Raw genomic sequence first — 288,358 nt, 5'->3', positions numbered from 1 at the left:
AGCAGAGATGAGGGTTTACATTGTGACTTTGCCTGATGTTCAAACATCTGCTACACAAACCACTGGAGCAGAGAATAAAAGAAGTAATTATCAGTGCTGTCAGGCTAAGACAGGAGTTCCTCATGGAGGCCTTTCCTGTGAAGTGAATTGGGATGAACTGCAATTTGATGAAGCAATACATTGAATTTGTGGCAGACAGGCTTATGCTGGAGCTGGGCTTTAGCAAGGTTTTCAGAGGAGAAAAGACATTTGACTTTATAGAGAATATTTCACTGAAAGGGACGACTAACTTCTTTGAGAAAAAAGTATGTGAGTATCAGAGGATGGGAGAGATAGCAAATCCAACAAGGAATTCTTTTTACCTTCGATGCTGACTTCTAAATGAACAGAAAATGTGCTCTTATTTTGCTGAAATTTTTTCTCCCTTATCATCCCCCACCAAAAGAAATCAGCTAAAATGAATCAACCAGCTAAAGCATAGTCCATAACATTGATTAATTATATCTAAAAAACTGTGTAGCTTCACTGTTTTAGTCAGCTATTTTACTGTTGTAACTAAATGCTCTGACCAGAACAATTTTAAAGGAGGAAAGGTTTATTTAGGGCTCACTGTTTCAGAGATCTTAGCCCATAGAAGGCAGACTCCATTCCATGGGGATCGAGGTGAGGCTGAACATCAAGACAGAAGAGTGTGTCAGAGGGAAGCAGAGAGATAGCAAGAGACTCCACTCTCTAGGTATAAAATATATACTCCAAAGTCATGCCCTGGGGGTTTTCAAGATGGCGGCCTAGAGGGTGGCTGCATTTCATGTTGCTCCAGGACTCAGGATTCAAAAGAGGAGATATTGAGACGCCTGGGACCAACTCAAAGCAGCCGGGTGACTCTCACCCCCTGGGGGGGCATCCCGGATGGGACGGGGGTCCCGGAACGCAGGAAATTTTGTGAAGTAGAACTGCCGGCGAGACGCCCCTCCCCCCGCTGGAGCAGTGAACTCGGACAGCTGGGAGCGCCGTAAAGGAGGCCGCTCGGCACAGCGCTGGGACTCGGAGCAGCCACTGGGGCTCCGGCGGCTGCCCAGAGGAAGAGTGGCGAGGAGAACTGGGTGGACTCAGGACACCAGGGCCTGCCCTGAGGAGGAAGAGAGGAGCGTGGCCACTTGGATTCGGAGAGACTGCACCAGAGCTACAGGCGGTTGCCAGAGGAGAAGCTGCGCGGCGAGCTGTTTGGAATCAGAACGACGCTTCTGAACACCGGGGCCTGCCCTGAGGACGAAGAGGAAGAGGAGCGGCCGCTTGGATTCGGGTGACTACACCAGAGCTACAGGCGGTTGCCAGAGAAGGGGCTGCGTGGCGAGCTGTTTGGACTCTGACCACTTCTGAACCCCGGGGTCTGCCCGGAGGAGTAGGAGAAGGAGGAGGAGGAGCGCGGCGGGTCCTTTGGACTCGCAGTGACTGCATTAGCGCTCCAGGCGGCTGCTCAGAGGAGAAGGCGAGTGGTGAGTTGTTTGGTCTTAAAGTGACAGCTCCTGAACACAGGGGGGCTGCCTGGAGGAGAAGCGTGGTGGGACGCTTGGTCTTGAGTGGCCGCACTTGAGCTCCGGGCGGTGCCCAGAGGACCCGTGCAGCGGGTCACGTGGATTCAGAGCCACTCAGAGGGACTGCTCCTGAACACCCGGGGGGTTATCTGGAGAAGGAGGAGGAACGGGGAGGGTCACTTCGACTCCGAGTGATTGATTGCCCCGGGCTACGGGTGGTTGGTGGGAGGAGGAGGCACGAAGTGAGTTTCTTGGACTCCTAGTGACCGCACCAGAATACTGGGCGGCTGTCTGGAGGAAGAGGCCTGTGGCGGGTCTCTGGGACTCAGAGCGATTGTTCAGGGCCACAGGTGGCTGCTCAGAGGAGGGGCCACGCAGCCAGGCGATTAGGTGCAGAACAGGGTCCCAGGATCTAGGAGGCTTCTGGGTGGAAGAGCCGCACAGAGACAGGCTTAGGGCGGAGCGAAGGTTCCAGGCCTATGGGCAAATTCTCTGAGGAGGGGCAGCCTAAGGAGATTCATCTGCGAAGGGTGAGGCTCCCAGGCCCAGGAGGTAGGGCCGGGCCCCTGGAAACTTTGCAGAGGAAGGCAGCCCAGCCCAGGGAGTAGCTGTAAATTGAGGGGAACCTCTAGGAGGAAACTGACCAGCGAGACCTCCCCACTGGGTGAGTCTTCCCTGCTGGGTGAGGTTTCCCCACAAGGACGGTAAAACCAGAGACACAGGCCCAAACAGGCCTTGCCTCAGCCCACAGCCTAGGTCCGCTTTGGATGACCATTGGTCAACAAGTGGAGGCACCTCTGCCCACTAGCAGGGAATATACCCCACCTGAAGGCCACCACTCCTAGAGAGGCAGCTTCCTTGTGGAGCACCGCATTATCAACTTCCTCCAAGACTTCAGCCTACTGAAGGCTAAGAGGGGATATATATAGAAATCTTCAGGGACATTGTAAATCAACAGAGGAAATCTGCAATATCTCAGCGGTCCACTGATACCTGAACCATATGAGAAAACAAGGAAAGAAAATGCTGCAAACAAATCTAGATATTACATCAATAAAACCCAATGACAGCATGGCAGAAGAAATGACAGAAAAGGAGTTCAGAATGTACATAATTAAAATGATCAGAGAAGCAAACGATGAGATGAAAGAGCAAATGCAAGCATTGAATGATCGCACCAATCGACAGTTAAAAGAGCAAATACAGGAAGCAAAAGATCATTTCAATAAAGAGTTAGAGATATTGAAAAAAAACCAAACAGAAATCCTTGACATGAAGGAAACAATAAACCAAATTAAGAACTCCATAGAAAGCATATCCAATAGGATAGAACACCTGGAAGACAGAACCTCAGACATTGAAGACAAAATATTTAACCTTGAAAACAAAGTTGAACAAACAGAGAAGATGGTAAGAAATCATGAACAGAATCTACAAGAACTATGGGATATCATGAAAAGGCCAAATTTAAGAATTATTGGGATTGAGGAAGGTCTAGAGAAACAAGCCAAAGGAATGAACAACCTATTCAGTGAAATAATATCACAAAATTTCCCAAATCTGAAGAATGAAATGGAAAATCAAGTTCAAGAGGCTTACAGGACTCCAAATACACAAAATTACAACAGACCCACACCAAGGCACATTATAATGAAAATACCGAACATACAAAATAAAGACAGAATTTTAAAGGCTGTGAGAGAAAAGAACCAAATTACATTCAGGGGGAAACCAATACGCATATCAGCAGATTTTTCAATCCAGACCCTAAAAGCAAGAAGGGCCTGGAACAACATTTTTCAAGCCCTGAAAGAAAATGGATGCCAACCAAGAATCTTATACCCAGCAAAACTTACCTTCAAATTTGACGATGAAATAAAATCCTTCCATGATAAACAAAAGCTAAAAGAATTTACAAAAAGAAAGCCAGCATTACAGATCATTCTCAACAAAATATTCCATGAGGAAGAGATGAAAAACAAAGAAGCAAATCAGCAAAGGGAGGAATTATCCTAAAGGAATTGTCAAATAAAGGAGGAAACAAGTTGTGTCGAACAAATAAATAAACAAAATTTTAAAAATGAACCAAATGACCGGGAAACCAAATCATTTCTCTATAATAACCCTGAATGTTAATGGCCTGAATTCATCAATCAAAAGACATAGACTGGCAGACTGGATTAAAAAGAAAGATCCAACAATATGTTGCCTGCAAGAGACTCACCTCATACAAAAAGATACCCATAGATTAAAGGTGAAAGGATGGGGAAAAACATACCATGCACATGGACTCAGCAAAAAAGCTGGAGTATCCATCCTCATTTCCGATAATGTGGACCTCAAGCCAAAGTTAGTCAGAAGGGATAAAGAAGGTCATTTCATACTGCTTAAGGGAAGCATAAATCAGCAAGATATAACAATCATAAACATCTATGCCCCAAACAGTGGCTCATCTATGTATGTCAAACAAATCCTTCTCAATTTCAGAAACCAAATAGACCACAACACAATAATACTAGGTGATTTTAACATGCCGCTCTCACCACTGGACAGATCTTCCAGACAAAAATTGAACAAAGAAACCATAGATCTCAACAACACAATCAATAATTTAGACTTAACGGACATTTATAGAATATACCATCCAACCAAGAGTGAATACACTTTCTTCTCAGCAGCACATGGATCCTTCTCTAAAATAGACCATATATTATGCCACAAAGCTAATGTTAGCAAATACAAGAAGATAGAGACACTACCATGTATTCTATCAGATCATAATGGATTGAAGTTAGAAATAAATGAAAGAGTAAAACACAGAAACTATTCCAACATCTGGAGATTAAACAATATGCTATTATATGATGAATGGATAACAGAAGATATTAGGAAGGAAATTAAAAAATTCTTAGAGGTAAATGAGGACAAAGAAACATCATATCAAAATCTCTGGGACACTATGAAAGCAGTACTTAGAGGGAAATTTATTTCATGGAGCGCATTTAATAAAAGAAGTAAAACTCAACAAATAAACAACCTAACACTACAGCTCAAAGCCCTAGAAAAAGAAGAACAGAACAGCACCAAAAGTAGTAGAAGACAGGAAATAGTTAAACTCAGAGCTGAAATCAATGAAATTGAAACAAAAGAAACAATACAAAAAATTGACAAAATAAATAGTTGGTTCTTCGAAAAAATAAACAAAATTGATAAACCTTTAGCCACACTAACAGAGAAGACGAGAGAAAACCCAAATCACTAAAATTCGGAATGAACAAGGAAATATCACAACAGACAGGATGGAAATACAAAATATAATTAGAAGCTATTTTGAAAATCTATACTCCAACAAAATAGAAAATTTCGAAGACATCAACAGGTTTCTAGAGACATATGAATTGCCTAAACTGAATGAGGAGGACATAAACAATTTAAATAGACCAATTTCAAGTACTGAAATAGAAGAAGTCATCAAAAGCCTACCAACAAAGAAAAGTCCGGGACCAGATGGGTTCTCAGCCGAGTTCTACAAAAGGAAGAGCTCATTCCAATACTTCTCAAAGTATTCCATAAAATAGAAGAGGAGGGAACCCTCCCAAACTCATTCTATGAAGCCAATATCACACTGATACCTAAACCAGACAGAGACTCATCAAGGAAAGAAAATTTCAGACCAATATCCTTAATGAACATCGACGCAAAAATTCTCAACAAAATTTTAGCAAATCGCATACAAAAACATATTAAAAAGATAGTGCACCATGATCAAGTGGGTTTCATCCCAGGGATGCAAGGTTGGTTCAACATCAGGAAATCAATAAACGTAATTCACCATATTAATAGACTTAAAGTCAAGAATCACATGATTATTTCAATAGATGCAGAAAAAGCATTTGATAAAATACAGCACCCCTTCATGCTCAAAACACTAGAAAAAATAGGGATAGTGGGAACATTCCTTAACATTGTAAAGGCCATTTATGCTAAGCCCATGGCTAATATCATTCTGAATGGTGAAAAACTGAAAGCATTCCCCCTAAAAACTGGAACAAGGCAGGGATGCCCTCTTTCACCACTTCTATTCAACATCGTTCTTGAGACTCTGGCCAGAGCAATTAGACAAACCAAAGAAATTAAAGGGATACGAATTGGAAAAGAAGAACTCAAACTATCCCTGTTCGCTGATGACATGATTATATATTTAGAGGAACCAGGAAATTCCACCAGAAAACTCTTAGAACTCATAAGTGATTTCAGTAAAGTAGCAGGTTACAAGATCAATGCCCATAAATCCAACGCATTTTTATACATAAGTGATGAATCTTCAGAAAGAGAAATTAGGAAAACTACCCCATTCACAATAGCATCGAAAAAAATAAAATACTTGGGAATCAATCTCACAAAAGAGGTGAAAGACCTCTACAATGAGAACTATACAACACTAAAGAAAGAAATTAAAGAACACCTTAGAAGATGGAAAGATCTTCCATGTTCTTGGATAGGAAGAATTAATATTGTCAAAATGGCCATACTACCTAAAGTGCTATACAAATTCAATGCAATTCCAATTAAAATCCCAATTGTGTACCTTACAGAAATAGAGCAAGCAATTATGAAATTCATCTGGAAGAATAAGAAACCCAGAATAGCTAAAGCAATCCTTAGCAGGAAGAGTGAAACAGGGGGTATTGCAATACCAGATCTTCAACTCTACTACAAAGCAATAGTAACAAAAACGGCATGGTATTGGTACCAAAATAGAAAGGTAGATCAATGGTACAGAATAGAGGACACGGACACAAACCCAAATAAATACAATTTTCTCATACTAGACAAAGGTGCCAAAAATATGCAATGGAGAAAAGATAGCCTCTTCAACAAATGGTGCTGGGAGAATTGGAAATCCATATGCAACAGAATGAAACTAAACCCATATCTCTCACCATGCACGAAACTAAACTCAAAATGGATTAAGGACCTCGGAATCAGACCAGAGACCCTGCAGATTATAGAAGAAAAAGTAGGTCCAAATCTTCACCTTGTTGGTCTAGGACCAGACTTCCTTAACAGGACTCCCATAGCACAAGAAATAAAAGCTAGAATCAACCACTGGGATAGATTCAAACTAAAAAGTTTTCTCTCAGCAAAGGAAACTATCAGCAATGCGAAGAAAGAGCCTACAGAGTGGGAGAATATCTTTGCCAATCATACTTCAGATAGAGCACTAATCTCCAGAATCTATAAAGAACTCAAAAAACTCTACTGCAAGAATTCAAATAGTCCAGTCAACAAATGGGCTAAGGAAATGAATAGATACTTCACAGAAGAAGATCTACAAGCAATCAACAAACATATGGAAAAATGTTCAACATCTCTAGTAATAAGAGAAATGCAAATCAAAACCACCCTAAGATTCCATCTCACCCCAATTAGAATGGCGATTATCAAGAATACGAGCAACAACAGGTGTTGGCGTGGATGTGGGGAGAAAGGTACACTCATACACTGCTGGTGGGGCTGCAAATTAGTGCAGCCACTATGGAAAGCAGTGTGGAGATTCCTTAGAAAACTTGGAATGGAACCACCATTTGACCCAGCTATCCCACTCCTTGGCCTATACCCAAAGGACTTAAAATCTGCATACTACAGAGATACAGCCACATCAATGTTCATAGCTGCTCAATTCACAATAGCCAGACTGTGGAACCAACCTAGATGCCCTTCAATTGATGAGTGGATAAAGAAACTGTGGTATATATATACAATGGAATATTACTCAGCCATAAAGAATGATAAAATTATGACATTTGCAGCCAGTGGATGAAATTGGAGAATATCATGCTAAGTGAGATAGGCCGATCTCAAAAAGCCAAAGGACGAATGATATCGCTGATAAGTGGAGGATGACACATAATGGGGGGGAGGGAAGGGTTAGAGTTAGGGTTAGGGAGGGGGGCAAGTATGGAGGAAGGAACTACTGTATAGAGTGTAAAGAGGGGTGGGAGGGGTGGGGGGAAGGGAACAAATAACAGAATGAATCAAACAACATTGCTCTATGTAAATTTATGATTACACAAATGGTATGCCTTTACGCCATGTACAGAGAAACAACATGTATCCCATTTGTTTACAATAAAAAATAAATAAATAAAAAAAAAAAAAAAAAAAAAGTCATGCCCTGAATTCCTTACCTCCTCCAGCCACAACCTACACACTTCAGTTACCACTCAGTTAATCCCCAGTAGGGGATTAACTCACTGATGGGGTTAAGACTCTCACAACCCAATGTTTCTCCTTCAAATCTTCTTGCATTGTCTCTCACATGTGAGCTTTTGGGGGTATACCACATCTAAATCATAACATTCACCATAGCACTACTTATGGCAATACTGGCTTCAAAATGAGGGGACCCTCAAGCAAGTGTGACCCAATAGGATTAAAGATCAGTTACAATCACAAGGCAGTTAAAAGATGTCAGTCCTCACTGCTAGAAAGCAAACTTTAATGTTTACTTAACTAGTTTGTAAATAAAACTGGCACTTTACACACAAATGAACATTGTACTGTCAAGGGAAAAGTCTGTTTGTTTGGTTTCTACACCAAATACAAAGTGTTATATTTACCACTAATAGGAGCTAATTCAAAATTCACTAAGCAAACTAAGTTTAAACATGTTGACTAAGCATGTAATTTCTGGTTTCTTTCCTTTAATGAATTGAAATACTATTTCAAGTGCATACCTAGACATTTATCTGCTGGTGCCAGTATAAAACAGTTTGTGTATTTTATTCTATACCCCAGGTAGGGTGTCATGGCCTCTCCTCCTCAACTGAGGTATAGTGTCTTTTAGGGCAAGGAGCTTTTAACTTAAGTCATTGGGAATTAAGGCATGATTTGGGTGACTGCTAGTGACCCTGTGACATGTGAGGAGCAGTATCATTGTTTCTCAAATTGTGCTTTCCTCAATTTCTAGTTGGTTTGAAAAGACTTAAAAGGTCTTTGTAGGTGGAATTTAAGACAGTATTATAATTTCTAAATTGTCCTTGGCAAAATGACCTACCTTAGTTCACCTATTAAGTGGTGAAACTAGAACTAAAATTGGTTCTCCTAAAAGTTGTGTTTATTCTAACTTTGAAAGTAGGTACTGTTGAGACTTGATCATTTTTAAACATCTCTTAAATTAGAAAATATTTTGTACTCTGTTTAGCTTTTACCAATTTGTATTTTGGAGGAAAAAATCACTATTTACTATCTTGAATTTAGACATTGCTCACTAATTCTAACATTTTCCAAATATGACCATGACCTGGTGAATTCCTTAACCAATAGAAAACTAGTGTTAGTTTGAGATATTAATAGGTATTCCACTCAAATGCTTATTTCAGGTATAACTAATAATTAATTGAGCCAGTTTAGATCAATCAGCCTTTGGGGGGAAAAACGTCAAGATATTATACAGAAGATGGTGAAGGTGTTGATCCTTTGGCCCTGACTGTTAAGTGACTGCATTGTATATTAGCTGTTTCACCATTCATCAGTTTCCTTTATTGTATAGTCTTCTTTTTCAATTCCTATAATATGGGACTCTTGTATCTTTTAAATTATAGTTGCCTAAAGTTAATAAGTCCTTAAAAAAAGATTGTAGATATAACAGCAAGAACTATTAGGTTTAATGCTTTATAATGTTTGCAATGGTAGTTGTTATTATCTGTCTCTCCATAAATGGTGGAGTATTGTAAATTTTCAGGGACAATGAAGTCCACAGGGTAGAAATTCTATTGACTGAAGATCCATAGTGTTAGATGGGTAGACGCACAAACAACATGAAAAAGCAATGGAACAAACTGCATCCCAACACCAAAATACTTCAATAGCAGAATTCATCAAACCACAGTGAAAGAATTGACAGAGAAGGAGTTTAGAATGTATGTAGTAAATCTGATCTCTGTGGTAAAGGACAATGAAAAGGGTGAAATCAGAGAGAAAATACAGAAAGTGAAACTTGACTTCAAGTCAAACTTCTGTTTGAAATAAATCAACAGAAATTCTCAAACTAATCAATAAACCAAATTAAAAATTCATTGGAAATCATCACCAGCAAACTAGACCATTTGGAAGAATTTCACAAAATGAAGACAAAATATACAATCTTGAAAATGAAGTTGACTGTAGAAAAAAGATGTTAAGAGATCATGACGAGAATATCCAAGAAATATGGGATAACATGAAAATGTAAGATTTAGTAGGATGGATGAAGGCTCAGAGATACAAACCAAAGGAATTTATAATCTATTCAATGAATTGATACCAGAAAATTTCCCAAACTTTAAGAGTGAGGCTTATGGAACACCAAATATACAAAACTACAACAGACCCACACCAAGGCACATAATTACAAAAATGACTACCATACAGAATAAGGATATTAAAGACTGCCAGAGAAAAACAACAGGTTGCATTTGGAGGGAAACAAATCTGGATCTCAGTTGATTTCTCAACCCAGATACTCAAGTTAGGTCTTGAAATAGTGTATACCAAAATGTATGCCAGCCAAAATTACTATATTCAGCAAAATTAAGCTTTGGAATTGATGATAAAATAAAAATCTTCCATGATAAACAGATCTTAAAAGAATTCACAAATAGAAGGCCTGCACTACGAAACATCCTCAATAAAATATTTTATGAACAAGAGATGAAAAATAAAATAAGCAGAAAAAAGAGGAACTACACTAAAAGAATAGTCATTCAAAGGAGAAACTAAATTAAAAACCAGAAAAAATTCAAAATGACAGGGAATAAAAATCATTTTCAATAATAACATTGACTATAAATGGTCTAACTAAACTCATCAAACGAAAGACACGAACTAGCAGATTGGATTAAAAAACAAGAACCAACAATGTGCTGTCTCCAGGAGACTCACCTCATAGTCAAAAACATACAAAGACTGAGGGTAAGTGAATGGGAAACCATATCATTCACATGAATCATGTAAACAGCAGGGGTTTCCATCCTCCTATCAGATAAAGGGGACTTCAAGACAAAGTTAATCAGAAGGGACAAAGAAGGGCATTTCATACTGCTACAGGGAATTAAACATCAACGAGACATAACAATCATAAAATATTTATGCCCCAAACAATGGAACATCTATGTACATCAAACAAACCCTTTTAATTTCAAGAATCAAATAAACCACAACACAATTATACTGGGTGACTTTAACACACCTCTTTCATCACTGGATAGATTCTCCAAACAAAAACTAAATACAGAAGCTGCAGAACTAAAAATGCAATTAATAATCTATACTTAATAGACATATATAGAATACTTCATCCATCAATGACTGAATACACTTTCTTCTCAGCAGCATATGGATCCTTCTCTAAAACAGACTCTATATTATGCCACAAAGCAAGTCTTAGCAAATACAGAAAAAGAGAGATAATATCCCACATTCTACCTGATCATAATGAAATGAAATTAGAAATCAATGATAAAGTAAAAAATAGAAGTTACTCTAATACCCTGAGCTAAATAATATGCTATTGAATGACCAGGAGAGAGTTGAAGAAATCAGGGGTGAAATTTTAAAAATACTTAGAAGTAAATGAGAAAGACACACAACATATCAAAATCTCTGTGACACTCTGAAGGCAGTTCTAACAGGAAAGTTAATTGCACTCAGCTCGTTCATTAAAAGAATAGGAAGTTACCAAATGAATAACTAACATTGCATCTTAAAGCCCTAGAAAAGGAAGAACAAAAAATACCAAAGCAGAAAACAGGAAATAATTAAAATCAGTGCTGAAATCAATGATATTGAGACCAAAAGCATTCAAAAAATCAAAGAAACTAAAAGTTGGTTCTTTGAAAAAAATTGATAAATCCTTAGCTAAGCTAAACAAGAGGGAAAAAACTCAAATTATTAAAATTCATGATGAAAAAGTAAATTATCACCACAGACACTACTAAAATAGACATTAATCAAATTATTTTGCAAATTTATACTCCAATAAAACAGAAAATCTTGAAGACATCAACAAATTTCTACAGACATACAACCTACCCATAATGAATCAGGAGGACACAGAAAATGTATCCAGATCAATTTCAAACAATGAAACTGAAGATGACATTGAAAGCCCATCAAAAGAGAAAAGCCCAGGACCAGACAGATTCTCAGTCAAGTTCTACCAGATGTTCAAAGAATTAATACCAATCCTTCTCAAAGTATTCCACAAAACAGAAAAGGAGAAAACCCTTCCAAACTCATTCTATGAAGAATGAGATGGGAAACTCCAGAATACTAAAGAAAAAAAATTGAAGAAGACCTTAGAAGATGGAAGTATCTCCCATGTTCTTGGATAGCAGAATTAGTATTGTCAAAGTGATCATACTACCAAAAGCACTATACAAATTTAATGCAATTGCTATTAAAATTCCAATGATATTCTTCACAGAAATATAAAAAGGGGTCATTAAATTCATTTGAAAAAATAAGTGACCCAGAATAGCCAAAGCAATCCTTAGCAAGAAAAGTAAAGCAAGAGGCATCACAATACCACACCTTAAATTATACTACAGAGCTATAGTAACAAAAACACCTTAGTACTGGCACCAAAACAGACAAAATAACCAATGGAACAGAAGACACAGAAACGAACCCACAAAAATACAGTTATCTAATACTAGACAAAGGCATCACAAGCATACATTGGAGAAAAACAGCCTATTCAGCAAATGGTACTGGACTGGAAATCCATATTAGAAGAATAAAATTTAACTCCTGTCTCTCATCCTGCCCAAAACCCAACTTAAAGTGGATCAAGGGCCTAGGGCATTAGAACAGAAACCCTGAGCCTACCAGAAGAAAATTTAGGCCCAACTCTCCATCATGTTAGCTTAGGAACTAATACCCTCAACAAGATTTCTAAAGTGTAGGAAGTAAAATCAAGAACCAATAATGAGATAGTATCAAACTAAAAAGCATCTTCACAACAAAGGAAATAAGAATATGAAGAGAAAGCCTACAGAATGGGAGAAAATCTTTGCAACCTGCATCTCAGATAGACAGCATTAATCTCCAGAATATATAAAGAACTCAACACCAAAAAAAAAAAAAAAACCTAATCAATAAATGGCTAAGGAACTGAACAGACAAACTCACAGAAGAAGAAATACATGAAAATACATGAAAAATATATGAAATGAATATATAAAAAAGGTTCACATCTCCAGAAATTAGAGAAATGCAAATCAAAACTACACTGAGATTCCATCTCACTCCAGTCAGAATAGCAATTATCAAGAATGCAAGTAACAATAAATGTTGGTGCAGATGTACGGGAAAAGGTACATTCTTACATTGCTGGTGGAACTGCAAATTGGTGCAACCACTCTGGAAACCAGGATGGAGACTCCTCAGAAAACTTGGATTATAACCACTATTTAACCCAATTATCTCAGTCCTCATTATATACCCAAAAGATTTAAAATCAGTTTACTATACTAAACCAGTCACATCAATGTTTAAAGCTTAATTCCCAATAGCTAACCTATGGAACCAACCTAGGTGCCCTCAACAGATAAATGGACAAAGGAAATGTGGTACATATACACAATGGAATATTACTCAGTCATAATGAAGAATGAAATTATGAAATTGTGGCATTTGCCAGTAAATGGATGGATCTAGATTCTATCATGCTAAGTGAAGTAAACCAATCCAGAAAAACAAAGGCCAATGTTCTCTCTGAAACACAGAGGCTAACATACAACAAAGTGGGGAGGGACAGAAATCAAGTGTGGATTAAACAAAGAGGAATGAAGGGAAGGGAGTGGGAATGGGAATAAGAAAGACAATAGAATGATTTGGACATAACTTTCTATGTTCATGTATGAATACACCACCAGTGAAACTCTACATCATGTACCATCCCAAGAATGAAATCTGAATTAGAATAAGTTATAATCCATGGATGTATAACATGTCAAAATATACTCTATTGTCATATATATCAAAAAAAATTTTTTAAATTAAAAAAAAAAAAAACTTTCCAAAAAAGGCAACAGCTCAGATATGCCTGCAGGTCATAGTGTGCTGACTACACTTGGAGTGACATAGATGTACATCAAAATTAATTTTAAATAGTTATCATGTATCCTGACTTCATTTTCTAATTTTTTCAGAAGTCTATTATTATTATTATGGGGGCAAATAAGCAAAAGACCATTTGGGTCTATTTTTCAATATTTACCCCAATCATTCCTCTTTTGTAGCATTATTGCATTGGTGAAATAACTCTGGAGCAATCCTCACTGATAGTGCTAAAAGGAAGTATTATTTTGTTAAATGAAAGGCTATATTTTTCTACCTCAAATCTGATGTTGCTGGTTTCTAAAACGTGTTCTTCATCACGTTTAAGGTTCAGATATGAAGGCTGTATGAGATATCATTTTTTTGCTTTTTTTTTGGTATAGGGGCATTGATTCATATCAAATCTCCAGCTGTTTTTTCATGTTTTATTTTGAGATAGGGTCTTACTAAGTTGCTTAGGTCCCAGTTAAATTGCTGAGGCTAGCCTCAAGTTTGCATTCCTCCTACCCCAGCCTTCGGAGTTACTGGGATTATAGGCAGGCGCCACCGCACCTCACTTCTATTAGATATCTCTTAACATAATTTCTACTTCAAACTGTTTCATGATGAGGTAATTACTACTAGCTTTTTAAATGCTTTTATTAGCCCATTATAATTATATGATACATGTATTTCAGAGTTTATAGCAGCATCATTTACTAGTACTTTTGAATTAGAGCTATAAACCAATGAGGGTTACATTAAGCAATCCATCACCTCCATTGAATTTCACTGACCTATTTTTTCTTAATGGAATTTTCCAAATCTGGTTCAATTACTCAAACCTTGAGACAACTTAAAATAAAATTAACTCTTACTAGGGATAAGAAAAAAATAAGTAAGAAATGAAACTTTTTGTTTCAGAGTTTTTCAAGGTGTTTTCCTTTGAGATTTTTCAATAAAAATAAATTACTGAAATGACTTTTGAGTAATAAATGTAAACTTCACTGAAAATTCAATAATATTCTGGGAAGATCTGGAAGTGAAAAGTCCAAAGAAAATAAATGATTTAAACTAATATGAAAGTAAATTCTATAATGTTTATTTCTGAAAAGCTTTGACTGAACACCTAAGCATCATTAAAAATATGTATTTGAAGTTGAAAGTTAATAAATGTATAATATGCTTATACTTAAATATTTTAAAACCTCCTTTAAATTAGCTTTCATATACTCACAGAGGTGTCAATGAAACTTTCATATTCATCTCCTAGGCAGAAAATGATTCATTATTAGCATAAAAGTTAGTATTTCAATTCATCAAAAGTTTTTAATTTGAAATTCACCTTCCAAGAAGGAAATGAAAACAAATGCAATTTAGTATTTCCATATTTAATTATTAAATTTCCCTAAAAATAGTACAGCTGTAAAAATATGAGGCACATATTAAAGAATTGACATGTTTAAAATCAAGACATGAGGATTTTTCATTACAAGAACATTTCAAGTCTAAGATAAATAAAATAAAAATATTTCAGGCAATATATAGTAAACATTTTCATTTAAGTAACAGCATAGGATCCTTCTCAGAAACACTGCTATACATTATATCTATTATTTTACAGTAAAAATGAAAAAAATTATAGATACAAATATTACAGATTCAAATATTTTTTAAATGAAATTAATGATAGACATATAATATTATATAAATAGTATAGATGGCTAGAATCATCTATTTAATATCAAATACATTTCTATATAATTATTTTTAAAATTAGAATTATAAATTTTAATTCAGTCCATTCAAGTATTCATTCAGCCAAAACAATAAATCTCCTAGAAATTTAGGACTTAAAGATTAATATTAGAAATTTTCTCAATATAATAAATGGATTACTCTGATTTCAACTGGAATTATACTGTACAAAGACAATTATCAGTTTTTCTGTGGTTTATAATGTGATCAACAAACTCCTTGACCAAAATATCACTATAATTGTATGAAGCAAAGTACTATAATAAAAAGAATACAATACTGGTCAGAATCTTTTCAAAACCAGAGTGTGGACATTTTGTGTTCATTTTCACAGGTATAAATTTGGTTTTCCAAAATTAATCCCCAGATTCAACATCTAAATGTTTTAGCAGAGGTAGGGCAACAATGGAAAGGAATGACTTAAGGAATAACTTTCCTCTGGGAGGGAAAAAAAAAAAAAACTATTGTAGATCTTAGTTTGAAAAACAGATATGATATAAAGGATATCATTAATAACTCAGGATTACATAATAATGCTTTTATCAAAGTTTGTTGGTCAGGTAAATGGCGAGAATCATGTAAAATGTAATATTTGCTTTAACAAAGCAGCCTGAGTAATATGTTAAGTTTTAGGGTGGGATAGGAAAGAAATTGGGCTGGGCAAACATTTCCTTTTGGACTTTCTATATAAACATCTATTTCAGTTTGGGACTCTTCATCAGGGTATCCATGTAATGGAGAGGAGGGACTCTGACCACCTACAAGGCACTTCCCAGAGCAACAAGGCCTTGTTTTGCTGCTCTAGGAAAATAGTGCCTTCTCAAAGCCTAGGGCCTGACCGAAGTATAGGAAATGGAAGTAATTTATGTCAAAAGTTAATCCATCCTCATTGGATTCCTTTTAAATTGAGTCATTCAAAGACCAACCAGAAGTACAGACTCTAGCTAAAGAACATATCTGTCTTGAAATTTGGGAGTGAAATTAATCAAATCATATGTTTACATATGTTTGAATAGTCTACAATGAAACTCACCAATCCATAATTAATATGGGCTAATTGTCCTTGGGCATTTTAATCCTTTCAACCAAACAGCCACGCTACAGTTGTTTTATGTAACTTTGGTTTCACTGAAAAACATGGGAGAATGTCCTGATCACATCCAGTAAAGTCAAATGAGTAAACACTGTTTATCCCACACCAAATGATGCTGCTTTCAGGGAGATTTTGGAAATAAAAAAAAAATCAGCTGATATATCAAAAAGGCATATTGTATGCTTAATAAATCTCTTCACTGCAGCTGGAACTCCAAGCCACTTGGTAATTTCAAGTGAGAGGTTAACAGAAGTCTTTCTTAATTCAAACTCAGAAGTTTCTGAAGAACTTCAAGCACAATTACATGGCAAAATTGATACTGTTCCTATATATGTACATATATAAGAAAAACAATACAATGATAAGTAATTAATACTAATATCTACTTTTGGAGAACATGTTTTTGTAATTTTTTCAACCACGTAGGATAATTCCGCAAAAAAGCAAACAGTTAACTATAAATAAGTAACTTTAGAATGTCTTTATTCAAGTATATTTTTAAACTATGAGGAAGATAGTTTTTCATATTGGCGGTGTCATAACCAATGAGGCTGATCTAAGATGTAATTATTGCTAATTTTAAAAAATTAATAAAATAAGAGAAAGATAGTTAAATGATCAAAATACAGTTCTCAAACTAGAACTAGTTTATTGAAGGCTTAACTAAACTGAGGGGAAACTGTCTATCTCAATTTCCTTATACCTTAAGTCCTTATAAACTGAACTCTGATGCCTAAAAACATGCCTTTTCCATAATGCCATGCTGTTTACATGACATATCTAAAGTTATCTGTTAATAAATTTATGGACAGCAATTTGAGATATCTATCAGCACCCACAGAAACTTTCTGCAAAGGGAGAGGTATCAGAAGAAGTATTGAAAAAAATTGAAGGTAGGTAATCTTTATTTTAAAATTTGTCATTTTGAATCTTTACAAGAAAAATTTTGTCTTTTTAAAAACTTTTATTTTGTAACATGGGAAGTTGTACAGAAAGGTCCTTGAATATCCTTCTCCCAACTTCCCCCACTGATAACATCCTGCATAATTAGTGTAATATCAAAATAAGAAAATTGCTACTGGGATAATCCACAGAGCTGATCCTAAATAAAATTCCAAATAATCTCTTATATTAATCTTTATATACATAAAAATCTAAATTTTATAACTATTTTTATTTTAAAATACTCTCTTAATCTCCTCTCCTAGTGACTAATAACTAATCTATGACATAAAATTATCTTTTTATGATAAGCCAATAACAATATTTTATTGCTAAGTAGTTATCTTAAATTGCTATCCAGAAATTAACAAACAACTTTAAATATGTCACTTAAATAGCATGGCATTATGGAAAAAGCATGTGTTTATGCATCACACTTTAGTTACAATGTTGGCAGTTCCTTCCCTTGCTATCTGAGTGGCCTAATGGGGAAGACTTCATTGCTGTGAACCTTAAGTTCTTCATCAGGAATATCATAGCAAAATGGTATATACTAATGTCTACCTCAAACAGTAAAGATTCAGTGGTACCAGGTAGGTAAAAGATCTTTATAAATTACAAAGTGCTATACAATGCTAAACTTTGTATTCATCACTATTCTTATTAGAATTTACATGGTGAAAAGCTTACCTTCGTTTGAATCATGCCATGACGTTGTTCTCTCATTTGGGTCACTATATTTTCAAAGCTGAACTGTAACAAGATGACAGTCATTTTGTATTATCCGTGTAGGGGGAAAAGCACAAACACATGGATTGTCAATTGAGTATTCCATACCTCTTTTTAGAAAAAGAGATGTCAACATGTAACCAGAAATGTCTCATTTCCAGTCACAAGAAAATGTGCCTTTTTAAATAAGACTTATTATAACAGGTTTTTTGGAAAATGCAGGAAGCAATCATTTACAATAAAAAATGTTCTCCAATAAACAAACAAAAATGATCTTCAAAAGAAATAACAAATTTGCCCTTACATATACCTTTACATTATCCAAAGGGAGACCTAAAAGCAGCAATGTAATTCTGGGAGATCAGAAGATTTTCTCTGGCTTCAACAGTAGCATAGCTGTTTCTCCTAAGGAGCCCTGTCAACTCAAATGGAGGCCCTGAACAAAAGTTGGTTCACCACCAGATTCTACACCTGTATGTGGAGACTGGCACAACTTGGGATGTTTGCTGAGTGGTTCAGGTTGTAAAGATCAGTTGCTAGTCCACAGTAGAGCAGAAATGAAGATATTTAGAAACCTAACAGCAATCTGACACTGGAGCAGCATTAAGAGTGTGAGCAGCTGAACAGAATACAGACCACCTTAGGAGTTACTGAACTTGCCTAAAGAGTCCTATGTGGTGCAAGCTCATGTCAACATGTGATATTTTAACCCAAAAGAATGTTTTTTTAGGCAGGGGATGTGGCTCAGTGGTAGAACAGAGGACCTGCCAAGCATGAACAAGGTTCTGGTTCAATCCCCAGCACTGAAAAAAAAATATTAAAAGTAGGCATTCCTTTATATTTATAATGTCATTCTTATCATCTTCATAATAAAAATGTTAAAATACTTGTTATTTTGTAACATAGGTAAACAGGAAGTTGTATATGAAGGTTCTTGTATATCCTTCTCCCAACTTCCCCCAAAGATACTATCCTACAAAATTACAGTGCAATATTAAACCAAGGAAGTTGTCACTAGGACAATTCACAGAGCTTATTCAGATTTCACTAGTTTTATAGTCATCTGTATGTATATGTGTGGGTTTCTATGCAATCTTATTACACATGAAGATTCATGTAACTGCAATCACTGTCAAAATACAAAGCTGATTCTTTCTACCACGAGATTTCCCTGTGCTATCCCTTCACAGTCATCCATCTAATCCCAAATCCTTGACAACCAGTGATCTGTTCTTCATCTCTATAGTAGTGTTATTTCAAGAAAGTAACTGAATTGAATGACAATATCTAACCTTTTGAGACTGATTTTTTTTTTCACTCAGGGTAACTGCCTTGAGATCATCCAAGTTACTCCGTTTATTAGTGGTCCCATTCCTTTTTTTTATTGCTAAACAGTAGCCCACAGTATGGATGTATACTGGTTTCCAGTTTGGAGTTATTATGAATGAATGTACATGAATGTACTAGAAACATCTTTGTACAGATTCTTGTATGAACATAAATTTTCATTTATGGGATAAATACCTAAGAAAAGAGTTATGTGGTAAGTTTAGTTTATTGTTTCTTTAAGAAACTACAAAACTGTTTTCCACAGTGGCTGTACCATTGTAAATTCCCAGTGCATGAGAATGGGTAATTTAAGGGTAATCCAGTTTCTCTTAATCTTTGCCAGCATTTCTCCAAATCTTCACCAGTATTTTATGGTGTCACTATTTTTATATTAGCTACTCTGACAGAAGGATAGTAAACATCAAGGTTTAATTTGCATTCTCCCAAAGGATAATGAAAATAACCATCTTTTCATGTACTTGTCATCTGTATATTCTGGTAAAAACTCTGGTCATGTCTTTTATCCATCTCTAACTAGTTGGTTGTTGTTTCACTACTGATTTCTGAGGATCCTTTATATATTTTAAATGCAAGACTTTTCTTGGCTTGCAAATAGTTTCTTCCAATTTTTAGCCTGTCTTTTCATCTCTTCTTTGGGTATATCACAAAACAAATTAGGTAAGGAAAAGGGAAACCTATCTGCAGATAGCACAAATTATATATATAGAAAATATGTAAATGTATGATTACACAAATGGTATGCCTTTACTTCATGTACAAACAGAGAAACAACATGTATCCCATTTGTTTACAATAAAAATAAATTTTAAAAAAAGACTACATATTTTGTACTAACTAGCGTGGGATCAAAGTGAAGAAGTACATCTCAGACCCTTAACCTTTCTGTTAAATCGAAAGTATTATTGCTATAATTTACATGTAACATAATTTAATGTTAAAAATATTATTGAAAAATTTTATTTACTCTTCTTTACCATACTATTCTAAAATCCAGATCTAATGTTCTTGAAATTTAGGTTTCTATCAAGTATTCTAATAAAAAAATTATATCTAAAAAAAAAGAAAATATGCAAAGAATCAAAAAACAAAATCAGAATTAATAAGTGAGTTCAAACTTCAAAAAGAAAGGTCACAGGATATGAGATCAACATACAAAACCAACTATTTCTACATTTCACGTTCATTACAGTAGGAATGTGGAAACTCAAAAGGAAAGATATACTACCATGCTCATGGATTAGAAGATTTATCATAGCAAAAATGTCAATTCTTCCAAATTAATCTATAAACTTAAGGCAATTTCTAATAAAATCCCAGCAAGTTATTTTTGTAGACATATCCAGCTAATTCTAAAATTTATATCAGAAGACATAGCCTATAATGCTAAAACAACTTTGAGAACAAATAATAAAAGCAGAAGGAATCACTCTATCTGGTGTTAAAGCTTAGTACATAACTATAGTAATTCAAAGGGTAGTATTGGCAGGACATATACACAGATCAAAGGAACATAATAAAAAACCAGAAATAGACCCATATAAATATGCCCAGTGATTTTTGACAAATGTATAACAGCAATCATTAAAGGGAGAGAAGCCTTTTCAGCAAATAGTGCTAGAAAAACAGTATCATTTTTGAGCCAAAAATATGTTGCTGGTTTGTTTGGTTTTTGTCTTTGTCTTTGTTTTTGTTTTTGTTTTTGTTTTGTTTTGTTTTTGGCACTGGGGATTGAACCCAGAGGTGCTTTACCACTGAGTTATATTCCCAGCGCTTTTTATGTTTTATTTTGAGATACAGTCTCACTAAACTGCTAAGGCCCTCCCTAACTTGCTGAGGCTGGTCTGGAACTTGTGATCCTCCTTCCACAGTCTCCCAAATCTCTGAGATAGGTGGTGCGTGCATCATCACACCCAGAGAAAAATAGAATACTTTTCAAAATTTAAAAAAACTGAAACTCGACCTAAATCTCACACTCTACACAAATAACTCAAATGGAGTTAATTCATCTAAAACATAAAACAACAGGACTTTTCAAAAACAATAGGAAAAATACTTCAGGATACAGGCTAGATAATGACTTTTGACTAAACATCAAAAGCATGACACACAAAAAGAAAAATTGATAAAATGAAGACTGTTTAACATGAAAATTTGTTTCTTTGAAAGCTTTAAATTGTGACTTAATATTATGTTTATAAATATAAATTATGGAAATAAATCTGTATTGTCAGTCTTTAATCTTAATTTACTGATGACGAAATAAACCACGGATTTTTGGCCAAGAAAAGACACAACTTTCTCAATGGAGGTAACTAAAAAGAAATTAAGACCAAAAGAGTTCATACTAAATTTAATCTGAAATTATGATTCCTCATAGATTGAATTTTGTGAAATGCTAAAACCATACTTGGATTGTTTGCAAAGATATACTGACTATAACTATACTGACTAGGAAAAGGATCATTAATGTCTCCTTTTTCAAATTTTATTTTTATTATTTGTTTACTTATTTATTTTGATACTGGCTATTGAGTGGACCAGAGTGCTTTATCACTGAGTGGTATCCCCAGCCCGCGCCCCCCTTTTTTTTTACTGAGATAGGGTCACACTAAGTTACTAACAGTCTCAATAAGTTGCTGAGGCTGGCCTTGAATATGCAATCCTCTTGCCTCAGCCTCCTGAGTAGCTGAGATAATAGGTATGTGCCACCACACCCAGCCTTACTTGTCTTTATAATAATAAAAAAATACAAAGACAAAAATAAAGAATTATTTTATAGAATATTTGATAAAAAGCTAATAGAAGCTGATGGTCAATGTTTCATACATAACATTAATGCTCTGGAGATTTTTTATAAAATAGTACTTTGAATTGCTAAGATTAAAAAAAAAATCAATATGTTGCTTCAAAAATAATCTTGCTACCAAAAATAAACAAAAGCAAAAACCTACACTTGCCAGATGAACTATAGTGTACTTAGTGCCATAGTATAAATTTTTAATTATATATAGGGCAATGTATTAAATTTGAGATTGGTCTCCTTATTACATTATCATTCTCTATGTTAGCTGAAAATTAATAATTGTTATTGCATACTGAAGATGGTTAAAGAAGGGAAAAGTTCTGCTGAGAATATTTGTGCTGGGTGCAATGGTATACACCTATAATCCCAGCAGCCCAGGAGGCTGAGGCAAAGGATTGCAAGTTCAAAGCCAGCCTTATCAATTTAGTAAGGCCCTAAGCAATTTAGTGAGACCTGTCTCAAAAAATAAAACAATGGGCTGGGGATATTTCTCAGTGGGTAAGCACCCCTGGGTTCAATCTCTGGTACAAAAAAAAAAAAAAAAAAAAAAAAAGAATGAATTAATACCTTTCTTGATTTAAATTCATGCTCTCATGGAACTGGACTGGATTAGCTACTACTGGACTCAGTGTTATAAAGCAGGCCACCCCTCATGTTTACTCTCTTCTGTACACAATTGCTTCTCTTACTATTTCCACCATGAGTTAAAGCAATACAAGACCCTCACGGGATGCACTGCCTGATCTGGAATTTTCCAGTCTCCAGAACTATGATACAAAATGAACCTTTATAGAATAAACCTTTATTTTACAAAATACCCAGTGTTTCAGATATTCTATTATGCCAACAGAAAATTAGACTAATGCAAACCTAACATACTCATCACAACCCTGGATGCCACATCAATATCTTAAATTGCTTTGAAAGTTTCTAAATGCTCACTCCCAATTTTTACATACTAAACTTGCTGCACATAACAAATACGCTCTGGTGAATAAAATTTCTAAGGAGAGTAGAGAAGGGCATCAGTAAGAACATTTACATTAGTGACAGTCTGTGTTCTATGGAAAGTCAATAAAGAAACAATGAGTGCATTTCCTATTTTTGAACCATTATATATTCCATCAGATAAAATTATCTTTAATTGTAAGATGCACCATTATTTTATATACCACTAAGAAAGAAAAACACTGTGAAATAAATGATATAAGATTGATTATAAGATACATTTCAAGTTTTAAAGTTTAAAGAAGCTATAATGGGGGTGCAATGATCCTTAGTTAGACTTGATGAAAGATAGTATTTGTAGCTTTTTCAGTTGCCATAAGGCATACAAACTAAAGGTAAATACAAAATTAAGAAATTACAATGAATAATATATAAATAAGAAATATTTAATGCATTTTCTGCTAAAAGGATAAAACATTAGTTATGGAAATAAAGATAACATCAGACTCTACTAATATTAGCATTTTTAGGACATTTTTCTTTCTTTTTTTTTATACCACCTAATTTATAGTCTTTTCTTTTTAGTACTAGGGATTGAACTCAAAGGCACTTTACATTGAGGCCTTTTTTATTTTGAAACAGGGTCATGATAAATTGCCCAGGCTGGCCTTGAACTTGTGATCCTCCTAAGTAGCTGGAATTACAGGCATGCACCACCATGCCTGAGTCTACTTTTTATAATGAGTTTGCTTTGAAAAACTATATTTCTTTCATTCTCAACCATATGCAGTAAATGGACCAGTACATCCCTCTGTTCATCTCTGGTTCAGAGGAGCTAATTTTCAGTCAAAAAAGTGAAATACTAGGAGATTTTGGCCTAAGCTTCTGAAAAACAGATGTGCCTCTATCCTCCAAGGAATAATTGGATATTATCTGAGAATGAGTGCTGGAACCACAACAGCCATTTTTCTGCTACCAAGGAGACCTATCACTGTTGGAGTATGACTTCGCAAAGTCTGAGAGGGCAGAGATTTGACACTGGTTCTGACAAAAACATAACTCTATAGAATATGCTTGCCAGGGCAAATGTCTAAAACCCTCTGTTTCCTCATAACCGAGGTATGGATTTTCACATTCCTTCTGATCATTCTATGGGCCACTTTTCCCCTAGTGTTTGCTCAGTAAACAGTTGATGAGAAACAGATGTCTTCCTCTCCTCACTTGTGCAGCACAGGAATGTAGTTCAGTAAGAAAGCCTGTTTAGCCACAGATCTGAAGTCACATTCCCAATCAGTTTAATCAATAATAAAACATTTTAATCAGCATATATTGGATCCCTGAATCTATTTCTTAGCTATTCCAAATTTAGGAGAAAAGTAAAGGGTTGTTAATGCTTGACTAAAACCCAACAATATTATTGTCCTTATTTTACATTAAGAGAACTGGGTTTGAGAGGGAATGAGCAATTTACACAAAGTCACCAAAATCTGAAGTATGTGGTAAAACTGACAGTCAAACCCAGGGACCTCTCAAGTCTACATTTTTTTCAGTGTGCTCACATGTGCTAAAAACAGGCATAGTTCACTTACAAGATACTAAAATCCATAATGGGGGACAGAGGGAAAGAAAAGGAAAATTAACTCATATTTACTGTGTATCTACTATATTTAGACACGTCCTGAGTGATTGATTTATACTATTTCTTTAATCCTTACAATTACCCCTAGGAACCTGCAGTAAGTGAGAAGCAGGTATCCAAATCTGATGTGCTTTCAGTTTATAAGTTGCTCCTGAAGACCAAATTTAGTTTTCCAATATTATCAGGCTGTTGTGGTGTTTATGAACAGTATTGGTATATCTGTTTGATTCACATACTTACTGAAAAGTTCTTTTCGATGGCACAGAATACAACATCCACACATATGAATACCCCTGTTCGGCCTACACCAGCACTACAGTGAACCACTATGGGTCCTGTACGGTGGCTCTTCCTCACATAGCGAACAAATTTTATGAAATAATCTGCTGAAGCAGGAGTGCCATGGTCTGGCCACTTGGTGAACTGCAAGTGTTTTACAGAGTGACTAGTTCCTGTCTATCAGAGAGAGAAAGAGAGATTTATTGATTTCTTATACTTGGATATTTCAATTTCTAATTTACCAATAATAATACAATAATTATAATAGTGGACATAAAATATTATACTGATATTATATAAAACTTTCAAAGAGAACTCAAACCTAATTTTGATTTAAAAGAATTCTGGAAATTGCCAGGTTTAGAATTTTCTCCATTTTACAAAGGGGAACATAATAATAACAATGACAATAAGAATGCTAACAGTCAACGAAAATTGAGCACTTACCATGTCAGGTGCTACTCTAAGGGCTTCACAATAAATAATCCATTTAATCATCATAACAATCTTGTGAGTTAGGCCCTATTTTATCCTTTGCTTTCACAGATTAGGATTACGGGGATTGAGAGGTATATGCTAGGCCACAAGACCCACATGTTTAAAGTTGGGATTTTTTTTTTTTAAAAAGGCCTCCTGAATCCTAATTCACTTTTTTTTTTTCTGCACAAGGCTGCAGAAAAATCAGGATTTCAAATTATTTAGGGTAGATGGGCTGGGGTCGTGGCTCAGTGGTAGAGCACTTGCCTAGCATGTGAGGCACTGGGTTTGATTCTCAGCACCACATATAAATAAATGAATAAAATAAAGGTCTCTCAACATCTAATAAATATTTTTAAAAATATTTAGGGTAAAAGATATGCCAACACATTAGGAATATGACCAAAAAAGGCAATCTAGTTTAGCTTATATATTACTAAGCTTAATAAAAACTGACAGGGGTCCAGCCAAACATTACTAGAGAGTGATGTTTTTAGGGTGTTTATGACCACAAGAGTGGACTGTAGTCCCTGCTATTGTGCTTAGCACCCTTAAAGTAGACTTAAGAAATTCTCCTCAAGATTGACATATGTAGCACTTGGAGTTTACCTATATTCCTTCCAAAGGAATCATCACTCTTTCCCCAGTGTGGGATTTCCCTCTAACCTCATCAAGATCCCTCATAGGAAAACTCAGAATGGGTTTCTCTCTTCTCTTCTGCTTTTCCCTAATGCTTCTCTTTTCCTAAGTTCCCTTAATAAAGATGTCCAGAGGTGTCTTCTAATTTGTGATGGTTAATTTTCAGGTCTACTTGGCTGGGTCACAGTACCCAGATACTTGGTCAAATATTATTCTATATATTTCTTTGAAGTTATTTTTGTATTATGTTATATTAAAATTTAAGTCAGTGGACTTTGAGTAAAGCAGATTACTCTCCAGAATATGCACAGGCTTCATCTAGTCAGCTGAAGACATTAAGAGAACCTGAGATCTGTAAATAACTGTGAGGAAGGGGTGATATTTAAACAAGTTTTAACTTAATACTGAATAGAAAACTCATTTGAATCACTGATATATGAAACTGAATGATGTAAACCATACTTCAAAATCTTGTGAAGGCACTAAATTGAGAGTTACTGTTACCATATCGTATATTTCAGGGATTAAATATTTCCTTCAGCCCTGACTATTGAGAATTTGCACAAAGGTGTACCTCACCAATTTCCTGATCCAGTGTCATGTAGATGGAACTCCTGATGAACGTGAGTCTCATCCCAAAGGCTACCACCATCAACCCTCCTTGCCAAGGTTCCATAGGACATCCTCACCATTTGAATCTTTGCAGATGGACCATTACTCTATACCTCCTACTTGATCTATATTCTCTGAGTACATACACCATCCAGAACTGATTTGAGGAAGTCTAATGTCTTCCTCACTAGACTATGAGAGTTCCAAGAATAAAGATTGCATCTGTCTTCAATACACAGGAAAGTAGAAGAAGTGTCTACAACAATTCTTGCTGTCCACTTCTTTTTTCAATTCCTTATTCTTTCTTGTATAAAAACCCTTTTCCTTTTGAGTTTCACACTTCTTGGTCTTATCTCCTCATTGCTATCACCCAGTGAGTTAACCTCCTGGTTAATCTTCCACATTCACTGAAAATCCTAGTCTTATCCCTTCTATAAATTCTATCATCATTCAGAGTAAATTCATTTCTCAACTTCACAACAAATACAATAGCCTCAAAACATTTTCACTTCTGTCTTTCAGGGGAAACTGCTTCCTTTCTTCTAATCCCAATGACGACCACTACTTAGACTTAAAACATCATCTATAATGTCTAGTATTAAAATATTTACAGTTCTACAATTCCAACATCAATTTTTGACCAGAAGCTCCTACACAACTATCTCATTGTGCTCCACTTCAACTCCAATGTGACCAAATGGAGGTCTCTAGTCCTTTGTGTCCTCCATTTACTCCTTGTTGACTAACCCTTATAGCCCTAAGCAACTTAGACTTCATGGTGGATGATCTGAATTATCTCTTACCAAACTGTCAATTCTTTTATTCTTTGAATCTTGCCACATGTACTAGATAGCATTCCACCCTGAGTTAGTTCTATAGTCTGTGTTCAGGGATCCCAAAATTATGCTGCTGAAAAGAAAATAATCACACAGTTGCATGTTTTGTTGCTTTTGCAAATTTATGGGTCCTTCTGCATCACTCACTATCAACCTTTTCTTGGCCATTGTCTCTGTTTCAATCAACTTATTTAGTGATGACTCCAAACCTCACCAGTTCTTTTAAAGATTCCTGTTCAACTCCAATTCCTTTCACTGCTGACGAACACATCTATCACTAACCTGGTAATCCAATCCACTTGAGTAATGTAACTTACCACTTTCTCCTCTAAACCATTCCATTTCTATTTTCCAAATCTATTAAAGCATGAATTACTCTACATCAGTGTTTCCTAATATAATGTTCTATAACAATGGAAATATTCTATTTCTATGCTGCTAGGTATGGTAGCCACTAGTAACATGTGATTAACAGGCACTAGAAATGTGGCACTGAATTTGTCATTTTATATAAATTTAAACGTAAACAGTCACTTGTCTACAGTGTTGAATAGCCTAATTTTTAATCCTTCCTTTTATCATTTATAAGCCACAAGTCATAAATCACATAGTCTGCCAATTCAATATCAACTTCCTAGTTGATAATGCTACTCACTAAAATTCTTCAATGTCTCCCAACTACTTTTTATTACAAAGTCCATACTCCTTTGGTGGAAACAGACAGTTCATGTTTTAGATGGTCCCTGCTTACTTTCTGTGTCCTCATTTTATCTCTTATTATTTTCTAACACTGAACATTACAGAAACATTTAACTATTTAGATTTATATATACCCATCTCATACAGTTTTGTATGTGGGTCATCTATTTTCTCTATCTTTATCATGTGTAATTCTCCATCCAGATGAGACCTCCTCAAGTAAACCTTCCCCTACACTTCAAGAAAGTCTAAGCACTTTCCTTCAAAGCCTCCATACAGATCTCAATATTACCACTGAAGATAATAATTCAAGGATAGGTGCGTGTACCAGTCTTTTGCTATTTACTAAGAATCAGTAGTGACTGGCATGGTGATTATCACAATTCAAGGACTGAAAACTTATCTCCCACACTCAGCAGAAGCAGCCAAAGCATATCCCAGGATCAGACAACTTCTAATACTCACTCTCTCTATCCCACCTCTCCAATTTTCTTTTCTTTCCAAAGTTTGGTTAATATAGAAGTAAAAGTAGTGGTAGCTAGTTTCTGCTACCAGTGCGATATAAAAAGTTGCAGATCAAAGTGTTTACTCAGTCTATATTCCATCTTAATCCTAACTTCTAGTCCTAACATATCTGCTTGTGTAGTACAACATATACCTCATACTTATTTTTTAAAACTTACAGACTTCTTCACAATTTGAAATACTCGAATGATGAAATATTTAAATATCTGGTACTTCTCCAGGAAGATACGAAGGTGTTTCAATTCCAAAGGCTTCTTCAGAGAAATGGGCCAATAATTGCAGCATTTAATAACTCCATCCTCCATCTCTCTGGTTATCATGGCAATAACATCAGAATTATTTTCCAAAACCATTTGCCAGAAGTCATCTGTGGTGTTTGGCAGTGGTCCTTGGGTAGCAATATAAAAATACTCTTCTCCATGATTGACTATTCTAATATAACTAGCATTGATGTAGTCCATGCTTTCTCCAAGAGGAACACGTGTTGAATCATCTATTACAGAAAGAGAAACATCTGGTAGATAAAGGAAAAGTGGGAGATGCAATACACCCAGACTTCACTAAAGCATTTCACACATGTATCTCTTTAACCAATAGAGAAGATGGCCTAGAAGATTCATCTCAAAAGGGTTGAGTTCATGCGTTTTCTTTCCCCCACATGACCTAAGAAACATACAATTAGTGGAGTTTTATTTTTTAAGTTTTTAATATATAAAAAAGAATGTCCACAGCATCCAGACACTTTGAGAAATTCCTCTTAGATATGGTAAAGGTAAGATTAGACAAAGGAAAATATCTACTAGTTTGCAAATGAACATAGCAAAGGAAGAGCCCTCTGAGGCAGTAAATGAATGACATTCTCCTACAAATCTGGAAAGCCTGAAAACCTACAGCAGCTGGAGCCAGAAAACATGATAGATGAGTGAAGACAAAGCACAGGGTTAAAGGAACAAAAAACAACCAGATTTTACATCCATCCTCAGCCTTCATCTGGTCAAGTAACATGCTAATCAAAGCAAAGGTATTATGGCAAAAGGATGTTACAGGACTTGTTCCAAGTAACATGATACTTGTCTAATGTGTCCTGTTACAGCAAATATGAAAGGAAAAACCTAGCTGCTTGGCCAATTAATAAAACTTCACTGCCCAAGAAGCTATTTCTTCACTTGACATAGATACTTGGAGTTCTGGTTCCACCACCGCTCCAGCACAGAGAGTAGAAGTGTACACAGAACCAAAGACCCTTCCTTACATGCAGTGCTCTCGCCAATCACCTCAGAACCATGTGGACTATTTATCTACCAAATATTGCAATGACAATGACAATGAACAGGGACTTAACATGTTTTCTGACAGAACTATTCTCAAGATGCAACACAGCATACAAAATCCTTCTCTTATAAATATATATATATATAGGAAAAACAATTGCTAGATAGACAGTATTAAAAAAAGAGAGATCATTCTAAGAAATTACTACAAATAATCTCTAAAACAGGAGAGAACTTTCTACCTTAAAAGCTACCATTTATATTTTAAATGAACCACAGAAATGAAACGATGTACCCCATTTATGTACAATGAATCAAATGCAGTCTGTAAAAAAAAAAAAAAAAACAATTTTGAAAAAGGGAGATTAAACATATAAAAATTTAACAATCTAGAATATTAACACCTTGATTTCAGATAAAAACCATGATAACTCAAGCTTATAAAGTAGGTTTGAACAGCAAACAAATTAAGAAATTCAGAAAATTTGCTTGAAGAATGTTCTTAGAACTTGGGAAAAAGTGATAAAGATGACAATAATGACTAATATGCTAAAAGGACATCAAGCACCTAAAGGGAACATGTAAAAGAAATTTCAAAAATAAAATTTTACAAGACACAATGGGAAATAACCCAACTGATCATAGGAAAGCCCCCAAAACAGAATATTGTACAAATATACTCAGCAGGTCTGAGTAGGAAGCTATGCTATATATACTATGTTACAAATTTCAAACCTTTGAGAAGGAGCTATTATCATTCTTGATTTTCAGATAAGGAACCTACACTAAGTAGTTTGTTCCATATTATGCAGCAATTTTTTTAGAGTTCACAGTCTCAAAATAAGTTCACTCTTTTCTGACTCTCAAGGAAGACTCAAGTATGCTGAAAGAAAGGCCTCACTGAGTGTCAGGTAACATTAATGAAGAGAGTTTCTAAGATTCTAGGTCAGCAGAGTATAATATAATAGGAATAGGAAACAAAATTTGTGCTAGTGGATGGAGATCACTAGGGATAATGGTGAGTGGTGCCACTCCTGTATCCACTCCTTGATTCCTGAATACTAGTTATGACAGAAACAGCATTGTATACTGGGTACTGATCTGGGCATATTCAGCTTCCTGGGGAATACAGCCCCATTCCAGCAAGGAACTGCCATAAATCTGGCACTGTGATTGAGTCTTCAAAAGGCCAACAGTTTATTAAGCCAGCTACTTCAGGATGGTGGAGGATATAACACTAGTGAATTTCATGAGCATGAGCCCACTCCTACAAACCACTTGCCACAAAGAGTTTCCCTAACCAGAAACAACCTGTGTGGAATACCACGTAAAGCATTCTGTAGGTCCATGGATGGTAAATTTGCCAGAAGCAGGCAAGACAAATACATATCCAGAGTAATTTTCTATTTTAATAAGAAAAAGTACTGTTTCTTCCATGATAGAAGCAGCCCATTGTAATCAATCTGCCACCAGGTAGATGGTTGATCACCCCAGTGAATGGTGCCATATTAGAGACTCAGTGTTGGTCTCTGCTGCTGGTAGACTGGGCACTCAGAAGTGTCTATAGCCAGGTTGGTCTTGGTGAATGAAACTACACACTGCTGAGCACTTAAATAACCTCCATCCCTGTTGACAAGGCTGCTTTGTTAATGTGTTCATTGGTCAATGATAGGGTGGCTGGGGAAATAGTCTGACTATTGATACCCACAGAACAGTTCATTTTATCCACTTGATTATTAAAGTTTTCCTCAGCTGAGATCACTTTTGCATTCACAGAAGACACAAATATTTTTGTGTTTTTTTGCCCAGAGAGGTCTTTCTTATCACTAATTTTCTAATCATGTTCCTTCAAATTCCCTGTTCATCTAGGTAGATATTGGCCATACCCCTGTGAATAGTCATAGACTTATACTTCTGGCCTTTTCTCTGAAATAAATAACAAATTACACTGCTCAAAGTTCTGCCCACTGGGAGTATTTCCCTTCACCATTATCCTTAAGAGATTTTACAAAACAGGAGCTGTGGTGCTATAGTTTTTCACTTCTGGTGGTGCCTGTATATCATACAGAACCAACAGAAAATCAGTGTATGTCTTCATTTCCTCTGTCAACGTGATCATAAGGAACTCTCCATGAGGCCATAGGTGTACCCTGGCAGAGAGAAAATGTTGTACCAGGAATGGGTCAATAGGTTTTTGGGTAGTTTCTTCACAAAACTTACTTGGGCCTTTCATAGCCTGTGTAAACCAAATTTCATATTTACCAATTTAATTTAATGGTTAAGTGCTGTTGTGTGTGTGACCAACTTTATAGCTTGGTAACTCATGGTTAAGGAATTCCCACTTAGTAGGGAACTTAGTTCTCTATCAAACAGTCTCTACAAAGGCCCAATAGCAGGCTAAAAGCTGTTTTTAAAAGAAGAGTAGTTACCCATAAAGGATGGCAGGACTTTTCTCCAAATTCTAAGGACCTGTGCTATGACTTAACTACAGAGGTCTGTTAAAGAATCTGGATACTGTTACTACCTGCCACTGACACTTCAGGCATGATTGGATCTGCTGGGTCGTATGTACAGCAGCTTACACAGCATCCTAGACCTATTCAGCAGAGCCTTCTCTTGTTCTGGGACCTTCTCAAAACTAGCTATTTTCTATTCACTTAGAAAATGGGTCATAGAAAAATATCCAAATGAGGCATATGTTGCCTCTAAAAGTCAGAGGCCCACTAGGAATTGTGCCTCCCATTTCGTTGTAGAAGCCAGATACGGCAATTCACCAATAAAATCATTCACTTAAGAAGGGATTATCTTAACATGTACTACACACCTGGACCCCTAGAAACTTAACTAAGGTAAAGATCCTTGAATTTTAGTTGGATTTACTTCCCACCCTCTGACATACAAATGTGTTTTGAATAAGTCTAGAGTATTTGCTACTTTGTGCTCAGCATGTCATCAATGTAATGGACTACTATATCTAGTCCATTCTATCTAATATAGGAGTAAAGAAATTGAGATCCCTGTGAACTGAATTATGACACAGGAATAAAGAACTGATATACCACTGAGGTAAGATGGTAAATGTGAATTGCTGACTTTTCTAGCTGAAAGCAAACTGTTTCTGATGATCTTTACTAACAGGTATGGAGCTTGTAAGGGCCCTTCCCAGATTAAGAACTACATACCAAATATGAGAGAAGATGCCAATTTCCTAAAGCAATGAGACTATATCTTGTGTGGCAGCTGCAAATAGAGTCACCACCTGAGTAGTCTTATAATAACCCATTGTCATTCTCCAAAATTCATCTGTTTTCAGTATAGGCCTAATGGGTGGGTTAAATTGGGAAGTGGTAGAAATCACCACTTTATCCTTCAGGTCCTAATGGTGGCACTAATATCTACAATCTTTCTAGGAACGCACTATTATTTTGATTTACTCTTTCCCTAGACAAGTCTTTCCCAACACAATAGCCCTCATTCCACAGGTCAGAGAACAAACACTTGGAATAAAGCAATTGCTGAGTACATATTATATATTCCAGAAATCACAAAATATCCAGAAGATAAATTCAATGACCTACTGGATCCACTGTGAAATGAACCTGAACTAAAACATCATCAAACACGGATCTTAATAACACCCTATTGTGATTGACAGATATCAGTTCAGTAGTTTCCAAAAAGTCTAACCATTTCCTTTTTCCCAATACACAATCACCTTGGTAAAAGGTGTCCCTTTGGGAGGTAGGAAGAAAGCTTAATGGTATAAATTTTTGGCAGCATACTGGCATCTTTCCTTACAGGCCTATGCTGCCTCCCATTCATTAAAAGATCCTGGCTCAAAAGTGATTAAAGGTCTGTAATTCTGTCTCTAAAAGATGAGACTTTTGTTCCACTTAACCTAGAGTTGTCCTGAATGTAGTAGACAAAAATGTTCTAAGGTATCAAACAGTCACTCAGAATCTTGATTCTTACAAATAAATATTTGAATAGGAGTAACCAATGGTGATATTTTATGTAATTGCTATTTCATACCATGGATTATTAGAATTCTATTTACTACTATGGAAGTCAATAATGCCTTTAAATATTATCAGATTAGAGAACCAATTCATATGGAACCAATGCTTAAGATTCTTTCTTCTAGAACCATTGTCAGTATGAAACTCTATATTCTAAATGGTTCTCCAGAGACAGAATCAATAAGCTGTGTATATATACAGCAAGAGAGATTTGTTTCGAGGAACTGGATCATGTGATTGACGGGGCTGGCAAGTCCAACATCTGGAGACCAGGACAAAGTTGATGATGCAACTTGATGATGCAAAGTTGATGATGCAGTCTTGCATCCAAAGGCCACCTGGAGGCAGAATTACTTCTTGCTCAATGGACTTCAGTCCTGCTTTTCCCCCTTCCCAATGCCTTCAACTAATTGGATGAGGATCACATAATGGAGAATAATCACTTTGCTCAAAGTCTACTGATCTAAAATTAATCGTACCTTTAAAAAATACCTTCATAGCTATATCCAGGTTAGTATTTGACCAGATTATTTGAGCACCATGACTAGCCAATTTGACACATAAAATTAACCATTGGACAAGCTAAAATTCTAGTAGACAAGATGAAAGAGGAAAGTCTTTATTGAAACTAAATTCCCTATAATACAAGTGAAAGAAAGAAAACAAGAATAAAAACAAAAAGAAAAAAAGCACATAGTACTGGTCACAATGCACATGTGTTATTTAAATAGTGATTTGTGGACTAAGAAGTCAGCAAAGATGTTTGTTACTTTATGCAACTAGTCAGTTAATATATCATGATAACTAAAGCAGGATGATTATTCTTTAAACACAGTAACCAATATATTTGTGCCACAAAAGTGAAGACTCTGTGTTGAGGTCAAATAAATTATTTCTCTGGCTCTCTTTCTTTTCTTTCCTTTTTGTATTTTTATTTGTGGTACTACAAATTGAACCCAAGACACTTTACTACTGAGCTATATTCGCAGCTCCTTTTTATTTTTTTTTTATTTTGAGATGGGGTCTTGCTAACCTGCTGAGAGTCTCACTAAGTGGCTCAGGTTGGCCTTGAACTTGCAATCCTCCTGCCTGAGCCTCCCAAGTTGCTTACAGGCATGTGTCACCACACCCGATTCTCTGGCTTTCTTGATGGAATATTCAGGAACCTCTATATATTCAAAAAATGTGTGAAGAAATCAAAAATATTTCTATGATTTCAGTTAAGTAGGCAGATTTTCAGAATAGATTATATTATATTATAAAGTAGATAAATTAGTGACCCTTAAAACAGAACTTGGTTGGAAAGTTTTACTTGATTTCCCTTAGTTTTAATAAATCAACTTCACTTTTTGAATCTTTGCATCTCTTTCTTTACTTTTCATTCTTTATACCCAGAATATAGTTCAAGCCAGATTAAATGTTAAATTTATCTAATGTCCTAAAATGAACTTACAATTATGAGAGGAACACTTTAAAGGCCTTTTCACTTTCAATTTTCTGGAAAGCTAAGTGCACATGTAGGAATAGAAATTACATAATTTTAAAAAGACCTTTTGCTTCTCAGAAGAGCACCAAATTGTTGGCAAGGTATTAAAATGTTTCATAATGGTTCATTATTCTGATTTTAGAAATATTCATCAATGCACTTTTTCACATTATCCCATGGAACATAGTAGAAATTATTTTAACTATCTTGGGAAGGAAAGCTTGGGATTTTTAATCATAAATCTATTTTAATCTGAATGAACCAACTAAATATGAAGTTATCAAATGATGGTTGTCACTGTGTTCCACTCTAATTTTTTATGACAACTACCTCAAATCTAGTGAGCAAAACACAAATAAAAATAATTAAAATCTAGTTTGGTAAGGAGAGGAGAATGGTCACAAAATACTGAGAAATTTGGAAAAACACAAAACAGCTTTGAGGAAAACAAAAAATGGCAAGATGAAGAGGCTAGGAAAGATAGAAGGGAAAGAAGCAAAGAAGGGTGGATAGATGGTTCTTACATGAACCACTGGTTCAAAGGCAAGAAAAAGAGAAGGATAAATTCCAGAAACCAAAAGTTCTGCAGAACTGCTGAGGCTAGAGTGGCAAAGAGAGGTAAAATTATTGTGCCATGCAAAAGAACATCACCATGACAATAACAAAGAGCCAAGAAAAAGCTTTAAGAAGAGAGCAGCATGCTCTGATTTTCATTGTAGGAAAATCTTTAGTAGCTGCTGTTAATGGATGGGAAAGTGAGGCAGCAAAACAGACAGCTGAGAGATAAAATGGGCTTTATCTAAATTGTCAGCAATGAGAATCAAGAAATTAAGGCAGATTATAGGGGTCTTAAGGAAGTAAAATCAAAGAAATTTGCAACAACTTTTTGGATATTACAGGTGACTCAAGTTTTCTGGTTTGAACAAATAGATGTTTTAGTCAGATTTTTCACTGCTGTGATCAAAAGATCCGACAAGAACAATTTTAGAGGAAAAATTTATTTTGGAGCACACGGTTTCAGAGGTCTTAGTTCATAGATGGCCAATTCCATTCTTTGAGGCCTCAGATGAGGCAGAACATCACGGCCAAAGAGTGTGGTAGAAGGAAGTGGCTCAGGATATGGCACCAGGAAGCAGAGAGAGGGAGTGCTCCTCACCAGGACAAAATATAAACCCAAAGGCACACCCACAAGGACACACCTCCTCCAGCCACATCCTACCTGCCTATACTTATCACCAAGTTAATCCCTATCAGAGGATTAATGCACTAATTAGATGAAGGTTCTCATAGCCCTATCATTTCACCTCTAAACTTTCTTGAATTGTCTCATACATGAGTTACTGGGGGACACCTTATATCTAAATCATAAAACTCTACACTTGGCCCCCAAAAGCTCAGGTTTATCTCCACAATGCAAAATATATTTAATTCATTTCCAAGAGTCCCCATAGTCAACAGTTCAAGAACTGCCCCAAAGTCCACGTACAAAGTCTCCTCTGAGACTCAAGGCAAACTCTCAGTTGTGAGCCCCTTTAAAACCAAAAGCAAGTTACATATACCCAAAATATAAAGCACAAAGTAAACACTTCCATTCCAAAATGAAGAAATAGGAACATAGAAAAAAGGAACTAGACCAAAGCAAGACTGAAATCCAGCTGGATAAACAAGTCCTGTACTTCCATGTCTAGTATCTGGAGCATATGGCATCATGATGTTTTCTCCAAGGGCTAGTATAGCTCCACCCCTGTGGTCTTGCTGGTTGCAGCCCACATGGCCCTTCAGTTGGCTTGTCTATGCTCAATTATTGCAGCTTTCCTTGGCAAAAGATCCACAGGACTGGCATTGTTGAGAACAGGGTGATATCTGTGCAGCTAGCTGTCTTAATTACCAGGATGCAGGCAGTTGCGACTGCACCCTCAAAAGCCAATACAGCGCAAACAGGACTGCTGGGCCCCCATGCTTATCGAGGTTGTTAAGAAATATTTGCCTGAGAAATGTGCAGCTGCCTAGAAACCTTATCTATCAAGGACAGGGGGGCCTAACTGCAACTCATCTCCTGCACAGTTCACCCCTTCCCTCCTCCCTTCTTCCTCTAGGACCGTTCAGTTCTGGTGGGACCCAATGAGAATCAAATAGATTGGCAGGACCCAACCAGAGGAGGACTAATGTTTAGCTGTTCAAATGTTAACCAATTAAAAAGAACACTGTAAAACTGTTTGCCTTTCATTATAAAAGCCTGCTGAACAAAGGCTCAGGGCCTCTTAGCGACACTGGTTACCGAGTGCGTGGAGGACCAGGCTCGAGCTTCCTAATAAATGACTCTTTGTTGCTTGCATTGATCGTGGTCTCTGGTGGTCTTTGTGGGGTCTCGAGCCGCTGGGCACAATAGCATTTATTAATTTCAGGGGTCTCCAACGCAGCTTTGGCTTCCTTCTCACATCATCACACATCACATTCTCAGGGGCTGCCCATAGGGACTACAACCCTGCTGCGTTTTGCTGAGCCTCCCAGGCCTTCCTTCAAAATCTCAGTGGAAGCCTCCATGACCCCCTAACTCAACATCCTGCATTCCTGCAGAACCAGCACCTGGTGGTCTGTCCCCATCTCAAGAAGCAGTTAAGCCTCCTGAGTCCATGGATGTAGCAGCCTTTAAGTGCCTGGGTCGCTGAGCATGGTAAAACAACTTCCTACACACCCTGTGCAAGCAGAGTGCTCCACTGGACTCTTCTCAAGAAAATTTTTACTTTTATATTCTTGAGCCTAAGATGGGTGCGGTCTTGCCAATTTCTAGATGCCCTCAAGCTATCTTTCCTATTGTCTCTGCCTAAAGTATTTAGCATTTCTTTCATGGCGGTATTGTTTTTAACAACCACACCTTCCTAAGCCCCAACTGTAGTGTTTTCTAGCCAAGCTGTTAGTTTCCCAAAACTTTCTGCTTTGTTTTTGTTCCCAATTATCACCATAAACTTGGTTAAACTGAAGCAATACCCATGCCACTGCCTGAATGCTATGCTGCCTAGAAATTTCTTCTAGATTAAGAAGTCTGTCACCTTTAAATTCAACTTCACAGAAAGTCTCAAAACATGGGCAAAATGTAGACCACTTCTTAACCAGAACATAACACAAATGGCCTCTAGTCCAATTTCCAATAGAGTCCTCCTCTTCTTGTTAGAAATACCCAGGTGCCACATAGAATCAAACATGTGCTCAGAAGTAGCGCAGCAAGGAAAACTTCATTTCTGCAGACAGGTGTCCTACTGCACAAAGTCTGGTAAGCAAGTACACTTGGATGGACAGACCACTTGTTTTTATCCCTAACTCAGCACTACCCCTTGCTCTGAAAGAAAGAGCTAAGGGTCATAATCTATGAAACTGGCTAATTTAAAACTGGGGAGAGCAAGGGGAAGGCTATAGTTAAAATGGCTATGACTGGATCTTACATCTCAATTAAGGCTAAATACTATATTCCAAAAATGGACCTTCAGACTTTCTATTTCTCACAAGCTCCCTCCTTTATTTCTTTTTATACACTTTGATGTCATTTTTCATTTTTGTCTTTGTACTCTTTGGAATTGCCATCCATCCTAGATACATTAACTTTTTGAGATGGAAATCACCCATGGTAATGAGTTCTCCCCTTTTAGCAGTCAGATTGCCATTCCTGTGATTAGGAGCACTTGGTAAGGTCCTTTCAGCTCAGTTGAAGCTTGCCTTCTTTCCAGGTCTTGATTAAAATCAAATATCCAGGCTGCAAGTGATAAATTACAAACTCCAAAATAGGAGTCTGAGCAGCAGCTCATAATAATCATGCCAGAAGAAAACAAAAAGAAAGAAAGAAACACAGGTCTCAAATTGACTCAGGACAAACCTGTGACTCTGCCAGAGATTCTGTGATATTTATCAGGCAATCCTGTATAAAAACCCTTCCTTTATAATCTCCCAGCTTTACTTACTTTCAGGAGAACTGACACGAATATACATCTCAAGTAAAAGAACCATTGTATTATATGTTAAATGTCCATAGATGGCAGCATTTTGGTTATACTCTTCTGCCAGGTGTTCAAGACAAATTTAGTCAAAATTGACCTTTTCTATCTACTGTTAGAGAAAGCTGAGAGTGGTGAGATTTGTCAAGGATCGCTCTTGGGAACTTATGAAAGCCTCTTGGCTCCTTTAGCTTTTCCTTTAGCAATTATGCTATCTGTCAGGATGGGTCATGGATTTGCTGACTGCATGTGGCTTCCCTTGGAAGTATCAGAGGCATTTCCCTCTCTATTGACCCTCCCTCTTTGCAAAATGTGCACTGGTTGGCTTCCTATCCTCTAGGGTCCTCTTGATAACTGACTAGGAGGTGTGGTGACTCTCCAGAGTTGCAGGGCCCATAGAGGCATCCTGTTGTTCCCTGGATCCTAGCTGACCTTAGAGGCAAGAGTCAAAATGTTGGCTGCTTTTTCCTTGGTCCTTTAAAATTCCTTAACTTTTTTTTTAACTGATGATGGATTTATTGGGATATTAAACTCATATTGAGGAGCATATATACACAGATATATATATATATAAATCTGCATATGTACATCTGTGTACAGATGTACACATATCTATGTACATATACATGCATAGATATATCTGTGTACACTTATTTATACATATACATGTATACCCAGGTGATCCTTCAGATGAATGGATTAAAAAATGTGATACACACACACACACACACCACATATATATGTATGTGTGTATATATATATATATATAGCTAGATAGATAGATGATGGAATATTACTCAGCCTTAAAGAAGAATGAAATTATGGCATTTGCCAGTAAATGGATGGAGCTGGAGTAATAACCCAATACCCAAAAACTCAAAAGTCAAATGTTTTCTCTGATAAGCAGATATTAATTTCTTAACTTTTGTCTCCACGTTTTGGTTTTAAACATTCAGTAAGTCAGTTTCACCAGTCTTGAAATAGAAGTACTGGGTTTTAAATTTCAACATCTATAATGTTATAGTTAACTGTTCCATTTAGTTGGGGTCAATATTAGTACCTGTTCTATAGGTGATAGCTTATTGTCTCAAATTAAATCAGGTTATTGTATTAGAAGAAGTGTTTCTGTCAAACACTAACTGGCAATAATTATGTTTTACAAGGAATATACAAAATGAAATTAACAAGAGCAAAAACATTATGCAAATTGGCATGATAGCTATAAACAAAGAAACATAATTTTTATAATTGCAAATCTTTACCTAGTTATGTATTATATCCCATGTTTATTTTGAGATCACAGTAATCTTTACAACAAAAATAATCTGTTTTGAACGTAACTTTAAATGTGCTTAATTCTGGCCTTCTTGGAGTCATCCTAACGTGGAACAAGGTGGCAAGCTATTCTTATCTCAGGTGAGACAAATCTGAGGTAAAGTGCTTTGTTTCTAAAGTTTATCTGTGCTTCTTAAATACCATTTTACAAAATTCTCATGTATTATTTCCTTAATCTATCTGAATATCAGTTAACATAATACAACATTACATTTGAAACATGAATCAAACAGAAAGGCTAGGAGAGCTCTTAAACAAATTAGACTCTCATTATTACCTTCAAAAAATATATTTAAATTCTCATTCTAGTGTAAAGATAACACAAAATTCTATGTAGATCTTATTGATAAAAGGTTACCTTTATCCAATTACAGAACATAATAACATACATAAATCCCCAATTAATTAAATTTGCCATTTGTATATGTCTAAAAGAGATTACCACTAAAGACAACTTTAGTTTGAAGAACTGAAGTGCTCTCCTAAGCTTTCAGATGTATTCATATCTCTAGTCACATATATTTAGGGTGTCTAGCAAAGCTGACTCAATTCATGTTTTAAAATTTTGACCAGAAAAGGGCTGGGGATATAGCTCAGTTGGTAGAGTGCTTGCCTTGTCTGCACAAGGTCCTGGGTTCAATCCCTACCACCACACACACACACACATACACAAACAAAAACAAAACATCACTGTCCAGAAGAGAACGAATCCCCATTAATGCCTCTCTTTTAAGGTGGGTATTTTATTTATTTTCCCCCCCTGGGGCAAGTTATTTCTTCCTTGAACAAAATCTTGGTTAAGATAACATTAACTACCTTTCTCAAGGTCCCTTTGACCCAAAGGCCTTGCTCATTTTTAGCAGAACTCCAGCAGAGCAGGCTTTGTTTCCTTTTCCTAGGAGGAACTTCCAAATGAAGTTGTTGCTTTGGGGTGGGAAGGTTATCTGTACATTTAATTCACACAACAAATTTTATCTCACGAAAGGGATCAAACAATCTGACATATACAAAAAAGATACTGTTCCTTAATCTCCCCAAACCCCGCCCAGGGCTGCATTCAAGGGGTTGGAGCACAGAATATTACTAAGCCTGACCTGCACCCCTTATCATTATCATAATGCCATAAACTTTAAGTGAGTTCCCCACTGTCAATTGTACCCAGGGGCTCTTTTTGAGTCTTTTTCTTACAGTAAGCATATTGATACCCAATGGAGGAGGCCCTTTCCATTCCTTTCCTTTAGGTATCCTTAAAAATCCCTTTGCATAGGCTGTCAACAAAACATAGCTTGGCTTTTGTTTCTGTTCCTCACAGGCATTGTATACCATAAATGCACTATCAACTAGTTATGAGGGTTTATGTCAGTTTCCCTCTCTGTCCATTGAAGGTCACATTGACCATAGAGACTGTTAGGGACCTCTATTCAGAAATTGGCATGGCCAAGACACAGATGCTTGCATACATAAGGACTCTAGGAGGATCCTGCATTTTAGCTCTGTAGGCAACATGCAGAACTCCCCTGGACAAATGGAGTACCCTAACAGGTGTTAAAAGGGCAGACCATTTTTGTCCCCAGGTTATAATCTAATAGCACTGGAACCCACTGTACATACTTTATGACTGACAGTTTTCACCCCCTGAATAAGATAGGATAGCTAATCATTAGGACCTCAGGGTAATGGTCCCCTATTAAGACTTTTTTCAAATATAAAGACCACCCCTTGAGGTTAAACATTCTAGTCAACTCCTTTGTCCCAGAGCAGCAGGGGAAAATGGAAGTGGGGATGGACCCAAATGGAGGTTACAGAAAAATTTAGACTCAAAGACCAAAAGCACATAGTCAACTAGAAATTAATGGCCCAAGCCAATAGCCTTGATACTTCCCAATACCTGAACAACCATTAGCCCCAGTACATTTTTTTTTTAATATCTGTTCAGCATTATTCAGAAGCCATAAGTTCCCAGACTAGTACACCAAATAGAAACCCTCTGTAGGTTCCCCCTCACATCACAGGAGCTCCATATTCTCTCATTCTAACAAATCTTACTCCTTTCATTTTTGTCCTCTGCTACCATCTGTGGATTTCATTCTTTGAACCCACGAGACAGGGATCCAGAAAGAAATCGATGAGGCCTACAACTTGTATGGACCCAACCCACCAGAAGAAGTGGTGAATTGAGCCCCATTCTCAAACACCAGTCTTATTCCCATGGGCAAAAAGGGGCTGGAAGACAGGGCAGAGGCTGGGTCTTCTTTGCCCATTTCGCTATAGCCCAAGAAGCTTTCCTGGGATTTTTTAACCCAGCCCAAGGCTGGTGTCCCTGACTCATAGCAAGATGATTTGCAACTGCATGGGGCCAAGCTGAGAAATAGTGCTGGGATTGCCAGTACTAACTTTAAGGAATTTAAATATTTTCTTTTTTTATTTACTAATTTATAAAGACATATTAAATAGACCCAAATATATGTTACCTCATGGAATTCAAGAAGTCAAGAGTATTTGAACTTACCCTAGATTTTTTCTAGTATTTTAACTTTGCAATTAAATCAGATGTCTCTTCTAACAAGCACATTTATGGAGATGTTAAAACCAATTTACCTATTTCTAACTTAGGTTCATGAAAACAAATGTATCAAATAAGACTACGACTTTAAGTCAGTTATCAGTTATTCATGGCAAAGAAAAATCTTCAGAAGCAGTGGATATTACACTTTAAACATTTTATAGAAACCAACAGTCCGATCAGAAGGCCACCTAGAAAATCATTAACTTTGCTTTGACAGTGATAAATGTTTTTTTAAAATTCTTTTCTTACATGTATGTAGGGTAATAATGTTTGTCTCACAATCTACCGTACTTCCCTTCCCCACACACCCCACTCCTACCCTCACTCCCCTCTGTACAATCCAAAGTTCCTTCATTCTTCCCTACTCATCCCCACTATAGATCAGCATCCACTTACCAGAGAAAACATTTGGTCTTTGGTTTTTTGGGATGGGCTTATTTCACAGAGCATGATATTCTCCAGTTCCATCCATTTACCTGCAAATGCCATAATTTCATTCTTCTTTACAGTTGAGTAATATTCCATTGTATATTATATGTATATGTACCACATTTTCTTTATCTATTCATCTGTTGAGGGCATCTAGGTTGGTTCCATAGTTTGCTATTGTGAACTGAGCTGCTTTAAACATTGATGTGGTTGTGTCACTGTAGTATGCTGACTTTAAGTCCTTTGGGTATAGGCCAAGGAGTGGGATAGCTGGGTCAAATGGTGGTTTAATTCCAAATTTTCTGAGTAATCTCCATATTGCTTTCCAATGTGGTTTCACTAATCTGCAGTCCCACCAGCAACATATGAGTGTACCTTTTCCCACACATCCTTGCCAACACTTATTATTGCTTATATCCTTGATAATTGCCATTTTGACTGGAGTGAGATGAAATATTAGAGCAGTTTTGACTTGCATTTCTCTAATTGCAAGAGATGACAGCCATTTTTTTCATATGTTTGTTGATCAATTGCATTTCTTTTTCTGAGAAGTGTCTGTTCAGTTCCTTGTCCCATGTATTGATTGGGTTATTTGTTTTTTTGGTGTTAAGATTTTTGAGTTCTTTATATATCTTGGAGATTAGTGCTGACTTGCATGTGGTGAAGATACTTTCCCATTCTGTAGGCTCTCTCTTCAAATTATTATTATTATTTTTTTGTGTGTGTGTGTGTGGTGCTGGGGATTGAACCCAGGGCCTTGTGCATGCAAGGCAAGCACTCTACCAACTGAGCTATCTCCCCAGCCCTCTTCAAATTATTGTTTCATTTGCTGAGAAAAAGCTTTTTAGCTTGAATTCATCCCATTTATTGGTTATTAATTTTACTTCTTGCACTTCGGGAGTCTTGTTAAGGAAGTCAGATCCTAAGCCTACATGATGAAGATTTGGGCCTGCTCTTTCTTCTATTAGGCACAGGGTCTCTGTTTTACTGCCTAAGTCTTTGATCCACTTTGAGCTGATTTTTGTGCAGGGTGAGAGATAGAAGTTTAATTTCATTTTCTTACATATGGATTTCCAGTTTTCCCAGCACCATTTGTTAAATAGCCTATCTTTTCTCCAATGTATATTTCTGGCACATTTGTCTAGTATGACATAGTATATTTATGTTGGTTTGAGATTGACTCGTTTTGTTGAAATTTTATTTAAAAGCCAGGTCCAATCCAGCACCACCAGTGAGACTTACACACCAGGGTTGCAGGCCTAGAGACTCAGGCCTAGACCAGTTGGGCACCAGGCCTCATTCTAGTGCTGGTGTTGTGACTGACCATCTGTCAACATGGAGGCGCCACTGCCCACTAGCAGGGATTATACCCCACCAGGAGGTCACCACCCCTAGAAGGGCAGCATCCTTTTTGGGTGACTGCATTATCAAGTTCCTCCAAGATATCAGACTACTGAAGACTAGGAGGTGAGCTATTGGAAACCTGCAGGACACTATAAGTCTATAGGGGGGAAACTGCAATACCTCAGATTTGCACTCCTAGAGGGGAAGATACATGAGCAATATGAGAAAACAAGGGAAGAAAGTGTCCCAAACAAACCTAGATGCTATATCAATAAAATACAATGACAACATGGCAGAAGAAATGTCTGCAAGGGAGTTCAGAATGTACATAATTAAAATGATCACAGAAGCAAACAATAAGAAAAGAGAGCAAATGCAGGCATCGAATGATTACACCAATCAACAGTTAAAAGAGCAAATGCAGGAAGCAAAGGAGCATTTCAATAAAAACATAGAGATTCTGAAAATAAAATTCTTGAAATGAAGGAAATAATAAACCAAGTTAAAAACTCCATAGAAAGCATAATCAATAGAATAGAACACCTGGAAGACAGAACCTCAGACACTGAACACAAAATATTTAATCTGGAAAACAAAGTTGACCAAACAGAGAAGATGGTAAAAAATCATGAACAGAAACTCCAAGAATTATGGGATATCATGAAAAGGCCAAATTTAAGAATTATTGGGACTGAAGAAGGCACAGAGAAACGAATAAAGGAATGAACAATCTATTCAATGAAATAATATCAGAAAATTTCCCAAATCTGAAGAATGAAATGGAAAGCCAAATACAAGAGGCTTAGAGGACACCAGATGTACAAAATTACAATAGACCCACACCAAAGCACATTATAATGAAAATACCTAATATACAAAATAAAGAGAATTTTAAAGGCTGCAAGAGAAAAAAATCAAATTACATTCAGAGGGAAGACAATACGGATATCAGCAGATTTCTCAACCCACACCCTAAAAGCTAGAAGAGCCTGGAACAACATTTTTCAAGCTCTGAAAAAAATGGATGCCAACCAAGAATCATATACCCAGCAAAACTTACCTTCAGATTTGATGACAAAATAAAATCCTTCCACGATAAACAAAAGCTAAGAGAAATTACAAAGAGAAGGCTGGCACTATAGAACATTCTCAGCAAGATATTCCATGAGGAAGAGATGAAAAACAATGATATAAATCAGCAAAGGGAGAAACTACCCTAAAGGAATAGCCAAATAAAGGAGAAACCATGTCAAGTTGAAAACCAAAAATAAACCAAAATGACTGGGAATACAAATCATATCTCAATAATAACCCTGAATGTTAATGGCCTGAACTCATCAATCAAAAGACACAGACTGGAAGATTGGATTAAGAAGAAAGATCCAACAATATGCTGCATTCAAGAGACTCACCTCATAGAAAAAGATACCCACAGACTAAAGGTGAAAGGATGGGAAAAACACCATGCACATGGACTCAGTAAAAAAGCAGGGGTATCCATCCTCATATCAGATAAAGTGGACTTCAAGCCAAAGTTAGAAGAGATAAAGAAGGACATTTCATACTTCTTAAGGGAAGCATAAATCAGCAAGACATAACAATCATAAATATTTATGCCCCGAACAATGGCTCATCCATGCACGTCAAACAAATCCTTCTCAATTCGAGGAATCAAATAGACCACAACACAATAATACTAGGTGACTTTAACACACCTCTCTCACCACTGGACAGATCTTCCAAACAAAAATTGAACAAAGAAACCATAGATCTCAACAACATAATCGATAATTTAGACTTAACAGACATATATAGAATATTCCATCCATCAATGAGCATATACACTTTCTTCTCAGCAGCACATGGATCCTTCTCTAATATAGACCATATGTTATGCCAGAAAGCTACTGTTAGCAAATACAAAAAGATAGAGATACTACCTTGTATTCTATCAGATGACAATGGAATGGAATTAGAAAAAAATGACAGAATAAAAAACAAAAACTACTCCAATACCTGGAGATTAAATAATACACTACTGAATGATGCATGGATAAGAGAAGATATCAGGTGGGAAATAAAAAAATTCTTAGAGATAAATGAGAACAAAGATACATCCTATCAAAATATCTGGGGCACTATGAAAGCAGTACTTAGAAAAAAATTTATTCCAGGGAGCGCATTCAATAAAAGAAGAAAGAGTCAACAAATAAACTACCTAACACTACAGCTCAAAGTCCTAGAAAAAGAAGAGCAGATTAACACCAGAAGTAATAGAATACAGGAAATAGTTAAAATCAGAGCTGAAAATAATGAAATTGAAACAAAAGGAACAATCAAAAAACTTGACAAAGTAAAAAGTTGGTTCTTTGAAAAAATAAAATCGATAAACCCTTAGCCACACCAACGAAGAAGGAGAGAGAAAACTCAAATTACTAAAATTCGGAATGAACAATGAAATATCACGACAGACACAATTGAAAATACAAACATAATTAGAAGCTGTTTTGAAAATCTATACTCCAACAAAGTAGAAAATCTCAAAGACATAAACAGGTTTCTAGAGACATATGATCAACCCAAACTGAACGAGGAGGACATACACAATTTAAATAGATCAATTTCAAGCAATGAAATAGAAGAAGTCATCAAAAGCCTACCAACAAAGAAAAGCCTGAGACCAGATGGATTCTCAGTCGAGTTCTACAAGACCTTGAAAGAAGAGCTCATTCCAATACTCCTCAAAGTATTCCATGAAATGGAAGAGGAGGGAACACTTCCAAACTCATTCTATGAAGCCAATATCACCCTGATACCAAAACCAGAGACACATGAAGGAAAGAAAATTTCAGATCAATATCCTTAATGAACACAGATGCAAAAATTCTTAATACAATTTTAGCAAATTGCATACAAAAACATATTAAAAAGATAGTGCACCATGATCAAGTGGGTTTTGTCCCAGGGATGCAAGGTTGGTTCAACATCCAGAAATCAATAAATGTAATTCACCATATCAACAGACTTAAAGTCAAGAATCACATGATTATGTCAATAGATGCAGAAAAAGCATTTGATATAATATAGCACCCCTTCATGCTCAAAACACTAGAAAAAATAGGGATAGTAGGAACATTCCTCAACATTGTAAAGGCTATCTATACTAAGCCCATGCCCAACATCAGTCTAAATGGAGAAAAACTGAAAGCATTCCCCCTAGAAACTACAACAAGGCAGGGATGCCCTCTTTTACCACTGCTATTCAACATCATCCTTGAAACTCTAGCCAGAGCAATTAGGCAGACCAAGAAAATTAAAGGGATACAAATAGGAAAAGAAGAACTCAAACTATCACTATTTGCCAATGACACGATTCTATATTTAGAGGAGCTGAAAAATTCCACCAGAAAACTTCTAGAACTCATAAATGAATTCAGAAATGTAGCAGGATATAAAATCAATGCTCATAAGTCTAATGCATTTTTATTCATAAGTGATGAATATTTGGAAAGAGAAGTTAGGAAAACTACCCCATTCACAATATCCTCAAAAAAAATATATTTGGGAATCAAACTAACAAAAGAGATGAAAATCCTCTACAATGAAAACTAAAGAACAATAAAGAAGGAAATTAAAGAAAATCTTAGAAGATGGAAAGATCTCCCATATTCTTGGATAGGCAGAATTAATATTGTCAAAATGGCCATACTACCAAAAGTGCTATACAAATTCAATGCAATTTCAAGTAAAATCCCAATGATGTACCTAATAGAAACACAGCAAGAAATCATGAAATTCATTTGGAAGAATAAGAGACCCAGAAATTCTTAGCAGGAAGAGTGAAGCAGGGGGTATCACAATACCAGAACTCAACTATAGAGCAATAGTAACAAAAACAGCATGGTACTGGCACCAATATAGACAGGTAAATCAATAGTACAGAATAGAGGACACAGAGACAAACCCACATAAATACAATTTTCTTATGCTAGACAAAGGTGCCAAAAACATACAATGGAGAAAAGACAGGCTCTTCAACAAATGGTGCTGGCAAAACTAGAAATCCATATGCAGCAGAATAAAACTAAACCCCTATCTCTCACCCTGCACAAAACTCAACTCAAAATAGATCAAGGACCTTGGAATCAGACCAGAGACCCTGCACCTAACAGAAGAAAAAGTAGGTCCAAATCTTCATGTCAGATTAGGACCAGACTTCCTTAACATGACTCCCAAAGCACAAGAAATAAAAGCAGGAATCAATAATTGGGAAAGATTCAAACTAAAAAGCTTTTTCTCAGCAAAGGAAACTATCAGCATATGAAGAGAGAGCCTACAGAGTGGGAGAAAATCTTTGCCACACATACTTCAGATAGAGCACTAATCTCCAGAATCTATAAAGAACTCAAAAAACTTTACACCAAGAATACAAATAACACAGTCAACAAATGGGCTAAGGAAATGAACAGATACTTCACAGAAGAAGATGTACAAGCAATCAACAGATATATGAAAAAAATGTTCAACATCTCTAGTAATAAGAGAAATGCAAATCAAAACTACCCTAAGATTCCATCTCACCCCAATTAGAATGGTGATTATCAAGAATACAAGCAACAATAGGTGTTGGTGAGGGTGTGGGGGAAAAGGAACACTCATGCAATGCTGGTGTGGTTGCAAATTAGTGCAGCCACTCTGGAACATTTCCTTAGAAAACTTGGAATGAAACCACTACTTGGCCCAGTTATCTCACTCCTTGGTCTATAACCAAAGGACTTAAAATCAGCATACTACAGTGATGCAGCCATGTCAATGTTCATAGTTGCTCAATTCACAATAGCTAGATTGTGGAACCAACCTAGATGCCCTTCAATTGATGAATGGATAAAGAAACTGTGGTATATATACACAATGGAATATTACTCAGACATAAAGAAGAATAAAATTATGGCACTTGCAGGCAAATGGATGAAATTGGACACTATCATGCTAAGTGAGATAAACCCATCCCAAAAAAACCAAAGGCTGAATGATCTCTCTGATACAAAACAGTGGGTGGGAGGAAGGCAAGAATGATGAACGGATGGATTGTGTAGAGGAAAAAGAGGATGGGGGAGGTGGGGGAAGAAATATAACAATGAGTACATGTATGATTACACAAAGGGCACAACTCTACTCATGTACAACCAGAGAAACAAGTTGCACCCCATTTGTTTACAATGAATCAAAATAAATAAATTTTTAAATAAATAAAATTAAAATTAGAAAAGAGAAATTTACATGTAGAAAAAAAAAGGTTTTTTTTTTTTATGCCACAAGAAATGAAAGGCATTTGGACCCATTCATTAAATTTATAACTACTCATTTATCTACAAGTCAATTTTGATACCATGCACATGATATAGTCACAAGAACATATATAGACATCACATACAATATTCACATGTATACAGACAGGAAACAAACCTTTGGTAGCTCTTCACCAGGTATTAAATTAAGAATAATTAAATTATTCTAATTAATCTAATAATTTAAGAATTATTAGATTTAACCCTTTGGAAATGAAAATAGAGCCCATATCACAGATTTTTACAGTATGACCCAGGCATGAAAAGGGCCTGTGCAGTTGGGATCATCAGGAATAGTCTGAGAGCCATGGCAGATGCTAAAATCAAAGGTTCAGGTGGCCACTCATCGTCTATAGAGGCAGATTTACTCCGTCCATAACCACTGCTTATTTTATCTGCTTAGGACTCTTCAAAGGAAAACAAGACTTGTTTGTATGGAATCTTTCCATTATCATTCCCTGTCCCGAGGCCTAGAATTTTTATTCCCCATTTTCTGTAGGTTCCCTTATACAAGTTTTCCCCATGCTGCAAATCAACTTTTGATTTTGAATCTGTTGTTGGCCTTAGGGATAGCAGGTTTCCTCCCCAAGTCTGAGGCCACCACAAGGCAGTGGGACGCATCTCCTCTGAGGAGGGAGTCCCCACAACCCCTTGAGTGACATATACAGACCTCACATTAAGTGCCGAAATTGTTAGAAATATCAGAGTGCCATAGGAATCACACGTGCTCAGAAGTAGCTCAGCAAGGTAAACTATTTCGGCAGAATGGTTTGTTACTGAACAAATTCTGGCAAGCAAGCACACAGTCTTGGGCAGGCAGTCTGCTGATTTTAGGCCTACACAAAACTGCCCCTTGTTCTGATGGGAGGAACTCAAGGTCACAATCTATGCAACTGGATAATTTTAAAACTAGGGAAGGCAAAGGGAAGGACTATAGTTAAAATGGCCTCAATTGGATCTATATCCCAATTAAAGCTAAATACTATATTCTGAAAATGGGCCATCAGACTTTCTATTTCTCACACTCTAAACCTCACGAGTCCACTCTTTACTCTCCATAGTCAGATAAGCATTCTGGTCTTCTGAGCTCCTACCTGAATATGCCCAGGTAAAATACTGGAGCTGCTAGAGCTGTTTGTCATGGTTACAGATCAAAATCACTCATAGAAAGTCATCCAACCCTCTTTTTACCTTTTCCAAAATATAAACAGGAAAGTAATCAAAACCATTTTTAGCTTACATGGAAGAATATCTCTGTATCTGTTTTTTTCTCTGTTCAATGGTTCATTCCCAGAGTTGAACTCACCAGGAAGATTCTTAAGTTCCAAGTCCTTTAAAAGTGAAAAAAAAAAAGGAAGTGTTGATTTACTCTAATCCAAAATAGGAAAAATACCGTACTTGTTTAGTGTTTGTGATCCTTTAACCCTTTCATGATATGACCTGCTATTTAATGTATTATTTAATAAAGCAGATAAATTAGAACCTCATTTGAAAAGTACACTATACAATATCTTAAACTGGAGATGCCAATCAGTGAGCTGCTTGATAAGAAAATGTTAAATTCTTTGAATATACTTTCTCCCTGAACTTCACAGTTTTCCTTTTTAATAAACAAAGGAAACATTGAATACTCATTTCTTAGGTTCTAACCATAAGTCTATTATTTCATAAACAAAAAAAACATATCTTCTATAAAAACATATAAAAATATAAAGTCTTAAAATTTATTTCTTGAAGAAATTATAGCTTGGACAACAATTAAAGTAGTCTTCTTTTTGAAAAATTTCTTCACCAAGTGTGAATTCCACAAACATTTATCAAGTATTTAGTATGCATCTGGCACTAATTTAGATATTGGAATACAATAATGAAACAGAAAATAGCCTCAAACTTAAGGAATGAATACAGTAAGAAGAGAACATGTAAATCAAATACCACAGGACCAGTATAAGAAACACTAGTACTAATGACAGCACCAGATTTATGCCTGAACTTCTTCATATAACTGTATGAAGAAAAGCACCTAAAAAGGAAGTAGTGTATGAATTGGTCCTGAGTAAGTCATCAAAAGTCAGTCATATTAAAGTCAGTGAGTGTGCGGAAGAAAAGGACAGTGAAGACAGTGAAGGGGTATCATTTCAGGCAGAAGTCATGAAGGCATACATGATCTCCTGGGGAAAGAATAAACACCATGGTAACAAGAGCACAGAGCATGGTCTATTACAAAGATAGACTAAAACTAGGAAACACCATACAAAGTCATTCCTCAATATCTACTGGAAACTGGTTCCAAAAACCCCCATGAATGTACATGGATACCAAAATTTGTGTATTCTCAAGTTCCTTACATAAAATGGTGTAGTATTTATATATAATCTATGTATATCCTCTCATGTACTTTAAAGCATCTGTACATTACTTATGCCTTATATAATGTAAATGCTATATAGTTGTTATACTGTATTGCTTAGGGAATAATGACAGGAAAAAAGTCTGTACATGTTTAGTATATATGTATATTTTCTAATAATTTTGATCTGTAGTTGGTTCAATACATGAATGAGGAACCCACAGATAACCAAGTATACAAAAGAAATTAGGATTATGTTTTTATTTTTTATGTCCATGTAAATATGCTCCAATGAAATTCACCATATTCTCTGTAAATAATATACACCAATAAAAATTTAATGAAAGAGAAAAAATATGAAATCTGCCTTATACATACTAAGAATATATTCTGTATCTGTGAGCAGCTATATCCTGGTTTGTGAAACAAATGATGGATGGCTGTCCAAAACCCTTAAAGAAACAAAAGAAGTTGGGAGGTATCAAGTCTGACACTATTAGAATATTGGTGGACAAAGTCTGAGACTGTACTTTTTAAAAGGTTCTTCAGTAATTCTTGGGCACCACTTGTCATCAACTAAGTGCTAGTAACTACTGCCATGGGAAAATAGAAGCTTGTGAAGGTTTAAAGCAGTAGAATAATATGATCAGACATACAGTATTTTTACTCTTTTTGAAAAACAATTCTAAAATTAACTCAGAAAACACTTTTAGGAAGAAATAGAAATTTTCATAAAGAGTAATGAGGAAAGATTAGTCTTAAAATAAGAAAATCAGCATAAAAAATAGTCCAAAAAGAAATTAAAATATATGATGGGGGAGCAGCAGGCTTCAGTACATGATAACAGTAGCACTTTAGATAACAGATCAAAGGTAAATGCTTTTAATCCCAGCAACTGAGGAGGCTGAGGCAGAAGGATTGCAAGTTCAAGGTAAACCTCAGCAACCTAGCAAGACCCTGTCTCAAAATAAAATATAAAAAGGGCTGGAGATGCAACTTCATAGTGAAGTACCTCTGGGTTCAATTCCCAATACCTCCCCCAAAAAAAAGAAAAAGAAAAAAGAAAGCACAGTCTTATATAATTGAGGAGAAGTCTCTTGAGAGCCTTTAGAGAACTCAATTATACAATGGTAGTCACTATCAAATAACTTTATCAAGGTAAATTCTAGCTTGATCAAAGATTCAAATGCTCAAAAAATCATAAAAGTACTAGAAAAAAAGGCATGAAGTAATTGCTATGATATGAGATTAAAAGCAGTAGTGTTAAAGAACATTAAAATCCAGAAGCCCTAAGATTGACATATTTGAGTATTTATTAAAAATTAGCTATTTCTTCGTGGTAAATAGGTGTTTGTGTACACAAGTGTATACACAAACATCAGAAAATTTTAGTATATGTAACACAGAGAGAGATAATTTCTTCATTATATAAAGAACTGTCAAAAAATAAATAGGCAGGACACAGTGACACATGCTTGTAATCCCAGTGGCTCAAGAGGCTGAGGCAGGAGATCACAAGTTCAGAGCCAGCCTCAGCAATTTAGCAAGACTGTCTGAAAATAAAAAATAAAAAGGACACTTAGAGGTTAAGCACTCCTGGGTTCAATTCCTGGTATTAAAAAAAAAAAAAAATACCGAAAAATAAATGGAAAATTTGGCAAATAACTGGAGCCAGCAGTTTGCTGAAAATAAACATAAAATGTTCAAAACCATATGGAAAGATAGATACTCCTTTGTTCTTAAATTAACAAAAGATATATCATCAACAGGAAATAATTTATAATTTATGAGATGGGCAAAGAATCAACCCTTTAATAACACAAAATATGGATTGTCTTTCTAGAAATTTGTTCTAAAAATGACACATATACACAGGTATATGAAGAAGAATTACTGCTATGAATAATAGCAAAGACCAGAACAATCTAAATGTCCAACATATGGAACTTTTTAAAGAAAATAAGATATTTATCCATATCATTAACTGCCATGCAATACTTAAAGATAAGCTATATATGCTGACAATATGTTTGGAAATTATATGGTGGAATCATGAGTAAAGTACATGACAAAAAATTTTCTGGAAATTTATATGACAATCTTAAGAGCAGAAAAGGACCCTAGGTAATTGACAGAGAGACAGAGGCAGCAAAACTTTCTATATATTTTGTACCCTTTTATGCTATTTGACATTTTTACCATGTACATCTATTACTTTAAAAATATAGTATTTAAAAATGAAAACAATGTACTCAATCAAAACAAAAGGAAGAAGAAAAGTGGAGAAAATCTCTGGTTATGATACAAAAACACATTATACAAAGACTTTTTGTTAAGACCCAAATATTTACCATAAACTCCTGAGTGGTACCATTTTCTGCTACTTTTTTTTCAAGCACTTTCAAACAAGTCTCGATGGCTGATCGCTCATTAAAGTTGAATATTAATGGTCGAATCTGAGCCAACTCAGTTAGCTCCCCTTCAGAAACAATGTCTTGTGTATCTAAGAGAAAAATTCACATTTATAAGTTTCTTATATGTATGTGAAGGGAGATTTTTATGTTTGCTGAGTTAAATGTTCAGCCATTTAAGAGTCAGTGGAAATTAATTTTTCTTAAAGGCCTTTGAGAGTCTATTACTTTGAAATAGACTGCCTTTGTTATGAAAAAGTCATGCTACATATCTTGTAATTATACAAAATTCACTTTTCTTGTAAAAAAATTCAGTTATAAATATAATAGATGCAATAGATTTGAAAGTGTTCTGTTTTGAAATGTATGAATAGGGTACAGGATTGACAATTATGCCATGCAAGAATGTATAAGACTTTGAATTAATAAAAAGAGAATGTTTTGCCTTCCTGGAACTAAGTGTTTGGAAGTTCCTGGAGCCTGAGATGAGAGGATATAGAGAGTTCAACACATGTTGTATCTACTAAAATAGATCTAACATTCACACCCACACACACACATACACACACACACAGACACTCAAGGATAGGATCTATACTGTGCAATTAACAAGACTGAATAATAGATATATATTAACACTCTTAACTAATAATAAGTGAATACATTTTATTAAATAGCACATGTGGAATTTTTCTTTTTATGATGATTTTTTAGGTCACATTGGTAGTCGAGGCTCCCAATATCTGAAATCTTACACAGCATATCCCCAAGTCAAAATGCAGTTAAGTCTAGAAACCAATAATAAAATAACGTCTTAAAAGTTTCAGAATTTTGAGATATTCACATTCAGTTCTCAAAAATTTCTTTCCAAAGACAAATAATATGAACCAAAAATATCATGTTATTTTTATAATACCACCAAAAATAGACAAAAAAATTAAATAAAAGGGTATCAATTTCTATAAGAATCTGCACAGCACCAGGGATCTCATCCTGTCTAAGGATAGGAATAAGAACTATTGGTTGGGACCAATAGTCACAAAACTCCCAACTCCTCACAAATATTTCTAACCTTAGCATGAGAGGAATTCTAAGCAGTCCAGAAGGGAAGATTAAATTGATAAAATTCCCACAGAAGTAGAAGTTATTTTGATCATCTTTGAGCCCCCAAAACAAAAACAAAACAAAACCCCTAAAGCTTTCCAAAAGGGTTCCAGTTTTACTGAAAAAAAAAAAAAAAGAGAAAAATACACAAAGAAAGGAGGAGATAGGATCACTGGAGTATACACTGCTGTCAACTCCCCAACACTGATTCTATCCTGACATTTAGTTAAAGCCACTCATGATTATTCCATACTAACATGCCTGTCAGTGGCATGTAATGATTCCAACAAGGGCAAGCAAGGAGAATTTTATTCAGGTCTTACAGATAAGAAAAGTAAGACTATCCCCCACCCCATTCTTCTGTCCAGAAAGAAAGAAGAATAAGGCCCTAATTGTCACAGGTAATCCTCCTAAAACCATTAAAAATAATGAGTTGCATAAAGCAAAAATGAAAAACATAAAAAAACTATGTTTTGAATGACATCACTATGCAGCTAATCATATCAAACCTGTAATCCTTTCAACTTTTGGACTTGAAATATATTTCATCATTAAATATAAATAAATATAGATAAATATATTTCATCACTTGAAATTTGATTTCTTTTTTTTTGAGCCTGGGACCAGAATTCCGATCAAAATGTATAGGTCATGCTTCAGCTATATATGTCAATCATCCCAGTCAGTTTACAGAAAGGGACTTGACCTAGGTATTTGATGCTGGCATCATGGTTGGGTGGACTTGAAGATCAGGTGCTTTCCACAGTATGATTCAAGAAAACCATAGAGTGGCCTGCTAATAAGAGTGCTAACTTTCTGAGAATATAACTCAGTGGTAGAGTACTGGCCTAGCATGTACAAAACCCTGGGCTCAATCCCTTGTACTGCAAAATAAAATGAAATAAAGAATTTGGCTTGAGAAAAAAAATAAATAAATAAAAAAAAAAGAGTGCTAACTTTGCCACAATGAGGAAACTGAGAAAGATGGAGACCAGTGTTCTAACCACTAGCTCCCAGATAACACCACCTAAGCAATAGTGAAGGAATTATAAAGTCACCACTAAAACTGGTGGCTCTAGTAATATAGCACCTTAGCTATAATGAGGACCAGAAGTGCCAGCTGCTACCAGGAAAATGAATGCCTCACTAAACATTTATGTCTTGGTTGAGTAAATATAATAAATTAAGTCAATCACAATGAATACCAAGAAGTCTTGGAAATGTAATTTTTAGTTCTCCTCCCTAGGTCATATAGGAAGGTATACTAGGAGAAGAATATGATCAATGCTGACAAGGGCATCTTTATATCAGCCATAAAATATTTTATCCATACTTTTCAGCTTTCTGTTCATTCTCCATACCCCATCAGAATACTTGGCATTATTCTCAAGCAAAATGCAGAGTTTAAAATAAAATGTAGTTTTCAGTGAATAAGATTCAAATAAAATATAGTGAGAATCAAGAAGAATTCAGTCACACTTAAATAAACAAGAGACATCTAGAGCTATATATGTATATGGACAAGGTAGAAATTAAAAATTCAGAAGAAAATTAGTAATGCAATATAGCATGCAAAATTTTTTAAATCTACTATGAAATGGAAAATAACCAAATAAATAAAATGTATCATGTATGTATCATCTGTAGAAAGAATAAAAAAACAAATTACTTTAAAAAAGAATTTAAAATGAGATGATAAAAAAATATAATGAGGTGAGCAATAGTCTGCACACCTGAGAAAAATTGTTGCTGAATTAACTTATAATTAAACACTTCAAGAAACAAAGCAGATGGTTGAAAATGAAATTATTGACAGGACACATGCATGTGTACATAAATTAATACAAAGGAAAAAAACAGAAAAATACTATCTATGAGGACCTCATGAGAGGCTCAGAAGAACAACTAGAGACAGGATTAGAAACTACAAATATTCTCCCTCATAATGTATTAGGGCTGTAGCAGCTTCTGCAGGAAAGGTACAAAGCCCTACCCAGGATCAAATTCCCCTGTCTCTCATAGATCAAGGCAAGTAGAGTGTGCCCTCCACCTCCGCTTCTTAATCATGATGTGAACTGCTTCTCTCCACCACACTGTCCCACCGTGATGTTCTGTCTCACCTTGAGTCCCTGAGCCGGCCTTCTATGGACTAAGACCTCTGAAACTAAACTTGTCCTCCTCTACAGTGGTTCAAATAAACTTGTCCTCAAATAAACTTATCCTCCTCTACAGTTGTTCTGGATGGGTCTTCTAGTCACAGCAGTTAAACAGCTAACTAAAACAGTGATCAATTAATATAGTATACATATTAAAAAAATAATATGATAATATTATGAACAACTCTATTACCATAAATTATGTAATTTACATGGATGGAACAAATTCATTGAACATGCAACAAATTCAAACTATAAAGGTTCATTAAAATAACAAAGAGATAACCTGAAACTATATAGTACTATAGCAAAGAAACAGAATATTGTTATGGAATGAATTATGTGCCCCCTCATTCATGTTGAAGTCCTAACACCAATAATTCAAAATGTTACTATATTTGGAGATAGGATCTCTGAAGAGGTAATTAAGTTAAAATAAGATCATTAAGGTAGTCCCTAATCCCTATGACTGCTGTCCTTAAAGGAAGAGATGAGGATACAGATATACATAAGGGAAAGACCATGTGAAGTCACAGAGGAAAGACACCTCTACAAGCCACAGACAGTGGCTTCAGGAGAAACCAATTCTTCGGACAACTTGATCTTGCACTTCCAGCCCCCAGAACTGTCAGAAAATAAATTTCTGTTGTTCAAGCCACCCAGTCTGGGATATTTTTCTATGGAAACCCCGGAAAACTAATGCAAATATGTATTTTAAAACATCACAAGCAAACAAATTTCAGCCCCAGATGGCTGAAATCAATTCCACAAAACACATGAGGAAACCGTAATATCAATTTTATGTAAACTCTTTCAGAACATAGGAGAGAATACTTCCCAATTGACTGTGTAGGGGCAGCATTACCCTGACATTAAAAGCAAAAACAAACAAACAAAAAAACACACATAAAAAAAGAAGAAAACAACAAATAAATATCCTCAGGAAAATACTAGCAAATCAAGTAGCATAAAAAAAAATACACATGACCTACTTGTGCCTATCCAGGAATGCAAAACAGACTCAACATTTTAAAAAACGAGTAGGTATCTCACTCTACCAACAGACAAAAGAAAAAATTACATAATCATATCAGTAGATGCCTAAAAATCATTTAATAAAATTCAAAACCCATTCATGATTAACTCTTCAGCAAACTTGAATTAGAAAGCACTTCTTCAACCTGATAAATGGCTTTAACATCATAACGAAGGTCAAGAAAAAGACATGAAAGGTAAACACACAGGGTAAGATAGAAAAATAAAACTAGGTCTGGCAACATGAACATTTACATTGAAAAGAAATTCTCAAATTAATAAGTTCAGGAAGGCTGTTGAAAGATACAAGGAATATATACAAAAATCAATTATATTTTTATATATCATCAAAAAACAATGGAAATTAAAATATTTTATAAGTTCCATTTATATAAAATATCATCAAAACATACTTAGATACAAATCTAACAAAATATGTATACAATCTGTATGTTAAGACCACAAAACAAAGCAGACCTAAGCAGAGTAAGTAATACTTTTATCAGGGAAAACAATGACCACTGAACTGGAAGTTGACAATGTCAACAGACTATTTTAGGCTCCTCATATGCTATTGACAGTCAAAGGAAAATAACTACAGTGCTGGGAATTCTAAATTCTAATTAACAAGGGAAAACTGAGCTGCTACTATACAATGGGAATAGGAGCAGTATGTCTTCAATGAAGTTATCCTCTAGGATGCTTCTAATGTGAATTTAAGTCAATAGAAAACCATAACCACCCAATTTAGGCAGGACTTCTAATGGCTCAGCTCTTGAAGAATGAATGTTGGGATTAACTTACCAGACAAGGAACTATAATCAAATGAGGTGCTTGCTGAAAGAAACTATGGGATGAGTAAAAGAAGGCAGTTACAGATAGTAGGAACAACCAAGTGAACAATTACAAAAATGGGTTATGGATTCTTCTTTTTTGATATTAACATTTGATATAAATAAATTAACTAAATATTTGCTTTCTTTTGTAAGAAATTAAAGGGAATGTCTGTAAATTGGAGAAGCCAGAAAAAAATAAAAAGATGTTATGTCCTCTTTTAGGGAAGGAATAGAACTATCCTGTGTATAACTGAAAATGATTTCCGCTATGCTACAAACTCACCAATATTGACTATATTAATTTTTAAACAATATAGTCAGTGTAAACTGTTATCTCACTGTGATTTGATTTTTCATTCTCTTATTCAAAATTAGGTTTAAACACTTTTTTATACTACTTCTGTGAAGTACCTGTTAATGGCTTTTGATCATTTTTCTATTTGGTTGTTTTTACTTGTTAAAATGCAGTTATTTATATTTTCTGGATATTAATACTTTTAAATATAGACTTAAATAATAGATCCCAGGAGGAGCCTTTAGTCCTAAACTGAAACTGAAAAGGAGGGTACTGAGAAAGAATTGTCTTTCCCTGAGAACTGCCTTACTCTAAGAGTTAGGCCATGGTATTATTCCCTGTTGAAAATAAACAAATTCCATACAGTAGCAATATTATTTGTCACTCAGAGACCATAGTAAAGTGAAACAAAAACAAACCATCTAGTCATCATGTCTGAACATTGACAGAACTAAAAAGAACAACTCCAGAAATACTGTGAGTTACTAGTTCTTCTATGGCTTAGAGCATAACCCCTTTACATGTATGATCTATCAAAATGTATAAATGCATTCTGTCATGTACAACTAATTGGAACAAATAAAATTTTTAAAATTTTTAAAAAAGACATAAGCCTTTTCCTTTAAAACCCATCTTCTTGGCTAGGCATTTATCTGAGATGTCAGGGTTTCCTGCTGTTGTTGCAGTGGTAGCAATATGAATAAAGCTTCCTTCTTTTTTTCAACTCAAGCTAAGAATACTCCCAAACACACTACTCCATGGATGTTTTATCATAACACCTATGTGTCCAACAAGATCAAATAACACACATAATGGTACAGTCATACAATGGAGCATTACATTTAGCTTTTAAAAGTTATAGAGTAAATGTACATTTGTTAAGAAGACATATTTACAAAGGAATGTTTTCTTATTTTCAAAATACATCTAGATTCTAAAATGCCATTTCTGCCTAACATGTACAGAACTAGAATGAGCATCACTAATACTCTACCTATATACAAGTTGAAAAAAAACACTAAACTACAATTTTGTTGAACCCATTAGAGAGCTGGGATTAGAAGGTAATCAAATAGTCTGACATCGAAGGTAAGACAGACCATTTAAGGAGTGACAGAACATAACACTGGCTCACTTGTAGTCAATGGGAGAAATAAATTCCAGGCACAGTACAAGAGGAAAAGAAGTATTTAAACATAATCAACACATAGCTAAAGGAAAATGTAGGTCAGCATGACAGTACAGAACTCCAAGACACAAAGAGACACAAAGAGAGTTGATACATACTCACAGACACAATCTCACAGACTTCCAATTGGTCTGAAGTACAGACTCTTCCAGAGTTTACTACTACAAACAGTATTACGTCATACCAGGAGGTTCAGGAGAGTCAGTCTTTGATGTCCCTGCAGACTCTTCATCATCACTGTTCCAACTGTCTCTTTTCAAGGCAGCACTGGCATTCCACACATTGTGATCACTCTCACTGGAAAAGAAATGTATATGTGGTTTCAAAGAATATATACATATTAAATGTCTAATATGTTTCTCTAATATCTGTATTAATTATTCAATAAAGGGTCACCTATTTCAGTTCAGCCACCAACTCCATTGTCATTACCTGGACTGATGCCTTCTGAGATAATTTCCAAATTCTAATGTGATTACAAACTTCATCTCCTTTCACTTTTACCTGGCTTGCAAACAAATCATCTTGTCTCAATCCATCTACTCACCTTCTCTCCTCCCTTACCTTCACAGTGAAAGAGAAATACTGGAGTCAATGGGATTTCTGACACTTACTAAGGTAAGACAGACCCATTTAAGGAGTGACAGAACATGACACTGGCTCACTTGTAGTCAGTGGGAGAAATACAAATGACAGAGAATCATTTGGAAAACACTGGTATGTCTCTGGTAAATTTCCCCTACTATTTGCGCATGGCAGGTAACTCCAAGCCACTACCCTCATCTCCTTATCTTAATCCTCTGCCTTAGTAAAACAGTAGTCCCTCCTAGAAAATGCATGACAAAATTTACTCTCTTAAAACATACACTCAGATGCACCAACATTCTTCATTACTCTTTATTTTTTTCCTGTTTGGAAATAATCCTTCCACATTCTACTTTCAGGCTCCTCTGGAAGTTTTTTCTTACGACTCATCTTTTCTCATTATCTATAGATTATTTCACATAAAAACATTCAACTTTTTCTCATCTTAAAAACAGGAAAGTATCAGGGAATGAAATCTACCAAATTATGCTACGTCTGTGAACAAATGTACCACAACGAATCCCATGTGTATATGTGTGTACAAAATTATAATGAAATAATGACAACAATAAGGAGGAGGATCATTAGAGTAAGCAGATCAGGGGAGGAAAAAGAGGAGGAATACGAAGGCCCTGGGGAATAAGACTGATCAAATTATATACATGTATGAATATAATATACTGAATCCCACTATTATGTGTAATTATAATATACCAATAAAAATAGGAAGCCCTCTAAACTACCACTGTCTTGCTAATAATTGCTAAGAATTTTTAAACACTAGCCCATATTCAAATTGTTTCTTTTCCAACCTCTCACTGTACAATTTACTTACCTCTTCTATCTGCTTGGCTCTCATACTTGTATTTCAACTTCACTTAGCAAAAGTCTCCTAATTTGACTTCTGGGTCTAATATTAAATATCTAGATAAAATTATTCCTAAAATACAAATTTAATTATAACTGCAAGTCAACTTCAGGATAAATCAAGGCTCCTCAGGACTCCAAGGATGCTGGCAATCAGTTCCCTACCTACTTTTTCATCTCATCTCTACTAATTTCCTACATGCACTTTACATGCTTTATCATTAGCAAAATACTTGCCTTTTTCTTTTTATTCTGTGAGTAATCTTATATTTCTTTCTCTTTTCTCACTATTTTTAACTACCATAATCATCTCCTTAATGTTAATTTCCTACTACTCTTCTCCTGACTTTGTTACCAGAAATCCTTTATAGAAATATAGACAGACAGACATATGAATAAAACAAAGACCCTACCCTATGCTTCATTTTCATCAATAAACTGAATAATGTATACTTGACTTTACATAGAGTTCCTTCATACAACAGGCCCAAATGATATTTTTAGCTCTACCCCATCTTCTCCAATTCCTGTAACCCTTGACACTTATTTCTTACCACCGTTATGATATTTCCACAAGTCCTTACCTTTGCTCAAACTTCTTCCCTCAGTCTTAAATTTTCTTCCCTCCCTTTTTACCTGCTAGGTTTCTATTTATTTAAGTTCTAAACTCAACCAAAATATCTTTACTTTAAAAAAAGCCTGTGAGAAACTTCCCTGGTATACAGTTCTCTGTCTTCTATACTCAACATCTTTGGATTTTAATTCGATAACAATGCTTATACCATTGTACTTAAATTTGTCTTTTATATATCTGTTTCCTAATGAAATTGTGATTTAAAGAGCAAAAACTCTGTGATATTTTGTATTTGTATACAGTACTTAATATATAATCGAATCTCAAAATGCCTTGGAATTACTGTTGTTTGTTCATTTAATGAACTTCTGGAAGTACAACCTATGAGTTTTATATACATATATATATATATGTATGTATATAAACATACATACGCACAATATAAACAATATGCCCATTATTATACAGAACTATTCCAGTAACTACAGCTAATATTACTAGTAAATTTCTAAGGAAACTAATAAAATGTTTCCTTATTTAATATGTTTTTTACATATAATGCCTAAATTTGAACACTTTGTAAACATAGTAACTGCTGTTTTTCAGTTTTCCTAATAGAAATTTGCTTTCTTGTTGTTTCTTTAAATTTTTATTTCATATATAGACCACAGAATTTGCCACACTAATATTTCTATTGTTTCTTTCTGGAAAGTCTGTATTTCTAGTAAAACTTAAAGTTATACTGATCTTTATGCTACCTTAAGCACACTATTCCCTCTAAGAGCTCCAAGCACATTTACAAAGGCTTTGAGTCTGTTTAACTACTGATAAGAAATTGAATAAGAAATTGAATCTTTGATAGTGTCTTTTTCTTATGTTAATATTGTATTTATTAAATCTTAAATACAACAGGTTTCCAAGAAAACTAAATTAGATTTACAAAGAAACACATCTTGAAAAATTAATCCAACATTTGAGGATCATTATTCACTGTTTCCATTCAGAAGAAAGGGATATGAATAAAGTATGAATATGAACAGAATAAACAAAATTCACTAAGTACATTAGTTATACCTTTCTGAAGGCTTTTGAAAAAGATACTCATTAGCACTATGTAGGAACTTCTGAGAAGAGAGTTTGACCTTCTCCAGGTTAACTTTATTTTGCAAAACCTATAGGCAGGAGAAAGGAAACAAATTTTATTCATGATTTTAAGAAATATAGTTAAATAAAATATGATTTCTTTAGCTTCTTAATATAAGGATTTCAGTAATGGAATTAAAACATAATAAAAATGATATTTATTCTCCTAGAAAATCTCTTGAAATGTGTATCTACCTAGTTAATAATTTCCAATCTGTCAAAACTGAATATAGAGTACGTTATGTAAATACAAATGATTCACATTGAATCACCCATTAATAAAAAAAAGACTTCATCTGAAAACAATAGATTGCTATAGCCCAGAACAGATTCTTATAAGTGCTTATGACATTTAATTTACTGTAAAGATAAAATCCTTAACACTCAATTTATCTTTACTTCAGTATTTGCAACATCTAATCCAGTAATTCTACATATGTCCCTATCATGAGATTTTGTACTATCCAACTGAAAGATTTTGGTCCCCTTTGACTAAACATTCTACATAGTACCTGGATCTATGGTGGACAACATCAAATCTAATTAGAGGGAGAAAATCATAATAAAAAACTGATTCAGAGGACTGGGGTTGTGACAGTGGTTTGTGCTTGCCTAGCACTTCTTTTTTTTTTTCTTTTTTCTTTTTTTTTTGTGGTACTGGGGATTGAACTCAGGGCCTTGTGCTTGTGAGGCAAGCACTCTACCAGCTGAGCTATCTCCCCAGCCCTTGCCTAGCACTTTTGAAGCACTGGGTTCAATCCTCAGTACCACATAAAAATAAGTAAATAGAAAAAAGGTATTGTGTCCATGTACACCTAAAAAATATTTTTAAAAATTCAAATAAAGATTCAGAGGCTGGGCAACTTGGGAGGCTGAGGCAGGATAATCACAAGTTCAAGGCTGGCCTCAGCAATTTAGTGAGACCCTGTCTCAAAAAAAAAAAAGGGCTATGGCTCAGTGGTAAAGCACCCAAGGATTAAATTAAAACAAAAACAATTATTGAAAAACATAGAGATTCAGTAATTAGCATTTTAGTCTTTGACTTTGCTTCATTTGTTTTTTTTTTATTTTTTGTAATTATATATGGATAGAATGCCTTTATTTTATTTGTTTATTTTTATATGGTTCTAAGGATCGAATCTAAGGATTGAACCCAGTGTTTCAAGCATGCTAAACAAATGTTATGCCACTGAGCTATAGCCCCAGCCCTTATTTCATTTCTTAATTTGACAATTCTTTTCTGGGGACCCAGTAATTACAGATACTGTTATAAGTGCTGGGACAAACACTGAGCAAGAAAAGTATATGTCCTGACACTGTGGAGGGTATATTCTCATGGGATATAAAACAAGTAAGCATGAAAATAATTATAGCTAATGTTGTGTTAATACAGTAACAAATAGAGCATGATGATGGATAACTGTTGTATACCTAAATGATGAAAAAGAATAAAGGAACAGGAAAGCACTCTGAAGAAGAACATAAACACACACACACACACACACACACACACACACACACAAATACCTTCTGGCTTCTGCCTAATTGTCTACCCTTAATTCATGCCTATTTCTCATACAGGATCTCCAGTTACAATCTAAGTTTTCTTTTCATCTTTTTATAAGTGTCTTTCATAATTTTTATTTTGTAAACTTTATTAATTTTTTCCTCTCCTGCTAGTATGTGTGTTGTATGTATGTGTCCTAATCCTGGAAAACATTAATAGAGTCATCACCTTCAGAACACTGACTCAAAAACAATTATTTTTAAAAATAAGTACATTAATACATGTAAACAACCACCTGGAACTTCCATCAAATGTATTCATTTTGCTGAACCAGTTAAAATACATAACTTGAGTTTTTATCTTAACATGAAGAAATATTTCCTAAAAGTTAAATATTATATTTTAGCAATAACATGACCATTATAGATTAATTAAATTCTAATAGACTAATTTCTACTTTGAATAATATATAAAATATACATTTTTTAAAATGCTTTCCTTTGCTAATTAAGAAAAATATTATTCTACCATATATTTTTCTAAGTTTTGCTTTTCACAATTGGGGATTTAATCCACCTTGAACAAATTTCAGGGCACAGTATAATTTCCCCACCCTGATGAATCACCAACAGTTATCTTCCATTCACCAGGACATTCACAAGATCCAAAACTCCACACATAGCACCAGGGGAACTTTACAGGACACAGGAAAGAAACTATAGTATACCAGCAGGACAGTCTTAGGCATAAGCATCAGATGTCCTAAGAGTAATCTAGTTTCACTTAGGTGTCAGACAGTAAGACCACATGGGTGAATATAAGTCACCCTGGCTTACTTAGAAGCCTCATGGTACAAAGAAACCAGTATCTTTCATCAAAGCCCTTAAACTTAACTCAGGATTTCTGGAAGGGACTTGCCACTCACATTCAGGCATATGTACTTTTGAGAAGATATTTATCATCCCTTGTCATAGTCCAAGAGTCATTTTACATAACTAATGCTGCCAGGCAACACAGTTGATATTCCACTTTCATCTGGTTCTAAGAAAATGGAGGGCTATAAAACTAGCACAAAATTATTTTCTCAAAAAGGCAAAAAAAAAAAAAAAAATGTTTTATTAACTTTTACTTTCAGACAGCAATGTTTTATTTTTCCTACTGAAATAATAAATTATACCCAGTACCATTAATTTAGCAAACCATCCTATCAAGTTTACTTCAAAAAAAGAAGAAAAGAGAGTCAGACTGAGTTAAGCTGGGACAGAAGGTGCAAAACCACCTGGTCAATGATAAAGGCTCCACTTTTTTCAATCTACTGGCAGAGAATTGGGGTAGGCAGTCATTTTGCAGAGTTCATGTCTAAGGTAACAGCTTAAGAAATTATTGAGTCTCTACATCTGCATTTTATCTAGAGATACCAGTTCACAGTATCATAGGGAATGGCTTTGAAAGGGGCCAGCAGAGGAAACTATATAGTGGGATTGCTGTGAGCTTCAGCTGATAAATGCCCTGCTTCCCACCCAAGATGGGAGTAGGGTGGAATGGAACAGAGTGCACAACACTTTCACAGAGCAGAATTAAAAGGAGTTTTCTTTAGAGTTGCAAAAAGCCTCACTCTTTCAAATTCCTACTTTGGTAATCTTCAACATCAGAGTGACAAAAAATTAAGAAATCATTGTGGGGCCAGGTGCAGTGGCACATGCCTGAAATTCCAGCAGCTCAGGAGGATGAAGCAGGAGGATAGGAAGTTCAAAGCCAGCCTCAACAACTTATCAAGGCCCTAAGCAACTCAGCAAGACCCTGTCTCTAAATATAATACAAAAAAGGGCTGGGGATGTGGCCCAGTGATTTAGTGCCCTAGGTTCAATCCCCAGTACCAAAAGAAAAAGAAAGAAAAGGAATCATTGTGGAGAGAACAATAAAGTAGATATCAATTCCCCAGAAAGCTAAGTCAATGATCTCACTATAAGCCACCATAAATTAGCTGAAAGTTCTCTCCTTTTAGATTTTACCTTTGATATAGTTGTCTTTTTTTTACTTGATGAAGGCAAACTCTTACGGAAATTCAGGTGTTCTGAATCAGACTCCTTTCCTTCATTATCTTTTCCTGAACAAAGAAAAGGATAGAATCAATCAAAAGGAAACCACTACACAGAAGTTGAAGTCTTAATGAGAAAAGTCTAGTTATATGACAAGAAATGTTTTCACCTATTTTTTTCTTTTCAAATCATCTCATCTTTATCTCCTTTCCTTCTGCTCTGAAATCTCTTTTCCTTCTGCTTTGAAAACACAACAGCAAAGAAGAACCTACATCTTAGGTTCATCCTCAGGAAGTTGATTTTTACCAGTTACTTTGTTCCTAATTACCATAATATCCAAGCACTCTTCTGGTAAATTATAAATTAAGCAACCCTCAGAACTTATGCATTGGGAACACAATTCTCACTTTAACTTCTTGTAGTATTTATAATTCAAAAATCAGTTATTTGCTCATCTATCTAAAAGTTGTTTCAGTCTTTACTGAAGAACAAAATAAGAATCATCTTAAGAAAACTCACAGCTGAATTTATTCTGTAATTATTGCTAATTACTTTGTTAATTTCACTGCACAGAGCCTTTCAGATAAGAAGCCAAAGTAGAAATTTTTCTCTGACCTCAGAATTGAGCACTTAAGGTACTGTTTCCCATATCATGGTAGCCTTCATTATGATTTAGAAATTTTGTGATATAGCATATTAAAAACCAAGTAAAAATATAGTGAGAAAGTATTTTGGAAACTAAAAAGTACATCACCGAATGTGTTAACAAGAAAATAAAAAAGAAATTAAGAACTACTATAACATGAGTTAATTTCATAATAAATATAGAATATTAAATATTAAAAAAGAACAGATCAAAACTTATGTGAAATAGCTAAAGCAGTGTTTAGGTTTTAAATACATTTACAAAAAAAAAAAAAAAAGACAGAAAATACTGACAAAATTAGTTTTATATTCAATCAAAAAGCCACACAGGAAATTTCAGGAAACTCAAAGCAGGTAGAAAAGAACAAATCATAAAGAAAAATAATAAATAGGGCTGGGGATACAGCTCAGTTGGTAGAGTGCTTGCCTAGCATGGACAAGGCCCTGGGTTCAATCCCCAGCACCACCAAAAAAAAAAAAAAAAAAATAGTAATAATAATAATAATAATAATAATAAATTAAAAATAAGGTAAAAAAAGAATAATTAGCTAAATAAAATTATTTCTTTGAAAAGGATTTAAAAATATACAAACCTCTTTACTAATCCATGGATAGAAAATGAACATTACATTACAAATAACAAATATAAAGCAACATTACAAAGCAAAAGAAGCACAGCTAAAAATGCAACTACCATTTTTAAAAGTAATCATCAAATACTGAGTACCTTTAAACAAATTTGATGAAATGGAAACCTTTATAAAAGAATTATAAAAATTTACTCAAGAAGATACAGAAAGGTTACCTAGTATAATAACCATTTAAAAAGTTAAAACAATAATCAAAAATCTCAACCCAAGGGGAAGAAGGCATCTGGGCCCAAACTGGTTTCCATATAAACTTTTACCACACTTTTAATGAACAAAATCCTTCTCTTATGTGAATTGTCTTAGATAATTTTTCTTAAAAAGTTTATCAACTTATATTAAAAGATTAATAAAATTCTGACATGAAAATGAAACATAAAACGTGTAAGAAAAATGATAAGCTAAACTCAATAACAAGCATAGATGCAAAATACCTAAATAAAATAATACTAAGTGTTACAGTGGGGAAAAATGCATCCAGACTTAGTGGATCTATCCCAAGAATTCAAAGTATGCTCAATGTCAGAAAAAAAATCTCTCTATGAATTAGCATATTAACAAACATTAACAAAATAAGGGACAGATCATATTATCATCTAAACATAAAAATTATTTTAAAACTTCAATAGTCAAACTGGAAATAGGAGGGAACTGCTTTAATTTATAGTAAAGTTTATCTAAAACATCAAGCTAACATTAATTATACTTAATAGTAAGACTTTAAAAATTGTCCATCATCTTAAGAAAAATACAAAAATGCCTGTTATCTCTATTCTTATCTAATATATAAGATATAGCATCCAGGTAATAGAGAAGAAAGGAGAAAAAAAAATAGGAATAGTAACAAAGCAAGTAAATTGTTATTTGCAAATATTGTAATTGTATAGAAAATCAAACTACAGTCAAACTATTAGAAATAAGAGTGTAACAGGATAGCTTATATAGGCACCAATAAATTTCATATATCAACAATAACCAACTAGACATTGCAAATGGAGGAAAAATGTCATTCATAATAGCAATAGAAAGGGAAACTTGAAATAAATAGAAACAAAAATAAAATTTTACATATTTCACTATACAGTGAAGGATATAAAACATTGAATAAAGAACCCATATTCATATAGGAGAAAGCTCAATGTCATAATAATGGCAACCATTTCCAAAATCAGTCCACAAATTTAACACAAATCCAATAAAATTTAATAAGGATGTATATATGTGTATGTTGGGTATACACATGTGTATGTAGAAAATCTAGAGATACAGATCTGAGAACAATAAAAATAATTTTGGAAAAGAAAAATAGTCTGAGGGCATTTTCCCTACCAAGCAGCAATATTTATTGTGTGTTAATCAACTGTGTGAATTTGTGTAGGATAGACAAATAAATACATAGATAGAGAAATAGAGAAAATAGACAAATAGAGAAAAGCGATATAAAAACAGACTCAAGCACATGGGGCATCTGCCATATAACAGAGGTGGTACTGCACATCAGTAGGGAAAATATTAAAATAAGTGGGAGTAGGATGACTGGCTTTCCTACCCTCCAAATTTATCCCTAAATCATTTATAACAAGACTAAAGACAAAATATTAAAAATAAAAGAAACCATTTTATTATCTCAATGTGGGAATGAATTCAGAATTACAAAAGCACTATTTACACAAGAAAATACTGGGGGTGGCTAGTGCTAGGGATTGAACCCACGGTTTTACATTTGCTGAGCTAGCACTCCACCACTGAGATACATTCCCAGCCTTTCTTACTTTTTTACTAAATTGTCCAGGCTGGCCTTAAACTTGTAACCCTTTTGCCTTGGCAGTAGAGTTGGGATTACAGAATAACTGGGATTGCAGAAGTGCACCACTGCATCCAAACCAATATTTTTTTTTAAATCACCATGGAAAAGTAATAGAATATAACTTAAAAATCCTAAAATTCAAACAAGCCAATACAAAAAAAAAAAAGATCAGTGGATATAAAATTGGAAAATTGGTTGATCATCTTAGTTGCAAGTAATGACAAACAACTCTCTCTGATTTGAGAATAAATACAATTTACCACATGTCCCCTAGGAAGCTCCCTTAACCACAAAAAGGCTGAGGAATAAAATATGGATCTTCTGAATGCTTCAGGGTGCAGAGCTAACATCTCTAATGCTGGACACTAAAATTGCAACTTATCCTCCATAGCTCTTGCCATTGAAGGTCACTACCACTATTGCTTCATGCCAAAATTAAGAGAATGGGGAATTCTGCAACCCTATAAAGAAGCTAGAAATGCTAAAGGAGACAAATTAAAAGTAAAAAAAAAAAGAAAGAAAGAAAGAGAAACTATAAGCATTATGAACAAGTAAACAAGTATACAAATGTTATGGTTGAGATATGATGTGTCCCCCAAAAGCACATGAATGAGACAATGCAAGTTCAGAGGTGAAATTATTGGGTTATGAGAGTCTTAACCTAATCATATTAATTCATTGGAATGGTTTAACTGGGTGGTAACTAGGTAGGTATGATGTGACGGAAGGAAGTAGGTTATTAGGGGGTATGCCTTTGGGGTTTACATTTTGTCCCCAGTCTGCAGAGTTTCTCTCTGTACCTGGTACCAAGTCTCTCTCTCTCTCCTTCCTAGTATCCTAGTCTGCAGAGGCTCTCTGCACCCTTCCACCTTGATGTTCTGCCTTGCCTCAGGCCCAGAGAAAGGGAATTGGCCATTTATGGACTGAGACCTCTGAAACCATGAGCACCAAATAAACTTTTCTTCTGAAATTTCTGTTAAATTGTATTTTGGTCACAGAGGCAAAACAGCTGATTAAAACAAGAAAGTGGAAAGATAGACACAGCCTGGATCCCTAACGCTTCTTGGAGCAGAATCAGCATTCTAGGCTTGTTCTACCTTCCTGAGGCTTCTATGTGGGAAATAAATACTTAACATTTTGTAAAGTCACTAATATTTTAGTTCTGCTATTCACAACTGTACTTAATCCCAACACACACACACACACACACACACACACACACTTCTAAATGGGCTCCAAAGATTTCAGGAATGAACTTATTCTTCTACTTCTGAAAATCATTTCAACCCTTTCCTACTCACCTAAGACTTTAACAACTCTAAATCTCCTCCTCACTGTCAGAAGATGACTGGCCTGCACTTAAAAATTAAATACAGCTATCATGTGAAATTCCCTTGTTTCTTGCTACACAACAGGTTAATCCACCATCTCTGCATGCACCTTATCTTCTTTTTCTAGTAAGATAACACAAGAACCACTTCTCCAATCTGGGATTCAGATCCCTCTCCCTATTCTGTCTTTTTTCTTTCTTCCTGCATAACCTCTCCTTCTCATAGATCTCACTCAAGTTTCAGAGAATGTTCCTTCAACCCCACAACATCCACTAGATATCAACCCATTTCTCTCTCTCTCCTCTCTCTCTCTCTCCATTTCCCAAGCGTTGTCTCAACTATATACTGTATTTTATCAACTCCCACTTACTTCTTATCACACTGTAATCAACATTCAGTCTAAACACACTACTTAAATAGTTCTCTGTTAAATTACCAATAATCTCAGTTACCTGAGGTTACTGTCTGGCTTTAAAATTTTCTGAACAAATGTTTTTTTTTAAGTATTCTTATTTTGCTTTAACTCTCAGCAGTATATCAAATTGTTGAACATTATCTCTCTATTAAAATATATCTTACCTTGACTTTTGTGGGACTCCGCTTCTGATTTTCCTATCATCCCACCATAGTTTATTCTCTATCACCTTTGCAATATTTTCCTCTATGTAGACATTAAATGATGTAATTCTAAGAAATTTTGTCATCTTAAGTTGTTCAACATATCCCTGGGTGGTCTGTCTTATCTATACCCATCTTTCATTATACTGACATTGATTTATGTAATTAATAAATCACAAATTCTATCTCTGACATAGACATATTAACTATCTCCTACATAGAAAACTCCTTACTACATAGGTCCACTGGGATATCTCATGAACATCAAATTTATATGTCCAAATCTGAACTCATGCTTTCCCTGATGTCCCCTACACAAAAACCATCACCACCAACAACCAACCTTTCCACTGTTTTTCCTCAATGAAAGATATGCCAGTATCCAGTTATACAACTGAAATCATTCTTAACACACATAATTTATTTCCAAAGTGAAATCTACCACCAATCTTGGTTTTTTATTTAAATTTTTATTTTTACATAATGCATTTAGATTCATTGTACACAAATGGGGTACAACTTTTCATTTCTATGATTGTACACAATGTAAATTCACACCATTCATGTAATCATACATATACATAGGGTAATACTGTCTTATTATACTATCTTTCCTTCCCCCACTCCCTCCTGCCCCATTTTCCTCTACGCCATCCAAAGTTCCTTCTTCTTTTCTTCCCCCTGCCACCAACCCCCTTTGTTATGTATCGTCATCCACTTATCAGAGAAAACATTTGGCCTTTGGTTTTTTTGGGCTTGGCCTATTTTACTCAGCATGATATTCTCCAACTCCATCTATTTACCAGCAAATGCCATAATTTTATTCTTCTTTATGGCTGAGTAATATCCATTGTGTATATATACCACAGTTTCTTTATCCATTCATCAACTGAAAGGTATCTAGGTTGGTTGCACAATATAGCTATTGTGAATTGAGCAGCTATGAACATTGATGTGGCTGCGTCACTGTAGTATGCTGATTTTAAGTCCTTTGGGTATAAACTGAGGAGTGGAATAGCTGGGTCAAATGGTGGTTCCATTCCAAGTTTTCTGAGGAATCTCCATACTGCTTTACAGAGTGGGTGCACCAATTTACAACTCCACCAGCAATGTATATAAGTGCCTTTTTCCCCACATCCACACCAACACTTATTATTGCTTGTGTTCTTGAAGATAGCCATTCTAATTGGAGTTAGATGAAATCTTAGGGTGGTTTTAATTTGCATTTCTTTAATTACTAGAGATGATGAGCACTTTTTCATAAATTTGTTGATCACCTGTATATCTTCTTCTGTTAAGTGTCTGCCCAGCTCCTTAGCCCATTTATTGATTGGGTTCTTTGTATTTTTGCTGTGAAGTTTTCTAAGTTCTTTATAAATTTTAGATATTAGTGCTCTGTCAGAAGTGTATGTGGAAAAGATTTTCTCTCACTCTGTAGGCTCTCTTTTCACATTATTGACTGTTTCCTTTGCTGAGAAAAAGCTTTTTAGTTTGAATCTATCCCATTTATTGATTCTCGGTTTTATTTCTTGTGCTATGGGGGTCTTGTTAAGGAAGTCTGGTCCTAAGTCAACATGATAGAGATTTGAGCCTATTTTTTGTTCTATTTGGTGAAGAGTCTCAGGTCTAATTCCTAGATCCTTGATCCACTTTGAGTTGATTTGTACAGGGTGAGTGATAGGGGTTTAATTTCATCTTACTGCATATGAATTTCTAGTTTTGCCAGCACCATTTGTTGAAGAGGCTATCTTTTCTCCATTGTATGTTTTTGGCACCGTTGTCTAGTAATGAGAAACTGTACTTACATGGGTTTGTTTCTGTGTCTTCTATTCTGTATGACTGGTCTACCTTTATATTTTGGTGCCAATACCATGCCGCTTTTGTTACTATTGCTCTATAGTAGAGTTTAAGGTCTGGTATTGTGATACCTCCTGCATCACTCTTCCTGTCCAGGATTGCTTTGGCTATTCTAGGTCTTTTGTTCTTCCAGATGAATTTCATGATTGCTTTCTCTATTTCTATGAGAAATGTCATTGGGATTTTAATTGGAATCATGATAAATCTATGTAGCACCTTTGGAAGTATGACCATTTTGATAATATTAATTCTGCCTATCCAAGAACACAGGAGATCTTTCCATTTTCTAAGGTCTTCTTCAATTTCTTTCTTTAATGTTCTGTAGTTTTCATTGTAGAGATCTTTCACCTCTTTGGTTAGATTGATTTCAAGCATTTGATTTTTTTGAGGCTATTGTGAACGGAGTTGTTTTCCTCATTTCCCTTTCAGATGATTCATCACTTATGAATAAAAATGCTTTAGATTTATGTGTGCCAATCTTGTTTTGACCTCCTAAATATCACTTTTCCTCTTAATGTCACTATTGTCCAACATTTTTCCTTTGATTAATCCCACAGTTTCCTAACAAGCCTCCCTATTTCTGTTCTTGCTATCCACTCAATATATTCTCAATACTATAGTAAAGAAAGAAGAAATAAGAAAGAATTCCAAATATTAAACAAAGATTTTTGTTTAAATTCTACTTAAGACATAAAAGACAAAATGAAAATTTTATAAACGAAATGAATGAAAGATTTCAGTCGTTGAAAGGAACCCAATAGAAAGACTAATACTAAGCAATGTAACAAATGAAACTAAGATATAAATTGTGGGCTTAAAAACAGAATAGATACAGTTAAGGACAAAATTAATGACTAGAAAAAGTCAGACGAAACATGAAGTGATAGAAATGGAAACAGAACAGAGGGGAAGAAGCAGAGGAAAGATGGTTTAACTAGGTAGAACTGGAACATTAGAAGGAGAGAGGAGAAACAATAAGGAAACAAATAATGGGATTTTAATAAGACAAATTATCTTTTAAGAAGCAACAACCAGGCTAAAGCTAACTTCTCAACAGCAAGAATCAAAACCTAAAGACACTGTTGAAATAAAGTAACTGTCAAATTAGAATACTATGCCAGGGAAAATGTCCTACGAGGACAAAGGTTAAAACATATGTATATATTTGAAGATCTATCAAAACTGAGAGAACCCATTTGTAGCAGACGTGCTCTAATATAAATACTAAAGGGTATTTTCAAATGAAAGGAAAAAAAACTCACATGAACAATTCAAGATTTCAAAAGGCATGTATAAACAAATAGTAAAGATGTAGGTAGAACTAATTAATTACTATCTAAAATAATGATGACAATATTGACAATAAGAAGAATATGGAATTAAAATAGGATATATACATGGCATGTAAGTTGGAAGAATGCACAAAGCAAATAAAGTAAAAGGTACTGAGGCCTGCATTACCTTATGGTTGGTAAAAGAAAGTATATCACTACATATCCCAAAGACATTAAGCAGATAATAAGAAAATATTACTAAAACTTCATATTAATAAAATTAATCATTTAAGAAAATATATTTCTTTTAAAATAAAATATAAATGCAGACACAATAAAAATAGAGAATCTGAATAACAAATTGAATTTGCATTTAAAAAACCTTGTAAAAGATGAGCACCACCTGTACCACAGCACCACACAGGGTCCGCTGCACTCCTGAAGGACCCACTGCACCTGACTCCCCATCTAACAACACAGGATTCCCCCGGTTGCCTCCATCTTGGGACACTGCAACCACTACCATAGCTCCTTCCATATGGTAACCTCCCACTAGACAGGATCTGGAGACAGCCGCCTACTACAGCGCCAGAGGCCACAGTGCTGCATCTCTAAATAGGCTGCCCAACACCACCATATGGCCCACCGTCACTCCCCCATCTCTGAAAGTGGTAGCCTCCTTCTTGGGACACTTCTGCTACCATCTTGGGTTACCTCACTAGTGCCATCACCATCTTTAGTTGGGGTAAATACCATCTTGGGACATGGACTGGAGCCTAGAAGCCCATTATCAAAGTACCTACTGTCTCCCAACCCACACCCCAGCCACCAACCCAGTCCAGCACTTGCAGCTATGGCAGCCTACAGCTCTCAACACCTGGTCATGATCTGCCTGATACAAAAGAGCTCTCCACAACAGGTACACAGGTCCTGGTGCTCAGCCCTCAGGACTGCTGCAGAGAGAAGTTCCAGATTGGGAAGTCGAAAGGGCAGGAGTTGGAGAGATACAGTTTAAAGACTAAACTAGAGACAAAGAATAGTGGGGTCCACAGGCAATGTAAGGGACTAAGACCAGGCTCCTACAACACACAAGTGGACCCCAAAAGAGATTCCTGAGGTGCAGTCTTCCAACTGGGAACAGCAATTGCTATATCCTACCTCCAGGAGTTCTGCCTCCAAGACTAACCCACCCACCCTAGTAGCCTTCACTATCCTGAGGGTGGAGATACCAGCAAATTCCAGACAACCACATCTATAGGATGAGAAGGAAAGCAGAGAAGAACAGAAACAATTGTACAATACACCTTTGAGATTATTTTTCCTGCTCTGTCATCCTCAACATAATTGAAACCAAGGACATTTTGTGCAGCAGGCCACTGAGGACTGCAATGTCAGATTAGCATACTGCAGTTTTGTTGTATATGCCTTCATTTTTACTCTTCTTTTTTTTTATTTTGTTTTCTTTTTCTCTTTTTATTCTATTATTTACTCTCACTTATCTGTTTCCCTGGAGCCTCTCTTTTCTCCTAGTAACAGCCAACTTCTTTAGGTTTCTCTTCCACGATTCCTATGATCTAATACCTCTATATTCTCACCTCCAACTTCATTAACATTTCATCCTACACCCCCCATCCCAGTTCTTACTTTGTCCACCATTAGAACCTGTAGACCTGTTTCTAAACCTACTGTTTATATTGCAGATAATAATCAAACACACCATTTCCATTTATTGCAACAAAACTGTAAATTTCTTAAGACAAGTTATTTGGTTTAAGATTGCATATTGTTTGTATTGGGTGCTGTTAATATTGATCTTCCCCTTAAAGGCAAGATATTGGAAACTTGCAGGGACACTATAAGTCTAAAGGGTAGAAAATGTAATAACCTCAGATCAGCACTGCTAGAGGGGAAGATACAGGAACAACATGAATAAACAAGGGAAGAAAGTGCCCCAAACAAACCAAGATGCTATAATAATAGAATCCACTGCCAGCACAGTAGAAGAAATGTCAGAGGAGCTCAGAATATACATAATAAAAATGATATGCAAAGTAAAGGATGATAAAAGAGAGCAAATTCAGGCAACAAAAGAGTATTTCAATAAAGAATTAGGAAAGCAAATGCAGGAAGCAAAAGATTATTTCAATAAAGAGAGATTCTGAAAAAAAGCAGAAATCCTTGAACTAAAGGAAACAATAAAACAAATTAAAACTCAATAGAAAGCATCACCAACAGACTAGATCACTTAGAAGACAGATGCTCAGGCAATGAAAACAAAATACATAATCTTGAAAATAAAGTTGAACACACAGTGAAGATAGTAAGAAACCACGAATAGAACTTCCAAGAATTATGGGATAACATGAAAAGACCAAATTTTTAAGAATTATCAGGATAGAGTAAGGCACAGAGATACAAACCAAAGGAATGAACAATCTATTCAACAAAATAATATCAGAAAATTTCCCAAACCTGAAGAATGAAATGGAAATCAAATACAAGAGGCTTCCAGGACCCAAAATGTACAAAAGTACAACAGATCCACAACAAGGTGCATTATGATGAAAATGCCTAGCATAACGAATAAGGATAGAATTTTAAAGTTTACAAGAGAAAAGTATCAGTGTTACATATAGGGGGAAAACAATTTGGATCTCAGTAGATTTTTCAACCCAGATCATCAAAGCAAGGAGGTCCTGGAACAACATATATCAAGCTCTGAAAGAAAACAGATGCCAACCAATAATTTTATATCCAGCAAAATTAAGCTTCAGATTTTATTACAAAATAAAAATCTTCCATGAAAAACAAAAGTTAAAAAGAATTCACAACTAGAAATCCTGCACTACAGAACATTCTCAGCAAAATAGTCCATGAAAAGGAAATGAAAAACAACAATCAAAACCAGCAAAGGGAGGAATTACACTAAAGGAAAAGCCAATGAAAGAAGAAACCAAGTCAAGTTAAAAACCAAAAATAAACCAAAATGATCAGAAATAAAAATTGTGTCTCAATAATAACCCTGAATGTTATTGGCATAAACTCATCAATCAAAAGACATAGATTGGCAGGCTGGAGTTAAAAAAAAAAAAAAAAAAGACCCAACAATATGCTGCCTTCAAGAGACTCACCTCCTAGGAAAAGACATCCACAGACTGAAGGTGAAAGGTTGTGGAAAAACATACCACTCCTGTGGACTGTGTAAACAAGCAGGGATTCCATCCTCATATCACATAAAGTGGGCTTCAAACCAAAGTTAGTCATAAGGGATAAAGAAGGACATTACACACTGCTTAAGGGAATCATACACCAAAAAGACATAACAACTGTAAACATTAATGCCCCAAACAACAGAGCATCTACATACATAAAACTCTTCTCAATTTCAAGAATTAAAAAGACTATAACACAATAATACTGGGTGAATTTAACCTCTCTCATCACTGGATAGATCTTCCAAACAAAAACTAAAAAAAGAAACTACAGAACTCAATAATACAATGAATAATTTAGACTTAACAGACATATAGAATGTTTTATGCATCTATGAGCGAATACACTTTCCTCTCAGCAGCACATGGATCCTTCTCTAAAATAGACCATATATTATGCTACAAAGCAACTCTTAGTAAATACAAAAAAAAAATGAAGATAATACCCTGCATTCTATCTGATCATAATGAAATGAAATTAGAAATCAATGATAAAGTAAAAAAAATAGAAGCTACTCCAACACCTGGAGACTAAATAATACACTGTTGAATGGACAATGGATAACAGAAGACAACAGGGAGATGTTTTAAAAATTCTTAGAGGTAAATGAGGACACTGATACAACATATCAAAATCTCAGGGACATAATGAAGGCACTGCTAAGGGGAAAGTTCATTGCTTTGAGCTCATTCATTAAAAGAATAAAATGTCAGTAAATAAATGACCTAACATTACATCTCAAAGTCCAAGAAAAAGAAGAACAAATCAACACCAAAAGTACTAGAAGACAGGAAATAGTTCAAATCAGAGCTGAAATCAATGAAATTGAAACAAAAGAAACAATTGAGAAAGATGACAAAACAAAAAGGTGGTTCTTTGAAAAAAATAAATAAAATTGATAAACCCTTAGCCATGCTAAAGAAGAAAAGAAGAGAGGAAACTCAAACTACCAAAATTCATGATGAAAAAAGAAATATAATGATGGACATTATCAAAATACAGAAGATAATTAGAAACTATTTTGAAAATTATTCACCAATAAAATAGAAAAACCAGACATCGACAAATTTCTAGAGAAATATGATCTACCCAAACTGAATCAGGAGGACATACACAATTGAAGCAGACCAATTTCAAGCAATGAAACAGAAGATGCCATCAAAATCCTACCAACTAAGAATAGCCCAGGACAAGACAGATTCTCAGCCCAGTTCTACAAGACCTTCAAAGAAGAACTAATACCAATCCTCCTCAAATTATTCCATGAAATAGAAAAGAAGGGAACCCTTACCAAACTCATTCTATGAAGCTAGTATCACCCTGATATTAAAACCAAAGACACATCAAGGAAAGAAAACTTCAGACCAATAACCCTCAGGAACATAGATACAAAAATTCTCAATAAAATTCTGGCAACTCACATACAAAAACATTTAAAAGATAGTGCACCATGAACAAATGGGATTCATCCCAGGGACACAAGGTTGGTTCAACATACTGAAATCAAAAAACATAATTCATCACATCAATAGACTTAAAAATAAGAACCATATGATCACCTCAATAGACGTGGAAAAAGCATTTGACAAAATACAGCACCACTTCATATTCAAAACACTGAAAAAGTAGGCATAGTATGAATATATCTCAACATTGTAAAAGCTAACTACACTAAGCCCATGGCCAACATCATTCTAAATGGAGAAAAACTGAAAGCATTCCCCCTAAAAACTGGAACAAAACGGGGATGCCCTCTTTTACCACTTCTATTCAACATAGTCCTTGAAACTGAAGCCAGAGCAATTAGACAAAAGAAATTAAAGGGATCTGAGTAGAAAAAGGAGAACTCAAACTATCACTATTTGCTGACGTGATTCTATACTTACAGGATCCAAAAAATATCTACCAGAAAACTTTTAGAACTAATAAATGATTTCAGCAAAGAAGCAGTATATAAAATCAATACCCACAAATCAAATGCATTTCTGTATATCAGTTATGAATCCTCTGTAAGAGAAATTAAGAAAAATATCCCATTCACAATAACCTCAAAAAAATTAATATACGTGGGAATCAACCTAACAAAAGAGGTGAAGGACCTCTATAATGAAAACTACAGAACACTAAAGACAGAAATTAAAGAAGACCTTAGAAGATGGAAAGATCTCCCTTGTTCTTGGATAGGCAGAATTAATATTGTCAAAATGTCCATACTACCAAAACTGTTATACAGATTTAATGCAATTCCAATTAAAATCCCAATGACATTCCTCATAGAAATAGAAAAAGCAATCATGAAATTCATTTGGAAAGATAAGAGACCCAGAATAGGCAAAGCAATCCTTAGCAAGAAAAGTGAAATAGGAGGCATCACAATACCAGACCTTAAACTATACTAAAGAGCTATAGTAACCAAAACAGCATGATATTGGCACCAAGTTAGACATATAGACCAATAATACAGAATAGAGGACACAGAGACAAACCCACATCAATACAGTTATCTCATGTTAGACAAAGTCACCATAAACATCCATTGGAGAAAAGGTAGCCTCTTCAACAAATGGTGCTGGGAAACTGAAAATCCATATGCAGCAAAATGAAATTAAATCTCTTTCTCTCACCCTGCACAAAATTCAGCTCAAAGTGCATCAAGGATTTAGACACTAGAACCGAGACCCTGTGCCTAATAGAAAAAAAAGCAAGCCCAAATCTTCATCATACCAGCTTTAGGACCTGACTTCCTTAACAAGATTCCTAAAGTTCAAGAAATAAAATCAAGAATCAATAAATAAGAAGGATTTAAACTAAAAAATTTCTTCTCAACACAGGAAACAATAATGTGAAGAGAGATCCTACAGAATGGGAAAGAATCTTTACCACATGCACTTCAGATAGAGCACTAATCACCAGGATACATAAAGAACTCAAAAAACTTTATACCAAAAAAAAAATAATAACCCAATCAATAAATGGGCTAAGTAACTGAGAAGACACTTCACAGAAGATATACATTCAATCAACAAATACATGAAAAAATGTTCAACATCTCTAGCAATTAGAGAAATGCAAATCAAAACTACTCTAAGATTTCATCTCACCCCAATTAGAATGTAATCAAGAATATAAGCAACAATAAGTGTTGGCGAAGATGTGGGGAAAAGGTACACTCATTCACTACTGGTGGGACTTCAAATTGGTGCAATTACTCTGAAAAGCAGTATGGAGATTCCTTAGAAAACTTGGAGTGGAACCACCATTTGACCCAGCTATTCCACTCCTCAGTTTATACCCAAAGGACTTAAAATCAGCATACTACAGTGATGCAGCCACATCAATGTTCATAGTTGCTCAATTTACAATAGCTAAACTGTGGAACCAACCTAGATGTCCTTCAGTAGATGAATGGATAAAGAAATTGTGGCATATATATACAAAATAGAATATTACTCAACCTTATAGAAGAATAAAATTATGTCATTTGCAGGTAAATGGATGGAGTTGGAGAATATCATGCTAAGTGAAGTAAGCCAATCCCAAAAAACCACAGGCCAAATGTTTTCTCTGATAAGTGGATGCTGATCTATAATGGTACAGTGGTGTGACAAGGGAAGAATGGAGAAACTCTGGATAGGGCAGAGGGGAGGGAGGGATGGGGAAGAGGTAAGGGGTGGAAAAGATGGTAAATAAGATGGATGTTATTCCATATGTACATGTATGACTGCACGAATGGTGTGACTGCATTGTGTACAACCAGAGAAATGAAAAGTTGTGCTCCATTTGTGTACAATGAGTCAAAATGCTTTCTGCTATCATATATAACTAATTAGAATAAATTTTAAAAATCAAGCCACCTCAGGCCTATATGACTTCACTTCTACCAAGTATTTTATAAATAAATAATACCAATGGTACACAAACTGCTTTAGAAAATAAAGAAACATGGACTACTTCTCAAAACATTTTATGACATTGAAATTACCCTGCTATCAAAAGAGATAAAAATAACACTAGAAAAGCATATCAATATGCCTCATAAACACAACTGAAAAAGTGGTTTTTTAATTCTTAATGCTAATTCAATTGGATATCCATATTAAAAATTCAACTCTCGAAGGATCATAAATCTAAAATTGAAAAATTAGATAATAAAGTCGTTAAAATAAAATACAAAAGAATATCTTCATGAGTAATGCTGTATCATTTGAAGCCTCATAGTACTCCTTGGTGTGGTATTGTATAAATCCCTCTTGTGGACTAAGATGACTTGAGCAATGACCACCGTCAGGAAGACTCTGCCTCTTTGACCAAAAGTAAGAAGTCAGAATGGCTCCAGACAGACTATATAGCATTAGGAGTGAGAGATATAAATAATATGAAAGACGTATGCAATGATGTAACTACTTGTTGGATAGGAATACAGCATTTGGGACCTATATAGCTTTTCATTTATTCAAAGAAGACATAGTACCAAATACACTTCCCAAAGACTCCTTCATGTATCTCCTAGTGACTACATTGAGTTTATTAACAGGTGGACATGAATTTGGAGGGTTTCATGAAGTACAAGATACAAACGTGGCCCCCTCTCAAATACACAGGAGGGAAGATCAAAAAGAATTACCTCTTAAGAAAGTATAAGGCACCAAAGATGAACCAGCACAAAGAAAGAAGTGGTTAGTTTTGGCGAAGATATTTATTACAAGGACAATTACATTCTGGTTCCAGGAATACTCTTCCAGGACAGTCAGGAATGGAAACTGAGTAACATAAACCCTGGGCCAGTTGACTTGGGCCCTACATGGTTCTGTATAATTTAGAATATTGACCTGATGCAACAAAATCACCAGGAATTTTAGGTCATCATAGTTGGGCTATAAAGGATTATAAAACATGGAGAAGGCTGAGGATCCTTGCATAAATTTTGCCAATGGATCATCAAAGCAAATAAATACTAAATAAGTCTGTGTATTCTACCATTTTTCCATATCGTAAAGGGATGACTTTTTATTTTAGCAAGTACTGGTAGGCTCAAGCACTTATTTATCTAGCCTTATAATGGAAAGCCATGATTTGGGTTAATAAGTACTCCAAGCAAATTTTCTGGGGTTTCGCAGTTTGGGTCATCTAATCTTAGAACTGACAGGGGTGACAAGGGGTGGGGTGGAGTGGAGTGGGGAAAAAGATCCATCAGCATCAGGAAAACTTCCTCTTGATTCGAGGATGCCCTACACTACTCTGGTTAAAATCTTATTTAACCTGCCTCATTCTTAATGAAAGTCAGTTCTTAAAGATCATACCCTTCTTTCTTAAGGGTTCACAAACCACCAATTTGTTAACAGAAACATATGAAAAATCAAGATGGCCAAACTGTCATTTTTTAAAGGGCACCATATTATAGAATTATAAATTAGTAGCACCTCAATCATTCTCTGCTTTCTTCTACATCTAAGAACAGCTCTAACGTAATGTTCAATTCAACAAACATTTATTAAATACCTACAATATATGAAGTACTGAGTTTGCTTAAGCAAAGAGGAAAAAGACTCAAACTTTGTCCACAGGGAACCTACACTTCAGTATGTAAACAGGAAAATATTTATAATATTTGACAATAAAACAATATATCCCTTAATAGGGATATAAATAAAATCTATGAGAACACAGAAAGAAAGAATACAAATGCTATACCATCAATTCTTTTAATAGTAATTTTGGAACTTGTGTCAGGCTAGGAATTATAAATAATTTAAAGAAACTAGTAGATCACTGGTGGAATATTTGCCCAGCATGTTCAAGGGATCAATCTCAAGCACTGCAAAAACAATTCTTTTAGCTAGGTGTTGTGTTACACACCTACAATCCCAGCTATTCAAAAGGCTGAGGCAGAACGATCCAAGATGGCAGACAAGAGGGTGACTGCATCTCCAGTCACTCCAGAACCCAGTATTCAAGAAGGGGAGGCACTGAGAGACTCAGAATAAAATAGAGCCTTGGGGTGAGTCTCTTCCACCCAGTGAAGTGCTGCCCAGGCGGCAGGCCTGGATTCGGGTGGCTTATTAGAGTAGAGTAGGCAGCTAGATTCTTCCCCACGCAGCTCTGCACACTCCGGCGGTGGGCTCCTCCCACAGGGCCAGATTCTCCAGCATCTCAGAGCAGGCCCCCCAGTAAGAGCCTTTCTGCACAGAACCAAGCTTCAATCCCTGAACCAGGGCGGCGAGTTCCTGCCCGCAGGTTGCTTCAGGGACCAGGACAGGGCAGCCAGGGACTTCCCCAAGCAGCCCACAGACCGGTCCCCTCCAACAGGAAGCGCCTATCCATGCTAGCTTCTCGGAACAGACCCCTCAGTGAGAGCCTTTCCACACAGAGCCAGCTCCAAGTCCTGGAACCAGTAGCAGGCTACGGGCAGCTTTCCTTGGAAGCAATGCATTATCAAGTTACTCCAAGACTTCAGGCTACTGAAGGCTGGGAGGTGATACACTGGAAATCTACAGGAACACTATAAGCCAATAGAAGAATTCCGCAATGTCACAAAGTCTCACTGACATCGGACCAATATGAGAAAACAAGGGAAGAAAATGTCCCAAACAAACCTAGATACTATATCAATAAAACCCAATGACAGCACAGCAGAAGAAATGTCAGAAAGGGAGTGCAGAATGTACATAATTAAAACAATCAGGGAAGCAAACGAGGAGATGAAAGAGCAAATGCAGGCATTGAAGGAGGAGATGAAAGAGCAAATGCAGGCATTAAATGATCACATCATTCAACAGTTAAAGGAGCAAATATGGGAAGCAAGAGATCATTTCAATAAAGAGTTAGAGATATTGAAAAAAAACCAAACAGAAATCCTTCAAATGAAGGAAACAATAAACCAAGTTAAAAACTCCATAGAAAGCATAACCAATAGGATAGAACACCTATCTGTCAATATCTGAGACAGAACCTCAGATATTGAAGACAAAATATTTAATCTTGAAACAAAAGTTGACCAAACAGAAAAGATGGTAAGAAATCATGAATATCAGAAAATTTCCCAAATCTGAAGAATGAAATGGAAAACCAAGTACAAGAGGCTTATAGGACTCCAATATACAAAATTACAACAGACCCACACCAAGGCACATTATTATGAAAATACCTACCATACAAAATAAAGACAGAATTTTAAAGGCCGCGAGAGAAAAGAATCAAACTACATTAAGGGGAAAACCAATAAGAATATCAGCAGATTTTTCAGTCCAGACCCTAAAAGCTAGAAGGGCCTGGAACAACATTTACCAAGCCCTGAAAGAAAATGGATGCCAACCAAGAATCTTATACCCAGCAAAACTTACTTTCAGATTTGACAATGAAATAAGATCCTTCCATGACAAACAAAAGCTAAAGGAATTTACAAACAGAAAGCCGGCATTGCAGAACATTCTCAGCAAAATATTCCATGAGGAAGAGATGAAAAACAATGATGTAAATCAGCAACGGGAGGAACTAGACTAAAGGAATAGCCAAATAAAGGGGAAACCAAATCATGTCAAAAAACAAAAATGAGTCAAATGACTGGGAATACAAATCATATCACAATAATAACCCTGAATGTTAATGGCCTGAACTCATCAATCAAAAGACATAGACTGGCAGAATGGATTAAAAAGAAAAATCCAACAATTTGCTGCCTGCAAGAGACTCATCTCATAGAAAGAGATACCCATAGACTAAAGGTGAAAAGATGGGAAAAAACATATCATGCACACGGACACAGCAAAAAAGCTGGAGTATCCATCCTCATTTCAGATAATGTGGACTTCAAGCCAAAACTAGTCAGAAGGGATAAAGAAGGACATTACATACTGCTTAAGGGAAGCATCAATCAGCAAGACATAACAATCATAAATATCTATGCCCCGAACATCGGCTCATCCATGTATGTCAAACAAATCCTTCTCAATTCCAGAAATCAAATAGACCACAACACAATAATACTAGGCGATTTTAATACACCTCTCTCACCACTGGATAGATCGTCCAAACAAAAATTGAATAAAGAAACCATAGATCTCAATAACACAATCAACAATTTAGACTTAACCAACTTATATAGAATATACCATCCAACAAAGAACGAATACACTTTCTTCTCAGCAGCACATGGATCCTTCTCTAAAATAGACCATGTTTTATGCCACAAAGCTACTGTTAGCAAATACAAGAAGATAGAGATACTACTTTGTACTCTATCAGATCATAATGGATTAGAAATAAATGACAGAATAAAAAACAGAAACTTCTCCAATACCTGGAGATTAAAAAATACACTATTATATGATGAATGGATAAGCGAAGACATCAGGAGGGAAATAAAAAAATTTTTAGAAGTAAACGAGAACAAAGACACATCATATCAAAATCTCTGGGACACTATGAAAGCAGTACATAGAGGAAGATTTATTTCATGGGGTGCATTCAACAAAAGAAGTAGAAATCAACAAATAAACGACTTAACACTACAGCTCAAAGTCCTAGAAAAAGAAGAGCAGACCAACACCAAAAGTAGTAGAAGACAGGAAATAGTTAAAATCAGAGTCGAAATCAACGAAATTGAAACAAAAGAAACAATCGGAAAAATTAACAAAATAAATAGTTGGATCTTTGAGAAAAAATAAACAAAATTGATAAACCCTTAGCCACACTAACAAAGAGAAAGAGGGAGAAAATTCAAATTACTAACATTCGGAATGAACAAGGAAATATCACAACAGACATGAGTGAAATACAAAACATAATTAGAAGCTATTTTGAAAATCTATACTCCAACAAAACAGAAAACCTTGAAGACATCAACAAGTTTCTAGAGACATATGAATTACCTAAACTGAACGAGGAGGGCATACACAACTTAATTAAATCAATTTCAAGCAATGAAATAGAAGAAGTCATCAAAAGCCTACCAACAAAGAAAAGTCCAGGAACAGATGGGTTCTCAGCCAATTTCTACAACACCTTTAAAGAAGAACTCATTCCAATACTTCTCAAAGTATTCCATAAAATAGAAGAGGAGGGAACCCTCCCAAACTCATTCTATGAAGCCAATATCACCCTGATACCTAAACCCAGACAGAGACACATCAAGGAAAGAAAATTTCAGACCAATATCCTTAATGAACATTGATGCAAAAATTCTCAACAAAATTTTAGCAAATCACATACAAAAATATATTAAAAAGATAGTGCACCACGATCAAGTGGGTTTTATCCCAGGGATGCAAGCTTGGTTCAACATCCGGAAATCAATAAATGTCATTCACCATATCAATAGACTAAAAGTTAGGAATCACATGATTATTTCAATAGATGCAGAAAAAGCATTCAATAAAATACAGCATCCCTTCATGCTCAAAACACTAGAGAAAATTGGGATAGTGGGAACATTCCTTAACATTGTAAAGGCCATCTACGCTAAGCCCATGGCCAATATCATTCTTAATGGTGAAAAACTGAAAGCATTCCCCCTAAAAACTGGAACAAGGCAGGGATGCCCTCTTTCACCACTTCTATTCAATATCGTTCTTGAGACTCTAGCCAGAGCAATTAGACAAACCAAAGAAAGTAAAGGGATACGAATTGGAAAAGAGGAACTCAAACTATCCCTGTTCACTGATGACGTGATTATATATTTAGAGGAACCTGGAAATTCCACCAGAAAACTCTTAGAACTCATAAGTGAATTCAGTAAAGTAGCAGGTTACAAGATCAATGTTCATAAATCCAATGCATTTCTATACGTAAGTGATGAATCTTCAGAAAGAGAAATTAGGAAAACTACCCCATTCACAATAGCATCGAAAAAATAAAATACTTGGGAATCAATCTCACAAAAGAGGTGAAAGACCTCTACAATGAGAACTACAGAACACTAAAGAAAGAAATTAAAGAAAACCTTAGAAGATGGAAAGATCTCCCATGTTCTTGGATAGGCAGAATTAATATTGTCAAAATGGCCATACTACCAAAAGTGCTATACAGATTCAATGCAATTCCAATTAAAATCCCAATGATGTACCTTATAGAAATAGAGCAAGCAATTATGAAATTCATCTGGAAGAATAAGAAACCCAGAATAGCTAAAGCAATCCTCAGTAGAAAGAGCAAAGCAGGGGGTATCGCAATACCAGATCTTCAACTCTATTACAAAGCAATAGTAACAAAAACGGCATGGTGTTGGTACCAAAATAGACAGGTAGATCAATGGTACAGAATAGAGGACATGGACACAAACCCAAATAAATACAATTTTCTCATACTAGACAAAGGTCCAAAAATAGGCAATGGAGAAAAGATAGCCTCTTCAACAAATGGTGCTGGAAAAACTGGAAATCCATATGCAACAGAATGAAACTAAATCCCTATCTCTCACCCTGCCCAAAACTCAACTCAAAATGGATCAAGGACCTCGGAATCAGACCAGAGACCCTGCATCTTATAGAAGAAAAAGTAGGTCCAAACCTTCAACTTGTTGGCTTAGGATCAGACTTCCTTAACAGGACTCCCATAGCACAAGAAATAAAAGCTAGAATCAACCACTGGGATAGATTCAAACTAAAAAGCTTTCTCTCAGCAAAGGAAACTTTCAGTAATGTGAAGGGAGAGCCTACAGAGTGGGAGAATATCTTTGCCACTCATACTTCAGATAGAGTGCTAATTTCCAGAATCTATAAAGAACTCAAAAAACTACACCAAGAATACAAATAATCCAATCAACAAATGGGCTAAGGAAATGAATAGACACTTCACAGAAGAAGATGTACAAGCAATCAACAGATATATGAAAAAATGTTCAACATCTCTAGTAATAAGAGAAATGCAAATCAAAACTACCCTAAGATTTCATCTCACCCCAATTAGAATGGCGATTATCAAAAACACAAGCAACAATAGGTGTTGGCGAGGATGTGGGGGAAAAGGTACACTCATACATTGCTCGTGGGGTTGCAAATTAGTGCAGCCACTCTGGAAAGCAGTATGAGATTCCTCAGAAAGCTTGGAATGGAACCACCATTTGACCCAGCTATCCCACTCCTTGGCCTATACCCAAAGGACTTAAAATCAGCATACTACAGAGATACAGCCACATCAATGTTCATAGCTGCTCAATTCACTATAGCCAGATTGTGGAACCAACCTAGATGCCCTTCAGTCGATGAATAGATAAAGAAACTGTGCCATATATATACAATGGAATATTACTCTGCCATGAAGAATGATAAAATTATGGCATTTGCAGGCAAATGGATGAAATTGGAGGATATCATGCTAAGTAAGATAAGCCACTCTCAAAAAACTAAAGGACGAATGTCTCGCTGATAAGTGGATGAGGACATATAAGGGGGTGTAGGAGGGGTTAGCATTACGGTTAGGGTTAGGTTTAGGGTTAGGGATGAGGAGGGTGGTAAGAATGGAGGAAGGAAGGACTGTATAGAGGGAAAAGAGGGGTGGGAGGGGTGGGGGAAGGGAAAAAATAACAATGAATCAAACAATATTGCCCTATGTAAATTTATGATTTTTAATTATAATAAATTAAAAACATAAAATATCAAATGAAAAAAACAAAAAATAAAAGTCTGAGGCAGCAGTATCATGGCCCAGGTTGGTGCTGAAATTTAAGACTCCATCTGAAAAAAAATAATAATAAAAACAAAGTAACTTGATACTCTCTTATTTTGGACTTCAAATTCATCAATATGGTCAACTTTTCAATTTTCCAAGTCATTCCTTTCCTTGAGAATAAAGACCATTATCAGGTAGTAAAAAAGAATTTAAAAAATCACCATTACATAATACAGTAACTTTTAATGTGAAAATACAATTCCAATCTTAAAATTTCTTCCAATAGAATATTACCACAATTGCTACTATCAAGAAATCCAGATCGCAAGGCCCGCCTGACCCCACAACGAGGTCGGTCACCATTGCTGTGCCTGCCTGCCTGTCTGCCTCCCTACTGCTGAGGGACACTGCATTTGCCTTTGGGCTGACTCAGTGCACCCTTGCTGGGGCTCCCCAGCTTCTTTGGAGGCTGGTGCAGGCATTGTGAATTATTCCTGAGGGCGTGACCATCATCATTTGAAGGGCAGCTCCCTGAGACACCTACAGGAGACTGGAGGTCCTTTAACAGGACTCAGGATTCAAGAAGAGGAGGTATTGAGAGACTCGGGACCAACTCAGAGCCGCCTGGTGAGTCTCTGGGCAAGTTCCAATGGGCAAGTTCCACAGATGAGGCAGTAGTCCTGGAACACAGGAAACATCAAGAAATAGAGTTGCCCAATGAGACTCCCCCACTGGAGCCATGAACCCGGACAACTGGCAGCATTGTAGAGGAGGGCCGCCCAGTGAGAGACTCACTTGCAGGGCAAGGCTCCCTGGCTCAGGAGGTAGATCCAAACCCCTGCAAATATCGCAGAAGAGGACTGCCCAGGCCAGGCAGTAGTTCTGGACCAAAGGGAACTTCCAGGAGGAGAGCTGCCCAGTGAGACTTCCCCACTGGGTGAATATTCCCCTCTGTTTGAAGTTTCCCCACCAGGGCAGTAGAATCAGAGACACAGGCCCAGACTAGCCATGCCCCAACCCCCAATCTAGTCTCCTTTGGCTAACCATCAGTCAAAAAGTGGAGGCGCCTCTGCCCACTAGCAGGGAATATATCCTACCTAAAGGCCACCACCCTAGAGGGGCAGCTTCCTTGTGGAGCACTGCATTATTGACTTCCTCTAAGACTTCAGGCTACTGAAGGCTAAGAGGTGAGTTATTAGAAGTCTACAGGGACACTATAATTCAATAGAGGAAATATAAAATACCTCACAGTTTCACTACTAGAGGGATAGATACCTGAGCAATATAAGAAAACAAGGGAAGAAAATGTCCCACACAAAACTAGATGCTACATCAATAAAATCCAATGACAGCATGGCAGAAGAAATGTCAGAAAGGGAGTTCAGAATATACATAATTAAAATGATCAGAGAAGCAAATGATGAGATGAAAGAACAAATGCAGGCTTCGAATGATTGCACCAATCAACAGTTAAAAGAACAAATGCAGGAAGCAAAAGATCATTTCAGTAGAGTTAGAGATACGGAAAAAAAAAACAGAAATCCTTGAAATGAAGGAAACAATAAACCAAATTAAAAACTCTATAGAAAGCATAACCAATAGGATAGAACACCTGGAAAAAACGAACCTCAGACACTGAACACAAAATATTTGATCCTAAAAACAAAGCTGACCAAACAGAGAAGATGGTAAGAAATCATGAACAGAATCTACAAGAATTATGGGATATTGTGAAAAGGCCAAATATAAGAATTATTGGAATTGAAGAAGGCACAGAGAAACAAATCAAAGGAATGAACAATCTATTAATGAAATAATATCAGAAAATTTCCCAAATCTAAAGAATGAAATGGAAAATCAAGTACAAGAGGCTTATAGGACTCCAAATATACAAAATTAAAACAGACCCACACGAAAATACATTATTATGAAAATACCTAACATACAAAATAAAGACAGAATTTTAAAGGCCACAAGAGAAAAGAATCAAATTACATTCAGGGGGAAACCAATACAGATATCAGCAGATTTTTCAATCCAGACCCTAAAAGCTAGAAGGGCCTGGAACAACATTTTTCAAGCTCTGAAAGAAAACGGATGCCAACCAAGAATCTTATACCCAGCAAAACTTACCTTCAGATTTGTCAGTGAAATAAAATCCTTCCATGATAAACAAGAGCTAAAAGAATTTACAAAAAGAAAGTTGGCACTACAAAACATTCTCAGCAAAATGTTCCATGAGGAAGAAATGAAAAACAACGATGTAAATCAGCAAAGGGAGGAACTACCCTAAAGGAATAGCCAAATAAAGGAGAAACCAAGTTGTTTCCAAAAACAAAAATGAGCCAAATGACCAGGAATACAAATCATATCTCAATAATAACCCTGAATGTTAATGGCATGAACTCATCAATCAAAAAAAAAAAAAAAAAAGACATAGACTGGCAGACTGAATTAAAAAGAAAGATCCAACAATATGTGGCCTGCAAGACACTCATCTCATAGAAAGAGATACCCAAAGACTAAAGGTGAAAGGATGGGAAAAAATATAACATGCACATGGACTCAGTAAAAAAGCCAGAGTATCCATCCTCATATCAGATAAAGTGGACTTCAAGCCAAAGGTAAGTCAGAAGGGATAAAGAAGAACATCTCATACTGCTTAAGGGAAGCATAAATCGAGCAAGACATAACAATCATAAATATCTATGCCCCAAACAGTGACTCATCCATGTACGTCAAACAAATCCTTCTCAATTCCAGGAATCAAATAGATCACAACACAATACTAGGTGACTTTAACACACCTCTCTCACCGCTGGACAGATCTTCCAAACAAAAATTGAAACCATAGAACTCAACCACACAATCAATAATTTAGACTTAATGGACATATATAGAATATACCATCCAACAAAGAGTGAATACACTTTCTTCTTAGCAGCACATACCTCCTTCTCTAAAATAGACCATATATTATGCCACAAAGCCACTGTGAGAAAATATAAGAAGAGATACTACCTTGTATTCTATCAGATCATAATGGATTGAAATTAGAAATGACAGGAAAAAAACAGAAACTACTCTGACACCTGAAGATTAAATAATACGCTATTGAATGATGCATGGATAACAGAAGACATCAGGGGGGAAATAAAAAATTCTTAGAGGTAAATGAGAACAAAGACACATCATATCAAAATCTCTTGGACACTATGAAAGCAGTACTTGGAGGAAAATTTATTTCAGGGAGCGCATTCAATAAAAGAAGAAAAAAATCAACAAATAAACGACCTAACACTACAGCTCAAAGCCCTAGGAAAAGAAGAACAGAGCAACACCAAAAGCAGTAGAAGAAAGGAAATAGTTAAAATCAGAGCTGAAATCAACGAAATTGAAACAAAAGAAACAATTGAAAAAATTAACAAAGTTGGTTCCTTAAAAAAAGAAACAAAATCGATAAACCCTTAGCCACGCTAACAAAGAGAAGGAGAGAGAAAACTCAAATTACTAAAATTTGGAATGACAGACACAATTAAAATACAAAACATAATTAGAAGCTATTTTGAAAATCTATACTCCAACAAAATAGAAAATCTCAAAGACATCAACAGGTTTCTATAGACATATGAATTACCTAAACTGAACCAGGAGGACATACACAATTTAAATAGATCAATTTCAAGTAATGAAATAGAAGAAGTCATCAAAAGCTTACCAACAAAGAAAAGTCCAGGACCCGATGGGCTCTCAGCCGAGTTCTACAAAACCTTTAAAGAAGAGCTCATTCCAATATTCCTCAAAGTATTCCATGAAATAGAAGAGGTGGGAACCCTTCCAAACTCATTCTATGAAGCCAATATCACCCTGATACCTAAACCAGACAGAGACACATCAAGGAAAGAAAATTTCAGACCAATATCCTTAATGAATATTGATGCAAAAATTCTCAACAAAATTTTAGCAAATCACATACAAAAATATATTAAAAAGATAGTGCACCACGATCAAGTGGGTTTTATCCCAGGGATGCAAGGTTGGTTCAACATCCAGAAATCAATAAATGTAATTCACCATATCAACAGACTTAAAGTCAAGAATCACATGATTATTCCGATAGATGTAGAAAAAGCATGATAAAATACAGCATCCCTTCATGCTCAAAACACTAGAAAAAATAGGGATAGTGGGAACATTCCTTAACATTATAAAGGCTATCTATGCTAAGCCCATGGATAATATAATTCTCAATGGTAAAAAATTGAAAGCATCCCTCCTAAAAACTGCAACAAGGCAGGGATGCCCTCTTTCACCACTTCTTTTCAACATTGTCCTTGAAACTCTAGCCAGAGCAATTAGACAGACCAAAGAAATTAAAGATATGAATAGGAAAAGAAGAGCTCAAACTATCCCTATTTGCTGATGACATGATTCTATATTTAGAGGAGATGAAAAATTCCACCAGAAAACTTCTAGAAATCTTAAGTGAATTCAGTAAAGTAGCAGGTTACAAGATCAATGCTCATAAATCTAATGCATTTTTATACATAAGTGATTAATCCTCATAAACAGAAATTAGGAAACTACCCCATTCACAATAGCATCGAAAAAAAAATACTTGGGAATCAATCTCACAAAAGAGGTGAAAGACCTCTACAATGAGAACTACAGAACACTAAAGAAAGGAATTAAAGAAAACCTTAGAAGATGGAAAGATCTCCCATGTTCTTGGATAGGCAGAATTAATATTGTCAAAATGGCCATACTACCAAAAGTGCTATACGGATTCAATGTAATTCCAATTAAAATCCCAATCATGTACTGGGCTGGAGATATAGCTCAGTTGGTAGAGTGCTTGCCTTGTAAGCACAAGACCCTGGGTTCAATCCCCTGCACTGCAAAAAAAAAAAAAAAATCCCAATGATGTACCTCACAGAAATAGAGCAAGCAATCATGCAATTCCTCTGGAAGAATAAGAAACTCAGAATAGCTAATGTAATCCTTAGCAGAAAGAGTGAAGCAGGAGGTATCACAATACCAGAACTTCAACTATACTACAGAGCAATAATAACAAAAACGGCATGGTGTTGGTACCAAAATAGACAGGTAGATCAATGGTACAGAATAGAGGACATGGACACAAATCCAAATAAATATAGTTTTCTCATACTAGACAATGGTGCCAAAAACATAAAATAGAGAAAAGATAGCCTCTTCAACAAATGGTGATGGGAAAACTGGAAATCCATATGCAGCAGAATGAAACTAAACCCCTATCTCTCACCCTGCACAAAACACAACTCAAAATGGATCAAGGACCTTGGAATCAGACCAGAGACCCTGCATCTTATAGAAGAAAAAGTAGGTCCAAATCTTCAACATGTCAGATTAGGATCAGACTTCCTTAACAGGACTCCCATAGCACAAGAAATAAAAACAAGAATCAATAAGTGGGATAGATTCAAACTAAAAAGCTTTCTCTCAGCAAAGGAAACCATCAGCGATGTAAAGAGACAGCCTACAGAGTGGGAGAAAATTTTTGCCACTCATACTTCAGATAGAGCACTCATTTCCAAAATATATAAAAAACTCTACACCAAGAATACAAATAACCCAATCAACAAATGGGCTAAGGAAATGAACAGACACTTCACAGAAGAAGATCCACCAGCGATCAACAGATATATGAAAAAATGTTCAACTTCTCTAGTAATAAGAGAAACGTAAATCAAAACTACCCTAAGATTCCATCTCACCCCAATTAGAATGGTGATTATCAAGAATACAAGCAACAATTGGTGTTGGTGAGGGTGTGGGGGAAAAGGTACACTCATACAATGCTGGTGGGGTTGCGAATTAGTGCAGCCACTCTGGAAAGCAGTATGGAGATTCCTTAGAAAACTTGGAGTGGAATCACCATTTGACCCAGCTATCCCTCTCCTTGGCCTATACCCAAAGGACTTAAAATCAGCATACTACAGTGATGCAGCCACATCAATGTTAATAGCTGCTCAATTCAGTACAGCCAGATTGTGCAACCAACCTAGATGCCCCTCAATTGATGAATGGATAAAGAAACTGTGGTATATATATATATACACACACACACACACACACACACACACACACACACACACACACAATGGAATATTACTCAGTCATAAAGAATAATAAAATTATGGCATTTGCAGGCAAATGGATGAAATTGGAGAATATCATGCTAAGTGAGATAAGCCAACCTCAAAAACCCAAAGGACAAATGATCTAGCTGATAAGTGGATGAAGATACATAATGGGGCGTGGGAGAGAGGCAAGAGTGGAGGAGGGAGGCAAGGGTGGAGGAAGGAGGGACTGTACAGAGGGAAAAAAGGGGTGGGAAGGGAGGAGGAAAAAATAACAGAATGACTCAAACACCATTACCCTATGTAAATGTATGATTACACAAATGGCATGCGTCTACTTCATGTACCAACAGAGAAACAAGTTGTACCCCATTTGTTTACAGTAAAAACAAAAAGAATGATGAAATGTTACTGCACATAGTCACAGTTCCCACCTCTTTCCTGGAATCTGCTCTGTAATGGCGAAGGATGTGAAACAACTAACTACAAGTAGGAAGTATTAGCTCACCTGTTCTCTGTTCTTGCCAGATGCAATGAAATTTAGTATCTAAAGTAAGGGGTTTAAGGGTCCTCTGATCCTGCTTTTCAATGGACAAAGAATTTTGAAATAGTGTTATGTTTAAGAAATTATGAGTATTCACTTTCACGCTGTGCTTTGAAGCATTTTGAAATATTAGAAATATTTCAAAAATATATGATTTCATATTTGTCCCATGACAGCTTAAACTATAGAAAAAAATCTAGTTAATTCATTCAAGCCAACATAATTTATTAAGTGCCTTTGAACTCTGCTGGATACTATGTACAAAGAGAGCATGGTGTACTCAAACTAGTCCATAGTCTTTAGAAATCCTTGAGGGACCCCTCCTCTTTTGTGAGCTCCCAGGCAATGCAAAAGCTATTTGGGATGAGCTATATTCTGGGCACAAAGAAGTCATTTAAGTTGACGAGCCCGACTCCTTCATTGAGCAAGGAAAACTGAAATAAGGGCACCTTATTCTTTCTCAATTCTATGCACAACCAACCTACATTTAATCCTTTAAGTATCTTTCAAATTATCTTGCATATTATTTTCCAATCGATGCCAAAATACTTTACATATTCCAAGTAATTTAAAGATACTTAAAAATGGATATAAATTTTTCTAATAATTCTTCTATATACATGTGTTTTTAAAAAATCAACATTCTGGCATTTTGTTGGGACAGCTGTGCTACAAGATTTATTGTTATTCTTGCTCCTTCACTTTGATATCTCCCATTTTGCTTTTAGATTCAATGTTGACTTCATTTGTTGCTGAAAATGTCCTCAGTCTCATTCAGCATTTTGTGATATGCCAAGAACATGTTTTAGTCTATATGTATCTTTTTGTTTGTTTTTGTTTCTGCTTTCTTAAGAATGTGCAATAGTAGTCACTCTCCATTTGGGGAAAAAAAAAAAAGAAATCCATCCAGTTTGGCTACTGACATTAATTTGCAATTATTTTAAATAAGCAGATACCTCAACTATTCTTCATGTGCTTCTTTTGTCCCTTTTAAGGAAGCTAAAACATAGTCAAGAAGTATTAACATGTGAAATCATAAAGAAAATGACTCAAAATTACATTCGGAAATATTCTAGTAAAACTGATCATTTCATCAGAGTTCTAAGCAAAACAGAAAAGATCAACCATTAACTGATGAAACTTAGCTCAAGAAGAAAAATATGAAGTGGGTATAAAACAAACTATAACAAAAGAAGAAAAATAATCTGGGATAGTAATCTGAGAAATGAAAATCAAAGAAAGCTCAGAGCATCATTTCATGACAATTAGATTAGTAACATTTCTTTTTGGTATAACACAAATGCTGGTAGGTTACACTATAAGTGGTATACTTCTGGTAAAGTGCTTAACCTCTTCTGGAAAATGATAAGACAATAGAAAGAAAAATGCAAATTTCAGACCCATTGCTCCAACTATCTCAATCCAGAGAATTTATTCATCTAAAGAATAAAATAATTCAGAAAAAAAATAAAGGCTATAATTATTAATTTGTGGTCAATATTCAAATTAATTTGTGTGTCAACAACAAAAAGAAAAAACTGGTAACAATGTATGTGCCATGGACAAGTAATACCACAATGAGAAAGAAAGCTGCCTACTAATCCTAAAAAGTTTTAAAGTTTAAAAGGAGTTTTAAAAGACGATGAGGACTTCTGTAGTCAGAGCTCAAGGTCAGGAAATGCCTACTCTACATAAAGCCTAGCTTACACCTCTAGGAGAAAAACCACAAAAAGTAGAATAGTCAAAGGAATCTTGAGAAAGGAGATTAAAGCTGGAGGTATCACACTTCCTAATTTCAAACTATATTACAAAGCTATAGTGATCAAAACAGAATGGTACTGGCATAAACACACACACACAAACCAATGGAAGAAAGTAGAGATACCCCCCCCAAAAAAAATCCACATATTTACTGTCAACTGATCTTCAACAAGGGTTCCAAGAACACACAAATGAAGGAAGGACACCCTCTTTAATAAATGGTATCATAAAAACTGGATATCCACATGCAGAATAAATATAACCCTTACCTCATACCATGAGCAAAAATCAAGTCACTATGTATTAAACATAAGATATAAAACTATAACACTACTAGAAGAAAACAGGAAAGTTTCTTAGAATTGACCTGGATAATGCTTTTTGGATATGATACCAAAAGCACAAGGAACAAAAGCAAACATAAGTAAGCAACAGATTGCTGTTGCAATCTGTAAACTGTAAAGCAGCTTCTGGACAGCAATGGAAACACAGAATGAAAACAAAACCTATAGAATGGGAGGAAATATTTTCAAGCCATCTATCTGATAAGGGGCGAATATGCAAAATATATAAGGAACTATTCAACTCAAAAACAAAGAAAATAAATAACCGAAATAGACATTCTTCAAAGAAGACATACAAATAGCAATAGCAATAGGTATATGAAAAAGTGCTCAACATCACTAACTTTCAGGAAAATGTAAAACAAAAACATAGGATTATCATCTCACACACCTTAGAATATATATTATCAAAAATATATAAGGTAACAGGCAAGGATGTTGAGAAAAGGGAAGACTTGCACCTGTTAGTGGGGATATAAATTGGTATCACCATTATAGTAAACAATAAGGAATTTCTTCAAAAAACTTAGAATTATCATATGGTCCAAAAATTCCCTTCTGGGTATATATCCAAAGGAAATAAAATGAGTATCTCAAAGGGATATCTATACTCTCATCCATTATTCATAATAGCCAAAACATGGGATCAACCTAAATATGTCAATGAACAAATGAATAAAAAAATCTGGTGTACATATACACAACGGTATTTTATTCAGTCACATAAAAGAAGAAAAGCCTGTCATTTATGACAATATGGATGAACCTAGAGGACATTAAATGACATAAGTCATACACAGAAAGATTTCAATTATGTGTGGAATCTAAAATAATCAAACTCATAGAAGCACAGTAGAATGGTGATTGCCACTAAGTACAGAGAAGGTGAAATGGGGAGTCCTTGGTCAAATGATACAAAGTATCAGTTATACAAGATGAATAAATGCTGAAGCTCTGATATACAGCATGATGCTCATAGTTAACAATACCATAACTGGTATACTTCAGTTTTGCTAAAAGGGTGGATCATAACTGTTTTCACCACAAAAAATGAAAAAGAAAATGGTAACTGTGTGAGGTGTGGAATATGTTAATTATCTTGACTGTGGTGATCATTTCACAATGTATGTACAGGCATATAAAAACATTAAGTTGTATATCTTCAATAAAGCTAGGGGAAAAAATTACTTCCACAGGGAAGGAGCAGCACTGATAACAAAGTAATAGTAGAAAAGAAAACTCCTAAGCTGGACATGAAAGGAATAAGGAAAGGAATAATGAAAAATGATGGAAGTCACTAATGTTTGGAGCACTACAATGACAATATGGGTCATCTGAGAGATAGCTAGCTTCTAACTGAAACATTGCATTTGTATTCTGAACCAAAAGACTAGAAATATCTGTGCCCTCAGTTCATATCTAAGAAAATTACAGAAATAATCAGGACTTTGTGGCAGATTTACAGATCTTATTGTCTTCTTTGTGGTTTTGTTGTACTTCCAAAATTCTTCACAATGAACCTATCTTAAAATTATAATCAGGAAAAAAATGCTACTTAAAACAGTAGTCAAAGACTAAAGTATAATCCTTGGTGCTCTACATTTGATGGCTTTTTAGAAATGCAGTCGTGGGTACCCCCAGTTTAACAAAGCCTGGTCCTGACACATAGCTACAGTCTGAGAAGCACTGTTCCAGCTCCTTCTGTTCCTACATCCCCCAAAGTAGATGATGCATGAGAACATACCAGATTCTCCTTTAACCTCCCTGGGTGAAGACATGTCACCACAGCCCAAACAAGATAGGTACAAGGCTTCTGCAGATACTGAGCCTTAAGTGTCCTGTGAGTCAGGCAGTAGGTCTAATTAGTATCCAGGGGCCAGCACACAATTGTTGTTCACCTGATCAAATACACAAAGCAAAGAATTTTCTATCAGACAACTGGAATTTTCACAGCTTTGACATATTATTACCCATTAATTCAGTCAGTGTCATTCAATGGGCACTCAATTCTTTAAATGTCACACCAATCTATGCTGAATTAGATGCTGAAAATTCAATACTGAATAAATAAGAATCAACTGCATAGCCTGTCCTCAAGGAGTTCATGTTCATTCAATCCTCACATAGGCTGATTTTTTGTTTTCTAATATTTGTCATAATTGGCTTATAAGATCATGTTACATTGCTCCTGTTGGCTAAAATCTAAAATATTTTTGTCTGGAGAACTTTCCATTAGCTACCTGAAAATGAAGTGAATTTACTGTAATCTGAATTTAAAGTTAGTATCTTAAAATAGGTATATTTTAAAACTTTGAGAGATAGGATATTAAGAAAAATTACTTAAAATGTGAGAGTAAGGCAAAAAGATGTTTGAATTCTATTAAATAATTTTAAGATACTCCTTAATGAATGGAGATGTGCTTATTTACTTAAACATCAAGGTTTAAATATGCAATACCCTGCCTTTCACTAAATAAATATGTGAATGATCCTTGATTCCAATGATTTATTCTTTTTGTATAAATGTACACATACATACACTCACATTAATAAGATTTCTCTAGCACACAGTTGAAAAGACTGAAATTCTTATCAATTCATACCAACACAGGCCAGTTTCAAATCTTCCATAAAAGTCAGCAACACTTCCAGAGCAAACAGTTTTGATCAGAAATGCATTTTCTGGCATTTTCACAAACAGCAGTGCAGTGAGTCAGAGTAACCCTACAGAAACACAAGAATCGAACTGGATGAATTTTTCTTCCTTTATTATTAAGTATATCTTAAAACAGACAAAAATAATCAACGTCAAGCTGATTAACATTTAATTCAACTTTGGGGTTGAGGCTACATACAATCACAATTCACTACAGCTACATGTGTACCGAAAGTATAGAGTCTATAAAGCCTACAAAAGTAAATTATATATTTTAAAAATCTTCATTTATTATGAAGCATGAGAAACTTTTCAGGAAATACAGTAAAAACTTTTTCCCACCTCCCTCCAAGCTTGTCTAAATAAGCATCCATAAGTGATTCCCATATAATCTCCATGTTTTATATGATTTCTGGACTCTTAAGTGGGACCATAAGCATTTTGAAGACAGAACTCTTTCACTTTTGTATCTACAGTAACTAGCACACTGGAGACACTCAAGAAATGTTTATCAGGTTGATTAATCCATTAATTCCATGAAAAATGTGTAGACATCACCAGGTAATCTTCATATCCACATCAAGACTGGAAAGTCACATGAGTATTAGTTACATGATATGGACTTGGTCCCTGAGGGAAAAACTATAAATGATATTTGGAGACCTACTATCAAGCCCTTAAGAAACAGGTTTTCCTCCAACTCCTAGGGAAGATGCTGGCACAGAAAATTAAGGAATTAACTGAGAAAAGGAAAACTCTAATATATATATATATCTCCACACAGAGAGAGAGAGGGAGAGAGAGAGAGATGTACTTGTTCTAGGATACAGCATAGGATAGGAAAATAATAAAAAAGCTCCAATATAGCACAAAGTGACCACGATTGATTAGAATGAAAAAAAAAAAAAAACAAGTGTTTACTTTGCACAGGCAACAAAAGCAAAATATTTTTCTTCCAGAGTTAGGATGTCTTAAAGAAGAATCAATGAATACTGTACATATTTGTAGATTCCCAGTTGGGGCACCATTTTCAGTCTATTCCCCTCTCTCAAAAGCACACGCTAACAAAGACCAACTCATCATAGTGGACTTTAGTTTGGGTATAAAATGCCAAAACTTTGAATTTAAAATGACACACTCAGTCCCTTATCCTGGCAATTCTTATCTCCAGGGCTAAGACTACTTCAAGTACTTATGAAATTGCTATCATGCCCCCCCTCTCAGAGACCTATACCAGCCTGGAGAGAAAGGAATGAAAGAAGCCCAATACTGACCAACTCCTGCTGCCCTACCTGCAGTCACAATAGGGTTTCTTCTTATAAAATCTATATTTTCTATGACCAACCTTCCTGGACTATACTAATTATTAGGCATATTTTAAGAACTATTTATAGTTTAGTTGATTTTAAAAAAGAATGTTGCTTTTTCTAATTATAAAGATAATCAATACCCATAGTAAAAGTCAAGTTACCATTAGTAAATTTCATTAATGGTTTATTAATCATTCTCTGCAACATGGACACAGGAGAGTTGGGGGGTTGCCAGAGAATCAGGGGGAATGATGGAAGGGCTGAGATGCTACCTCCAGAGCCACTGACAGTTCTTTGCAGTGCAATCAGGCAAAAACAAAAAGAAATAATGGGATTCAGATTAGGAAGGAAATAAGAAAACCTCAATACACTTGATTTTTAAGCCATAAAAATAATCAATTTTAGCAAAATTAAATACATAGGAATAAGGTATAAAACCAGTAACAAGTTACTAATGAAAGTTTCAAATTAGTTGCCACACCAATCATAGATGATAGCAAATTGCCACTCCTCATGTGTAGATGAGTAGATGATCTAAGGTTCCAAAAGCATCAGAAACCCATATCAACAATGCTCAGTCAACTTGCAATCCAGGAACTAACACAGTTACTATGCAACTCATTCTGAGAAAATACTTTTTCAACTATTAGAATAACATAAGTATAATAAAACAATCAATTAAAACATTTTCTTAAAGTGACTCCATAATCTGGATACTTAGCATATTTGGCATATTCCTTCCAACCACCTGAACCTCACACTCAGATCTGTCTCTTTGTCTGTCTATCCTTAAGGCCTTTCCCCCCTTCCTCCCTCCATTTTTCTCTCTCTTACAGAAGTAAGCCAGTAATTACATAAGGACTTTATTTTAAAATACACAGTTTATATATCTCCAATCAGTAGACCTTGACTTCATAACCCAAAGAACTACAGCTAAACCATTCCTATACCTGATATCATGTCAGTTACTTACATGTGCACATGCACATGTCTTTACTTACATGTGCAGGCAAAAGTACACACAAGAAGACAATTACTGCTCTCTTTATAAAGGCCCACTTGCAAATATAGCCCTTGGATGACAGCCAGGAACCAGTCACCTACCCTGATGATAGGAGCTGATCACTGCACCTAGACTGTACAATGTGGCTTGTGCTAAACACCTGCATTTCTTCTGGTATGTGAAATCTCTGTTACACTGGCACTCTGTGCCTACATGACTGACTTCTGATAAAAACCGTGGACTCCCAGGTTCCTTGACAGACAACATTTCATATAAGTTTCCACAGATTGTTGCTAGGGGAATTTATTGAGACCCATGTGACTCCACTAAGACAAGACTCTGGGAAGCTTATTTCTGGTTTCTCTTTGCTAGCTTTGCTTTGTATCCTTTCACTATAATAAATCTTAGACATGAATAGGACTATATGCTGAGTTCTTTGCATATTTGTAGTCAATCACTGAAACTGGGAATGGTCCTGGAAATCCTTGACAGAGTACTTTTTACCTCTTATGGGAGAGGCTATCATCATGAACAGACACTACTTAGTTATCTCATCCTCTAAGTTCCTGCTTGACATTTCCCAGAGGGAAAAAAACCTACACAGCATTGTCTGCACATCATCCCTAAACCATCACAGAACACCTATCTCTGTAAAAGAAGAAATAATTATATACTACTCTTCATTATTTCTTAATAATTTTTCAAACAAAACCTGCCTACATACATCTAACCATTTTTAAGAAAAATGTTTTAATAAGTAAAAAGTTAATATTTTCTTAATATAAAAACATGTCAATATAAAACATAACTTTCCAACAAAATTTAACTTATTCTGCTGTTATAAAGAGAGGGACTCCAAACAAATGCCTCAAAATGTACAACTAATGGATATGTGCAATTAAGGTATAAAATAACAGACTCAATAAAAGATCCTTAAGCCAGGGCAGACCCCAAGCAAAGCACCACTCTTCCACCTGAAACTCATCTCCTTCCACCATGCCTATGCTGCTTATACCCACAAGGCTCTGACTCTAAACTAATTCCCTATAAGATATAAACCCTCTCACAGTAATACTATATAGGGCCTTACTCATATGATATCCAAATATTCTAAAGATAGGAAATTACAAGACTATATAAGTAAAGATAACTGATCACTTTAAACATCTTTTAAAGTGACTTCATAATCTGGATGCTTCTGTTATTGAGATGGCAAAGTAAGTAATCTTCTATTTTCTGTTCCATTCATGACATAAATCACTTTGGCATATTTCCTCCAACAGATTTAAAACAATTTTTGCCCTTAATCTTTAGTCACCTAATATATAAAATGAAAGATTTAGAACAGGGCTATTAACAATGTGAATCTTTTTCAGATAGAAAAATTTTCAAGTCCATAAACACTCTCCTTAAAACACTAAAGATCACTTGCTATAATTATAACACTCTTCTCTGAAATGATAACTACAGTCAGCTCCTTTAAAAAACTCTAACACAAAAAGAAAAAGAAAGGCATGCTCCTGCTCCCCTATTTTTATTAGACATGTTTTGTGAGACGTTAATAGGGAAAAAAGAAACCCAACCTTTTGACTTTCAACCTCACTTAATTGTTTGAACCCTGAGCTTCTGCAGACTAGTTAAAAAAAAAAAAAAAAAGAAAATTCTTCATATCTGAAGTTGTTCCCTTTCTAGCTCATCTTCCCACCTCCTCCCTCCTCTGTGGTCTCCCATAGTTAAGTATGAGGTCAAAAATGTAAAACTGCTTCTCTGTGATGAGGTAGTGATGCCTGAGCCTCCCACTTCTGAAAACAAAGCTGTTTCTTTAAAAAAAAAAGTGAACTCAAGCTTTGGTGTGCCTTGCATTGTCAGGGAGTGACTAATGTTGCCCAGTGACTAAATCAGAGACAAAGAAAAGGAAAGAACATCAGAGAGCTAAAGATCAGGAGGCAAGTGTCAGCCTCAATCAGGTAGTTCTTAAAAAGTGATTAGGAAGTCTCACAGATACTGGCCCCCAATCCCAATATTTTATTCAGTCACCAAGCAACCCAGGCTGGACATAGTTGCCTGGCAACTGCACCTTCCATGCACTGAGTTGCAATATATGTCTTTCAGAAGTGTGATAATGGCTCCTACCTGTGAAAAGTAAAATCTTAAATCGATTCAGCCAGCTTTGAATGCCTACAGTGTGCCAGTCATTGTGTTAGAGATGAAGACACAGAGATGAATGTGATATCTTTGCCTTTGCCTCCAAAGATCTCATTGTTTCATGGACATCTGGCAAAGCACCTCACTAATTCTTAATGAGTCATATAATTCAACAGATGCAGGAAAAAAATTTGACAAAATCCAAATTCTATTCTTGATAAAAATGCTCAGAAAACTAGGATTAAAGGGATATCTCAACTTGTTAAAGAATATCTACCAAAAAAAAAAAAAAAAACTACAGGTAATTGAATGGGGGGAAAGAACTAAAGGCTAAGGCAAGGATGTCCACTCTCACTACTCCTGTTCAACATTATATTAGAAGTCCTAGATAATGCAATAAAACAAGAAAAGGAATAGTGTACAGATTTGGAAGGAAAAAATGAAATTACCTTATTTCTCAGATGACATGATTATCTATGTAAAATATCCCAAAGAATATGCAATAATAAAACCTGCTGTAACTATTAACCAATTATAAGGCCTTAGAATACAAAGTTAATAAATAAAAGTCAATTACTTTCCTATAAAACAGTAATTAACTTTGAAAATTAAAAACAGTATCATTTACACTAGCTTCCCTCAAAATGAAAGCACAGCTAAATAGCTAACATAATACATATAGGATCTTATGAGAAATTCTATGAAATGTTGATTTTAAAAAAAAGCAGACTGGAATTGTATCATATTTGTGCATAGAAAGACTCAAAATCATTAAGATCTCAATTCTTCTCAATGTGATTTATAGAGTCAATGCAATCTTCCCCCAAAGCCCCAGCTAGTTCTCTTATGGATATCAACAAACTCATTCCAAAGTTTATAAGGAAAAGTAAAAGACCCAAAAGAACCAACAAAATACAAAAGAACAAAAAAAATGTTTAAGACTGATATTACAGAATTTCAATACTTAATGTAAAGTTACAATAATCAAGACCACATGCTACTATTGAAAAAATAAACAGATCAATGGAATAAAATTAGAAAGCCCCTAAACAGACTCACACAAACATAGTCAACTGATCTTTAATAAGGAAACAAAGCAATTCAATGGGGAAAAATCCTCCTACTTTCAAAAACATCTTATATAGTAGTGTTCAGTTCAGGTGAATATCACACTTTCCCTTCCCGTTTTTTTGCTCCCCGTTCTCTTCTTTTTGAAGTTTCATCCAGTCCCTTAGTTTCAATATTATTTATATGGTGATGATTTCAAAGGTTAACTCTAGCTGTCATCCCCCCAGTACTTCAGATTCAAATTACTAATGCCCTATTTGTCATCTCAATTTAAAAATCTGCTAGATGATTTATGTGTATTTTACCACAACAGAAAATAGATCTACCAGGTGATTCACAGATGGAAAGAAGGGCAGATAATGTGAAAAAACAAGTGCAGTTAAATGGCAGGCTCTAGGTGGTGAGTGTACAGACTTAACGGTAAAACTCTTTCCAACTATACTGTTTGTACACTGCATATTTGAAAAACACCCAACAGGTATGTGGAACCTAACATTCAAAACATCATTATTGATTCCATAACTTCCAAAACTGAAACCTACCCCCATCTCTGTAGTTTTCCTTAGGTCAAGGGCTCAGCTTTTCCTGGACATTTCCCACCTGGATTACAACTCCATGAAGGTAGGGGGACCTGATATTCCCAGCTTCTAGAACAGTGCCGAGCACACCAGAGATATTTGAAAATTGTTGCTGAATGAACTGATGAAGTAATGCTCTTTCCTGTCTCAAAATGGAGCCCTTGGCCTCCAAACCTCCTCCTCCCCTGATCAGAGAAGTAACTATGTATGGTTTCTTACCATTCGTATCACATCCATGCTCCTGGGCCAGAGCCCTAAATCCTTCTCTACTACAGAGCCAGCGTGTTTATTGTCCCAAACCGGTCCCAAACCTCACCACAAGACACCCGACCAGGTGGCGTGTGGCCAGGCCTCACGCCGTCGGACTGAGTCCTCCCCTCGAAGCACAAAGGGGCAGGCTCCGGCCTCCCTGCCAGAGCGCTCAGAACCCCGACCCAGGACCGGCCTCCAGGGGCCCAGACCACGCGCTTCAGCTCCCTGTGCATCAGTGGCATCTTCCCCTTGGTGAAAGCTGCCCAAGAACACCCTCAAGTCCCACAAGTCATCCTCCACATGCCTTCCCCAGCCATCGTCCCTACCTGGGCCGACCCCACGGGCGGTTATTAATGGCTGCACGGTTGGGCTCCCGCCAGATGCGCCGTCCAATCCCAGTGACGTCCTGGAGCCTGCGCAGTCAGTGCTTCCCCCTCCTGGTCCTCCGAGGCAGCGCGGCACCCATTGCACACACTTTGCACACCCTTGACCCAGGCCAGACTCGGAATGCCAATTTGTCTGTGAGGCATCACCGACTTCCAAAGCACCTACTGACTCCCTGAGGGACAGGGGTAAAGAACTCCTTGGCAGTATCAGAGCAGGGCAGACTATTGCAAAAGAAGTCACTAACCTGTGCCAGAATATGAAGTTATTTGGCTACAATGTCACTTAAGATGGTTTCAGTTAAGGTGGTCAGAGTACAGGGAATTCAAGGTGTAGACATTGCCCGAAAATGTGAAGCCAGAATTTTTTTTTTATTTTGGTAAACACACCTCTATTCATTTGTTCCTGATCACGCCATATTTGGGAGTCCAGTTCCGCGAAGATATGACAAGATGTGCTGCAGTTGGTGGCGGCCTTCTGTACTGGTTCAAGCAGAGAACCACATGATCCAGCTGAACTGCAACTTACTATCAGTGGCCACCCTCTGTCCAGGTACAGAGCAGTCAGCTTCCTAAGAGTTCCCTGACTCACTATGGTGATCCCTTCTCTCCATAGGAGGTCTCCTCTGCCTGCCACATCCAGGGTTGCCCGCAGGAGAGTTATGGTGTTGTATGGATAAGATTCCCCCTGAAAAAATGGCCCCAATGTCCTGTTTTCTCTCATTCCTATGTGGACACTAGAGAGAGAAAAAAAAAAAAATGGGGAAAATGGGGATCTCATGAAAATAGAAGGGGACAAGCAGAATAGAAGCGGTGGGAGGGAAGGGAAGGGCAAGAGGAGGTACTAGGGAATTAAATTGACAAAATTATGTTACGTGCATAGAGGACTATAATCACAATGAAACCCACTATTATGTATAATTATATCAATAATTCTTTTAAAGATGGGTCCAATGTGTAATGGTTCTTTGTCTCCTCATAGTTCATAACATTAGTATTCTTCACATTTTACAAATATAAGTAGTATGAGCAAATTGAAATATTATAGGTTATGATGTTCCCATATAGACAGCTGCTGCAGGGACACAAAAAAGGAAAGCATTTCCTTGTACAGCATCAGAAAATTCCTGAATGGAGACTAAATGAACCCTGGGTACAAGTGGACCCTAAGGTTTCATCCCATCTCTCCAAGACTTCCTGCCGGACCATACATTAGCCCCGAAGGCCACTGACCCAGAAGGCTCTTCTTGGCTTTCTATTTTTTTTTTTTTTTTAAGCAGTGAAAAATTCTAAGAACAATAAAGTTTAGGACTCCCTCACAATTACTACCATTCTTCTGAGCCTTTTAAAACTCCTGTCTTTCACCAGTTATCAGTAGTGTAGGCCTGTCCATAAGTCACTGCTTTGCTACTTAATAACTGATAACCTCAATAAGCTACTTCCTGACTTGTGTCTTAATTTCCCTTTTCTTAAAAAGAGAACATAGGGTTATGAGTGCTTAATAAGATAAAGGATGGAAACATCCTGCACTGTGCCTGGTAGTAAATGCTGCTTTCCTTTCTCAGGAAGTTTGATCCATACACTTCTCTAAGGGTAGTGACCATCCCAGTGTTTCTGTGCTCACTGTGCCTGACCTCTCTATTTCTGAGCAAGGAACCCTACACAATCTCCCTTTCTGTCCTGTTGGGCATAGGGCTGGATGCCTACAGCCAGACTCATTTAAACACCAGACAGTGATTCCAAAAGCACAAGCCTGACACCTGGTTTCTAATGTTCTTTCTATTCATGACCCCAGGAATCAAGCTCACTGGGCTTACTACTATAACCCCAGAGCCTCACTCCTCCATTGTAAGTCCTGAGATGGGGCAAAAAAGGACAGGTAACTGATTATCAAAGAAAAGGAAATGGGTTGCTAACTGCTTAACTCTGGATAGCACTTCCCCTCCCAACCTGTTGTTAACACTTCTGGGAGAGAGTTAGGATCTCACTTTGCAACACAAGCAATTACCTGTTCTTTTCCTGCTTTGGGGCACATCTCACAAGAAAGGAAGGAAGTCGGGGGTCAATAAAAAAACAAGAAACCCCTACTCCTGTGGGCACTGATTCTGAGACTGCTTCTTTCCAGAGAAGTCTACTATCTCTGTTCTATCCCTTAAATAAAACTTGTTTTCTATGCTTGCCTCAGCATTTCTTAGGTGTTTAATCTTCAACACCAGAGGAACAAAGACCTGATCCTGATTTCCAAGACTGGTTTCAGTTCCGCTACCTAGTCCACTAGCCAGGCCACACTCTGCCTTTCCTAGTCCATCACTCCAGGTCCCCTTTCTAGCCTGACTGAGGAGTTTCTTGGTTGACCCCTTCCTGCTGTCCCCCAGACACTGTCTAGTGATTCCTAGGTGTCTTGGTCCATTTTTATGCTATTGCAATAGAATGAGATTGAGTACTATAGTCCCCCTATCTGTGTGGATGCAATGTTCCAAGGCCCCCTGTGAATGCCTGAAATCACATATAGTGCCAAACTTTGTATATACTATTTTTCTTGTATATACATACCTATGATAAAATTTAATTTATAAATTAGGCACAGCAAGAGATTAACAGCAACTGATAATAAAACAGAACAATTATAACTATACACAGTAATAAAATTGCCAGCATCACACTCTTGCACTTTGAGGCCATTATTAAGTAAAATATGAGTTATTTGAACACAAGCACTGAAGTATCATGACAGTCATTTAATAACCAAGAAAGTTACTAAGTAACTAATGGGCGAGTAGCATATACCACATAGGAACACTGAACAAACAGATGGTTTATGTCCTAAGCAGCACAGGGAGAGACAGCTTGAGATTTCATTACACTACTCAGAACTATAATTTTAAAATAATTTGTAAGTTAAGCTTTAAGCTTACAAATTATTTATTTCTGAGTTTTCTATTAAATCGTTTTGGATCAGGATTGACCACAAGTAACTAAAACTGCAGAAAGCAAAACTATGGATAGAGGGAAATACTGCAATTTATGAAGACTGTAAATTCATTTTCTAATAGTTCCAGAGATTTGGAAGTCCAAAATCAAAGCACCAGTATCTAGCAGGGCCCTTCTTGCTGTGTTCCTTCAGGAGGAAGTAAAACTGTGTTCTCACATGGCAGAGAACAGAAAAGCAAAGAAGGAAAGGAGGCCAAACTGCCCCTTTGATAGCAGCATTGATTCAACCCATGAGGGCAGAACACTCGTGACCTTTTCACCTCCCAAAGGCCCTACCTCCTAACATGGCCACAATGGCAATTAAATTTTAACATGTGATCTGGAAGGGTCAGACATTTAAACCATAGCATGGGAGAAGCTCAGTTGGGGGAGCATCAGTAACCATCTCAGGGAAGTAATACTGATTCTGGAGTCTCACAATCTTTGTAATCTCTGCCTCTGGTTTGGGGACACAAAATACCTCTGGGATGGGCCTGAAGGCCAAGTAAATGTCTGCTCTCTACTGAGGTGGGACCCATCCACCCCTTACAAGTTCAAAAACTGGTTACCACAATGGCCTCTCATCCCAAGACATGGGTCTCCAGATGCAGTCAAAAAGGACTTCACTGGACAGCTTGGACCTGGAACTTCAGGAGCTTCAGTTGTTTCTTCACAGACTCCAAAGCCAATGCTCAAGTTCAGTTTTCTTATCCAGTCTTGGTATCTAGAAAAAGAAGATAATAAAGAACAAGAACCACTGACAAAGAAAAAAAAAAATCACTTCATCAACATTATCTTTCCACAGCATCTCCTGGTACAAGACTCTGCTTGGTTGACTCATTTGTTTGGGGATAGAATTCTTCACTCCCAGCACTAAGTATGAGTATATGAGGACTGTGAACATGGAATAAGCTGTGTGGCCTCCCTGTGTGTTTCTTTCTCACTACCCAACTTTAAGACAATTTCCATAAAAGACTCTATAAAAATAAGTTGTACAAATCCCAATGCCAATAAAAATCCCAATGGAGTCTGAAAATAATTTTATTTAATAGAAGAAGAACATGCACTTAGCTCATTGTGAATTTCTGGCTGCCTAGTCCCTGAGTCTGTCTTATGGCTTATGCCCAACCAATATAAATTGATCCATTAGTTGGCCACTCACACCTTTATAGCTTCAACCAGTCCACCAGTCTGATTGCATGCACCTCAAAAAGAGAGAATTCATAGGTTTTTACTGGAGAGAGCTGCTAAGTTGGCAGGAGAGCCTGTCATAAACTCTTACACATAAATGCCCTGTCTTACACATAAATGCCCTGTCTTCCACTTCCAGTTCAACTTATTAACTAGAAAATAATGATGTGGCAGAAAGTAAAGTACAAATACTGCCAAATTCTAAGAGACAGCTGAATTCATACTTTAAATGTTTATGTATTACTGCTTGGTGTCGCCAAGCCTTGTGCTTTACAGCAAGAATACAGATGCTGCCATTATATTTTATCTTATTAACTGGACTTAATAGAGTGCATGCAAAAGTCAACATCTTTGTCTCCTTCTTATGTCATTTGAACTTACTGTCTACATGTGTTTTCCCCCTGGGCACTTACATGCAAATTTTTGAACTGGTCTATAACATGGAGCACCCAGGACAGTCTCATTTCAGTGTAAGACTCTCTCTGATTTATCTAATTGCTATGCTTCCTCTGCCTCCAGACCTGGGAAAAGGTCACCATGGTCTTCTTTCTCACCCAACTTCATCCCCACCCTCCATACTCAGGATTTGATATCTCTGAAGCTTGAATAATCCACAATGGGCTTTTGGGCAGAAGTTTTGAACTGTTTCTTCTGAAAGACACTCTTGTGGTTTCTCAGAAATTCCCCTGAAGGAAATCTCCAAATACGACTTCACTGGGGCCATGATATGACCAGCTACTTAAAACACTTCCCTGCACCCCTTCAGGCCTACCAAAGTGTTTATGTAGTTTGTGCTATGAATGGTACCTTTGTACCATCAAATGGGTAACTGGAGGCCGAGCTGTGGGCATAAGGCCAATGAGGGCTGCTCGGGGGAGAAAGGGACACCTTTGTGTAATTCATCAGTCACAGGAGGGTGCCTTTTGTGACTCTCACCAGAGCATCCTCTGTTAAGGCACAGGAGGGTGCCTTTTGTGACTCTCACCAGAGCATCCTCTGTTAAGAACTGGGGCTCTCTCTCTCCAATTTGGGTTCATGTCACTCCAGTGTGTTTCATGATGCCTCCAAGTTGTACCCTGTCTGTGGGTCCACTTGGCTATTGTTATGATCCGAATGTGTCCTCTTCCAAATTCATATCTTAAAACTTAATTACCACTGTGAAAGTATTAAGAGGTGGGGACTTCAAGAGTAATTATGTCATTATGGCAGAGCCTTCAAGAAAGGGATTAGTGCCCTTATAAAAGATGTTGGTGGGAACTGTTTTCTTCTTCTGCCATGTGATGTCACAACGCTCATGCTTTCCGCCATGTGAAGACACATAGAAGGTGCCATCAATAGTAAACAGGCCCTCACCAGACATCAATTCTCCTAGTGTCTTGATCTTGGTCTTCCCAGCTTCCAGAACTGTGAAAAAATAAATTTCTGTTCTTTATGAATTCCTAGTCTAATGTATATTGTTACAGCAGCAGGAGTAGACTAAGAAGGCCTTCTGCACCCTTTTCCAGAACTGGAGAATGGCAGTTTACTTCTGGGGCTGTTCTTTTTTTTTTTGCTCTTCCACCAGACCCGTTGTTTCAGTCATCACCTCTCACCATTAGATTACTCAGGCAACATGCCAGTTCAAATCTTTTACTTGCAATTGAAAACCATCTGGCTTACACAAAGGATTCTTAACTGCCTTGCCCCCAATTCTGTCCTCGAGGGTCCTCTCTGTTGATGATTCAAAGACAGAGACATTTGTCAATTCCCATCTTTAAACTAGTCTTTCCTTTACTGGAACTTTAATTTTTTCTTTTACTGTTTTGGAAGAAATTTTAAATGGAAGATCCAATGTCTAGCTGTGTTATTGAAGATAAATCCTTTAAGTACTTGTCAGTGAGAAGTCGGAAGAGTTAACCATTGCTGTGGATGGAGACTGTTCTTCCTGGAGGAGCTAGTCAGAACCCCCAGTTCGAGCTCTACCCCAGGCATTTTTTGTTGAAACCACATTAAACCCTCACCACTGCTTTGTGGATTGGGTGTCTGGGGCAGTCACACAGGGCATATTTTTTTTTTCTTCTTTATATTTAGTTGTAGATGAACACAGTACCTTTATTTTTACAGAAGGTATAGGTATGCCATCAAGGGTGCGTGAGGACGATGCCAGGATGGTCTGGAGGCAGAGGACGGGGACAAGAGGAACACTTAGGTCATGGCCTTTATTGAGATTTCCACAAGAAAGGTTAGGCAGGGCAGTGTAAGTAGTTTGGGACTGGCCAATCTGAATAATTTCAGCAGGGTTTGGGCTATATACAGGTGGCTCCTAGCTGCCTGGAACCTGGCCCTGGGTTGATTAGGAAGAGGAATTTTACCTCCTGGGGTATATGAGCCAGAGAGAAGCGATGTGGCTCTGGACCAGTTAGCTTGCATATCAAAGGCGTGTCTTCTGTCTTGTGACTGCCTTGATGCCTTTCCATATGACCCCATGTGGAATGCTTCCTCTATAATATAGAGTATATTAGAAACTCTGTTATACTGATTCCTCTTGTGGTCATACCTTGATTGATCACACCATAAAAGATTATAGAACAGTCTGCCAGGTCCCTAGGGAGGCAGCCTGACTGAGAAAGGCATGACCTTTATTCCAGAGTGGCCTGGGTTTTATTGCAATGCCACTATTTACATGCAGTCTCAAATTATTGAACCTCTCTGGGTCTCATTTTCTCTAGTATAAAAAATGAGCATTACATTATGGGAGTCAGAGTAAACTAGATGATGCTGATATAATAAATAATCACTAAATCTTAGCCATTTGCTAAGAGTGGGTTAGCTGGCAGCTTTTCTCCATGCTCTCTGACTTCATACACAAGCTGGTGGAGCACCCACCATCCCTCATTACTTTATAGTCACAGTGGGAAAAAAATTCTGGCAGGTCTCATACTTGCTCTTAAAAGCACCAGCATGGAATTGGTATGCATGACTTATGTTCACAACTCTGATCAGAAAACACATGATCCTACTCCACCATCAAGATGAAGATGCCCTTTGTGAGGGCTGGGGTTGTAGCCAGTGGTAGAGCGCTTGCCTAGCACACAGGAGGCACTGGGTTCAATTCTCAGCACCACATAAAAATAAATAAATAAAGGTATTGTGTTCATCTACAACTAAATATAAAAAAGAAAAAAATATGCCCTGTGTGACTGCCCCAGACACCCAATCCACAAAGCAATGGTGAGGGTTTAATGTGGTTTCAACAAAAAATGCCTGGGGTAGAGCTCGAACTGGGGGTTCTGACTAGCTCCTCCAGGAAGAACAGTCTCCATCCACAGCAATGGTTAACTCTTCCGACTTCTCACTGACAAGTACTTTAGGAAAAGGATTTATCTTCAATAACACAGCTAGACATTGGACCTTCCATTTAAAATTTCTTCCAAAACAGTAAAAGAAAAAATTAAAGTTCCAGTAAAGGAAAGACTAGTTTAAAGATGGGAATTGACAAATGTCTCTGTCTTTGAATCATTAACAGAGAGGACCCTCGAGGACAGAATTGGGGGCAAGGCAGTTAAGAATCCTTTGTGTAAGCCAGATGGTTTTCATTTGCAAGTAAAAGACTTGAACTGGCTTGAACATGAGCAAAGTTATTGCCATGAGAACTCCAAGACCCTATGCAAAGCAGGGCTCTAGGTTGGTTGATTCAGTATCTCAGTTATGTCAATGAGGACCCCAGTTCTCTCCATCTTCCTGCTCTGACATCCATGGTGTTAATTTTATTTGACTTCCTTTAAGACCACTTCCTCTCTTCAGGTCCTAGAACAGCTATCAGAAGTTATTCAAATGGAATATATAAATAACTGCTACTGAAAAAATTTCCGAAGATGTGTGGGAATGTTTTTCTAAAAGCCCCTACAAAATGTCGTGTAGCCCACTGCCTTAAATGTAATCATCAGTTTTATCAGTGCTATTCTACCATGTGCCACAGTAATGACTACCATCACTACTATCATTTCAGAGGTTCCCCTGATGAACAGGACTTACCCAGGCAGGAAGAAGGAGGAACGGGTGCTGAAGATACAGCTCATAATCTTTTTCTCAGTACCTACTGAGAGTAAGCAGGCCTGGTTTTAGGAACTGACATAGAGAGGAGGTTTGAAACCTGTTGGTCTTGAGTAGTTTCTTATAAAGCAGATTATTTGGTCAAGTCAGCCAGAGATGAGTATAATTAAGAAATGGAGGACATACACAGGATTTTTTTGCCCTCCTCTCTTACTCCAACCCATAACCTTGACATGTGTCCATTTACACTTGCCTCCAAAATGTCCGCTGCTGCTCTCTTTGCATGTCAGTGCTCCATAGCACAACTCTCTATTTTAGGTTCTTTCCACACCATCTCTGGTAGATAAAACTATGGTGCAGCATTGCTTTGAGATCTCAGTATCTACATCCCTAGCAAGAAAATGTAGTATGATCTCACCTTAGTAAAAATATCCCTCTGGGTTAGCCCATATCTAGAAAGATCTCAAATTCTCATTATACAATGTATAGAACCAAACTGATCACCAAATAGGATATCCCTGAATAGTTCCTATGTTGGTCAGCCTTTTGTTATTGTAACAAAATACCTAAGATAATCAAATTGAAAAGAGAAAGCTTTATTTTGGTTCACAGTTTTGGAAGTTTCAGTGTACAGTCATTTGGGCCTGTGGGGAGGCAGCACATCATAGGGCAAGCATGAAATGGAGGAAGCTACTTACCTCATGGTGTCTGGGAAGCAAAAGGAGAGGAAGAAACCAGAGTCTTATAGCCCCCTTCAAGGGCATGCCTCCAGTGACATAGGACCTCCTACCAGGCTCCACCCCTTAAACTGTCCTCCACTGCCTAATAGCACCATGCTGGGGAAAAAAAAAAACCTTTAACACTCGGGTCTTTTGAGTTTGGGAAACCTCAAAGACCAAATTAAAGCAGTCCCTAATTCAGGCGATGATTCCACTATTCCTTCTCCTCAGGAAACAACAATGGTTTCCAAAATTTTCTCATTTCTCTCACACCAATCATTTCTCCAGTCCATAATCCAGATTAATTTCTCTAACTTGAGTTCTCACTATAACAAATGCCTGCTGAAAAGTCAAGTCTCTTCATTCACCAGCTGTTCCCAGCCATCCCTTGGCTCCTCCCCTACCTCTCAGCCCCATGTGCCCCTGTTTATCTTGTTATCTTTGTCTCCTCCCTGTGCCCAATGTGCCACGTGCCCCCCACTGTTTTTTTTTTTTTTTTTTTTTTTACTTTTAATAGACTAGACTTTAGTTTTAGAGCAGTTATAGGTTCACAGTAAAGTGAGTAGAAGGAAAAGAAATTTTCCATATTCTCCCTGCCCCCTCACCCCCAACACCCAGCATAGTATCCCCTGTTATCAACATTCCTTACCAAAGTAGTACATGAGTCAAATCTGACACATCATTATCACCCAAAGTCTATAGAATACATTGTGGTTGATTTTTTTTCTATTTTATTTAATTTTTTATTTGTTCTTTTTAGTTATACATAACAGTAGAATGTATTTTTACATATCATACATAAATGGAGTAAAACTTCCCATTTTTGTTGTACGTTATATGGAGTTACACTGGTTGTGTACTCATATATAAACATAGGAATGTTACGTTTGATTCATTCTGTTGTCTTTCCCATTCCCATCTGCCTTTCTTCCCTCCATTTCCTCCCATCTGGTCCCATGAACATCCACTCCTCTCCCCGGCCCTCAAGTATTGTGAGTGAGCATGTATGTTTCAGAGAGAACATTCAGCCTTTGATTTTTTGGGATTGGCTTATTTCACTTAGCATGATGGTCTCTGTTTCCACCCATTTATCTGCAAAGACCATAATTTCATTCTTCATCATGGCTGAGTAATATTCCATTGTGTATAGGTACCACATTTCCTTTGTCCATTTATCTGTTGAAGGGCACCTAGGTTGGTTCAAAAGTTTGGCTATCAGGAATTGAACTGCTATAAACATTGATGTGACTGCATTAGTATAGTATGCTGATTTTATGTCTTTTGGGTATATGCTGAGGTCTGGGATAATTGGGTTAAATAGTGGTTACATTCCAAGTTTTTTGAGGAGTCTCCATCCTGCTTTCCAGAGTGGTTGCACCAATTTGCATTTCCACCAGCAATGTATGAGTGTACCCTTTCCCCCACATCTGCACCAATATTTATTGTTACTTGTATTCTTGATAATTGCCATTCTGACTGGGGTGAGATGAAATCTCAGTGTAGTTTTAATTTGCATGTTTCTAATTGCTAGAGATGTTGACTGATTTTTTCATATATTTGATGACTGATTATATTTCTTCTTCTGTGAAGTGTCTGTTCAGTTCCTTTGCCCGTTTATTGATTGGGTTATTTGTTTTTCTGGTGATAAATTTTTTGCATTCTTTACATACCCTGGAGATTAATGCTCTATCTGCAGGTGGCAAAAATTGTCTTCCATTCTGTTTTCATGGTGTCTTCAATTTCATTGCTTGAAATTGATCTGTTAAAATTTTCTGTGTCCTCCTGATTCAGTTTGCCAAGCCCTTTTAACACACCCTTCCACTCAGAGGAATAACTTGCCACCCCATTCAAGACCTTCCTCTAGGCAGGAATATTATTGCTTTTTGAGCAAAAAATAAAAAGAAGAGAGGTTGGGTGGTAGAGCACTCACCTAGCATGTGTGGGGCCCTGAGTTTGATTCTCAGCACCACATAAAAATAAAATAAAGGTTTTGTGTCTACCTACAACTAAAACAAAATATTTTTGAGAAGAAGAAGAAAAAGAAGAAGAATAGCCACTCTCTTTTATTTATACAGCATTTATTTCTATAGCAACATTGATATATTTGGGTATCATTTCCTTTAATTATAGTACTACTTGATGTATTTGTATTTTACTTCCTTCATAGGAAGCAGGCTCTGAGATGCCAATTTCCATCCATGTCCATCTCTATACCCCAGGCCTGGCCTGCAGACTGCTAAACAGTAAGTACTCAATAAATGTGTGTCAAGCTGAAATGGAGCAGAGAGAGCTAGAGCTGTCCCAATATTCTTTGTTTCTTTTTCTCCATGATTATTTCCTGCAGCAGTTACAGGTAGCTGAGGGAAGGAATTGGTTTAGACCATTGTAATTTATGAAAAAATACTACAAGTGTCACAGTGATGGTACTGACTGTGGAGATAGGATACTGAGGAATCGTGGGCAACTCAGATATAAGTCAGCTGCTAAAACGGAACACTTTTGCTCTTGGTCGGTGGATCTGTAGCTTTCTATATGCCCCACCCCCCACCACTCCTGGCAACATATGGAACATCTATGGCCTGGTTAAAACAGAATTGAGATGCCTTCTTTATTTAAGTGAACATTTTGTTTTAAAATAATTGCATATTCACTTGTAGTTAGAAGAAATAATACAGATGATTTCCTGTACCTTCATGCACTTTGCTCCAGTTATTGCATCTTGCAAAATTTGGTATCACAACCAAGATACTGACATTAATACAATCCATTCATCTTATTCAGATTTTCTGTTTTACTCGTGCTCAAAAGTGTGTGCATAGCCTAACGTGGGGGGTACATGCCTGTAATTCCAGTGACTCAGGAGGATTCTAACTTTGAGGCCATTCTCAGCAACTTAGCAAGGCCCTAAGCAACTTAGCAAGACCCTGTCTCAAAATAAAAAATAAAAAAGTCTGGGGGTGTAGTTCAGCTGTTAAGTGTCTCTGGGTTCCAGTCCCAGCACACACACAAAAAATGAGTGTGTGTGTGTGTGTGTGTGTGTGTTGAATTCTATACTATTTTATCACATGGGCGGATTCACATATCCATTACACAACAACAGTCAACATACATTCTATCACCTTCCTCTTGCCCTTTCATTACCACTTGCTTCCTCTCCATTCTGACCACTCTACCCCCACCTCCTTAATTTTTAGCAAACACTTATCTGTTCTCTGCTTCTGCAATTTTGTCATTTTAAGAATGTTATATAAATGGAATTAAACTTTATACTACCTTTTACTTACTTAGCTTAAGTCCCTGGTATTCTTTCCAAGTAATTATGTGTGTCAATATTTAATTTCTTTTAATATGGATTATTATACTTTGTTTAACTTCTCAGTTGAGGACATTTGAGTTGTTTATGGTTTGGAACTATTACAAATAAATTCGCTATGAATTTTTGTGTAAATATGAATTTTAATTTCTCCAGGATAAACTGGCAATGTGTAATTTCTGGGTCTTAAGGAAATTGCATATTTAGCTTTATAAGACACTACCAAACTGTTTTCCAGATTGGATACACTATTGGACATTCCTACCAGCAATATCTGGCAATCCTCTTTCTCCCCACCCTCACCACCTTTTGGCGTTGTCCCCATTACTTTATCATTATTATACATGTGTAAAGATATATTATTGTGGTTTTAGTTTGCACTTCCCCACATCTTTCCATGTATTTATTTGCCATCTGTATGTCATCTGTAATAAAAGGTCTGCTATAGTCTTTTGCCTATTTTCTAATAATTGTTTTTTGTTTTCCCTTTTACTGTTGAATTGAGAGTTCTTCATATATTCTAGACACTAGTTCATTTTTGGATATGTGGTTTACAGATACTTTCTCTTAATTTGTAACTTATCTTTAATTGTAATAACATTCTTTTACAGAGCAAAAAATTAATTAATTTGCCCATTTTTTCCTCTTGTAGATTATACTTTTGGTGCCAAGTCTAAAACCTCTTGGACTAGTCCTCAATCTCAATGATTTTCTTTTATTTTTTCTAAAAGTATTATTTTTATATTTGATATTAACATTTAAGCCCATGATTAATTTTGATTTAATTTTTGCACAAGATATGAGATTTAGAGCAATATTCTTTTTAATTATTATTTTTATCTATGGATATCCAATTGTTCTAACACAGTTTATTTAAAAACTGTTTTTTTTCCATTGAAATTCTTCCAGAATTATTATTTTTTTTTTCAAAAATCAGTTGGGCATATTTGTGTGGGTCTGTTTCTGGGTTCTCCATTCTATCTTACTCTATTCATCTCTCCCCCTGCTGAAACTAAACTGTATTAATTACTGTAGCTCTATAATAAGCCTTTATTTTGGGTATAGTGATTCCTCCCACTTTTTTGTGGAGGATGTGCCTTGCCAAGGTGCACAGGCTGGCCTTGAATTCCAGATCCTTCTGCTCCTCCTGTCTCAACCCCCCTAGAAGCTGGATTAAAGGCAAGCACAAACCCCACCTAGCTCCTCCTACTTTTTTCTACTTTATTAACACTCCTATAGTAATTCTAAGGCTTGCACCTTTTCATATAAATTTCAGAACATATTTTATGTAATGTAAATTATATTTTTAAAATAAAGTAGAATATATGGATTTCATAATAAAGTTGCCAATGACTACACAATACCTTGCTGGAATTATTCATAGAAATTGCTTTAGATGTATAAATTAACTTGGGGAAAATTGACATCATTACTACTTTTGGTTTTGATTAACCCACTATTGCACTATAATTTAGTTCTGAATATGTATAGTTTCAGTAGCCTCATAACCAATGGTTTGCCAGCATATAATAGAAGTTTAATAAATATTTATGGCAGGGAGGGAGAATGGAAGGGCCCAGAGAAGTCTGAAGATTCTGGATCAGTGGTCTCTAAATCTGACAACACAAATCATCATTTGATAAGCTTAGGAAAGATACAGATTTCTGGGTTTTTTTCCCAGCCCAACTGAGTCTAGGGGTGAGGCCAGTGCATCTGTATATTTAACACTATATGTAGTTGATTCTCAAGCACATTTTGAGAATGTTTGAGAATATTTAGGGTAGGGACCAAAAGTGGGAGCAATGTGCAGGCAACAAGCTGAGTGCCCTAGGAAAGCACAGTTTATTCTGACATTGACTCTGGAACGAAGCAAATGGAGGCTATGATCAAGTCCACCTACAGCAAATTAACATGTTCTTTATGAATCACAACTCAAAATGGGTCTATATCTCCATAAGTCCTTTCCTGTAAGGAGAAGGCCTAGATTCATTTGATTCTGTATCCATTCATTTCTTGTCTGAAGAGGAAAGAAGTGTAAAGGGTTCTACAGAATGCAAACAGTTCCGAAATTGCAAATACTGTTATTCACTTCTTTGCACTTGACTAATACCTAACTTAGAAGGCTACAGAACTGTGTATTAGTGAGTGAGGCTATGAATAGAAAACCTAAAACAAGACTGTTCAGATCTCTGGAAAACTACATTTTTATTAATAGAAGAACAAGTGATGAATAATAAACCTTCTCTAGCATGAAGAGAACAGAAAAAATAGAAACAAAAGCACACAAGGAAGAATGTATAAATTAGATTTTAGAGCACAGTCTTTTAAAACCCTTATTTGTTTTTTGTTACTTTTTGTCTCTCCCTCTGTATCTCTCTCTCCATCTCCCTGTTGTACCTATGAGTTGTCCTCCTTTCCTCCACATTAGACCTTGACTAAGTCACATCATTCCCCCTTATACGATCTGTGTATGTCCTCAAGTACGATCCGCAGCTTGCACTGTAATTTACCACATCAATTTCTTTTGTGCATTTGTTAATTCTACAGTTAATGTTTTAACACCTAGCAAAACTGGATCTATTACTTTACTCTTCTTTTCTTATTAGATATTCCCATCTTATTTTTCCTTCATATAATCATTAGAACTGTGTTTAAGTACAAAAGGAAAAAATCCCCTTAACAGAATGTATAACTATATGAAGTTGTATAGGAAGAATACAGAAAGATATCAAACATATTTCCCCCATGCCCTTCAAATAAAGCCCCTTAGCAGATTCCTTCTAGCAAAGTGGTAGTACTTTGATACAATAGAAACTCCTTTGACCAATGGGGAACTAAAAAGTGCAAGCTGGAACTTTGTATCTGTCCTAGAAAGTGTGTACTAGGATAGAGATGTGGCCCTGCCCTACTGTTTTTGTTTGTTTGTTTGTTGTTGTTGTTTTGTTTTGTTTTGCTTTTGTTTTTGTTTTTGCACTACTGGGGATTGAGCTCAGGGCTTCACACACATTAACACTTTACCACGAAGCTACACCAAACCTTTATAGCCTTTATTTTTACTTTGAAACAAGGTCTTGCTAAGTTGCCCACGCTGGCCTCCAACTTGGGGTCCTTCTGCCTCAGTATCCCTACCCACAGTAACTGGGATTACAGGTGGACACCACTGCACCCTGCAACTTGATGGAAGAGGTTGGTTCCCAACTTCTTTCATGAGGGGAAGCCACCCCATCCCCATGCACACAAAGCTTTGCTTGATGTAAATCTCAGAGCTAAGGAGAGGTCAGGGCTACCATTCAAAATGAGTCTCAGAAATGATAGGCATGATGTTTTAAAAGTGAACTCTTAACAACTGGGCCAGGTGCTCCAACCCAGATCATCCTCTCAGTGACCAGGTACCACAGGCTGCTTCCCTGGTGGCAGAACCTATAGGAATGTTTTGTGGACCAACATCATCTGTGAGCTCTTCTGTCAAAAGGATGTCCTCGCAGTCCTCAATTTCTGCCTCAGGAGACTGTCTCATTCTCTGTATTTACCTAAAATGACAAGCAGCTTTTAATGGGTGGCTCCATTATTTGATCAGCAACCTTGCTGAAATCTGATTGTTTAGAGCGTTTGGGTTTATTTGTTTGTTTTGTTTTTAGCCTTCCAAAAGAGAGATACTTTGTAAGGAAAAAGTGACCTTTGTACCACTTGGTGGGCAGACATAAGTATTACATAAATTCACATGGAAAGACATATTCTAGAGGAAATTTAAAAACACATCAGTGTGAATCCTCTCCGCCTTGCTATATGATCCTGGACAAATTAAATAAGCCTTCTAAGCCCATTATAAAAGAGAAATAAAAATGCTATTTGAAATTGATGTGAAGATTACATTATCATACAGAAACTAGCTTTCTATTATTACTCTTAATGTCTAAAGGATCAAACAAAATAATTTTGGATATAGGTCTGAAGGATTCACTACTCCATCCGTAAGCAAAGTCCTCTCTACATTGTCCAAGACTTCTCCTCGCTTCCAGAACAAACAAGAATATATAGCAAAGTGCAAAGAGTGCTCAGAAGTTTAGATGTGGCCATGGGGGCAGGGGGCTGAGTTCAAAGAAGCACACACATAGGCCAATCCGTGGAACCCAGGCCAAGAGATCATGCTTTGAGCATTCAATGCCTGCACACCACCCTCTTTTAGCAGGGGTAGAGGTGTGAGAACTGCTCTCCTTTTTTGTGCAGGATAAGAGATTATGACAATACTCATCCTAACTTCATCCCAATCCACCTTTCATAGCTGAGAACTTGTCAGTCCACCTGTATCCTGACACCCTTGCCCTAGATGGGTACTTCCCCCCACCCATCCCACACCTCATGTTAGGACACAAGTCTCCATGCCTACTTTCATTGTCTACCTGGAAAAAAAAACAACAGAATTGGATGCATTCAAAGAGTTGCATAATCTCACTGAAGTAGTTTCCCCTTTATGTAATAGCTACCACTTTCTGAGTGGTACTACTAAACAAGTAGCATGCATCATCACCTAACACAATAACAGCATGAAGTGGGTTTGGTTATCTCCATTTGGAGGTCAGCTGCATCTTAGTTTAAAAATCATTTGTTACAGGATCTAACAGTGGGAACCTGAGCCCCTCCCACAATAGCTTGTCCTTATTGCTCCATTCTCTGCTGCCTAGTGCTACGGATCTTGGTGGGACTTTTCGTAAGTACTGACATTTGTGGTCTTTAGTTGCTTCCCTGTGGGGAGCAAAGATTGCTTAGCCTCCTTCTTTCAGCTTTCCAACTTTGGGGAGCTCCCTCCAGGAAGATTGCTTTCCACATATAAGCTGCTCCCTGCTTGTTCCACAATTTTGTGAATCTATAATATGCCTTCCAACCCTTATAGGGTTTCCAACTTTCCACAAATGCCCATGCTCTGCCTTCAAAGCCTCAGCCTCATCCTCTGTATTAACATGTTGCTACCTATTTCAGATAAGAACCAGCACTTTTTATCATTGTATTTGAATTTCAAATAGCTACCCTTATCAGCTTCCCTGACACTGTCCTCTGAAAATCCAGTTCAATCACTTGTGGTGGCCGAACTTCCTTTTATACAGCCAGGGAAATGTGGCTGGGACACAATGGAATGAAATAAAATGAGTGTGTTTCAATTATACCAGAATCTTTATAAACCAATGCCTCAGTAACTTTCAATATGCCTTGGAAATAGGTTTATGTGAAAGTCTCTTGAATATTCAGCAGTTTTTTACACTGGAACTGCACACATTATACGTACTTTATCAGAACGTTGGGATGTTTATCCACCTGTCAAGAATTTAACCTCCTCTCCACCTGGTCTGATGGTTCGTGTTACACTTACTCCTGCCTCATTTTCATCATATGCTCTAACCACAGCTTGGTGGCCCTGTCCCAGTTCCTGGGGTATCCTTGCATTAATAAACTTTTTTGATTCTGACCTGTACCCAGTCACAGCAGCTTAACAAAAAGGGCCCCATTATGTGCAGCAAGACTGTTCTCTGAAATATATCTAGGCCAGAGACAGGCAGAAGGAGACAAAATAGGAATTGGCCCTTGATATGCAGCCCCACAAAAGAGATAGGCCCAGGGGAGGTGCTGGAGGCAGCACAGAGGGCTCTCAACCCATAAACCTTAGAGTGGGAGACCGGGCCTTAAGAGTGGGAGACCAGGCCTAACTCTGTCATTTACTCACCATTTGACTCTGGGAAAGCCCCAAATGTGTCTGTGTAAAATGAAGGTGATGGCAATCCCCTTCCAGTAGCTCTTTGTCATGAAACAAGGACTGTAGTAAACACTCAATGAAAATAGCTGCCAAGATGACCCCCAAGTGGATAAAGGGGGAACTTGGTAATGCCCATGGACCAATACCCCAGCCCAAGTGGACTGAAAATACTGAGCCCCGTGGGAAGAACTCAGCCTCATCCCACCCATAGAGAGCTTGATACCCACCTGAGAGCACCATCATCTGTATCCACAGGCTCCTCGAGGTCCTCCCATTCACTGTCACTCTCATGGGACCCTTCCAGAAGCAAAGACTCTGGGAGAGGGCCCCAAGAACAGAACTGTGGCAAGGGAATGGTCGCTGAATCTGCCTCTAGACAGTCTGCACAGGGCAGCTGGTCTTCAGATACAGAGTGGATGGTCAGGTACTCTTTATCCTCCGAGGTGGGGGAAGGGCTTTCAGGTGGATAACATGTGTCACATTCCTCATCATTCCTGTCCAGTCCAGGACTAGAAAACAGAAGTGTGTGTCCTTCCAGTCTCAATCAGAAATTCCTTGCTCTGCTTCCCCTTGCTTTGCAGAAAGCTCACCATGACACATCACATGAGATCCAGTCAGACCTCAAACAGTTCCTGCAGGAGGCTGCTCTAGGCACCAGGAAGCAATCAGCGAATGAGGCATGGTGCCTGTGCTGGAGTAGCACCAGTTTAAGACCAAAGAGCAGCAAACAAAAGATACAGTCTGTATAGTGAGTGCTATGGTAGAAGCAGCTGAGAGTGTTATGTGAGCAAGAGACATCTTACCAAGTCCAGGAGACCACAGGGAATTTGTCAGAGGGCATAGCATTGAGAGCAGCACTATGCCCCATTTCTAGGATCAATTTTCCACATAGTAAACAGTCAGTCAGACCCTGAATGAGTTTATTAATTTCTCTGGAACCTTAATATTCTCATTGCAAAAACTGGAAAGTCAACAAATGTATAGGATTGTTAGGATGCTTATTAAATTAAATAATTCTGGTATATACCTTCCATGGATCCTGGCACAGGGTAAGTTTTCAGTCAGTGCTATTATTATGACTGTTACAATGATTATGACTTCAGCAAAGGGATTAGATGGAAGAGCCAACAAAGGATTCTGGGAGCAACTCAAGCAGGGGACCTTCAAAGCACTTTGTGCGTATATCAGGTCTTTTTCTGACTGCTGAAAAAAGTGCCCATTTCAAGAGGCAGCCAGCGGGAGTGACATTTACTCCCTGTGTTAGAAGGACACAGGAAGCAGAGGAACAGTAAAACTCATTATGTGATGTTGCAGACTCAATGGTAAAAGAATGAGCATTCCAGGGACTGCCCCAACATCGCCACATATGCCTTGATTAGAAAGAACGGTCCAGGCAGACAGCAGAGAATATTGCACAGCACTGCAGACAGGCAGAGAAGGTGCTCAGATAATATCTGTTGCAAGTTTGGTTAGAGAGGATGAGAAGGAAAATCTAAGAGAAAAGCATAGAGATTTAGTTAATTTAGTTTAGTTTTAAACTAAGTACACAAATCCTCTTTTCTCAGCCTCCTTCCCCACCCTGGAATCAATAGATTGGCTTTGTTTTGTGCCCCTTCCCTCCCTTCCCCTTTCCCACAATGACTCTCTTAAAATCAGTTGTGGCACTTACCAATGGCTGTAAACACCCAAACACCCAGAGAGCATCTGTCTCAACCTGATTTTGCTGTGAAAGGGACATTATTTCTGCTCATAGAAGTTACAGGGCATGTGTGGCAGTGCATTCCATGTAAATATTTGCATACTTCTGTATATATAAAAAAATATTTTGCAAGGACTAAAGAAAAGCATTCACTGTTAAGGAAAAAAAAACTTTTATTTTATTTTTTGTTTTGGCACTAGAGATTAGACCCCTGACCCCCATTACCAATGAGCTACATTCCAAATTCTTTTTGTTTTTATTTTGAGAGAGGGTCTCACTAAGTTGCTGAGGCTGGCCTCAAACTTGGGATCCTCCTGCCTCAACCTCTTTAGCTGCTGGGATTACAAGGGTGTGACACCATGCCTGACTGGAAAAAAAAAAATTCTGGGGGCTGGGGCAGGGAAGAAAAGGGAAAATTGCTGGATGCATGGAAGAAAAAAATGGTTTAAAACTTAAAGTATCCATAGATAGCTGTCCTTCAAAGATTTGGACTACCAAAATTAGCTCTATCTTTGAGGAAAATAAATTAGCAGATAGCATTTCAGATCTGAAATAATAAGGTATTATAATTGTCCTATTTACTTGTGGTTAAGTTTACAAAAAGTTAGGTTTTGTATCTCTTCATGCAAACTTCAGCCTTTTCTCTAGCTTTCCAGCATTGGGCCTGACTCTAATGGTCCTGTGAGCCCTAGTGATGCTCCTGGGAGCTCTGAGTCTTTGCTCCTGCCAGCTTCATTTAACATTTGGCAGGTCAGGTTGCAGTGTCTCTGAGACATCAATTAGAGAAGTCTAATGTAGTGCTGGATTTGAAGCTCAAATGATGAATGTGAGATGGAGATCAATATTTTGAGTTATCAGAGAGGTATGTCTTGGTGTGGGGAGGGTCCTATAAGTGTGCAGAGATCCTGTTGTGGGCTCTGCTCTGTTAGACTACTGCTGGTCCTTGATGTGCTTGTGCTTCATTCACTGCCCTCAATCACACTCTCATCCAAGGGCAGGCATGATAGCCCTGCTCTGCTCTTTGGCAGATTCATCCCTCAGTAGCTACTCTGTTGTCACAGCTGGCCTGGCAGCTCCTTGAGCCTCCTAATTATTCTTTGCTACTCCAGGAGCAGTACCCTCCCACAGAAGACACTGTGGTATGTAGTCACTTTGTGTTCATTGCAAGGACTTCTGCTTTATTTTGTATTTCACTCATTCATCCATGTAGCAGTATTGGGGATTGAATCCAGGGGTGCTTTACAACTGAGCTATATCCCCAGTTCTTTATTTATTTAGACACAGAGCCTTGCTAAGTTGACAAAGTTGGTCTCAAACTTGTTATCTTCCTGTCTTGGCCTTCCAGTTTGCTGGGATCTCAGGTATGTCTCACTGTGCCTGGCTTATTTATTTATTTATTGCTTCTTAAACGGCCATAAAAGCTTATCACTTTTACAAAATGGCACTTGCTAAATTTACATGCATTTTACTTATATCAATTCAACTACATGTGCTACGTGAGAGACAGAGGGAGGAGAGAGAGAGATGAAGAGAGAGAAAGAGAGAACCTCAAACATTGTGCAATGTCCTACTTTTCACCCAATGAGTGTAAACCCTGAAACACATGAGTGGGAGAATGGAATCCTCCATCTCCTCAGTCAGTCTCAGTTCCTATGAGCCCAGAATTTAAAGACACATAGTTTGCATATAGTATGGCCCACAAATGCAAATCTCCGACTGCACTGGGGCTCAACAAAAGAAGTAATCTGCTCCCACACCAAGGGAGCACATAACATCACATCTTCCAAAGTGATGTTCAGGAGCAAAACAACTTAATGTGATTTTCACCTTATGCCCAAACTTTAGAAACTAACACTGAAAAAGATGCAGCTGCATCCCCAGCCAAGCCCTGTACCTAGTGGACACAGAATCCCAACATTCCTCTGTGAAAATTGACTGCACTGCTTTTTTAAGACGTGCTTACAAAAATCTATGACTACATGATAAAATCTCTGTACACAGAATGCAGAAGAGAACAAAGAAGGAACAGTCAATCTAATCTTTTCTGTGAACATTCTGGGTTTGCTGTGGTGCTGTAAGGCATCTGGGGTTAGGAAGTAGCCACCCAGCAGATGGTAAGTTCTGGCAGTTTGCTGGGAATTTCAATTGACAGGACCTGTCCTTTAGCTAGAAATAGTCCAGGAAAGGGAAAGAATACAGACTAGTGCTGAGTCCCTACTCTGTGCCAAGTACTATTTCTTTTGATCTGCACATATCCTGTGCAATGGTTGTGATCCTTGTTCATAATTGGGAAGCTTCCAGCTCACGGTAGTTCCTCTACAGGCACATTAGGAAGTGGTAAAACTAAAACCAAGCTGGGTGATCTAGAAGTTTGTGCTTTTTTGTTCTAAATTGCAGAAAGTTTGACCCATGGATACCAGAAATAAAGAAGCAGTTGGTCTGGTACAGCCACCTCAGAACAGCAGACATTTCTAAGCAGATCCACAAACAGCCACAATCTCCTTTTGGAATTTTAATTCCCATCCTTCTCAGGAGTTGGGGGAACTGCCTTGTGATTGCTGGCCATGTGCCACACTTTTCTTCCTGTAGGGGGCAGTCACTAGCTATTTGTGCATTAAATGTGAGCTAATGTACTGTCAGAGGGAAAGCTGTCATGGTTTGAGTTTTTCTTTCAGAGAGGAGGAAAGGTTCCTGATGGGAAAGAGAAAATAAGGAAAAAATAAAGCCAGAACCATCACCAAGAAGCAAGTGCAAGGGGAAGGTGTGGGCTATGGAGGGAGCAGTGCTAAAAACACTGAGGCTGTCCGCCATGGCTATGTGGGCCAAATAGGCAGGGCAATCAGCACAGGGTGGCAACCAAATCAAGTGAAGTACAGAGACTCCACTAAAACATTATGGGCAAGTCTTCAGAACTCTTGTGTGATTCTCAAAAGGCAACCCCCTGTAAGACTGACAGATTTTGGACATCTGGTATACCCTTATAAGCAGGGACACAAAGCCAAATTTAATCAGAAAAACAGAATAATGTGATGTTTCTTGCAAAACAAAAAATAATGACAAGAGGATAAGAGGAGATGAGTGTCAGAATTTCCAAGTAGAAGAAATAAAGAGATAGATTTCATCTTGATAAAATGAAGCACTTTGTGATCAACAACTCTACGATGGTAAAATGGTTCACTTCAAGAGGTAACCAGTTGTGTATTCCTGGAGTTATTCAAACAAAAGTTGGGATTCCTTCTTGTGGAGTGTTATAGAAGAGATTCTAGCAAGGAGTATGAGTTTAGATTAGATCATTTTTGTATGGAACATCCTGATACTCTATGTCACCATAAATGAAGTATTGACTACTTATTTAGTAGTTAGTTTGAAAATAGCATTTTTAGTAACTATCAACTAGAGGCCCATGGTAAATCTAGGTCTGGGCTTGCATGTAAATCCAGAACCACTTTAGAATCCAGCTGTCAGCGTTCATCACTCCAAATTATTTGGATGTAAGATTTTTAATAATCCAAATTTGTTGCTTCATGCCTACAGGAAGTAGAATTCTTCTTATATGTCCTACAGATGTATGTTAATAGTTGTCCTTGGATAAATCTCTGTAGGTTATTCTTTTTATGATTTTATCAAGTATATCAATTACTGCCTAGAAAGCAATAGCAAGGAACTATACATACTTTGTTTATACATTCATTATCAGACAATTGAAATGAGTATCACTGAAGAGTGTGTTTGCCCGCCCTGTTCTACTTTGCCAGTTGGGTGGGGTTTTTTTGGCTAACACACTGTTCTTTAAAAACTTGCATCTGAATGCTTTGAGGGAATGTGTGCCTGGACCCTGTCTGTCACATTTCTCATAAAACAGCAGTAAACTAGAAATACTTTGTGGTAGATGAGCACAAAAATGGTTATTAACAATATTTGAGTCTGGTTGTGAAGATGTAGATGTATTTTTTAAAGCTGGTGTGGATAATAAAGATTATATTTCAAGAGAAATAAGGATACATACAAGAACTTCTCTCTTATGACTATTAGAGACTTTAAAAGGCTATGCATGGTGCAAAACAATGTTTTATGAAAACCTGAGGCCTGCCATCTGTATTCTCCAGGACATACTGGGAACAATCTTGGTCTAAGTGGGGTTTGCTTCCCCCAAAGTTCACAAGCTATGGTTACAAAAGCTATGCTTCTCTTGATTCTGCTTCCCCTCCAAATGTCTACAACAGTTCTGCACACAATAAGCAGCTGAGCCTAGGTTACTGACTGCTTGTTTGTAATGAAAGGCATACAATTTACAAAATGTCTGTAAATGTCATGAGTCTTACCTTCCAAGTCTCCTGAGATCACACACAGAATAGCAATTTTGCCTCAAATCCTTTTCCAAAGAAGTAGTCAATATTGGTGGCTCCATTTCTTGGTGAAGTTTGCACAAATGAGGATGGGACTCCAGAGGATGTGTCAAGGACCTGGCCCATAGTTTCTCTCTGTCTTGGCCTCCTCGTGCCTCTCTGGTGGCCTTTTGAAAAGACTCTGGCCTGAGATTCAGGCCTTCTCCTGCATCCAGGGAGGCACTGTCCCTCCATCTGTCCTCTTGGTCCAGGCTGGGGCTGTATTCTGAGTCAGTACATGTTGGCCTGGTGAGTTCCTGGTCTGCTGAGAGTGTAGATATCTATTAAAAGAAATGCTAATGATTACTGGCTCCATGGTGCACACTGAGCAAACTCTAAAACTTGCTTGTTTGAGAAAGAAAAGTCTGTTTTCATGATTGTAGGTCAGAGCAGTTAAAGATGGACCCTGGGGTTAGAGCCCTCCATCAGGATCCCAGACCTCCCTCCTGTTCCCTCTGGACTCCAGCAACCCACTCAGTCCTATCCCTAGCACCTTAGTTTAGAGGCAGTGAAAGTTCTCAATAAATGTGAGCTCTATTTTTTAAATGAAAAACTCACTACATACACACATAAACACACACACACACACATACACACACCACTTTATCCATGGCTTTATTTTCAGTTGCTGGAGTCTAAAAATATTAAATAGAGAATACTAGAAATAAATAATTCATAACTTTTAAATTACACACCATTCTCAATGGCATGATAAAATCTCAAACTATTCTGCTCCATCCTGCCCAAGCTATGAATCATCCCTTTGTCCAATGTATCCATGTTGTATGCACCACCCACCCATTAATTACTCAGTAGCTATCTTGGTTAAAGATCAACTATTATGGTATTGTAGTGTTTCTGTTCAAATAATCTTCGTTTACTTAATACTGGCCAAAAGCACAAGAATAGTGATGCAAAAAGGCATCGGGACATATAAGATGGAAGGACAGATTAACTCTGGTAGTATGTGGTGTTGCTGCAGGGCATATCAGGTGGGTGGGATATACAGCTTTTGTTACTCTCCATGGTTTGAGGAATCCCCTGGGATTTTGAAACATATCTTTTCTGAATAAGGGATACTACAGTATTTGTGAAATTTAGACAAAACAAAAACAGGAGAAAAATTAAAAAACAATGACTTACTTTCTCTTACTTTCCAATAAGAAAAGAGGTTTTGTTTTTTTTTTTTAATTTGTCTTTATCTGTCATTACAGACTTCTCTGTCCTCCAGAATGAGGCTCTTTCCTGGGTTTCAGCCTCACTTCTGCAAACATGACTTGATTCGCCTCTATTGCTTACATCTTTGTTGGCCTTTTAGTTTCTCTCTGGTGACCTTGTGGTGACTTGCTGCCTTGCTACCACTGTTCAACCTTCTACAGAAAGACAATCTGTGTTTCTAGAAGACTATGCATTTTGCATAGCACAACCTTCTAGGTCTTGTGATTCTAGCCACATTCATGGCCTTTGACCTATTTTACAACTCTTGAATAAACATGTAGTTCTTCAAAATCTCTTTTGAACCAGTTTTAACATCTGTTTTGTTCCCTCTTTGAGTGAGTTAAAGAAAATCTTTAACATGCTCATGTTTATAACTGTATGAGAGTCTTGATTTCACCTTTGCCTGAAAATTAAGTCAGCATTTCTATCCCATAATCTACATCCCTGTAAGCAAATGGCTGAACTCACAGTCCTGTCCTCACCTCCATCACCCCATCCCTGAGGGTTCCTCGCCTTCTGACTGCATTTCCCCACACTGAGAAAGACATACCACCAAAGGTACATATTTATTCAGTTATAAAGTAGAAACACTATACCATGAATAGACTTATACATTATAATGGATGTACCAAAAATCAAAAATTGAAATAGATAAGATAAAGAATGAAAAGAAAGAAGTTACAACATTTTTGTTTTCCTTGGGGAGACCTCCAAGATCTTTTTAACCCTCTCTCTACTTCCTGTTCCCAGTCCCCAAACACTCTCTCCCTCCTATAGTCCTTCTACTCTTTCAGGCTTCCAGCCCAGGATCTGCTGCTTTTTAATTATCCCCATCTCTCCTCTTCTCATGATTTCCCTTTGACTCTGCCTACATCTGTAGTTTTGCCCCACTGTTGCTCCCACAGAAAAAAAGAACTCCCTCAGCTCCTTCCTCTCGTCCCTCTCCACCTCCACCTCTTTTACCTGCAGATAGTTCATCTTAATTCTGGTTTCTAGTGAAACTACTTGTGGACCTTACAGGTGCTTCTGAGCCTCTGACCACATTAATGTGAGATGCATGATTGCAGATGACAAATAGGCACTCAAGACTTCTAGATAATCTTTCTCTGCATCCCTAGAAAATTCAGTTTCCTATCTCCCTACTCTAAATTATTTCTCATCTTTTCTGTCCTCAAATGTGTCCAATATTCCCCTCCTCACCTTGCCTCTTACTTTAGAGGAAGAATGGAAACATTTGGATAAGAATCTTCCATCTCCCCATAGCAAATTCTATCTCCCAGGCTGCATCCCCACACCGTTTCCCCCCACCTACCAGTCGCCCATTTCTCTGCTCTACTGAATGGCAGACTCTTAGATCTATGTCCTTTCTCATTACTTCCTTATCTTTCCCCTTCTCTCCTGCACCCTCTACAACCAGTCTTCCATCCTTACCACCCAACTAAAAGAGTTCTGATCAGGGTTTCCAATGACTTACATCTTCCCAAGGGCAATTTTCTCTCTTCCTCTCAATACTTCACTACCTCTTATTCAACAAAACTGGTCCCTTCATCCTTATTAGAATGTTCCTTACTCATTTGCTCTATATATGTGGCGTTTACTATCAATTCTACCCTTGTGTGCTTCTCTTACTGCTTCTCAGGACTTCTCAGTCTCATTTGCTACCTCATCTCTCTGAAATCAGACCTCTTGGTGTTGAGGTACGGGTGCTGACTTCTCATTAACTTAACTTTCCCATTGTCATCTCCACCACTTTGGGACCTTCTATCATGGTTATATGCTGACAACTCCAAATTCAGTTTTTCTGGCCCTGGCCTTGTTCTTATGTGCCACAAATTACTGCTTAATAGACCTCTTCATTTGATATGCTATAAATGTCTTTTTTCCCCACATTTTTATTGGTGCATTATGGTTATACATACTGGTGTGATTTTTTTTTTTACGTATTTTTGTATATACACACAATATAACAATATAATTCGACCAATATTACTCCCCTCCTTCCCCCTATAAACATCTTTATAGGATACCAAGAACTGATTTTTATACAATATTAGGAACTACTGCATCTTCTCCACATACTCCATGCGTGGCTGCTGATGTTTAATAGTCAGCCCCTCCCCAGGAAGTGTACTCAATTTTGAGTGAGCTTACTTAGCCGAAGTTAGGCCCCCTCCCTGACCAGCACACACCTCACTGTGGGTTAATGCAGAGCACATTTCAGGATAGCTCTAAGGGGATCGTTGAGGCCCTTTTTTGCAGCTGCATCATATTGACCTTTTCCTTGCAGGTGATGTCCTACAGGGAGGGACCAAATAAATATCCTGCACTCAAATGTCTGCCTAAGGGCTTGTTCCCTAGAGACTCTACAGGGAGCACAGCAATGGGGAATTCCATGTTAATTTGGTCACAAAACCCAGAATTTGGTCACAGAAACCAGTCTAGATATTGCTAGAAGTATATTTTTCAGATGTGCTTAACATTTAAATCAGTAGAATTTGAGTAAAATAGATTACCTTCCACACTGTGGAGCCTTATCCAATCAGATGAAGGCATTGAGAACAAAGACTAGCTCCTACCCCGACCCCGAGAAAAAGGGACTTCTACCTCTAGACTCTCTTAGGGCTGGACTTCTACATGCACTCTTCCCTGAGCCCCCAGCCTGTTTTGACTGGCCCTATAGAATTTGGGCTGGACAGTCACCAAAATTCCAATCCCTTTAAATAAATGTCTTTCTTTCTTTCTTACATATATATTTGTGTGTGTGTGTGTGTGTGTGTGTGTGTGTGTGTGTAGATATACGTGTGTGTTACATATATGTTTATATATACATATATATGTATGTGTGCAACATATATATTTACACACACACACACACACACACACACACACACACACACACACACACACACCTGACTGGTACTGTCTCTGGTGAACTGGATTAATATAAGCATCAAGGTAAAACTCTTGACTTTCCCTGATTCTAGTGGCTTTATTTATTTATTTATTTATTTTTTACTAGATCACGCATGCCTTGGAAGGACCACATGCTCTCCTGCTTTAGGAGGGCCGGCATACATCCTGTTTTCCACTTAATTCCTTACTCGTGTGTATTCTCTTTGCCCCTATTTGCCTTCTCCAATGCTCAGCTACCAGAGAACTTGGTCCTAGAAGGTTCATGGTCAAAGTCTAAATGTATAAACATCTATGTGAAGGTCTCAGCATTGGGAGAAGCAGAAGCAGGTAGAGAAGGAAACTCACCGATGTTTGTGAGCCACCTATTTTTCTCCCCCAGTGGAAGGAGGTAGTGTTGAAAATCCTACAAGCAGCAGTAGGTTTCTCAGAAACACCAGACAGGAAAAAAGACTCCCTGACCAGGTGACTTCTGGAGCAGAACATCTTACCTGCCATCCCTGCTCCATCTCAGGCAGCACACCTGGAGGAGGTCGGCAAAGGAGGAGTGTGACTTCCTGTGGGGCCCCTCGCAGTAAATGGAGCACCTCCTACAAGAAACCCAAAGGCACAGTCAGATCTGGGGCTGGCATCTTTAGGGAGCTTCTCCTCTGTATACCCCACTGTGTCCTGAGTGCTACCACTTTTCCCACCTTGATCTGTTTCATGGCTCCAGAGAACGTTGGAGAACACCACTGTGAGCCTGACTTCCCAAAGGGCAAGAAGCCAAGGACAGAGGCCTGTGGCCCCACAAGGGCAATGCACAGAGGCTGGGCTGAGAATAGCCCCAATACCTGGACTTCCAAAGCTTGACACTGGCTCTGAACCTCCTGCCATGGTTTACTGGGAGCCTGAGAACCTCTCACCTGTGATACTGCAATGACCCCACTTTACTTCCTGCTTTGTCCAGTGTCACCACCTGCCTTCCTTTAAATTGCCCAAGAGCAGTCTCTCCAAAGTACAGAAATGGTCAAGTCCTCCTGCTACTGCTACCACCTCTCTGGCTTGCCCCAAACACACAGCACACAGAACCTGTTCTCACCTGCCACTGCCTCTCTCCCCAGCTAGCTCTCTTGTATTCTTCCCTCTGCACCCACATTCTAAGCTACCATCATGCTGAACCTATGCTCCAAGCCACCTACCACAAGGCATCTTAGCAGTCCCTATTTCCTATCTAGACCAGAATTTGTCAGCCTCCTGGTACTATTAACATTTCAGTCTGGATAATTATGGAGGATTCTAGGAGTTTTTTGGTGGTGGGTGCAGGGCTGGGAGGTCAAGTGGATCATACTTTGTTAAGACACATATCTTATACATTGAAGGATGTTTAGCAGCATCTCTGGTTTCTACTCACAAGATGCCAGCACCACCTGTCACTTGTGATAATCGTAAACATCTCTGTACCAGACCAAATATCCCATGAGAGATAACATCATTCCTCCTGCTTAAGAACCAATGATCCAGATGTTCCACAGCCTCCCACCTTCCACAGGACTTCCACAGGAGGTACTTCTTCCCTGGCTCCTAGAGAGTTGAAAACAGTATGGGCTTTATTTTATTTGTACCACAACTTGTTATTTTATTTGTACTAGGGATTGAACTCAGAGGCACTACTGAGGCCAACCCTGAATTTGCAATTCTCCTGCCTCACCCACCCAAGTCCCTGGGAGTACCCTGGGATTTGTGCCATTGTGCCCAGCTATGACCCTTATTTTCTGTAGTCACTATTGTTTCCTGAGTTGTCCTGTTCCCACCTGACCACTGAGACATGAACTCTCTCCCCTGTGTCTTCAGTCCCTCTCAGAGAACAGCTGTCAGTCAGAAAATGGAGGGATGACAGTGAGATCGCCTCTCTTAAGCACACACTGTTCTGTAGACTCCACACCCTTCCTGGTTCCTCCAGAGCTGCTCTCCCTTTCTACCATTCTGCTCTGGGTTCCTGAAACCCACCTATGTGGGCTGCATGAAGTTCCCTGTTGAAGTTGGCCGAAGGAGTACAGGCAGGGATCAGGAAGGAGAGAGAGGGCAGTGTTGATTCTTGACTTCCTCCCCATGGGGTTGCCACAGGATGGTTGCTTCCCTCAACTAATGTCATGCCAGTGGGTGAAGAGTTCTCTTCACCCACTCTGTTGGTTTCTGTGCTTAGGTAATTGCTCCTTCCTCATCCCCTTTTGGGCTTGGGAGAGTGGGTAACATACCCCACTGTGACCAGCTCCAGATCCAGTCTGCTACACTCTCCCCCAGCTTCCCAACAACCTGCCCACACATTCATTGAACTCTCCAAAAATGACTCCAATTTCTCATTTTCTAGGAGGATGCTGACTAACTTAGACAACATCTGGAGATGTTGATGGAGATTTTGTGCTATCAAAATTAAGAAAAATCTTTTCATTCTCTCTCTCTCTCTCTTTCTCTCTCTCTATTTTATTACAAGCAGGATAATCAGTGTTAAACTATATGTCAAAAGCTATAAATTCAGGGGAAGAGAGCAGAAAGGGACCCACTCTAGTCCCTCCAGTGTCACACCCTGTTCCAGAATTTCACGTTCAGTTTCACTGATAAACGTAATGAGAAGCAAGGCTTCATTAAGGTCAGATATTTAGAAACTGAGGCAGAAAATTAAATGTGGGACTCTTCTGCTGATTGCTCTCTCTGTGTGATCAGTCCAGGCTCTGTGAATCTCAAGAGCCCTGAGTATTTCCTGCAGGGGTGGCACTGGGGGATGAAAGAAGGATGGCTGATGTCAGCCTGTACATGATGCTGTGGTCCTCAAGGCCCCAGCACCTGGAAGACGAGGCCTTCTGTGGACTTTCCATTGACTGCCAGAATAATGTCACCAACTGCAATGGCCCCATGTTCCTCAGCTGGTTGCCCTGGAAAGAGCCGCTTGATTCTCACGAGGTCATTCTTGAGGTGGTTGCAGTTTTCTCTCTCCATCTGCACAAAACTGAATCCCAAACCATTGATATTCTTTTTCAGTTTGACTTCGAACTTAAGACCTGTATTTGAAATGTTGATAAAAATAAATCTTTCAGTAGATTACAACTGGTAAGCCTCAAAATACAAATTGTCAAGGAAATAAATTATTTATTTTGCATTGAAAGATGACACCTGCTAATTTTCATGACAGAGTCCATGATGCATGTTACAGATCAGTGCTGCCCAATTGAGATGTAATATGAGTTCAAATATAAACCACAAGTGTCATTTCAAAACTTTCATATAAGTACATTAAGAAAAATTTAAGCCAGGGTGGTGATGCACACCTGTAATCTCAGTGGCTCTGGAGGCTTAGACAGGAGGATTGCAAGTTCAAGGTCAGCCTCAGCAACTTAGCAAGGCTTTAAGCAATTTAGCAAGACCTTGTCTCAAAATAAAACATAAAAATAAAGGTCTAGAGATATGGCTCAGTGATTAAGTGCCCCTGGGCTCAATCCCTGGTACAAAATAAATAAATAAATGGTAAAAGTAAACAGGTATAATAAAAATTTTAACCATATATTTTATTTAACTCAATACTCAATTTATAATGGGATCACATCCCCAATAAATCCCTTATAAACTGAAAATATCAAAAGTAAAAAAGGTGTTGAATGCACTAACCTATAGTGCACCTTAGCTTATCAACATAACATACAACAGAAGATCCGTTGTTTCCTCTCATGATCACAAGGCTGACTGAAAGTTGCAACTCTGTGTCAATGCCTTCCATCTCCAGAGATAATCATCTGCATATCTCACATCACCAACCCCAGAAAAAAATAAAACTTCAGAGCTGAGAGTACAGTTTCCACTGAGTGTATGTAGCTTTTGCACTATTGTAAAACTGAAAAATTGTAAGTAAAGCCATCAAAAGTTAGGTACCATCTGCACATCTAAAATATTATCATTTCAACATATAATCAATATGAAAAAATATTAATGTGATATTTTACATTCTTCTTATTAACTAAGCCTTCAAAATCCAATATGTATTTTATCTATTTAAATAGGCCACCTTTCCAGGACTTAACTGTCACCCATGTGGCAAGTGGTTACCATATTGGACAACCATTGGTTACCATTGTACGGACAATGCAATTATAGATAACCAACAAAATAAACATAGTGCTATAATTTACAGATGTAACACATGCAATTTATATTTGAATAAAATATACATTACCCTTTTAGAACCCTGATTGGTGATTGTTTTAGTATTCTCAACACTAAATTTTGTATAATTTGGTTTTGGGTACAATTATGATCAACTCTGTGGACAGTGTTTTAGCTGCACTTGTATTTGGTTGGGTGGACTGGCCATATGACAAAAGTCACTCCTGGACACCAAAGATAGGCACAGCCCTGGACATCTAGGGAGTATGGCAGCAAAAGAAGTCCCTGTGCTTCTTCCTGTCAACTTTCACCAACTCAGCCGGCAATCAATGACCAAGAGGACAGAAACTCAACTTTTAAACTACAACTGGAACAAGAATGCAAGTGGCTGAAGCATTAGGGTGGAGACATGTGACACAGCCGATTCTACTATCACCATCCTGACCTCTTGGCTCAGTTTATAGTCAGTTTTTCAAAGGTCCCCATTGAGGTGTGCAGAAGAGTAAGAAAAGAGGAAACATTTTATTTAAGCATAAATGTTCCTCCTACAACCACCCCATTACTCAACCCAATAACTACCCTGCATTCAGTCTGTCTCACACCCTCTGCAGGTGTGCCCAAGATCTCTATGGAGGGCCTGGAATATGGCTAAGCTCTAAATCATGACATCATAAGGAAATAAACATTTTCAATCTAGCAGAAACAAAATCACAAAAGACATGCAAAGATGCAATCTGTCAGAAGATGTGCAATTATGCCCCTCTAAGCTGATCATGGATTTGTTTTTTTAGATGATCCTTATAACAAGGCTGTTTTCCTGAACACCTTCATCTCCCAACCTGCCTCATTAGTCCTCAGATAACTCCATTACAAATGCCTTAGCTGGAATGCAAAACCAAATATATCTGAAAACACATGACTCTTTCATTGTGATTTCATCCCTAAATACTTATGTACAAACATTAACATTCAGGCAGCTGATCAAAAACTGAGGAAGGCTTGGGAGTAGAATTATGCCTGGTAATCCTTTTGGGATAATGCATTTGTTTTCTAGAAACATGTCCCATCAGCTCTGCTGATGATCATGGTCTGTATTCTTTTTTATTTTTTTTTTATTTTTTAAATCTAGAGGAAGTCTTCCTGTCTTTCCCTTTTGACTTGATAATTCAAAAGCAGTACGTAATGACATGACAATAGTAACACTCAATTCTCTTTCCTCTTACCATCTGTCACCGAGACACAGCTCACAGGCCTGCCAGGCAGGGCTGTTACCAAGGAAACAGCCGCTTGTTCATCTCCCATCCTGTCATTAGTAGAAGGACACTGCTGTGCAGTCCTGGGGCCTCTTCTCTCTAACACCAGCCTTACAACCTAGAAGGATGGGTGGACAAACTCAATTTGTACTTCAAATGGCACCCAGGCAGCATTCCCTTCACTGAATTTTTTTAAATTTTCTGATACTCAAAGTAAGCTGCTTCATTTGAATCTCAAATCAAAGTCTTCCATTTACTCTTTGTGGTATCCAGACCCATATTTCTAACCACTGATTAGACTCATGCACCTGGAATTAACACATCTTGTCAGCATTTTCGGTGCCAAACTCATCTTCCTTCTTTTACTTATCCTTGCTGCCCTCCCTTGTCCTGTCTAAAATATTACTCCTCTTTGCTTTGCTCTCACAACACAGAGCCATCCCTCCATTAACTTCACAGGGGCTGCACTTGAAGTGGTTTGGCTTTCCCTCTTCTGCCCACCAAAGACCTATCTGGTTGTGAGGCTTGTACAATGTCTCCACTGCTCCTCCTCCATTCTCCATTCCCTCTCCACTGTCGATGCCCAGCTAACTGCAGCAAGCTACCACTAACTTGGCTTACTGGACCTATCTTCATTTCCCTTGGTCCACCCCCATCGTGGCTACTGGTGTATTGTTGTAAAACAAACTGAACATGGAGCAATCTAGATTAAAGTCTTCAATGTCTCCCATCACCTAAAACCCAAACACATCAGAAGGCACCCAGGCGTATACCAGTCTTTCCTCCCCTTTCCTTTCTGGTTTGATTTCCCATTGTTCTTCCCCACAGCACTAGATACCCTTGTTAACTGAAGTGGTTGAAGAACAGTGACCAGACACCACCTGAAATCTTGTTGAAAATGCCAAGCTTCCCTTTAGGAGACTTGGCTTTGCCTCCATCCTTCAGCTGCAACTGTTATTCAGCACAAGGCCCATGACACCACAGCAACACTTCCTACCTGCCTCCATCCCAGCAGGTCAGTCAAGTGTCCTCCTTAACCATGTTCATTAGCAAAGGTCTAAAGAACAGAGGTTGCTAATAAATGATAACTCTTTTTCCAAGATATGTCAGCCAAGGTCACCAAGACAAGTAAATTTGATCATGAACCAGGCTTTTGGAAAGGAAACAAAAAGAAAGCCAAGCTCCACCTGGCAGTTTGCTGGAAAGGCTCCCAGGAATCCTTTCTGTCTCTGTTAACTCCTCAGTTACCAAAAAAGGGTGATGCCAGCTCTGCGGCTCAGGACATGATAGCAATTAAAGGCTCAGCAGAAGACAAATAGCATGGGAACATGTAGACACTGCCTGGTAACAACAGGTGTAAGAAATACATGGTGGATGAAAACCTCCAGCTCTTGGCATCCTGAATTTCTATCATATTATGGTGACAATATCCCAGGACAGCCTAGCCCATGTCCTAGTGGGTAGAAACAGGGTGATGGGAAAGAGCATGAATTGGGAGGCTGGGGTCATCATGGGCAAAGGCAAGGAAGAGAGAGGAACTGAGAGCTGGTATATGCACTCACTGGTCAACATGGTTGGAGCAGACATGGAGGATTGAGCGAGAGCCAGGCTGGAGAAATTGCTTCGCCCCATTGACTCTGTTCACTGTCTGATTTCTAAATCTAGACAAGGAACCATAATCTCTTCAAGGCTATTTAAAGAGGATGAGTTTTTCTGCTTGGAAACATCTGTCTGCTATCTCCTGAGTTTCAACATTCTCATAGAAAAGTGATGGTAAGAGAAAGAAGTGAAACAAAATGTGTCGACAAGGAAAAACTTCTTTCACCCCACCCCCTGGCTGCCTCTCTCACACTGCAGCTTCCGATGTTTCCAGGAAAGCTCCAGAAGGAAAAGAAGACCCCCAGCAAGGGTACACTCACCTGCCCAGGACCCTTGAGGTATTGTACAGCCTGCTTGTGAGTGAGGCCACACAGACTTACTCCATCCACCTGCAGGAGTCGATCACCTGGGAAAGGGACACATGTCATGTCCTGGACCTCTGGGACTGCAGAAAGGACCCTTTGCAAGGCTCCTGCCTAGCATCCTCTATGCAGTTTCAACAAGTGGGGCAGAAACAGAGCTGCCATGGAGTCAGCAGGAATCCTGTCTCGTCCTGAGCATCAACCACCTCTCTGAATACCTCACCCCTCCTTCTGAGATCAATGATATGAAAGCCTTTCTATTATTGGCTCACAGGATGTTTAAGCCAGCTCTGTTCAACCTTAACCTTCCTCCTGTTTTCCTGTGAAACCATTTTCGAAAGTATTTTCAAGTTGCTCAGGGGTAATATTTATATCCCTAGAAACTTTTTTTTTTTTTTTTTTTAGTTTTCAGAAAGGTCAGGGAGACAGATGTGGCTAATGTTGGAAAGACAGAAATTCAAGGGGAAATGGAGATAAGTAAGATCCTAAGTGCCTTTTTTGGCTCAACTCTGGCAGTTTGGGAAGATAATAAAAATGACTCCCTTCCTTCAGAGCAGTGAGACCTGAGGAAGGACAGAGAGAAGACTCACTGAGTTCCCCCAAATACTACAGTGTGTTGGGAGGGATGCAGATGCCAGCTCTGTCTTCCCAGGGAAGGGATGAGAGAAGATTCACTGTCTCCCCACATACTACAGTAGGATCACCAATGACAGCTCTGTTCTCTCAGAGAAGCAATACTTTCTCCTATGAAGACCAGCAACAAGCTTCTTTTAAATCTCCTATTTTATATCCCTTTATGCTTCCCAATGTGTCACTACAACCATTAACTCCCTCACGTGGGGTAAGGAAAGTGAGATCTTCTCCTTTGCAGGTGAGAAAATTGAGCTCTAGAGAGACCATAGTCTGCAGGAGTTTCCAGAGCAGGAATGAGGTGAGGCCTGAGGCTGACCCTCCCTGGCCCAGACCACAGAACTCCCAGTATGACTCCATCCCTCTCACCCTGAAGAATCTGTCCTTCTCTGGCAGCAGGGCCTCCTGGAATAATGGATTTCACGTAGATTCCTCCATAGAGCACACTTGTGTTGATGCCACCCTGAAAAACAAGGATGAACTCACCACTCATCTGACACCTCTTGGGGGGCCTCCCCAATCTCTATAATGAAGGAAGCTCCCTCCTGCCCCACATCTATCTCATTGCCTCATCTCCTTTCAACCTCCTGCTCTATATTCACCTGTGCAGACTGTATTCTCCACGGAGCAATAAGGTCAGGTGTTTGCCTGGAACATAACAACTTGAACAGAGTGAGGATAGCCAAATTGCAGTCCCAGTCCAGCACCCACACATGGTAGGTGCTTCATAACTAGTCATGTAGGATGCCCAATGTCTCTACAGGTAACAACCAACATAGGTGGATTTGCCTACAGGCCCGAAGATTTGTGCCTGGCATATCTTGTATGAGTGTGTGTAGATTTAAAAATAGAATGAAACTACACCATATTCTGTAACTTATTTTTTAACAATAAATTATGAATACCCTACAGGTCAGAACATCAAGATCTAACTCTATCTTTTCCTTCTGATTTACTTTATGCATGTAGACATATAGAGAGCCAGAATTTTTATCAGTGGGATTGTACATTCTCATAATTTTTTAATGCCTGCCAACCCTACTACAAAGCATACTAATAACTGGACATAACTGGGTATATTTCTATATATCCTTCTGTACTTTTCTCTGTATTCATATAATTACATAGAAAAGATTAAAGAAAAGTCTGACTAAGCTACAAGATGGACATCTGCACCTATCAGTCAGCTGAATGACCCTGCTGTAGTTTGAATTTGAATTATCACCAAAGGCCCATGTGTTATAGGCTTGGCCAGAGTGTGGCACCATTGGGAGATGGTGAAAACTTTAAAAGGTGGGCCTACTTGGAGGTCTTTAGATTTTTTGGGGGGGTGTCCTCAGAGGGGATTGTTTTCTTCTCTCTTTCACTCCCCAGCCATGAGCTGAGAGGTTTTGTTCCACTATGTGCTAACCCAAAAGAACAGGGCCAACTAGTCAAGGTTTGAAAACTTTAAAACTGTGAGCTAAAACAAACCTTTTATTTTTATTAACTGATTAGTTCAGGTATTTACTATAGTAACGGAGAGCTGACCAACTCTAAGACCTGTTGGAATTTAATTCATTATAGTCAAGACCCTGTGAAACCAGGTTTCCAGCCTTGCTCATGCAAAAACCTCACGGCAACCAACCAACAAGAAGGGACTGACTGGGATCCTAATTAGGATAAGATTTACTCTGTGTTTGTATAAATATGTCAAAATAGACTCTACTGTCATGTATAACTAAGAGGAACGAATTTTTTTAAATGTAAAAAAGAAAGGGCTCCCAACCCACCTCATGAGCCAGCCACAGACACACACTCTCACAATCTTGCCTTGCTTGGGACTTCTGCCTTTTTTGACCTCTGTCTAGCTCCTTCAGTTCCTCTTTAGACTTACTGTACTTGTATGAGGGTGATGAAGTTCTGTCTTCCTAGTCAAACAGAAACTTCTGCTTCATTTCAGACTACTATTTGGTGACCTTTGTTTCTTACTAATCAACACAGACAAATGTACACTCACCTAGGTTACATGTTACACAAAAGGGGGGTCATATGAACAGTTAGTTCTCTACATCTTGACTTCTTACTGACTGTAGACTTTATGGAAGTCTTTCCATATAGCTAGAGCTGGCACTGACTGATTTGTTTTAAGCATATGCAGCCTTTCCTCAATTGATCTATAGTCATTTTTCCCCAGAGTTTTTGTCAGTGTAAGCAATACTGTATTAAACATCTTCACATATACAGACTTATTTAGTAGAATTCTGATTTCTATTTCTATGGGCCTAAGGATATGTGCATTTTTCATTACAGAGATGTTGCCAGATTGCATCCTAATGTGAATGTGCATATAATTATCCATATTTCTACCAGCTTTGTAAGATAGTACCCTTTTTCTACATACCACCAGCTATATTTGGACAAGTTGAGACTTAGAAAGTTTCATTTTAATTTAATGTATATTCCTGTGGTTTCCCATGGATTTGGCTCTTTGGATTTCAGTGAGACATTTTAATAATTATTTTTGCAATTAAATTTCTCCAAAGAAAATCAAACTTTCTTTTCCAACCAAAAGAAATCACCAACCTCCTCTTATTATCAAGATATATATATATATATATATATATATTAATAATCTAAAATTTACCAAGTTATTCAAATGAGAGATAGCTATGTTTGGTGTCTGATAAGTGTACTACCCCAAGCCAAGAATAAATTGACCATACTTGGTACAAGCCTGCTCACTCCCTATGAATTAATGAGCCTTATTCCTGGGTGTTTTACTTGCTTCCTTAAAATCATCAACTGACAAGATTATTGCAATCCAGGAATCCTAGGTATACAGAATTATCATATAGAAAAGCAAAGAATGCCCTCCATTCACCTATCTTTTAGAAGTGTTTATTAGCCATGACATTTCCTTACTCACTGTAAAGTCCCATTCAATTTTCAGTCAACAAGAGCAGTACCTTCTGACACCTGACCTGTGAGGTTTTACCACATTTGTGTGCGCCATTCCCAGTCCCTTGAGTGATCAAGGTTATGGGACATCTCCTTCTATAAGGTTCTCCTAGAGTTCAGAAGTCAAATGCAAAGTGTCAGTCTGGCCCTTGGAGAACTGAGATCAAGGTTCTACTATGATCCTGCTTAGGATGTCAGTGGATTTCACCACTCACCATTGACCTGTATCCCTGAAGCCCCACTTTGCCACCTCTGCTTATTGTCCAGCTTAACCTCAGAGTCAGGACATATCAATTCCATTTACACTCTTCCTCACTTGCTAAAGTTCCTTAACACTTGACTTTCTCAACCTAGTATCTCCCAGTTTGTCTTTGAATACCCATCCCCACAGAAGGCTTCTAACTGACTTTCTTAGTTCACCCACTTCCTGTGTACAAGTGGCACATGGGAAGTAGATGAATCAAGCCCCACCAAGGCTCCAGAGGGACACCTTTTTAACAGTATTCCAAACCCTCCTAACATCTCTTACAGTCACGCTGAATCCAAGTGTCCCATCTTCTTTAACCAGCTCCACAAAGTAGGTTTCACCAGCATTGGTTTCTGAAGGTAGTGGAGGACAAGAAGAGTCAGCACCCTGCCCCAAAGAAACAGAAGAAAATAAGGCATGAGGCACCTGCTGTGTTTATGCACATGGTTTCTCTTATCTATCACCAGTTTCCAGGAATAGGAAGCATTATATCCAGAAAGAGCATGAGCTTCCAGTCCGGGAAACAGGGATTCATCACCAGGATTGTCAGTTCCTCCCCATGTGACTTTAGCCAAGTATCTCAGATTCTCCTGCTTCCATTTCCCAATCCATAGAATTGGTAGGTTGGACACCCTTCTGTGACTGACATAAATATGCCCAACACATGGCAGGGGCTCAATAAACATAGGTTCCTTCCTGTTTCCACTCAATGTGCCAAGATACCTGCTAGAACTGAAGCTATCTAGGCACTTTCTGGAAGCCTCACACATGATACCAGCCAAGCCTCACATATACTAATGACCTCAGGAGGACATTCAATCATTCCTAGCAACAGTAACTATGTTGGGTCTATAGTAGACAATAGTTGAATGCTTTGGGAAAGAGAAAAATGATTTTTCCATATACCAGGCATTTTGCTTGGTTCTGTACAATGACTTGTTCATCCATCCAATCATGCAACAAGGTTTATTGAGCACCTATTTAATCCCAAACTTCTATGGTTTAAATGCCTTCTCCCAAACTCCTGAAATTTAATTGCCATCATAATATAGTGATACCTTAAGGGGTGATTAGGTTACAAGGGCCCAATCCTCTTGGATAAATTGTTTTGGGAGTGAATTAGTTATAAAATGAGAAAAATTGTCCCCCTTTTTCCCTAACTCTTATGTTTGTATTTGCTCTCTCACCATGTGGTGCCTTCCACCATGTTTTGACTTAACAAGAAGGCCCTTACCAGATGTAGTAACACAATGTTGGACATTCCAACTTCTAGAACCATAAACCAATAAACTTGTATTGTTTTTAATTTACCCAGTCTGTGTTATTCTGTTAAAGCAAGAGAAAATGGACTAAGATATAGGTAATTGTGCATGTTTCTGGGGAGATGGTAATAAGACAGACCTGCTCATATTGAATTACTATTTGATGGGATAGATACTTTTAACAAAGAGATTCCTGACCAGTTAACCAATAACTCTTGTGATAAAAGTGTGAATGTCACCTGGAGGTTCAGAGACGAAGAACATGCAGACAGTAAGAGAGAGAATTGAAATGTTAAATCAGGTCTAGTCAAAACAAAAGCTCAAGGAACAGAGTGGAGACTTAGCAAGTAACAGCAGGGAAGGAGGGAGCAAGCTGAGGGCATGCTGGGTTGGGCTGGGCTGGGCTGGGCTGATGGTCTCTGCTAGGCAGAGAATGCCTGGGTTTCTGGTCATGTTCTATAGGTGTCTAGAAGATGGAATCTTTTGTCCCATCTTATCCCTTTGCTTAGTGTTTTTTGGTCCAAACTGGAAAAATGCTATTAGCACATAGTAAAATAAGCAAGCTTAAATAAAGTGAAAAATTATCAATCCAACAAAAGAGATTCCAAACCCATGAATATAGTAGTAGATAATTCTCAATTCTTCTAGAGACACTTAACATCCTTTGGTCTGACAAGGTATTTTGTCTAAAGATTAAAATTTTTTATCTGTTCTTTTTTTTATGTATACTTGACAGTAGAATGTATTTTGACATTATATTTATATATATACATATATATATATAAAATATGGAGTACAACTTCCCTTTCTTCTGGTTGTACATAATGTGGAATTAAAGATTAAAATTTAAAGAGCAAAACAACTTAGCATGGGTGAGAGTTTAAACTCAACCATGATGCTGAAGGTTACCTGGCTGCGTGACCTAGAAGAGCCTTGACTGTATAGGTCCTACAGCCTGTGCTGTCATCAGCTATGGCTTTGGAACACCATTGTTCTCCTCTCAGCTTCCCCCAGAAACCATCTTGCACGTTTACTGCCACAGAAGCCCCATCCCAAAGCCTCCTCTACCCTGTTTCCTGCCAAAGAAAGCCTTCCAGAAAGCAACCCAACAGTACTCCTTAGATTCTAACTCCAGTCTCACTAATGCCCTGGAGACCTCCCTGTGCCTCAGGCACACCACCTATAAAAAGGGTTGGCAATAGTAATTCATCTCATAGCATATCTCACATAGCATGAAGCTTTCATGAGATCACACATGTAATGTGTCCAGGGCACTACCGGACACACAGGTAAGCGTGCAAATGTCAACTACTTGTTATTCTTTGCTGACTCCCTGCATGGAACCCCTCCAGGGATATGCTGAGTGAGAACCATGGCCAATTAGGAACATTCATGAATCCTTAGTGCATGTCAAATCTTGGTGACTGAGTTCAGAACATGTTACCCCAAAATATGACACCTCCAGCATATTGAATATTTTATGTCAAAGGAATCTGAGAAACAGAACAAGCAGGAAGGTCTGTCTTAACTTTCCCTGCCCTTCTCCACTAAAGCAAGTCATAAAACTTAAGGCTTTCCTGGCCTTACCCTGAAGCAGGGAATAAGACCCTCATGTGAGAGGTACTCTTCCTATGATTGAAGGAAGGAGCATCCTTAACTCCAAAGAATAAGGGACACAGAGAAGAAGCTAAATTAATAGGTCTCTCTAAATATCCCCCAGTTGATTCATGCCCTTTTACCTACCACAATTCTCCAAGATTCACCATTCATCATCAAACCTACCATAATATACACTCAGGTTTAACTGTTTCTTCAAGTCTTCCATTTCCCTTAAAAGCTCACACAAAATTTATATTTTTAAAAATGTGTATACTTTTCTCTTGTTAATCTGCCTTTTGTTACAAGGATTCCAGCCAATGAACCTAAGTTGGAGAGAAGGAAAAGATATTTTTCCTTCTGTACACTGGGCATAGCCTGTCCATAGTTTTATGGACAGGCACCTTTGCCTCTATTTGAAAAAAGATAAGATGAGTTTGTCTATTTCTTTCTGAGGCCCAGAAAGAATGAGAAAGTGCACACGGTCAACCTGGGTAAGGGAGGAGGATTAACACCAGAACTCTTTTTAAGGGTTCTTGCAGCCTTTAAAAAAACTAAGAAGAAGAAGTTGAGCACCAGAGACTAGAAACAGCAGAGGCTGTTATCATCCCTGAGCCTGGGCAAGAGGAAAGTGGGTAACAGAACCTAGAGAGTCCTTCTGGGGTACAGACTGCCTGATAGGAACTGTGCTCATCAATGCAGTGACAACAAACCTGTGTCAGCACAGGGAGAGTAAAAAGCCTGTCCTAACCTGTTCCCAAATTCCAGACTCCTATCAGAGCTATTTCTGGGTAGAACCAATCAGAAGAGAAATCTGACATGGTCTATGTGCATCAGCTGCAAGAGACCTAGAGCAGAAGGTGGATCTGGAGAGGCCAAGGCAAACTCTCCTACCCAGTGTTCAAGGAGGCGGCTGCAGGATGGCAGAAGCATATCACTCCACATGACAAAACCAGGCTTCAAGATCTTTCTCCATGGGGTGGTGGTCAAGATCAAAGCCACTTAGCTGCCAGCATGAAGGCCAAATAGAAGCCAAGATATTGAGATGTTCATGTCTTTCCCTTGGCAGTGATCAATTTGTTCATGTTATCACCATGAGCAATTATAATTGGTGACTAGGGACACTGTAGTGTCCAAAATGAACCTTGTCACTGGACACTATGTCAGGAACTCGGTCTCTCCCACTTTACATACTTTTCAACAACCATGTAGTGCAGGCACTTAGGATCAGAGGGGTTAACCAACCACCTGACATGGAACCTAGAGAGCACAGGACTCAGGGGCTGGGCTAGACTCCACAACCTATTCTCTTTCCTATAAATCTAGAAAAAAAAAGAAGCAAGGGGACGATCACCTTTAATGGCAAAGGAGAAAGTTGAGGCATTGAGCTCCGTAGCTGAGCCACCTTCAGTTCTCCAGTAGTTCTGTCTTGGTCCTGTGTGTGTGATGATGAATTTCCCAGGTGACGGTTGCTCAGGTTGTTGGAAGAGAAGATCCCAGAATTTGCAGTGCTATTCTTTTCTCCACAGGGTTTATTCCCACAAACACCTATAAAACCAAGCCAAGAAGAAGTCAGCAGCTTGAAAAGGCTGGCATCTCAGCATCAACTCTATATGGGACACAGCGGTTTCTTTCAGTGACAGAGAGACATTTTAGCACCTTATATAATATGTTGCAATCAGAACAGAGAAAAGGAAGATTCTGTATGTGATTCAGAAACCTATAAAGAGGTCACTTCTGTGACCCAATGATGAAAATATAGGTCCAAGGGCAGTGAATAATGCCAGTTTCCCTTTGTTAAGCTCTTGTCGCCCAATGGGGTGACAGATCACTGAGAAGATGTCATCCCAGCTCAAGTGTGAGAAAAGAGAGTAAAAAATAAATAAATAAATAAGTAGCTTCTGCCCAAATCCCCTGGCTAGCCTGCAATACTGCTCTTAATCCCAGCCTCTCCCAAAGACCCCACTGTGATCAGCATGTGATTCAAACATCACCCTTTTGGGGAACTTAGTAATAACCATACTATGGGTTCCTATGGGTAAAAGCAAGGACACTCATTCCTGCTTACCTACCCCAAGTCTAAATCTGGCACAGAACAGAGAAAAGAACATGAGGTAGAGAATCAATAGTAAAGCTTAGGGTTGGGGTTGTGGCTCAGTGGTAGAGAGCACTTGCCTAGCATGTGTGAGGCACTGGGTTCAATTCTCAGCACCACATTAAAAAAATAAGTAGAGATATTATGTCCATTTACAGCTAAAAATATCTTTTAAAAGATAGTAAACCTTGGCCACAGCAGTTAGCATTTCCGGACTCAATTTCCTTTTATCTAAAATGGGGATAAGCTGGGCACAGTGTGTATGCCTGTAATCCCAGCAACTTGGGAGGCTAAGGCAGGAGGATTGCAAGTTCAAAGCCAGCCTCAGCAACTTAGTGAGGCCCTGTCTCTAAATAAAAATATTTTGAAAAGATCTGAGGATGTTGCTCAGTAGTTGAGCACCCCTGAATTCAATCACCAGTACCAAAAAAATAAAAAATAAATAAAATAAAATGGAGATAATACCAATAATAATGTTGGGTTTTGATATTTATAGATTATTTATAGAAATCAATTACATATATATGTAGATATACTCTCACATACATACATACATAGCATATATATAAAAACAATATTAATATTAACATTAATGACTCTAAAACATATGCAGGAAGGCATGATTCAAGTTTCTTTAGGCCTGGATATGTAAACATATGGGTAGATTCACTACTTTAATACAGACTCATTAGCACCCAGGGAAATGCTCAAACTCCTATATTACATGAACTTTATTTAATGAATGTGTATGCATGTGTGTGTTACTTAAAGTTGAACCCAGGACCTTGCACATGCTAGGCAAGTGCTAAGCCACTGGGTCACACTCTCAGTCCCAGTGAATTTAATTTTGAGTCATTCAAATCTAAAGGTGTTTGGCAGGGACTGGGGGGCAGGGCATCATTCTATAGTACCGTCCATATTCCTGGACATCTCATTGTCCTTCTGGTAATATTGTAAGCATCTGTTCCTTTTCTTCTGTACCCTCCATGAGAGATAAGAATGTGACTTATGACTGAACTGAAAAGCCAAGTTGTGAAACTTGTGTCCTCTCTAATAGAAATATGAGCTAGGAGCCCTTCTGTGGATAATTAAAACCCAGTTTATCATAGACCTTGATGATTGCTCATAATGGGATGTTATCCATTTGGCTGCTGACCTGCGATCTAAACTGCCTACCTCAACAGCAACTGAACTAGATAGAAATTCATGGCAGTGAAGTCAGTGCCCAGGGAAGTGCAGTCAGTGTCACTGTGGAAACCTTTTCCTCCAGCAATGGTTCAGCTGCAGAAGGAACCCCAACTGCAACAAATGGTCATGTTCTCAACAGATGACTAGGACCCAAGGTGAGATTGTATAATCCCCAGATACTGTGGGGAAAACCCATTGTCTGGAATTCTAAGATGAAGCTATAGTTTAAATATTGCAGACTTTGGGTGTCAATTTTTGACACCTACCCTATTCACAACAGACCATCTTTGGACTATACTGAATTGTGATTTGATTATCCACATTGTTTCCTGACAATAAAGTAATGGATCAAGTATCCCTCTCAGCAGAGTGTAGAGGAAAATTCAAGGCTTGTTGAACTGCCTTAGGAAGAAGTGTCAGTACTGTGACATCACCAGAGACAGTGAGCCTGAGATCAGCCTTGAGCATGAGCTGAGGCTAGCCCTTGGGGCAGCTCTAGCCCCAGGGTGAAAGTTGCACTGCCAAGGCACCAGCATCACCACCCCCCACCCTTCCACATCCCAAGTCTTCTGGATTGGGCAGTCGCAATGCCTGGAAAAGCTGTCTGTAACAATGTGCACACGTGTAAGAGTGAGAGAGAGGGCATGGTTTTTAGAGGGCACAGCAAATGAAGTGCCTGAACTTAGGCCTGGAAAATGCTGGCTAGTGTGATATGAAGCATTCTATACATAGGGGAAAATGTACAATGCCCCTGGAGTGTGAGGAAGCAAAACATGAGCCTGAGTTTGCAGTAAGACTATAACTTACAAGACCATCCAACCAGAAAAGCATCCATGGTCCCAAGCAACTAGGACAGGGAAGATGTTAGCCTCCCCCTATCACCTCCATCCAGCCCCCAAACCTGTCCCAAATAAACATCATCATATCATTCTTTGATCTAATCAGGCATTGCTCACTCATTCTTATCTAAAGGATGGGAAAAAATCTTTAAAAAACATAATCTTGACTCTTTGGGTTGATCTGTAACACACCCACCAAGAACAGCATGCTCATTATGCAAATTCAGTTTCAAAGATCAGTTGCAGTCTCCTTCCTGGCTGTTCAGGTGATTGCTACACCTAAGCCCAAACTACGTAGAATCCAGGAACAGCCACTTTCAATAAGGATTTAAGAGACAATAAAAATGTCCTCCATGTCATGCAAGGAGAGTAGGCAGAAAAGCATACAGTGGGTATATTCAGCCAGGCCTAATAAAGAGAGTAGGTTGCTGCCTTACAGCAGGATAAGCAATGGCAGAGCCCACTCTGCCCCAGAAAGCGCAGAGCTTATTGTTTGTGCCACTTATTGTGCTACTACATTGTTTCTTTGCAAGCCATTTCCATGAGGAAAACAATACAAAAGATCTATGTGAAGTTTTGTGTTAAGTTGCCCAACATAATAATGATCACCTGAAAATAAAAGTCTCTTCTGTTTCTGAAAGCAGGTAAAGACATACCTTTTGACTGAGAAATGATTAATTCTATGTTGTCAGGAGAATTCTGAATCATTCGAACAGCCATGTTAAATGTGAAGCCCTCCAGGCTGATGTGATTCAAGGCTAATATCTGCCCTCCTGGAAAAATAAAACATTTCAATAACCCCATCAAGAAAATAAGAAAGGGTGGTTCCTTAAAACAGCATCTCTGGGAATTTAACAAGAAGATGTACCTGGTTTAATTGTTTTAGCTTTTTCTGCTGGTCCCCCAGGAATAATAGAAGATATAAAAATACCAGGGTTAGCTTGGCCTCTATCTTCTCCCTCATTAATGACAAAACCTGTAATCCAAAATAGGATTTAATGATAAGATGATATTTAATGACTTCATAGCTCAGAGAGGTTGTTTGCTTGAGCTCACACAGCTACCAAGTGGCATAACTGATATTTGGATCTGAGTTTAATACATGGGAAAGAGTGCATTGCTTCCTTTAGCCATCACAGCTAAAGCTAGAAATGCAGCTGTCAATATGCACTGGATTTTGCTCAAGAAGATAATCAGAGATAGGAAAAAAATAATTTTTAATCAAGTACCCTGTTTCAGTATCTTGTTCCTTACATGATCTTAAGGATCTTCAAATGTAAGCAATAATGAGAGAAAGACTGGCTGTTCCTCCCCATCACTAAGTATCTGCATATGCTAGAGAAATGGTGTTACATGGTATCGGGGGAAAACATTTTCCTATCTTGTGCTTAGATGCATCCCCAAAATGTATCAGGGCCTACAGAGAAATGTTTGATTCAAAAGTCCCATTGTTCTTTAGGGGTACCTCTAGGGAAGAAAAAGCAGAAGTGACCGCTGAAAAAGGCAAACTGGGAGAGGACAGGAAACAAAGGGAAGTAGAAAAAAATTCAAGGGGAAAAATGATACACACACATAGCCCTCTCTGCCCTACAGGAGAGAGAGAATCTCACCTGGAGGGTACCCTCTTACCAAAACCACGATGGCGGTCACGCTTCAGTGTCACATGCACAATTTCTCGACCAGGCTCAGCAGTCACACTCTTTCTTCTGTTATTCTGGAATCCTAGGGGCAGGAGCAAAACATATTATAGCTAATTGTGGAACCAACGTAGATGCCCTTCAACAGATGAATGGATAAAGAAGCTGTGGTATATATACACAATGGAATATTATTCAGCCATAAAGAAGAATATTATGGCATTTGCAAATAAATGGATGGAATTGGAGAATATCATGCTAAGTGAAATAAGCCAATCTCAAAAAACCAAAGGCTGAATGTTTTCCCTGATAAGTGGAGAATGATATATAATGGGGTGGGGGTATGGGGAGTGAGAGAAGAATGGGGCAAGTTTAGATTATGTAGAAGGAAATGAGGGGGGGCATGAAAAATGGTGGAATGGGGCAGACATCATTACCCTATGTACATGTATGATTACACGAATGGTATGAATCTACATTGTGTACAGTCATAGAAACAAAATGATGTACCCCATTTGTGTACAATGAATCAAAATGCAGTCTGTAAAAAAATTAAAAGATAAATAAATAATTTAAAAATTAAAAAAACGATGTATCTCTCTTTATAAGAGAGGAAATTATCATCTTTTCCCCCAAATGAGTAGACACACAATCCCTGGAGTCATTGTGTCATCACTGTCTATATTAATTACTCTTCAATTTTAGTCATGACCTCACTGATATACTATTACCTAAAGACTAAATTATAAAGTTAACTTCCAACAACTACTTCCATATAAAATAAAAATGAACTTTAAAAAAAAACACCATATTGTACTTTTACCCACAAATTATTTGGAACCCAATATAAAATGAGGAAACACCCTCTCTCTCTCTCTCTCTCTCTCTCTCTCTCTCTCTCTCTCTCTCTCTCTTCATACACACACACACACACGCGCGCGCGCGCACACACACACACACACACACACACACACCCTGAAATCAGAGGTAGCTTGCATTTAATTTCCTAGCAAAACTCAGAAGGGATCATTGAGCACTTTCTTCCAACAAGCCTCACTGGGTCAATACGGGTCAAGCTTGGCCTAAAGAACAGAGGCCAGGTAGACTGAGCTGTGGTGCCTCTTTTCTGTCTGACTTTTGATAGTGTTTTTGTTTGTTTTTCCTGCATTGGTCTTGGGACAAGATGGAAGATAAGCAGGAATGTAATTGCTGGCAATAACTAAAACTATGTGTTAAAGCCTTGCTCACTAGCTTGTGGTGCTACTAGGAGGTGGTAGAATCTTTAAGAGGTAGGGCCTAATGGACGGAGGTTAGGTCACTGGTGGTGTGCCCTTGAAGGGATATTGGAGCCCTAGCCCCTTCTTCCCCCACTTTCTTTGCTTCCTAACCACCATAAGATAAATAGGCCTCTTCTACCTGTGCTCTACCACAGGCCCAAAGCAACAAGACCAAACAACCATGAACTGAAACTTCTGAAACCATGAGCCAAATATACTCTTTTTAAGTTGACTTATCCTGGGTTATTTGTTACAGTAATGGAAAGCTGACTAACACAGGCTTCTAACAGTCAGAGAGTGACAGGAGCCAACAACCCAGTCTGGGAGCACTTTCCCAGTTTGGGACTTGAAGGAGATCCAAAGTACAGGCCTACAGTTATTTCAACAAGATGGAGTTCTTGGGTTAGGCTCTCCAAAGCTTGTCACAACACATGTGGGAAAATTCCCCACTGGTGACCCACCACTGCTTCCTTGCACATCTTTCCTCCCTCTGGAAACATGATGGAACCTGGCAAACAGTTAATTTAAAGAGTTGTTTGGTGGTGTTCCAGATACAGTGCCCAGGTTCAATGCTCATCAAATATAAATATTTTCCCTAGTTACGGAGTCTCTTTGTCTTTGCATTCAACTGGGAGTTTTCTAGGAGGAAATTGCTATCTTCCCTATGTATGTTTTCTGGGGAACACTGAGTAATAGGCTGGGCCATGGAGAGGAAGCATAACTGAAATGCATAGTGTATTTTTCTAAAAATATCACTCCAAAGTGGGTACTCCCTCTGCTGAACCAGAGGGCCTGAAAGCACTTCACCACAGCTAATGCATTTCAGATCCACATACCCAATCAAAGCCAAAGGTTGACTGGGAGAGATCTTTCCAACCATAAGTAGATTTGAGAATAATTTTTAAAGTAAAAAAGTTGCAAACTTTGTTTGGGAAACAAACTGCAGTGGTGGCAGAAGATCAAAAGCAAACATTGTATGTAAGGCTTCCTTTACCCAAACCAGACCATGGCCTGGCCCATACCTGTGTTCATGTTCTGAAAAGCCATCGCAGAAAGAGGATCACAAGTCATTGACTTCTGAATCAAACCAGTGCTGTTCAGCTGCTCCTGGCCAGGGCAGTGTCTGCAGTGAAAGATTACAATGTAAGGTAAGACACCTCTCAAAGGCAACTTCTTAGGCATTTCTGAATGTGGACAGTGTTCTGGAGAAAGCTGACTTTTGCCTGACCATCCAGCAGTTCCAGACACATGCCCCAAAGAGAGCTAGTTTGGTTATCAGGACTGCACCAAAAGAATGGTTTTAGGGTTTTTCTGTCCCAAAGGGTTCACTTCACTCACCTGGATCTCACATGAACTTCCCACTATCCACCTTTGGGTTGGATATGCAGCTATGAAAGACCTCCATTTCTTCAACCATAAAATAGGGATAATCCTCTATTACCCAGGTTTGAGATGGTACCAACATCATGTAGTAGTATAAAGCATGACACTCTGTAGGTCCTGATGTTCTGTTGTTTGTTCTTGCCTTTAGCTGAAGGCTCTTAGTGGGGCCAATCATTCTCTAACACCCTCATATAGGCCACATCTCCCTGAGGACTACACAAATCATTTACCTTCTTGATCATGCATGTTTTTGAGATGAATGTCCCACCCCCACCACACACACTGAGATCAGAAAACTTTTGTGCAGGCATTCAGTGACCTTGGCTGAATGTGCAGTCAATGGTTTGGATGTGGTTTGTCCCCCAGGAGTTCATGTGCTGAATACTTGGTCTTCAGTATGATGTTGGGAGTTGGTGGAATATTTATAAGGTAGAGCCAAGTGGGAGGTGGTTAGGTCAAGGAGACATTGACCTCAGAAGAGATTAAGTAGTTCTTGGAGAGTGGGTTGGTATAAAAGAGCAAGACTGGTCCTGCCACTGTCTCTGAGTTCTTGTCTCACCGTGAGGTCTCCCTCTCACATGTATTCCCACTATGATGCCCCCTGCCATGAGATAATGCAGTCAGCAGGAGGCCCCACGCTATTTGGACTTTCAGCCTTCAAAACTGAACTAATTAAACTTCTTTTCTTAATAAGGTACCCATCCTGCATTATTTTGTTACAACAACAGACAGTATATGCAAAATTCTAGTAAGCGAAGCATATTCTAAGCACTAGAAGAATGATGAATCAAGTGGGGACCCTGACCCATCCCCAAGGTCAACTCTCCAAAGAGATAAGCTGTATTCAGAGATAAGCAAAGTAGAGAGCAAGAAGGAAGAATAGATACAAAGCTATGGGTACTTAGGACCTTGGGAAAAAGCCAGTATTGGGTTTCCAGGATGGATAAGAGGACTCTGCTCCTCACCTGAGCAGTGTCCCAAACACCAAAGAGGCCACACCACAGCTTAGGCAGTTGGACTACAGCAGGAGATGCTGCCTTGGCTGGCTTCCCATGGACCGTCTCGCTGGCAGTATTCAAGGAAGAACAGGATTGACAGAGAGGAATATAGTAGAGAGGGGAGGGCAGCAAAGAACAGCTATTTGTAGGGAGGGAACAAGCCTCATTCTGCCTTTGTTCTTATGTTATGCGTTGCAGCAAATTCAACCCAAATTGATTGAGAACCCACTTGGGGTCTGGCCTGGGCTGGTAAGGCATTGAGATAAAAGGGTGAATTGAACATGGGCCCTAACCTCTTGGTCTAAATGACTTCCAAGCCCATCAAGCACTCCGAGAGAGGTGTTAGCAGAGTGCCGATTTGTCCAAAGGAAGGAGAAATCCCAGCAGTCTGGGAGCAGCTGATAAAGGCTATGAAAATGAAATGGCCTTTGAGGAAAAGAAAGAGCTTCAGTCCACCCAGGTTTCTATAGCTTGCGTGACCTGGGCCATATATGCAGCCTCCACTGTTTAAAAGTCATTTACTGCCAGTCACAAAGGGGCAGATAGTGTATGAGCCTGCTTAGTATATAAGATATTTAGAGTAGTCACAATCAGACAGAAAGCAGAATGGTGGTTTCCAGGGACTTGGGCAAGGGAGGAATGGGGAGTTAGTGTTGAATGGGGACAGAGTTTCAGTTTGGGAAGACGAAGATCTGAGGGCGGTTGGTGGTGATGGTTGTACGACAAGGTGAATGTACTGAATGTTACTGAATTGTGACTTTAAAAAGTGGTTATGAGGATATATTTTATGGTTTGTATATTTTCCATGAATGAAGTTTTTTAATGCAAACCTTTAAAAAACATTTACCAAAAGCCTCCTCATTCTGGCCTCACAGCCAGAATGCACTTGACATGTCACTATTCTTGAGTTTGACAGAGAAGCAGATGAAGCAAGTGAACGTCAGCGGTGGAAGGGAAAATGGAGGTTTCCCAGTGGTGTGGAGGCATCATCCCTGTGCAGGGGAAGTTGGGAAAGGCTTTGGAGAAGCAGTGACAGGCAGCAGGTGACTGACTTCTATTGGGGGCAGGAGTGGTGTATCAGGGTTGTGGGAGGCATCTCTGTTCTAAGGGATGCTGAGTAGACCATGGTTCCAATGCAACTAGGGATGGAGTCCCTTCTCCTCAGTGTCAATGTTGCAGGTTTTCCTCCCCTTCCATCATGACTGCAGCCCTCCCTAGTTACATGTCCCTACTGCCAAACCATAGCACAACCTGCTTTCCTCATGATCCTTTTCTGCCACCTCTGACTGTGAGCCCCATGAGGCAGGGACTGTGTCTGTTCTATTCACTGCTGAAAGCTCAGCACTTGGCTCAAGGCTGGCACACAGTAGGTGTTTATATAATTTTCCTAGCAAAATGAATGAAGGTTTACCCATCGTGTTTTTACCTTCTCTCTCACCCAGTCCAAATTCTACTCATCAAACAAGACTTAATGTCACCTCTCCCATGTGAACCTCCCCAGTCCTCACCACAAGGGAGTCACAATGCTACCTACATCTATCCTGGTTTAATCCATTCTGTCCTCATGTGCTTCTACTATGTTCCCTAGAGACCAGAGAAAGGGTACCAGCATTGGGACCCTCACCACAGACTCAGCCTGTGTTCAACATTTATGATGGTTTACTTCCTGCAGCCACCCAGTGGGCATGTCTTTATTGTCAATACCCTTGGATGAATGAGGAGACAGGCACAGGCATGTTAAACAACTTTCTTAGGATCACACAGAATTAGACAGCTGGACAGGCATCAATGATGGACTCCCCTTAAGGCTAGGATGGATTCACAGTACAATCTGAAGTCATCTCTGCAGGCAGCAGAAATGCTGAGCATCTCCTCTAGTCACCAAGATTGATGGTGCCCCATGGCCCCAGTCAGTTCTTGGCCCTCCTCAGACTTTGACCACAGTGGTGATGGAAAGCCCATGAGAGATCAGGCTCAGTTCATGCTGACAAAATTGTACCTCAAATGCAGCTCTCCTTCTGCCCTTGAACTTCTTACATATCTTGGGAGACTTCTCTCCATCCTGCCACTCCTTCCTTCCCCTAAAGTATGGGGGAACCAACCACTCCCATAGATGACCTTCAATTAGAGAGAAATGGGGGCAGGCACAGAAGCATTCACCCTTCTGTCCTTTGACAATTAAGGGAGATCTTCGCACATTTTGCAGACGAACTGAGTCCTGGTTGCCCTCAACATTACCTTTGTTGATCCCATCCTGTACGGACTTCTCTTCTTCCCCAGCTCACTCTTCTGCTCACTCCTTCACCCTGGCTTTACACCCACAAAAACCCACCTGCACCAAGTCATGAACTGAAGCTGTGCTTTTGTGGAATCTTCCAGATGGCCAAGGACTCAAATGCAAGTCCTTGTTTTCCCTTTTCACTTACAGGTTACCAGGAGCCTCTGAAGTGAGTTATTAAGTGTTATGAAAAATTGGCATTTGCATACTAACAGATGCATACATTACAGCAGTATCTAGAGTTTACTGAGGACTCTAACACAGCTTCCTATTGGGAAAGCCAACTGCCACATGATTCTGCAAAGCCCCTACCATGAGGGATGCTTGGCAGGTCACTGAAAGCACCATCATCCCCAGGAAGCTTACTTTGCAGTCAACACACTGTTCAATGTGACTGCTAGGTTGGCATAAGTGTTTCCCAAAGGCCCACATATTAAAGGTGTTGCCCATGGCACTATTAGGAAGTAGTGAAACCTTTAGGAGGTAGAGCCTGGTGGAAGATCCTTAGATCACTGTGCCTTAAAGGGAAATATAGGAACTTCAGCTCTTTCATCTTTTTCTTTCCTTCCAAGCCACCATGAGGAGAGCAGATGCCTCTACCATGTAGTCCTACCATGATGTGCTACCTTGCAATAGGGCTAAAAATAATGAGGTCAACTAACCATGGACTGAAACCTAACTCCGAGTCAAAATAAACTTTCCTCTTTTAAAGCTGATTGCATCAGGTATTTTGTCACAGTGACAGAAAACTAACAGTGGTCTTCAGCCAATCATGGTTGCTTCTGCCTTTTAAACAATAAAGTGCTATAAAATGCCATTAGTTTGAGTGACAGATGAAAAATGGCCATAAACCTTTTGACATTCACATCAAGAGGTTTCTGTTCTCTTTGAGTCTGTGCTGACCTAGAACTAATTTAACCAAGAGTATGATGGAAGAGATCCCATGCCAATTCCAGGCTAGCGTTTACAAAGAATGGCAACTTCTTCCTGGGCATTTGAAGCCCTGAGCTGCCATGTAGAATCTTGCTGGAGACACTACACGGAGAGGGCTTGAGACTGCACAGGAAGGGAGCGGGACCCAGCATGCAGTATATCCCAGCCACTCACACCAAGAGCTGTGCACATGCATTTCCTTGCATGCATCTTGGACCCCCAGACCAATCTAGTCATGATCCTGATCAATACCACAAGAAGCAGAAAAATTCCCCAACAAAGCACTGCCTGATTCTCTAATCCAGAAAATTATGAAATGGGATAACAAAATGGTGGTTGTTTTATGCCACTGCACTTTGGGGTGGTTTGTTATACAGCAATAGATGCACAGAAAAGTTTTGCTTCCCCATTATTGATTGTGTTTGCAGTGCCTGGTGATGCACATTTGCCTCTACAGAATTTGGGCCATAATTTTCTAAGAATTACTTCAAGATGTATACATATGTACATGAATTTCAGTTCAAGTGAATCATCCATACTCTTATGCTGAAGCAGATGTATAACTCATCCCCAAAACAGCTCCTACAGCAATCCTCGTTGGTCGTGTGCTGCCTGGGAATCTGGGCTATTTATATAACTTGCAATGTAAGTGTCATCCAAGTTCTAGGCTATTTTTAAATGTATGGATCATTGTTTTATAATGGAAAGTTACATTTATCAGCTCACTGTTTTCACATGCAAATTTAAATGCTATGCAATCCATCTAGGGGGAAGGCAGAATAGTGTCAAGGTCAGAAGTACAGTCTCTGGGGCCAGCTGCATTTGTTTGAGTTCTAGCTCCTCTGTTTCCTCTCCTGTAAAGTGGGAAGAATGATTTAAAAAAAAAAAAAAATTCCACATGGTTTTACAGGTTAAATTAGTTGATGTATATAAATATCTAGAACACCACCTCACTTAGGATAAGGCCAAATAGGCTTACTGTATTATTATTTTTTTTTATTCTGTCCTCTTTGTACACTGAAAGGTATGAGCATCATGGTAGAGGAGTGAAATTTTGTCCTATAGTATTTAACCTAGACTAAACTACAAGAAAAGCATAATCCCACAACTAAGCTCTGTCATGATTGGCCTTCAGTTAAGTCTCTGGAATTAACAACTGCTTCAAGTACAGATGGCTCCAGCACATCAAGTACCTGGTAGTTTGGGCTCAAAGAACAGAAGAAACCCACCTGTCTCTGATTCCTTCTGTCCCAGAGTCCTTATTGGTTTCCAAGTTGAAGTTCTCCAGTGATGCACTCAGCAGGCCCCCCATGGTATCCTGCAAGCTGGGTACAAACAACTGATTTTCTGAGCATGACAATCTGTGAATCCAAGTGAGAGGTTTGGCCTGGGCCTGGTGTGCAGGACTCAAATTCGACATTTGCACAAATTTATGCTGATCTGAATTGGAGGAGAAAAAGATAAATACACTTACACACAAGATGATGCTGGTTCCACTGCTCTTAGGTAGCAAAACATTCCCATCCTCAGGCTCTTCTCTCCCAGTTCTTTTTCGGCACTGAGAGGCCTGCTATCTTGCCTCATGCTAACTTGGGGCATTCTTGTGATTAGGCTTGGGAATCCAAGTCCTCCTAATTAGCACTTGCTAATGAAAGACACTTTAGAAACTTAAGAAAGAGGAGACAAGAGGCTCCCTCCCCTGTAGCTGACAGAACTGGGAGCCAAGGAGCCTATTCAGATGGGTGCTCACCCAAAGCATTCCTGGGAATGTCAGGCTCCAGCAGGGACTCAGATAAAATTAGCTTCTACCACCCTGTTCTGCTTTCCGCCTTTGCAGATCTGTCCTTACAACCGTTCTCATAACAAACGGGACTTTGAATTACCCAAGCTCCCCAGATTAGGCTCTGCCCTGTGGTGAATAATCTTTGATCTAAACACAGCTGAGTTTTCCCTGGTAATAATACTTCATGTAAGAGCCTATTTCCTGGAATATAAGACCAATATAACACCAATGTATTGGACTCCCAGCCTGAATTCTTCCCTTTTTCGCTTTGTGCAGAAAGGCTTAGTAGTTGACTCTGGTGAAGTCACAGATGTGAGAGATGTCCCACTTCACTATTTATATTGTTCACAAAGAAAATGAGGATTTGATCAATAGTCTCTTAATTTAACGAGGCTTTATGCAAAGTGCAATTTGTGTTTTGAGAAAGAAAAATGATGACTATCTTCAGATTATCTGTTCTCTGCTAAAACCAGGAAGGAAGACCAGTACACATGGTGCTTTATTTGGGCACCACTTTTCTTTATGTGTGTGTGTGTGGTGAGTGTGTGTGTGGTGCCTGTGTGTGTATGCTTAATGTGAGTGTGTGTCTGGTGTCCACATATGTATGTGAATGGTAAATGTGTGTATGGGGGTGTCTGTGTGTGTTTGGTGCGTGTGTGTGTGTGTGTGTGTGTGTGTGTGCACACGTGTGTGTCCACACTGGAATATGGGAGAACCTAACACAAAGACCAAAAGAGCAGCACAGGAGATTCACCAGAGGCTTGCTCAGCCTTCCAATCCCCAGGGACTGAAGGGACAGTAAACTTGGAGTCAATCCTGGTAGATATTAACACCCAGGAGGAGATAATCTAGGAAGAAACAGTGGAAGCAGGGTCTCAGTGCATGGAAGTTTAGCTGGTTTGAAGCAAGACTATGGAGGGATTGGGGCTACAGGAAGGAACTGTCCGTTAGGGAGGAAACTCATAGAAGGGGAGCAGAGAGGTGAGAGCCCCAAGTGCCTGGGATCTGGGAAGAGCCATGTTCCCTTCCAGAAGGTCGTCAGGAGGCTGAGGAGGGAGCTCAGGAACAGAACAGGGTCCCACAGCAAGGTCAGAAAATGAGATCACAAATGCAAAGCATTCAGCATCACAGACTCATCCTGATGCTTGGGCTTGGTGACTGGCTCTGAAATGCTGGCATCATCCTCAGGTCTTGGCTTCATGGGGTTCAACTGGGTAGACTACAGCATAGGAGGGATGTGTCCATAGATAGGAGAGTCAAGAGTTGATGATCTTTCAAGAACAGAAGGAAGGATTGCTAATAATGTCCCAAAGCCACTGGCACACTAAGGAGAATGAATAGCTTCTGTTCCCTGGTCATGAGTGAATCACAGCATAACTGTGGCCTCTGGAAATAGCTGACAAATATCTGAACCTGTCCGGACATCAAGAGCTAAAGTCCATTTAGCTAGAGTTCTAAGCACGCAGGAAATACCTGGAGCCAAGGGCCGCAAAGAAAAGGATCCTGGGGTGGGATCCCAACCCATTCACTGCAAATCTGCAGTTTTGCAGCCACAGTCTCCTTGAAGGGCCATGAGTATCCCACAGCCCTGGGTCACTCATTAGAAAGGTTTGAGAAAAGGCCCATGGGGCCACTTTGCAGTGCTGAAAGATCTTGCCATAGTCCTGAAATACACTTGTAAAAGCTCAGTGATTCTTCTTTCTCTGCAGGGAACCACAACTATAAAGTAAATCTTGTTGAGATAATTCACAGAAGAATGATGAAGAAATATTCAGTAAATGTTCAGCTTCTCATCAATGAAAGAAATACAAAATAAAGCAACAGTGAGAAATTCTTTTTACCTGTCAAATAAACAAAGATAAACATGATGACAACTATTCCAGCAAGAATGCAATGAAACAGGCAGGATGACACAAAGGCAGGACACTCCAGAAAACAGCAAGGGGTCTTAAAAACACCCCACTCTAGTAACCACATGCACTTTTGAGAACAAGGAAAATCTAGAAAAATATTTTCTCCAATGATCTTCATCACAATACTATTTGTAATATTGAAGAAAGCAAACTAAATATCAAAAGAGGGAGATGATTAAGGAAGAGTATTTTCACACAAAAATTACCCATCCATTCTTTCATCCATTAACCACTTGCCATTTGACATACCTCTGCGCCAGAACAGAGCTATAAAGGCTGAAGGATACTGTCCCTGCCTTCAAGGAATTCCCAGTCTACCAGAGACTAGAGACAGACATGAACAAATAAGAATAAAAAAATAAAGAGATTTGCACAAAGGAGTGGTCCACTCCACCTGGCAAAGAGTCATCTGGGCACAGTCAATCAGGAAAGCCTTCAAGGGGCAAGCTGTCCTTAAACTTGTTCATGGACTATAGGGCTTATTTTGGTTGTCTGAGCCTAGAAGAGGTTAGGAACAGCATCACCAGTGGAGGCCACTGGCACAAAGACCCTGGAACCTGAGATATCCCGGTGTGCTCCACAGCCAGCAGGGCAGAAGTCAGGATAGCCAGAGAACAGAGGGGAGGTGACCAAGCAGGAAATAAGTCAGGGTTGAGGCCAGAGTTGGAAGAGTCTGACAGGTCATCCTAAGGAGTTTAGGTACACATAGACAGCAGAGAGTCACTGGTAGGTTTTCAGTATGGAAGAACACAATTGGATTGTTCCTTCGGAATGATCATTTTGAAAGTGACTTTGGACAGTGACAGGGGATATGAATCTCAGCAGAAAGCTCAGGAGAGCATTTGGTGGCATATGGGGCAGGAAGAGAAGGTGCAGGTCCAGATTCCCAGCTCCTGCAGGGTGAACGGGTGGTCAGTCCCCTTTGAACAAGACAAAGGTCATGGCAGAACTCCATGGAGTTTCATGGGAGGAAGAGATCAACTGTAGATGCTGTGAGTTTGAGGACAGATGGAGATGACCAGCTCTTGGCTGCATGTAATCATTGAAAATGGTGTCTGAAGAGAGATTCTCAAATGAAGTTTTTAAAAGGCAAGGAAAATTGTCAAAAGTGGATCATTTTAGTATAAATGTGAATTAGATTCCTGAAAACTCTTAAGGTGGTAGAATTTGCAGTTTGAGAAAACAGTTTATTATGAGCAAAATAGGCCTGGAAGGACTAATTTTACAAGTAAGCTCATGAAGTCTTTATAAATATTTTATGGTTACTAAAATTGAGCAATAAAAGCAATATTGATGGTGTTTCACACACTGTATCTCAGTAATAGCAGGTAAATCAGATATAATTAATTTGCATTTATCATCTCTAGATCCCTGGAAATAACCTGGGACCAACAGCCTACCGTTCCAATGCAACGTTTATATATTCATTTGGTCCTGCTGCAAATAATATGCTACCTTTATTTTTCTGTGTTCAGTTCAGCATCTTTAAGTTCAGCAATTTTGTTTCCCATTATCCTAACTCATGCAACCAGTCCCTAGAACCTGTGACACAGCTCCCACATTAATTAGCACTGAATCAAATCCTCATGTTCAGGAGATTCTGTTTCTAGTCTCACACTCCAGACATCAAGCTAGAATGTCCTGTCCTGCTGGAGTGCAACACAAGCCTATTAGATGATCATTATATTTGAATGAGCATTAAAGTTCAGAGAGGGGAAGTGAGCTGCCCAAAGTCACACAGCCTCTTTCCTAGCCAGTGCTTTTCCAACTTTTATGTGTATTCAAATCACCTGGGATCTTTTTAAAAACAAATTCTGATCAGTAGGCCTGGAGTAGGACCTTCAATTCTGCATTCATCGTGAGCTTCCAAATGATGTGCGTATTGCAGGACTCAGAGACTATACTCTGAAAATATAGCATGTAAATCACTGTAGTTTATTGTTTCCTTTGATAACAAAAGAAATAATGCTTAGAGATCAACAGCAACTATGATAAAGCAAGCACTCAAAGGCAAGTCTCTCTGGTCCTAAAGTCCACACTCTGGCAAGTAATGAAAGGTCGCAGTTGCAGTGGGTGAAGTAGGTGGGCGCTGAACCCCAAGAGTCATAGGTTCAAGTCTCAGATCCACTGCCAAGCAGCTAGCACAGTTCTTATTTCTCCAGTCCCAGTTTGCTTCTTTTAATAATGTTGGTTTCTGCTTCAAGGGCTGTTTGACAGTTATAGTTTGAGAAAAGTGTATTTGGGGCATAAATGAGATCTTGCATATAAGGATTATTACAATGCCAGGAAAAAGTACTAATGACAATAATAAACAGCTCCATAGAATTTCTTACATGCTCAATAAATGTTAACTGAGACTGGGGCTCCGGCGGCTGCCCAAGGGAGGAGTGGCGAGGAGAGCTGTGTGGACTCAGAACACCGGGGCCTGCCCTGAGGAGGAGGAGGAGGAGCGTGGCCACATGGATTTGGAGTGACTGCACCAGAGCTACAGGCAGTTGCCAGAGGAGGGGCTGTGTGGCGAGCTGTTTGGACTCAGACCACTTCTGAACACTGGGGCCTGCCCGGAGGAGGAGGAGGAGGAGGAGGAGGAGGAGGAGGAGGAGGAGCGCAGCAGGTCGTTTGGACTCGCAGTGACTGCATTAGCGCTCCAGGCGGCTGCTCAGAGGAGAAGGCCAGTGGTGAGTTGGTTGGACTTAAAGTGACAGCTCCTGAACACAGGGGGGCTGCCTGGAGGGGAAACACGGTGGGTCGCTTGGTCTCGAGTGGCCGCACCAGAGCTCCAGGCGGTTGCCCAGAGGACGCATGCAGCGGGTCACGTGGATTCAGAGCCACTCAGAGCGACCGCTCCTGAACACCCGGGGGGGTTACCTGGAGAAGGAGGAGGAACGGGGAGGGTCACTTCGACTCGGAGTGATTGATTGCCCAGGGCTACGAGTGGTTGGTGGGAGAAGGAGGCACGCAGTGAGTTTCTTGGACTCCTAGTGACCGCACTGGAATACTGGGTGGCTGTCTGGAGGAAGAGGCGTGTGGCGGGTCTCTGGGATTCAGAGCGATTGTACGGGGCCCCAGGTGGCTGCTCAGAGGAGGGGCCGCATAGCCAGGCGATTAGGTGCAGAGCAGGGTCCCAGGATCTAGGAGGCTTCTTGGTGGAAGAGCCCCACAGAGACACGCTTAGGGGCGGAGCAAAGGTTCCAGGACTGCGGGCAGATTCTCTGAGGAGGGGCAGCCTAAGGAGATTCATCTGCGAAGGGTGAGGCTCCCAGGCCCAGGAGGTAGGGCCGGGCCCCTGGGAACTTTGCAGAGGAAGGCAGCCCAGCCCAGGCGGTAGCTGTAAATTGAGGGGAACCTCTAGGAGGGAACTGACCAGCGAGACCTCCCCACCGGGTGAGTCTTCCCTGCCGGGTGAGGTTTCCCCACAAGGACGGTAAAACCAGAGACTCAAGCCCAAACAGGCCTTGCCTCAGCCCGCAGCCTAGGTCCCCTTTGGATGACCATTGGTCAACAAGTGGAGGCACCTCTGCCCACTAGCAGGGATTATACCCCACCTGAAGGCCACCACTCCTAGAGAGGTAGCTTCCTTGTGGAGCACCGCGTTATCAACTTCCTCCAAGACTTCAGCCTACTGAAGGCTAAGGGGGGATATATATAGAAATCTTCAGGGACATTGTAAGTCAATAGAGGAAATCTGCAATATCTCAGCAGTCCACTGATACCTGAACAATATGAGAAAACAAGGAAAGAAAATGCTGCAAACAAATCTAGATGTTACATCAATAAAACCCAATGACAGCATGGCAGAAGAAATGACAGAAAAGGAGTTCAGAATGTACATAATTAAAATGATCAGAAAAGCAAACGATGAGATGAAAGAGCAAATGCACACACTGAATGATGAGATGAAAGAGTAATGCAGGCATTGAATGATCGCACGAATCGACAATTAAAAGAGCAAATACAGGAAGCAAAAGACCATTTCAATAAAGAGTTAGAGATATTGAAAAAAAACCAAACAGAAATCCTTGACATGAAGGAAACAATAAACCAAATTAAGAACTCCATAGAAAGCATATCCAGTAGGAAAGAACACCTGGAAGACAGAACCTCAGACATTGAAGACAAAATATTTAACCTTGAAAACAAAGTTGAACAAACAGAGAAGATGGTAAGAAATCATGAACAGAATCTAAAAGAACTATGGAATATCATGAAAAGGCCAAATTTAAGAATTATTGAGATTGAGGAAGGCCTAGAGAAACAAGCCAAAGGAATGAACAATTTATTCAATGAAATAATATCAGAAAATTTCCCAAATCAGAAAAATGAAATGGAAAATCAAGTTCAAGAGGCTTATAGGACTCCAAATACACAAAATTACAACAGACCCACACCAAGGCACATTATAATGAAAATACCTAACATACAAAATAAACACAGAATTTTAAAGGCTGTGAGAGAAAAGAACCAAATTACATTCAGGGGGAAACCAATACGGATATCAGCAGATTTTTCAATCCAGACCCTAAAAGCTAGAAGGGCCTGGAACAACATTTTTCAAGCCCTGAACCAAGAAAATGGATGCCAACCAAGAATCTTATACCCAGCAAAACTTACCTTCAAATTTGACGATGAAATAAAATCCTTCCATGATAAACAAAAGCTAAAAGAATTTACAAAAAGAAAGCCAGCATTACAGAACATTCTCAGCAAAATATTCCATGAGGAAGAAATGAAAAACAAAGAAGCAAATCAGCAAAGGGAGGAATTATCCTAAAGGAATTGTCAAATAAAGGAGGAACCAAGTTGTGTCAAACAAATAAATAAATAAAATTTTAAAAATGAACCAAATGACCGGGAAACCAAATCATATCTCTATAATAACCCTGAATGTTAATGGCCTGAATTCATCAATCAAAAGACATAGACTGGCAGATTGGATTAAAAAGAAAAATCCAACAATATGTTGCCTGCAAGAGACTCACCTCATAGAAAAAGATACCCATAGACTAAAGGAGAAAGGATGGGGAAAAACATACCATGCACATGGACTCAGCAAAAAAGATGGAGTATCCATCCTCATTTCCGATAATGTGGGCTTCAAGCCAAAGTTAGTCAGAAGGGATAAAGAAGGTCATTTCATACTGCTTAAGGGAAGCATAAATCAGCAAGATATAACAATCATAAACATCTGTGCCACAAACAGTGGCTCATGCATGTATGTCAAACAAATCCTTCTCAATTTCAGAAACCAAATAGACCATAACACAATAATACTAGTTGATTTTAACACGCCTCTCTCACTACTGGACAGATCTTCCAGACAAAAATTGAACAAAGAAACCATAGATCTCAACAACACAATCAATAATTTAGACTTAACGGACATTTATAGAATATTCCATCCAACCAAGAGCGAATACACTTTCTTCTCAGCAGCACATGGATCCTTCTCTAAAATAGACCATATATTATGCCACAAAGCTAATGTTAGCAAATACAAGAAGATAGAGACACTACCATGTATTCTATCAGATCATAATGTATTGAAGTTAGAAATAAATGAAAGAGTAAAACACAGAAACTATTCCAACATCTGGAGATTAAACAATATGCTATTATATGATGAATGGATAACAGAAGATATAAGGAAGGAAATTATAAAATTCTTAGAGGTAAATGAGAACAAAGAAACATCATATCAAAATCTCTGGGACACTATGAAAGCAGTACTTGGAGGGAAATTTATTTCATGGAGCGCATTTAATAAAAGAAGTAAAACTCAACAAATAAATGACCTAACACTACAGCTCAAAGCCCTAGAAAAAGAAGAACAGAACAGCACCAAAAGTAGTAGAAGACAGGAAATAGTTAAACTCAGAGCTGAAATCAATGAAATTGAAACAAAAGAAACAATACAAAAAAATGACAAAATAAATAGTTGGTTCTTCGAAAAAATAAACAAAATTGATAAACCTTTAGCCACACTAACAAAGAGAAGACGAGAGAAAACCCAAATCACTAAAATTCGGAATGAACAAGGAAATATCACAACAGACAGGATTGAAATACAAAACATAATTAGAAGCTATTTTGAAAATCTATACTCCAACAAAATAGAAAATCTCAAAGACATCAACAGGTTTCTAGAGACATATGAATTGCCTAAACTGAACGAGGAGGACATACACAATTTAAATAGACCAATTTCAAGTACTGAAATAGAAGAAGTCATCAAAAGCCTACCAACAAAGAAAAGTCCAGGACCAGATGGGTTCTCAGCCGAGTTCTACAAAACCTTTAAAGAAGAGCTCATTCCAATACTTCTCAAAGTATTCCATAAAATAGAAGAGGAGGGAACCCTTCCAAACTCATTCTATGAAGCCAATATCACACTGATACCTAAACCAGACAGAGACTCATCAAGGAAAGAAAATTTCAGACCAATATCCTTAATGAACATCGACGCAAAAATTCTCAACAAAATTTTAGCAAATCGCATACAAAAACATATTAAAAAGATAGTGCACCACGATCAAGTGGGTTTCATCCCAGGGATGCAAGGTTGGTTCAACATTAGGAAATCAATAAGCGTAATTCACCATATTAATAGACTTAAAGTCAAGAATCACATGATTATTTCAATACATGCAGAAAAAGCATTTGATAAAATACAGCACCCCTTCATGCTCAAAACACTAGAAAAAATAGGGATAGTGGGAACATTCCTTAACATTGTAAAGGCCATTTATGCTAAGCCCATGGCTAATATCATCCTAAATGGTGAAAAACTGAAAGCATTCCCCCTAAAAACTGGAACAAAGCAGGGATGCCCTCTTTCACCACTTCTATTCAACTTCGTTCTTGAGACTCTGGCCAGAGCAATTAGACAAACCAAAGAAATTAAAGGGATACGAATTGGAAAAGAAGAACTCAAACTATCCCTGTTCGCAGATGACATGATTATATATTTAGAGGAACCTGGAAATTCCACCAGAAAACTCTTAAAACTCATAAGTGAATTCAGTAAAGTAGCAGGTTACAAGATCAATGCCCATAAATCCAACGCATTTTTATACATAAGTGATGAATCTTCAGAAAGAGAAATTAGGAAAACTACCCCATTCACAATAGCCTCGAAAAAAATAAAATACTTGAGAATCAATCTCACAAAAGAGGTGAAAGACCTCTACAATGAGAACTATACAACACTAAAGAAAGAAATTAAAGAACACCTTAGAAGATGGAAAGATCTCCCATGTTCTTGGATAGGAAGAATTAATATTGTCAAAATGGCCATACTACCTAAAGTGCTATACAAATTCAATGCAATTCCAATTAAAATCCCAATGATGTACCTTACAGAAATAGAGCAAGCAATTTTGAAATTCATCTGGAAGAATAAGAAACCCAGAATAGCTAAAGCAATCCTTAGCAGGAAGAGTGAAACAGGGGGTATTGCAATACCAGATCTTCAACTCTACTACAAAGCAATAGTAACAAAAACGGCATGGTATTGGTACCAAAATAGAAAGGTAGATCAATGGTACAGAATAGAGGACATGGACACAAACCTAAATAAATACAATTTTCTCATACTAGACAAAGGTGCCAAAAATATGCAATGGAGAAAAGATAGCCTCTTCAACAAATGGTGCTGGGAAAACTGGAAATCCATATGCAACAGAATGAAACTAAACTCATATCTCTCACCGTGCACGAAACTAAACTCAAAATGGATTAAGGACCTCGGAATCAGACCAGAGACCCTGCAGATTATAGAAGAAAAAGTAGGTCCAGATCTTCAACATGTCGGCTTAGGACCAGACTTCCTTAACAGGACTCCCATAGCACAAGAAATAAAAGCAAGAATCAATAACTGGGATAGATTAAAACTAAAACGCTTTCTCTCAGCAAAGGAAACTATCAGCAGTGTGAAGAAAGAGCCTACAGAGTGGGAGAATATCTTTGCCAATCATACTTCAGATAGAGCACTAATCTCCAGAATCTATAAAGAACTCAAAACACTCTACTCCAAGAATTCAAATAATCCAGTCGACAAATGGGCTAAGGAAATGAATAGACACTTCACAGAAGAAGATCTACAAGCAATCAACAAACATATGGAAAAATGTTCAACATCTCTAGTAATAAGAGAAATGCAAATCAAAACCACCCTAAGATTCCATCTCACCCCAATTAGAATGGCGATTATCAAGAATACGAGCAACAACAGGTGTTGGCGAGGATGTGGGGAGAAAGGTACACTCATACATTGCTGGTGGGGCTGCAAATTAGTGCAGCCACTCTGGAAAGCAGTGTGGAGATTCCTTAGAAAACTTGGAATGGACCCTCCATTTGACCCAGCTATCCCACTCCTTGGCCTATACCCAAAGGACTTAAAATCAGCATACTACAGAGATACAGCCACATCAATGTTCATAGCTGCTCAATTCACAATAGCCAGACTGTGGAACCAACCTAGATGCCCTTCAATTGATGAGTGGATAAAGAAACTGTGATATATATATACAATGGAATATTACTCAGCCATAAAGAATGATAAAATTATGGCATTTGCAGGCAAATGGATGAAATTGGAGAATATCATGCTAAGTGAGATAAGCCAATCTCAAAAAGCCAAAGGATGAATGATATCGCTAATAAGTGGAGGATGACACATAATGGGGGGGAGGGAAGGGTTAGTGTTAGGGTTAGAGTTAGGGTTAGGGAGGGGGGCAAGTATGGAGGAAGGAAGTACTGTATAGAGGGCAAAGAGGGGTGGGAGGGGTGGGGGGAAGGGAAAAAATAACAGAATGAATCAAACAACATTGTTCTATGTAAATTTATGATTACACAAATGGTATGCCTTTACGCCATGTACAGAGAAACAACATGTATCCCATTTGTTTACAATAAAAAATAAATAAATAAATAAATAAATAAATGTTAACTGATCTTACGTGACATGTGGTCACATTTTAATCAATAGGTTTTTTCTTAACTTTATCAGTAACATATGCTCATGCTGAAAGTTTAATAAATAGTGAAAATATGAAGAAGAGAAAAGAATCATGCTTGCATGCATAACTCACAAAGATAATAACAAGTAATATTTTTAAAGGTCTTTTTTAGTTGTACGTGGATGTAATACCTTTATTTTATTTATTTGTTTTTATGTGGTACTGAGGATCAAAACCAGTGCCTTGCATGTGCTAGGCAAGGGTTCTACCACTGAGCTACAACCCCAGTCCCAACAAATAATATTTTGGTGTTGTTCATTTCTATATTGTATTTTCTTGTTTTATAACATGTTATTATTAACCACCTGCATTTGCCTATGCTTTTCAATAAATTGGCACAGGTAGCCATTTAAATTTAAATATAAATCACTAAAACTAAAATTAAAGATTTAATCCTTCATTTGTTTTTGCCACCTTTCAAATGCTCAGTAGGTACATTTACTGATGACTCCTTACTGAGGGCTACAGATATTTCTATCATCAAAGAAACTTCCACTGGGCAGTACTAGGTATGATCCCATATCTTGCTTTCGCCCACTTGGCTCTATAGCATATACAGTCTCACAAGTCATCCCTTTCCAAAAAGCTGCTTTAACTATCTGAATTACAGAGATGTGCTGTGATTTATTTAACTAGTCTTCTATCCTGGGAAACTTAGGTTGCTTCCAAATGCTCACTGCTATAAATGATGTTCCAGTGAACACTCATGAGTATCAACTTTTGCATTTTTCTATATTTATTACTCTAAGATAAATATCCACCTACTAGTAAAATTATGGGACCAAAAGGACATTTTTTTTAAGACTTTTGATATATACTTTCAATTGTACTCTAGGAAGGTTGTACCAATTTACCCTCCTAGTGTAATTTATTTCAGTGCTTGCCAATCTGAGAAAAAAATTATACTTCATTTTTATTGTATTTCTGTCCTTACTGAGGAGATTTAAGGCTTTATAGAGGCTTCCAGGTCAATTGTATCTGTTCATACAAATTATTTTATAAAATAACAAATTTGTCAAAGTGTACATTGAGAATATAGCATCTACTCACCAGCTGAAAGATGGAGAATCTGCCCAGAGCCCATCTGTGCATTAAACCCATGCTGGGCAGAACAGAGGCCCAGTAAATATTTGCATGTCTTGGCTGAATCAGTGACAAACGTGTGCTTTTTCCCAGTGACACTGCTGGTGACGGTGAACTTTTTTCGCTAAAAGAAACAAACACAAACCTTAATACACTGACCATCCCTACCCGTCCTCTGAAACACAAGTGTCCAGAGACTAACAGCACATTCATTCCCCCAGTTCGGCGTCAGCATACTAGGCATCCAGAGGGAGATGGCAGATATTGCCTCATGAAGACCCAATTTTTTTCTCTTAGCCTAAAGAAAATCCCTCTTTTCATTTTTCCTTCATTCATGAATCAAATCTTTATCAGGCAATTGCAATGTGCCAAGGAGTGTGCTGGGTGGAAAGAATATGAATTGAGTCAGTTCCATACTTGGCCCTCATAGTTCTGTGTGCAATATGAAAATACCATTAACTATTCCTGTTCTCTTTATTGTATCAACTCCAAGAAGTTGTAGACAAAAATTTCAACTAGTCAGGGATTGAAAAGACAAAAACACTGATAAGTGTTCTAATAGTTCTTGCTATTATGTGCCAGATTCTAAACTAAGTGCTTCATGAATCTTAAATACTTTTGTCTTCGCAGCTACAGAATGAACTTTATCTTTATCCTAAAGATGAGAGAAAGAGTCCTCAAAATGCAGCAGGAATTGAGGTCTCACCACCAAGAAATGCCTGCCTACATTATAAATTCTAGGCTCACATGCAAAACAATAATATTCATAGAGCTCACTGGACTAAATTGGTGAGGATTACTACCTAGGGCTATTAACATGGAGCTTTGTGAATAAACTCATAACTTTTTGCACTATATAATTTTGAATAAGAACAAAGTAATAGAGGTGATATTAAATATGAATTGATATATAACTTCCAAATAAATCTGTTCTGGATATTTCATTTGTTTCAATAAGAACCTTGAGCTTTCCCTATAAAGATTAATTTTATAAAATCAGGTTTATGTTTTAAAGAACCCCCTAAAACTCCTTATCCTCCTGATGGCTTATCTCTTCTAAGTCCTCATAGTCACCATTTCTAAGAATTCCATTTATACAAGTCAGATATAAAACAAGAGGCAGATAACTATTTATTGTTTTTCCTCTGAGAAACTCCTTTTCATTATTAACCTAAATTTAGATAGTTTAATCATTCTCTAAATATTCTTTACTTTCATTGAGTCTCTTTGCTACAATGTGAATGAATTCCAAACCTATTGATACTCAGTATTTCTTGAAATATTTTCTCAAGTATTCATTCATATTACTCTACTGGTCTTCAAAATTCTTCCTTCACATTCAGTCATTTTATGTACACTTTTCCAAAGTTGGACATTTGCTCAGAATCCATACATTTTGTCAGTACACATTGATATGCTTTCCTACTGTCCCAAGATTTTATATTACCTTCATTCATTCATAAAAATTCTTTAGATAACCAAGTCACTTTTTTTAATCTAATAACTACGCTTTAACAAATCTGAAAAGGGAGACTCATTGGTAAACACACACACACACACACACACACACACACACCTTTCGGTTTATAAACTCAACAAAATTCTTCTTTTGGATGACAACGCTCTAAGGGATTAAACAGAAAGTGGAATATCCATCCTATTTCTTGGCATAAAGCTGAAAACAGCCTCAACTGAAATGGTTTTGGATTTTATTTGTATTTATCACCACTGCGATAACATCATTTAATGGAAAATTCACATCTGCAGGCAAACTTTGTCAGGAGCAAGATGCTCTGTGAACAAGATGATGTAAAATTTCAATAACAGGGTTTTCAGCACAAACATGAAAACCTCTCTTAAGCCCCTGTGGTTGCAGTACAAATATTCCAGGTGCTTGGGTAATATCATGTTGTTTCAAAGCATTAGTTTACTATTTCAAATAATTTATCCAAAACAGTTGTTGCAGTTTGCTTGCTGGCTTGATTATTTGTTTGTTTTGATACATCTTTGCAAAACGATAATTTTCTTCCAGGCAGAGATTTGCCATGAACCTCCTGAAGCCAAAGCTCCTTGCATCAGTGCAAATGGATTCTCAATCTATTGATTCAGGGCCCTCACTTGGGCAGGTCCTTTCCTGGGAGGGGTCCTGGCAATGTGCACACATATTCTGGTGAAATGTGGAAAGTTAGATGTTTTCACTGCAATCCATCAAGCCACCAACTCTACTCTCCCCTCTGACTTTTCCTCTGCTATAGTGTAGACTTTAAATGTCCATCAAATAAGAAGATGGTGGATTAGAGGAAGGATGCACTTCCTAGCAGTTCCTCAGCACCAGACTTACAAAGCAGGAAGATTGCTTGGGCAGGTGGGTAACAAATTGAACTCACTGACATTGAATACTGGACTGTAAAAGAAATTAAAGAGACACAGAAAATCAGAAACTTCAAACAGAATATAAGAAATAGCATTAGAGATGTGTCAGTCTGACTGGCAGTGGCAGCAGTAGCAACAGCAGCCACTGAGGGGATCGGGGATCACAGATAGAAAGAGTAGACAGTGTGACAAATAACAACCACCAAAATAAATTAAATTTTTAAAAATTTGGCTTGAGAAAATCTATGGATTAGAGAGACACACTGATCTTGATGACCACAGAGTTAGTGGGAAAGTGGGTCATTAAAACTAACCAAAAATTGCTTGAGCACCCCAGGGCAGATAGCTCAATGATAACTGAGATCACTGGCCCAGAAAATAACCAGAGTTGTAGCCCAGGAACTATCTATTAACACTGTAGAGCAGTGAGGAGAGACAAACCAGGATACATAAAGGAAGGAGAGACAAATCAGGATACATAAAGGAAGGAAAGACAAATCAGGATACATAAAGGAAGTATCCAGCAGCACATATTATAACTTGCAGTGTGTGCCTGAACCAGAGTGACTGAAATAGGCACAAAGAAAATCTTTGTTGCTGGCACCCCAGGAGAACAATGGGGAAGATGCACAGGTATCTGCACTCTGGGGCAGATACCTGGTATTTCACATGCATTGGGCTGAAGGTGAATTATGTGAAGGGTTAGTCTTCATGCCCTTAAAGTGGATTTTACCAGCGGCCCCAGAAATTCAGATGTTCTAGAAGCTCCCAGTAATAAGTGGCATGGACCAAATCTCAAATACCTGCTAACAGAATTCCAAAAATCACCTAAGATTAAATTCCAACCACTGGAACTTCCAATTTGAACTGTGTATCACCCCCCCACACACATGCACATACAGGATTACATAATTCACAAGCACTCCCCAGTCTATCCCACCCTACACTGAGAAACTGAAACCTGAGAGTTACTACACCTAGCTGGCAGATGTGAGGAACCAAAGACATTAAACTTAATAGCCCCCAACCCTTGACCCAAAGATTGCAGAGCTAAAAATAAATAGAAAGAATCAAAATCCATCCCTGCCAATAGTTTGAACACTGCAGCAGAAACAAGCCAAACATATTTCTCATTATGATTTTTTCACTTTTTTCTTTTTCCTTATTCATTTTTCTCTGTATTCCATTTTTTGTCTTCTTTATATTTTAACTTTTTGAATTTTCTTCAAGCATCATTTCATCACATTGTGATTTTAAAATTTTTTTCTATATGCATGATTGTATGTGTGTGTTCTCACTGCATGAATAGGTTTGAAGAATATATATGTATATATATATGCATATATATACATATATATATTCATGTGATTTCACTTTCACATTAGTAGCTTTCTTCTGCATTTATTATTTAGCCTTGATTTGACATAGGTGGGGAATGATTAAAAGAAGATTCAAATTGTTTTAATCTTACATTAGCTGGTTTGCTCATATCTTGGTTCTTGGCCCTCCCATCTCCTCTTCTTCACTCTCTTCCCCCAGCAATAACTAAATTTTCCCATTATCTCTTCCTCTCTTCCTTTTCTCATTACTTTCAGGTATTTTTATTCCTTATTCTTTACAACTGATATCTTCTACCTATATCCTGCCTCTTTGATCATTTTTTAAAATATTTCAAAAATCTTTTGCCTTCCTACCCTATTTTCTCTTACCTAAGAAACTATAAGATGACTAAATAATAGAATTATATGGCTTATGTAAGTCTTACCCCATTCATGTTATTGATATTCTTAATGTACTGGACAAAATACAAAATAGAAGACACCTGCTGTTCAAATGCCTGACATAATTCACAGTTTTTATTGTTGTTACTAATGTTAAATGCTGACCCCACCATTCCTAGATAGGTGACAGTGTTATAGATGTCAAAGTAGACACTGAACATTTTTCTTCAGGCTGTACATCTGTTGTTGACATTAGTGCTATTCCTGGATTCCCTAACATCTAAGAGAGTCTGTAAAGTGATTGAGACAAATCAAGACCATAGAGTAGAGATACAGAGAAACCTTCACAACTCAGCCAAGTAACAATGAACCTCACCCCACATATGATCTAGCCCTACCTGATCCTTAATATACTCCACTCAGAGAATCAGGGAGATGAACACCCAAAACCAACAAACAGGACCCAGGGAGGAACAACCAGAGGACCTCAAGTCCCACCCCTTGACATCTACTCACATATCAAAAGTAGTGAGAAGTCCCAGAACAAACTACATACATAGGCCATGTGTATAAAAGAGGAAGGGGAATGAATCTCAATTGATGTTCAAGTCTAAGACCTATGAAAACATGAAGTCTCCCTCCAAAATTCACAATCTCCCAACAAAGAATGCCACAGATATGGAAGTAGATGAAATCCCAGAGAAAGATTACAAAAAACTGATTATTAAAATGTTCACTAAACTAAAAAAAAAAAAAAAAAAAAAATCTAAGGAATGAATTAAAAGAGTAAATACAGGAGTTGAAAGAACATTTCAACAAAGGAATAGAAATATTGAGAAGAAACCAGTCAGAACTTCTGGAAATGAAAGACACAATTAATCAAATTGAAATTTCACTTGAAACAATCACCAACAGATGAAATTGCATAGAGAATAGAACTTTAGTCCTTGAAGATAGAACTTCAGGTCTTGAAGATAGGGTACAGTAACTCCAGGACACAGGAAAAATGAAAGAACATGATCAGAAGATACATGAACTCTAGGACAATATCAAGAGATCAAACCTGAGAATCATTGGAATAGAAGAGAGCATGGAGATACAAGCTAAAGGCATTAAGCATATTTTCAATCAGATAGTAACAAAAGTTTTCTCATATCAGAAATGAGATAGACTTCCACGTACTGGAGGCATAAAGGAACTCCTTCCTCTTCAGAAAAGAACTTCTCCAAAATGCATCATAATCAAAATGCCTAACATAGAAAATAAGGAAAGAATATTAAAAGCTACAAGAGAGAAACATCAGGGCATATTTAGAGGCAAATCAATAAGACTCACTTCTGACTTCTCAATTCAGATCCTAAAATCAAGGAAGACATGAGTTGGAGCAGGCCCAAAATGGCTATAGTTAGGTTCCCTCACTGGGGCTTCTGGCAGGCTATGTTATGTTTTCAGTATGTGGCCAAGGTCATAAATTAGTTATGTTATGGTTAGTGTGTAGTCAAGGTCACAAACACTCTGATTCAGCATATGTACTCAAGGTCATAAACATTTGCTTGTGAGCATGAACCCACTGATGTAAACTGTTGGCTATATGCCTTCTTTGTCTGGCCTATGTACAAATAAAGGGCCAATGGAAATGGCTCTGGGGGCTAACTGGGGCTTGCTAAGGGCTACTGATACCTCCAAATAAAGGATGACTAATATTTCAACCATCCTCACATTTTCTTTCAACTGCAGGAGTCTTGAATCTTGTTTCCTGAACTGAAGCTTCACCCTTCACCCACAAACTGAAATGAGATATTCCAAGCTCTAAAAGAAAACAATTTCCAGCTAAGATCACTATATCCAGCAAAGTTCTCTTTCATATTTGGGGAGGAAATAAAAATTTTCCATGATAAGGATAAACTAAAAGAATTCATGACCACCAAGTCAGCACTGCAAAGGATACTCAAAGATAAACTGCACACAGGGGAATCCAAAAACAAATCCCAATGCTCCCAAATAGAGTAAAATCAATAGAAAAGTAATCTGCTAAATGAGAATCAAGACAATATTAAATATAGTAAAAAATCAAAATGTCAGGAAACCACAAACATATCCATATTAACACTGAATTTAAATGGTCTCAGCTCCCCAATTTTAGAAAAACAGATTAGCATAATGGATCCAAAACAAGTCCAACAATATGCTATTTGCAAGAGATGCATCTCATAAGCAAAGACATTCATAAGATAAAAGGATAAAAAAGATAAAAGAATAGAAAAAGCATTCCATGCAAATGGAGTCCAAAAAAACAAGCAGGATTAGCTATCCTCACATCTGACAAAGCAGATTTCAGGCAAACATTAATCAGAAGAGACAAAGAAGGCCAACACGTACCAATAAAGAAAATAATCCGACAAGATGTAATAATAAATATGTATGTCTCAAAAGTCGGCACACTCAATTACATTTTAAAAATACTCCTTGATATTAGACCTCACACAGACACCAATACAATAATACTGGATGATTTCAACACACCCTTATCACCAATAGACAAGACATCAAAACCTAAAATCAGTAAAGATATTTCCAACCTAAACAATACTAAGAATCAATGAACCTAGTAGACATCTACAGAATATTTCACCCCAAAACAGATGAATTTACCTTCTTCTCAGCAGCTCCTAGAACCTTTTCCATAATAGACCATATTCTAAATCACAATGTAAGTCTCAGCAAATAAAAAAAAAAAAATCAGTGTAATCCTGTGCATCCTATCAGATCATAATGGAATAAAACTAGAAATCAAAATCAAGAAATTCTTTAAAAAATGGGAACAGAGCTATAACATATAAAAATCTCTAGAACAGTATAAAAGCAGTTCTAAGAGGCAGATTTATAGCATTCAGTGCCTACTTTTAAAAAAAATAGAGATTTCTAATAAATAGGTTTATCCTCCACTTCAAGGTCTTAGAAAAGGGAGAACAAACTAATTCCAAAATCAGTAGAAGACAGGAAATAATTAAGAGCAGTACCAAATTTAATGTAATTGAGAATTTAAAAAATATATAAGATCAACACAACAAAGGGTGAGTTCTTCCAAAAAAAAAAAAATCAGTTTGATAAACCATTAACCAAACCAGCCAAAATAGAGAGATGACCCAAGGAAACAAAACTAGAGATGAAAAAGGAGATATTACCACAGACACTTTTGAAATCCAGAGAATTATTAGAAACTATTTTTGAAATTTATACTCCAAAAAACTGGAAAATCTAGAAGACATTGACAAATTCCTGCCCAAATTGAACAAGGAAGTTAAAGAAAATTTAATCAGACCAGTATCAAGTAATGTAACATCAATTAAAAACTTTCCAAAAAGAGAAAAGTCCAAGACCAGATGGATTCTCAGTTGAGTTCTACCAGAACTTTAAAGAAGAATGAACACCAGTCTTTCTCAAATTATTCCATTTAATAATTAAAAGAGATGGAACACTCAAATACATTCTATGAAGCTAATATAACCCTGATACCAAAACTAGACAAAAACATATCAAGGAAAAAAAACTAAAGACCAATATCCCTGATAAACATAGATGCAAACATCCTTCATAAAATATTAGCAAAGCACATTCAAAAACACATCAAGAAGATAATACACCATGATCCAGTAGGTTTCATTCCCATGATGCAAGACTGTTACAGCATACATAAATCAATAAATGTAATTCACCACTTAAATAGAATTAAGGACAAGAATCACATCATCATCTCAATAGATAGAGAAAATGCCTTTGATAAAATCCAGCATGCAGGAGAAATTGGTGATAGAAGGAAATTACCTCAACATTATAAAAGCTATTTATGACAAACTCAAAGCCACCATCATATTGAATGGAGAAAAAGTGAAAGCATTTCCTCTAAAATAAAGAACAAGACAAGGATGTTCACTTTCACCACTTCCACTTCTATTCAATATAGTTCTCAAAGCACTAGTCAGAATAATACAGCAAAGAAGGAAATTAAAGGAATACAAATAGGAAAAGAAGAAATCAAACTACCTGCTGATGACATGATCCTATATCTAGAAGACCCAAGATATTCCACCAGAAGAAGAATTCCAGAACTGATAAATGATTTCTGCAAAGTAGCAGGATAAAAGATCAACATTCATAAATCAATAGCTTTCCTATATAGTAATTCTGTTGAGGAAGAAATCAGGAAAATCATTTCATTCACAATAAAGTCAAAAAGATAAATAAATAAAATACTTGGGAATTAATCTAACCAAGGAGTTGAAAAACCTCTACAATGAAAATTATAGGACACTGAAGAAAGAAACTAAAGAAGACCTTAAAAGATGAAAAGATTTCCAGTGTTCTTGTTTAGGCAGAATTAATATTGTCAAAATGACCACGCTACCAAAAGCAATATACAGATTCAATGCAATACCTATCAAAATATCAATAACATTCTTCAAAGAATTAGAACAAATCCCTTAATATATTTTGGAAGAATAAGACACCCAGAATATTCAAAACAATACTGAGCAAGAAGAGCAATGCAGGAGACATCACAATATCTGATCTGAAATTATACTACAGAGCTCTAGTAACAAGAATAGCATTATATTGGCAGTAAAACAGACTGAAGACCAATGAAACAGAATAGAAGGTCCAGAGACAAACTCACATACTAATAACCATATGATACTTGAAAAGGTGCCAAAAATATATGTTGGAGAAAAGACAGCCTTTTTAGCAAATGGGACCAGGAAAACTGGATAGTTATTTGTAGAAGAATAAAACTAGATCCCTATCTCTCACCCTACACAAAAAATAAATCAAAATGGATCAAAAACTTAGGAATTAGACAAGAAACCTTGCAATTGCTAGAAGAAAACATAGGGTCAACACTCCATCATATTGATGCAGGTACCAACTTCCTCAACAAGACCTCTAAAGCTCAAGAAATAAAATCGAGAATCAATAAATGGGAAGCCATCATATTAAAAAACTTCTGCATACCAAAGGAAATTATTAACAGTGTGAAGAAAGAGTCTACAGAATGGGAGAAAATCTTTGCCAGCTGCTCCTCTAACAGGGAATTAAGATCCAGAATATACAATAACTGAAGGAACTTAACACCAAAAATAAATAAATAAATAAAATAAAAATAACCCAATCAGTAAATGGGCAAAAGAACCAAACAAGAAGATACACAAATGACCAACAAATACACAAAAAAACCATTCAACATCTCTAGCAATCAAGGAATTGCAAATCAGATTTCATTTCACTCCAGTAAGAATGGCAATTATCAAGAATACGAGCAGTAATAAATGCTGGTGCAGATGTTGGGGGAAGGGTACACTCATACCTTGCTGGTGAGACTGCAGATTAGTAAAACCACTCTGGAAAGCAGTATGGGGATTTTTCAAAACACTAGGAATGGAACCATAAGACCCAGCTATCCTACTCCTTGGTATTTACCAAAAAGAACTAAAATCGGAAGACTACAGCATTATTGCCACTTCAATGTTTATAGCAGCACAGTTTACACTGCTAAATTATGGAATTAGCCCAGACAACTGTCAATAGATGAATGGATTAAGAAATTGTGATATATGTGCACAATGGAGTTTTACTCCGCTATAAAGAATAATTAAATTATGGCATTTGATGGTAAATATATGGATGGACAACATTATGCTAAATGAAATAAGCCAGACTCAGAAAATCAAGGGTCAAATGTTTTCTCCCTTATGTGGAAGCTAGAGCAAAATAAAGAAAAGGAGGAGAGGATTTGCTATTATAAAAATATGGGGAAGATTAGTAGAGTAGAAGTAGACTGAGAGCAAGAGAGGAGGGACAGGAAAGGGGAGTAAATACAGGAAGAATTTTTTTTTTAATTATGTTATGTTCATAGATAAATATACTACAGGTAATTTTACCATTTTATAAATAGAAAGAACCAATCAAAAATAAATAAATAGATGAGTAAAAGATAGACCAGTACAGTAGAGGAAGGAGAGTTGAGGGAGAAAATGTGAACTGAAATCAAATTCCATGTGAGTATGATTTTGTCAGGATGAACCGAACTACCATGTGTAACTAATAATGCTCTAATAAATTGTTTTTTAAAACTTAGGTTTACCACTTTAAAATATGCCCACCAAAGACCCATGGGTTAAAGCTTGATCCCAAGGGTGGTACAATTAGGAAGTGGTGGAACCATTAGAAGGTAGGGACTTGTGGGAAATTCTTAGGTCATTGGGGGTGCATCCTCAAAAAGGATTGTGGGACCCCAATGTCTTCCTCTCTTTTTGATCCCTGGCCATGATATGAGTCCTTTTGCTCTGCCATGTCTTCCTAACATGATGTGATATCTCACCACAGGCTCAAAACAATTGATCATTGATTGGGACCTCCAAAACCATGAACCAAAACAAACCTTTCCTATTTTTGAAACTTTTCTATTTTTTTAAGTTCATTGTTTCAGGTATTTTGTCATAGTGATGGAAAGCTGATTAATGTACTCTCCTTTACTCTACTTCACACCCTCACACCAGGTAGTGTACTACATGGTGTGGGAGCAGATTCCCCTAAAGAAAAGTTGAAGCAGGGTTCCATTTAGTCTAGATTTAGTGGAATTTATTTATGTGGCTTGTCCTGTCTTTTCTAACAGTAACTTTGTTACCAGGTGTCTCAGAACATTGCTTCCATTGGGACAAAGGTACAGGACCAGCAGTCATATGAAACTGAACATGCCCTATAATACCCAGCACCTGAATGAAGTTTGAAATGCACAAAGCCAGTAGCTGGTCTAAAAGGAAATTTGCTCAATCATCGGAAATGAAAGATTGTACTTTATGTCTCGAAAGCACTCAGTTGAGTAAAGTTTTATACTCTCAGGGATATTCTCCATAGTTGTACATATTGCCCCACGTATTTTTTAAATGGGAATCATGTAAAATAGAACTTGTTAGGATTTTCTATAGCTGAGGCTGAGGATGTAGCTCTGGTAGAGCACTCACCTAGCGTGTGCAAGCCTGTGTCTTCTCTCCCCAGCAAAAAACGAAATTCATGCACTTATAGGAAAGAAAACCATGCAACTCTACAAAAAGCAAGCATGTCTCTGTTCAAAGTTGCATGTTTTAAGCATCCTATTCATAATAAAAACAAATTTTAACCAGCCATGCTAGAAGAAAAACTAAATTGTCTTTCTATTCCCTTTAAAGAAAATGATAATACAAAAATGTCATCATATGGAAAAACAATCAGAGTATGCCACCAAAATTTTGAAAGAAAAAAAAGTCCTATAGAGTTTGTCAGGGAGTTAATTAATAAAATTATTTTCTGACTTTTTATGGTACTTTGTATTTGTAACTTTGTAATTTTTTTTCTTAAAGAAGGCCCTGTATAGCTAAAATCTCTGTTCATATGCATTTATCTTTGGAGAGCTTAACTAATTCTGATAAGCAAGAACAATTAGGTTCCTTGTTTTAGAAAGAATGCTTATTTGAATACTTAGACCATGCATAAATGCCTATGCACCTATGAATCATATACTTTGAAAATGGTATCTTTCTCTATTTCCTTGGCTACTTCCAAGCAGGCTGGCAAAATGAATGATCTGTAATCATTTGAAGCATCTTACTTCTGCTATTAATAAAAAAAATTAAGCTAGCTTCCTGAGTTAATTCTCTTATTAGTCACAGTTTCTTATATCGTGCTTGCACAAGCATAAAAAGTTCAAGTCGTTTTCTGTGGAAGATACTTGGTTGGTGGCAAACAGCTGGTGATATTACTTCATGTGATGACTTTTCCATAAAAATAAGTCATTCATGCCAAGGAAGAGGATTATTATCTTCTGGAAATCCTAATTAAGTCATGTTTTTAAACTACTGAGTTTGTCTTGTGAACCTGATGACTTCCTGGCTTTAATCAAGAAATTATTCTAGGTTGTGGGGAAAATAAATATCTGTAAAAATTAAATTGATTTATACATGAAGTACTTGCATAAGGGGACCATTGAATTTTATGGCTAAAAAAATCACATTTATCAGAATTACTATTTCGAGTATCTGAATTTTTATGAACATTTTAAAACAAATAATACTGGAATTTTTGAGCCCGTAGTGAAGAAAGTAAGAAACAATGAAGTAGAATTAAATTAATTCAGTGTTAAAATTCTTCAAGTATATTTTCATTGATTTAAAGTAGTTCAAATAATTAAAATTCTGAAAACTTCATGGACATAAATATTGTTTATATTTAAGTTTGAGTGAAAATAATCTGGGAAAACATCAGCTTCCTTATAATACACAGGGCTACTTTAACAAACTCAAATTATGCTCAATTACTATCTACTTTTAGATACAAGTTTTTCCACCTTAAAAAAATGATAACTTATTGTGAAATTCTGTGAGGAATCATATTTTAACAATATATTAACTTCAAAAGCCAAGATGGAAAACATGAAAGAAATATTTGGAGAACGAATAAAAGCAATTTTGCTCTACTTGGAAAATTCTAATATCAGATAATAATAAAAATAGAGATCTAGTGAGTAGAAAAATTATTAAATAAGAGAAAATTAAATGGAAAGAATAACATTATTTTTTATGGGCCACAAGACCAAGAACTTGTCTTAATGATCACCATTAAGATAATATGGATACTGATCTGGATGGTCCATGAGACAGGAATGGACATTCAACTACCAGGGTGCCAGTGACAAATTGATTGTAACTAAATTCAGGAAGTATACAAACTCATGAATGGTGTTCAGATACAATTTTAAATATTGTATGTTTAATAGGGAATTTCTAAGATTTTAAATTTTCAACGGGCAAATTCTGTGTGTCCCATAGTACACCTGGGAGACGACTAGGTGTTTTGGCACTCTGCGGGCAAAGGGAAAATTAAAAAAGAAGAAAGCTGGGTGTAGCAGGACATCCCAGCTGCTCAGGAGGCTGAGGCAGGAGGATTGAAGTTTCAAAGCCAGCCTCAGCAACTTAGTAAGACTGTAAGCAACCTAGAAAGATCCTGTCTCAAAATAAAAACTATAGGTTTTTCAAGATGGCAGCCTAGAGGGTGGCTGCATTACGTGTTGCTCCAGAACTCAGGATTCAAGAGAGGAGATATTGAGACGCTTGGGACCAACTCAAAGTAGCCGGGTGACTCTCACCCCCTGGGGGGGCATCCCGGATGGGACGGGGGTCCCGGAACGCAGGAAACTTTGTGAAGTAGAACTGCCGGCGAGACGCCCCTCCCCCCGCTGGAGCGCCAAAGAGGAGGCCGCTCGGCACAGCACTGGGACTCGGAGCAGCCACTGGGGCTCCGGCGGCTGCCCGGGGGAGGAGTGGCGGGGAGAATTGTGTGGACTCAGGACACCGGGCCTGCCCTGAGGAGGAGGAGAGGAGCGTGGCCACTTGGATTCGGAGAGACTGCACCAGAGCTGCAGGCGGTTGCCAGAGGAGAAGCTGCGCGGTGAGCTGTTTGGAATCAGAACGACGCTTCTGAACACCGGGGCCTGCCCTGAGGACAAGGAGGAAGAGGAGCGGCCGCTTGGATTCGGGTGACTACACGGGAACTACAGGCGGTTGCCAGAGAAGGGGCTGCGTGGCGAGCTGTTTGGACCCTGACCACTTCTGAACCCCGGAGCCTGCCCGGAGGAGTAGGAGAAGGAGGAGAAGGGGCGCCACGGGTCCTTTGGACTCGCAGTGACTGCATTAGCGCTCCAGGCGGCTGCTCAGAGGAGAAGGCGAGTGGTGAGTTGTTTGGTCTTAAAGTGACAGCTCCTGAACACAGGGGGGCTGCCTGGAGGAGAAGAGTGGTGGGACGCTTGGTCTTGAGGGGCCACACCAGAGCTCCGGGCGGTGCCCAGAGGACCCGTGCAGCGAGTCACGTGGATTCACAGCCACTCAGAGGGACTGCTCCTGAACACCCGGGGGGTTATCTGGAGAAGGAGGAGGAACGGGGAGGGTCACTTCGACTCGGAGTGATTGATTGCCCCGGGCTACGGGTGGTTGGTGGGAGGAGGAGGCACGAAGTGAGTTTCTTGGACTCCTAGTGACCACACCGGCATACTGGGCGGCTGTCTGGAGGAAGAGGCCTGTGGCGGGTCTCTGGGACTCAGAGCGATTGTTCGGGGCCACAGGTGGCTGCTCAGAGGAGGGGCCACGCAGCCAGGCGATTAGGTGCAGAACAGGGTCCCAGGATCTAGGAGGCTTCTGGGTGGAAGAGCCGCACAGAGACAGGCTTAGGGCGGAGCGAAGGTTTCAGGCCTATGGGCAAATTCTCTGAGGAGGGGCAGCCTAAGGAGATTCATCTGCGAAGGGTGAGGCTCCCAGGCCCAGGAGGCGGGCCGGGCCCCTGGAAACTTTGCAGAGGAAGGCAGCCCAGCCCAGGCAGTAGCTGTAAATTGAGGGGAACCTCTAGGAGGAAACTGACCAGCGAGACCTCCCCACTGGGTGAGTCTTCCCTGCCTGGTGAGGTTTCCCCACAAGGACGGTAAAACCAGAGACACAGGCCCAAACAGGCCTTGCCTCAGCCCACAGCCTAGGTCCCCTTTGGATGACCATTGGTCAACAAGTGGAGGCACCTCTGCCCACTAGCAGGGATTATACCCCACCTGAAGGCCACCACTCCTAGAGAGGCAGCTTCCTTGTGGAGCACCGCATTATCAACCTCCTCCAAGACTTCAGCCTACTGAAGGCTAAGAGGGGATATATATAGAAATCTTCAGGGTCATTGTAAATCAACAGAGGAAATCTGCAATATCTCAGCGGTCCACTGATATCTGAACAACATGAGAAAACAAGGAAAGAAAATGCTGCAAACAAATCTAGATGTTACATCAATAAAACCCAATGACAGCATGGCAGAAGAAATGACAGAAAAGGAGTTCAGAATGTACATAATTAAAATGATCAGAGAAGCAAACGAGGAGATGAAAGAGCAAATGCAAGCATTGAATGATGAGATGAAAGAGCAAATGCAAGCATTGATTGATCGCACCAATCGACAGTTAAAAGAGCAAATACAGGAAGCAAAAGATCATTTCAATAAAGAGTTAGAGATATTGAAAAAAAACCAAACAGAAATCCTTGACATGAAGGAAACAATAAACCAAATTAAGAACTCCATAGAAAGCATATCCAATAGGATAGAAAACCTGGAAGACAGAACCTCAGACATTGAAGACAAAATATTTAACCTTGAAAACAAAGTTGAACAAACAGAGAAGATGGTAAGAAATCATGAACAGAATCTACAAGAACTATGGGACATCATGAAAAGGCCAAATTTAAGAATTATTGGGATTGAGGAAGGCCTAGAGAAACAAGCCAAAGGAATGAACAACCTATTCAATGAAATAATATCAGAAAATTTCCCAAATCTGAAGAATGAAATGGAAAATCAAGTTCAAGAGGCTTACAGGACTCCAAATACACAAAATTACAACAGACCCACACCAAGGCACATTATAATGAAAATACCTAACATACAAAATAAACACAGAATTTTAAAGGCTGTGAGAGAAAAGAACCAAATTACATTCAGGGGGAAACCAATACGCATATCAGCAGATTTTTCAATCCAGACCCTAAAAGCTAGAAGGGCCTGGAACAACATTTTTCAAGCCCTGAACCAAGAAAATGGATGCCAACCAAGAATCTTATACCCAGCAAAACTTACCTTCAAATTTGACGATGAAATAAAATCCTTCCATGATAAACAAAAGCTAAAAGAATTTACAAAAAGAAAGCCAGCATTACAGATCATTCTCAACAAAATATTCCATGAGGAAGAGATGAAAAACAAAGAAGCAAATCAGCAAAGGGAGGAATTATCCTAAAGGAATTGTCAAATAAAGGAGGAAACAAGTTGTGTCAAACAAATAAATAAACAAAATTTTAAAAATGAACCAAATGACCGGGAAACCAAATCATTTCTCTATAATAACCCTGAATGTTAATGGCCTGAATTCATCAATCAAAAGACATAGACTAGCAGACTGGATTAAAAAGAAAGATCCAACAATATGTTGCCTGCAAGAGACTCACCTCATAGAAAAAGATACCCATAGATTAAAGGTGAAAGGATGGGGAAAAACATACCATGCACATGGACTCAGCAAAAAAGTTGGAGTATCCATCCTCATTTCCGATAATGTGGACTTCAAGCCAAAGTTAGTCAGAAGGGATAAAGAAGGTCATTTCATACTGCTTAAGGGAAGCATAAATCAGCAAGATATAACAATCATAAACATCTATGCCCCAAACAGTGGCTCATCTATGTATGTCAAACAAATCCTTCTCAATTTCAGAAACCAAATAGACCACAACACAATAATACTAGGTGATTTTAACACGCCGCTCTCACCACTGGACAGATCTTCCAGACAAAAATTGAGCAAAGAAACCATAGATCTCAACAACACAATCAATAATTTAGACTTAACGGACATTTATAGAATATTCCATCCAACCAAGAGCGAATACACTTTCTTCTCAGCAGCACATGGATCCTTCTCTAAAATAGACCATATATTATGCCACAAAGCTAATGTTAGCAAATACAAGAAGATAGAGACACTAGCATGTATTCTATCAGATCATAATGGATTGAAGTTAGAAATAAATGAAAGAGTAAAACACAGAAACTATTCCAACATCTGGAGATTAAACAATATGCTATTATATGATGAATGGATAACAGAAGATATTAGGAAGGAAATTAAAAAATTCTTAGAGGTAAATGAGAACAAAGAAACATCATATCAAAATCTCTGGGACACTATGAAAGCAGTACTTAGAGGGAAATTTATTTCATGGAGCGCATTTAATAAAAGAAGTAAAACTCAACAAATAAACGACCTAACACTACAGCTCAAAGCCTTAGAAAAAGAAGAACAGAACAGCACCAAAAGTAGTAGAAGACAGGAAATAGTTAAACTCAGAGCTGAAATCAATGAAATTGAAACAAAAGAAACAATACAAAAAATTGACAAAATAAATAGTTGGTTCTTCGAAAAAATAAACAAAATTGATAAACCTTTAGCCACACTAACAAAGAGAAGACGAGAGAAAACCCAAATCACTAAAATTCGGAATGAACAAGGAAATATCACAACAGACAGGATGGAAATACAAAACATAATTAGAAGCTATTTTGAAAATCTATACTCCAACAAAATAGAAAATTTCGAAGACATCCACAGGTTTCTAGAGACATATGAATTGCCTAAACTGAATGAGGAGGACATACACAATTTAAATAGACCAATTTCAAGTACTGAAATAGAAGAAGTCATCAAAAGCCTACCAACAAAGAAAAGTCCGGGACCAGATGGGTTCTCAGCCGAGTTCTACAAAACCTTTAAAGAAGAGCTCATTCCAATACTTCTCAAAGTATTCCATAAAATAGAAGAGGAGGGAACCCTCCCAAACTCATTCTATGAAGCCAATATCACACTGATACCTAAACCAGACAGAGACTCATCAAGGAAAGAAAATTTCAGACCAATATCCTTAATGAACATCGACGCAAAAATTCTCAACAAAATTTTAGCAAATCGCATACAAAAACATATTAAAAAGATAGTGCACCATGATCAAGTGGGTTTCATCCCAGGGATGCAAGGTTGGTTCAACATCAGGAAATCAATAAACGTAATTCACCATATTAATAGACTTAAAGTCAAGAATCACATGATTATTTCAATAGATGCAGAAAAAGCATTTGATAAAATACAGCACCCCTTCATGCTCAAAACACTAGAAAAAATAGGGATAGTGGGAACATTCCTTAACATTGTAAAGGCCATTTATGCTAAGCCCATGGCTAATATCATTCTAAATGGTGAAAAACTGAAAGCATTCCCCCTAAAAACTGGAACAAGGCAGGGATGCCCTCTTTCACCACTTCTATTCAACATCGTTCTTGAGACTCTGGCCAGAGCAATTAGACAAACCAAAGAAATTAAAGGGATACGAATTGGAAAAGAAGAACTCAAACTATCCCTGTTCGCTGATGACATGATTATATATTTAGAGGAACCAGGAAATTCCACCAGAAAACTCTTAGAACTCATAAGTGATTTCAGTAAAGTAGCAGGTTACAAGATCAATGCCCATAAATCCAACGCATTTTTATACATAAGTGATGAATCTTCAGAAAGAGAAATTAGGAAAACTACCCCATTCACAATAGCCTCGAAAAAAATAAAATACTTGGGAATCAATCTCACAAAAGAGGTGAAAGACCTCTACAATGAGAACTATACAACACTAAAGAAAGAAATTAAAGAACACCTTAGAAGATGGAAAGATCTTCCATGTTCTTGGATAGGAAGAATTAATATTGTCAAAATGGCCATACTACCTAAAGTGCTATACAAATTCAATGCAATTCCAATTAAAATCCCAATGACGTACCTTACAGAAATAGAGCAGGCAATTATGAAATTCATCTGGAAGAATAAGAAACCCAGAATAGCTAAAGCAATCCTTAGCAGGAAGAGTGAAACAGGGGGTATTGCAATACCAGATCTTCAACTCTACTACAAAGCAATAGTAACAAAAACGGCATGGTATTGGTACCAAAATAGAAAGGTAGATCAATGGTACAGAATAGAGGACACGGACACAAACCCAAATAAATACAATTTTCTCATACTAGACAAAGGGGCCAAAAATATGCAATGGAGAAAAGATAGCCTCTTCAACAAATGGTGCTGGGAGAATTGGAAATCCATATGCAACAGAATGAAACTAAACCCATATCTCTCACCATGCACGAAACTAAACTCAAAATGGATTAAGGACCTCGGAATCAGACCAGAGACCCTGCAGATTATAGAAGAAAAAGTAGGTCCAAATCTTCACCTTGTTGGTCTAGGATCAGACTTCCTTAACAGGACTCCCATAGCAAAAGAAATAAAAGCTAGAATCAACCACTGGGATAGATTCAAACTAAAAAGCTTTCTCTCAGCAAAGGAAACTATCAGCAATGCGAAGAAAGAGCCTACAGAGTGGGAGAATATCTTTGCCAATCATACTTCAGATAGAGCACTAATCTCCAGAATCTATAAAGAACTCAAAAAACTTTACTCCAAGAATTCAAACAGTCCAGTCAACAAATGGGCTAAGGAAATGAATAGACATTTCACAGAAGAAGATCTACAAGCAATCAACAAACATATGGAAAAATGTTCAACATCTCTAGTAATAAGAAAAATGCAAATCAAAACCACCCTAAGATTCCATCTCACCCCAATTAGAATGGCGATTATCAAGAATACGAGCAACAACAGGTGTTGGCGAGGATGTGGGGAGAAAGGTACACTCATACACTGCTGGTGGGGCTGCAAATTAGTGCAGCCACTATGGAAAGCAATGTGGAGATTCCTTAGAAAACTTGGAATGGAACCACCATTTGACCCAGCTATCCCACTCCTTGGCCTATACCCAAAGGACTTAAAATCTGCATACTACAGAAATACAGCCACATCAATGTTCATAGCTGCTCAATTCACAATAGCCAGACTGTGGAACCAACCTAGATGCCCTTCAATTGATGAGTGGATAAAGAAACTGTGGTATATATATACTATGGAATATTACTCAGCCATAAAGAATGATAAAATTATGACATTTGCAGGCAAATGGATGAAATTGGAGAATATCATGCTAAGTGAGATAAGCCAATCTCAAAAAGCCAAAGGACGAATGATATCGCTAATAAGTGGAGGTTGACACATAATGGGGGGGAGGGAAGGGTTAGAGTTAGGGTTAGGGAGGGGGGCAAGTATGGAGGAAGGAAGTACTGTATAGAGGGTAAAGAGGGGTGGGAGGGGTGGGGGGAAGGGAAAAAATAACAGAATGAATCAAACAACATTGCTCTATGTAAATTTATGATTACACAAATGGTATGCCTTTACGCCATGTACAAACAGAGAAACAACATGTATCCCATTTGGTTACAATAAAAAAAATAAATAAATAAATAAATAAAAATAAAAACTATAAAGAGCTGGGGATGTGGCTTAGTGGTTATTTGCCCTTGGGTTCAATCCCTAGTACCAAAAAAAAAAAAAAAAAAAGAAGAAGAAGAAGAAGGAAGATGTTTCCAAACTTCGCGGACTCCATTCAACCTGCAATCTATTCTCCTCCTCCATCTCCCACCTCTAAACTTGCTCTCAACTTGATGGATTTCCCAATTTAGGGAAGTTTAGGGAAACTATCTAGAGGGAAAGGAAAAACCCTTTAGGCTGAAGACTAAAGACTCTTCATCAGGACTTGTGAGGGACTGGCAAGGGATAGTAGGAAGAATTGGCTTCCTGGAGACCTCCCAAAATTACCTGGTAGACTTCTTCCATATACGCCCCCAACCCCATGTATAAGTATGCGGGTGAACTTAAGGCTGAACTGTGAGCATGTTTGGTGGCTCCTTTAAAGGGGCAGCAGATCAAAGGAAAAGGAAGCACAGGTAATTTATCAACTAAGCTACACTCACATAAGTTGAGATCTTCCCAGTTTCTCTCCACTGAAACCGTAAAGTTGCAATTCTGCTGTTGTTTTTCACTTCGTATACTATGACACCTTTAGCACAGATGCCCAAAGCCAGTTCCTCTTCTGGTCTCTTCTTCTCTGGGAAAACCTGGTGAATCAGCACTCCATATTCTGGGAGTTTCTGAGTGATCTAGAGCAAGAAATAGTTCCATTTAAGAGAGATAGGCAGGCTGGTTTAAAATAATGGGCCCAAACCACTCTGGGAAAAATACATTAAGAGATAGCTATTATCACCCAGTAAGGCTGGAAACACCCAGCTAAACATTTTCTTATGAAATATAGATATAGATTTCTTATAAAATATATATGGGTACACCTCTGATATGATGACGTGTGTGTAGTGTGTTTTTAACTCATTGAATCTTTTATTTGTGGAAGTCCTTAAGCAACACTTGGAACACAATTATATGACAGTAAAAGAATAATTCTGAACACGTGTTTTTGGAATTGAGGCTCTCCTGCAACATCTCAAGTTAAGTAATTCCTTTTTCCAATTGTGCAAATCATAGTCACCTGCGGCGTTATCTTGTCCAATTTCTTTATGTTACAGATGGAAAAACACAGGCTCAGACACAGAAAGCAAACTTCTGAATCATTGGCATAAGTGTCAAACCAAGATGAGCCATATACACCTTGCAGAGAAAATGTCCCATCACTTTAGTATTTCTTACCATGCAGCAATGCCTTCATAGGATCCCCCACAGTCCCAGATCTCTCAGTTTACCAGGAAACTGAATTTTTCCAGGGGCCAAGAGTCAATCAGAGTTGGAGACTGCATCTGGCCAACTAAATTCTTAGGAGAATTTAAGATATAAACTCAAATACGTGTTTTTATGTCTGAATGGTAGATATGTCTCTATCCTGGGCTCTCTCATCTTATCTTCACCAGGCAGAGGACATCTTGCTCCAGGCACTTGTAATCCTCTCAGAGGGTTTCATTGGTGGTATCTGGTACCTCATCTCTACCCCCTAGCAGAGAGTGCCATGTCCTACCCAATCTTTCTCATCCCCAAGCACAGTCACAAAAGCAGGGAAAAATTACAGCTTTTGTCTCCCTCAGGTTCATTGCTGGCCGCTCTCCATCTGTTGATAAATAATCTCTGCAGATGGGTGATAATGCCTGTAGATCCCATGACTCTCCACATGGTTTCAATTAAATTTCTGGAAGCTGAGACTCTTCTTTTAACTTTCAAGAGACATGTCATCTTCATTATCATTCAAAACAGTATTTACTGAGCACAGACGTTGAAATAACCAGTGACCAGGTTGGGCAGGTGATTAAGGTATGACAGAGTAGAGTCACCCCTAAACAATAAAGTGAATTCTTTTAAAGAATTGAATGTGATATTTCTTTAAAAACCATTTTAAAGCATTAGTTTTTATGAGACTACAAATGCCTTTGCTAGACTTGCTTACACTTGTTAATCACTTAGTGTTAACTTTATTTTATTTTTTAATTATACTGAGAGGGTTACAATACTTGAGTACTGGTATCATTCTTATATGATAGTGTTATGCTAAGCATTTCCCATGCTTTATTTCATTATTTGTTCAATCTTCACAGCAATCCTAAGAGATAGGCATAGCTATCTCTTTTTAAAAGGAGAGGACAGAGGTACAAAAGGGTTAAGTAATCAGGTCAACTGAACAATTTGTCCCTACAGATCAAATTCTTCAGATTCTTCAGTTAAGTGAAAGTTTTTTTTTTTTTTAACAAAATTCAACTTTTCCCTGAAAATGCCACTTTCATCTTTTATTCTTATGGCATAAGGAAGTCAAAGAGACAGTGGATACTACTGTTACAGGAATTTCATTTCAGTAGGAAATGGTTGATACCTGTAACAGTAGTATCTACTGTCTCTATGACTTCCTTATGCCATAAGAATAGTCGAAAAGCATACAAGTATTGCTTTACACTGTATCTAATACAGCTTGATGGTCCAGATCATTACTTGCAAATTAATGATTCCTGTTTTAGCCACATAACCAAGTGTCATCATAGCTGTGCTCAGGAAAGGGAAATAAGGGCTTTGGTATCTACTACCCATTGGTCAGCTACTGGTTACTTGGAAATTATTGGTGACCCTTCTGCCCAAACTGTGCTGCCATGCGGAGTTCAACCTGGCTTTACCATTCACTTGGATTCATGTGCTGCAAATAACTATATTCAACCTTTCCCTCGTTTCCAAGAAGATCAAATGTCAGCTCCATTTCATGTCACCTCTTGGCATGCATGCCCAAAACATCAAGTCCTATTAAAATAAATATAAAGCAAAGTACAGGACCAAGAAAGCAGTTTGGTGTCGATACAGTGGATCATATTTATGTGGCAAAATCAATCTGAAAAGAATGTTTTCAATTCTCTTTTACTACATATATCAGAACAACCTTCTATTAAAGAATATGATGTTTTAACTTTTGGTATTAGGATGTTTTAGTAAAAATATCCAAGGGCAAATTCATCAATTAAGTATATCTGAAAGACAAATTGTTTAGTTGATCCAAGTAATCATCCAAAGTTTCTGTTTTGGAGCCAGGACGAGAAATATGTTCATGTGAGACAGTTTGTTCCTGAGGCTTCACAAACTAAAAGACAGGGGATACAGAAAGCCTGGAATCATAAATATACAAAATGTTTTCAAGGGCATCTTAAGTCTGGAAGAAATAAAATAACATTATCTGTCTCTGCCCCCTGTCTACTAGGGAATCTCCCATGGTGTCATTCATCCAATATGGGTATTGCCTAATTTCTTCTCAAAGGGTCATTTCGTCTTCATGTGATAAGGGCCATCCTACTAGGGTCCCCTGTCCTGACAGCAGACATCAAAATGAGACTGGAACCAGGTGATCCTGTCCACCAGCCCATGGAGCACAATTGCTTTACCAAAAACTATTGAAAACAACTGCATTGTTATTTCTAGGTGTTCACTCAGAGATTCACAACAACTCATATCCTTTAACCCTATAATTCCACTTTTGAGAATCCTTCCTAAGAAAACATGCTGATTAATCAAGACAATCCCTTCTCAGAATTCTGTTCAGTGCAGGCTTGCCAGGAAAGGTTGAGGAGACTAGCCCTCAGGCAGTGCATAGTGTCCTAAAGACAACTCTGCCTTAAAATGGGTGATGTATCAGGCAGCTCTTACAAAGGATGTTTACAAAGCATTTGCAATTATCTGGAGAATGCATTTGTTATAATTCTAAGTAGCGAAAAATACAGGATACAACCAGTACAAGTTCAACAGTTAAAAAACCAAAATCATTTTAATTACATATCACAAGTTGTAGTTGTGTGGGAAAATGGGTCTGTGGTTCAGGAAGTTTAGAAAACAGTGAGTTAACCTTAAACAGGTTGTTCTGGGGTTAATATGCTACTGTAGCTGTGAATCTTCCAGAGAGAAGATGGTATTCAGTGTTACCCCACCCTGGATTTCTGCCAAGTCTGCTTCTATTGTGAGGTGATGAACCAGCAGAGTTAGGCATCGTGATTGTTTTTTGAGTTTTTTTTTTAATAAAATAAAAGAGCTATGAGGAGCTATGATTAAATAATCCAGCACTATTTATAGAGTAACTGATCTCTGCTATAGGTTCTAAGGATCTAGGGCCCTCCAGGCATTTACAGCCTAGTAAAAGAGATAAGAAATGCCCAGAAAAGAATATACTGCACATTGTCTTAGCAATGTTTAAACTGCTTGTTACTATCAACCTGTAATTCCACTCAAGAGATTCTATGCCTAACAAATTAAGCAGAAATACAGCTAACGATTTATATAGAAAAATACTAATCTCAGTATTGTTTACAATAGTCCCATACTGGAAAAAATATATGTTCATTTTTAAATATATGTGCATACATACATACATTTGAATGCATAGAATAAAGAGAGGAGGGTGAATATACAAAAATGTAAATGCACTAACTCCAAGGAGCAGAATGATGGAAAATGTTTACTTTTATAATGAAAGAGAAACAAGGATTTGTTTCAACACACTCACACCCTAATGAGGAAGGTCCCAGTGTGCTCTGGGGTAACAAAGCCCTGTCTAGTTCATCTCTCTGTGCCAAGGGCAAGCAGTCTACATCATCAGCAACTCCATCCAGTCCACCAGGGGGAACTGGGAAAGCCAGAGTATTCCTTGATACAATGAAGATTGCATGCAAATGAAATCAAATCTATTCAGGGCTTCCTGTGAAAGACTGGGGAAAACATGTTTTCTGCATTTTTGCTTCTGAGATGGCTGCTTTTAAAATAATTTTTCATTGTTCAATCATGGAAAGGAGGAACACAAACAGTGAGCCTAGCACACAAAGCTGGGCTTGGGAGAGGATGGCAGAGAGCATCTACCCTGAGGAAATTTCCCAATGGGCTAAGTCTGTGACTTCTCAGCTTGGTGTTTTGGTTCTGTGATCACTTACCATTAGAGAGCTTTAAAGACCCCACTTGTTCCTCATCAAGGGAATGCTACATTCTCTTGACAGGAAACCCACATGAAGACTGGACTATGGAATGTAGCAAGTGTGTTTCTGTTGGGGCTTCTCAAATGAAACCATTTCAGGTTGACCCATGATATCACTGGGAGGGTTCTGCTAAATGACCAGCCAAAGAGAAAAGGTCAGGTCTCCTCTCAGTAGTTTTGCTTTCAAGCATTCATCGCTGTTAAAGTCATGAAAATGTGGACATACTATTTCTGCTCATGTCAGGAGGCTCATGTACAGAAAAATACATAACTTTCCTTGCTTTCTTTTGTAACTGCTTCCCAAATCTAAAAGTGCAGTCATATATCCTGTCCTGGAGGATCCAGAGGACCCCCTTCACAGACCCCCAGCTGTACCTGCAAGGAAAAGTGATCACTCACTCCTCACCCCCAATCCCACCATCTTGGTATTTTTGTTCTCACATGCATTTATCACAGTGTTACCTGCCTCTGACTATGTGTCTGTCAACTCAGAACTTGGGACTCAGCAGAAGCAGGGAGCACATGCTTTTTGTCTCCATTTCCCACCGTACCTGACCCACAGTGAGCAGAGTTTGTGGAGTGAGCAAAGGTAGTCGTCATCATGGATGCTTGTGAATTTATGCACATTGAAATGATGCTGCTTTTACTTGAGGGGTGAAGAGAGTGGAACAGAGCTATGTTCCCAAGAATGGACCACTAGCTGTGTTGTTCTGAAGACAGATACCCCAAGTCTGCACACTAGAAGTCCTCTAATGACTTTGCTAGGACTCACGCCACAGTTTTGTATTTCAGTTGTCCTGGGTGCCATGCATAGGAATGCGGTCTCCCTATCTGCAGAAAATTGTCAAGGATGCTGCTCTAATTTTGAAGATAGGCCCTATAGCACCCACCTTAGCCTGTCAAATCCTATTTTGGAGTTAATTTCCCATGCCACCTGCTTCCAGAAACCTCTCCAATCCCCTCAGGGCAATGGAGGCTTCTTTCCTCCTGTAGTTTGAGATTCTGGCCTGCACCTACTTTGCAGGTTGAGCCCATCTGGTCCCCAGAGAAGGCCTCAGAAGGGAACACTTGCTGCATCCCCCTGAGCACCAACATGTCTCTCAGAGTCCCAAGATCTTACCTTTAGGAACTCCAGTTCAGCATCCTCTCCCCATGGTGCAGAACAGAGTCGGTGCATCTCTGAGACTTCAACTTGGACCTGGACAGCAGTCATTCTCTCTATCAGGCTTGCTGGGATGTAATCTTCAACTCGAAAATACGTCTTACTTTCTGTTGGCTGAAAATAGGATGCAGAAGAAAGAAGCATAACCAAGATGTCTTCTGTGGGACTATGAGCAGAAAAAAAATGTGTCTGTAGACACAAACCCTTTAGGGCCCCATGACAAGGATGCTTCTTTGAGGTGCCCACTGAGAACATCATCTGCTAGCATATTAGAAATGGGGCCAAACCATATGATATGAATAGAAAGGAGAAAAGAGTCATCCATTTAGATGTATTTTTTGTATGCCAGGTCGTCTTTAGAACTCAGTAGACTAGCAATCTAATTACAATAAATTTGCAAAAGAGGCAGTATTACTGCCATTGCCAAGATCCATGAGGAAGGAAATCATTTCATTGATGCAAGGTCACACTATTGTAAGCGAGGCGAGGCTGGAAGGTCAGGGTCACCCACTACCTGATACTGAGTTCTATGAACACAGACTTGGACAGAGAGAAGAATGCTGAAGTTCATGTAGGAGTGGTCTCAGGGTGCTCTGTAAAAAATGAAGGCAGCTTCTCTGATAAGTGAATGATGATACATAATGGAAGGGAGGGGATAAGGGAAGAATGGAGGATGGATGGATTGTGTAGAGGGAAATGAGATGTGAGGAGGGGTGGGGGAAGGAAAGATAATAGAATGAGACAAACATCATACCCTATGTTCATGTATGATTACATGAATGGTGTGACTCTACTTTGTGTACAACCACAGAAATGAAATTTGAACCCCATTTGTGTACAAAGAATCAAAAAATTTAAAAAAAGAAAAAAAAGAATGAAGATGGCAGGATTGGGCAGAGAGAGAAACTGACCCTGCTTTTGTGTTTGTGAATCAACTTTCTATGGTCTCAGGATAATTTTCTCAGTACCCTTGAGAAAACCATTGCCCCCAGCTTTGAATGCAATTACATACAAAGAAAACAGCTGGGAACTGGAAGAATCTGGTCTTCCCTAGGCAGAGTGTAGGTGAATTTGTCGGACAAGGGGACCTAAATGGAACAATATACGTATGCTACATCTTACACTTTAGCTGTGCTACCACCTTACGGTGGTGGGCTGAGAGTCCTCCAGTGGTACTGGCCCATGCAGGTTCCAGGTTCTTTGAGTGCAGACACTCAAAGGGAGAGAAATTGCTCAGCAATCTCATGCATTAAAAAGTGTTTTAGGTTGCTATTAGAATGGCCAAATCCACAACACTGACAATACTCAATGCTGGTAGGGATATGGAGTAACAGGAGATCCAAAAGGAATGCAAAATAGAGTAGCCACTTCGGAAGAGAATTTAACAGTTTCCTCCAAAACTGAACATACTCTAGTCATAGGATCCAGTAACCATGTCCTCTGGAATTTACCTGAAAGATCTGAAAACCTATGTCCCCAGAAAAACCTGTACAGGGGACTGGGGATGTGGCTCAGCAGTGGAGTGCTTGCCTAGCATTCATGAGGACCTGAGTTTGATCCCCAGCAACAAAATCCAAAAGCAAAAGCAAAAACTTGCACATGGATGTTTATAGCAACTTTATTCATAAATGCCAAAATTTGAAAGCAAAGGCTATCCTTCAGTGGGTGGGTAGATAAATAAACTGTGGTAAATCCAGACAATGAAATATTTTTCAAGCTAAACAGAAATGAGCTATGAAGACATGAAGAGACATGGGGGAATTTAAATGCATATAATGAAGTGAAAGAAACCCATCTGAAAAGGCTACATGCTGTGTGATTCCAATTGTATTACATTCTTCTATGAAGACAGTAGAAGATCAGTGGTTGTCAGGGTTTAGGTAGAAGAAGGGATGAACCTAGAGCTCAAAGGATTTTTATGGCAATGAAACTACTCTACATGATACTATGATGGCAGATATACAGCTTTATACATTTGTCAAAACTTGTAAAATGTACCACACCAAAAGTGAACCCAAGACTATGGGTAATAGCATTTAGTTAAGGTAGGCTCATTGGGTTATGAAATGTGCATTCTGGTGCATAAGATTTGTAGTGTTTATAAAGGGATAGTGTGTGTGTGTGTGTGTGTGTGTGTGTGTGTGTGTAGGGGCTAAGGGATATAGGAAATCTCTATACTGTTCACTCAATTCTTCCATGAACATAAAACTGCTCTGGTGTGGTTTGGGTCTTAAATGTCCCCAAAGGCCCATACGCTAAAGGCTTAGTCATCAGCCTGTAGTGCTTTTGAGAGTAGGTAAAACCCTTAAGAGGTAGGGCCTAGTGAAAGAAAGTTAGGTCACTGGGGTGGGGGTTGTCTTTGAAAGAGATATTGGGACCCCAGCTCCTTCCTCTCTATCTCTCTTTTTGTTTCCCAGTCTCCAGCTGGTGAGCAGCTTTGATCCACCACAGGCCTCTAACCATGATGTTCTACTTCACCATGGGCCCAAAGTAATGGGATCAAGAAACCATGGACTGAAACCTTTGAAACCTTAATATGAAATAAATCTTTCCTTCTTGTAAGTTGATTATCTCAGTTATTTTGTTACAGTGATGGAAAGCTGACTAACACATGCTCTAAAAAAATAATGTCTATTAAGCTGGTTGTGTTGGTGCGGGTCTATAATCCCAGTGACTTGCAGAGAATGATCAGTGGCTGAGGAGAATGATCACAAGTTCAAGGGCAGCTTTGGCAATTTAGTGAGACCCTGTTTCAAAATAAAAAAATAGAAAGGGCTGGAGATGTATCTCAGCTCAGTGGTAAAGCTGTGTTCAATTTCCAGTACCAGAGTAAATAAATAGTCTATTAAGACACTTGGGGGTTAAAAGAAAAAAAAAAAAGCCTTTAGAATCTTTAACCCAGCATCTCATTGCAAGAATATATGTAAAAGAAGAAGTCTATGTGGAACTAAAAAGGCTCCAGGCACAAGTACATTCATTACTATTTCATTTATAAAAGAAAGATCAGAAGCAATTCAAATGATAATAATGGTAATTATCACTTACATGGCAGTATCAGGTGAATCCCCAAGAGTAAGAGAATGGACAAGTGAAGGCAGACCCAGCCCTGTGGACTCATAAGACGCACAGCCACTATAAATGATCATCAGGAAGGCCATAGAAGACATATACCATGAAGTAAGAAAGCATACTACAAATTGAATGTGGCAATCTTTACAACTGTATAAAAATCCCTGCATGTGATCAAGGCTGGAAGAGAATATGCCCAGAGGAAGGTTGTTCTGCCATGATGATGTGATTAAGGAGATTTATTTTTGTACTAAATTGCCTTTGTCTTCCTTTTTAAAATGCAAATGTAATCATGTTACTTCCCTGCTTAAAATTCTTCAGGGGCTCCCAATCTTTCACAACAGTGTCTTGCTAATCTTTTTTTTTTTTTTTCCTCAGCACCAGAACCACTCATCAAACAAAATATAAGCCCTTAGGAGGGCACACTAATTCCCCCTGATGTGACACATGTTACATAACCAGCCTGATGGCTACCTAATCTCAGTCCATGGTGAAAAACCTAAAGCTTCCTGGGTACACTGGCCTCCTCCAGCTCACTCAATGACACAAAGAAGGGATTTCCCCTCCCTGATGCCTTTGAAGTTCCCACTACAGCTTCTGGTGCTTAGTGTAGCAAAGTTCTAGAAGTGTGTCCTGGTTGGGTTCTCACTGGCTTACCTAACTTCATAGAGCCACAGTTTTCTCAATTGAAAATGCAAATAACCTAGCTTTTCAGGGTTAATTAAGGATTAGGTGGTGCTAAGCATGAAGCAGGCAGTCCATAAATTAGAACTAAGCAAGTAAATGTATAAATGAATTAGGTTTGTGTATCCTATTGCCTTCATACACACACAAAAAAAGGTAAAAGGTCTGCATTGGGAGCCACATGGTGGGCATCAGAGAACATCTCAGAAATACTTTGGACCCTAGTGGCACCCAGAAATGTTGAGACTTGGCAGGATTTGGGGGTGGGGAGTCATAAGTGGAGAATGAGATCAGATGGAAGCAGAAGGAAAGTGGGGTCAAACAGAAACTGGATAGGCACAGGAGATCACCAGAATGAGGCATCATAATGGTTAATTTTGTGTGTCAACTTGAATGGGCAATAGGATGCCCAGATATTTGGTCAAATTTTAGTTATGTTCATTAGGGTTCTTTTGGATAAGATTGACATCTACATTAGCAGAATAAATAAAACAGATCACCCTCATTAATGTGGCAGGTGTCTTAGCCCATTTGTGCTATCATAACAACATACCACAGACTGAGTAATTTACAGAAAAACAGAAATTTATTTATCACAGTTCTGGATCCTGAGAAGACATCAGCACTTGTGTCTAGGGAGGGCTGCTAAATACTCTGCTTCCAAGATGGAGGCTTGCTGCTGCATCCTCACATGGAGGAAGACAGAAGGAAAATGGGAAGGGCCTAAGTTAGTTTGTGCCAACCCTTTCTTAAGGCACTAATCCTTTCATGAACCCTTGTGACTTGTTCACTCCTCAAAAAAGTCCCACTTAATGCTATCAAAATGGGAAGTAAGTTCCAATCTGAACTTTGGAGGGAACACATTCAAACCATAATAGTAGGATTCAAGCAATCTGTTAAAGGCCTAAATAAAACAAAAAGACAGACCCTTCTATAAATAAGAAGGAACTACTCTCTTCCTTACTGTCTTCAAGCTGGGATGCAAGTTTTCTGCCTGTGGGCTCAGACTGGAAATACACCATCTGCCCTCCTGGGTCTTCAGCTTGCCAACTGCAGAACTGGGGACTGGTCAGCCTCCATAACTACATGAACCTATTCCTTATAATAAAGCAGCTCTAGGTAGAAGGATGGATGGATGGATGGATGGATAGACAGACAGACAGAGATATCCTATTGGTTCTATTTCTCTAGAGAACACAGGCATATATAGTAATACAGAGCCAGGACTGGGCCTCTAGGACCCTGGGGAAATTTTGCCATTGGAAAGATTCTAAACCTGAGTAAGTGTTATTCAAGCTCCCAGGTGCCCTCAGTGGGCCTGCCCTGCAGTGTCTCTAAGCATTATAGTTAGACTCAGGTTTCACATCATAAGTCTGAAACCATAGACTGATGGTTTACTGTTGTGTAATTTTATATTAAAGCATTCCTAATTCTGGGGAAAGGGAAGGAAAGCTTGCCAACAGAAATTGCTATGTGCCAGACACTATATATGCATTATTATTATTTTCCATTCTACAAATGAAAAAGTCAAGGCTCAGAGATGCCCAAAGTTATGTAGCTACTAACTACTAATAGTCAGGCTTTGAACCCCATTCTGTCCAACTCCAGGACTTCAGGATCACTCCTCTTGACCTTAGAGTCTGCTAAGGATAGACTACATTGCCCCTGGAAAATACCCTGTCCTGTCCAATCTAGCCACATGCATGAGTGATCTAGAGCCTACAGTAAAGACAGTTGGAAGATTCACAGGGGCACCAATAACTCAGAGCACCCTCCTCCCAAGGGTCCCAAATGTAGCAACACAAAGGCATAAAGGGCTGGCCCAAGCCACCCGAGTCTTAGGGCTGAGGACAGAAAGGAGCTCCAGGGTAGATATTGACAGGGCTGGAGGAAGGAGAGTGAGGAAGCCAGGCTAGCTCTGGGAACTGCCTTCCTGGGTCAGTTTGGTGTCAGTAGCAGAAATAAAGTCCCAGTCCTCTTGGACTCAGGACTTAGGAGAATGGGGATAGGAATGGGAATTGCACTACAAGTCCCTGGCAAGCAAACTGCTGACTTTTCTGATGGATGGTCTATCTATAGTGCCATCCAGTCCAGTAGCCTGAACTCAGTTCATTTTCCACTCAGACCAACAGCTCTCGGGCATATTCCCTGTGTTTCGGGTACCACTTTGATTCTGAGGAAATGAATAGAACAAAACAAACAAAACCCCTCAGGCATATTTGATTCGAACAGGAGTATGTTAATTGACTTTTCATTGTAGTGACAAAATACATGAGATAATCAACTTTTTAGGAGGAAAGTTTCATTTTGGCTCAGTTTCATGGTCACTTGGCCCTGTTGCATTGGTTTGTGGTAGCACTGTACAACATGGAGGGAATGTATGGAAGAGAAAGCGTGTTCACCTTATGGCAGCCAGGAAACTAAGACAGAGGAAGAGGTGGGGCCAGGATTCCAATACTCCCTCCAAGAGCAAAACCCAGGGACCTAATTTCATTCCACTAGCCCACCTCTTCAGGGTTCTTAAGCATCACAAAAGGATCACAGATTGGAGACCAAGTCTTTACACATGGGCCTCAAGGATTTTCAAGATCCAAATTATAGCAAGGAGAATGAAAATAAAACTGATAAATGGATTTATCATGCCAGGTGATTATAAATACTATGAAGAAACATACAGCAGTGTGAGAGAATGCAGAGGGACTTTGGAGACTACAGAACTTGGTAACAACTTCCAAAAATGTTCTGGGAATTGTTGCAAGGCAACTGGTACAGTCAGAGAAGTGTTGTTCAAACCATAGTCTACAAACCATTTGAGAGCCATGAAATCAGTTGGCAGGCTCTTAACCAGCATTTTTTTAACTAGAATAGAAGAAGAAATATCAATGTGCATCACATGTAGAAAGGGTACAACTTATTTCCTGAAAATTTTGCTTCAGTTTTGTGTATGTTTGTGTGTGTATGTGTGTGTGTGTGTGTGTGTGTGTGTGTGTGTGTGTGTGTGTTAGTGTTGGTTATAATGGACATCATTTTTTAAATTATGGGTCATGGCACAAAACATTTGAAGCCACAGTTCTCAAAAACAATTTTTAACTGTTGAGCTGTCTTTGATCTTTAACCTATCACTGAGATGAGGCAGGCAAGTTGTGACTAAGTTAACTCCTGGTTTCTCCAGTCCATGCACATTTGAGGATTGAAAACAGAGTTTTGTGAAGTCATCCACATACAATGGTGACTACAGCTCATAACAGAGAACACAAACTGGGCAGCTTGAACAACGGAAAGTTATTTTCTCCATTCTGGAGGCCAAAAGTCCAAGATCAAAGTGTTAGCATATTTGTTTTGTTTTGTTTTATTTTCTAAGTTCTTTCTCCTTGGCTTGCAGATAGCCACCTGCTGTGTCCTCTGTGTCCTCACCTGGCCTTTCCTCCTCTGTGCACTCATCCCTGGTCCTCTTGGTGTGTCCAAATGTTCTCTTCTATAAGAACTCTGGTCAGAATGGTTTAGGACCCACGCTAATAGCCCCATTTCAACTTCATTGCTGTGTGAGTGTGTGTGTGTGTGTGTGTGTGTGTGTGTGTGTGTGTGTGTATTACTGGGGACTGAACCTAGGGGCATTCTACCACTGAACTACATCCCTAGTCCATTTTATTTAAATCTGGCCTCAAACATGTGATCCTCCTACCTCAGTCGCTCAAGTTGCTGGGATTATAGGCTTGAGCCACTGCATCTGGATCATCATGTATTTAAAGCTCCTGTCTCCAAATACAGTCACAGTCTAAGGTACTAGAGATTATGGCTCCATATATAAGTTTTGAAGGACACAATTAATTCCATAACGCAAGAACAGATAGAATTTTGACTAAGCATGGCTCCTTCACTCACCAGGAATATAGCATTGCTAACCATTGAGTGCCAAAAGGTAATAGACATTTATTTTTGGCCATGCATAACTGCTTTCTTTCTTTCTAGAAATGCATAACTATCATCCCTACTTCTCAGTCTATGCACTTTGTGTAGTGTGAACTCCAACCCTGGCTTCTAGGGCAGCCATGAGATTCAAGTCCAGAAAATCGGAGTATGGCATCTCCCTGTACAATTGATTAAGCATGAACACTTGACTCAATCAGAACTAATGCAGTGAGCCCAGGATTTCCATGGCATTTTTTAAGAGAGCCCCTCCCCTTTTTGTGCTAGGCTGGAGGATGGAAGCGGGAAGCCACTGAAGGCAAACCTGACAGAGGAGATGCACCCCAGAGATGCAAGAAGTCTAAGTCCTGACAACATCATTTGAGTTCCTGGAGCCCAGAAGCCCTAAATATGCTAAGCACTCCAGCCCTGGAGGCTGAGGAGACAGAAGAGGGTCCATGTAAGTTTTATAGGGCTGAAAGCTTGTAGCAGGGGATAGGTTAGGGAAGGACCTGGACCTTTTAACTCTGCAAACCAATAAAAAGAGTGACATGTTTTATTCAAGACAATCTGAATTTGATTGTCACTTGCAAATCAAGAGAGCACTGACTAATCAGCACTGGTTAAGGGTATAGGGGAGATGGTAAAAAGGCCCAGAGGGTAGAGGGAAGGATTCAGTCTACTCATGGGGCAGGAAAGCTGTGCATTTGAGGCCAGCTAGGAAGAGGGTTAAGACTGTGATAAATATGCAGACGCTAGTGGGAAAGCATACAAGGCCCATGCATGTACCAGTTCTTGGGATCAAGAATTTAAAACGTCTTTTTGAGAATTTCTGGGGCAGAAATGTGGGGGTATTAAACCTTTTTATTTCTTTCTTTTGCGCTCTGGACTCCTCCTTCAACAGCCTCATGTTGAAGAGCATCTTTCTCCAAGTTGAACATTCCCCAGTGATACCCAATTATTGTCACATAACAGGTGAGCATCCTGTGAGATAAAGTCCAGCAGCTGTTATGGTTTGGATTGCAGATGGCCCCCAAGGCCCATATACTAAAGTCTTGGTCACCAATGTGTGGCACTATCAGGAGGTGGTAGAAACTTTAGGAGATGGGGCCTAGTGGAAGGAAGTTAGGTCATTGCAGGCATGTCCTTGAAGGTGATATTCGAATGCTGGCCCCTTCCTGTCTCTCTCTTTGCTTCGTGGCCAGCAGGAAATGAAAGATCTGCTCTGCCACACACTTGCTATTATGTACTCTGCTGCCACAAGCCCAAAGCAATAGGGTCAAGAGACTCTGGACTGAAACCATGAGCCAAAATAAACCTTTCCTCCTATAAGTTTATCATCTTGGCTATTTTGTGACAGTGATAGAAAGCTGGCTAAGCTGGGCACAGTGGCACATGCCTGTAATCCCAGCAGCTCAGGAGGCTGAAGCAGGAGGATCATGAGTTCAAAACCAGCCTCAGCAAAAGTGAGAAAGAAAGGAAGGAAGGAAGGAAGGAAGGAAGGAAGGAAGGAAGGAAGGAAGGAAGGAAGGAAGGAAGGAAGGAAGGAAGGAAGGAAGGAAGGAAGGAAGGAAGGAAGGAAGAAAGGAAGAAAGGAAGAAAGAAAGGAAGAAGGAAGGAAGACTGGCTAAATGCCAGGGAACAGACCAGTGGGAACTTAACATCCTTTGCTCTTCTCTGTTCCTATTAATGCATTTGGAGATGGATCCATCATTTGGACCTTACATTAAGTGACCTGCTGGATCACTTGCTAGTTCCCTGTTGAGGTCTGTGGTTAAGCCTATTCCATTTTAAACATAGATGAGGTGCATCATGAACTGAAAGCTATACTATACTTCTCTCTGTAAAAGTTTACTTTGTTGGTCTCCCCTTCCTGCCTGGCATCCCTATTTTAAATCCTACTTAGGTAAACACATATATTATCATCATCCCTCCCTAGTTTCAGGCATCTGCAAATTTGAGAAACCAGTCTCCTCTATTAAACTTCCTCTAATAGAGGATCATTACAAGCAAGTTCAATCAACGAAGCTTAAACAATTTTGCTTCACCAACAGGATTTGGCAAAGACTTGGGCCAACAAGATTTGATCCACTCTTTGAGAGAGAATATATCCCAGCAAAATCAGTACTGGCATTACAGTAAGACATACCTGTACTCAAATTAGACTTTAACATTACTAGCCACATGAACCACAGATTGTTCTAGAAAATGTAAGTGATGATACCAACCTTGCAAAGTTGCTATAAGAGTTAGGTGAGTTAACAGTAGGTCAGTGGCAAGGTCAGTGTGATCTCTTATTAAGGTTGGTAATTATTACTGATGATGATAATAGAAACTCAATAAATACATAAATTATTGCTTTTAGGAGTGTTATGGTTTTGATGTGTTCTAAATGTCCCCTAAGGGTCACTTTGTAATAAAAAGCTTGGTCTCTAGAGTGGTGTTATCCAGATGTGGTAGAACATTTGGGAGGTGGGACCTAGTGGGAGGTCCTACAGTTATTAGGGTAATTCCCTTAGAGGCATCATGGACTCTCTCTCTTTCTCTCTCCCTCCCCCACCTCCACCCCATTTTATCTTTCTCTCTTTCTTCCTGTTTTGTGATATAAGCTCTTTGACACATGTACTCCTTCATGATGGGCTACCACTCACCAACCTCACCAGAGACCAAACCAATAAGGTGACCCAATCTTGGACTCTGAATTTACAAAGCTGTGAACTAAATAAACCCTTTGTCTTTATAAGTTGGCTGTTTTAGTTATTTCATTGTAGTAATGCACAGTTGACTAAGACAAGGAGGGAACTATCAGACTCGAACTACATTTCAGTGCATAAACTTGATTTGTTTATCTATGTATACCCCAGAGCCTAAGAAACAACACTCATTGAATGCATGTTGAATGGACATATGGGTGAAGTTAATGGTTGGATGGATGGATGCAATTGACCCCAATCTCAGTGGTAGATAATAATAATACTTCCCAAAAGCAGAGTCTCCACATTCCTACAGTCCTACCCATCCCATTATAGTTTCCCCAGTGACCTCACCCAAAGGTTCTAAGTGTCCACTCTTACCTCCTTAGGGTAACTGCCAAACTCAGCCTGCAAGGCAAGGACCCCCAGCTGTAGCAGCGTCTCATCATTGCAGTACAGCCTCTCCTCAAGGATGTCTTTACGAAGCTGCAGATAAAACTGATGCCTTGTCAGGCCGTCCCTAGCAAAGAAATGCAGAAATAAAGAGGGTGGAATGCTGAGAGGTCAGAACACTACACCAGAGGGCTTCTCAGTCTGAGAGATGGAGAAAGAAGGAAAGACAGGGTATAATCCAATAGGACCCAGAGGACAAGCCAGGAAGACCAGTGTGGTCTCCTTCACCCACACCATGATCCCTTCCCCTGGTGAGGGTTTCTCTGTGCCAAGCACTTCACACACACCCAAGGAAATGTTTGTTGCTGTGGTTGGAGAAAGAAAACTGATATTCAGTTAGGTAGTGTTTCCATAATCAAAGGAATAAAGAAATTACCACCTCCAACTCCAAACCCATCTCCCTCTCCACCAAGCCTCATTCCTAGGCCATTGAATTGTGTGTAGAGGGAGAAAGAAGCATGTTTGGGGTTTGGGGAGAGAGGCCTTGAGTAGCCTATGTTTGAAACACAAAGAAAAGTTTTCATTTTGACTGGAGCCTCACTCAAAATCTGATTGTCCCTCTCATTTTATCATGTTAGAGTCAAATCAAGAGAAGACTAACCACCATAGATGTCATTTATATGTAATTTATGGTCCCAAAGCACTTGCCTACCTATTATCTATAATGCCAGGGGATGGGCATAAACTCCTTAAGGAGCCAAGGAACAAGTTGCAGCACTCACTGTAGCAGCCCACAGTGGCTGACAAAGAACTTAATCCTCAGAAAGAGTGTGAAGGTGTCCATGGAGGTCTTCAGGAGCTGCTCTCTCCAGCCTTCAGGGGCTATTTTGCACAATCTTGTTTCATTGTCCAGGAAAAAGAACTCTTTACCTAAGATGGAAATAGAATTGGGAGGGAGAAGCAGTAGGGTAGGCCCCACCTCTCAGATTCACAGCCCTGAATAAGGAAGTCAGATGTGAGCTGTTAGTGTAGGGAGAGCAGGACTGAAGTCCCCCCATACCTGGTATCAGGGAACTTTTGTTGGAACCAATAGGGACTGAGACCAAGAGATAAAGAAGAAAGGATGAAGGAAGAAAAACTCAATACCAAGAGAAGAAACCATATTCACTGGTTCTGCATCCACAAGTTCAACTGACCACAAATCAAAAATGTTTATTTTGATTTTACATGTACTGTACATGTACAGACTTTTTTGTCATTTAGGGAACCTAGTAATGCAGTACAACATCTGTTTAGACAGCATTTACATTACACTCACTTTTATAAATAATCTAGTGGTGATTTAAAATATGTAGGAAGATGTGTGTAGGTTAAGTACAAAATAAGGGGCTTGAGAGTCTGAAGATTTGGATGTCTGAGAGAATCCTGGAACTCATTCCCTAAGGATACCTAGGGACAATATTTTTGTTAGAGAGATGTCCCTTAATATCTGTTTTCCAGCTATCATCTTATAGAAATAATATTACAAAACAATAGAGTATTATTAAGTTTCTGCCATGTCAGGTGGACCATCTTCCCTAGTCACAGGCATCTTATGAACTATTTGTTTGTGTCCTTCTAGAATTCATCTGTTGAAATCCTAACCCCCAAAGTGAGACCTTAAGGAAGCAATTAAGTTTATAAGAGTTCTTGAGTTTGGGGCCCCATGATGGGATTAGCATTAGCATCCTTATAAGAATGGGGAGATACACTAGAGTGTTCCCTTCTCTCTCTCTCTCTCTCTCTCTCTCTCTCTCTCTCTCTCTCTCTCTCTCTCTCTCTCTCTCTCTCTCTCTCTCTCTCTCTCTCTCTTTCTCTCCCCTGCCCCATGTAAAATCTCAGTGAAAAGGATACAATCTACAAGCCAGGAAGTGGGTCCTCACCAGGAACCAAATCAACTGGCACCCTGATCTTGAACTTGTCAACCTCTAGAACTGGAGAAATAAATGCCTGTTGTTGAAGCCACCTGGTCTATAGTATTTTTTATAGCAACCCAAACTGACTATGACAGGATGCAAGTAGACTTATATTTGTCCTTTGACTTTAAAAACTTTAGACTTTAATTCCTGCTGAGTTTGTCCTCTAACTCTTCTGAAAGGGAGTTTGGATCAGCCCAGTCAATGAAGGCAATACGCCTACCCCTCTGCTGTCTTCACAGGTGAACCCCACCCTCTCTGGGTGCTCCTAGCCATTCCCTGGGGACCACTACGGGTCAGTACCCACCCTGTACTGCCATATACCCAAACAGTTCCCTCTTCTCTATTCTACACCCTCTGAGCCCAGGGTTCACTATAGCAGCTTGCCTGGGGCATGGGGGGGTGGGATCCTGCTCAGAGTTAGAAGGCAGAGTTTTTAAATGGGTACCCAGCCCAGTCTTTTTCCTAAGGGCATGTATGTGATGGAGATTGGGGCAGCTGTCTTGGTAGTTCTAGTGGCCATCCCCACTCAATGTCCAGTCCTCCACCCTTGCTGCTAAATCTGACTCTCCACATCAGACTCACCCTTCTCTTAGGGTCAGTTTTCCTCCAGGGATGGATGAGTTCCCAGTACAGTCTATTTGACAAACTCTCCCAAGATGGTCATATCAAATCCCAGAGGTAGCCATTTTCCTGTGATTTGCCCATGAGGCTCCATACTAAGCTGTACTGGGAACTGTCCACTTGGGAAGGGCTCAGGGGTGACCACCTGATTGAAAGGGGCAAGTAGAAGATACACCCTGAGGGTCCATTCATAGAGTTTTTATTTAGATCATGTTATAAATCAATACAAATGCATTGCCTACTGAAGATGCTTTTATTCTTACTTTGCAAGAGTGAGCATCCATTGATATGAACACATCAAAGCATATTATGATAGTTCTTTTTATTTGTACAAGGGCTCTTGGGAAGGGCTGATGAGAGCTACAGGGGGGTGAGGCCACTCCTGCCAGCACCACTGTAACACAATGAATAATCACAAGCTTGTCCTATTGAGGCAGAACAGAGGGATATTGAGATTATTACACTTAAGCAGTGTGGGCTGGAATCAGCATTTAACCTGAAGGTCCATAAAATATCAACTCAACCTCCTTCCACTAACCAGTCACAGAGTGGGTAAAGAATTCAACTGCAGCAAAGGAATATTTTCAGTAAAAAAAAAAAAAAAAAAGAAAAAAAAAAAGAAAAAGAAAAGTCCCTTAATGGAAGGGCAAATAGAAAAAAGAACCCTTCCCTCACTAATATCTTTGAATGGATTCTTAACTTAGTCTCCTGGGGGCAAGGTACTTAGTCCTGTTTGATAAGATAGAAATGTTTTCAACATTTGCTTGTCTAACTTGCATGCAGAGATTGATCATCCAGACCTGGCAAGCCACACGCACCTACAGTACCCTACACTCATTATTTCCTGACAGTCTGCACACACTTGACATATTTTACACACACACACACACACACTTGAAGCCATCCCCATGCTAACCAATGTCTAGGAGCTCAGCTATCCAGATGCCTGGGTTCCCAGGGGCTCCCCAAGAGACACCCACCTTTCAGGTAAGCCAAGCCAAAGTAGGTGACCTCCCCAAGATTGATGAAGGACATGACAGCATTGAAGACAGCTCCTGCTGTGGACTCAATGTCACATTTCACCTCCAGACACTGCCCACTCAGCAAGACCACACAGAGGTCCCTGAGAGCCAAGTAGGATTTCCCTTTTTTGGTCTGAAAACAATAATAGTATCAACTGTCACAATAACCATGAAACATTACCTTTAACCTGTGTTTGTTACTTGCACATTTTACATACATCATCTCACTTAATCATTAAATAACCCTAAGGCATGACTTGATTCCTATTTAGCAGAAGAGAAATGGAGGCTCATCTGAGATGGTAAGAGACTTGTGCAGAGTTGCACAGTTAGCAAGAGACAGAACCTAGATTCAGATCTGAGCTCTCTGCCAGGCTCTGCAGGGGTCAGGAAGACCAGAAAGCAGGTCTGCCCCATGTCTTTCCCCTGTAGAAATCCTTGGGCTCTGGTTGCCCTCAGGACTCACCAGAGAATCACACACCCCTCCAGGTATCCATCAACCTGACATTGTCCCCCCAGGGTCCTGCTGAGCACAGGTTAATGAAATAAACTGCAGAGAGAATTTGGACAAGTGCAGATTCAATGAGAAATGGGGTTGGAGCAAGGGGATTCAATGTATCAGCAGAGCTGCAGATACATACCAGAGTCTGCCTTCTGCTTTGTCTGCATCTTTGGATTATTGCCAGGTTCATCTGCTACCACAGCCGGGTCCTAATCACCAGCACCCAGGCACAACCTCCCAGGCAGCTCAGTATGGCCACTCTGCCTGACTTTGCACATACACTGCATATGGGGTTGGGAGTAGCAGAATGCTCTTCCCCTCACCACAAATTCCTACAACTCTGCCATTTCAGGCTCAGAACTCCTCCTTCTCTGTGTCCTTCTCCAAGAGCTGGGGCTGAGGATCCACACACCCCCACTCCACTCCTGTCTCAAAGCCTAGCTCAGGGCCTACTCACTCCTCCCCTGGGAAGTCTTCCTTAAAGGACAGCTAACAGACTGGTTTGTGGTGTTAGTGCTATATGGACCATGCCCGCAGTCACACCCTGATCTGCAGGACTCTACAGGGGGCCATGTTCATGTTAGGTGCCCTGAGACTGGGAAGGGTCACCACTTGCATTTGCCTTCTGCCTGGACTGTTCTTCCCTAAAAGCCCTCTTGCTTCTCTCCCCTCTCTCTCTTCATTCCTGTCTCTGCTCACTGGTGCCTCCTCAGAGCCACTTCTCCATGTAAAAGGGCACTTCTCTCCCTCCTCCCCACCCCACCATCTCCCACCCTCTTCCATCCTTATTGGTCTTTTCCTTTTTCTGTTGTTTTGTTTTGTTTTGTTTTGTTAAACACAAATCACTACCTGGCATTCTTTTATGTGTATGCATATATTTGCCTATCTTTGCCTCCCTCTGCTAGAATGTAAGCTCCACATTAAAAGGACTTTGTTTTCCACAGCGTAGATGGGGCCTAGAGTAGAGTCTGGCATACGCTAGATGCTTCTCACAAATACTCTGGCTAAATGAGGACATGAAGGCTGAATTGAGGACCAGCAGAACTGAGCTCAAAACCATAGGAGGTTCCTCTCAAAGGGGAAAGGAAGGTGCTGAAGGACAAGGGGCTGCAATGCCACTAGCATGGCTCTGGAGGAAGTCTGGAGGACTCTGAGCACTACCAAGACAACAACATGTGAGACCCGTCAGAATGCAGTCAGTTCCCAGGCTTGCCTGGCTGGGCCATTCTCTCCCCACCTCCCCGCTGCCCCGTGTAAACCAGTAATTACCACAACTGATCCAGGCAGATGTAGGGTCACGGGGGCCTCTCCAGCCAGTAGTAGGAACTCCGGCCTGGAAAACTGGAGAGAATATTCAGAGTCACTTACAGTGGAGAAGAGAAGATGGGTTCCAGGTTTGAGGTCTGGATTTCCCCTATAGGATTACCTTCCCCTGCCTCCCCCAACCCTTTGACCCCAAGCCCCAAGGAAATAGGTTTCGGCAGTATGGGGTTGACTTGTGCTGAAGACCCTGCTGGGCTGGCCACCTCAAAGCAGAGTCTTTTAGGCAGGGATAGGATATTGATGATGTTCTGGGTCTTAAGTTGGATATAGGGATGTTTACATCATTAAATCTTCATAATTCACATAATATTACATAAAATATCATTTGTATTAAATGCATAAAGCACATTTATATATTATGTGCAATAAAACAATGTTTTATTTTTATTGGTTTTTTTTAGTTATACATGATGAATATACCACAGTGAATCTCACCATTGAGTACATCCACAAGAAATTAATTTAAAAAAATAACTGTGGGTAAATGGCAGAAAGATCAATAGAGGGAAGGGAATAGGGGTTGGGGAAAGGGAAGGGGAAGGAGAGGTACTGGGGTCTGAACTAAAATAATTTTTTAATAAAACAAAACTACCTTGGTTTTTAGATTGGGGCATAAATTTTCCAGTCTGAATGTTGAATGAACAGGGTGCATAAGCATCTCTCATTCTCAGTTTCATAATACTTCATGTTTGTATCACACTTGTGACTGAGAGATGCTTTAATCCTCTTTAGATTTATGCACCATCCTTTTGGGTGCATGTTCTCAACCCATTTTACAGAGGAGGAAATTGAGGCTCCATGAGTCTAATTAGCTGGTGGAGTCATAATCCAGCAAGTGGCAGGGTTGAGTGGCACTTCTAACATGTCCCCTAGAGTACTCAACAGTATTCCTGTCTCAAAAGGTCTAAATTCCAACCATGGATTTGTCTGTGTCCTGAAAAGTTCTCAGTGGATGTGCCTTCAGTGACTGATTAGAAAGAAAAGCTTAAAAAGTAGCAAGGCATTTCTGCTAGTGCCTTACACAACAGTGGTTGCAAACTTCTGGTATCTTCAAGGCCTCCAGGAACCCCTCTTTGACACCACCTCCTCTGCACCTGTGAAGGCCAGAGAATGGCCTTGGAGGAATGGAGAATATCAGGTGGGGCATGTGGGCCACACAAGAGGAGGGATATCCGGAGGCTATTTGCTCTGCTCATCTCTAATTTGTTAAGAGGCTTTAAGAAAATCTCCCTGTGACAGACAGACAAATGCCTTCTAAGGACATCTGGGTCTGATGTTCCAAAGGGCCCCAGACAGTAAGACAGAAGGCCAGGGGAAGACAACCTCATCACTGAATAGCCTACCCAGAAGGGGCTCTTCATAGCTCCAGGAAGCAGTGATATCATGGTAAATGTAGCTTTGCATGGTCATAAAATAAGTTTTGCAGCTAATGGCAGTATCATATAGTATCTTAAAAAAGGTGTGCCTATTCTAAACACTGGTGGTATAGAGTGACTGCCTTTGCCAAAATCAGGGACTCTTTATTTCAGGTTTGCAAATGCTCCATCAATAACTAAAACTAGGATAAAGCTTGGCATCTCTGCCTTCACTTTATATCTCTTTTTTATTACCTTAAACTTTGGGTCAACTCCCTGCTCAGCTCTGCATGCAGGTATGTTAATCATTTAAGGAGTATTCATATAAAAATTACTAAAACAAGATTTGCTAGCCTTAAACTTACCTAACCTATCTCATTCCTCTTTAGGACTGAGGCAAGATGTATAGCATCCTGCTTAAAACCCTTGGAATGTTGCCTAAAAGTCTTTAGTCATTGTTGTACACCTGCCAGGACCTGAGGGAGGCAGGCATATCACCCCATGATAAGATTCCTCTCTTAAGCAAGAGCAATCATCTCATGGGAACTTTGCTGCTCCCTCCCAGGCTCACAGATCTGATGAACAAAAACCTAAGCAACAAGTGGAATTTTTCCCCTCAAGTGATAAAGATTTCTCTGGAGCCACCTTGCAGAACCAAAGCTGAGAGAATAATTAGCCAGACCACAGTTTGCCCATGACTGTTAAATTATGCATACCTCTTGCTCCCTGCCTCAATTCTTCTCTGCCTCAATTCTTCCCTGCCTCAATTCTTCCCTGCCTCAATTCTTCCTTGTCTCAATTATTCCCAAAGCTCCTGTCAGTACCCTGAAGACAGAGCTAAGAAGCTGGATCTCACTTTGCCTTCCCAATATGGCCATATTGATTACAGTTCTTTCCCTGCTTTTCATCATTACCTTTTCTGTTTGATTTTGGGACTGAGTGGCCAGTCCTAGTTTGTTGGGACCCCTGCAGTCAGACCTAGGACTCTGGTAACAAAAGTGGCTATGGCTGGCCCCAGAGCTAATTCCAGAAGACCCCTTTGGCCAGAAGTACACTTCTGGCCCATCCCTGATCTTACCTACCAATGCAGATGTGACAACCTCACCCCTCAACAGAGTTCAGCCTGCCTAGGAGGAGTCCACAGAGATGGGATACACCCCAAATTCATCTCTCCTGTTAGCCTGATTTCCAAGACTTGGTCAAGTGGGCCTGGCTACTCTTTGGCCTCAACTCCTCATATGTCCCCTCAGCATATTACTCTTTAAAAACCAGAAGGGAGACTTTCTCCTCCCTTGATAAGCAACCCCTCTTCGGTACCAGATCTGTGCCTCTGCATTTCTTCTGTCCAGAAGGCCTGTGACAAGTGCATTCTGCCTTGTCAGCACTCTTAAAAAATGCCATACTTCACTACAGCCATATACACCAGTGGTTGCTGAGAGGCAAACCTGGCATCTTCAACTGATATCCTACACAACATCTATTGTAATATCTGGCCCAGTGAGGTCACTTAATAAATACCTATGCCCTAAACTGGAAATTTCAGGTTTATGTTAGTTGTGTTAGTTCAGTTTTGTGAATCCTGTTCTAGAAGACCCTGCCTATTTTCAGCCTGTCTCTGTGTCACAACCACTTGCTCAAACCCACCAGGGATGTATCTAGCCCTCTTTTGCTCACCTTTCTCTTTCTTTGCAGGAAATTCCTTTGAGAAGGAGCTGCAGGCTGTGAACATCCTGCTTCGGCCAAGAGCACAGACCCAGAGTTGAGCCTCTGGCTCTCCTGCTGGTCATGGGGAAATGTACCTGCAAGAGTGCTGGCAGGTTTGAGAAGGGATGAGTATTTGACAGAATAATACTTCCATGAAAGCCACCATGTGCAGGGGCTTAGTTGGGAAGAATATACCCACTATTTAACATCATCTTCATCCCATGCCTACAGGGGAAACCAAGGATGGCAGAAGTCAAGGCTGCATAGTCTTGGAATGGGGAGGGGCTTGAGCTACAAGACCACAATTTTCTTCTCCCCCCACTCCAGGTCCCTGCCTATGTTCCTGGGCATCACAATCCCACATCCCCAATAACCCCTAATCAGATCATAAGATCCCAGGGATTGTGAATTTTTTCCTTCAAATTTTATATATTGTTCAAAATATCTTGACAATAACCATAGTTATACGGATTAAGTTGGTATAGTGTATTCTTTGTTATCAAAAATACTCATGTAGCTTTGGGATTTTTAATTGGTTAATATTCATGATATGTGGAAAAGCATGATACTACGATCTCAATCACACAAAATGGGATATTGTATATGTATACACATGACCTGGAGGGACACGTCCAACTAAACTGCTTGTGACTGGATGTCTTTGTTCTTTGGTTCTGTTTTTATTTTTCCTGTAATGCACACATTAGCTTTTAAAAAATAAATGCTATTTTAAAAATAAAACAAAATAAACATAGTTATATAACTGCTTAATGATGTTTTGGATGACAGCAGACTGCATATACAACTGTGGTCCCATAATTTTAATATGGAGTTAAAATTTTCCTATTACTTAGTGAAACCAAAGCCATCTGCATGGTAGCACACCACTTTGTGTATTTGTGGTGATGCTGGTATAAACAAATTTGCTGTGCTGCCAGTTATACAATTATATACAGTATCATTATTATAATGGATAATAAAACTAAAGGACTATGTTCTGGTTTATGTATTTACTTTATTTCATATCATTATTTTAGAAGGTATTCCGCCATATAAAAAAAAGTTTATTGTTAAACAGTATGCCACATTATGCCCATAGCAACCTCTTACATCTCATGCTTACACTGTTTCTTGATTATTTGTTGGGTGCCAGAGCTCGAACCCAGGGGTGCTTAACCACTGGGTCACATCCACTGAGCCACATCCCCAGCCCCTTTCTGTATTTTATTTAGAGACAGGGTCTCACTGAGTTGCTTAGGGCCTTGCTAAGTTGCTGAGGCTGGTCTTGAACTGGCAATCCTCCTGCCTCAGCCTCCGGAGACACTGGGATTACAGGCATTAACCACTGTACCAGCTTACTATGTTTAGTGATTGTATCATTTTCTTTTACATTTAATTACATGTTGCTTCATCCATCACAACTCTAGGAGTCTATATAATACTACATATGTGTGTGTATGTGTGTGTGTGTGTGTATGTATGCATGTGTATTTGTATATAGAATTATATAATATTATATATAGTATATAACACATATACATATATACATTATTTCATATGGTGTAACAGGTTATACCATTTAGGTTTGCGTAAGTACCTTCTATGATGTTTGCCCAGTGATGAAATGCCTAATGATGTATTTCTCAAAATATATCCATCATTAAATAATAAATGACTATGTGGAGTGTTGTAAAAACTCTTTTTGTTCAGAAAATCAAGTTTTAAATGGCAGGAAAAATCATTGCAAGGTTAACTCTATAACATCTATAACATCTAGTCAAGGTCCCAACTGTGACTGTAACAAGTATGGCCAAAGCCCTTGATTGAACCATGGATACCATCATCATCATCCTCAACAAATCAATATGTAAGTAAATAAATCCTCCAAACTTCAAAATGTCCACAGTGCCAGCCCCAGGAAGATATAGGCCCCTGTAGGATTTGACACAACTTGAGTATCAGTGCTAGACTGATTGCAAAAGTGGTCACATTCTTCTCCCTGTCCTTTGCAATGACTTTATATCCTCCTGTCAAGAGGTGGAGTTCTTTTCCCCATCCCTTAAATCTGGACTGACCTTGAGCCTTGATCTGGCCAACAGAATAAGGTGGAAGTGGTGGGGACCAGTTCTAGGAGCCCTATACCAACACCACCCTACTCCCTTCTGCCACTGTCATGTAAACAATTCCAGCCTGGCTTGTTAGTGAAGAGGACCTAGGGTCCCCCAAGACACAGTTAGCCACTCCCAGGAACAAAGCTGCCTAGCTGATCACAGTTGCAGGAAATGACCCAGCAGAGTCCATAAGGCCTCCTAGCTGAGCATAACCTAAATTACAAATCTGAAGAATCATGAGCTAAATGAGTAAGTGTTGCTTTCAGACACTGTTCTATGTGCACATTAGTTAAGCAGCAGGTGTGGCAATGGATAATAGCAACAACACTGAGGCATGTTATTGTTCCATCTTTGAACCTGAACATAGTTTCCAGGGGAGACAAGGTGCCTGCTCAATGGCACAGTTGCCACCAGGCCCTTCATAACTGCTTAAATGTGTCTGAGGTTGCCGATGGAAAAATGTAGGCGTGTTTTGAAAAAGCAAGAGGCTTCTCATTGGTAATCAGTAAAGAAGCAGAATACAGGTGTCCCACATCAATGTCCCACACCAAGTCACAGTTCCCTGAACACCTTGCAGCTTACCTGTTAACAAAAAGGCTGCAGCGACTGTGTGCTGAGGTACTCCAGCGTGGCTCCAGGGAGCTCTGAGTCTCTGTACTTCTCTCTGAAACTAATCAAACAGCCTGGTAGAGAGCATGGGTAGAGGCAAAGGGCCTGGCTTTCTGGAATCAGGCAGCCCAAATTGTGGATAATATCCCAATTCATTAACTGTGTGCCCTTGAAGGAGATACTGAATCTCTGAATCTGTATTCTCACATCAAAAATGGAAATGACAGTCATGGGGGCAGGAGGGGCCTATGGGGGGACAGTGTTACAGTGGAACAGAAAGTCTAATGGCAAGCAACAAAAGAACACTCCGTTTTAGAGATGAAAATGATAACTTTAATCAAAAACATAAATAAACCAAGCAAGTTCAGATTCAGTTGAAAAGTAGAGAACAGAAGAAGATTTGAAGGTTATTTTAAAAGTCATTCTTTTAACATAACTAGAATAGTAACCAAAAAAATCTTTACAAGTTACTTTCCTTTCATGCCAGTTAGAAAGTCATTTTTTAAGTTTGTCTTTTTGTTGCTTGTTTTAATAGGTTCTCATCAACTTGGACAGTTAGACTTCTATTTTTAAAAGTTGACATTGGACATAATGTTAAATTATAAAACCTTTCCTGTGGACATAGATGAGAACTGAGCTCACCTGCTTCTTTCCCAGAGCTTCCTAGAAGAAAGGCACAGCTCAGGCTTTATCTGCTACTACACAGGGATGCCTGGCCCACACAGGGCAGGGAGCAATAGAATAAGCATCAGTGGCCCATGCAGGGAATGCTCAGGGCATCCCACCCACCTCTACGAGGATGCAGACAGTTCAGGACCCGTGCCATCGGGCTGTCACTGCTTGCCCCTTGCAGCCTCCTCCTGAGAAGGTAACTTCGGCTCTGCTGCACACAGGTGCTTTCTTCCACAACTCTTCTCTCCACCTGAGGGTCAAGAGTATTGCACATCCACAGCCCATGATCAAGATGCAAACTACCTGGTCAGGCTAAGTCAGTAGAATTGTCTGTCCTACACAGGAGGAGCCTAACATTGCATTCTCCAGCAACCAGAACATGCACTGAATGCACCACCCTCAAGCATCTCAGAGGGTGAGTAATTCAAATCTGTGCCTATCCCATGCATTCTTCCTCTGCACTTTCAAGACCCAGAGTTCTGTCCTCTCCACTTCTAATTCTCTCCACCTCTTTCTTTCTTTCTTTCTTTCTTTCTTTCTTTCTTTCTTTCTTTTTCTTTCTTTCTCTCTCTTTCTCTCTCTCTCTCTCTTTTCTTTTTTTGTTCTTTTTTCTTTTTTTTCTTTTGGTACCCAGGGGCACTTAACCACTGAGCCACATCCCCAGTCTTTTTATATTTTAATTTTGAGACAGGTTCTCACTAAGTTGCTTAGGGCCTTGCTAAGTTGCTGAGGCTGACTTTGAACTTGTGATCTTCCTGCCTCAGCCTCCAAAGCCATTAGGATTACAGACATGCCCCACCATGCCCAGCTGATCATCTTTCCTTATCACTCTGCTCACATCTCTCTCTATTACACCACATTACTTTGAGTTTGCCTGCCTGCCTGTTTCCTTTACATTGTTGTGTTATGCACCATTGCAGCTCAACTGGTGCAGTGCATTAATGCTGTGGAAATGCAGGAAGTCAATGCAGTGTCTATCCAAGGACAATGACACACCATTGGAGGATAGATTATACTACCTTTCAAATAAAACCCTTTCCCCCACAAAATCTTCTGTCCCAAAGCAAAGTGAGAGTATGTTCTTGCATAGGGGAAACCTTGCAAGGAGTATTAAACCCTGACAATGACGAGGAGAGTAACCATGCTCAGAAAGGGACAGTCTGGCATGGAAAGCCTGAATAGGTTGAGAAAGTATTCTAGACAGAAAGGTGAACTAGCATGGGTAGAGTCCCAGCATAATGAGGAGTGCATCCACATGAATGGAAAAATGTGAGGATGAACAGAGGATGGGGGGCTTCTCATATGCCTAATTGTCGCAACTACATCCCTGTTACTTGAGTGAAAAGATCATGTCTCATACTGCTTTGTGTGTTACATAGCAGATTTTGAACAAGATTTAACATGTAACTATATTAAGGATAATAGGAGACAAATTTTTCTTTGTCAGAAATATGAAAAGGGAAAAATACCTACAAATATTACAGCATTAGTGGATTGTAGTTGAAGATTTTAGGGTGAACTCATTTTCAATATATAACTGACGGAAAACTCAAAAAAATCTTCTGACATAATTAGTAGAAACCACATGTTCATATGCCAAGAGAGAAAGAGTCCAAGAAGGATGCTAGGTTGGAAGAGGCTTTTTCTGATTGCCTTGACTGTGTCCTACCCAGCTGTCTCTTCATCTCCATCCACATGGTCACTACATTAACCTTGGTCTGTGCTCTCCAACTTGTTCCTGGACAAGTGCAGCCTCCCAGTTGGCCTCTAGCTTTGCCTTCCTGTACTTCATCTCAGGTGAAAACCCCCTTAAAAATCCAGGCATAGTGGTGCACACTGGTAATCCCAGCTACTCAGGAGGCTGCATTGAGAGGAATGAGCTCAAGGCCAACCTGGGGTAAGGTGGTGAGAGCTAATCTCAAAAAACAAAAAGAAAAAAGAAAGAAAGCCCTGTTATGTTGTACCATAAGTACATCACTTGCCCGACCCTGCCAATCTCTGCCCTGGTTTCAAGGAGGACCAACTTCTAGGTGCCATTCCTGCTCTGGAGCTCCCCAGGGGGACAGGCGGAAGTTGTCTTCAGCTGAGTCCACTTCCTTGTTCAGTTTGTTCCTAATCTCACTCTCCTCTAATCACTACCTTCTCCCAGGAGCATTTTCCCAATAAATAACTTACACAAGAAACCCACTCTCTAGGTTAGCTTGGAGGGAATAAGAACTAAGCCAAATACTACCATGTGTTAGGACCCTGGCTGGACAATGGGGATGGACAAGGCATTAAGCAGCAGCACAGTCAGACAGAGTAGCAAGGGAGCCCTCCCCAGGAGTAAGAGAGCAGAGGAGAGGTGTGGTCAGGGACTCTGTGAGCAAGGTCAGGTGAGGCTGAGTTGAATTTTAAGGTTATAAGCATGATTGTTTTATGTAAAGAGGCACTTACAAAGATCTCAAGGGCCTCAGTCATGTTAGGAATTGGGGCTTGCCCAAGGGTTTCACCAGAACTGCCCAACAGAACGGCAATGACTAACGATGAGAACATTCCAGATATGCCCTGTCCAATAGGGTAGTTACCAGCTACATGGCAACTGAGCACTTGAAATATAAATAGCAGGTGTGATTGAAGAATTGAATTTTTTTTTTTTTTTTTTTTGCGGTGCTAGGGATCAAACCAAGAGTTTTCACATTAGGCAAGCATTCTGCCACTAGCCACATTTTAATTAATTATAATTTATCTAATTTAAATTTCAATCACCACACACAGCTAGTGGCTACAAGGTTGAAAAGCTCAGGTCTATACTAACCTCAGAGATGGTTCCCAGAACCAAGCCCACCAGTCGTGTGATGTGGAGACGGGCAGGGGCTGGGTACACAGCTGCTTCTTCCTGATGGACTTGACAAACTTCCAGAACTGACTGCAGTGGCCGCCGCCTGCTAGGCTGGTCTTCACACATGGTCAGCAGGATGGAGTGCAAGGGCTCATGGAGCTGCAAAGGCTGCAGAGTACACAGGGCTGGTGAGAAGTGCATAGCACAGTTGAAGCAGCTGCTGAGGCGATACTGTGTCAGGTGTGCCCAGGAGACTAATGGAAAGGAATGCTCTCATTACCATCAAAACAGAGGCCTGCTCCTCTGAGAGCTTAGGGTGGACACAAGATTCATCACTGAGGCCACATGATGCAGAGCAATTATCTCTGCCTCAGTTGTGCAAAGTGTGCTTTCTAATCCCAGACACACTTCAGCCTGACCATGTGCTTAGAATACTGATGAAAAACAGGTGTTAGACATGATGGAGTTCCACCTGTGCCAAGCACCCTGGATCAGACTACAGATCAGCCTTTCCCTCAGGATCACCTGCAGCCTGACCAATTATTCAGGTAAGACCCAAGTCCTTTCCCCTAGACTGTGAATTCCAGGAACCTACAAACATTGGAGGGTTGGGATTGTGGCTCAGTGGTAGAACACTTGCCTAGCATGTGTGAGGCACTGGGTTCAGTCTTCAGCACCACATTAAATAAATAAATAGAATAAAGGTATTGTGTCCATCTGCAACTAAAAAAAAAATTTTTTAAAATATTGGAGTCACAGCAGCGCAAGTGCTCAGTCATTATTCGTTGAACTTTGAGCCACAGACACATGTCAAGCAAAAGAAAAAATAGGCTTCTTATAAGCACTTCCATCATTCATTTAAATGACTATCATTTATATGAGGAAAACTTCAAATTCAGATTCAATCTCTGACTGTTATGGACTGGTGGCATTGCTAAATGGTTAGAACACTTGCCTAGCATGTATGAAGTTCTAGGTTCCATCCCCAGCACTGCAAATCACCATTGGCATCATCATCATGAATAACATCATCTGACTGCTTCTCCCACTCCAACCACACTGAAAGGCATTTGGCAGAAAGGCTGCACTGCCAGGTCTTGCAGGGAGCATTAGCTGAGGTGCCATCTTCAAGGACAGCCAGGCTACCAAGTTTTACACTCACAGAGCAAATTGGAGGTCTCTGTGTGTCTGAAACTGGACATTACTCAAGATGGTCCCTACTTTCAAAATCAAATTCCAATAAAGAGACCAGGACAGTACAGAATAATAAAGGCTTGGCCTGGGAAAGCACAAAACTATAACACAGAGGCAGGGACCTGACCCAGACTGATACCAAAATGCACACAGGGACTCACTAGAAGGAAAGTAGGGAGTGAGCTGTGAACAGAAGGGGCAGGGTATGTGAGAGCACAGAGGTGCCCATGAGCTGGCTACTGTCTGAAAGGAAGGAGGCATGGGCAGGATAGGGGCCTGTGGCAAAATGACGATGTCAGGCCCCTTGATCAAAATTTTCAAGACTTTCAAGATAATGATAGCACTAAATCTAGCATAGGACCACAAGGTCACACACCCATGGAGCTAATCCTGAGGAGTACAGAGAATCAGAGAAGAATCATTCAGGTAGGAGCTCAGTCTGGTCTCCACATGGGTCCTGCTGAGAGGTTAGAACGTAATCTTTGGGTGTCCTGGAGATACCAAAGAATTCATGGAAGGAGGGTTGTGAATTGGTTTCTGTCTACAAAAGAGCACCCAGGAATCTCTAGGATTTTGGATTGCAGGAGGGCAGGGGAGAGAGGGAGAGAGGAAGGAAGTCAGGCAAGGAGGTAGGAAGAGAAGCATGAAGAAAGAAGAAATGAATGAAGGAAAGAAAGAAAGGAGGAAAGAAGTAAAGAAGGGAGGGAAGAAAGGAGGGAATGAGGAAGAAGGAAAGGAAACGGGGGTGGTATCATCTATATAGGTTCTACATCACATGCTCTTGTAGCACTAGTTTTTAAGGAATTCTTACAGTGTCAGATGAAAATTTACAAAAACACAAATATTCAGTCATCCCAAGTTTTACAAAATGCCACATTAAACAAAATGTATCAGGTTCAATGCCTTAGGTCTTCCAGTAGTCTTTGATAAACTACTCTGAAAAAGTCTTTGAGAGAGACATTGTAGGAAGCATTTTTCCACATTTGATGAGCAGAGGACCTTTTTGTGAGGAAGCATCTCACCTCAGGCAGGGCCTTTAGTAAATAAATAATAAATGAGTAAATAAATAACTATATCTTCAGTGTCTGTAAAATACTCTAGTTTATGACTTCCTCTGAGTGGAGATAGCAAATAAATCTCATCTTGTCCACCAGTTCAATCTTGTAACTGTCTCAAGTGCCACGTTAAGTAGGATTCTGAGGATATTTCTAAGTTTCTAACAGGAAGGAGTTGTATGATCAATTGGAAATGCCTGCCTAGGACATAGGAGGAAAGAATGGCAGCACCCTTGCTCAATAGATGTGAACCCTGCCCAGTGGAAAACCACTGAATTAATCCAAAGACATGACCTGATAGAATGTGGGGAATTCTTGTATACACACCTGATTTGGTGGGACATGAAACCCTGCTGACCAGTAGAGAGTCATTCCTAAAGAATAGACATGCGTCTGCCCAAAAAAAAAAAAAAAAAAAAAAAAAAGGCATTTAGATTTCAATCATCTCTTCTATTCAAGGTCCTGCAAGTCAAATACAATTTAATTTCCCCATGTACACATATTGTGTTCTGGCTAGCTCAATTCCATATGTGTCTCCTTTCTCACTTCCTATACTAGAGGCTACCAAGTCAGAAATTTGCTTTCTAGCAATAACTATGACACCAAATTTGGCAAAAGATGTAAGGGAAATATGTTAAGGGACTTTCGAAAAGATTTTTTTTTTTTTTGCTACTGTACTAACAAATACATATGACTACGGTTTCTTCACCCTTTCTACCTTCTTTCTGCCTTGAATACTGATGTGATACATGGAATCATAGCAACTCTCCTGTGACTATGAGGAAACAGGCATAAGAACAAAAAGCCAGCATATGAGGGTAAAATGGAAATATATAGGCTGGATCCTTGACAGGATGGAGCAGTTGACCAATCCATAGACTTCTTGTTAAGTAACTAATAATTATATCTGTGGCTCTAGTCATTGTATTTTAAACTGTTTCTTATAGCCAAACCCATCTGTACATGACATACTATATATCATCCTGATTAAAAAGCACTATATCTTGTCCAAAAAATAATATTATATAACAGAAAGAGCATTTTTTCATTTCTCTGAGCCTGTTTTCTCATCTGTAAAGCAAGTATTCTGCCTGAATACTCATAAGGATCAAGTAAAAAGTATTTGGAGACTATAACAATAATTCCATTGTCATTATTGTTTTTATTGGACACAGAGCACTCACGATATACCAAGCCCTGTTAAATATTTTATTTAATAAATTTATTTATTCCTCACAATAGTGCTCTGAGGTAGGTATTTAATTATTCCCATTTCACAGAGGAGAAAACTAAAGCAAAGGCAAGCCAATAAATTTGCCCAAATAAAACTCAAACCTGAGCTGCCACTCTGTACTGAAGTAGCCCTGAATGACTTCATTAGTATAATATTGTGGTGCTTCTGCTATAATTGACAAGGTTGTGTGCCCCTAAGATCTTTTCTCAGGAAAAGATTTTTGGGACTTCAGAAGAGGGACATTCGAGGACATGAAATGTGGCATGTGAAAACATGATTGTTTAAGCAGCCCACTGGGTCTGACTGTGGTTTTGGTTTTTCACGTGACAAAGTCAAGATGTGTGCTCAATGTCACCTGGGCTGATTAGATCTTGTCTTTGTCTGAAATTGAACCCTTAACCCAGCCACCACCCCTGGGATGAAGAGATTAGATACCGTTCAGGGAAGTTCACAAGCTGTACCCATTTCCAGAGAAATAACCCTAAAAGCAGATGTGGGAATAGCACCCTGAGCACTGCCAGAGGCACTGATCAAATCTAGGAACTTTCCTGGATTCCAAGGGCTCTGTCCTGAAGTGTCTAGGGCCAAGCCCAGGCCATAGTGACAACAGGGTCCATCCCAATTCCTAAAACCAGCCCACTGGTAGGTGCTGACTGCAGAAGAGCAGTGAGACAGATTTTGAAGGCATCTCCTGACTCAGAATACCATGATTGACAGGTAATGTCTGCCATGCACACGGGAGGGGTAATGGCAGCACAGGTGATTTGTAGTCAGACACTTGCCCACATCTTCCACCTCTACCTGGGGTAAGTAATGAAGGAAATATCTCAGTGTACTGGTCAGAGAAGGATTTTAGTCAAAGAAAGGAGTCTGTGTACACTGTCCTAACCTTAGACGGGAGCCCAGGGTAGGAGGAACCATTCCTGGGAACACTCTCCTGAGTGCCCATCCCACCCTTCACAGACCTAGGCAAGCTGGATGAAGAGAAAGCTGTGTGATGAATGGAAAGCAGTGGGTGTCAGAACTGAGGGTTAGGGTTGGTATAAGAGATCAATGACCAGGTAATCCTGCCTCCTGGCCTAATTAACAGCACTTGAGGCTGCTGTCTTCTGGTCCCTTAAGGCACACTCCATGTGCCATGCTTAGAGTTAAGCAGTCAACCAAAATACTGTCTGGCTCCTTCAGAAGTCAGTTCTTGCCCACACTGACCCTCACCCAGTTCATTTGGGCACTGGCCCTTCTCTGCCTGGCCCAGCCTCTCAGGCACATATGCATACCAGTTCTGAGCTTGGTCTATTTGTTTAGGCCTGGAACTCTTGGAGTCCTCAGGTCTCTGCATAGAGGAAAATGTGCAGGAGAGAACAGCATGTGTTTCTCTAGTTCAAGGATGCTCTGGGCAGAGGAGTGACTAGACCTCCCCAAGGCACTCAGTAGAGGCCAAAATGAAGTTGGAAAGGCAGTGCCTGTGCTTCACCAGAGAGTGCTGGGAGGGACAAGGAAGGACCCCGGGAGCAGTCAAGATCTGTTTGAACTCAGGTCCTTTAGAAAGCAGAGCCTGAGGTAAGGATTAGGCACTGCAACTTCATTCAGAAGCTGTTAGCCCAGAGCAATGAGAAAAAAAAGGGGAAGGGAAGCAAAGGCTGATGCAGGTTCACCATGCTGACCACAGAGCCAGCAGGAAGTTCCTGAGAAGAACAGCATTTCCAAATCTGCATTTTTCCCATGAAAGAACAGCAGAAGTGCAGCATACTTGGCTTCCTGGATCTCAGTACTTCTCTGGAAGGTGGGCAAGGCTTGCATATCTTGAGGCCATCCACAAGGAGAGAGGAAGGAGGATTTATCTTCTTAGTTCTCTTCCAGCTTGCATTTACATCCCATAGGGATCAGCTCCCCGACATTTTCAGACTGCCTTGGCACTTCTTTTTAGCAGTGACTCAGAAAGCCAGATCCCTGGGCAGAGCGTGATGCAACTTAGCAAGTCCACAGCAAAGTAGAAAATGTGGTATATGTGGATCACTGACCAAGCAGAAGGAATCTGAGAGGCACAAAACTCTGTGTCTGACCCAGGAGTCCAGTGATTCACTCCTGGGATTCTGGCAGTGCAGGGGAAGGTGTGTGCCTAAACTGCAGGGACAACTGCTGGTGGGGTGACAGAGCCAGGGTCACTACAATGGTGATGTTATCACTGCTGTAATATGAGTTGGAGACACGGAGACTCTGACAAACCAAACCTGGAAGCCACTAAGGCTACATTCTCTTCTTCTTGGATCCCAAAGGCAAAGCAGCTCCAGTTCTAGGATGGCTCCTGAGAGGAACAGCATTTCCAGATCTACACTTTTTCCATGAAACAACATGGAAGAAAGAACAGGAGTGGTTCATTAAACACCTAGTATGCCCTGCCCAGCACTGTGTGTCTGCCTTATATCATTCTCACTTTGATTTTCTTCTTTTTAAAATTGAAAATACTGTCTACTGAAACTTTTTGCTGTTCAGAAGGAAAACATGTTCACTGTAGGAAAGCCAAAAGTCTCCATTGATACTGCCATCCAGAAATAATCCCTCCAGACAACTTGGTGGTGCATGCGTTTTAGAACTTCCTCTCTCTCTTTTTTTCTCTCTCTGCAAACTTGGATCATACTGTGTATGCATATATCAATGCATATATTGAATTTATTTTCAAGTCATTGAATACACTTCTACAGCAGTCTCATTTTAATGCTGTCTTGTCCCATATCCGCTCTCAACTGATCATCTTGTTTCCAACTGGTAACTGACTTCAACAACACAATGCTGAATATTGCTGCAGCCAAACCCACATTTACTTGTGCCTCAGGATTCCTAACTGGGGACTTGAGTCTTTTTTTTTTTTTTTTTTTTTAGTGGTGTCAGAAATTGAACCCAGGGCCTTGTGCATGAGAGGCAAGTACTCTACCAACTGAGCTATGTCCCCAGCTGGGTCATTTTTTTTTTTTTTTATCCCCTGTTCTTTCTTCAAGCTGCTAATGGTACCAACAGACAGACCACAGCCTTTGGGTATTTCTTTTGAATGTTAGTAATAGTCAGATCAACTAAGTCATATTAACCCTACTTTACAGAAACTGAGGCTCTATGAAATTGACTTGCCCTTATCCAAGAAATGGAAAGAAAGCCTGAGAACAGCATTCTTTAAATCCACTGTATTAGTTAGTTTTTCGTCACTAGGACCAAAATACCTGGTAAGGACACTTAAAGAAGAAAAAGGTTTTTATGGCTCACAGTTTTAGAAGTTCAGTCCATAGTGGGCCAGTTCCATTGCTCAGGGCCCAAGGTGAGGCAGCACATCATGGAGGAAGGGCATGGTGGAGGGGCACTGCTCCATTCATGGGAGCCAGAAAGTAAAGTGAGGAAGGGGGTGGGAAGATGCATTCTTCCAGGGCACACCCCCAGTGACCCACTTCCTCCAAATAAGCCCACCTGCCTATAGTTACCACCCAGCTAGTCCATTCAAATTAGGATGGACTGCTTAGGTTTCATCTCTCATAATCTAATACTTTCACCTCTGAATATTTCTGCATTAATAATAGTCTTTGGGAACGCTAATATCCAAATCATGAGATACACTCTACCTCAAGGTTGAGAATCAGGTTCTGCAGGGTGGAACTAGGAACTGGGAATGTGCCCAGGGACAGGGCTTTCCCAGGGGACAGGAGACAGGTGCTACAGAGACGCCACATTTCTTACCTGTGATGTATCAAGCTGCTCATCCTCACTTTGCCCCTGCAGCAATTCAGGGGCCTTGAAAGGAGCAGCTTCTATGTGAGAAACATGATCTTGGAAAGAAAGACTTCCAGTCGCAGAAAGCAGGACTGACCAAGGGCAGACCACATAATCCGAGGAATCTGAAACCAAGGCAGTGATAGGGGTGTAGAGATAGGGCCACCATCTGGAGAGCCAGCTGTGGGACTGTGTTTGGCAGGTGCCTGGAAATACCTGCCTCTAGGGTTGACCATAAGCAAGACCCCAGGGAGACACAGAGCAGAATTAATTCAATTCTCATACAAGGGAGCATAGATTACAAAAGGTGGCTATAACCATGGCCAGGAATTTAGAACCTGCAACCAAATGCATCAGTGGCCTGAAAGTCTCAAAGTAAAAGACAAGGAGGTCAAGTTCCACTGGTAATTTGTGCAAACCTGAATTCTCTACAGCCAGACCCAAACTCAAGACAGCTGGTGTTCTGGGAGCTCTGCATCTGTTTGTTAAAACCTCCAGGGCAGGGAAGAGGGAATGAAGAAAGAAGATGAATCTGAAGGTACAGGTGCACAACCTCTCTCCGCCTGCCCACACTGAAACAGTCACCACAATGGAGGATGTGTGATCGCATATGGTAACAGCCTCTGCTGCATGCACTGCAGCTGCCAAGCATGTGGGACTTCTGAACTGACAGCTGAGTATGAGCTCTCAGTGTTTGTTTCAGTTACCAATTTAATGCCTCACAGCTCCAAATTCATTCTTCCATACATGCTCCTTTACATAACTCTCCTATATGGAGCACCATGACAACCTTCTCAGTAGAGAGCAATGAAGAGTCAACAAGGGAGGCTAAGGTTCTCCTTCTGTTGGCTGTGGCAGGTAGTGGTGTGGGCATATGACTCTAGATGGTGGCACTGCCCTGGACTCAGGCCCAGGACACAAAGTCCCTTGGTCACCCTCAAGGCCTAACCTGGCCTTACCACGTGATCACCTTCTCATTAACTTATCTACACGGATGCTGCAGACTCAGCTCTCCTGCCCACATGATATTCCTGCTTACCTGAAACTGCCTCTACCCCAAAGAATCACCCCCAACTTCCACTCCATCTATACACTTGCCAACTGACCACCACTGGTAATTGCCTGTTCCCTACCTGGGCCATGACTACAAACCAAGCAAGCCAGTGAATTTCATCATCATCATGATCTGCAAGCACATCTCCTCCAACAGGTCTGAAACCCAACCTGGGGAGAGGACTTGCCTTCAAAGTCTGTCCCTTACTGAGTACGTACCTCAATCCAAGGGCACCACGTAGAATTTTCTTATATCTTTCAGTTATTCTTATATCACAGTTTAATAATTCTTTATAGTAACCTCCCCTGTTTAGACCACATTGTGTGTTCTGTCTTCTGATAGGACTCAAACTATCACATCATCTAACAAACAGAGTATAGGTTGTCCCAGGTGATTGTCCCCTGCTTCCCATCTCCAGTTATGCCCAGATAGCCCAAGTGTTGGAAGAGACACTGTTTTGGTCAGTTTTTTCACCTCTGTGGCTAAAAGACCTGACAAGAACAACATATAACAGTAAAAGTTTATTTGGGTTTCACAGTTTCAGAGGTATCAATCCATAGATGGCCAATGCCATTATTCTGAGCCCCAGATGTAGCAGAACATCATGAGAGAAAGGTATGGAGGAGGAAAGCAGCTCAGGACTTGATACTCACAAAGCAGAGAGAGAACTCTACTCACCAAGTACAAAATACATACCCCAACACCCACCCCCAGTGACCTACCTCCTCAATCCACACCCTACCTTCCTCAGTTAATCCCTATCAGTGAATTAATGCACTTATTAGGTTAAAAACTCTCATAACGCAATCACTTCACCTCTAAACTTTCTTGCATTGTCTCACAAAGGGCTTTTGGGTGACACCTCATGTCTAAACCATAACAGGTCTATATTGCTGCAACCAGTACCTCCCTAAGCACTATGCAAGTACCAAAGCAGAAGTATCTCCCTAAGCACTATGCAAGCACCAGGGCAGAAGCAAGGCAGGCCACATGGCATGGGTTCAAGAGATAGGCCAGTCTCCCAAAATGTAGCTGTGTGGTGAGTGTCATTTGCCTAATCATTATAATACCTCAGACTAATAATGAATTAAGAAGCAGCAGCCAAAAATACGTTTGTATGGGAAGCTTCACATGCAACTCCCTGTGACTTCATTGCCCCAAACACTCTTACCATTGTGAAGGTCTTCCAGGAGCCGCTCAGCAGCCAGTGACAAGAGGGACCAGAGTTCTTCCTCAGACAGAGCTTCACCCCTGACCTGCAGGGCACTGGCCAGTGTCACAGAGGCCAGGCTCATGCCTGCAAAGACACACATGTGGCAGAGACCCAGAAACGTCTGAGAGCACATCTGGGCCAGCACTCATGACTCCAGCCCTTCTGAAGTACATGGATGCCATATTTTCATCATCTGCATCCCCAGGGCAGGGTACAGAGCCAAGCCTAAATGAGAAGTGAAAGGAATGTTCACTGAGGGGCTGGCCCAGATGCTGGTTGGTTCTTAATGAGTGAGTGAATAGATAAATCAACTTCTAAGTAAATGAATGAATGAATGAACAAGTGAACTGTGACTGGGACCCCTCCTCTGGGAGAGCTCCCTATGCCAGGCGGGCAGGCATTCATTGTCTACCCTCCTCCTCTGTCTGGGAAAGTGGGTTAACAACCATTTTTGCCTCCAACACATGATTTGTGCCTTTCATCTCCGGCTGCCACACGCAGAGTTGGATTTGGTCCCAGCACCAGCCCTTTTGCCAGCACCTGCCTGAAGAGCAGGCAAGAATCCCTAGAAGTAAGAACAAGCTCCATGTTTCAGAAAGGGCAGACAGGCAGAGACACTGCAAGAGCAGGCAGGAGGGCTGGGCTTCTTCTCCCTCTCTCACAAGAAGGGTTCCTTTAAAGCAAAGCTAACATTTCAGTGTCTATCCCTGCCCCCCTCCCATGCACACAGCCACCCCCAACTAATCTCCAGAGCCCCAGGAGCTGGTGACAGCAGGAAGAGGCCAGACAGGCTTTTCCTAATCTGTTCATGTCAGAGCTTTTTCTACAACCAGAGCTTAGGGAGGGTGGGTGTGCTGTGCTGGGGTAGGGTGGGGAGCCCAGCACAGCACCCCCATCTCTCCATGGGCGATAAGCCAAGCTGTCCACTCAACGGCTGCTCAGTGCATCTGAAAAGAGAGACAGGTTTCTGGAGAAACAGCCCAGCTCTTCCATCTCTACCTGGGGGGCAGGAAAGGAGCTACCATGTCCTTAAGAAGCCTGACTTGGGAGCTGTTATTTATGAGAAAGTGTTTGTGAAGGGGCGACTGTTGCTCCCATTGACAGGCAGGAAAGCAATCCAAGTAACCAGGTAAACATTCACTGTGGAAACATGCCAGTCACCCTGATTTGGTCACTGCACATTGTATTTGTGCATGGAAATCCCACTGTGCCCCCAAAATGTGTTCAAGTACTATGTATCATTTAAAATTTTTTTTCAAATGATGTCCCCAGCACTGCAAAAAAAAAAAGCTCAAGTTCAGGACCTCTCTTTTCTTTTCCTTTCCTCCTCCTTCTTCATAAACTTGCTCATGACTTACAGACTAAACATTCCCATTTGGCCATATTTTTCTAACTCCCAACAATGACAATGAAAGATAAAAAAGAAAACAGAAGAAGACTGATTCTCAGACAGAAAAATCTCTGAATCCCAATCTAAAATATGGAAGCAGGCGGGCAGTAGAGGAGGGGGGAAGTTCTAATCACATTAAAACTAAGAGGAAAAGAATGCATTGAAGAGCTTCTAGGCTGGTATGGCTAGTTAAGACCACTATTTCAAAATAGGCATTCAATGGAGGAAGGATGACTTTTTCAACAAACAGTGCTGGGTCTGTTGTGAAAACTATTGAATATTGGCCTACACCTCACACCATAAACAACTGTTAGTTCAAAATGCGTCATAGATTTAATGTAGAACATAAAACCATAAAATTTAAGAAAAAAATGGGAGAAAATATTCAGAACTTAAAATTAGGCAGAAAGTTTTTACTTGACACTCAAAGCACAATTTATAAAAAGATATCCAATTCATAAATTGGACCTCATAAAAATTAAGTTTTTGGGCTGGGGATGTAGCTCAGTTGGTAGTCAATGCCCTGGGTTCAATCCCCAGCACCAAAAGAAACAAAAAAAATTGGTTTTGCTCTGAGAAATACCCTATAGAAAGGATAAAAAACAAACTATGAACTGGGAGGAAATATTTCAAAATCGCCTATCTGAAAAAGTACACATACTTAGAAAAATTTTTTTAACTTTCTAAACTCAATAAGAAAATAACAATTCAATTTGAAAATGATATATGAATGACAAATTTAGGCCATGTATATATATATATATATATATATATATATATATATTAAACATCATCAGATATTAGGGAAATGAAAATTAAAATCACAATGACATGATACTAAACCCTATCAGAAATACTAAAATCAAAATTTGTAACAACCCCACAAACAGGTGAGCATACATAGAAACCAAAGTACTCACAAATTGATAGTGAGAATGTGAAATGGTCCAGCTACCCTGGAAATCACTTTGGCAGTATCCGATAAAATTATACATGCAAGTATTAAACAACCCAGCAGTAGCACTTGTGCATTTATGCCACAAAAATAGAAATTTATGTTCACACAAAAATCTATCCATGATTTGGCTTAACCAGTTGCCTTGGAAAACCAAGTATTACCTACTAAATTTGAACATGCATGTTAAACACACACACATACAAACACAAGTCAAGTACTATCCTAAGTGTGAATGCTCTTTTCAAGAACCCTCAGGCTAAATATAATATAAAACTGCAATCATTTACTGCTCCCTTGCCCTTTACGCTGCAGCCATTTCTCCCTTTCCATCTTACAACCCAGATCGTCAGTCTGTGAACATCCTAGCCAGCCATTGGTCTACTTGTCAGCCTGCGAACTCCCTTCTCAGCAACTGGCCTAATTGTTGTTAGCCCAGGAAATTCCACTACTTAGGAGAAGCTCCTTGGCCATTTTCTTTCTCTCTCTCCCAGCCCTGAGAGGGACAATCTGGTCGTCCACCTAATAAAATCTCTGGTGTGAGTTCCTGTGTCCCGAGTGACTTTCTGGGTGCAGTCACTGGGCTGCAACTCAGACTGGGCACCCCAGAGTGCTTGCTTCCCTGGATTCAAGGGTCTGAGCTGCCTTGGGACCCGAACTGAGCCACATTTTTCTTACACTAAGAAGTTGCCGTGGCCTTGGTGACTATGTGACACATAATGTTGTGTGTGCACATGCACACATATGTATGTGTGAAGTGGCTCAGGTTGCTGTGTCTGCTGCTTCAGTAGATAAATCTGGTAGCAATATTCCAACATTACCTCTTCAATAGCTACAATAGAGCAGAAAAATAAGACTTTGTCCATGATAAGTTTATGTACAAGCTTTTGAAGCCAGAATTATAGACAGGCAGTTAGGATAGATAGTTGAATCGAGAAAATGGAGGCCAGTTTGGATTCGGAAGTTTGGAGATGGCCCCTGGGAGATTGGAATGTCAGTGTTTCCAGAGCCCTTTGATTACCAAGATTACCTGCCTATACTACCCCTCCCAAAGGCTACAGACAGGGAATTGCTAATTAATGCCCCCTAGGCTGCTACCTGCCTAAATCACTCCATTTGGCCCTTCCCCCTACCCATCTGCTTCCTAACTTTTGGCCATCCCACATCTCCGAGGCCTAACAAAGAAAGCAAAAGTCTACAAAAAATGCAGGTACACTCACTTCTTGTGATACCAGAATACCAGCCAAGGCCCCCTTCTCCCTCCTGGAAGAAGTCTGTGTTTCTGTGGTACTACTTTTTAAATAAAAACTGCTTTATATGCTTGCCTTGTTTTTTAGGTGTGTGTGTGTGTGTGTGTGTGTGTGTGTGTGTGTTCTCGCTTTTTGTGGTACTGGGTATTGAACCAAGGACTTTGTGAATGAAGGGCAAGCACTCTACCAACTGAGCTATATTCCCAGTCCCTCAGTGTACTTCTCTAATGTTCAAACTTCAACATTTGAGGAAGCAGAACTCATCACCAATAATCTGGTGGTATCACTTTTAAAGTAAAGCAACTGAAACTGAGGAGTTACAGATATTGAACATAATATGGTCCAAGCTTTCAATGAATATGAAGAGGAGGAGTTGTGTGTGTGTGTGTGTGTGTGTGTGTGTGTGTGTGTGTTTACATGTTTACATTCACAATTTACTACAGGTCAAGTAGAAGCAAATGAAAAACATATATAAAGTGGGTTAGAATAGTGCTTAACATAAAACAAGTACCATTTAAGTAGTATTTTTTATAATTATTATGTGAATTAACCCAACATTCATAGATAATTAATATACTATACTAGAATATTACTAAGGTTATTATAGATCATTTTGGATTCTAAAAACTTTAGTTTCAACAAACCAACGTATTGATTTTTCTTATCTAATAGCCAGCCAAATTCATTAGTTGAATGAATTTCTGCCTTTATTTTTAATTTTAAAACATAAATACACATAAATATGCTTAGTGCCCTACTCAAAAAGAAATTTGACTGCATTATAGATTTGGTCTCTGCTATGGTTTGAATATGATTTGTCTCTGCCAAAACTCATGTTAAAATTTGGTTGTCAATGTAGCAGTGTTGTGATATGGAGCCTTTAAGAGGGATTAATGTCTTGATTACAAGACTGGCTTAGTTCTTGTGGGAATGGATTACTTTTCAAAAGAGTGGATTGCTGTAAAGCAGGTCAGCTCCTCTATCCTCCTCTATCCATATTGCCTTTCTGTTTTCTCTATGAAGCCAAGAAGCCAAGCAAATGCCACAATCATACTCTTGAACCTCCAGGACCCCAAGCTAAAATAATCCTTTTTTTATTTTAAATTATCCAGTTTCAGGTATTCTGGTATAGCGATCAACAGTGAATTAAGACAACCTTAAAATTTAAATAATGTGCTTCTCGCAAACACAACAGAGCACCACCAAAGGGACATATTGAATTGCATTAAAAACACCACTGAAAAATCCAAACCAGAGAAAATCTGCTGATCAAAGAACAGATTTTCTTAAGAACAGAAAGAAAAAAAAAATTGTCTTTTAAGAAAGAGGACAGTCATGAGAATACCAGAGTAAGAACCTTCCAAAGTCCTCCACTCCATAAATACAATGATGAATCAAGTAGCCCAGCAGACACTGTAAAGGTTAGAACATGTCTATGGCAATTTCCAACTCCATTCTTGTTTGTCAATATCTGGCCTGTCTGGAAGTTCCTTGAAAGTCTCTTCTTAGGACAATTGTTGTATTGACCTGATCCAGAGCTCTTCCAGCAAGAGCAGACTTTTCCCTGGGGGCATTTCCAAAAAACAGTCAACAGCAATTGTTTCACACTATAACTGCCCAAGGTGGCAATAACAACTAGGCAAAAAAGCACCAATTAAAAAACTTAAAAGAGGCAGGCAGGGACACAGACATGGGCACCTTTGAAAAGCTCTGACATATCCCTAAGATTCTAGAAAGTCTCATTCATGTGTAAAGCTGGGTACACTCATAAGGTTGTATAACTGCCTAGGGATAGGTGAAAAGACCCTAAAATCTTACCAAGCCAACCAAATAGGAAGTAGAGCTAAGTGACTTACTAAGAAAGCCATGTCCTCATATCCCACAAACTACCTTAGCAAAGACTGGGAGACATAATGATTTCAGGCATTTAAAGACATTCCTGACCAACCACCGACCACTAAACTAACTGGGCAGAGACTTTAGTACCCAGGCTTAACAAGGAAGTACATCACAAAGACATTACAGAATTAATTCAGGAAAGTTAACTAAATAAGCAGGAACAACTACACAACAAATAGCAACCACAAGAAATCATGGGGAAAAAGCAAGAGGGAAGTACCACATTATATTATTTAAAATTCTGACTTTCACTGAAGAAGAAGAGGAAGAAGGAGAAAGAAAGAAGTGAAGGAAGGAAGGAAGGAAGGACGGACAGACATAAGAAACAGGGAAAAATAATTAGTCAACAGTCATCATTCCTGAGGAGGCCCAGATGCTGAACTTACCAGACAAAAACCTTGTATTAACTATTTAAAATATGCTCAGGTTAATAAAGAAAATCATGTCTTAAAGTACTAAAGGAAATGTGAGAATGATGTCTCATTAACTAGAGAAGAGCAATAAAGAGATATTACAAGGGAAAAGAACCAAAAAGAAAAGTGCAATATCTAAAATGAAAAAATTCACTAATGACACTCATTCACTTCAAGGAAAAGAAAGAAAAAAATATGAAGAAAAATGAGCAGAACCTCAGAGACCTGTGGGACACCATCAACTTTACTAGGAAACTCCTATGCTAGGAATAGGAATGTCAGAAAGAGAGGAGAATGAGAAAGAATATTGGAAGAACAAACTGCCCAAATCATCCCAAATCTGATGAAAACATCAATCTACATATCTAAATGGCTTGACAAAGTCCAAATAGGAAAAACTCAGAGATCCACAGCTTAACACATTTCTATTAAACTGTGAACAATAAACCAATACAGACTACAGAAAGCAGAAAAAAAGAAAAAGTTGAAGAAGAAGAATCATCAACTTAGGAGGAGGAGGAAAAGGAGGAGGAAGAGAAAGAACAGCGGCAACTCATCACAAATAAGGAGACCTCAATAAAATATAACAGTTGATTGTTCATCAAAAACCATAGAGGGGGGCGATCCAAGATGGCAGACTAGAGGGTGACTGCATCTCCAGTCGCTCCAGAACCCATGATTCAAGAAGGGGAGTATTGAGAGACTCGGACTAAAATACAGACTCGGGGTAAGTCTCCCCCACCCAGTGAAGCGCTTCCCCGGGCGACAGGCCCAGATTCGGGTGGCTTATTAGAGTAGGACAGAGCAGCTAGAGTCCTCCCCAGGCAGCCCTGAGCACTCCGTTGGTGGGCTCCTCCCACAGGGCCAGATTCTCCAGCATCTCGGAGCAGGACCCCCAGTGAGAACATTTCTGCACAGAACCAAGCTTCAAGACCCTGAACCAGGGCAGCGAGTTCCTGTCCGCAAGTTGCTTCAGGGACCAGGACAGGGCAGCCAGGGACTTCCCCAAGCAGCCCGCAGCCCCACACCCTCCAGGAGGAAGCGACTTTCCAGGCTGGCTTCTCACAGCAGACCCCCCAGTGAGAGCCTTTCCACACAGAGCCAGCTGTAGTCCTGGAACCAGTAGAGGGCTAGGGGCAGCTTTCCTTGGAAGCACTGCATTATCAAGTTACTCCAAGACTTCAGGCTACTGAAGACAGGAAGGTGATACACTGGAAATCTACAGGGACAATATAAGCCAATAGAAGAATTCTGAAATATCACAAAGTCCCACTGACATCTGACCAATATGAGAAAACAAGGGAAGAAAATATCCCAAAGAAACCTAGATACTATATCAATAAAACCCAATGACAGCACAGCAGAAGAAAAGTCAGAAAGGGAGTTCAGAATGTACATAATTAAAACAATCAGGGAAGCAAACAAGGAGATGAAAGAGCAAACGCAGGCATTAAATGATCGCACCAATCAACAGTTAAAGGAGCAAACACAGGAAGCAAGAGATCATTTCAATAAAGAGTTAGGGATACTGAAAAAAAAAAAACAAACAGAAATCCTTGAAATGAAGGAAACAATAAACCAAGTTAAAAACTCCATAGAAAGCATAACCAATAGGATAGAACACCTGGAAGACAGAAGCTCAGATATTGAAGACAAAATATTTAATCTTAAAAACAAAGGTGAACAAACAGAGAAGATGGTAAGAAATCATGAACAGAATCTACAAGAATTATGGGATATCATGAAAAGGCCAAATTTAAGAATTATTGGGATTTAGGAAGGCTTAGAGAAACAAACCAAAGGAATGAACAATCTATTTAATGAAATAATATCAGAAAATTTCCCAAATCTGAAGAATGAAATGGAAAACCAAGTACAAGAGGCTTATAGGACTCCAAATATACAAAATTACAACAGACCCACACCAAGGCACATTATTATGAAAATACCTAACATACAAAATAAAGACAGAATTTTAAAGGCCGCGAGAGAAAAGAATCAAATTACATTCAGGGGGAAACCAATACAGATATCAGCAGATTTTTCAATCCAGACCCTAAAAGCTAGAAGGGCCTGGAACAACATTTACCAAGCCCTGAAAATAAATGGATGCCAACCAAGAATCTTATATCCAGCAAAACTTACTTTCAGATTTGACAACGAAATAAGATCCTTCCATGATAAACAAAAGCTAAAGGAATTTACAAAAAGAAAGCCAGCATTGCAGAACATTCTCGGCAAAATATTCCATGAGGAAGAGATGAAAAACAACGATGTAAATCAGCAACAGGAGGAACTAGCCTAAAGGAATAGCCAAATAAAGGGGAAACCAAATCATGTCAAAAAACAAAAATGAGTCAAATGACTGGGAATACAAATCATATCACAATAATAACCCTGAATGTTAATGGCCTGAACTCATCAATCAAAAGACATAGACTGGCAGAATGGATTAAAAAGAAAAATCCAACAATTTGCTGCCTGCAAGAGACTCATCTCATAGAAAGAGATATCCATAGACTAAAGGTGAAAAGATGGGAAAAAAACATACCATGCATACAGACACAGCAAAAAAGCTGGAGTATCCATCCTCATTTCAGATAATGTGGACTTCAAGCCAAAACTAGTCAGAAGGGATAAAGAAGGACATTACATACTGCTTAAAGGAAGCATAAATCAGCAAGACATAACAATCATAAATATCTATGCCCCGAACATTGGCTCATCCACGTACGTCAAACAAATCCTTCTCAATTCCAGAAATCAAATAGACCACAACACAATAATACTAGGCGATTTTAACACACCTCTCTCACTGCTGGATAGATCGTCCAAACAAAAATTGAATAAAGAAACCATAGATCTCAATAACACAATCAACAATTTAGACTTAACCGACTTATATAGAATATACCATCCAACAAAGAACGAATACACTTTCTTCTCAGCAGCACATGGAGCCTTCTCTAAAATAGACCATGTCTTATGCCACAAAGCTACTGTTAGCAACTACAAGAAGATAGAGATACTACTTTGTACTCTATCAGATCATAATGGATTGAAATTAGAAATAAATGACAGAATAAAAAACAGAAACTTCTCCAATACCTGGAGATTAAATAATACACTATTATATGATGAATGGACAACAGAAGACATCAGGAGGGAAATTAAAACATTTTTAGAAGTAAATGAGAACAAAGACACATCATATCAAAATCTCTGGGACACTATGAAAGCAGTACGTAGAGGAAGATTTATTTCATGGAGTGCATTCAACAAAAGAAGTAGAAATCAACAAATAAACGACTTAACACTACAGCTCAAAGCCCTAGAAAAAGAAGAGCAGACCAACACCAGAAGTAGTAGAAGACAGGAAATAGTTAAAATCAGAGTCGAAATCAATGAAATTGAAACAAAAGAAACAATCGGAAAAATTAACAAAATAAATAGTTGGTTCTTTGAAAAAAAAAATTGATAAACCCTTAGCCACCCTAACAAAGAGAAGACGAGAGAAAACCCAAATCACTAAAGTTCGGAATGAACAAGGAAATATCACAACAGACACAAGTGAAATACAAAACATAATTAGAAGCTATTTTGAAAATCTATACTACAACAGAACAGAAAACCTCAAAGACATCAACAAGTTTCTAGAGACATATGAATTACCTAAACTGAACGAGGAGGGCATACACAACTTAAATAAATCCATTTCAAGCAATGAAATAGAAGAGGTCATCAAAAGCCTACCAACAAAGAAAAGTCCGGGACCAGATGGGTTCTCAGCCGAGTTCTACAACACCTTTTAAGAAGAGCTCATTCCAATACTTCTCAAAGTATTCCATAAAATAGAAGAGGAGGGAATCCTCCCAAACTCATTCTATGAAGCCAATATCACCCTGATACCTAAACCAGACAGAGACACATCAAGGAAAGAAAATTTCAGACCAATATCCTTAATGAACATCGATGCAAAAAATCTCAACAAAATTTTAGCAAATCACATACAAAAATATATTAAAAAGATAGTGTACCCCAATAAGTGGGTTTTATCCCAGGGATGTAAGGTTGGTTCAACATCCGGAAATCAATAAATGTCATTCACCATATCAACAGACTAAAAGTTAAGAATCACATGATTATTTCAATAGATGCAGAAAAAGCATTTGATAAAATACAGCATCCCTTCATGCTCAAAACACTAGAGAAAATTGGGGTAGTGGGAATATTCCTTAACATGGTAATAGGCCATCTACACTAAGCCCATGGCCAATATCATTCTAAATGGTGAAAAACCGAAAGCATTGCCCCTAAAAACTGGAACAAGAGAGGGATGCCCTTTTTCTCCACTTCTATTCAATATCAATCTTGAGACTCTAGCCAGAGCAATTAGACAAACCAAAGAAATTAAAGGGATACAAATTGGAAAAGAGAAACTCAAACTATCCCTGTTGGCTGATGACATGATTATATATTTAGAGGAACCTGGAAATTCCACCAGAAAACTCTTAGAACTCATAAGTGAATTCAGTAAAGTAGCAGGTTACAAGATCAATGCCCATAAATCCAACGCATTTTTATACATAAGTGATGAATCTTCAGAAAGAGAAATTAGGAAAACTACCCCATTCACAATAGCCTCGAAAAAAATAAAATACTTGGGAATCAATCTCACAAAAGAGGTGAAAGACCTCTACAATGAGAACTACAGAACACTAAAGAAAGAAATTAAAGAAAACCTTAGAAGATGGAAAGATCTCCCATGTTCTTGGATAGGCAGAATTAATATTGTCAAAATGGCCATACTACCAAAAGTGCTATACAGATTCAATGCAATTCCAATTAAAATCCCAATGGTGTACCTTACAGAAATAGAGCAAGCAATTATGAAATTCATCTGGAAGAATAAGAAACCCAGAATAGCTAAAGCAATCCTGAGTAGAAAGAAGCAAAGGAGGGGGTATCGCAATAATAGATCTTCAACTCTATTACAAAGCAATAGTAACAAAAACGGCATGGTATTGATACCAAAATAGATAGGTAGATTAATGGTACAGAATAGAGGACATGGACACAAACCCAAATAAATACAATTTTCTCATACTAGACAAAGGGGCCAAAAATAGGCAATGGAGAAAAGATAGCCTCTTCAACAAATGGTGCTGGGAAAACTAGAAATCCATATGCAACAGAATGAACCTAAATCCCTATCTCTCACCCTGCACAAAACGCAACTCAAAATGGATCAAGGACCTTGGAATCAGACCAGAGACCCTGCAGATTATAGAAGAAAAAGTAGGTCCAAACCTTCAACTTGTTGGCTTAGGATCAGACTTCCTTAACAGGACTCCCATAGCACAAGAAATAAAAGCTAGAATCAACCACTGGGATAGATTCAAACTAAAAAGCTTTCTCTCAACAAAGGAAACTATCAGTAATGTGAAGAGAGAGCCTACAGAGTAGGAGAATGTCTTTGCCACTCATACTTCAGATAGAGCACTAATCTCCAGAATCTATAAAGAACTCAAAAAACTCTACATCAAGAATACAAATAATCCAATCAACAAATGGGCTAAGGAAATGAACAGACACTTCACAGAGGAAGATCTACAAGCAATCAACAAACATATGGAAAAATGTTCAACATCTCTAGTAATAAGAGAAATGCAAATCAAAACTACCCTAAGATTTCATCTCACCCCAATTAGAATGGCGATTATCAAGAACACAAGCAACAATAGGTGTTGGCGAGGATGTGGGGGAAAAGGTACACTCATACATTGCTGGTGGGGCTGCAAATTAGTGCAGCCACTCTGGAAAGCAGTATGGAGATTCCTCAGAAAGCTTGGAATGGAACCACCATTTGACCCAGCTATCCCACTCCTCGGCCTATACCCAAATGACTTAAAATCAGCATACTACAGAGATACAGCCACATCAATGTTCATAGCTGCTCAATTCACTATAGCCAGATTGTGGAACCAACCTAGATGCCCTTCAGCTGATGAATGGATAAAGAAACTGTGGCATATATACACAATGGAATATTACTCCACCATGAAGAATGATAAAATTATGGCATTTGCAGGCAAATGGATGAAACTGGAGGATATCATGCTAAGTGAGATAAGCCAATCTCAAAAAACTAAAGGATGAATGATCTTGCTGATAAGCGGATAAGGACATATGAGGGGGGGTAGGAGGGGTTAGCGTTAGGGTTAGGGTTAGGGATAAGGAGGGTGGTAAGAATGGAGGAAGGAAAGACTGTATAGAGGGAAAAGAGGGGTGGGAGGGGTGGGAGGGGTGGGGGGAAGGGAAAATAATAACAGAATGAATCAAACAACATTGCCCTATGTAAATTTATGATTTTTAATTTAAATAAATAAATAAAACCATAGAGGCCAAAAGGCTGCCAGATGACAAAATCAAAGAGGTGGAGGAGAGACTTTCAAGAATTCTCACATCAGGAGAAGATCCAAGATGGCGGACTAGAGGGTGACTGCATCTCCCTTCGCTCCAGAACTCAGGATTCAAGAAGGGGAGGTATTGAGAGACTCGGACCAACATAGAGCTGTGGGGTGAGTCTCTCCCACCAGGTGAAGCTCAGCCAGGGCGGCAGGCCTGGACAGGGGCAGCTTCTCAGAGCAGGACAGGGCAGCAAGAGTCTTCCCCAAGCAGCCCTGCTCTCTCCGGGGGCAGGCACGATCCAAAGCCAACTTCTAGGAGCAGGCCCACCCAATGAGAGCTTTCCCCCACAGAGTCATCCCCAAGCCCTGAACCCAGCAGCAGGCCCCGATCTGCAGGTGGCTTCTCCAACCAGGGCAGGGCAGTGAGAGACTTCCCCAAGCAGTCCTGCTCCCTCCCACGGCAGTCCCAGTCCACAGCCAGGTTCTCAGAGCAGGCCTGCCCAGTGAGAGCTTTTCTGCACAGAGCCAACCCCAAGCCCTGAACCCATTGGTGGGCCCTGGCCCGCAGGCAGCTTCTGCAACCAAGGCAGGACAGGGAGAGGCTTTCCCTGAGCAGCCTGGCTCACTCAGGCGGGGGGGCAGGCCCTGTCTATAGCCAGCTTCTAGGAGCAGGACTGCCCAAGAGAGGATTTCCATGCAGAACCAGCCCTCAGCCCTGGACCCAATAGCGGGCTAGGGGCAGCTTTCTTCAGAAGCACTGCGTTATCAAGTTCCTCCAAGACTTCAGGCTACTGAAGGCTGGGAGGTGATACACTGGAAATCTACAGGGACACTATAAGCCAATAGAGGAAATCTGCAATATCTCAGAGTCCCATTGATATCTGACCAATATGAGAAAACAAGGGAAGAAAATGTCCCAAACAAACCTAGATACTATATCAATAAAACCCAATGACAGCACAGCAGAAGAAATGTCAGAAAGGGAGTTCAGAATGTACATAATTAAAACAATCAGGGAAGCAAACGAGGAGATGAAAGAGCAAATGCAGGCCTTGAAGGAAGTGATGAAAGAACAAATGCAGGCATTAAATGATTGCACCAATCAACAGTTAAAAGAGCAAATACGGGAAGCAAAAGATCATTTCAATAAAGACTTAGAGATACTGAAAAAAAAACAAACAGAAATCCTTGAAATGAAGGAAACAATAAACCAAGTTAAAAACTCCATAGAAAGCATAACCAATAGGATAGAACACCTGGAAGACAGAACCTCAGACATTGAAGACAAAATATTTAATCTTGAAAACAAAGTTGACCAGAGAAGATGGTAAGAAATCCTGAACAGAATCTACAAGAATTATGGGATATCATGAAAAGGCCAAATTTAAGAATTATTGGGATTGAGAAAGGCTTAGAGAAACAAACCAAAGGAATGAACAATCTATTCAATGAAAATATCAGAAATTTCCCAGATCTGAAGACTGAAATGGAAAACCAGGTACAAGAGGCTTATAGGACTCCAAATACACAAATTTACAACAGACCCACACTAAGGCACATTATAATGAAAATACCTAACATACAAAATAAAGACAGAATTTTAAAGGCCGCGAGAGAAAAGAATCAAATTACATTCAGGGGAAAACCAATAAGAATATCAGCAGATTTTTCAATCCAGACCCTAAAAGCTAGAAGGGCCTGGAACATTTGCCAAGCCCTGAAAGAAAACGGATGCCAACCAAGAATCTTATACCTAGCAAAACTTACTTTCAGATTTGACGACGAAATAAGATCCTTCCATGATAAACAAAAGCTAAAGGAATTTACAAAAAGAAAGCCAGCATTACAGAACATTCTCCACCATAAAGAATAATAAAATTATGGCATCTGCAGGCAAATGGATGAAATTGGAGAATATCATGCTAAGTGAGATAAGCCAATCTCAAAAAACCAAAGGACGAATGATCTCACTGATAAGCGGTTGATGACACATAATGTTGGGTGGGAGAGGTTAATGTTAGGGTTAGGGTTAGGTTTAGGGTTAGGGTTAGGGAGGGGGGCAAGAATGGAGGAAGGAAGGACTGTATAGAGGGAAAAGAGGGATGGGAGGGGTGGGGGGAAGGGAAAAATAACAGAATGAATCAAACAACATTGCCCTATGTAAATTTATGATTACACAAATGGTAAGCCTTTACAAACAGAGAATGTACAAACAGAGCAACAACATGTATCCCATTTGTTTACAATAAAAAAAGGTGAAAAAAAAAAAGAATTCTCCATATCAGCTGCCCTTTGGAGAAGTCCCATTAGAGAGTAGCCTAGTCACTCTAGGGACTCCACTTCAGTCCACCAGTTCAAGAAGCAAACTGGACTCACAATTAACACTTATCTCTTTGTACTATTGCAAATACCATTGTTTTGGTTTTCATTTTTATTTTGGTACCAGGAATTGAACCCAGGGGTGCTGAACCACTGAACCACATCCCCAGCTTTTTAAAAGTTATTTTATTTATTTTATTTTATTTTTGAGACAGGATCTTACTAAGTTGCTTAGGGACTTGCTAAACTGCTAAGGCTGGCCTTGAACTTGCAGTCCTCCTGCATCAGCCTCCCAAGCTGCTGGGATTACAGGTATGTGCCACTACACCCACCTTATTACAAATACCATTTTAGAGTCACTTGACACTTACTTAAATAATGACACAAGCAAATAATTCCAACAAAGCTATCATTCAAAATGGAAAGAAATGACTCAGGAGATTAAGGCAGGAGAATTGCAAGTTCAAAGCTAGCCTCAGCAATAGTGAGGCACTTAGCAAATCCATGAGGCTCTGTCTCTAAATAAAATACAAAAAGGGGGCCAGGGATGTGGCTCAGTGGTTGAGTACCCCTAAATTCAATCCCCGGTACCAAAAAATATTAAAAGAAATGAAATACGAAAATTTTTTGCTAGCAGGGCTGATCTCTAAAACATAGAGATCCTTCAGACCAAAATGAACAGACCCTAGATAGTCAGTTTTACATAAAGAAATAAAGCACTAGTAAAGGTAATTACATAGGTAAATGTAAAAGACAATAAGTACTTTGATTAGAACCCTTTTTTTCTCTTATTAGATATTTTTTAATAAAAGGTACCATCTGACATCTAGGAACTACTCAGATTGGCTCGATAAGCATCTCTCTAGGTTGTTTAAGCTAAGAGGTCCTTGAGGCTTAAAGTTGCAATTCTCACTGCAGAAGTGTCAAGAACACAACTTCTGCATCAAATATAAACTGGAACTAGGAATAAGTGACACAAAGGACTCCTCATTCTTAACATTTAGAAAAAACCATCATGCTTATTCCAGTGTGAACCCATGTTCCCTCTGCAGAAAACCACGTGCATGTTATGGTTTAGATATGAGGTGTCCCCGAAACACTCATGTGGGAGACAGTGCAAGAATTTCAGAGATGAAATTATTAGATTATGAGAGGTATAACCTGATTGGTAGATTGAACCACTGAAAAGATTAACTGGGCAGTAACCATAGGCAGGTAATGTGTGGCTAGAGGAAGTAGGTTACTGGAGTTGTGCCTGTGGGGTTTATAGTTTGTCCTTGGTGAGCAGAGTACTTTCTGGTTGCTATGTTCTGAGGTGCTTCACTCCACCTAGCCCTTCCACAACAATTGCCTCATCTTAGGCCCAGATCTATGGAGTCAGTTGACTATGGACTGAACCTCTGAAACCGTGAGCCCCAAATAAACCTTGCTCCTCTATGTTGTTCTAGTAAGTCTTTTAGTCACAGTGACAAAAAAAAAAAAAAAAAAAACATTAAGTTCCACTTTTCTGCACAAACTCCAGTCTGATTGACCCCAAAGCTGCAGTTGAATATTACCATCTTCCTCAAGGGTAAGTTGGTATTAGCAGAGAGCACAGATGCCTGAGAATTAACTGGAGCTCTTTATTTCCCAGGCAACCCTAGCCATAACCCTACACACCAGCTTCCCTTTGGAGAAATCCCAATGGGGAGTAGCCCATTTGGGTTCACTCTAAGGACACCACTCCAGTCCACCAGCCCTTGAGAAACAAATTGGACTCAAAATTAATACTAGTATATCTTTTTAATATTACAAATATCATTTTAGAGCCAATTGACACTTCCTCAAATAACAATACAAGCAAACAATTCCATAGCACCTAACCAGGCAGAGTGCATATTTGTATGAAATCACTTAACCCTCACAACAATCTTTTAAAACAGGACTATAATCATGCCCATTTTATAGACATGAAAACTGAGAAACAGACTGAGTGACTGGTCAGAGTCACACAGCTTGGACTTTGGTTTATGCTCCTGATTTCCAAGACAATGCACTTCACCATTGTATGCTGTAGGCTCAGGAAATGACATGAAGCACTTTATGGAGCCTATAGTCATGAGCTGGGATACAGTTAGCAACCTTTCATAATACCATGACGCCTCTGGGCGTCTCTCCAAGTGTTTCTAAATGGTCTGGTAGGCAAGATGCTACTGCACTATGGACTAAAAAAGGGATCATTAACTATTAATAGAACACAGAGATCCCATTGCACACATAAACCTGGTCCACCCACCAGTGAGGATGCTCTGGGAAAGCATCCAATAGGCACTCCTTCCGAGGGGCTCTGCACTGCCCCTCCCATCTCTCATGCATTTTCCTGCATCTTATCTTGTGGACTTAATTCTCTGTATCAACTCCATTATCTGGCAGCTTCTATCTATCTACTTAAAATCTCTATCCAAGGCTCCTTTTACCCATCCAGGAACTTCCTCATGCCCCTGCCAGACTTCCCAGGCTGTGGTGCATCCTGTCTGCCAGCATTTCTTTGATTCATGTCCAGCTTTCAGCAACCCCCTACCTGGTCTGTGTTAAAGCTTGCCCCTTGTCCTGGATCTTTAGTGCTTCTACTTGGGCCTCCCTTTTAAGTGAGCCATGGCAACAGTGGATTGAGCTTCATCTGTGAAGCTGGCCCAGCACTCCTGTCTCAGTCATTCCTTTCTTTAACAAATACTCATCAAGGACTAGTATATTTCAAGCTGAATAGAGCAATGACCAACATAACATCCTATCTTTGTGAGACTTGGGGGTGGGCAGAGGAATACAGGAAATGAATAGGTAAGCAAATAAAATAACTACATAGAATGATAGATTGTGAAGGAAAATTAAAATGAGTTGATGCACAATAGCAGACTTTGGAGCTTCAAGAGAAGATGTGTGGGATGGTGACATTTGAGTTGAGACTTGGATGTTGAGAAGGCACCAGTCATGTGGAAAACATTCCACACAGAGGGAAAAGCAGGAACAAAAATCTCAAGATGTGGCAGATTTCAAGAACAGAAAGAAGTCCTGCATGGCAGAGACTGGGGCATAGCGGGTGGAGGTGAGTTGGAGAGCTGAAGAGGAGTTGCCTGCCAGGCTTCTTGGGCCAAGGAAAGAAGTGGCCTAGCTGCTAGCCTGCAGAGCAAACACAACCCACACTGTGCAAGGTCAGGCAGAAGCCTTTTTGACTCCTATGGCTGAGTATCCACTAAGGGAAGAATAGTCCCTGAGGGTCCAGTAATCAGACCCCTTATCTCATCTAATGCTTCACTAGTCCTGTGAATAGGGGTGTTTTTTTTTTCAAGGGCAAACCTCATATCTCCCCTTTGCCTATCCCAGCATGAACCTTGTTGTATCAACCTTGTTCCTGAATATCCCCTTTGTGTTCCCAAAAACCTAGCCAAATTAAAGAAACAACAAGAGCAAGTCTGGTCAGAATGTCACATATTATCTTGAAGGGCACTGACTTTCTCTTATGTATTCTGGAAATCAGGGCAAGTTGGTATTATCTACAGAAAGTTATTTTCTTGCTCGTACTCCAGGACAGTTGTTTCTTGGGATGCTGGTCATACAAGCAAACTCAGCAAGCTAATGCTGATGATGTCACAATTTTACAATCTAACATATAAAACCCCTCTCTCTCAATGGTGACTGGGGCCGACTAAGGGCATTTTGGAAAGGATATGTGTCTCATCCAGTTGACTGCCATTAGACAAAATGCCATAAGGAAGAGGAGGCACTGCTTGGTAAAGCACCTTGAGGGGTCTGTTCAGCCTGTCACCACTAAACTGTGCCCATTAGTACTTCTCAATGAACCCTTATGCTGCATACACTGTCTGTAGGTATTTCTTTGGTCTCTTGGCAACATATCCCACTGTCCTGGCACAACTTGGCTATAGGATGTGACTACTGGGTCAACGTCCCCTGGATAGGTGCTGAGAGACAAGCCCCTACTGGTGGATCAGGTCACCTGCCTTAGGAAACACCATATGCATTTGTTATCATTATATTTAGCAAATATCTGAGGAAATAAGAATCTCTGCTAATCCTAGTTACCTACTGACTGATCATGTAATGGTTTTTGAACTGTGAGATTTGGGTCACTGTTCAGCATTCTGTCTTCATTTACCTCCCCTCCATCACACTCCACAAGGCACCAGCAAAGACCTCAGGCCTTAACTCAGGGTTGTTAAGATTTACGCCCTCAGGAATGCCCTGGGAGAGATCTTGGACCAAGGTCTCTGGGCCTCTAATCCCACCTTACTCTGGAGTTCAGGGAGCCATTTGTTCAGGAAGTGAAGGCATCAGTGTGGAGCCAAGGGAAGCAGAAATGACGTTGCAGGGTGGGGATAAAGCACACAATTCTTGGTCTCATGGGGACCTGTGACCAAGTGGCTACTCCCTTTGAAAACACTCCTTATTACTTCTAACTCCTGGTTCCCTAACTTTTTCAGTATCCTTTCTCCCTTTTACTGTGTCTGAAATGTTATCCTTCAGGATTTAATCACAGGGTCCTGCATTAGTTGCTTGTGGCTGCTATAACAAATCACCTCATACTTAGTGCCTTAAAACAATAGAAACTTATGATTGCAGTTTCAAAGACCAGAAGTCTGAAATTAGTTTCACAGGACTGAAATCAGGGTCACCCTCCCTCCAGAGGCTCAAAGGGAGGATTTGTTCCTTGCCTCTTCCAGTTTCTGATGGCTGCAGGCAGTCCTTGGCTTGTCACCCACTGCTCCAGTCTGCCTCAGTAGTCACTTTGCCTTTTCTTCTGTAAATCTCCCTTTGCCTTCCTCTGAGAAGAGTACATGTGATTAATTCATGATATACTTAGATAACCCACAATTGTCTCCCCATCTCAAGGTCTTGTTACTTACCTTCATCTACAGTCTTTTTTTTTTTTTTTTTTTTTTTTTGTCATATAACATTCATAGGTTCTATAAATCGAGATGTAAGTAACTTTTCATTTTAATTTTTTGGAAGTGGGTGTTAGTCGGCCTACCACAGGCCCTTTTCATTCTACACTCTCTACCTGTTGGCCGAAAAATACATGAGCACTGAAGGTTGAATCCTTAACTCCTTGATTTCCTGATTGTGTGTCTGGGCATATGCAACCTTTCTGAGCCTCAGTATTTTTATCTGAGAAATAGAGTTAAATAGTAGCAGCTCTTTATTGAACTATGGAGAAGATTGTATTAAAGCATGCGGCATGTAAGAGGTGCTGAACATGTCTTATTTCCCATCTCTTTCCATCTCTGTTCCATCCACACAAACAGGGATTTTAAACATCAGAGCTACTGAGCAGCTTCCAACTATGTGATTTTTAAGATATAGTGTTAATTGTTTCCATCTGTCTGCCAGGATTGAGGTGCTATAAACTTCCCATTTTCAACCTTAGTAAAATGCCTAAATATCTCAATGTCCCCAAAATAGATACCCCAGGGAGAGACCAGAGAAGGGTGTGGGGCTCTTAGGGAACCAAAACTCTCATAATGATCCTTTCCTCCCTCCTCCCTTTGTTCCTTCTGTCTCTCTCCATTCCTTCTTCCCTTGGATGTTCATTGAAAACCATCTGCCCACAGTCAGATGAAGATCTGAGCAAAACCTGCCCAGAAGGCACACTGCATCTTTCTTCTAAGGACAAAAGATTCTTCTGCCTCAACTGCACCTTATTTAAAGGACCAAATATGTCAGGACTCTTCCCTTCCAGAACTTTCCACAGTGAGCACCTCAGAACCTGACCTCCAGGGGTCAGGTGTGAAACTGTCAATACTGTCTTCTCCCCACAGACCCTTCCCTGCCCCTTAACCCAAACCCCCATCATCAATTTAAATACTGGAGACACCACTGACAAAGTATGACCTTGAACAAAGACACACCTGAAAACCATTTTTCTGTAAAGTGAAGATGATAATTCCTACTTTACAGGGTGGATGTGAGAAACAGAGCCAGTGAATGAAAGAAAGGCAGCTAGTGATGAACTAACTACTTTTCTGCAGTACTCCAAGGAAGATGGAGTTTGTTTTGTTTTGCAGATGAGTGAATGGGCATCATTACACAGAAAAATTTTAGAACCTTTTAGAGTAATTTTGGGAGTAAATTTTCTTCAGTCATATATGTACCTTTTTCTGAATATTTACTACCTTCCCCTTTCACTTACACTATTAAGAAAGTTTATTTTTTTCTATTTGAATGATTTTTTAAAGGAAACTATATCATTTAATAAATGGAAAATTAGCATCATTAGACATAAATAGAAGGTAATTACAATGATTTTTAAAAATTTTTGAATTCTTGCCAGATAATTTTGCCTCCCAGAAGCTTTGAGCCTGGAATTTTTGAACTTTTCTAATGAAAGGAACAATTTGTTTTGGGAAATGGGAAAAGTCTAAGACTCTGAATAGACTCTGTTCTTAACATTTTCAGAAAAAATTGAAGTAAAATGTCAAAAACATAACTCAATATCAGTAATGCAGTTTCTGTTCCACCTGCTTTCAATGATCCTGCCTGGCCTTAGGAAGCACAATTTCAGCATTATTTTTTTCTAAGGTTTCAGGATTAGTTATAATCCTCCATGCAGATTGGTCAAATCCTCACCAATTATACTTTATGGTAATAGTCTGTAGGGGATGTAGTCCTTTACAACTTAGAGAGCTAAATACTCGCAATTTCCACAAAAACCCTTCAAGACAGGCAAAACAAAAATGGTTCCCTCAACCACATGAGGAAACTGAGAATTTAAATGACTTAAGATACAAGAATCACATGGCTAGCAGGTGCCATTTAAATTTCTAAAAGAGGGGAGGATGAAGCTAGGAGCTAGCAAGACTAATTAAAGATTCATGTGTTTAATTAGTATTTGATTTGTTAAAATTGTAGATTTTAAAAGCAACTTTGTCATGATCCTTTAAATTCAACTTTAAAATATTATGTTCAATTAATTTAGTAATTTATATATAAAAAGAACCATTTCATATGATATTTGATTAACATTCAAATAATTCCTGATACATCTGTCAGGGGATTCTTGAGTAAACAGCAAGGCTCAGATTCTATTTAAGAGAGAGTTTCTAGGGAAACAAAAAGACAATGGGGGAAAGAAATACATGGATATTTTAGTCAGCTTTTTCATTGCTGTAACCAAAAGGCCTAATAAGAATAATTTTAATGAGGGAAAAGTTTATTTTGGGGCTCACAGTTTCAGAGGTCTTCGTCCATAGATAGCCTATTCCATTCCTCAGGGCCTGAGGTGAGGCAGAACATCAGGGAAGAGTGTGTGGTGGAGGAAAGTGGCTCAGGACATCACAACAAGAACGAGAGAGAGAGAGAGACAGAGAGAGAGAGAGAGAGAGACACTTGGCTCAGTTCACCAAATATATACCCCAAAGGCATACCCCCAATGACCCACCTCCTCCAGCCACACCCTACCCACCAAATCCCTATCAGAGGATTAATGCACTGATTAGGTTAAGGCTCTCATAACTCATTCATTTCACCTCTAAACTTTCTTGCATTGTCTCACACATGAGCTTTTGGGAAATAACTAATATCTAAATCATAACATTGGGACAAGAGAAAAAATCAAAGCCTCAGACATCTACTGTATTCATCAGAGAAACAGAATAGGAGGTATGCGTGTACGAGAAATATATATAGAGAGAGACAGAGATAGAGAGACAAAGAGAGATTGTTTTGTGAAGAATTGGTTCATACAATTATGAAAGAAGTGAACATAACCTGCCATCTATAAACTGGAGGTCCAAAAAGCCTAATGGCATAGTTCAGTCCAATTCCAGAGGTCTGAGGATCAGGGGAGTCAATAATATAAATACTAGTTTAAGGGCAGACTAAAATGAGATATTCTACTCAACAGTTACGCAGAAAAAAGAGATGAATTTTTCCTTTCTCTGCTTTTTGTTCTATTCAGGACCTCAAAGGATTGAATACTGCCCACCCACATTGGGAAAAATCATCTGTTTTTCTGAGTTTCCTCTGATTCAAATGTTTAACTTCATTTGGAAACACCTTCATAGACACACCCATAAATGTTTAATCTGGACACTCCACGGTCCAGTCTAGTTAATATATAAAATTAACTATCAAACCTGTAACTGTAGCAAACAGTAAATATAGCACAACTTCTCTTCAGACAAACATAAATGCTCACACTATTCATCTCAATTCCTATTACCAAATATGCCATGTTCAGTTTTTAATGAAAATACACAATTCATGCATAAAAGCAAGAAAGAACACAGTCTGAAGTGATAGAACCAGACTCGGATATGGCAGAAATCTTGCAATTATTATATTGGGAGTTTAAAATAACTATGATTATTATGTTAAAGGCTTTAATTGAAAATGTGGACAATATGGAAGGATAGGTGTGTAATATAAGCAGAGATATAGAAATTCTAAAAATGAAATCAAAAGAAAATGTTAAAAATCAACATTGTAAGGGAAATGAAGAATGTCTTCAATGAGTTCATCAGTGTCCTTGACACCTGAGGAAAGAATCAATGATCTTGAAGATGTATCAATAGAAACTTCTCAAATTAAATTTCAAAGAGGAAAATAGAATTAAAGTGTGGAACACAAATTCAAGAACTGCAGTACAATTACAAAAGTGTAACTTGTATGTCAGTTCTCACCACTCCTACTCAACATAGTCCTAGAAACACTAGCCAGAACAATCAGGCAAGAGAAGGACATTTAAGAAATACAAATAGAAAAAGAAAAGTTCAAATTATCTCTATTTGCTGATGACATGATTCTATATTCTATAGAGGACACAGATAAGCCCACATAAATACAGTTATCTCATACTAGACAAAGGCAACAAAAACATACATTGGAGAAAAGATAGTCCTTTCAACAAATGGTGCTCAGAAAACTGGAAATCCATACGTAGAAGAATGAAACTGGACCCCTATCTCTCACCCTGCACAAGTCAACTCAAAGACCTAGGAATTAGAACTGAAACTCTGTAACTGCTGGAATAAAATGTAGGCCCAACACTCTAACATGCTGGCATAGATACCAACTTCCTTCCTAAAAGCATAGAAATAAAACCAAAAATCAATAAGTGGAATGACATCAAATTTTAAAAAACGTCTGCCCAGCAAAGGAAACCATTAAGAGCATGAAAAGAGGACTGGGGCTGTAGCTCAGTTGTAGAGTGCTTGCCTAGTATATGTGAGGCACTAGGTTCAATTATCAGCACCACATATAAATAAATTAAAGTCCATTGACAACTAAAAAAATTATGTTTAAAAAAAGAGCCTACAGAATGGGAGATCTTTGCCACCTGCTCCTCAGATGGGGCTTTAATATCCAGAATAATTTTTTTAGACAGAACTCAAAAAACCTAACACCAAAATAAAAAAAAAAGACCCAAATAACCCAATTAACAAATGGAAAAAAAGAACTAAATAGACACTTCTCAAAAGAAGTAGAAATAGCCAACAAATATATGAAAAAATGTTCAACATCTCTAGCAATTAAGAAAAAGCAAATCAAAGCTATATTGAGATTTCATCTCATTCCAGTCAGAATGGCAATTTTCAAGAATACAATAAGTGCCGGCAAGGATATGGGGAGAAAGGTATACTCATACATTGTTGATAAGACTGCAAACACTCTGGAAAGCAGTATGGATTCCTCAAAAAACAAGGAATGGAACCACCATATGACCCAGCTATCCCACTACTCAGTATATATCTAAAAGTTCTAAAATCAGTGTATTATAAGGATATAGTTGTATCAATGTTCATGGCAGCACAATTCACAATAGTTAAGTTATAGAATCAACCCAGATGTCCATCAATAAATGAATGGATTAAGAAAATGTGGTATATATGAGCAATGGAGTTTTATTTAGCTGTAAAGAAGAACAAAATTATGGTGATAAATTGATGGAAATGGAGAACATCATGATAAGTGAAATAAGCCAGTCTCGGAAATTCAAAGGTAAAATGTTTTCTTTGATATGCAGATGCTAGTTCGAAATAAAGGAGATGGGGGTTGTTGAGAGAGAAAAAGGGAAAAGAGGGGATTTCATTAAAATAGAAGACAGATCCATGGACTGAATGAAGAGGATGAGGGAGAGCAAGAAGGAACACAATAAGAGAAGAACAATGGAATGAACCTAACATAACTTTCCTATGTACCTATATGAATAAACCACAGTGAATCTCACCATCATGTGTAACTAAAAAGAAAAAAAAAAAAAACTAAACTAAGAGTAAATAACAAAGATCAGTAGAGTTAGGGGAAGGGAACGGGGTGGGAAGGAAATTCTGGTGACTGAATTAGAGCCAGTTATATCCCATGTCTTTATAATTATGTCAGAATGAATCCCAATGTTATGTATAACTATAAAGAACCAATAAAAAGGGGAAAATATCTTTAACGAGTGAGAAGAACTAAAGCCTTTCTTGGAAAAATAAAATCCAAGGAAATTGGTCACCAGTAGGCATGCTTTGTAAAAAATGTTTTAAAATTCCTTCAGAGAGAAGAAAAATTATGTAAGCCAGGAACTCAACTCTTAAATCTTTATTTCTTTTATTCTTAATTAATCTAAAATATAACTATTTGTTTAAAGGATAATATCAATAATTGATTGGGTAATTATACCTTACTAATAAATGAAATGAATGCCAACCAGTTATAAAGGATGAGAGGGAGAAATTGAGATTATCCTGTATTAGCTACCTCACCACACATGTCACTTGAAAATGAATTTATATTAACTGTAAACATATACTGCAACTCTAAGGTGACCACTAGCAATATTTTTTAAAAGAAATATAACTGATATGTTGAAATAGGAGAGAAAAAGGCACCATATATAAGGCTCAATTACAACTAGAAAAGGTATAGAACAGAAGATTTTTAGAAAGAAACAAATGCAACAAATAGAAAACAGTTATAAAGATGGTGGCTATTACCCCAACTATATGAATTATGACTTACAATGTAAATTGTCTAAATATACCAGTTAAAAGTCAGAAACAGACAGAGTGGATTCAAGCATAACTATTGACTATAATAAATTCACTTCAAATATAAGAGCACAGATAGATTAAAAGTAAGGTGATGAAATAACAATAAATAAATTTTAAACTAAAGTGATAGAGAAAAATATATAATGCTAACCCAAATAAAAAGAAAACTGTAGTAATTATCTTAATTTCAGATAAAGCCAACTTCAGGAAAGGAAAATCATCAGGAATAAAGAGGGACGTTACTCTTAACATAATTATAATGGTAGAGTTCAATACTCCAACAGGCAAAGCAATCCTTAATGTGTTTGTAATTAACAACAGTAAATCAAAATACATAAAAAAAATTTGTAAGGCTGAATAGAAGAAATAAATGATCCACTATTACAGTTGGAGACTTCAATTCTCCTCTCTCAGTAATTAACAGATCCAGCAGGCAGAAAATCAGTAAAGATAGAGTTAAACTGAAAACATCATCAGTCAATTTGTTCTAATTAACATTTGTAGACTATTCAGCGGAATACACATTTTTCTCAGGCTCACATGGAATATTCATGAGATGCATACTACATTCTGGACCATAAAGCACAGTTTAACAAATTTAAAAGTATAAAAAATTTAAAATATGTTCTTAGTAAAATTAAACTATAAACCAATAACAGAAAGATAGCTGTAAAATCCTCCAGTATTTGGAGATTAAACAACACATTTCTAACAACAGGTCAAAAAAATTTCAAGACAAAATAAAATATATTTTAAAACTTAATGAAAATATGTGAGAGGAATGAAAGCAGTACTTAAACAGAAAACTTCTTGATGGCATATATTAGGAAGGAAGAAAGATCTAAATCAAAAATATAATTTCCATATTAGGGAACAACAGAAAAGAGATCAATATAAATCTGAATGAAAGAAAAAAATCAAAGCAAATGTCATTGAAATTGAAAATAGGAAAGATAAAGAAAAAATTAACAAAACCAAAAGCTGGTGCTTGGAAAACATTAATAAAATCAATAAACACATAGCCAAAATAACCAAAAGAAAACAAAATAACTAAACTACAAATGAAGAAGAGCCATCACTTCTGATCCTATGGACATTAAATGGTTAATAAAGGATTATTATGAACAATTCTATTCCCATCAACCTAATGAATTTAGATGAAATGTACCAATTCCTTGAAAAACACAATCTACCAAAACTCACACAGAGAAATAGATAATGTAATTAGGCCTATATCTATTAAATAAATTAAATCAATAATTAATGTTTTCCTAAAACAAAATAAGTGACCCAGGGGGGTTTCCTGATGAAGTTTAAGGTAAACATTTAAGGTAGAGATAACAGCAATTCTCTCTACTCTCTTTTAGAAAGTTAAAGTGAAGGGATAACTTCCTAACCCATTCTATGAGGCCAAATTCACTCTAATATCCAAGCCAGATAAATATATTGCAACAAAGTAAACCACAGATCAATTTCTTTCATGAATAAAGAGGCAAAAATACTTCACAAACTATTAACACATTGAGTCCAACAATGTGCAAACATAATCCTTCATTTGTAATGACCAACTAAAATTTAATTCAGGTATGCAAGGCTAGTTCAACATTCAAAATAAGCTGTTAATGTAACCCACCACTTCCACAGGCTAAAGAAAAATCATATGATCATATCCCTTAATACAGAAAAGGCATTTTGCAAAATCCAAAACATTCATGATTTAAAAAAAAACAAACAACTCTCAGTTAATCAGGAATATAGAGGAGCTTTCTCAAGTTGAATTTTAAAAACATCTATTAAAAATATCTATAGCCAGCATCTTACCTAATGGTGAGAAACTAGATACAAGCATGGTAAGATCAGGAAGAAGGAAAAGATGTCGTCTCTCACCACTCTTATTTAAATTTGTACAGGAAGTCCTAGCTAATGTAATTAGAAAAGGAGAGTCTCCTGTCGGAAGTGACGTAGATATTCCAGAACCCTCGGAGGAGGAGACACGTGTACCCGCGTTCCCCATGCAGTCCAACGTGGAACGTTTTAGGTGGCGTGGTCTGATCCTTTACGGGAAGACGTGGACGTTTGTGCTCTAAGCTTAGGCCTAGCGGTCCTTTTGTGGCTGTAAAGTTGATGGGGTTTTTTTGTTTGTTTTTTTTTTTTTTTTTTTTTTTGCACTGGTACAAGAGCTCGTGGTGGGCCGCGTGGCGCCCTGACCCGGCCTCACTATGTTGGTGCTATTCGAAACGTCGGTTGGCTACGCCATCTTTAAGGTTCTAAATGAGAAGAAACTTCAAGAGGTTGATAGTTTGTGGAAAGAATTTGAAACTTCAGAGAAAGCAAATAAAATAGTAAAGCTAAAGCATTTTGAGAAATTTCAGGATACAGCAGAAGCATTAGCAGGGCTGGTGATGAGAGGTGAGAAGTGGTTAAATTGATCTCCCTGTGGAAACCAACAGCATAATGCTGAAGCACAATTCAGTAAAAGCTGTTCTACAAGGGACCAAGCATTCACAGCTCTGATGGAGGGCAAAATCAATAAGCAGTTGAAGAAAGTTCTGAAGAAAATAGTAAAAGAAGCACATAAACCTCTGGCTGTGGCTGATGCTAAACTAGGAGTCATCATAAAGGAAAAACTGAATCTCAGTTGTATCCATAGTCCTGTTGTTAATGAACTTATGAGGAGAATCCGATCACAAATGGACGAATTAATCCCTGGGGTAGAACCACGTGAAATGTCAGCCATGTGTCTTGGATTGGCCCACAGCTTGTCTCGATACAGATTAAAGTTTAGTGCTGATAAGGTGGATACAATGATTGTTCAGGCAATTTCCTTGTTAGATGACTTGGATAAAGAACTAAACAACTACATTATGCGATGTAGAGAGTGGTATGGCTGGCATTTCCCTGAATTAGGAAAAATTATTTCAGATAATTTGACATACTTCAAGTGTTTACAGAAAGTTGGTGATAGGAAGAACTGTGCCTCTGCCACACTGTCTGAACTGCTGCCAGAAGAAGTTGAAGCCGAAGTGAAAGCAGCTGCAGAGATATCTATGGGAACAGGTTTCTGAAGAAGATATTTGCAATATCCTGCATCTTTGTACCCAGGTGATTGAAATCTCAGAATATAGAACTCAGCTGTATGAATATCTACAAAATTGAATGATGGCCATTGCACCCAATGTTACAGTCATGGTTGGGGAATTAATTGGAGCACGGCTTATTGCTCATGCAGGTTCTCTTTTGAATTTGGCCAAGCATGCAGCTTCTACAGTTCAGATTCTTGGAGCAGAAAAAGCACTTTTCAGAGCCCTCAAGTCTAGACGGGATATCCCTAAGTATGGTCTTATTTATCATGCTTCACTTGTGGGTCAGACAAGTCCCAAACACAAAGGGAAGATTTCTCGAATGCTAGCAGCCAAAACTGTTTTGGCTATTCGCTATGATGCCTTTGTTGAGGATTCCAGTTCTGCAATGGGAGTTGAGAATAGAGCCAAATTAGAGGCCCGATTAAGAACCTTGGAGGACAGAGGGATAAGAAAAATAAGTGGAACAGGAAAAGCAGTAGCAAAAACAGAAAAATGTGAACACAAAAGTGAAGTGAAGACTCACGATCCCTCTGGTGATTCCACACTTCCAACCTATTCTAAAAAACGCAAAATAGAACAGGTAGACAAAGAGGAGGAAGTAACTGAAAAGAAAGCAAAAAAAGCCAAGATTAAAGTAAAAGTTGAAGAAGAGGAGGAAGAAGAAGAAGTACTAGTAGAAGAAGAGACATCTATGAAGAAGAAGAAAAAGAATAAAAAGAAACACATTAAAGAAGAACCACTTTCTGAGGAAGAGCCATGCACCAGCACAGCAATTCCAAGTCCAGAGAAAAAGAAGAAGAAGAAAAAGAAAGACAGTGAGGACTAATGGAAAGGAAACATAATTTTGGCACCTGGAAACATCATGCTTAAGATTCAGTTGGGAGTATGCCAGAGATGCTTTCTAAAATAGTGAAGAGAAGGTTGAATGAAACAGTTATTAATCATCTATAGCTTTTCAAACTGTCTATGTCAACTCTTGTTAACCTTATTATGTCAGCATTTGTTAGTCTTTGATATACAAATAAAATATTTTCTTTGTATTAAAAAAAAAAGGAAACAAAAGGTATATAGATTGGGAACAGAGAAATGAAATTATCTCTGTTCAGAGATGATATGAATGTCTAGCTAGAAAATTCCCCCTAAATCAACAAATAACCTCTTAGCCCTAGCAAGCAATTATAGAAACATTGCAGGACACATAGTTAATATACAAAAGTCAATTGTTTTTGTTTTAATATCAGCAATGACAACTGGGACTTGGAATTATAAACATATCGATTGTTACATTAGCATCCCAAATTATGCAGTATATGGGAATAAATCTAACAAAATATGTACAAGATCCTTAAAACTGCAAAATTCTGATGAAAGAAAACTTGGAAAAATCTAAAGAAAGGGAGAGTTATCTAACTCACGTTCTTAACTAGAAAGACTCAATATTTTTTTTTTTAATTTTTATTTTGTGGATGGGCACAATGCCTTTATTTTATTTTATTTACCTTTATTTTATTTATTTATTTTTTTTAATGTGGTGCTGAGGATTGAACCCAGGGCCTCACATACAAGCTAGGCAAGCGCTCTACCACTGAGCCATGACCACAGCCCCTTAATATTTTTTTTTCATTAAACATTTTTTTTATTGTAAACAAATGGGATACATGTTGTTTCTCTATTTGTACATGGCGTAAAGGCATACCATCTGTGTAATCATAAATTTACATAGGGTAATGTTGTTTGATTCATTCTGTTACTTTTTCCCTTCCCCCCCTCCCCTACCACCCCTCTATTCCCTCTATACAGTCCTTCCTTCCTCCACTCTTGCCCCCCTCCTTATCCCTAACTCTAACCCTAACACTAACCCCTCCCTCCCTCCCTCCCCCCATTATGTGTCCTCATCCACTTATTAGCAATATCATTCAACCTTTGGTTTTTTGAGATTGGCTTATCTCACTTAGCATGATATTCTCCAATTTCATCCATTTGCCTGCAAATGCCATAATTTTATCATTCTTTATGGCTGAGTAATATTCCATGGTGTGTGTATATATATATATATATATATCACAGTTTCTTTATCCATTCATCAATTGAAGGGCATCTAGGTTGGTTCCACAATCTGGCTATTGTGAATTGAGCAGCTATGAACATTGATGTGGCTGTATCTCTGTAGTATGCTGATTTTAAGTCCTTTGGGTATAGGCCAAGGAGTGGGATAGCTGGGTCAAATGGTGGTTCCATATCAAGTTTTCTAAGGAATCTCCACACTGCTTTCCAGAGTGGCTGCACTAATTTGCAGCCCCACCAGCAATGTATGAGTGTACCTTTCTCCCCACATCCTTGCCAACACCTGTTGTTGCTTGTATTCTTGATAATCGCCATTCTAATTGGGGTGAGATGGAATCTTAGGGTAGTTTTGATTTGCATTTCTCTTATTACTAGAGATGTTGAACATTTTTCCATATGTTTGTTGATTGCTTGTAGATCTTCTTCTGTGAAGTGTCTATTCATTTCCTTAGCCCATTTGTCGATTGGATTATTTGCATTCTTTGTGTAGAGTTTTTTGAGTTCTTTATAGATTCTGGAGATTAGTGCTCTATCTGAAGTATGATTGGCAAAGATATTCTCCCACTCTGTAGGCTCTTTCTTTGCATTGCTGATAGTTTCCTTTGCTGAGAGAAAGCTTTTTAGTTTGAATCTATCCCAGTTATTGATTCTTGCTTTTATTTCTTGTGCTATGGGAGTCCTGTTGAGGAAGTCTGGTCCTAAGCCGACATGTTGAAGATCGGGACCTACTTTTTCTTCTATAAGATGCAGGGTCTCTGGTCTGATTCCGAGGTCCTTAATCCATTTTGAGTTTAGTTTCGTGCATGGTGAGAGATATGGGTTTAGTTTCATTCTGTTGCATATGGATTTCCAATTCTCCCAGCACCATTTGTTGAAGAGGCTATCTTTTCTCCATTGCATATTTTTGACAGCCCCTTAATATTGTTAAGATGTCATTTTTTTCCCAACTTGACATATAGATGTAATGCTGACCATGTATTTAATCTCAAAGTCCCACACATTAATCTTATTTATTAAAAAATAAAACCAAACTAAAGAACAGACAGTACAATACTAAAGAAGAAAAACCAGGTTGAAGGACTGATACTATTCAACTTCAGGAGTTATTATAAAGTATATTAATCAAGAAAGTGTGGTATTAGTGAAAGAACAGACAAAGAGATCAAAGGAAAAGGGTAGGAAACCCCAAAATAGATCAATAAAAATAAAGTTAGCTGATCTTTGACAAAAAAACAAAGGCAATTAAGATAGACTTTTTGAGAAATGGGGTAAAACAGAAGATGGTAAATGCCAACATAAAAATTGTCATATTAAATTTAAATGATCTAAATATACTAAGCACAGAGAATGGGGGAGCAGATTTTTAGAAAATATCAAATGTATGTTGTAAAAAAGAAGCACTTCAAGTATAATAACGGGTAAGTTAAAAGTAAAATGATAAAAAATTGTATCATAGAAATATCAATAAAACAAAGCTGAAATGTTTATATTAATATCAAATAAATGAACTTCAGAGCAAAGAGAATTATCAAAGATAGGGGGACATTTTATCATGATAAAAGGGTCATTCCATGAAGAAGACATCAACACTAACCATACGTGCTTCAAACAAGAGAATCGAAATATACATGTAGGAAAATCTGATGGAACTGAAAAGAGAAATGCACAAAGGCCTCACTTTAAAAGTGAGGAAATGTGAAAACAGCTGAAGGTGGGAGACATGGTGGTACTTCCCACCATTCCATTCTGCATGCTTTTAGGAAAAGAATTTTGGGCCTCATTCATCAGACATCCCTCCTCAATCACTAAGTTAGGAAGCTAATTCCCACTGTCTTATTGAGAAAGTGCAATACAGTTAATACAGTCAGCTGAGATAAAGAATGAAGGTCAAGATGAAAAAGACTATTTCTGTCTAAACAGAGAAAGAAGAGAGTGGGAAGCCTTGTAGAGATAAGTGAGAAAATGAGATTAAAGACAAATCATAAAAGAAACTGTGACTCATTATTAAAGAACATGGAAAACTGTCCACCCTTGCATGAAACTGAAGAGATGCATATGGAAACAATCATGAGGTGGCTTCGATGATGAGCACTCAGTGCTCCTCAGTTTGCCATGAGGCTGTTGCTCTCAAAGGTGTGACATGTGTGCCAATTTGAGATGCCCAACTTAAAGAGCAATTGGCAGTATCAGGATTCAAGGAACATCCATCCCTCCTGTCAGGTTCTTCCTCTTCTAGAAATGTAGGCTAAGAATGTTATTGACAAAGGGATACAACGAAACACATTTTCCATGGCATTATTTGTCACAATGAATAAGTAAAATGCCAAATGTCAATGTCATGGGGTTCCTTCTGCCCTGGAGTTTCTTCTTAAATCACTCCATATGCTCTGAAGTTACCAACTGTCAACCTGTCACCTCCACAGCTGCCTCTCTCTCTTGTCTCCAGCTGCCTCTAAGACAGCCCAATTGAATGCTCAAGAGTGAACTCACCTTCTCTCTACTGCTATGGTTTGAATGTTTTTGTCCCTTCTGAAATTCATGTTGACACTGAATCCCCAGCACCACAGCACTATGACCTTTGGAAAGTGGTTGAGTCATGACTACTTGGCCATTATGAACGGGACTAGGTGCCAATTAAAAAGGCTTGATGGAGGGAGTTTGTCCCTTTTTTTCCCCTTCCACCTTCTGCTATATAAGGACATAACATTTGTGCCCTCCAAAAGACAGTATTCAAGGTGCCACTTTGGAAGCAGAGCTGGAACATCACTAGACAACCAACTCACTGATGCCTTGACTTAGAATTCCCAGCCTCCAGAATTATAAGAAACAAATTTCCATGTTTTATAAGTTATCCAGTCTCAAGTTATTCTGTTCTAGCTGCACAAACAAAATAAAAGACACCTCTCCAATCACTGAAGCCAAAGCCTCAGGCATCATCCTTGTCTCCTTCTTGTCCTTTGACTCCCCATCCACCTCCAAACTTTCTCTAAAATCCACCTGTTTTAATCTAGCACCTCCTACCATGCCACTTTCCTAATAAAATCCATCAGCATCCCTCCCTTGAATGACCAGCAGAAATCCTCCTACATGGTTTTCTGCAACCCAATCTTACTGCTGCCCCATCCATCTCCATCCTATAGAGTTCTCTTCCTAAAAAAAAAAAAAAGTTGTTTCTCTCCAAATTCAAACTGTATAGCTATCTATTCTCTGCAGGACCATTCCAGATCTATGTTCCTGAACAAAGTTGAGGGGTCTTCTGGCCCATCCCTCCAGACTTATCTCGAGCCACTTCCCTTGCCTCTGCAGCATTTTCCCTTGCTTTGGATATGCCACACCCTACTTCCCTCCTGTTCTTCCTACAGGATGTACAAGTTCATTTCATCTGCAACTCCTTCATCCCCATCAGCTGAATGACTGGGTAAATCAATGTGTGCAATGTAAGCCTTCCACTCTGTGGATAAGCTTCATGCAGAAAAGATGCTGAAAAAAAAATGAAATTCTTAGATAGCACTTTTTAAAATGCTCGACCCATTTCCTACCTAGCAGACACTGTTTTATACCTCATTAATCTATGGAACTTAATTCTGACAACTCGACTGGCACCAGCCCACCAGGAGCTGGGCCTTTCCACCCTACTGTGCACCTCGTTCCTGCTTTCCTTCACCACCCACTCAATTTTCTTCACCAACTACAGTCTTTCCAACGGTGCTGAGATTTTATATATGTTTTAATCCAGGACACACAAGAATAAAGACAATAGAGAAAAAAAGAGGGAAGAGAGACAATTCATAGTAGAACGACCAGCAACCAAGAGCAAAATGAACCAAGTCTCAGGAGAAAGAGTTAACTAGACAGTCTTGGGAGGAGACTTCTGGGAACAAAGCAGCTAAAAACTTAAATCAAGTACCTTATGACTGATAAAATTCAGAAAGCTAATGAGAATAGCAAAGTATGATGGCTGAGAGGACAAGCTCTGAGGTCAGAGTGGGACTGACCCTGACTTACCTTGGGCAAGTTATTTATCCTCTTTGTACCTTCGGTCATTGTGTCTAGCACATGGTAGTTTCTCAATAAATGTTAGCTACTCATGCAACTAATACTGAGCTTATGGTGAGGGCAGAAGTCTAGATAGGTACAAACCTGTAAAGCTAGGGCTTGAGAGCAGAAACGTCTTTACCAATGAGAGCTGCAGGTGGCACTGCTTTAGGTTGTTCACACCAGTCCAGCAACTCGAAGTGTGGTCCCTCAGAGCAGCCACAGTGGTGTCACCTGGGCGCTTGCTAAAAATGCAGACTCAGGGCCTTCCCAGGCCTCTTAAATCAGAATCTGCATTTTATCCAATGGGTGATTCATTTGCATATTATAAGTTTGAGGTGGAACTGTCCTGGGTCTCTTTGGCTGGTTTGGAAGAACTGCTTATAACCAGGCAATAGCTGCCACCAATGGGATTTGAGGTAGAATAGTTGCTAGGTAACCAAGGAACTCCCTAAGTAGGGTTGATCAATGGTCCAGGGAATTTGGGTCACTGCCCTCTTGGATCAGAGAGGAAGAAGAAATTCGGTATATTTATCAGAGGAGGAACTGAGACCAGAAGCCAAGATAAGCTGTCAACGAAAAAGAAGGCATGTGCAGCCCTGAACGCCAAAAGCAAAGACCAGAATGGACCTGCAGAAGGGGCAAATTATGTGGTGAAAGGATGACCACTAGGGTGGGAAACAAGAAAATTGGAAGGGGGAGACATGTTTTTCCAGGCTGTTTCACTCATGCTCCTATACAGACTGGGTAGCTGCCCCTCAACAGCACCCTTCCTTCATCAGGACCTATTCAGCAGGCCTGCCACTGCCTCTGTGATCTCAAGTGCATGACTGATGGCAGGACAGTATGGGCAAGGGGAGCCTCAGACCCTCTCCAGAAAAGTTTACATCACTTTTACTTATTCCTTTAGGCTTAAAAGACACTTTGAAGGAAGTTGCATTACATTCATCTTTATAAAAAAGCAAAGTAAACATTAAATATGAAAGAATTAATGCCAAAAGAAATCCCATGGAACTAGATACTTGAGTTCTTACAAGTAACATTTACTGAGCACCAGTGTCTCAGACCAGGAGATCTAAAGGCTGGGAATTTAAAGAAGTAGATTCTACCTTTACCTGACAGGAATTTGCTGACAGGGGCATCTGGAAAAGGCCAGTCACTTCCCTTCAAGCTTGCAAATAGCCCTTGTCTTCTCTGCTTGGCATTTGATTTCATAGTCATCTTTTCAGAGAATGGTCCTCAAAGAGTTCAATATTTTGACAAGAGACATCTTTGTTCCTGGAGAGAGCAAGTATTCCAAATTCCTCTCTTGGTAGCAACTTCCCTCATCCCCACTGGTCATTTTCCCATCTCTTATCTATTCTGCCTTTTTAAACTCCTTGGATCCTGTGATGTGCTGAAGGCTCCTACTATCAATGGGAGCCAATCATTACGTTTCCAGTAACTGCGGGTTTTGAACACAACTGTTACAAAAAATTAAGTTACAGGAACTTTCAGTTAAATAAGTTATATTACGAACATGCTCAAGACTCACTATTTTTAAATTATTTTGTTACATTTTACTGTTGTCTATGCTCATGAGTTTATTTAAATTGAATGCATTGATATGATGGAAATACTATATAATAGCATGTTAATCCTCATCTCTTTCAACTTTCTGTTCAATGATGTGTCATCAGTGACTTGTAATTGACTCTTGAGATGGCATTTACACCACAGAAATTGGCAAATGCCACAAACCAGGCATGGGTTTATTGTTTTTGATTGTCTGGACTGAGGAAGTGATGGAGAAATTGTTAGTGCAGATTAAACTTAACAGCATATCATGTCTGTGGCTGTTACACTGTGAATAACACAAAAACTGAGGAAAATATTCTTCTAAGTAGGAAAAATCTAATCTGGTTCATCAAAGAAATCACTCAAGTCATTGACAAAAGAGCGAAGTTAAGGCATTCATCCTCACTGTTTCACTTTCCTCTTATCAATCTAAACAAAAACATCTACCAATATGTTGGAACTAAACTTGGTCAATTACAAACATAGGCTAATAATAAAAGAGTTCATCAAAAATCAATAAATGCAGTATGGAATAAGGAGTATTTTATATTTTATTATAAATTGTGTGAGCTATATCCTTCCTATCAATAACATTTATAATGAACTGATACATATTTACATGTTTGTCTGCCACAGTACTGGCAGTACCTGCTTGGAGGTCTCTCCTCCATATTTCCCCTGTTGCTGCTTTAGGTTGGATCATGCATCATCCTTCCACAGTGCTTTCCTTTCAATCCCACAACCCCTTTGCTTCCAGAATAATATTCCTAATATTTAAACATAATCACCATGCAGGCCTCATTAAAATTATCTGTGACTCTCCAGGACCTTCTGCATGAAATCCAATCCATAGAAGGCTTTCCTTGCTCTTCCTTGTTCACCTGTGCAGCTTCCTTTCTTTCTCATAAGACACCTAATGTTCACACACAGGCCAAATTTCCTACCATTCCCAGAATACCTTTTCAAGCCACTGGGACTTTGCACATCCTTTTATATACCTGGGATACCTTTGCCCAAACCCCTCCACCTTACCTTCTGCTAGTTCCACTTAGCATTCAAACTATGCTCACATTACCTTTCTCAGGAGCCTGTGCCACCTTCATTTCAGTTCTTGCTAACCCTGCATGTTGTCATGCAGGTCCACTTTTATGACTCCCCTTAACCAGGAAAATCTTCTAGGAAAAGAGATGCCCCCAGCCTTGCACTTGACTTGGCACACAGGAGATACCTGCTAATCGTATGTTGAATTAATGAACTAGTTAATTAATTGGTTTTAACAACAGCTAATCATAGAATTTACTCTGAATTCAATTACTGCTTTAAAAAAATTGTTAACACCTTAACATTGTAAAAGCTATATATGTTAAACCCAAGGCCAACATCATTCTAAGATGAGAAAAATTGAACTTGTTCCCTCTAAAAACTGAAACAAGACAAGGATACCATCTTTCAACACTGCTATTCAACATAGTCTTTGAAACTCTAGCCAGAGTGATTAGACAGACAAAAGAAATTAAAGAGATAAGAATAGGAAAAGAAGAACTCAAACTATCACTATTTGCCAATGACATGATTCTGTATTTAGAAAACAAAAAAACCTCCACCAGAAAACTTCTGGAACTCATAAAAGAATTCAGAAAAGTAGCAGAATATAAAATCAACACCCTTCCTATACATCAGTGATGAATCACCTGGAAAAGAAATTAGGAAAACTATCCCATTTGCAATAGCCTCAAAAAATAGAGTATTTCAAATCTAACAAAAGAGATGAAAGACTTCTACAATGAAAACTACATAACACCAAAGAAAGAAATTGAAGAAAACCTTAGAGGATGGAAAGATCTCCCATGTTATTGGATAGGCAGAATTAATATTGTCAAAATAGCCATACTACCAAAAGTGCTATACAGGTCTAATGCAATTTCTATTAAAATTCCTATTATGTTCTTCATAGAAAAGGAGAAGGCAGTCATGAATTTCATTGGAAAAATAAGAGGCCCAGAATAGCCAGAGTCCTTAGTGAGAAAAGTGAAGCAGGAGGCATCACAATACCAGACCTTAAATTATACTACAGAGCTATAGTACAAAAATGGCATGGCATTGGCACTGAAACAGACATGTAGACCAATGTTACAGAATAGAAGACACAGAGACAAACCCACATAAATACAGTTATCTAATACTAGACCAAGACACCATAAACATAAATTATAGAAAAGATAGCCTCCTCCACAAGTGGTACTGAGAAAATTGGAAATTCATATACAGCAAAACTAAATTGAACTCCTATCTCTTACCCTACACAAAACTGAACTCAAAGTGAATCAAGGACATAGGCATTAGATCAGAAACCCTGCACCTAGCAGAAAAAAAAAAATAGGTCCAAGTCTCTATCATGTCAGCTTAGGAACCAAATTCCTCAACAAGAATCCTAAATGGTAAGAGGTAAAATCAAGAATCAATAAATGGAAAAAAAAAAAAAAGAATCAATAAATGGGATGGTATCAAACTAAAATGCTGCTTCACAGCAAAGGAAACAATCAAGAATGTGAAGAAGAGTCCACAGAATGAGAGAAAATCTTTGCCACCCACACCTCAAAGCATTCATCTCCAGGATATATAAAGATCTCAAAAAAATTAACACCAAAACACCAAATAACTGGGCAAAGGAACTGAACCAGCACTTCACAGAAGAAGAAATATGATCAGTCAACAAATATATGAAAAAATAAGTCAACATCTCTAGCAATTAGATAAATGCAGATTAAAACTACACTGAGATTTCATCTCACTCTAGTCAGAATGACAATTACCAAGAATAAAGTAATAATAAAAGTAGGTGAAGATGTGGTGGAAAATTTACACTCATACATTGCTAGTGGAACTGCAAATTTGTGCAACCACTCTGGAAAGCAGTGTGGCAATTCCTCACAAAACCGAGAATGGAACCATCATTTGACCCAGCTATCCTACTTCTCCGTATATACCCAAATGATTTAAAATCAGCACACTACAGTGACTTGGCCACATCAATGTTTATAGCAGTTCAATTCACAATCACTAAGCTATGGAACCAACCTAGTTGTTCTTCAACAGATGAATGGATAAAGAAAATATGGTATATATGCACAATGGAATATTGCTCAGCCATAAGGAAGAATGAAATTATGACATTTACCAGTAAATGGATAGAACTGGAGACTATCATGCTAAGTGAAATAAGTCAATCCCAATAAAACAAAGGCTGAATGTTCTGATATGTGGTTGCTGACACACAATAAGGGATGGTAGGGAGATGAAGAATAGAAGTTCATTGGATTGAACAAAAGGGAATGAACGGAAGAGAGGGGGAATGGGAATAGGCAAGTTATATCATAGGACATATGTTCATATATGATTACATGACCAGTGTAACTTCACATCATATACAACCACAAGAATGGGAAGTTATATTCCATGTATGTATAATATGTCAAAATACATTCTACTGTCATGGATAACTAAAAAAAAACAAAAAAAAATTTTTTTAAACTGTTAAAAATTCAACTGAGCTTTTTCTTTCCTTTAAGCATACATATAAAATCAGGTGAATTCTTGACTTTTTCCCCCTTTTAAATTGTTTTTTGGAAGTCAAATAGACTAGGCTGGTACTTTTTAGCATAAACCACTGATATTCTTTAAGCAATAACCAAAATGCTCACTTCTGAAGACTAATGACTATCATTATTTATTGGGCTGCTCTTATGGCCCTAGCATGTGCTAAGTGCTTTTTATATGTCACCTGTTATATCCTTAAAATGCAAAAATGTGGTCTTTGTTGTCACCATTTTACAGATGAAGAAACTTGAGTCTCAGGAAAGCTACATCATTTCAATTTGCACAGATGCTGAAGACCCAAGCAGTGATTCAAATGAGGATTAGTCTGACCCTTTAGTCCCTGCTCTCTTCTGAGTCTGTCCTGCATCAGGCTCTACTAGTGACCTGGAACAAATAACACCCCAAATAATACTGCCATCTCTAATGCAGGGCCTAGCCAAGCTGCATTATCCTAATTCCCCTCACCCAGGCCCAGTCAGGGATTTGCCCTTTTCTTGACCCAGATTTATAAGAGAAAAGAGAACAATGCCAAGAAATACCTGAGTCCTTTGTCAAAGGCTGCATCCAGAAACTTCTGTGGGCCAGTCCAGGCCTTCACGTTGGAACAACTTTTCAACAATGAGCAAGGATCTCTTGCCAGTCTGTCTGCTGAGCGACTGTAGCCGCCTTGCTGCTGCCTTTGTTTACTGTTTGTCACTAAGCACTCTAAGCTTCCCAGAGAGTGAGTCAACAAGGTCTCTTCCCTTTCTGCTCCTGCTCTCCTGGGCACTGTTCTCTGGCCTGTTAGCAGACAGACCCCCCACCCCAGCAGCCTGTGTCCTCAAAGCAATTGACCTGTGAGCTATCCTGTAAGAGCTCAATCGGATTAGGTGCCACCCAAGGCCATGGGAGGGCAGCTCAGCGGGGTTTTTACACTGATGTCACTTTATCTTCTGATCCAATAAAAGAAAGATCCCTGCAAGAAGCAGGAGACAAGCCTGAGAGTCAAGCTCAGTTTCATCAACTCACGAGTCCTCCATGCCCTTTTACAGCATCAGACTGGACCTGAACCCAAGAGAAAAGACTCATGCAAGTTCATCATGAGGAACAGATGACCTGGAGCCGCCCCGGGGCAGGCAGGAGAGATGTGGGTGGAGAAAGAAGGGAAGGAATCCTCACACTCTCTGATACTCAGGTTCAGAAAGAGCCTGCAGGAGGGGGGAACAGCAAGAAAGAGATCACAACTCCATACAGGTAGTGGCAAAAGAACAGATTTTTTTGAGACTTCTAAATTGATTAATCAACAGTGTCAAAACTGAGAAGTATTTTTTATAAATACTTTATAGTTTTTGATTGCCCAATAAATAGAATTTAAAAATTTAATGAAACCCATTGCTGGTGAGGGGATGTCAATGAATATCTCATATGCAGATAGTGACAATATTGATTAGTACTACCTTTCTCCAAGGGATTTGGTATTATTCATTAAACTTCAAAATGCACACATTGTTTGCAAGCCCAACTGCTAGGAAGGAGCTCAGTGGATATTCTTGCAAAATTTCACCCAAATATCTGAAGGAGGATGCTCATTGCAATATACATGCATATATGATTTTTTAGCAAATGCATAAAAACGATTGCCGTACTTTTTTGTAATAGCTAATAAGTAACAGGATCCATCAATAGTGATGATATAGATTGTGGTTCACACACAGTGAAAAACCAACTACAGAGCTGTTCAAAGAAGGGAAGTAGATGTATGTGTGCTGACATTCACCAATCGCCAAGAAAATGCTTTTAAAAATGAAAGGTGTGGCACAGTCCAATATGATTCCCTTTATTGCAAATAGATACATTAAAAGCAAGTATTTATATAAATATTCTTTATTTTTAAAAAATCACAAGAAACTTAAGAATGGTTGCTTTAGGGAGAGGTAAATTATTACACATTTTTGGATCTTTGCTTCACCTTATATCTGTTTGTATATTGCTTTAAAATTATATAATATTTTATAAAATGTATATATTTCCTGCTTAATACTACCTTTATTGTTGTTCTCTTCTAGCTAGCAAAATATTTTATAATATTTAAGACTACTTAGTATTGTTTCTCTGAAATTTGTTCACTCATCAGATTCAACCTGGAACTTGATAAAATACAGATTCCCAGACACTGCCCTGGACCAGATGAACCTGAATTTCTGGGGCAGATCCAGCAGTATTTGCATTTTCAGCAAGTTAACAGGTGATTTTTATTTAGTGATTCGTTCAGGTCAGTCATGCAAAATTGAAGAAATTGGGTCTCAGAGAGAAAGTGAATTTCCCTAGCAATACAGCAGGCTCTTGATAGAATGAAGAGTAACATCTAAGTAACCTGTCACCCAGGAAAATGCTGATCTGCTTAAAATCACCACCACCTCCATCTTTTCTGTTAGATATATTAGCACAAAGCAGTAATCTTCTACAGTTTGGTCTGATAATATTTCAAGGGTGAAGGTGTTCCTCTCTTTAAGATGGGAGGGAAGGAAAAAGGACAGATGAAATGGCATAGAAATGCTGGAGCCAGTGGGAGGAATCTGGAGAGTCCCAAGTCACATGACCTCAACATTCCCGAGGAAGTTGCACTCAAAGTCATCACCTGATGAATGTGATGGGGCTCAGAGTTAAAAACAGACCCAATTTGGAGTGAGCACAGGGAAGACTGTGATGGTGATCAATTTAAGAGGAGGCATAAAGATGGTGAGCAACAGCTGGGTCTGAGGAACTGGAACTTTATAGAGGGTCAGAGAATCGGGAAGGCCAGAGAGAGGCCAGTGTGACAAGAAGGAAACCAGGACAAGATGGGGAAAATGTCAAAGCTCAAGTGCCTGTACTACATGTAGTACATGTTGTGTGGTAGAGGGAAGGCAGGGATTTTTAAAGTATTATGTCTGTGTAGACCAAACACTTAGGTTTCAAATCTGTGGCAAATTGTGCCTGGGCAGTTTTTGAAAAAGATCTAGCAGGAAGGAAGCTTGTGTATGAAGGAAAGAGGATCATGCTCAACATCAACAAAGAAACTGGACTAGGGTCAGGTAGTGCTGAGCAGAGCAAGCCTAAATTGATGTGAATCAACAGGTGACCAGAAGAGTGAGGACAGGAGATAAGGTGGGAGAGGGAGCCAACTGAAACTGGTAGGTCAGCCAGAAATGATAGGGGCAGAGTCTGGTCCCTGCTGCTTTACTTAGCAATTACAAGATTGTGTTCTGAACTTGGAGTTTACCTGTTAAGCACGTGGGCAGCTGACAAAGGTGTGTGATTTGGGATGAATGATCTTTCTTAGTGTTGCAGCTATTTCTTTAGATAAAATTTGAGTGATGTTTTTCTCAGAACCATAACTTAAAGGAAAGTACATGCTTTACTAAGATTTCCATGGCAATGTCCTGTGAACCAGCCCTGGAGATCATGAGGAGGAGGCAGAGACCTGAGCAGCACCACCTACCGGTAAAGAGATGCTGTGGGTGCCCTTCCACCTGCCATGGCTGCTCCTTTGACTCTCTTTCAGGTACAATGAGTCAAGTCCAGAGCCCAGAGAGGAAGGAAGCAGGAGTTGAGTTGAGATTGGAATTGGAGACCCACTGGAGACAGATCTGCTGTCAGAGGATGTACAAACAAGGACTTACATGATGGAGAGCAGGCAGAGATAGACATGAGTCAAGGCTGCTGGTGAACAAATTGGTAGACACGAAACTCTCATGGCCTTTCTTCTCAAAGCAATACAGTCTAGTGCTGGCAAGATGCTAGGAAGAGATGAATGACAACTCAAGCACCCAACTGAAAAACAAAGCACCAAATTTGGGTAAGGGGCCAATTCTTCCACGGCTTATCTAACACTGAAATGGGAACTCTTTGAGAGCATAAGTGACCCAGGAGTGCTTTGCCTCACACTCACTCAGCACTGACTGGGCTCCTCCTATTGGGTCATTAGGTGAGAACTTGTTGCCTTCCCCCCTTTCCTTGCTGCCACACTCTGAGTCACATGCACAGCTTCCCTCCCTACCACTCCTGCCCCTGCTTTTAATAAACCAGCCATCTGCCTCTCCAGGTCTTCTCTTGGCTCGCATGGTGGTCACCATTCTGTCTCACACTTCCCAGTTATAGGCACTTTATCCAGCTAGGAAGTGGGTCCCTACCTTGTTCTGTTGTACCACGTTAGGGAGGACTCCAACAGGCTTGCCTTGCCTCCAAAGGGTCATAAAACTATAGAAGTTCCCAGTTGCTACCCACTTTCTTTTCTTTACCTGGAGAGTGTGTGAAGTGCTAGCTAGCTACATGACATCCTCAGAATCAAAATCCATCAGACACTCAGTACTTTTGCAGGGCCCGGCTAACTAGTTCTGCCTCTTTTTTCATTTATGATAAATCCCTATTGAGACCCTATCAGATTTTCCTGAGATTTGGCCCCCATGGGTCCAAATGAATCCCAATTAAGGGCTTCACTTGATATAAGTTATCTAGTTTGCCGGCTAACAAAGCAACCCAAAATTTAGAGGCTTAACAACTATTTTATTTGTTCATGCGTCTGTGAGTTGGTTCAGCTGGGTGGTCACCCAGGTGCTACATGAATCATACAATTGTTAGATGAAGGTCTGAATATCCTCAAGATGGCCCCCCTCGTGCCTGATGGTTGGTATCAGGTGCTGGGTGGGTCTTTATCTCCTCCTGTTGCCTCATCCTTCACAGGGTGACTGGTAGCTTCTCAAGAGAGTAAGAACCTAGGATCAGAAGTCACATAGAGCTACTGCAGCATTCTATTGGTTAAAGTAAGTCACATGAATAGCCTAGATTAACCAATAAATCCACATGCTGATGGGCTGAGAACAAATTTACATTTCAAAGAAGTATCACATAGAAATAGGGCAACGTTTTGTAGCCACCTTTACAAGCCTCTACCACACAGTTGTGGAATTTTTCTCCCTTCCTACTTTAGTTGGCTCCTTATTCTCTGAGGAAATCATTGGATGCAAGTCAGTACCCAAGGGCACCAAAATCGCTTCTATGCTTGTTTTCCCTCCTCATCTCTTGCCCTTTTGTTATTTCTGCCCCATTTCCTTCTAGGACCCTTCTTTCTCCTCCCAGCATTTAAGATGACCATTTCTAAGCCAAAAGCAATATTAAGAGAGTCTGAGCTTCCCGGGGACAAGAATCACTTTGATAGGGACTGGAAATGCCCTCAATGACCAGGATAATAGCAAAGAAGTAACAGACGTGGGAGATGATGGCAAGGAGCAGACTGTGAGACAGGCAGTCTTCTAGAGGTATTAAGACCCCTTTTTTAAAAATAGTGTTGGTGAGAAAGGCAAAAGAGGAATGGAAAGAATCTAAATTCAAGGCAGAATACTGGGTTCTAGTCCTATTCGGGATTTTTGAAAGTGATTGCATTAGATCTTTAGATAAATCTAGAGAAAGCACTTCATAAACATGATATATCTCTCCTTGTATTTAGATTTTTTTAACACCTTTCAATCGTGTTTTATAATTTTTCCATAGAGAGCTTTTGCATCATTTGTTAGATTTATACCTGCATACTTTATACTTTTATATGCTCTTAAATATCTTTTTTTAAAAATATTTTTATATATATTTTTAATTGTGGATGGACCTTTACTTTACTCATTTATTTATATTCGGTGCTGAGAATCAAACCCAGTGCCTCACACATGCTAGGCAAGTGCTCTAGAACTGAGCCACAACCCAGCCCTTAAAATATCTTTTAACTCATTTATTATCTCTTTTTATTTTATTCTTTGTTGCTAGCATATACATGAACATAATTAACTTATATATTAAATACTTAACAGTTGGGAACTGTGGCATATGCCTATAATCCCAACTACTCAGGAGCCTGAGGTAAGAATTGCAAATTTAAGGCCAGCATGGGCAACTTAGCTAGATTTTGCCTCAAAATAAAAACTAAAAATGGCTGAGGATATAACTCAATGGTAGACTGCCCTTGGATTTAATCCTTATCTCACACACACACACACACACACACACACACACACACACACAGCTTGATTACTTTGCTAAACTAATTGAAATTCATCTGTAGAGTCTCTTGAATTATATACATGCATTGTCTAATAATTTCTGAATGGTGAGAGTTTGGATTATTCATTTCCAATTCTTATACCTTTTATTTCTTATTGTACTAGTTAGGACACCCAGTATAATAGTGATTAGAAATGTAAATGGGCTTTCTTTTCTGGGTTCTATATTCAGATGGAAAGTTTTTAACACTTTGCTGGTGAGGATAATGTTCATTGTTTTGAGTAGATACACCATAATGATTAAGGAAATTCTATTCTCTTCAGAATTTGCTTGAAGTTTTTACCATGATTGCATGTTGAAAACATTTTTTCAGGATCTATAGAGATCAAATAATTTTTTCAGTTAGCCAATAATTGTGGTTGATTATTATAATTAAGTTTCTAATATGAAATCAACATCCTGAGATATATTCAACTTGGTCAAGATGAATTATTCTTTCTATATATTCTTGGATTCAGTTTGCTAAAATTTGCTTAGAAATTTTATATTCATATTTATATGAGTTTAGTATAATTTTCTTTATTCACCTAAGTGTCATAAAATGAATTGGCAATGAATTGTTCTTTGATGTCAGAAAGTTAATCTCTCAAAAGTAGAAAATGAAATAGCAATTACCATAACCTGGGGTGGGGATAGAGAAAAATAATGAATACAGAGGCATGATTGGATGGGAGGAGTAACTTCTGTGTACTATATATAGTAGGATAACTGTCGTTGACAATCGTGTACTTTAAAATGGCTAGTGGAGAGAATCTTACATTTTCCCAACGAAAAGAAACGATAAGTATCTGAGATGATAGATATGTCAAATACCCTGACCTGACCAATACACACATTGCAAACAAGTACTGAAATGTCACACTGAACCCTATAAATATGTACAACTATTATGTACAAATTTAAAACTAGAGTATTTTTAAAAGGAATTATTTGTTCCTTGAATTTCTATAGAACTTTCTATTAAAGCTCCCTGGGTCTGATAAAGCTTTATGGGAAGATTTTTTTAATTGATTTCATTTCTTCAAGGTTTAAGACTTCAGATTTGTCTTTCTTTGACAATTAGTTTTAATGTTCTCTACTTTAAGGAATGTGACTTTTCTATTTAATTTTTTCTACTAGCCATTATATTTGTAATTACATTTCTTAAAAAGTCATTCTCTTATCAGAGAAAACATTTGGCCTTTGGTTTTTTGGGATTGGCTTATTTTGCTTAGTATGTATGATATTCTCCAACTCCATCCATTTACCTGCAAATGCCATAATATTATTCTTCTTTATGACTGAATAATATTCCATTGTGTATATGTACCACAGTTTCTTTATCCATTCCTCTGTCGAAGGGGATCTAGGTTGGTTCCACAATCTAGCTATTGTGAATTGCACTGCTATAAATAATGATGTGGCTGCGTTACTGTAGTATGCCGATTTTAAGTCCTTTGGGTATAAACTGAGGAGTGGGATAACTGGGTCAAAAGGTGGCCCATTTCAAGTTTTCTGAGGATTCTCCACACTGCTTTCCAGAGTGGCTGCACCAATTTGCAACTCCACCAGCAATGTAAAAGGGTGCCTTTTCTTCCACATCCACACCAACATCTGTTATTGTTTGTGTTCTTGATTATGGCCATAAGTGGATGATGATATATAATAGGGGTGGGATGGTGGGGAGTGAAAGAAGAATGGAGGAACTTAGATTATATAGAAGGAAATGAGAGGGAGGGGGTAGGAAAAATTGTGGAATTAGACAGACATCCTTACCCTATGTACATGTATGATTACATGAATGGTATGAATTACATCATGTACAACCATAGAAATGAAATGACGTACCCCATTTGTGTACAATGAATCAAAATGCAGTCTGTAAAAAATGAAAAATACATAATTAAAGAAAAAAATAATTTAAAAATTAAATCAAAACCTATTTAGCATTTAAAAAAAATTATTCTCCACAATCTCAATCTGTTTCTCTTTCATTAATTTGTTTTTATAATTATTGATTACTTCTGTTCTTCTACTTTCCTTGGAATTATTTTGCTCCTTTTTTTCCTAAAAAAATCACAAAACGAGTGCTTAATTTGTTCGTTGCACTAATGAATTCTCCAATTCATTAACATGGTATACCTTCACATATATTTAGGTCTTCTTTAAGGTCTTTCAAATTTTGTGAATTTTTGCTTTTCAATTTAAAGCATTTAAGGCTATAACATTTTTCTCTAAATACTGCTCTGATTGCAAGTGTTTAATTTTTATTATATTAATTCTCAGTTCACAAAGTTTCTTACTTTATTATTATTAGTCATTTCATTCATGAATTATAAACAAGTCTCTTAATTTACAAGTATAAGAATTTTCTCATCCTCTTACTAATTTTTTATTTAATAACAACATGTTATAAATAATGATGTGGCTGCGTTATTGCAGTACGCCGATTTTAAGTCCTTTGGGTATAA

At 38.6% G+C, this 288,358-nt stretch overlaps 2 protein-coding genes and 2 pseudogenes across 12 annotated transcripts in view; 2 read left to right on the top strand and 2 right to left on the bottom strand.

Annotated features, from left to right (window-relative positions):
* Positions 1 to 526, top strand: part of LOC306660008 (ribonucleoside-diphosphate reductase subunit M2-like) — a 1,565-nt pseudogene extending 1,039 nt beyond the window's left edge. Inside the window, exon 1 of the transcript in view lies at positions 1 to 526. This exon is cut by the window's left edge and continues 1,039 nt beyond it. The product of the transcript in view is annotated as a ribonucleoside-diphosphate reductase subunit M2-like (transcript).
* Positions 527 to 16,412: 15,886 nt separating this feature from the next.
* PTPN20 (protein tyrosine phosphatase non-receptor type 20) lies at positions 16,413 to 65,291 on the bottom strand (the record flags this gene model as incomplete). 2 transcript variants are annotated; one of them, XM_079135872.1, is made up of 7 exons in its annotated part: positions 16,413 to 16,795; positions 18,103 to 18,165; positions 25,122 to 25,337; positions 29,107 to 29,441; positions 51,973 to 52,063; positions 62,293 to 62,405; positions 65,209 to 65,291. In XM_079135872.1, 6 exons carry the CDS (start codon positions 62,341 to 62,343, stop codon positions 16,730 to 16,732), a joined length of 822 nt encoding a protein of 273 aa, XP_078991998.1. In that variant the 3' UTR covers positions 16,413 to 16,729. The 2 variants fall into 2 exon arrangements, with proteins under 2 accessions (XP_078991998.1, XP_078991999.1); XM_079135873.1 differs by lacking the exons at positions 25,122 to 25,337; positions 51,973 to 52,063; positions 62,293 to 62,405; positions 65,209 to 65,291 and having other exon boundaries at positions 29,107 to 29,301.
* Positions 65,292 to 123,078: 57,787 nt separating this feature from the next.
* FRMPD2 (FERM and PDZ domain containing 2) lies at positions 123,079 to 280,512 on the bottom strand (the record flags this gene model as incomplete). Of its 8 annotated transcripts, XM_079135851.1 has the most annotated exons (30): positions 123,079 to 125,740; positions 128,184 to 128,465; positions 133,978 to 134,321; positions 138,660 to 138,758; positions 140,992 to 141,206; positions 143,526 to 143,673; positions 145,475 to 145,560; positions 146,516 to 146,609; positions 149,616 to 149,720; positions 153,546 to 153,739; positions 156,970 to 157,086; positions 157,182 to 157,289; positions 157,943 to 158,035; positions 160,250 to 160,350; positions 166,049 to 166,259; positions 178,583 to 178,739; positions 199,219 to 199,404; positions 204,853 to 205,008; positions 215,628 to 215,766; positions 216,422 to 216,569; positions 219,199 to 219,373; positions 221,012 to 221,083; positions 224,095 to 224,230; positions 226,818 to 226,905; positions 227,634 to 227,766; positions 230,314 to 230,505; positions 232,914 to 232,979; positions 237,541 to 237,698; positions 239,799 to 239,924; positions 280,379 to 280,512. In XM_079135851.1, 30 exons carry the CDS (start codon positions 280,401 to 280,403, stop codon positions 125,737 to 125,739), a joined length of 4,158 nt encoding a protein of 1,385 aa, XP_078991977.1. In that variant the 3' UTR covers positions 123,079 to 125,736. The 8 variants fall into 8 exon arrangements, with proteins under 8 accessions (XP_078991977.1, XP_078991978.1, XP_078991980.1 ...); XM_079135852.1 differs by lacking the exon at positions 232,914 to 232,979; XM_079135854.1 differs by lacking the exon at positions 239,799 to 239,924 and having other exon boundaries at positions 280,379 to 280,506.
* Positions 267,494 to 269,630, top strand: LOC306659228 (nucleolar protein 58-like; annotated as a pseudogene). Its single transcript has 2 exons — positions 267,494 to 267,912; positions 268,003 to 269,630. The product of its transcript is annotated as a nucleolar protein 58-like (transcript).
* Positions 280,513 to 288,358: the final 7,846 nt, after the last annotated feature.

This window comes from Sciurus vulgaris (genome assembly GCF_902686455.1).
Source record: "Sciurus vulgaris genome assembly, chromosome: 4".
NCBI lineage: Eukaryota > Metazoa > Chordata > Mammalia > Rodentia > Sciuridae > Sciurus > Sciurus vulgaris.
This window is presented reverse-complemented; position numbering and strand designations above follow the sequence as displayed.